General features: G+C 44.3%; 8 protein-coding genes across 22 annotated transcripts; 5 read left to right on the plus strand and 3 right to left on the minus strand.

The window, feature by feature from the left end:
• Nucleotides 1-2,653: 2,653 nt before the first annotated feature.
• MRPL27 (mitochondrial ribosomal protein L27) lies at nucleotides 2,654-14,894 on the minus strand. The gene is made up of 4 exons (XM_077327931.1): nucleotides 14,701-14,894; nucleotides 5,916-6,035; nucleotides 5,069-5,136; nucleotides 2,654-3,080 (listed from the first exon to the last, which is right to left on the minus strand). Exons 1-4 carry the CDS (start codon nucleotides 14,753-14,755, stop codon nucleotides 2,874-2,876), a joined length of 450 nt encoding a protein of 149 aa, XP_077184046.1. The 5' UTR covers nucleotides 14,756-14,894; the 3' UTR covers nucleotides 2,654-2,873.
• EME1 (essential meiotic structure-specific endonuclease 1) lies at nucleotides 14,841-30,192 on the plus strand. The gene is made up of 9 exons (XM_077327919.1): nucleotides 14,841-15,056; nucleotides 16,973-17,814; nucleotides 17,897-18,024; nucleotides 19,157-19,246; nucleotides 20,374-20,486; nucleotides 22,028-22,124; nucleotides 23,087-23,202; nucleotides 24,588-24,777; nucleotides 26,017-30,192. Exons 2-9 carry the CDS (start codon nucleotides 17,007-17,009, stop codon nucleotides 26,194-26,196), a joined length of 1,722 nt encoding a protein of 573 aa, XP_077184034.1. The 5' UTR covers nucleotides 14,841-15,056; nucleotides 16,973-17,006; the 3' UTR covers nucleotides 26,197-30,192.
• On the minus strand, nucleotides 27,049-40,404 carry LRRC59 (leucine rich repeat containing 59). 5 transcript variants are annotated; one of them, XM_077327921.1, is made up of 8 exons: nucleotides 40,194-40,404; nucleotides 38,499-38,655; nucleotides 37,719-37,778; nucleotides 36,711-36,869; nucleotides 35,695-35,799; nucleotides 34,883-34,955; nucleotides 30,944-31,105; nucleotides 27,049-27,747 (listed from the first exon to the last, which is right to left on the minus strand). In XM_077327921.1, the coding sequence occupies exons 1-8, from the start codon at nucleotides 40,301-40,303 to the stop codon at nucleotides 27,506-27,508; spliced, it is 1,068 nt and encodes a 355-aa protein (XP_077184036.1). In that variant the 5' UTR covers nucleotides 40,304-40,404; the 3' UTR covers nucleotides 27,049-27,505. The 5 variants fall into 5 exon arrangements, with proteins under 5 accessions (XP_077184036.1, XP_077184035.1, XP_077184040.1 ...); XM_077327920.1 differs by having other exon boundaries at nucleotides 30,932-31,105; nucleotides 40,194-40,398; XM_077327925.1 differs by lacking the exon at nucleotides 40,194-40,404 and adding an exon at nucleotides 39,879-40,185 and having other exon boundaries at nucleotides 30,932-31,105.
• Nucleotides 40,405-44,355: 3,951 nt separating this feature from the next.
• On the plus strand, nucleotides 44,356-120,729 carry ACSF2 (acyl-CoA synthetase family member 2). Of its 2 annotated transcripts, XM_077327934.1 has the most exons (16): nucleotides 44,357-44,825; nucleotides 58,006-58,201; nucleotides 58,589-58,717; nucleotides 63,321-63,374; nucleotides 66,287-66,405; nucleotides 67,694-67,856; nucleotides 69,081-69,176; nucleotides 70,761-70,909; nucleotides 72,365-72,456; nucleotides 73,510-73,586; nucleotides 113,912-114,019; nucleotides 114,664-114,815; nucleotides 116,647-116,788; nucleotides 116,978-117,088; nucleotides 117,334-117,402; nucleotides 117,487-120,729. In XM_077327934.1, the coding sequence occupies exons 1-16, from the start codon at nucleotides 44,728-44,730 to the stop codon at nucleotides 117,535-117,537; spliced, it is 1,806 nt and encodes a 601-aa protein (XP_077184049.1). In that variant the 5' UTR covers nucleotides 44,357-44,727; the 3' UTR covers nucleotides 117,538-120,729. The 2 variants fall into 2 exon arrangements, with proteins under 2 accessions (XP_077184050.1, XP_077184049.1); XM_077327935.1 differs by lacking the exon at nucleotides 69,081-69,176 and having other exon boundaries at nucleotides 44,356-44,825.
• CHAD (chondroadherin) lies at nucleotides 79,085-88,503 on the minus strand. The gene is made up of 4 exons (XM_077327932.1): nucleotides 87,560-88,503; nucleotides 81,163-81,326; nucleotides 80,463-80,608; nucleotides 79,085-80,103 (listed from the first exon to the last, which is right to left on the minus strand). The coding sequence occupies exons 1-3, from the start codon at nucleotides 88,343-88,345 to the stop codon at nucleotides 80,467-80,469; spliced, it is 1,092 nt and encodes a 363-aa protein (XP_077184047.1). The 5' UTR covers nucleotides 88,346-88,503; the 3' UTR covers nucleotides 79,085-80,103; nucleotides 80,463-80,466.
• A 5,693-nt stretch (nucleotides 120,730-126,422) lies between the features above and the next one.
• RSAD1 (radical S-adenosyl methionine domain containing 1) lies at nucleotides 126,423-147,368 on the plus strand. 4 transcript variants are annotated; one of them, XM_077327937.1, is made up of 9 exons: nucleotides 126,423-126,659; nucleotides 131,008-131,141; nucleotides 131,613-131,817; nucleotides 133,910-134,275; nucleotides 135,548-135,611; nucleotides 135,843-135,990; nucleotides 137,126-137,180; nucleotides 137,467-137,570; nucleotides 144,774-147,368. In XM_077327937.1, exons 1-9 carry the CDS (start codon nucleotides 126,528-126,530, stop codon nucleotides 144,844-144,846), a joined length of 1,281 nt encoding a protein of 426 aa, XP_077184052.1. In that variant the 5' UTR covers nucleotides 126,423-126,527; the 3' UTR covers nucleotides 144,847-147,368. The 4 variants fall into 4 exon arrangements, with proteins under 4 accessions (XP_077184052.1, XP_077184054.1, XP_077184053.1 ...); XM_077327939.1 differs by lacking the exon at nucleotides 144,774-147,368 and adding an exon at nucleotides 141,692-144,767 and having other exon boundaries at nucleotides 126,424-126,659; XM_077327938.1 differs by lacking the exon at nucleotides 144,774-147,368 and adding an exon at nucleotides 140,007-141,671 and having other exon boundaries at nucleotides 126,424-126,659.
• Nucleotides 147,369-150,461: 3,093 nt separating this feature from the next.
• On the plus strand, nucleotides 150,462-181,966 carry MYCBPAP (MYCBP associated protein). Its single transcript, XM_077327933.1, has 19 exons — nucleotides 150,462-150,616; nucleotides 157,441-157,568; nucleotides 157,839-157,995; nucleotides 158,823-158,929; nucleotides 160,611-160,791; nucleotides 161,080-161,195; nucleotides 163,532-163,682; nucleotides 163,998-164,113; nucleotides 164,291-164,403; nucleotides 165,472-165,577; nucleotides 166,454-166,643; nucleotides 169,645-169,832; nucleotides 174,031-174,177; nucleotides 177,680-177,982; nucleotides 178,588-178,709; nucleotides 179,212-179,324; nucleotides 179,592-179,701; nucleotides 179,917-180,099; nucleotides 181,692-181,966. Exons 1-19 carry the CDS (start codon nucleotides 150,565-150,567, stop codon nucleotides 181,809-181,811), a joined length of 2,703 nt encoding a protein of 900 aa, XP_077184048.1. The 5' UTR covers nucleotides 150,462-150,564; the 3' UTR covers nucleotides 181,812-181,966.
• Nucleotides 181,967-185,971: 4,005 nt separating this feature from the next.
• Nucleotides 185,972-226,778, plus strand: EPN3 (epsin 3). Of its 7 annotated transcripts, none has more exons than XM_077327940.1 (10): nucleotides 185,973-186,382; nucleotides 198,204-198,920; nucleotides 203,452-203,570; nucleotides 216,402-216,485; nucleotides 217,525-217,632; nucleotides 218,645-218,840; nucleotides 219,755-220,066; nucleotides 220,792-220,896; nucleotides 221,704-221,934; nucleotides 224,338-226,777. In XM_077327940.1, the coding sequence occupies exons 2-10, from the start codon at nucleotides 198,341-198,343 to the stop codon at nucleotides 224,661-224,663; spliced, it is 2,061 nt and encodes a 686-aa protein (XP_077184055.1). In that variant the 5' UTR covers nucleotides 185,973-186,382; nucleotides 198,204-198,340; the 3' UTR covers nucleotides 224,664-226,777. The 7 variants fall into 7 exon arrangements, with proteins under 7 accessions (XP_077184061.1, XP_077184055.1, XP_077184059.1 ...); XM_077327944.1 differs by having other exon boundaries at nucleotides 216,405-216,485; nucleotides 224,338-226,776; XM_077327947.1 differs by having other exon boundaries at nucleotides 185,975-186,382; nucleotides 218,645-218,729; nucleotides 224,338-226,775.
• The last annotated feature ends 9,480 nt before the right edge of the window (nucleotides 226,779-236,258 follow it).

The raw sequence follows: 236,258 nt of genomic DNA on the forward strand, positions 1-236,258 counted from the left end.
CCCAGGCTGATTTGACTGTGGCTAGTAGGCCTCAGCCTATGAAGTCCTTGGAGACATCTGATTCAGGGGTGCCGTCTCCTCTTGCTCTCTCAGAAAATGCTCCCATTCTCCTTGACCACTGATCAGAAATGTATCAGCTGTGTTGTGCCTGGCTGAAGTTAACCATGGTTTTCCTTAACTCAGCATTTGCTGAGGTTTCACACACCCTGAAGCAAATAGCTTTAATCTTGTCAGTACCAGCAGACTACTTAAGAGCTTTTTTTGTGTCCTGTTTTTTACTACCCGAAAGACTCTCAAAGCAGCTTACAATCACCTTCCCTTCATCTCTCCACAACAGACACCTTGTGAGGTAGTTGAGACGGAGAGAGCTCAGAGAGGACTGTGACTGACCCAAGGTCACCCAGCTGGCTGCATGTGGAGGAGGAGTGGGGACTCCAGACAAGATCTCAGATTAGAGGCCACTGCTCTTAACCACTACACCAAGCTGGCTCTCATCTTAGAAGAGTCCACTAATAGGAGAGCTCTGAAGCTATGTTTTTAAGATTGGCCTCAATTTGGCTTCAATGAAAGAAATGTTTGTCTCGCAGGACTTGGGTATGTTTAATACAGCCATGCCACGCATCCACTTACATATGCAAACACGCAAACCAACCTATTACAGTTCCTAGGCATGTAATTACGTTCATACACCATAGCCCAACATTCATCATCTTACTCATCCCTAAAAAATTAAATGTTTTTAAATGAGTGACACGGCTAGGAATAATGGTATGTATTCAGCCATTCCATGCACAAAATGCAGTTTCCCTGTGTACCTCTCCATCCCTGCAGCCCTGTCCAAACTCTGTGGATTGGGAGGCTGGAATAAGGATAAGCAAGTAAAGTAGCTATATCCTTCCTCTCCTGTAGTTCCACTGAAGACAGAGGTTGATTTCATCCCCTTGTCCCACTGACCCACAGGGTGTTTCTCTACCTTGACGGTACAACCTTAGGAAGGATCTTTCTGGGTGCCAAAGGGGCTGCAGGAGCACAGCATTACAGGGAAACTCTGAGGTATACGGTTGCATGCGTGGTTGGACACATACCAACACCAGTTCCCTCTTATCTAAAATGCACAGTGCATGCATTACTCCAAGACAGAAGCAGGATCAGCCACGGGCTTAACTATGGCAGAGAATCAGATCCACACTCCTGTCTGATTCCAGGGACTGCTGATTCCCTCAGCAGGCTACAGCAAATGTTCTCAATCTCAGCCTTTGTACATGGGACTGACTTCTACACTAGCAGTGCCATTCTGAGCAGTTCCATCTTTCTAATGGTGCCGTCCGAACAACAGTTGACTGCCTAGACTTCAGAAGGGATCTGAGATTTGTTTAGGATTGCATTGTAAACCCACTGAAGTCAATGGGCTCAGAACGGTGTAACTTGGCACCGGATGTACCTTTTACAACCATGCTACCTTTTCTCCACATCATAAAATGCAGCCATCTCACATCCATCCAGTTAACACTGAACATCATGTTTATAAGTTCTTGCTTGTGTTTAGTATTTGTGAATTGCATGACTGAGCTAGAGGAGAGATTAAATGGCCTTTCTGCGTTAAGAGACAATTCTAAATTTGCCACTGAACCTCCCAGCACCTCTCCACCCACAGTTCACCCTGTTCTTCCACCTCCCTCGTGGCCACACAACCCACCTGTGAGAGAAACTTGACCCTTTTCGGGGCCTCAGCTCTCAGTCTGACTACCCCTGAAGGAGAGGCAAAACTACCAGTCACCCGGGCTACAGATTTACTAGTTGACACCAGAGCTACATGTAGGATTTGATTGGTGGTTGTGGCTTATCAAAGAAATTGGCTGGCAAAGCTGAAAGACTAATGGACAAACAAAATGACAGGCCAGACTAGGTTAACAGCCCCTGCGTAGCCTGTGAACACCACAAATATTACCACATTTGCAATCTGAGTGAACTTTATAAATTTTGAACATGTCCTAACCTGCATAATTAATTCCATTTTCAGAATTTGGGGCTCCTGACTACAGCTTGTGAGAAATATTAAGAGTAAAAGAATCTGGACCAACATGTAAAAGTGTAGCTGGGGGGGTGAAACCTAGATTTTCTAAGGGTGATTTTGGACAGTGCATGCACATTTTTGAAAAGGCCCCCAGGCTAGCTTGTCAGTGGATGTCACTAGATTTCGGGCAGGCAGTGAAAAGTGGTTTTCGCCTCCTGGTAAACTGCCTCTAACCAGTGAGTCCATTCACAGGGCACACATCTGGCATCAGCACTGCAAAGGCTGGTGTTACCCATTGCACCAAAGCTGGACTTCTGACTACGGGCACCTTGTATGCCTGCCTCTTTCACACATGGAGATAATTTCAAGTCTGCATTTTCAGATGTGCACAGGCAGCTTGGCAAAGTATCAGGGAGTGACAAACAACTGCTGACGTCCAAAATTACTCTGAAGTTCAAAGACCTCATTCCGCCACTCCACCAAGTGCTCTCCTTATTGCGGGGGCCTTTAGCACCCACCCCAAGAACCGCCCTGAGCCTCCGGGAAGGACAGTAAACATATGTAATTAATAATAATAAAAGGGGTGGAAGATACTCCTTAAAGGGCCTCCCCCTACAAGGGGGAGAGAACTCCTTATGGTTTAGAAAAACAGTGTTGCCATGGTTTATTTCACTGACAATGCAATAGTGACCTCCAGAATACATGTTAATGGATTACTACATTAATACATTGCTGAAACGTCGTCTGGCTCTCGAGCGTCAGCCAACCAGTGGTTACTGGAGCCGAACAAGAGCCCCTTGATCCCAAAGGCGGCCTTGGAGAATCAGCCTCTTTGCGGCTCAGTCCTTTGCCATGAGCATCAGAGCATGTTGACCAGCTTGAAGCTCCCCACCTCGACCATGGGGACCACGTTGATAAAAGTTTTATAGAGCACGGCCCCCCGGGGCAGCAGCGGGATCACCTCCTTGGCCTCCTTGCTTCGGGGACGAGGCACATACACTTCCTTGGTGTAGCGCACGATCCCTTCCTCTAGCGCAAACAGCCACTTGTTGCGGCCCATCCCCACCTGACATGGGAAAACAAGAGAATGAGAAGGGGGCTTAGGGACCAGAGTGCACACAACATCCGATAGCAGAGATCACACTTATGGCTTGTCATGCACATGGGCAAAAGGCAACTGAACTAAAGCCCTGGCTACTTCTCCATGAGAGAGTTAGCCTTCATAATCCTGGGAAGCTCTGTTGCACAGGCGTCCTTCAGGCACGAAGTGATGGCACATGCTCAGAGTCCCCAATGGTCATTCTCTTCTCCGCCATTTGTGTAATTTAAAGTCCCCGATGGTCAGATAAGATCACACACAGGGCTATTTTTAAACGGACACAAGACTATTTTTAAAAGGCCCCTTGCCCTCTCGTTCACATTTCTTGAGTAACATCTCTCAGCTATTGCATAAATAACACTATAAATCATCAGTTTTTACACAGTAGTCCAGTCCCAGGAAAGGAGCTCAGTTCCAACCAACCAACAATCCATGTCTGATCTCCTCAGACTGTGGCAAGGAAACTAAAAGAATAAACAGAACGTCTTTCATGGACTGCAGCTCACTGTTTCTGGTGGCATCGGATGAAGAGGGCTGTAGTGCACAAAACCTTCCACTAGAAATAATAAGGTGGTTTTTGGTACCCTGATTTTCATTACCAGAAGGACTCAAAGCAGCTTACAATTGCCTTCCCTTCCACTTGGTGTAGTGTTTAGGAGTGCAGACTTCTAATCTAGTGAGCCAGGTTTGATTCCCCGCTCCTCCCCCACATGCAACCAGCTGGGTGACCTTGGTCTCACCACAACACTAATAAAGTTGTTCTGACTGAGCAGTGATATCGGGGCTCTCTCAGCCTCACCTACCTCACAGGGTGTCTGTGTGGAGAAAGGAAAGGGAAGGCAATTGTAAGCCACTTTGAGACTCCTGAGGGTACAGAAAAGCAGCATATAAGAATCAACTCTTCTTCTCTCGCCACAACAGACACCCTGTCAACTTGGTGGGGCTGAGAGCATTCTGGAAGAACTGTGACTGGCACAAGGTCACCCAGCTGGCTGTATGTGGAGAAGGACTTGGGAATCAGACCTGGTTCTCCAGGCTAGAAGTCGCCACCCTTAACCATTACACCACACTGGCTCTCAACCATATTAAACCAACTAACAACCAATTAGCCTTTAATGTACCACAAGACTCCTTTTTTTTTGTTGCAACAGGCTAGCAGGGCTACCTCTCTGGAATTAGCACTTGCAGAGTCTTGCCTAAGAGAGAATTTGGGTTTGGCTTGATTTACAACTCTCTGTGTTCCCTCTTTTGCTCAGGTACTTCCTGGCATGGTTCAGACGCTCTGTGAGAGCAAGCAATTCTGTTCAGTAAGAAATGACATTAATTTTAAAAAGATCACGGAACAACATAAAGCAGAACCCCCTTTTGAGCACACTTTGGATCCTCAGTTATCAAAATCTGCCTCCTAAACTGTCAAACGTTTGATCACAGCTTTTGTTGCCCCATATCGATACAACACAGCAGCAACCCAGTCTTTTCCAGATCAGTGACCGTACAAGGTTTCCAATATCACTCAGATACATGAACTGAGCCTACATCCTGCCTATTCAATTTAGGAAGCAGGTGATTTTTGCTGCCACCCCCCCCCCCCCCCCCGGCAAACTTCCAATATCCCACAATACAGTTTTCTGGGATTCCCCTGTTGCTCATGAGCAGCATCTGGTGGGGGGCGTTGTGGGTTGCAGCGGAAGGGGGGAGGTGAGAAAGTTGCACTCTGCACTTTCCAAATGCGAAGATTTGGGGCAGCATTCAAGCCATGGTTACAAAGAGGCTCAAATTTCTTCTTATTAAGGCAAGGCAACCAGAATTCAGCACAAGACAAAGGAAGTTGCACAGAAGAATTCTGCATCCCAAGGACATTTGGGGAAATTCTGGCAATGTTTTCAGGGTGCTGCCCAACCAGGTTCAGGAAACGGAAGTCTCGATTAATTGAGAAATTAATGAGAAATGCTTACATGAGCTCCTGGGTGCCAACGTATCACTCGCTGAGTCGCCAATATATTGCCTGCGTGAACATATGCACCTGGAAGTAAGTTGGATAAAATGATAAGCAGGAAAAAAATAACCTTTTATCTGTGCATGCAAGCAAACTAGGAACTGTATTCTAAAGTAAAAAACAAACCTACAGCATTCTGCTTTAGGAAAAACACCCTATGGATGATTTAAGATCGTCTGAATTAAGAAACAGATTATTTGTAATTTCTACAGAGAAAAATCTGGGGCTGAAGCTTCGGACATCATTTCTGATCACAGATGCATAGGCTGAGCTGGACGTAGCTCAACGCTGTTGAGGGAAAACCCATAAAGGATGCCAGCACCAAAGCCTTTGCAGAAATTGTAGCTTTCCTAACATGGTCTACTTCTTTGCATGTTCTCTCCAACCATAACGTATCACACCATCTGGTTCAGGATGTGGCATCTCGTGTTTCACAAAGGACAAGAGAAAATGCTCAGTTTGGATTACCTGGAATCCAGAACATGGTAATTCAGTTGCACCCCGCCTGCCCCCCCCCCCATTTGTATGACACCATCAGTGTTCCTGGTATTTTCTAAAATCCCACAAACATCATTAACAGCTGCTCCATGCTACAAATTACACCTTGAGGAAGGATGAGATTGAGGGGCAGATATTTTAACAAATCATACTCTCCTAGTTGGCTGACTTGCTGCTGCCACCTGGTGGCCAGTATCACAACAGACACTTCAAAAGAGGAAAGCCTTGAAAACGCTTTGTAGTCATCTAAACTCTTAAAAAGTTGAACAAGAATCGTAAAAAGCTGCAAAAAAAGCCAAGTGATTTACCCTCTGTTTTTTTAAAGCCATAACGTTTCCCAGGACTTTTCCCCCCTCGATTTTTCGAGCTGGTTCCAGTCTTCTTTGATGCAAACCTTACTGGAGCAGCGGTAGTAGGAGAAATAAGAACTGCAACCAAAGAGAAGAGGCAAAAAAATGAATTAAAAAAACTGACACCATTCTTTAGACCAGTGGTTCTCCACGTGGGGAGGGGGGTTGAACGACCCTCTCACAGGAATCGTGGGAGGGCGAGCAGCTTGGTGGGGGAGGGGAGGCGCGGTCACTGTTGCCGCTCCCTCCTGTAGGCAGAAAAAAGCAAGATCGGCATGTTGGGACAAAAGGCAGAACTGAACTGAGAAACCCCAGAAAAAAATTATATACAATAATGAGCAATGGATCTTCATTCCATTGGTCAGTTTTGGTTTAATTTCCGTGAAAGAACACTTGCATAATTGTCCGATTGGGGGTCACCACAACACGAGGAACTGTATTCAAGGGTCGTGGCATTAGGAAGATTGAGAACCACTGCTTTAGACCAAGATAACATTGCTCACTCATGCCACGCTCTTAACGCTAACGTTTATATCATATAAAAGCCTAAAAAGTCAGTGTAGGGCGGGATGGAAGCAGTCTCCATTTGAAGTCTCCTTGTGAGATTACATTATTTTAAGCATTTATATCCTGCTTTTCTTATCAGTCAGGGCTCCAAGCAGCTTTAGAGCATCACTCTCCCCTTCCCCAAATTCCCACAACAACCTTGTGAGGTAGTCCAGGATGAGAGTTTGTGACAGGCTCAAGGATAACCAGTGTGCTTCCAAGTTAGAAGTGGGGATTAAAATCCAGGCCTCACCCTGGGTCCTAGTCTGCCACTCTATTGACTACACCACACTGGCTCTCCTGTTTAGACAGCATTTAGAGCAGGGGTAGTCAAACTGCAGCCCTCCAGATGTCCATGGACTACAATTCCCATGAGCCCCTGCCAGCATTCATGGGAATTGTAGTCCATGGGAATGCCCCTGCCAGCATTCATGGGAACTGTAGTCCATGGACATCTGGAGGGTCGCAGTGACTACCCCTGGTTTAGAGAAAGAGACCATCCTCTCTTGGTACCCATTGTGCTATAGTCTAATTTTGTCATTGGACACAAACTAACTTATGGTATATTACAAAGAACTTCTTGAATCGCCATCTAAAGACCATCATTTCTGCCTCATCCCAGCAGCCTAGTAGGCATTGTAAAATCTGAACCTAGCACCTTATCCTGCAACACCTCTATGGTCTCCGTTTCAAGAAAAAGACAAACTGCAAAATTCTGGGCTCCGTCTGCACAAACCGAAAGCTTTTACCTTCCCGGACCCCATGATATGAAGCCCAAGGGAGGAAATGGGAAAGTCTGGCAGAAAAATAGGAGAGTGTTTCTCTCCCCCCCCCCCTCCAACATTATACCCAAGTGATCCCCTCCACCAGAAATCTCCAGAACCCAGCCTGGCCTGGAGGAAATTCACCTACCATCCCACAGTGGCGATTAGCAATTCCCTGGGTATGCAAGGAAGGGCCACAAGAGACAAACCCTGGCACATCCCTTCCTGCCCACCCACTCGCAATCTGCCTAACTTCATAAAATCAGCATTTGTGTCAAATGGCTATCTAGCCTCCGCTTAAAGACTTCCAAAAGTGAACTCACCACCTCCCAAGGAATCCTGCTCCAGTGAGGAACTGCTCTGACTGTCAGGAACTTATTCTGGATGCTTAGCCGAAATTTTTTTTTAATTAATTTCAACCCATTGGTTCTGGTCCATCCCTCTGGGGCAACAGAAAACAACTCTTCTCCATCTTCTATGACAACCCTTCAAGTATTTGAATATGAAGATCCTGTCACCTCTTAGTCATTTTCTCTTCAGGCTAAACAGACCAAGCTCCCTCAACCTTTCCTCATATGACTTGGTCCCCAAACCCCTCACCATCTTTGTAGCCCTGCTCTGGACATGCTCCAGTTTGTCTACATCCCTCTTCAGCTGTGGTGCCCAAAACCAAACACAGTACTCCAAATGAGGTCTAACCAGGGTGGAATAAAGTGGTAACATCACCTCTATACTTCTTTTAATACAGCCCAAAATCCCATTTGTCTTTATAGCCACCGAGTCACACTGCTGACTCATGTTCACTATATGGTCTACTAAGACCCCCAGATCCTTTTCACATGCACTACTGCCAAGACAAATCTCACCCATCCTATAATTTATCACTATTGAAATTCAGTCTATTAATTTTAGCCCAGTGTTCTAGTCTGTCAAGATCATCCTGTATTCTGATTTTGTGTTTTGGTGTGTTTGCTACCCCTCCCAGTTTAGTATCATCTGAAAATGTAATAAGCACCTCTTCTATTCCTCCATTCAAATCATTTATAAATATGCTGAACAACACAGGGCCCAGAACAGATCCCTGAGGCACTCAATTTGTCACTCCTCTCCTAGAAGATGACAAGCAATTTACAAGCACCTTTTGGGTGTGATCTGTCAACCAGTTCTCAATCCACATAACAGTAATAGGATCCACAACACATTTTACTAACTTGTCAATATGAATTTCATTTGAAACCTTCTCAAAAGCCTTACTGAAATCAAACTACCATATATACTTGCATATAAGCTGACCTGCATATAAGCCGAGGCACCTAATTTTATCACAAAATCTGGGCAAACGTATTGACTCGCATATAAGCCAAGGGTGGGAAATGCTCCATCATCACAGGCTCTCCCATCCAGCCCCCCCCCCAAAATACAGAAAAGTCAAGAGGATGAATAGCTGCTGGTTTTTGTACCCCGCTTTTCAATAACCAAAGGAGTCTCAAAGCAGCTTACAATTGCCTCACCTTCCTCTTTTGAGAGAGCTCTAAAAGAACTGCTCTGTGAGAACAGCTCTGGCAGGAGAACCAAACATTGCCCCCCAGGCCAGCAAAGCAGAGCAGAACAACAGTATCCGAAGCTGGCAACCTACTACAACAAATACAACAGCTACCAAACTGGGAGAATGGACAACTCTAACTACAACTGCAGTGCCCCCTAGAACAAAACACTGAAAGAAAGAACTGTAAAAATCAACTTTTAAAAGAAACACAACCCCAAGAAGAAAAGGCAAACAATGCTGCCTCTCAGATAAAAGAAGAAACAATAGAAGAAACAGTAAATCCCAAAGCACCCCCAAAACCCACCCCACCCCCAGAAACCAAAGAATAGTTTGGAAGAAGTGATTAAGAAGAGAAAGAAGTAAAGGCAAAAGGAAAAAAAGATCAAAGTCCCTCAGTCAAACCGTTGATGTCCTACAAGCTGCCAGAGCAAGCTCAGCTTGCAGTACACGTTTGCAAAAGGCAATGCAACGACTGGGTGGCTGGAGCAGGCTTTTATTTAAATTACCGTATATACCCGTGTATAAGCCAAGCAGGGCTTTTTCAGTATAAAAAAGGTCCTGAAAAACTAGGCTTGTACGCAAGTATATATGGTATGTCCACAGAATTCCCTTCACCTAGCAAGGTTGTAAATTTCTCAAAGAGATAATTTGTCTGACATGACTTGTTCTTGAGAAAGTCGTGCTGACTTTTAGAAATTACAGCCATCTGCACTAGCTGCTCCAGGACCGACTGATGATTTGTTCTAAAATTGTGTCAGCTATAGATGTCAAGCTGACGGATCGGTAGTTACCCGGATCCTCCTTTTTCCCCTTCTTAAAGAAGTGGACAACATTTGCCCCTGTCCAATCTTATGGCACTTCACCTGTTCTCTAAGAATTGTCAAAAACAATTGACAGAGGCTCAGAAATTACATCTTCAAGTTCTCTTCGTACCCTTGAATGCAATGCATCTAGCCCAAAGGATTTAGTATCATTTAGAGAAACTAGGTGTTTGTGGACTACCCTTACAGTGATCCCAGGCCACAACTTCCATCCCTTATCACGTGAAATGATTTTACCACATGGAGCATGATTCTCCTCGCAAGATAGGACTGAGAAGTAGGAATTGAGCATTCATCATCCGTTACAATGTCACTTTCTTGGATCTGTAATGATCCAGCCATGTCCCTATTCTTTTTTTCTTACTTTGAATATACAGTAACTAAAGAACCCATTTTTGCTGTTTTCAGTATTTCTTACTAGTCGAAGCTCATACTGAGCTTTCGCTTTTCTAACACTCTCCCTACAAGCCTTGTTTGGTGTAATGGTTAGGAGTACGGACTTCTAATCTGACGAGCCGGGTTCGATTCTGCACTCCCCCACATGCAGCCAGCTGGGTGACCTTGGCACTGATAAAACTGTTCAGACCAAGCAGTAATATTAGGGCTCTCTCAGCCTCACCCACCTCACAGGGTGTCTGTTGTGGGGAGAAGAAAGGGAAGGCGAATGTAAGCCACTTTCAGCCTCCTTTGGGTAGAGAAAAACAGCATATAAGAGCCAACTCTTCTTTTTGGTTATTTGTTTATATTCCTTCCTTGGTTATCAGGTCTTCCTTCCATATCCTAAACAAGTTTCACAAATACCCCAAACAGTACAATTACATCTATTAATTAAGTTATAAGTAACACATTTTATAGTTTGAAAACAGTAATGCAAATTTAGGCTTGATTTTAAAAAGCAATGATTGCCTATATTTAAAATTCTCCTCCCAAAGAAAAGGATTTTCAGCTTCAAGATTTCCAGAAGTTTTATATTACTAGCTCTGTTCTGCTTTTGTACTTACTAAGTAGCTTGAGGAGCAACTCAAAACTTTGTACTCACTATATTAGAACATTTAAGGCTGGTCCTACTAGAAAGGCCAGCTTGAAGTTGTTGCTTTATTTTTATCTCCCCCCACCCCTCAGACACCTCCAGTTTTTATCTTAAGTCTTTTACATGGGCATGGCAGACATGAAGGCCCTGAAGAGCTCTCCCACCACTCTCATTTCATCAGCAGCCAGCTCAGGGAAAGTTCTTGAGAACTCAAGTGCTGTTAACTCAACTGTTTATTTTAATAAAGGCATTATGCTAATGCCAGCGTTTGGATATTTTCCTAACGGACTAGTACACCTGCTTGCATTTTGTTTTGCTTAAACAGTTAATATTTGCCAATTTTGGATTAAAAATTGGCAGCTTCGCAAAGCATTTCTCACATAAACACATGCTCTTGATAAATGCTCACGTCATTCGCAATCAGGAACACCACGACGCCTTTGACTTTTACTTTGTGGGACTTCAGTCTATTCTTTTGCATGCAATTAGCAGCCAGGTCCATTTCACCTCTAAACCTTTTTGCTCGGCCTTCTAACTAGCACATTGCTAAAAGAGTACTACAGTTCTCCTAATTTCCTCAGGCAAATTAAACACAGGATTAATTTGATCGTAAATTTCCCATATGCACACAGGGAGTCATATTAAAGGATTAGGGAGGAGGGCAACAGTTAACAAAGAAACATCAATTTGAAATGTGAATGGCAAAGGGATAATAACCTAGAGACACAGCAAGGCAGAGGACATAAGGCTCTGCCCAACAATATTTTAAGGTCTATTCACACATTTGTATGTGTTCTCAATGTACACCCCATGTCCTTACACTCATCAGTGCACTTCCACAGCTGGAAGTGTTTCTGCCCATGGAGCACCACTCCCCCGCAGCCCTAAATGCTACCTTAAATCCTTCTGCCCACAGAAATGCTCACTTGGATCCAGGCTCCTGTCTCCATATACTGATGCAGAGCTTAAAGAGTGTTGTAGCCGTTTGGGGGTATGCCTTTCCCCCCCTGCATACATGGCCATGACAAGAACAATCCTGCTGCTCCAGGATAGTGAATTTAAGCACAAACATGTATGTACATTTGAACAGGTCCTCTGCTATTTATTTGGTAAATTTAAAATCTTCTGCATCAATGCTATTAAATGGGAAAGATCAAGCCAATCCAACCTGCTACACCGTGCAGAAAATCCAAAGAATTATAACCTTCTTGTTAGATAGTTATCCAACCTCTCCTTGAAGACATGAGTGTTTCCACATTAGGAGACATACCTGCTTTTAGCCTTGCTTTGGATTTCCTTTGGACATTGCGAGTCGACTCTAGCCATTCCGCATTTGGGCTTTTGCAACATGCTTTCTGCACTGAGTCCAACGGAGGCAGGCTCCCATCATGCTTTGCTCCCTTCCCCTTTTCAAAACATGTTTTGTGCAAAATGGTGCCTGCGTGCTCCTTTGTTTTCATTGTGCTCCTTAATCCCACTATTCTGCACCCTTGATCATCTCCCCCTTCCCCCCAAAGTGTCCCAAATGTAATTTTTTAAAAAACTGAGTTATAACTTTATAACATCATAACACTGCTGTGTAAGAATGGAAGACTGTTTTAAAAATTTAGAAGCAGCTTCATAACATGATCACCCCTTTGTGATGGCATCACAATGCTATTTCTAAGTTTCAAAAAAGCAGTCTTGCACAATGTCAGAATGGTGATTCTTCCATATATCTATGCAATCTGTTCCTTGGGACCCTTTACTTCAATAAGCATCTAGCTTTTGGGCTGTGCCTTGCCATTTGTTTGGGCCTTTGATTGAACCCTGTATGTGTCCCCATTTGTCAAGCTAAGCAGGATTGATGGACACTTGGGAGGAAGTCCTAAGGAGTGCGGGCTGTGTGAAGTGTCCTTGGTTTCATCTCCCTTGTTTACCTGTTTACCAGTTCTTATCTGGCTCTTCGCATAGATTTGATCGTGCATAGTCTGTTTTTCCTGCTCAAACTGGGACTCAGGGTGGCTCTGGGGTGGGAAAGGATGTAAGTGACCTGATGTTATTGGTCTTTAGTCTTGGCAACATATCGAAAGGGTCTACGTGCAATCTTACAATAAACTAATCTTTGCACCAAATCGAGGTTTCTTATTGTGGCAGTCGGTAGAAACCTCACACACAGCAGTGTTATATGTTATAACTCAGGTTTTTTACATTTAAAAATTATATTCGGGACACTTTGGGAGAAGGGGGGAGGCAATTAAAAAAGGCAGATTTTTTAGAATGATGGGGAGGGAGAATGGTGAAAAGGAAAGGGGCATTTCCAAATAACTCAAAAGACGGGCATGGGTAAAATCCTGATTGCATACTTTTTCGCATTTGCCAGCCCTCAATTAGACCCTGTTGCTCCCCGCTTTAAAAAATGAAAACTGGCTGCGAGGCAAGTGAAGGAACAATTTGGATCTGCACAAATTTCAGTGCAGAAATGAGCAAAAAACTCAATCCTTTACAAATGCAAATTTGAACAATGTTCCTAGTGCAGAAACAGTCCAAGTGAAGGACAGCCCTCCACTGGAAAGCATCTCCTAACATTCAGCTGATATCTATCCTCCCATGACTTAGTTATGGCCTCTAGAGCAGCAGAGAAAAGGTCTCTGTCCTCTTCTATGTGATAGCCCTTCAGGTATTTGAAGGTGTGATTAGGTCTCCTATTCTCCAGGATAAACGTTTTCAATTCATTCAACCTTTCTTCATAGCACTTGCCTTCTAGATCCCACAAACCCCTTCCTCTGAATCCATTCCAATTCCCAGCCTATTTAAAATGTGAAGGAGCCCAGAGTTAGTCCAAATTAGCACTGACAAGTGCATGATAGAGTGGAATGACTACATCTTGTAACTTTAATATCAGCTTCTATTAATGAAGTCAGCTCTTTTGTAGCAGCATCACATAGCTGACTCATGTGAATCCCATAATAAAATCACTGAGTCTGACTTGAATCTTCACAGTGTTAGGCAGGTATCTGCAGATATTTCAAACCCTATTAATGAGTCCAGAGTGAATCCCCATACATGACATTCATGCCACAGACCACATGCTTTTTCTTTTGTAACTGGTAATACAGATGTATATTTTCTCTTGCTCCTTTTGGGAGAGTTGTGCTAGTTGTACTAAAAACTTGTTTATCATATAGAAGCTGTCCATATTATTCATTTTGCCAGAATTCAGAACTTTTTGATGTGGGACACATCTTCTAACACACCTCCTCAAACTGATATGAATATGGACAAGATGTCTGTAGTCCCACCTATGGAATGCAACAGAAAATGTAGAGGGCCCAGCCAGAGGCCATGCCGGCCCTGGGGGCCTTGCCAGCCCCTGCACAGCCAGTGGGGGCCTTGACAACAGCTGCCCCACCCCAAGGCCTTGGCAGTGGCCGTGGCGGTCCCAGGGGCTTAGCCACCCGCTGCGGGACCAGTGGGTGCCTTGGTGGCGGCCGCCCTGCCCAGTGAAGACTCGGCAGTAGCCACGCCGGACCCAGGGGCCTAAGCCAGCCACTGCGTGACCAGCAGAGGCCCGAGGAGAAGGTAAGCAGGAAGAGGAAGGGGGATGGGGCCGTGTGTGTATAGGGTGCTTGGGAGGTTGACAACACGGAGGACAAGGGGGAAAAGAAGTGCGATATTTCAGATGAGGACCTAAAGGACTGAAACGTGGCCGCGTGGCGCTTGCAAAACCGAGTAGTTGCAGTCAGAACATTTTCCCACCCTCCAGATGGGCAATGCAGCAATTCCAGGCTTCTAAACCCGCACTATCGTACTCACAAATCCCACCGTTTTGTTTGGGGTTTTTTTAAAAACTAAAGCAGTGCCCACTTCTGCCTAGGGCCGGCCTGACTATCTCCCCCCCCCCCCCCCGGCATCCTTGTTCGGATGGCAGACCTGCGGCCTCGCCCCAGGACCAGGCTCGGAGTCGCGCCACCCAGGTGCCTTCAGGTGGGCTAAACTGCCGCGCGGATCTCCACCCTCCCTGCGGAACCAGCCCTGCACCCCCCCCCCAACTCACGTGGGCTGCTAACCGGCCTGCCCCAGAGGAAGCCCAGGCGGAGCAGCCCCGCCATGACGCCTCCGCTCGAGGGTGCTCCCAGGCCGCCCTCCCTCCCTCCCTCGTGCTCTCCGCTTCCGGATCCGGCGGGCAGAGCGGCCGGCGGGGCGTTTGAATGCGGCCGCCCGTTCCGGGGCCGAGAGTGTCCCCCGCGCGCAGTTCGCGGCAGGTCGTGGACGGGGAGGCTCTGCGGGCGGCGCTTCCTCTCCCAGCCCCGCTTCTGGGGGCCGCAGCAGGGCGCCCAAGGGCAGCCGCCACCCTGGCTTGTTTCGAGCCCCGCCCGCAGATCCCGAGCGAAGCGCCAAGGCTGAGGCTTGGTGAGTGCCCCCCTTAAAGTAGCCGACTAGCGTTGGTTTTATTTGTTAATCTCGTCTTAGACCAGCAGAGGGGAAAAACGATGCAAAAAAAAAAAGTACGCATGGGCAATCAGCAGTCATAAAAATAATAAGTTATAAATGCATCCTGCAGAGAGTCGAACCCTCGAGGCTCCATGATTCTATGATGATTCTATGAAAACAGCAAAAATGATCAAAATAAAATGTTAGGTCTCTCACTGCTGACTTATTTAGATAGCAGTTACCTTTAATGGGCTAATTTACGAGACAGCAAATATCTCACAGTAACAGCTTATTAAATGTTCTCTGTGCAGTCTAGGAAGCCAGTGATATCAGTGCATTTGGACTGCAGTAAGCGGCGGAATGCACTACTAGGCTGTCCCGAAATCAGTGTTCCCAAACTGAGTGAAAACCCAAAAGTGGGTTGGAACATCACAGGTGGTGGGTCGTGGGGGCCAGGAGGGAAGAGGATGAACCTGGTAGCCATGGGAAGAAGCCAGAAATGTAAGTTTGGGGTTGCCTTTGCCCAGGGTACAGAGCAGCCAGGAACAATATAGCCTGTTATTCAGTAAGAAGCATGGGAATTTTAAATGTTAACTAAATATGAGATCCCTGCCTTTTATGGAGGGAGGGAGAAAGTAGCATGCAAGTGGGCTGGAGAAAGTAGAGTAAGCTTAGACATAATGTCCTGCTATAAAGCATGTCAGAACCGCTGTACTAAGCTAAGGATTGGATTGACCAGAATGTTGTGAATTGTGAGATTAAAATGTAGAACAGTTTGTACTGGTATAAATTAGCGATCCCCAACCTGTGGGCTGCGGACCATATGTGGTCCGTCGACTAATTGGAGGTGGGCCGCGAAGGACGCCTTCTCCCCCCCCCCCCAGCCTTTTACAATACACTTCGGGTGTCATTGTCTCCCATCACTCCCAGATGGGACTATCTCATTGCAGAGAAACAAGGTCAGGGTCCCCATTGATTTGTCATTGTCGTGAGTTAAAATTTCCATGAAAATAAAATGTTCCTTATGTTCATTGTTGTGGCGTGTCTGTATCTTATTTTGAAGGGATGTTTAAACATTACCATAGCGATCAGAGAGTGTTAGGGCAGTGGTTGAGAGTAGAGGAGTAAACTACCCCCCCCCCACCGGGCCTCAGTAAAATTGTCAAGCGTTGAGTGGTCCCCGCTGATAAAAAGGTTGGGGACCACTGGTCTAAATGACCGTTAATAAAGATTGTTGTTGATTAAAATGCAGGAAGCCAGGCCCCTAAGCAGGACACTTATAGCACATGGCAACAACATTAAGAATATAAGAGCCTGGCTGGATCAGACCAGTGGTCCATTGAGTCCAGCATCCCATCTGACACAGTGGCCAGCCAGTTCCTCTGGAGGGCCAACAACAGGGCATAGAGGCTGAGGCCTTCCCCTGGTTGCCTACTGGCTCTGGGATTCAGAATAGTAGTACGTCTGAATGTGGAGGTTCCCCATAGTCACCATGGCTAGTAGTCACTGATAGACCTATCCTCTATGAATCTATCTACCTAGTCCCCTTCTAAAGCTATTTGTTCCTATGGCTATCACTACATCTGGCAACAAAGTGTGTATAAGATTTCTTTATGCTCATTCTTGAAACTATGGTATGTAGTTGGATGGATTTCCCTCTTCCTGCTGCCCTGCACTAGGAGCAAAACTGTGCAAATGACTGCTCTGCAGTAACTTTCTGTAACTGGCAGCCTCTTTCCACAAGACAGATGGATTAATGTGGTAGAAATCTCCTTGTTGGAGATCCCATGAAATGTTGGAGAGACCTTTCCTGTAGATAAGTCAAGAGTGTGGTGTCCCAGCTAAAGCTGTCTTGCAGCTGACAATTACTTTAATTATTGTTCTTCCTTCCTTAGATGTTACCTGGTTCTACTGCCCTCTGTTCATCCCATGAGAGTAGACACAATGTTCCCAGAAGTGAGTGACAGTGAGGCTGAGGAGCTACCCACCTTTTCTTTTCTAAAGAAGCAGCTCCCTCTAAGAGATGAAATTGTTGTCCTCTGCAGCTCGGATTCTGAGGACTCAGCCACTCAGTCTCCTGCATGGAAAAAGGCCTGTCGTGGGCAAGACTCAGCCAGAGCTGCTACGCAACTGAAAAAAATGCCAGAGCTCAGTGATGAAAGTGAAGAGGATGAGGACCTAATGCCCTTGGCTGAGAGGCTCAGGAGAAACCACTTGGACGCCAAACCTTCTACAACCGGGGCTTCATTTACTAGAATCCAGGAACGAAGAAGCCCTGAATTGGCTGGGCCCAAGAGACTACACTCAGATGGTGAGCAAGTAGCCACTATTTACTGGCAGCAGTCACAACCCAGAGCATCAGACATCCGGAGGAGAGCTGTACTCAATACTTGGGAGTTGTCAGAGAGTGACCAGGAAATGGCTCCCAGACATCCTAAGGAAACATCCATCAAACAGCTTTCAGTTTGTCACTCTCAGTGCTCAGAAGAAAATGGAAGCCACCGAATTGCTGAGAAGAACCTGGAGTCCTTCCCTCTTCAGACAAGAACAAAAGACAACCAAGAGGAAGCTCACCACCATAAAGCTCACCAGGACGCCGCACAGAAAAGAAAAGATCAAGAAACTCTGAAGAGGCTGCAGGAGCAGGAAAGAGAGAGGAAGAAGGCTCTTGCCAAGCTGCAAAAAGCTCAGAGGCCAAAAGAATGTCTGAAGCACATTCAAATAGTGCTGGATCCAGGTATTTCTCTTTCACTCCTAGCTCTCTTATAAGTTAATATTTTACCCTCCCTACAGCTCCCTGACCTCTATCCCCACTTTAGGTCTTTTGCAGGTAGAAGGTGGTGGACAGGTGCTTACCACTTTGCAGTCCATGGACTGTAGCTACGCCATTGCGAATCAAGCTGTCCCCTGCAGTATAACCTGGAGAAGGAAAACTGGAATAGCTCAAGTAGGGAAGCACAGATCTTTCTCCCTTTCTTTCTGTTTCTAACAAAAATGCTATATTGGCAGGCTGTTGACTATCTGGGATTTCTTTGGTGACTTTGTTGCTCTAACAAATCTTAGTGCACATGTACTTCAGGGTTTTCTTCTTTTAATCCCTGCAGCACATGCACAAAAGGGTATGTTCCTTTCCCAGCTATATTTTCTGTGTTACCTGAGCAAATATCTCAAGAGTTATCTCCCTCACCACTACAGCTTATTGCAAATTGTAGGTACAGACCCAGCACTATAAACAATTGAGCTGCAATGCATCTTGTGGTAAATTTTGTGAGGATTCCTCCAGAACTGAATTTTGACACTGAAGGTTTCAGTAGGTAGTAATAGTTTTCTGGATCATTATCACTTCTGGATTCGTATCTTTCCTAATGTCCAATTCAGATTGGAAACAATCTGAATTTAATTCCAAAGTAAAGCAAATTCCACATTAATCGAGTTGGATGTTATCTGTAGTCCAGTTTTGCTTCATATAATCTGACAAACAGCTTTATTCTGTAATTACCATTACATACGTTTAATGGGTGCATTACGTAGTAGTAGTAGTAGTAGTAGTAGTAGTAGTAGTAGTAGGATATATTTTCTGAAGGATATAGCTTTCATTGTTAGACCAATTGCAGAGGTTAGCTGGATTAAGCCTGCAGGAAAACAGTTGGATTTGAATCCAGTAGCACCTTAGAGACCTGCAAAAGTTCCAGGTTCCTTTGTCAGATTCCTGTTTGTGTCTCTCAAAAGCTCATAACTGTGAAAATCTATTTATTAGATTAAACGCTCAGTAATTCTGCAATATTTGCAGTGGTGTCCCCCCTGATAATTGACATTATGTTCATTTACTAGATTACTTGATTTGTAGTCTGACTTTCTCACTGAGGCTTGAGGCATATTATATTACAAAATATAAAAACAATGCATTTAGACAAAAGAGATCCAATACAAATATGACAGGACTAGTATTACAAAATCAGAAAAGGCAAATAAAAATTGATATAAATTATGGCACACCATGAACAATGCAAAGAATGGAATTCTTTGTATTTTCTTTTTCAACTCTTCTCAACTTAAGTCTGTGGTGTTTGTGTCTGAAGGCTGAAGAAGACAACTGGATAGAAGAACCCAACATCCTTGTTCTCGTGCTTCTTGAAGACTTTGTCTCCATGATCCGAAACTATAAGCAGGTGAGGTCTAGTTGCTTTCCAGTTTGCTAGTGACAAGATTTATGGTCACTTTCGGCAAAAATGACCAAATGCTGAAAAACTGCAGAGGTCTATTGTAACATTTCTGGAAGCATCATACTACATAAAATGTGTCGGGTGCTTCCAATGATGTACCAAACTTCTGATTTTCCCTCACTGAGTGACATGCCCCCAATAGTATAGTAGAAGAAATAGTCTACCAATAGTAGAAGAAATAGTCTACCAATAGTAGAAGAAATAGTCTCTTCTACTGAGGGACAATCAGCGGCTCTTCCCGATCCCGTCATCCTCCTTGTGCTGCTTCCTGGTACTTGCCATGAGGAAGAAGAGCCGGTGCTTCTTGACCTCCTGCCTGCCGGGAGGCCAGAGAAGGCCCTCCAAGTGTGTCCTGCACCGACCACACCACTTTCCCTGGCGTTCTGGCTGCTGGCAGAGGGAGGGGAAGGCCAGCCAAGCACATTCCATGGTGGCTGTGCCACTTTTGCCAGCCTCCTAACTTCCAGTGGACAGCGGGGAAGGCCAAATGGGCACATCCCACCTCACCCACGCCATTCTTGCTGGCCTCCTAGCCACCAGGGAGGTGTAGGGTAGGTTCCAGCCTCACCACAACCCAGTGCCCTCCGCAGAGAGCTGCACCACTCTTGCTGGCCTCCTAGTTGACAGGAGAGCTGGGGAGGGGGGCACCGGGGCCCTCAGCTGATTTTTAAAACAGGCTTTCCTACTTGTGTTGACATATTGTAAGTGCTTTGTTTAGTTGGCCTGGAGCGAGTGGGAAGGGGAGGGGCCCAGGTGGGCATGTCCACAGCTATACTTCCCAACCATATTCTTTACAACTGTGCCACTTCTGGAGGTTCTCGAAGCCTCAGGAGTTTCTCAAAAGTAAAGAAGTTGAGAAAGGCTGGCTTAGATCCACAGCAGGCAGTGAAACCACAAACTGAGAGAACTGCAACTGGCCCAAGGTCACCCAGCAGGCCATGAGTAGGAGTGCTGTATCCTAGATGTAGCTTTTCTTGCAGAGATGCTTTATAACCTTATGGATCTTGTTGGAGGTTGTGTGGATTTGCTTTGCCCCCCCCCCCCCCCAAAATATAATGTCTCCTTTTTAATAGGATAGCATGGAAGGATCTACCGTTACTCTGCAGAGCTTTGTGGCTAAAATCAAGAAGAAAATCCCTGGGAAAACTGTGGCAATGGCTGTTGTTGGCCTAGACAAATACTTCAGGTTAGCATCGTTTATTTTAGAGATTTATAGATCCCCCTGAATTGACTTGACTCAAAGGTACTATTTGTTGAGTGGATCATTTCTTCCTGCTTTAGGATTCACTTGGCGATCATCTGAAGTGGGGTATGTTACTGGCATGTTTTCTTTAGAAACGATACTTTATCAGCATGGTTTCCTGGCAGACATTGTTTTTTATCTCACGTTGTGCCATATTTGACAGCAAATCTTTGGCATATAAAATCTGTTTTGTACATTTGCATCAGGCCTAAATTTGCTGGCTAAGATGGTCTGTGGGAAAAAGTAAAAAAAAAAATTAAAAGGTCTGAGTCAAGTCACAAGGATGAAGAATTAAAAGATTGACTCATTCCTTCCCCTCAATGTATCCAAGTAGCATTGTGTTACAGGACAAAGTAGCTGTCAGAGCAGAGCTGGTTGACCCCAACTTCATTGTGTATATACAGCTTTGGGCCCAGTTCTAGAATGGGTATCTTGTGGTTGGTAAAGTTGTTTTCTGGTAATGACTGCTCATCTCATGTTTGAGATGGTGCTTGGGTGCTTGACTGCAACTAGCTATCACTCCTCATGCTGTGCATGGAATAGTTAAGCACAGGATGAGACATTTGTCACTTTCCCACTCAGGCAGCTGCTCTCACTTGCTTATTCTTTGGGAAAGGCAGAGACACAACAAGGAGTGTGGGCAGGGGGATGAAAACACCTCCTTTCCTCCTGCATCATGGGAAGGGGATGCAGACATTGCAACATTGTTCTGTCAGGCCACATGCAGGCTGTCTGTTGTGCACTCGTGATAGAGACATATACAACATATTTTCAAATATATATTTAAAAGTGAGTAATTTTGTCCAGTTAACCTGCTGTAATGTGTATGAAGATAATAGTTTATAGTTTAATAATATCTAGATATGTCACTGCCCTTGCATATGACCATATGAGACTGTTTCTGCCTGACTTACACTGTTCCTTTACTACACTGTGTTAACCATTTTCAACTTTTCCCCCTTACCACTCAAATAGCCCAAGCCAAGATGTATGTGTTTAAGGTAGCATAGACCTTTAAACTTGGCTATGTTTGTATTTTTTATTGTAGAAAGGAAAGGCGTGTATCCTTTAATATTTCATAAATATGCAAAATCATACAGTTTTATATGCTAATTAAGTTATAAAGTATGTGTTTTATATGTTTGATGCAGTTCAAGAAACTCCAGTTTCTTTTTTTTTTTAAAGCAAAACTGCAGGCTTTAAAATGTCTAGAAATTTTACACCTTTAGCCTAAGTGATACCAAGTAAAATAAATCTTTCCCATTGTTGCCTATGAAACAGATTATTGTACAAACCCAGAGCACATTTTCCTGGGAAGAAATTTAAAACTGGCAGTGCTCTAATTCCAAACAGTTTCTTTCTGTAACAGCTGCGTGCATACTGAGGCAATTGCACTTGTCTGAGAGCTTGGGAGCAGTTCTGCCACTCATTGTACTCCTGTCCCCTTTCTCGGATAAAAGACTATTAAGTTTTTGTCTTCTCAGTTGTCACAGCAGTGAGGCCAAGGAGCAGGGCAAACAAAGGAATCGGAAAAAGAAGGCCCTTCCAACTGCAGAGTTATCCAGAGTGGACGTGGAAGAAGTGAGTTTGGAGCAGCAAGCTTGTCTTTTTCACAGGACATCTCAGCACTTCAGTTGAATTTCCTCCTGCAAAGAACTTCTTCAGGGAATTCTACCCTTCAGCTGCTAGGCATTTGACCTCAGTCCTTTGTGTGGGTTGGTAGGTACAACTGTGCCATGGCTGGAGCACACAGCAGAACACAGAGCCTGAAGAAACCGGCCACATTGTGGTCACAGCTGACTGACTTATTTAGGAGATGTGTAGGCTACCAAGATGGCTGACAAAAGTACAGAAGTAAATAATAAAAGCATAAAACATAAAATCATGTTTAAAAGTCATAAAATGTTTGATTTTTTTAAGCCACAGAAGGACATAAACAACAAAATGTCCTTTTCTCAGTTAAAAACAGTCATCATAAAACAGTGATGGCCATAAAAACAATATGTAGGCTGTAAAAGAACTAGATGAAGACGGTGAGACAAATCTTGTTTCCTTCTTTAGAAATTAATACTGTTTTGCCCCAAAAAGGATCCAAAGTGGCTTTATAACATCATTCTTCCTCCTTCAGCAACCCTGTGAGGTAGGATAGCCTGAGCAAGACTGGCTGGCTCACAGTCAACTGGCTAGCTTCCCTGGCAGTGGGGATTCAAACCCAGATGCCTGGACAGAGAGAAATATTCTGGCCTGGTGTGTAAATGACAGTATGGAGATGCCAAGTAGGCCTTCTGTGGGGAAGATGTTCAAAGGTAGTAAAGGGGCGGTAGCCCTTCAAAGGCAGAGATATTATAACTGGCAGTCAGCATTGTAATTCAGAGTGGCAGACAGTTTGGTTGAAGACTGGAGAGTCAGCCTTGAAAAGCAACTTGACTGATTTTATACCTTCTCATGGGTATACTGTACCAAAGTGGTGATTTGAATAGTGGCATCATCCCACATTTCATAAGTAAGCTGCTTTGCTCACTATTTAGTCTTTACATTTGCAGGCTTTAGTGGGGCTACAGCTTCCCACAGGTGTCCAGGTTCGCATCCTTGAGAGCTGGAAGGAGTTTGCTGATTTTGCTGGCATGTTCACCAAAGCTGTCGCTGAAGCACCATTCAAGTGAGTGAGACAATAGAGATGCATACTTCTTGGGGCATTTCCTGGGAATATACCAACAACCTCAATTTAAAGGGATGCTACTGGAGATTAAACCATCAACCTCCAGTGCAAGGCTTTTCACTTACGCATGAAATACTCATTCTTGAAGTGGGACCTCAGGGAAGGTCTGCTGGGCAGGCTGAGGTAATGTCCTCTGTGCAGCAGTTCTCCACCTTCTTCAGTTTGCTACTGCTGCCACCTTAGGCCTACATATCACCTAGGAAGCTTGTGTGGACCCCTAGCCAAAGCCTCTTGCATTCCTCTACATCCTCCCCCCAAGAAAGCCCATTGCAAGCAGGAATGCAATGGGTGCTAGGGCCCAGGGGACACCGGGAGGTGCAGATCTCTCTCTGTGTCTCTCTCCCAAGGCATAGCAAGTAATTAAGGCTGGTTTGTAGGAGGGAAGCAGGGCTGTTGTGCAGTTTGGGGCAGCTCTCTGTCTCTGTCTTTCCCCCTCCGTTGCAGCAGGGGCAGCTCGCTCTGTGCAGGAGCCATAGCAGGTAATTAGGGCTCGTTCTTAGGAGGGAAGCAGGGCTGGTAAGCAGCTTGGGGCAGCTCTCTCGGTGTCCTCGCAGCAGAAGTGATAGGAGGGAATGAGGGCTTGTGCTTGGTCTGGCAGAGCTCTGTGTGTCTCTGTCTCTGGCGTGTCTGAGAGGAACGTGGCTAGCATTCAGGGAGGGAGGGCAGGAGCTGTAGGGGCAGCTCAGACACCCAGACATGTTCCACCCCAGGCTGTTTCACAAATATATAGAGGAACCAGGGAGGATGATAAGCTTTTGTGTGCAAGCACACTTTGGGTATAATGAAACAGGATATGCATAGTTGAGGAAATTCGGTTTCATTATGCCTGAAGAAGAGACCTTGCGCGAAAGCTTACACCTTGAATAAAACCTTGTTGGTCTTAAAGGTGCCACTGGACATAAACTTTGTTCAGCTGCTTTTGACCAACACAGCAAGCCACCTGAATATACCTTGCAATTGGCTGATGCTCTTGAATGCATTTTCTGCCTTCAGGCATAGAAATGCTATAGGAAAGATGGTAGCTGGAGGGTATACCCTCAAGAGCAGGGGTAGTCAACCTGTGGTCCTCCAGATGTCCATGGACTACAATTCCCATGAGCCCCTGCCAGCATTTGCTGGCAGGGGCTCTTGGGAATTGTAGTCCATGAACATCTGGAAGACTACAGGTTGACTACCCCTGCTCAAGAGCTCTGCTCCAGCTGCATCACCCCCTTGCATTGGGTTATTGATACCATCTGAATTTCTTGTGCTTCAAATGCTTTGTCTGTATTGGAATTTCCTTTCCTTGCTCTCAAGATTGCTCTTCTCCTTTGTAACTTTTGCAGAAGAGAACGGGATACGCCCTGCTTTTCTTTCTGCTTGGAGGGTGACTGGATTGGGGGTGCAAAAGTCGACTGCTCTGGAAAGGGGCTACTGCAAGTCTGGAAGAGACAGTTTCAGCAGTTTAACCGGGTCAGTCTAGAGATGGCCAATGCCATTGTGGCCAGATACCCGTCTCCCCAGCTCCTTGTCCAGGTAAGCTAGTCTGTTGCAACAAGAATGCTTATGAGTATTTCATATGCAGACATGGAATCTGGATGCTTATGCCATGTTTTCATTTTGAAATTTTCATTGTTTTTAAAACATCTGACAGAGGACACAATTCACGCAGGGAACCCAATTCTGGGAAGAAAAATAAATCAATGCATATTTAACTTGTAATGTTTCTGTAGTAGAGAAGAGCTAGTTTTTTATACCCCCTATTTACTACACAAAGGAGTCCCAAAGTAGCTTACAAGCACCTTTGTCTTCCTCTCCCCACAACAGACATCCTGTAAAGGGGGGTGGGGCTGAAAAAGCTCTGATAGAACTGCTCTACAAGAACAGTTCCAAGAACTATGACTAGCCCAAGGTCACTCAGCTGGCTGCATATGGAATCAAACCCAGTTCTCCAGATTAGAATTTGCTGCTTTTTAGCCACTTTGCAACGCTGGCTCTAGTATAGAATAGTCATACTCCTGAACAAATGTAAGTGTTGCAGGTTACTACAGTACTTGGAGACTTATCCCAATGTATTGCTCCCATGTTACTTCTGACATAGTTCTGGCTACTAAATTGAACATCCATAGGATGCTGGCAGCAAAGCCTGAGAAAAGGTTTGCTATAGCCACTTTAACAGTTGTGAGATGGTATTTCTGACTTTCTCAAGGGTTCAGCAAGGAGTGAAATGTAGCTTTTCTGCTTTCTCTGATATGGGCAGTAGATGGTTTTGGTCAGATCTTATTAGGCTTGCAGGACTTTTTAAATGACATCTCATGATTTTCAGGTATCCAGCTGATAACAAAATTAGAACTTATGCTTGCAGTGTCTAACTGTGAAATGTCTCTCTCTGCCTTTTGGTGCATATTTACTCCCCAAAAAGGAGATTCTGCCACTTTGCTACATAGTTTTACTATTCAAGCACTGTAATAGTTAGGAATGCATTCCTAATATCAGACTAAACTTCCTTCACCTGTACAACCGCCCCCAACCTCCAGCAGCTGTTCTATCATTGTCATGGGTGGAAAGTAGGAAGATGAATCTCTGATTAGTATATGAGTAAAAAAATAGGCTGGTCTAGATTGTACATTTACTGTTAGAAGTAGTGGTTTCTGCAGCATGACAATAATGCAATGGTTACCTATTTGGAAAAACAGAATTCCAAGAAAACCTGACTACTGTTGCATGAAACGCATGCTCCTTCAGTGACCGAGTCTTGATCTGTGTTACATTTAGGCCTACAACACCATCTCCTCTGAACAGGACCGCCAGAATCTTCTTGCAGCGATACCTGTCCGCCGTGGTGATGGTGTGACTGCCACAACAAGGCGAGTTGGTCCAGAGCTCTCCAAACGGATTTACTTACAGATGACTTCCTGTAATCCTGATCTTTCACTGGATGAACCAAAAATATAGATTGAAGCAGACTCTCTGTACAAACTGCTCATTTTATTATGGGGGAGAGAGAAACGGCCCAACTTCCACAAGTCTTCCCAGCTAACAATTCCAAATTATCTTTGTCTACAGCATCTAACTGAAAACTTTTGCTTTCATTTAGGAGATACAGTGGTAGTCTTGCACTTTAAAAAACCTGTTATCCCAAACTGTTATATAACCCATGAGTAGGAAATGCCTCATGCACTGCCAGCGCTAACCTCAAAGCAGAATAGTGGAAGTCAAAGCTGTCTGTGAATAAGTCTTACTCCACATATTCTTGTTTCAATGTACCAGTTTGGCCCATCCACCAAACTGGAAGAATATTCTCCTTTCATTTCATAAGGCCTTAAACTGCACATTCTTGTTTGCAAGTGCCCAACCTATAATCTTCCATGCATATTGGACTAGAGGTTTGATCATATGTCAAGGCACAATGGATTATGGGCAGCAGCAATTTCAGACAGGGTTTTTATTGAACTAAGTCTTTCATGGTATTTCTTTTTCGAAGACTTTCTTGAAAATGGGTATGCAATGATTTAATTTGATAACACAAATATCACTGTCTCCCTTGTGCTGCTTTCCTGCTATGTATCCCTTTGGGTTTTACCTTGTTCATATCATATGCATCTTACTAAATTCAATGGGGTTTCCATCCTAGTTCAAGTCTGCTTAGAGGGAAATATCCTTGATAGATATCTAACAGCAATTTCAAAGTTGGCTAAAACTGTTAAGTGCTTAGGCAAGTTTGATTGGGAAAGCTGCCCATACAACATGATTATCCTAGCTTGTTTGGCGTTTGAAGAATAAGCAAATTTCAGGATTCACACAAGCTTTTGCATAAAAATATGTATATTGATGTTTTACCACATCAGTTCCACTCTCCAGCATATGAGTAACTCAGCTATTCCACATAGTGTTTGAACCCTACAGAAATACAACATTAAAGACTCCATATAACAATTTTTAAAAGATGACAAAGAAGTAACCTCACAGAGCAAGGCATAAGCTCTCCTCATTCTTCTGTAGGCAAGTATCCTGCATTTTGGAGCCCAGGGAAGGCTTTTGTATATATAAAGGAAAGGCCAACAATTCTAATTACCTGCAGCAGCTGCAGGGGAGGGGAACTGGGAGGTGATTCTGATCTGTTTAAAGGGAGCCGCCAATGGTGAATGACTAGCAGCAATTTTCACCAGAACACAATTCCATAGGAATTCTGGCTATGCTGATACAGAAACAGTTGAAAGAGATGCTGATGGTGGAAGAGTCTTCCTGAGGTGAGCGGAGATCATTACTGCTGCGAGTTCAGTTGCAGGACATTCCGCAGGATCCTGTGACTTTGCAAAAGGGTGAGCGCATCTTCACAGAGCCTGTTCACACTGATGCACACAGATCTGTGCTGCAGGTCTGTAATGTTGCAAATAGCCAAAGTACTGAGGGCGCTTAGCAGCAAGAATAGCAGCATCTTTAGCAGGATGCCTGACCAGGAACGTTTGTTCTGAGGTTGCTTTGATGGATGGGAAACTGAGCGCTCTTTAGGAATGGGAGAAAGAAAGATAAGTCAGCTGAATATTAATTTCTCTTCTGCATAAAAATCAAAACATCCCCATTATTAAGTGCTGTCACCAACAATGGAAAATGAACACCTACCCTATTATAAGCAGATATACATTAATCAGACAAGGTGACTACATGATATCCTTGGCATTTACTAAACAAGTCCTAGGAAATTCTCCTACTGGTTTTGTTGAGCAGGCCAGATTCATATCCATCTGTTCAATTGTGCATATGCACATTAACAGTTACCTGAGATGGCAGACATTTTTCTGCTACTCTCATATTAGCAGCCTTCAGCCCTAGGGCACACTGCAGGGGAAACCTGAATTTGCATTTTGTTTTCCACACCTCAATCATAACTTGGATGCAGGCACTCCATTCTTATTTTTCACACATTCAACTTGCAGTGTTTCTTACTAGGGAAAAGAGATGCTTTGCATTCCCAGCACCCCAGCTTAAAAAGATCTCAATTAGCACTGTAAGTTACAGCAGACAATAGTGGGTGAGATAAAACAAGTGTCAGATTCAGTACAAGCCAGCTCCATATGGCCTTTCCCCATACTCAACACTGTGCATCTTGTCAGCCTTGGGAAATTGTGGGTTGTTGTTTTTTTAAAGAACATGATGAACATTAATCACAACAGAACAAATGCAACATTTGGTCTTACAACAAGGCTAGCGCAAACAATCCATACATGCAGCTTTTTTGACCAATTACTTATTCCAGAATCAGGACACCCACTTAAAAGCTGAAGATTAACCCACTGAGTGGAATGAGTTTTTTAGCTAATAGTTATATGTTATGCTTAAATACCACCATAGGTATTAAAACCGTTTTGCTTACCTATACAGGCCCCTGCCCTCCTTCAATTTCCAACAAATGCCCACCGTTTCTGACGAGAGATGTTTTCAAGCCCCTTAATCTAAACTTTTATATCATAGTAATAATGGATGCACTGAGGCCATTTTGCGTTATTTAGACATCTTATTGTAGTGATCAATACAAGCTCCCCCTCTGTAGTTAAAGGGCTGTAAACCATTGCTCATATTTAAGACAGTATTTCTATTTTGCAAAAGACTGCAAGTAGGACATTGTCACCTTAGCAATGGCTAAAAACAACTGTGTTTTAGTCATGCTCATATGCTCTTTTAACTTTGTACTCCTTTTCTACACCACAATACATCATGCCTTATGCTTTTTTGTTTACATTGTTTTACAATTCTATATTAATGCGCCCTATATGTGCCCTCTGGCCCAGCTGGTCTGTGGCTTTGGGCTGGGTTGTCACCAATATGTGGATGACACCCAGCTCTACCTCCTAATGGACGGACAGACGGACTCGCCCCCGAAAACATTTGCCAGTTCTTTGGAAGCAGTAGCTGGATGGCTCAAGCAGAGTAATCTGAAACTCAACACCTCCAAGACAGAGGTCCTGTGGCTGGGCAGAAGAGGGCAGGATCAGGCAGCACACCTACCATACCTGGACAGTGTGCAATTAACACCTTCATCAGCTGCCAGGAATTCAGGGGAGATTTTTGATGCCTCCCATTCTATGGAGGCTCAAATCACAAGAGTAGCCCAAAATGGTGTTTTTCCATCTTCGCCAAGCGCGGCTACTAGCACCCTGAGAACACTTGGCCACAGTGATCCATGAAATGGTGACTTCCAGACGAGACTTCTGTAACTTGCTCTACACGGGTCTACCCTTGGCTTTGACTAGAAATTGTAATTGGTACAAAATGCAGCTGCAAGGGTCCTCACTAGGACATCTTGGAGGGCCCATATCTAACCAGTGCTGCAGCACTGCATTGGTTACCAGTTTGCTTCCGTATCAAGTTCAAGATCTTGGTTTTGACCTTTAAAGCAATATGCAGCCTAGGTCCTGCCTATCTGAGGGATCGCTTATCTACCTATGTCCCCTGCAGGGACCTTCCCTCTGGTGGTCCCGGGCTGCTGGGACATCTGCCTGGCCTCAACCCCAACCTGGTGGAATGAGCTCCCAGAAGAGCTAAGAGCCCTGATGGAACTATCCAGGTTCTGCAGGGCCTGTAAGATGGAGCTCTTCCACCAGGCATATGGTTGAGGCTGGAGGGATGACCAGGATTAAGATGTGGGCCCCACCCTATGCTGCCCTATGTCAAACCAGCGTGTTTATATTGGCATTACCCCCGTGAGGCCATGCTATCGGCTAGGCTGGAACAGCCAAGTTGGGTTTTTGGGCCATCAAAGTTATTCCGCCATTGGGATATTGTGCACATCAATTTTTGGTACTGATACTGTATTTTAGGGATTTTAATGTTTTAATGAGTTTTATGGGGATTTGTGATTGTGTTTTATATTGTAAGCCACCATGAGGCAACACTGTCGTGAGTGGTGGGGGTATAAATGTAAGCATATATAAAAATAAAAAATGATCGCTACATCATTGTTCACTGGATGTCTTGTGTACTGCTGTCTTATCAAATTGTTTTTTTTAAAATGTTTCGTCATTCATCTTGACCCTCATCAAGAAATGCTGGCTAAAAATGATGTGCAAAACGGCTCAGTGCTAAATCATTGCTCATAACTGAACTGGTTCTACTTTTAGAGCTGTATGTGCTTTGTAATATATTTGTGGCCTATAGCGGAAACAATACATTTAATGGGACCTGGATGAGACCAAACATGTCACAATAGGAGTCACTCCTCTGCCAGCAAGATTCTATGCAAACGGCACTGCTGGAAGGCCACGCCCTCCCCTGCTTGCTGTAGGACTTTGTCACTTGCTGGGAGCTTTTGACATAATCAGTATTTCAAAATATGATCCTCAACCTGCAATTGGAAGGGATACAACGTACTCTTGCACTTCATTGCCATCTCATGCCCCCTGCGTTTATTCCAAACATTTTTGTCACCCTTCCACCCACTTTAGCCCACTTTACTCCCCAGTGGTGAACAATCAAAAACATTAAAGACAGCTTTTAAAATTTATATATACACACACAACATAATTATGTGTGTGTGAACCCAGTCTTAATCTCCACACAAAGATGCAAGGCACTGTGTAACAGACTCTTCACAAATACACCAAAACTAAACTGTTTGTCAGTCTAACCTTAAAGTTTAACTGCACTCATATCCCACTACTATTTTTATGTATACCCACTGCTTTGTACTTACTTGGATTCTCACCATTTTCTTTCTTTCTATGTTTATCCATTTCCTGCTTTGCAGCTTTAAGAGCATCATACTCCCTTCTCCTGCGTTCCTTCTCTTCTGCCTTTTCCCTCTTCCGCAGTTCCCGCTCTTGGGCCTCCCTTGCTCGTTGCTCCGCTTCGCGTTTCTTCTCCAATTCTAAGAATTGAAGCAATGCAATCCTCATTCATTTTATAAAGTGTTCCCATCAGCATCTTCCGTCACACTGTGCAAACTGTAAGTGAACCCAACTGTGGGACAGAAGATTCATCTGCATGGCCATTTGGCCAGTAAAGAAATGCTACTAAGTAAATCCTTCAACCAATACTTACAGGATTAAATTATTGTTTGGAAATATTTCGACCCTCTTGTGGCGCAGAGTAGTAAGGCAGCGACATGCTGTCTGAATCTGTCTGCCCATGAGGTTGGGAGTTCAATCCCAGCAGCCGGCTCAAGGTTGACTCAGCCTTCCATCCTTCCGAGGTCGGTAAAATGAGTACCCAGCTTGCTGGGGGGTAAACGGTAATGACTGGGGAAGGCACTGGCAATCCATCCCGTATTGAGTCTGCCATGAAAACGCTAGAGGGCGTCACCCCAAGGGTCAGACATGACCCGGTGGTTGCACAGGGGATACCTTTACCTTTACCTATCTCATTTCATCAAATCCTGGGCAAAGAATTCTGACAATTTATTATGCATTACATGTTTCATCCACTTGCCCTCCAAGGTGGCTAGGGTATCCCTCGCAATGATCTCATCAAACAGGATAACAGAGATAGTCCCAATAAGTCAGTGTGCTCTGCAGTCCCACTGGAAACTGCTACACTGAAGGCCAGTTCATTTTAGCCAGTTGCCCTAACTTGGATCACTTAGGTAGCCTGAGCTTAGAACTCTTGAGATAACTCCAAAAGGAAAAAAGCCTATCCGACTGGCTTATCAACAATAAATAAAGTTATTTCCAATCATTCAGTGTCCTTTTCTTGAATGCTTTGTTTATTCAGTAGCCAAAGAGTTTATTCAGTAGTCAAGAACTTCAGCCAGAACAGTGTCTAGATAAATTCTGTTTTCAATTTTTCATCACTGGCCGGTCCTCCTCCTTATGTTATAAAGTACATTCAATACCAAATTCGTTCTTTCACAATCTCACTTCTTAGTTATAGTATAAAATGGTCAATGGCTCGACAGGTATAGAGATCCCAGTCAAAAGTGACAAGGCTACCTGGAATCTTCAGATGGGAGAGACCACCTGACTGACTATACCCACCCTCCCAAAGGGTACTGCATTCTGCCAACATGAACTGGCTGGTGATCTCTGGCCCCTGAGATGTATATTTGTTTCAACCAGGGCCAGGACCTTTTCAGTCCTGGCCCCCACCTGGTGGAATGAGCTCCCCGAAGAACTGCGGCCCCTTCACAAGCTGGCTCAGTTTTGAAGGGCCTGCAACACAGAGCTCTTCCACCAGGCGTTTGGTTGGGGCCAATGAACAGCAACATCACCAAGTTGGCCCCCTCCTGTGAGAGCCCTCCTCCTGGATAAGAGTAGTATCCATAGGCAGTGGCTCGTTTACTGATGTGGTAGTGGAATTTTAATGAGATGGTTTAAATTTGTTTGACATTTTTATCCGTTCATTGAAGGAGTGTTTAAAATGTTTCTAATTTATATGTTGTAAACTGCCCTGAGCCAACTTGTCAGGAAGGGTGGTCATACAAGTCCAATTATAAATAAATGACCACACACACAGCCTTTTCTATGGTGGCATCTCAACCATGGAATGGCCTCTTCGTAGCACTCTGCCTGGTTAAACTTCAGGTGCTGGCTGTTGTTTTCATTCTTCCAAATATTTGTGGAATGATCTGAAGCTGGTTATTGTCTGCTTTGATGGGACTATATTTTCTGTTTTTAAACCCAAATATCTCCAACCTGGTTTGCCCCAAAATGTCTTCATTTTTTGCTAATTTAATAGGATGTTTTGTTGGCAGTTGTCATTATTTGTAGTTGTGCGTGTCCTGCATAGTGCAGGGGGCTGGACTAGAGGAGCCTGGATGTCCCTTCCAACTCTATAATTCTATTTTTGCCACTGTGTAAGTGTATTATCATTAGTTCTTAAGTTTTTGTCTTATTCTCTTGTGAGCCACTTCTAACACGGTTTACATAAAAACATTTCTAAACATTTCAGTATTTAGATAACAATTTAAATGTAGCCCCCAGCCCCCGGTGGTGGCTCCCTCCATTTTTAGTCTGTGAGTCATGTTCGACCTATGGGATCCTGTTTAAAAGGCTGCTGTTCCGTTAAATCGGTTCTGTTCCACAGTCATGTAATGTGTTTTTTTAATCTCTGGGGGGGGGTAGTTTTTTGTGGAAAGGTTATCTCTGCCTTTGGGAGGAAAAAATAGTTACATCTTCCTGGATTAAGGAGGAAAAGGGAAAGAAAGGACCCAGGAGTCAGGTTCAAGGTAGAACAGGGCAATTGTTTTCTGAGGTAACGGTTACAACTGTAATCTACCCTTTTCTTCTGGATGTTCTTTTTTGTGCTTTGATAAATCAACTATCTTTTTTTTGCTTAGTGCTTCTGTTATTTTGCTTAGCGACCCAATCAAGAAAGTAACAGTTCCAGGACTCAGTTAACCGATACATGCTATCCCACAGCAGGTTGGGCTATTAGGCCAAAGGAAAAAATTAAAAATAAATAAATACAACCACTTATATTTTCCCCAGGAGTGGGTAAGACTCCTCCTGGTCAAAAAAAAAATCAACTGACAAAGATTCTTTACATCCACATAAGAGGCAAGAATCTTTGTCCCTGGCCCCTCCCTCTGCTGCCACTGTCCATCCACTGGCACGTTCCCTGGGACTCTACAGACATAACGTCCATAGACTTACATTTGGGGGACCACAACAGTAGATGTTCCACATCAAAGAGAGGGCCTAACTGGAGGCAGCAGCCAGGGAGCAACAGGACACGAGAGAGTGTGAAGGATTAAGGGCAGCAATCAGGGGACTGTGCTTACCCCCAGTTCACCACACCACACCCCATTGCTTTTAAATGGTCATCTGAACAAACCCCATAACAACAATCCTAAAGCTCTGTCCTACAACACTAAATGTCAGTGAGCGATAAGGGCCCAATGTACCTGAGGGACCGCCTCCCTGCCTATGCCCCCAAAAGAGCTCTGCGCTCCACCACCACCACCAACCGGCTAGTGGTCCCTGGTCCTAAAGAAGTCTGTCTGGTCTCGACCAGGGCCAGAACATTCTCTGTCCTGGCCCCCACCTGGTGGAATGAGCTCCCAGAGGAGATCAGGGCCTTGACGGAACTTAAACAGTTCTGCAGGGCCTGCAAAAAAGAGCTCTTCCACCAGGCATTTGGGTGAGACCAGGCGTAACTAACAGCGAATGAAGGGCCCCTGGCTCCCCCCACCCCAGAACTCCACCGGAGCACTCTGTACCTGTTGTGCCATTGCATTGTTGCATTGTTGTGCTGTTACAACTTTATTTGTTGTATTATTTAATTGTCACAACCACTGTTGTTAACATTATTGTATGATTATTAGTGCAGATTGTTTCATGTATGGTTCATAAGTTCAATGTAAACCGCCCCGAGCCTCCGGGGAGGGCGGTATATAAATATAATAAATAAATAAATAAAGTTTGAACTTTGCTACTTTATGCAAAATTTGCACATCAGAAACCAGAAAGGAGGAGTTGACAACATTCCTGAGTGAGCTACCAGAGATGGAACATCCTTCCTTTCACAAACTAATGCAGCAGGATCTCCATTCTGCCTCTCATCTATTTTGATGTACACGATTTGAAGAGTGGATTTTGAACAGTACTTTTCATGCTTCTGATGATGAAAATGAGCTCTTACATCACATAAATCACAACAGTCATAACCAGCCTACACACCAGAAAGTTAGCTGAAGAATAATGTTTACCTCGCTCTGCCTGTAGCTTTCGTTGCCTCTCACGATCCAGCTCCGACTGGATGGACTTCATATACTGCAGAACCTTTGAGACCACAAAACAACTTGCATGAGATTGGTTTTCTCACTGATGTTTTTAGCACAGAAACAAGAAGGGTAGCTGAAGGTGGCAACAGGAATCCAATTTCAGGTCAGAAAACCTAAGATTAACTAGGGAACGATGTAGTGAAGTAGAGTAAATTTGGCTGAGTAGGTCTTGGAGGAAAACTGTGTCTCTGGCTGCTTTTGGAAAATAAGGACTGGGAGGCGAAGAGTCATATCATGTCCAGCTAAAGCTTGCAAGGCAAGATCATCTTCTCACCTAAAAATCCAAAGACAGTAAATCCCCACCTTCACTGAAACATGCTGGGAAACCTTGGCCACTCAGTCAGTCTCTCTCTCTCTACCCTAAAGTACCTTTTTGTCATAAGAATAAAACTGGACAAATGGATAAGTATGTCTCCCTGAACTTCTTGAAGTATAGCTGGGATAAAAAAGTCATAAAAAGCTCCTGCTTTTGAATCAAAAACTGACAGCTGGCTGAAATCAACTGCAAAGTGTCTGTCAGGGATTCTGAGCAAAGCTGAATTCAGAAATGATGGGGAAATGCCTGGCTGATTCCTCTGATGGTGCCACCAGTGATAGTAGGAAAGTATATCCAGCTGGAATTCGTGTTCAGTCACAATAGTGGAATGCAAGTAGTTTCCTGAAGAAACAACAGCTTTTATGGATGCAAAAAGGTGTCTAAAGAAAAACAAAACAAAATGCAAACAAGTTTCACTTACCCTAACAGCAGCCTGCTTACACTGCTTTTCATCCAAGCAATCTCCAGCTACCTTAGCCAGTGTGGTATCCAGGGGGTTGTCCTTCAGATCCAGCCACTTCAGGTTCTGTTGAACAGGAACAAATGCAGAACCAAAACAATTCAATGGCCAATATTTTCCACTTTTTATTCCTTAAAACTATTACTTATCCTATTGCTACTACTCAAAAGGCCCTAAAGATTCTGAGCAAAATAGAAATACATGCACATTAAAGACAGTGTTTCACAGACCAGGCTTAACTCATTATTTCTGAAGTCTATCTAGACAATTCTCATGCTGTGAAAAAACTGATTCTGAGGCTTTAGTTCTGCTATGGAGGCAGCAAATAAGGCTTGTGCTATTAAACCCGTACCTGCTTGGGAGCTGTTAACCCATTAGCAAGATGACTAATTGCCCAAGATTTTGGCATGGAATGCAACAGGTACAGGTAGATCTTTCTAAAAGTAGCACTACATTTCAAAGAGCTACAATTATTGTGAGAGGAAAAGCATGTCAGTAACAAAACCAAAACAAAAGACAAAGGAAAGGGAAGGACTTAACCCAAAAAGCAAATTAAAAAGTTACACAAATCAGAATATAAGGGCCCAATAGTTCTATGTGTAAACTTAAAGCATAAATGTTACCAAATATATAAAATATCAAAATACAATAAGATATAATGGCTACCTGGCCAATCTTAGGAAAGTAACTCCCCTATCCAAGAGGATGTATGTGTTCACTAGCTACTTCTATGGATAAGGCTACATAAATTAAACTTAAAGAATCAAGCCATAAAAAGCCATCTAATTTCCTCACACAGGGAAATAAGGACAGGAACATAATAGTGCCAGAATATGAATTTTTACCCACATTTGCCAAGAAAACCAATTTTCACTAGAGAAATTAACACTGGAATGATTTTTAGCATGTTCAGGGCTGAAATCCAATCCAAGACCAAACATAATTGGGGGTAGGTGGGAAGTGAGTGAGATAATTACCTTGAGTTGTGCAAAACTGACTGGCAAGGTAACCAATCGATTGTTCAGAAGGTCCAGGTGTTGCAAGTTAACCAAACGACCAAAGTCCGAGGGCAGCTGTTGAAGCTGATTTTTACTCAGGTCTAATTTCACCAAGTGGGTCAAACTGCAGAAGTCTGACTGGAACCCAAATACAAATGAAAAAAAAAAAGTGCAATGACCATCTTATCTTAAAGCTGAGACATACAAAAACCTGAGGTGTAGTTGACAGTGCAGAAAGCACAAAATAACTCATGCACCCTTCTCTCTCGCTGTCCCAGAGCTTCTTAAAACTTATAACCTTCCTCCAAAATTGTCAGGGCATAACCAGCCCCGTCCCCTGGGCCCTTTTTTATTCTTCAAACAATCTTGTGAGGTTGGGTGAGAAACGAGGACTAGCTCAAGTGCACCAAGAGTGCCTAAACAGAGCTTTACCCTCTGAGCCATTGCTGATGGGCTTAGAAGCTGATGGGCTTAGAAGACTGCAATTATGTTCAGGTTGGCACTGTGACTGAATGGGAATCTGAACCCAAGACTCACCAGTCCATCCCAACCATTATACAGGACTTTGAGACTTCCCTCATGCTAGCAGTACAAACAGAAAAAATAGGCAGCACACTGAGCTTTCTTTAATCATACAAAGATAAGAAAACGATAGTTCCTAAATGGACTGACATTCCAGTTCCAGAAACTTTGACCCCAATGTTTCTCCCCGAATTAGTCCATTAATACTGGCACATGTGTAACCTTTCACATCCACTTTGAGATGAAAGGATCTGCTATAAACAGGTGGCAGACATATTTTCATTCTCCCCAAAACGTTAGCTGTATTTCACCTACTTCTCACCAAATGCCACTGATCAACTTTAGGACCATAGCAAAAGCATGTAAATGAGAACTACCATTATTAGTACATGTCAACACTGACCAGGCTTTATTTACCCCATTTCTATATCAAAAGTCTGCTAATAGGGTAAAGTTATAACTTACTGGTAAAGAGGTGAGGTTGTTACAGGACAGATCCAAAACATTAGCCTTTGGAAGCCCTGCCTGAAAAAGAACCAGAACCAAATTAATTCTGTCAGCTGGAGACAGGACTTTGTAAAGACTGAATACAGGCAAAAGAAACCTCAGTGACATGGTTTTCAGAGTTCATTGCTTGCCAAACCATACAGGTTTTTTTTTTACTATTTTAAATAGCAAAATCATATTTTACAAATGCTGATTATTATCACAGACTCTCCCATTTATGTGGTTCTGTGTTTCAGCTGCAAGATCTGTCAAATTAGTTAGAAGCACCTGTATTCCTTTGAAAGCTGGCTGCCAGAGCTAAACAAATTTCTCTACTCATCTGGTCATTTACTTGTTCGTCATCCATTCCAGAAAGAGAATTTGTGAACTACTATTTGCTTAAAGGGATCAAGAGAAAATGCTAAGCCAGCAGCTCTTTAGGCTGGGATTTCTTTTCATTACAGTTCTACTACAATTACCTAAACATCTCTTGAACAAGGAGCCAAAGCCACCTATCTTTATTCCAATTCTGTTCTCCGAAATCCATAATGCAAATTTCAAGGCTGTTGCTTTCAAGTTGTGAAAACACCTATTCTCAGATACGCTTACAGTTTAAACTTGCTTTACAAATCTAAAACTGTGACAGAGAAATCAACCAACTTCTCATTGTGTATTCAAAATTCTTACTAAAGGCATTACACTCACAAGAGACTGCATAGATACCAATCCCTTGGCATGAATAAGAAAATGGATACCAACCAGCTCTTTAACTGGCACCTCATTCAAGTCACACAAGCTTAAATCCAACTCATTGCCTTCCAGTTTGTCCTTCAGATTTACTCCTTTTCCTCCAGGTTTTGCCATGATGTTCGATGAACCTAATTTTGTCCAAGCAGCCTGGCAAATGATTGTGTTCCTGAAGAGGCAGAAAGAGTAAAGGTGTCCTCCTACTAATTATGAATGCTGTATACAAGGGTGGCAGCATCATAAAGTCATGCACCTGCATATCACTTAGCAAAAAAACAACTCCAGGTCAGAATTATCTTTCTTTAATTATCATGATAGCAACAGAATTTTTTGAACTGTTATGAAAACTCTCCACTCTCCAAAGTACGGTTTCGGGGGGGGGGGGGGGGGTTGGTCACTGCTAAGGCTGTTGACTGTTACCACTTGTGGTAAAGGAGGATTTTGTAACATAAAACCCTACCCCCTGTTTACAAAAGATATCAGGAACTGTGATTTTCTATGGTCTTAGGATGCTGCTACAGCATCCCCACTCCAGAGAGTGAAAAAACATCCCTTCCTCTCTCCATCATCAGAACAGCAGCTATTACTGTCACCAAATAAGAGGCCCTTTGGGGCCCTTTGGATAAATAAATTATGCAAAAACTAACACTTTCCCCAAACATTCTCTAGCATTGCTTGTCCCATTCTAAATCAAACATGCTGCAGCCTGCCTGACACTATTATATTCAGTTTCCTGAAACTGTCCTTCAGATGCCCAGCAATACGCCTCACCGGGAGCAGCATAGAGTGTCCCTGCATTGTGCAGCAAAAGAGAGCTCACCCAATGTCAAGGCAATGGACAGAGTTTGTCCTTCTCACAACAGTCATACCCTGAAGCTCAGGATCTTACTCCCCCCCCCCAATGAACTAGTTACATAGGAAACAGGGGGGGGGACCCACAGAGACACCACAATACTGTACAGCTAACTTGCTCTTCACATCAATGACTTCTGTCATGGGGAATTGAGCTCACCCATTCATGCCTATGGGATTCTGTCATTGTTCATTCTAGACTGTGACAAAACGCTGGAATAAATTTAGGAAGTTTTGGGGTTGGCTTTTTAAAATTTACACATTCACTGTCGGTCCCCCCTCCCACAAACAGGCTCTGTGCCTTTAACGAGGGTGTGACGCGCAGAAATTCAACAAGTGACACCTCAACTTTAGCCACTCAAGGGGAGCGACCAGCACCGGTTGAATTCCTGCCAGTCAAGGCTATGTCAGGGAAGACCCCTCTCGGAGTGGCTCACAATTGGCAAGTGTTCTGAAGCAGGTTAGTTTGTCTTGTATGACGGCCACCCTGTGCCGGCGCAAAGTGGAGAGCTGGTTCCCCTCGCCTTGTCCTTTGCAGACCTCTGGCAGCTCTCGCCGCACACGTGGCAACCACGTTTTCCTCCACGCCCAAGATCTCCAATTCCCCTTCCCCCGGCAGGACGGTCGCATCAAGCCCCCAGCGCTGCTCCTCCCAGCACAGGGCAGACTCGTGGCAAGCAGCAGCCCCCGGCACCACCAGCCCCACCCGCCCTGAGCAGCCAGCAGCTCTCCGGGAGAGGGGAGAAAAGCAAGGGGGGAGGGGATCTGGGGTGGGCGCGAAGAACGCAGCCCCGGAGCAAGGCGCGTCTCCTGCTTAGGAGAGGGGGCGGCGGCTGCCTCCAGCGCCACACTCACCTCGCCCCCGCGCCTCCAGCACCAGCGCCAGCCACTTCCGCGCCCGCCTCCTCTCTCCGAAGAGTTGCGCGCTGGCAAGAGCGGCTCGCAAGCGGCGAGGAAAGGACCATCGCCCTCTGGAGGTGGCGGCGGCGCCGGCGGCTCAAAGCGGCTTATGAAGACAGAACAGAGCTCACGGGGGGAAGTGGGAAGGGAATGGCGCCGCGCCTCCTGCGTGAGCCGTGTTCTAGAATAAAGGCTTTAAGAGGCATCGTCATAGTTAACTATTGTTAGTCCTGTGGGATGCGTAAGCGGGGATGAGGCAGGCAACTTGAAGAGGAAAGGCCCGTGCATGTCCATGCAGGTCACTGTGGGAACTGGGTCAGCGTGCCTGTGTTGCCCGGGAGAAGGCTGCAGCCTTGAAACTTTAGAATGACGTGCGCAAGCAGATTACAGTTAGACCAGCCAGTACGTTCTGCCTAGCAGACAATGACCATGCTCTTTTGCCGCTACACTTTACCAAAATATAGGAAGGCACCACATTTACAAATGTTAACACCTAGATACAGGTACTGTTTTTTAAAATCGATTTTTAAAACGTTTCAAAGCACAACAATTATTTTCCTCACATGCTAAAGTTTTAGGCCACACAATCCAGCATAGACTTTTCTGTGCTTAAACAGTTCTTGATTAAGCCTACTGAAATCAATCAACTATAAAGCAAGCTTATCTCTAAATTAGATTAATGGATAAGACTGTGCAACAAACAATGTATGATGTGGCCTAGGTGCCACCCAGGCTCTGATTTTGAAAGCATTTATCTTTCTACCTTGTTGACTAAGACCAGTTTCTCTCTACCAGTCATGTGAGGCCCAGAAAAAAGCAGAGAGCAGGAAAATTGAGAATGAGTTCTTTGCATGGAATTTGAACGTATTGGTCTTCATTAGCAGAGGGCTTAATCTCTATTGTGGCATACCACCAGGGAGGGCCAATCAGGTAGGGAGTGAATTGTCAGTTTGAGTTTTTTTATGTTTAGTGATTATGTGTTCCAGTATATGGAAATCTTGAAATTAGAGGAGAAAAAGAAATAGACTAATTAAAGATCTTCTGGCTGGGAAAAATCTTAGCAATCAAAACTAATGTACTGCAAAAATTAAATTTTGTATTTCAAATGTCACCCATATATATTGAAGAAAAAATCTTGACACAGCAGCAGAGACATAAATAATTTTATTAGAATGGCAAGAAACCAAGAATAAGTTTTAAAATGTTTCAAGACGAGAAAAAAAGATAAGGTTTAGCAGTTCCAAATTTAATATTATCAAGCAGCAGGTCTGGTCTGGATTGCAGACTGGATTAAACATTCAAAATGAAAAATAGTAAAACTTTACTATTTTAAATCAGCATACCTAGATGGCCTATGCAATTATTTATGGATTAAAAATCAACCCAAATCACTATAACAGAAGAAAAATGTCATAGTTATGGATTATTGAGATTTCTAGGGGCCAAACCCATTGCATTCAGGAATACAACGGGCACTAAATGGGGGAGGGGAGAACTCTGCAGATGACCTCCCCCCCCCCGGACCTGGAAAGGCTGCAGGTTAGAGGTCGCCGGGCAGGGAACTGCAGCATCTGGGCCTTGAAGGGAAGTGGAAGGAGGAGGGGTGGTCAGGGGTGGGAGACAGCTGGCCACTGGACAGACAGGCAAGGCAGTTGGAAGAGGAACTCAAGGGTGGGACAGCTCTGAGTGGGTGTTAAGTGCTGAGTGGCACTTAAGTCGTGAGACCCGCTCCTCCTCCAAGGTGTTACCAGAAATATATAGTGGAACAAATAGTTTTTACATCAGAATATATTGCACTCCATAAATTCTCTGCTTATCTACAATCTACAACAGAGGCATATTCCAATAAAAAATATGAGAAATAAAAGTGACTTTTTAACCTAAATAGGGGGAAGTATAGGAGTTCAACCACATACAGATGTAGAATGCTGATGACATCCGAGCTCAGTTTTGCCAGCTTCCAGGTGGAGCCTGGAGATCACCCCAAATTACAGCTGATCCCAAAACTACAGTGATCAGTTCTCCTGGAGAAAATGATTGGTTATGAGGGTGGACTCCATGGCATCATGCTCTGCTGAGCTCCCTCACCTTCCTACATCTTGACCTCCCCAGGCTTCACCCTCAAATCTCCAGGAATTTCCCACCCCAGAGATGGTAACCCTAAATTAGATTTCATTTCTTTATATAAAAGCTGACAAAAACCTTGGGTTGTGTTAGATCACATGATCAAGTGAAAATTTGTTCTTGGTTTCACTATGAGGAAGATATTATTTTGTACTAGAAGCAAAGCCTACTGCAGCCAGGGAAACAACAGGTGCTAGGGATGCACTCCTTCACTGTGTCCTTCCTAGGGGTTGGCCGTATGGCAAAAGCTCCTGCCCACCCCTGGACTCTTGAGGCCCTGTCTCCAAACCTCCAGGAAAATTCCTGACCCAGAAGTCACCAACCTCCAGGCACAGCCTGGAAGTCTTCTGGAATTGGAGGTCATCTGCAGACTATAGATATCAGCACCCCAGGGGGAAATGGCTATTTTGGAGGGGGCACTCTGCAAGATACCATGGATACCACCAAGGTAGTATCCATATGGAAAGGGAAACTCTATATCTTCCCAGTTCCACCCACATCAGCATTATTTTCCCTACTGCAGTTGCCCCTGACAGCTACCCCCAAAGCATTCCTCCCTTCTCAGATTGCAAATTGCAAAGGTCACATGACTTTTTAATGCTTGAACAGGCAGGTCATGAGTTGTCTGCATGCAATTTGAGCTGATTGGTCCTCACTAGCAGAGTGCAATTTGACCTGATTGGCCCTTATTGGCAGAGTGCTCTTTCTATTAGCTGTACACCCCCAGGGAAGGCCAATCAAGTAGGGAGTGAGTTGTCTGCACACAATTTGAACTGATTGGCCCTGATTGGCAGAGTGCAGTTTGAATTGATTGGCCCTGATTGGCAGAGTGCTCTCTCTATTGGTGGCACACCCCTAATCAGGTAGGGAGTGAGTTGTCAACTTATTATGCTTAGAGCCAGCTTGGTGTAATGGTTAGGAGTGTGGACTTCTAATTTGGTGAGTCAGGTTTGATTCAATGCTCCCCCACATGCAGCCAGCTGGGTGATCTTGGGCTTGCCACAGCACTGATAGAGCTGTTCTGACCGAGCAGGAATATCAGAGCTCTCTCAGCCTCACAAGGTGTCTGTTGTGGGGAGAGGAAAGGGAAGGCAATTGTAAGCCCCTTTGAGACCCCGTCCAGTAGAGAAAAGCGGCATTAGTTAACTCATCTTTTTCTAGTGATAGTTAGGATAGGGGGTTGTACATCACATGAGTTAGTTGAAGCAAAGTAGTCAAGAGCTTTGAAAAACTTGTAGCCAGATTTGAACTTTGAAAGAACCAAAGAGTTCAAATCTGGACACAAGTTTTTCAAAGCTTTTTATTACTACTTCACTTTGACTAATTTATATGTGTCTGTAGTCATGCATCCTGCTTTTTTTTGTGGTTCTCGTTTGTTTAATGCCCTTTGGGGGGGATTCCAGAGGCATTATAGCACGGAACGGGTTAACAAAGGGGTGAAAGTTCCCTTTTTATTCTTAAAATATTGTTCTTAAGTGTCTGTGATGCATCCCACTGGCGCTGTCTTGCTCGTTCCGGCTTCCACCCCGTCCCCACTTGCAGTTCACCGTCCAACGGACACCAGCTGCTAGTCAAGTGGGCGCGCGCCTCCCGCTGCTTAGCCTCCCTAAGTCAACAGTTTCGGAGGGTGCCGCCGCATCTTCTCTTCCCGCCTTTCGCCAGTTCGTTTCCTTACGTAACCTTTTACCGAGCTTTGCTCTAGACGGGATGGGGGCGGGCACTTAAAAACTCGCCCGGCTTGTTCTTGGCGAAAAGGAGACGACGGGACGTTCCCGCTCTCCCTTCCCCTTCGAGCCCTCGCTCCCCGGCGAAGTATGCGGGGGAAACGGGAGGCTGCAGCTGCCCTCATCCCGCCGAGCGGCACGGCGTTATAAACCCGCCTCAAGTTAACGGGGGGGGGGGGGCAGCTGCCCCAGCTCCGCCGCCGCCGCCGCCGCCGCCGCCGCCCCAGCTCCGCCGCCGCCGCCCCAGCTCCGCCGCCGCCGCCGCCGCCGCCGCGTGTTCTCCGCGTCCCCGGGCTCTGCCCTCGGAGCGCGGAGGTCCTGCCAAGAGGCTCGGTGGACTCGAGGGAGCTGAAGCCGCCGGCGCCGGACTGCGCTTGTAGCACTGTGCGGAAGCCTGCCTAGCCCGGCGGCTCTCCCTGCAAGGAGGCGGCCGGCCAGCGCCTTCCCTTCTGCCCAAAAGTCCCTTCCCGCCCAGCCCACAGGCCGTTACCCTGTCGCCGGGGGCGGGCTGAGCAGCGGCAGCCCCACCCCTTCCAGCGCCCGGCTTGGGGGCGGGAGGGGGGTGAGGGCGCCGGCATCTCGCGGGGAGGGGGCAGGCCGCGACACTCTCCGGGAGACTTTGGTGCACACACGGCGCACACATGGCTTCGACCGCTGCTGGCCCGCTGAAGAGAGCGACTCGGGGGGCGCTGGCCGTGCTGGTGAATCGCACCGGCCTCCGGGGCATCCAGCGTCTCAGGTAGGGGGCAAGGGAGGAAAAGAGTGTCGCATCAGGCAGGACACGGAGCCAAACGGGTCACCGTGTTGGTCAGAAGCAACTGGACAAAAGTTCGAGTCCGGGGTCACCTTAAAGGTGCGCCTGGACTCAAACTTCGTTCACAACGCAAGTGGGGAAGGCTTAGAGAAAGCGAAGGGGAAGGGGAGCAATCGCAAGAACAAGGAGGGGGAGGCGATTACAGAGTAAAGTTGTCTCCAGGCTTTAAGCCAAGGGGTTGGATAAAAAAGACGGAGGGATCAATGTCAGAATCGGCATGGGGGAGTGGGTGGGAGTTCTTGGAAGGAGACTTGCTGGAGATGAGGGGATGGAGGTATTTCGAGGACACAGAAGAAGGGGCGGGAGGAAGTGGTGCACTTGGGAAGGGGGGGAATGGCAATATTTGGACACAGCTGGAGATGAACGAAGGGTTCGGAGAGCACAGAGGAGAGTAGGAAATGTGTGGGTGAACTCAGCTTTCTTTGAAATATGAATCCTTTTTGCATATTCTGGTACAGTGATGGATCTTTCTTCCCTGAAAGTGTATCTGAATAATTCTGGCATTTCTTCCCTAATTTCTGTGGGAAGAGCATTGAAGCAATTTATTTGGAGTCAACAAGGAAAGAGAGTTGGTTAAAGCCAGCCAAATGAAGTTCCTACATTGTTAATGTCACCATTGCCTCTGGGTGTGCATTTTAAAAATCAATGAAGTTAGTTTTGGTTACTTCTTAATTAATTTTTTTTTGGGGGGGTACAAACACCAACTAGACTAAAGGGGCTCCAGTAGCTTCAGGCTCCATTGCTCTGTCCTGCTGTGGCTGAAAACAGAGCTGGTGGTTTGCCCAGTTCAGCTTGCAGGACCCTGCACTTTTCTTGGCACATTTGCTGATATCAGAGATGATTTTGGCATGTCCTGTTGTGTCAGCAGATTCGTCAGGAAGTGAACTCTCCTATCGTTATTTAAACTGTCTGTACTTCTGTACACTTGCTTTGCAGTATCTTCTTATCCCAGAGTTTTAAAAAATCAGCTAAATTGCTAGTTTCCTATTGGTTAAGTGTGCAAAAGTACAGGATCTAAGTGGTTTTTCTTCTTTTGTTTTTTATTCACAAGAAATGGGACAGTTCCTAATATGTGTGTCATACTTCCAATTCAGTGGGACTTTTATATTTCTGGAATAGTAAACCACCTTGAGTTAGAAAGGAAGGGTTGTGTAAAAATATGTTAATAAACATATTTTATTTATATTTTTGTTACTTAATAGTCTGCCTTTCTCATGTACTCTGAAGGCAGATTATGTAAGAGTGTGAGCAATAGGATGAGGAGACTAATAAACAAAGAAATAGGACTAGGATTTCCAGAAGTGTGAAACAAGGCATAAATATTAAATATCACACATTAAACAGTGCAGGAAATGGTATTAAGTTAGCAGGAATGTAATCCAGTGAAAGCAAGGTAAAAGCATACAGCAACAGATAATACATGTATTTATTAAAACATTTTAATGCCGCCTTTTCACCTGTTTAGTGTTCCAAAGGCAGTGAACATGAAAACATTTGAACACAGTATTTAAAATTATAAAATAATTCAATGAAAACACACTAGCATGTCTTATCAGGAAGGATGGCCAACAATAGTTATTAGGGGTATGCCAAACAAAACAGAAAAATCTTTACACTTCAAGATGGAGACCAATAAATCTTCGTGGGGAAGGAGTTCCAAACATCTGGTACTACAACTGAGAACAGAACTGTTCAGGAGGGCATTATTATAAAGGAATGGGGCTGCATTATAAGAGAATGATTCAGGGAGATGTTTTGATAGAAAGAACAGGACTATGGAATATACTACTACTATGTAATATAACAAATTGCCACAACAAATTGTGGCAAGTTCTTGAAGAGATGGGAATACCAGAGCATCTTATTTGTCTCTTGAGAAATTTATATGCAGGTCAAGAAGCAACAGTGAGAACTGAACATGGAATCACTGACTGGTTCAAAATTGAGAAAGGAGTTCGGCAAGGCTGTATACTGTCGCCTTGCCTATTTAACTTGTATGCAGAGCGCATCATGAGAAAGGCAAGATTAGAGGAGTCACAAATTGGGATCAAGATTGCAGGGAGAAATATCAACAACCTCAAATATGCAGATGATACCACTCTAACGGCAGAAAGTGAAGAGGAATTAAAGAGCCTGTTGATGCGGGTGAAGGAGGAGAGTGCAAAAGTTGGCTTGAAACTCAGCATCAAGAAAACGAAGATCATGGCATCCGGCCCTCTCAATTCCTGGCAAATAGATGGGGAAGAGATGGAGATAGTGACAGATTTTATTTTCCTGGGCTCCAAGATCACTGCAGATGGGGACTGCAGCAAAGAAATTAGAAGATGCTTGCTCATGGGGAGGAAAGCTATGGCAAATCTAGACAGCATCCTAACAAGCAGAGACATCACCCTGCCAACAAAAGTGCGTTTAGTCAAGGCTATGATATTCCCAGTTGCAATTTATGGCTGCGAAAGTTGGACCATAAGGAAGGCCGAGCGTCAAAGAATTGAGGCTTTTGAACTCTGGTGCTGGAGAAGACTCTTGCGAGTCCCTTGGACTGCAAGGCGAACAAACCGGTCAGTCCTAGAGGAGATCAGCCCTGCCTGCTCCTTAGAAGGCCAGATCATAAAGATGAAACTCAAATACTTTGGCCACCTCATGAGAAGGAAGGACTCCCTAGAGAAGAGCCTAATGCTGGGAGCGATCGAGGGCAAAAGAAGAAGGGGACGACAGAGAATGAGGTGGCTGGATGGAGTCACTGAAGCAGTAGGTGCAAACTTAAATGGCCTCCGGGGAATGGTAGAGGACAGGAAGGCCTGGAGGATCATTGTCCATGGGGTCGCGATGGGTCAGACACGACTTTGCACCTGACAACAACAACAACAATGTAGTATAAGGACTGTCTTCTCCCACCAATTCCAGACACCACTGAAGGGCCTGTTTCAGGTATCCTTTCCATCTTAGGCAAAACAGGTGCCAGCACCAGAAAGGTATTTCTGCATAGTTTGCAGAAACCAAGGGTATGGGAGCCTTCCTCACCACCATATACAGCCTGTTCCATATGGTGGGGCCACTACAGAGTGCGCTTGTACAAGCAGTTGTTGCTCTTGACTCATTTGCACAGTGGCGCCAGTAGAAAACAATATTCAGATGAGTGATGTTGTCATGGCGGGGCATAGGAGGAGAGTCAGTCTCCCAGATATAAGAGTTCAAGGCCATGAAGGGCTTTGTATGTCATGGCCAGAACCTTGAATTGAACCCAGTAACTAATAATCATCAAAAGGTGCAATTACACATCAGAATTAACAAGGGAGTTTAAGCTTTCAAATCGTTATCCTCTCCAAATCTGAGAACCAAACTACAGATTGTCTGGGTCCACAGACAAAGACTACTGAATGAGGAATTAATTAACACAGGACCTCCGTGCTGGAAGAGTTGGTTTTCAGGTGACTCTGTGGGAGCTGGACCACCACCACTTCCCAACATCTGGCAAATGTTTCTGCAGGGGTGATGGGTGTCAAGGCGGCCAGCCATCAGGTGATAGAGCTGTGTGTCATCTGCATATCGGTGACATTCATGGTGGTACTTCTGCATTCAAGGTATATAACCCTTGCCCTTTACATATGATCACGCTATTCACATGCTAATCAAAAACAGTGTGGTCTCTATTAAAAGGCCAAGGTACTGATTCTACACCAAGCTGGCACGTCTCTCTCAATTTGTACTTACACAAGCCGCCTTCTGCTTTGCATTTTGTTATTGCAGAATGGCAGCAGAAAACCTGATACACATCTCATCAGGAGAAACAAGTATTTTAACCTGGTCCTACATGTAGGACTATGTAAGATCTGTAGCATATGAAGAATATCCTGCAGGTAACATTAGAGGAGATATGTAGTTAGCATAGTTAGAATAGGAACTTCCTAATATTTTTCAAATAGTCTACTCCTATGGCCTGATTGGTGCTTTGGAGACTTCCTGATTCTTCGAACACACTTCACCTCTGCTTGCCTCTAGAATCAAGAAGACTGAATGAACAGAACATGGAAGTTAGACAGTTGGGAATCTCTTTCTCCTCTCTTTCTATACAAATTTGTTTCTCTTCTAAATAAAACTATTTTATTGTTTTAAGCCTCATTGCATATTTAAACTCTGTCAACACTACATTTATCTGTTCCCAGTGTCAAAACCATGTCTGTTTTTTGCTATTTTGCCATTTGGCATTTTTCATTACTTTATTCACTGTCATTGTAATTGCTAAGTTTAGAAACCTAGGTGTGAAATTACATGTAGGGAAAATTCTCTGCTCTGCCCGATCACCATGCCAGCGTTATCTCCAGCAATTGTGTCTCCTGGACAAATAGAAACTTGTTGTCTGGAACTCTTCACACTCAAAAGCGCTAGTGGGGTTGGGAGTTGGGGGTTAAAATGAAGCAGAAGGCACCTTACGGTAATCTTAGCAAGAGTTGTAAGGCTACTAGCATAGTTGTATTTTTGCAATAAAGAAACTTCCCTTTGAATGGAGTTTTCTTACTAACTGTTTATGCACTGGGAACTTGACTGCCCCAGCTCCTGTGCACGAGCACAAATCAGGGGCAGATAAGGCGCACTGGGCCAAATGCTCCCCAGTATGGGTGCAGGAAAAAAGTGGGGCAGCCTGCCATGGCTAAAACTGCAGCCTGCAGCCCGGCATGAAACCTCCAGTGCGTAAATGGTCATTGAAAGCAATCAGCTAAAACCTTACACCCAGGTTTCCTTTATACTTCTCCACAGTGACTATCTGGCCATATGCCAAGACCTAGTTTTTCTGGTTATTAGTTGTTTATTCAGATCCTGTCGCCATGGAAACTGCAGGTAATTGTTCTCTGGATGTAAGAAATTTTGAAGTTCTTTCATAGTAATGTCAGAACACTTATAATTGCTGAGCTGTGCAACTGAACAAGCCAGTTTCTTTGTTTAGTATTTAGTATTTCATAGAAGTAGCTCCTTTATTTACCTCACCTCCCCCTTTCATCTGTATCTCTGTAAGCCAATTTCATGCTCACAAAAGCAGCCGGCAGACAGAACTCTTGACTGTTCCTAATTCTGCTCGGGCCAAGAACAGAAGGTACTGAAGAGTAGCATTTACAAAGGCAAAAAGGTATCAAACAGCCATTCATCTCTAACAAAACTGTATTAAAATGCCTTGGGATCTGATATATTATCAATTTGATAAATGGGTTGCTAAAGGAGTCAGGGTACCTTTTATCAGAAGATACTTCATTCTGGCTTACACTAACTGCAATTTCTGCACAATCTGCTAGCAAATTACAATCCCATGGAGAGCATATTACAGTAGTCAGTCCTTGAAACACATGGATTGTCTAGTACAGGGGTAGTCAAACTGCGGCCCTCCAGATGTCCATGGACTACAATTCCTAGGAGCCCCTGCCAGTGAATCCTGGCAGGGGCTCCTGGGAATTGTAGTCCATGACATCTGGAAGGCCGCAGTTTGACTACCCCTGGTCTAGTAGAATTGCTCAAGAAAATGATGCAGAAATTGCTGTCACTGTGGAATGTATTATCCCACCTTTGTGGGAGATAACAAATGCAGCCAGTTGCATTGGTTTTCAGTGTAATCAAGGCTACATTCAAAGTGCTCCTATTCACATTTAAGCCTAACATGGCCTAGCACCTCTCCTCAGAGAAACATACTTGTCTTCTGACATCACCTTTGTAGGCTGTAACTCAGCCTCCCTCAATTTGGGACTTTAGAGCACCTGAAACAAGAAGTAGGGCTTTCTTTGTGGTTGCCCCAAATATAGAAGAACTGTCAGCATCAGCTGGAATGAAGGTACAGGGTGGGGGAAAGGATTGGAAACTCTGATTTGTTTCATAGATGACACAAAAATAATATATGAACAATATTTTGCCCTCTAGGCTCAGGATTGATTGGGCAGCTGCTGGAATACAATGGTAAAAGTCATGCATGTTCATGACATAGATAAAACCTGAGAGGCACATGTGCCATGTTTCTTCATAGAAGTTTGGCAAATGCTTGCTTCACTCGTGCCTGATTATGTGGATGTTACCAGTAGCAGCTAGTGCCTAGAGTGGCTGGTAGGATGGAGTGAAGAGCAGGAAACTAACTCTGATTTTGTCCCCATCCTTGTCCCCTGCAGCTCTAAAAACACTCGAACAGAATAGTTTTTAAATATGCAAACAACCTTCAGAAGGCTATTAAGGGAAACACAGTGCAGCTTCTGCCTCCACCCATCCTCCTCTATCCACACTAGAATAAGAATTGTTTTTATATGCTGTTTTTTTTCTACCAGTAGTCTCAAAGCAGTTTACAGTCCCCTTCCCTTTCTTCTCCCCACAACAAACACCCTGTGAGGTGAGTGTGGCTGAGAGAACCCTGATATGACTGCTCAGGCAGAACAGCTCTATCAGTGCTGATGGCTGCATGTGGAGGAGTGGGGAATCAAAACAGATTAGAAGCCGCTGCTCTTAACCACTACACCAAGCCGGCACAAAGCCATCTCTCTCATTTTTTTGCTTCATGTCTTTTCTATACATAATAGTAATACGTTTTTGTGTTAATAAAAAGCAGCACACTATTCATGCTTATTTGAGAATTGCCTGCTGGGCAGTTTTACTTCCAAATAAACAAGCATATGACTGGCTTGGCGAGTTAGATTGTCTGAAGGAAGGGAAACACTTTCTGTTAATGCAATCCTATGCAAAGTTCTTCTAGCCTAAGCCCATTAATTAAAAGGGATTTAGAATGAAGCAACTCTGCATGGGAATGCAGTGTACAAATTTCACAACAACTTCTGATAGTGTCCCAATTGGGGGGGGGGACTTTCTAAAAAAAAATACCCTCTGCAAAGTACTTGTTTAAAAAAGCCTACCATATCTGAAGCAGATAACAAACTTTAATTACTAGTATACTGTAAATGTATATTGTGCTTTGCAATGTAAAATCAGCAAAAACAACACTTTGGCTTGGCTCCAATATAAGTTTAGAGAGCAGGCAAGAGAGCAGAGAAAGCTGGAATATATACTCATAGTACTTAAAATTTGAGCAGTCACACAAAGCTTATGCATATTTAGGGTTTTAAATTAGGAACTCTGCTTTAATTTGAAACTTGGCTGGTTTTAATGGGCTTTTTGGACTGCAACTTTACCACCTTTTCGGTCCTGGCTCCTGCCTGGTGGAATGAGCTCCCGGAAGAGCTGAGGGCCCTGATAGAACTGGCTCAGTTCTGCAGGGCCTGTAAGACGGAGCTCTTCCCCCAGGTGTTTGGTTGAGGCCAGGACAGCAACACATTCCATTTAGGCCCCTCCTCCAAGCCTTGACACCTCACACTGTTAGAGGAATACAGCTGGAACTAACTGTGATTTATATTGTATTTAATTACTGCATGATGTTGCTGGATTATTTTATGGGTTACTGAATAATGTTACTAATAACGTTACTGAACTGTATCTTTTAAAATGTAAGTCGCCAGAAGTCGGCAATCCTGGAAGTGGTGGCCTAGAAGTCTAAATACATTTTTTAAAATTATAATAAAGGACCTCAGACACACCTTTAGAAATAGAAACAAAAAGGTGTACATAGAAAGGAATTTAGGTTTCACTGTATTCCTGACTAAAATGTAAAATATTGTATTTTTAAAAGTATTCTAACCCCCCTCCCATTCCATGCAACACTTTTTATTAATATTATACTACCAACCAAAATAACCCAGCATAGCATGCAATATTTCAAGCTCTTCAGAGTTCTTTATGAGGCTGGATGTTAAAAAGCAAGCAGAAAAGAGTCAGACAATCCAATGGAGAGATTTACAGTGCAATCCTAAACATGTTAATGACTGAGAGGGAAGTCCATTTAGCTCAGTGGGGTTTACTTTGTACTTAACGTGTTTAGGATTGCAATCTTTGTGTATTACATTTGGAAAAAAACTAATTATGTAGCAGGAGACACATATATCCTTGATGACAGCAGAACAAAATGGCAAACAACCCTCCCCTAATTGTTTTAGATAAAATATCCTTGCTTTAAAAGGTGAGAAAGTAATTTATCATGATGGATCACATTTAAAAAATAGACACAGAAGCCTGCATAAGATCATACATTTGTGCATTCAGATCTCTCGTGGCAAGTCACAAGCCCTGCTGGGCAAAAGCCCCACCTGACTCTGCCCGCTTTATAGGAACAGTTAGTGGGTGCCAGGAAAGGTGTCAGCAGGTGCAGTGGGCACTGTGTTGGGAACCCCTGTGATGGAGTATGCAAGATCTGCAGTGTGCCTGGGGCACACAGGGGGCATTTGAGGAGAATTCATTCATTCATTCATTCATTCATTCATTCATTCATTCATTCATTCATTCATGTACCGCCATTCGCCAATTTGGTCTCATTGCGGTTCACAACATTAAAATACAATAAAATTCCCACTAAAACGTCCCCCAACTTACATCGTACACATGTATCACACCTACTAGTGGCAATTGTCACAATTCCCATCCCATCTCCTCCCTCTATGTTCAGCATGGTGGGTAAGATAACATTCAAAGCGAGTGGGAGCCAATCCGATGGATCTTAATTTTCACTATCTCCATATTAGAGATCTCCGTATTGGAGGGGATCCACAGATGGATTTACGGGAGAGTGCCCTGGCCTCAACCATATGCCTGGCAGAAGAGCTCTGTCTTGTAGCCCCTGCGGAAAGCTGGTAAATCCTGCAGGGCCCTTAGCTCTTCCAGGAGCTCATTCCACCAGGTCCGAAAAGACCCTGGCCCGGGTCGAGGCCAGGTGAACGTCATGTGGGCCTGGGGCAACCAGCAAATTCATACCCGCAGACAGAAGTGCTCTGCGGGAGGCATAAGCAACCAGGTAAGTGGGACCCAGGCCGTGTATGGCCTTAAAGGTCAATACCAGAACCTTGAACCTGACTTGGAAACAGACTGATAACCAGTGCAGATGGCAAAGCACTGGCTGAATATGGGCCCTCAAGAGATGTTCTAGTGAGGACCCTGGCAGCTGCATTTTGAACCAGCTGTAATTTCCGAATCAAAGACAAGGGTAGGCCTGCGAAGAGCAAGTTACAGAAGTCTAATCTGGAAGTGACCGTTGCGTGGATCACTGTGGCCACGTGTTCCGAGGACAGGTAGGGTGCTAGTAGCTGGGCTTGGCAAAAATGGAAAAAAGTCGTCCGGGCTACTTTAGTGACCTGAGCCGCCATAGAGAGGGAGGCATCAAATGTCACTCCCAAATTCCTGGCGGCTGGTGCAGGTGTTAATTGCACCCCGTCCAGGCATCGGAGGCACGCTTCCTGATTCTGCCCTCTTCTACCCAGCCACAGGACCTCCGTCTTGGAGGGGTTGAGTTTCAGGCAACTCTGCCTCAGCCATCCAGATGTGTAGTTAGTAAGTCTAGACTAGGAACTAGGTGGTATTTTCAAATAATCTTGTGTGCCAAGTGGTTCAATTTGAGACTTCCTACTTCTTTGAGCCACCCTTCCTCCCTGTTTTATTTCAGGTGAAGAACAATTAGTCAGCTAGATCAGTGGTCCCTAACCTTTTTCGGGCTGGGGACCAGGGGGGGAGAGGGAGGTGCTGGCACTGGCACCCGCAAACCAGCAAGCGCGCCTTCCTCCCCCTCCCCACGGGGCAGCGCTTGCTGTGCTGGAAGTAATAGCTGCCTCCTGGCGCAGTGAGCACCACACTGCAGGGGGGAGGCATGGTCACCGCAAACACGGAAGTGTGACATGCCGGTGCCCACAAACACCCACCAGCGCACCCGCACCTCCTCCCACAGTGTGGCGCTCGCTGCGACGGGAGGCAGTGATCACTCCCAGCGCAGCCAGCACGCGCCGTGGGGGGGAGGCGCACCAGGCCGTGGCCCTGTGGTTGGGGAACACCGAGCTAGATGGCTAGGACTCTCTCCTCTTTCTCTTTACAAAGTTGTTTCACTTCTCAATAAAGCTATTTATTTGTTAACCAGCCAGTATTCTACTCCTTTGTATATTTGGACTTTGCCAACTCCAGGAACTAGGTCATGAAGTGGCTGGGAAATTACCAGGTCAGTGGCTTTTAGGACTCTATAGCTCTTTTCCAAGTACCACAATCATGCAATCATTTCTTATGTCTACTTTCACTAAGGTTTAAAAGAACATTTCCTGGAAATACAAATGCATATATTGCTCTCCTGCAATCTTCTTTTTATATCTTCCCTGCTTTATTTACCTAACTTGTCCAGAATTTTTCCAATAGTAAAAGTTAACCTTGTTTAACATTTGCCAACAGGTTTATACCTTTCTGTTTGTTCTATCATCTCCCAGTCACCTTAATTGTACCAAAATACCATGACTGTAGCCCTGATCTGAAATGTAATAAATTACAACTGCGCAAATAGAATAGGAAGTATGAGACCGTGCCTTTCTTTACTGCCTAACTTTCTCCTGAAAACAGTTCAGTAGTAATGGGAGTGGTTTCTGCCCTCAGTCTATAAAATAGTGTCCACCACCCCAGGGTTGAAGAGTTGGGTTCTACCCCCAATGGACAAACTGTCTGGGGCCATTTTGCTAAAGACAGGGTTATATAATGTCTCGCTAATAAACACATATAAACACAAACACTTCCTCAGCAAAGGAAGAATCAAATATTTATTTTATTTAATTATTATATTTATATACCGCCCCTGAGGTTCAGGGCGGTTTACATGGAACATAAAAATAGATACATGGAACTTAGTTTTTCCATAGCATGTACATAACTACAATAACAATAATTCACATTAATAACTATAACAGAGGTAACGGACAGTAATAGTGCAAGCAGGTCCAGGGGCAGAATACGTGAGTGGATTTCTGGGAGGGAGAGAGAAGGGGCCCTGTAGATATTGTTGGTATTGCTCAGTCTCAACCAAATGCCTGGCGGAAGAGCTCCTTTTTGCAGGCCTTGTGGAACTGTTTTAGCTCTGTCGGGCCCTGGTTTCCTCTGGGAGCTCATTCCACCAGGTGGGGGCCAGAACAGAGAAGGCTCTGGCCCTGGTTGAGGCTAGGGATCATTAGCCTGTTGATGTGGTAAAGGCAGGAACTGAGGGACGGAAGTGCTCCGCCCTGTAGTCAGGTTTGTTCTGAGGAGGGACTCAAAGATCTTCCATAGCCTGGCCTCACCAAATGCCTGGTGGAAGAGCTCCATCTTGCAGGCCCTACAGAGCTGTGATAGTTCTGTCAGGGTCTTCGGCTCTTCCGGGAGCTCATTCCACCAGGTTGGGGCAAGGACCAAAAAGGCCCTGGCCCTGGTTGAGGCCAGGTGTACCTCCTGTCTGCCGGGGACCATCAGCAGATTCAAACTTGCAGAGTGAAGAGCCCTGGGAGGGGGGCATGTCATAAGGAGACAGCTGGTCCCTCAGATATGTGGGGCCCAGACAGCAGATGGCCTTAAAGGTCAGCACCAAAACTTTGAATTTGATCTGGAATACAATTGGCAACCAATGCAGCTGCTTCAGTACTGGCTGGTTATGGGCCCTCCAAGTTGACTCCATGCGGATCCTAGCAGCTGCATTTTGTACCAACTGTAACTTCCCGGTCAAGGACAAGGGAAGGCCCACATAGGACGAATAAAGGAGTCTATCCTGGAAGTGACTCTTGTATGGATCTCTGAGGCCAAGTGCTCTGGACGAACAAAGTTCTATGTATGTATTATAACCCCAGAAATATCTATCCTGATTTCATCTGACCTTTCCCCCCTATGTTGAATAAAATATTAATTTGGAATATAAAAATGTAGCAAATGCCATTAAAGGATTTCCCAATTCTTCCCTCAGGTTCCTAGGCTGAGCCAATAGTCAAAATATTGTACTTTGACAGAGGGACAAGCAGAGTTCTTCAGCTAAAAAGAGAAAGAAAAACAGGGGGGAAGGCAGTGGATTGCCTCTGAGGGAAGGCAGTGGATTGGGGGTGGCATCATAAAAGCATTCAGATTTAGATGCACAAAAGTGCTGAGCAGGCATGTAGATTTAAATGGTGCTATTGTCAGGTTATACCATTGGCATTCTGGGAGTGCGATGTAAAAAAAAATGGAGTTCCCTTAATGGAAAGATAATGGCCAGCAATTGTAAAAATGTCTCCCTAACATCAGGCAACATGCACTGTTACTTCATTCCTTTTTTGTTGTTGTTTTTGCCACATATATAACGTTAACAGCAGCAAATATTACACAAAATTGTTAGAGGGGTGTGATATGGTGTGACCATAATAAAGTAATAATAAAGTTGGTAATGTCAGTCATTTTGGGGTGGTAACAAAGAACATCCTCCTTAATATTCTTCCAGTTATCAACAGACTAGTAAAAAAGCCCATTTCTAAAATGGGCATGTGGAGGGTGGTGGAGAAGGCTGGGTGGGCGAGCACAGTGTTCTCAGCGGTGGCGTCGGGAGAGCAGGGGCGGGCGGGGAGGCCCAGCAGGGGTGCAGTGTGTATGCGGCGTTGCCACGGCGCTGCGGCGAGGGCCTCATCGGGTGAGTGGGGGCCGGCGCAGGCTTTCCTGGGCCGGTGGTGGGAGGCTCGGGGTGGCGTCGGCAGCCCTTTTGGGTAGGCGGCATCCCTGGCAAAGCCTTCGCATGGCGAAGGCTTCCTGGTGCTGGTGGGGTGCGGCGGGAGGGTCCTGCCATGCTGTGCGGGCCTTGGGGGTGGCTGTCGGCCATGAGAGGGGCAGGGCTGCAGCATCCTTGAAGCCGCGGCCCTGCCACTGTATTGCAGGCCCCCGTTCCCCCTCCAAGGTGGCAGTGTTGGACCCTGGGCAGGAAAGGACCAGGGATGCCGTGTCGAAGACATGGCGTCCCTGCCCCTTTCCCTAGGGTGAGGAGAAGGCGGTCGGAGGACTCACCGTGTCAGAAGGCTTCTTCTTCTGTGCGGCGAGTCCCCGGCTGGCCCAGGCGAGGCCGGGCCAAGCAGCCAATGGGGAGCCATGCTTTGCACAGCTCCCAATTGGCCGCTTGGCCCTGGAGTGACACTTGGAGGGCCCGCCCTTTCTCCTCCCCTTTAGCCCTTACTGCTTTATTATTACCTCTCTGTAGGAGCGGTTACAGATTTGCTTTCCACATTTTTTTTTATTCTCACCTGTTTTCTTTCAGTGCTCTGCAAATTAATGCACCTCCTGCTGCACCAATAGCCACAAAAAGTTTTGTCTGTGGGGTGACAGATATTCCACTTCTTTCCAAAACTGTGGATCAGTGTCTGGAGGAGACAACCCACAAGTATCCGGAGCATGAAGCTTTGGTTTATTCTAAACATGGGGTTCGGAAGACTTTTGCCCAGTTTAGACATGATGTAAGTCAATTATTCCCTTCTTACTCAGTCCAAAAGGCTAAGTTTTCTCTGTACTGTCAAATCATCATATCTCATAGTTTTCCAGAAAACACTGAAAATTAGTTTTGAAAGGTACTGTCGTCAAGATGGATGGTTGTCTACTACTTTCAAACAACCTTTCCTAAACAAGCTACCTCTGTACACAGCTGAGCTGAATATTGTATGGCTGGCATCAAAGCTGCCATTTTGGGATCAAATGAATGAGATAGTGCTGGTTAAACAGCTCCAAATTCTCTTTAATGAAGCTAAGCATCTGTACCCATTTCATTCTGGTGCTTATTTCCTTTTCCTGTATTCCTCTAGCAATAGTTCAAGTTGCTGAGACTGCTTCTCTTTTGCATACTCCAGGTAGAACAGGCAGCAATGGGGCTTCTGGCCCTTGGCTTGAAAAAAGGTGACCGACTAGGGATGTGGGGCCCCAACACATACGAATGGACACTAATGCAATTTGCCACAGCCCAAGCAGGAATCATCCTGGTAAGTTTGTCTTTTAAATCCAAGAGCTCCTGACTTATGGGGAAGGGATCCTGGATATGTAATGGATAACCAGCCCCCAAATTTGAGATGACTCCCCTTCTACATCCTCCCATCTACTCCCCTCCCCATCCTTAAGCTGCACATGCCTCCTCCTTTTGTAGTCCTACAAAAAACAATACCTGTCACCTGTTGCAGTTCCTCTGCCTACTAATGTGCTGAGCATGTTTCCTCAGCTTGGTACCAGATAAATCTCTCCTGGTGCTACCAGTCACTGGGTGAGTATGAAGTGAAGTTGTTCCTGCCCCCGTCTCCTCACTCTGTGTCGGCAGCCCCTGTGGACTCTTCCTTCATCTCTGCTTTGTGCAGCACAGGTCAGCTTTCTTCCCTCCCCCATCTCTTTCCTGACTTCCTTCTCACACACCCAGATTAACTGGGTTGCACGGGCTGCTTCCAGCTTCCTCCCCAGCTGAAGTAGAGGCTGACCTCCCCCCCCCCCATGCTTTCCAGTGCTTTCCAACCACAAAAAGCACAGGGGGGAGGGACTGCTCCTCACAGTGTTTCCAACCTGAAGGACCAAGCTAATGAAATCACGCCCACTTGTTTCTCTCTGCAGGCTTTGTATTGGCAGCCCACCCCCAGCACAGCCTGCAAGTAACAGAATGGGGGCAACTTTACATACTGATTAATCTGCATGTGAGTCAAATATGACACAAACACATGCCCTTTGTAAAGCCAAAAGAGTAAAAAAGATTGCCTTCCTTTTGAGTAATACAATATTTAACGGGTTTGCATTTTCATAAAAGGTAATTGCATTCTCTTTACAGAGACGAATGATGTAGCTTTTCTTTTCCTCATGAAAGGAAACACAAAAAGTTGTATACTCTCCTACCGATATACACTGGTCCAACAAAAAAGAGTATCCGTCTAGGATAGCTAGATTTAAGTCCACTCCCATCTTAGAGACCAACAAGAGTTTCAGGATATAAGCAAGCCTTTCTCATTTTTTTAATCATTGAGAACCCCCTGAAACATTTTTCAGGCTCCAAGAAACCCCAGAAGTGGCACAATTGTGCAGAATATGGTTGGGAAGCATAGCTGTGTTTGTACAGCTGTGTTTGCCACCTGAGGCCCCTCCCCTTTCCCACCCCCTCCAAGCTCATCACTAGCTGTTTGGGGGAGGGGAGGGTGGATCAGCAAGCCCGTATAGGGTCATGCCACCCAATAAATAACAAATTTTAAAAATATATTACAAAATAATTAACTCCCACTCATTCGGGAAACCCAGGGCTGTCAAGAAACCCCAAGATTATACCCTGCGACTCTTAAGGTGCCATTGGACTCAAATCTAACTGCTCTACTGAAGACCATCATGGCTATCCTTTGAAACTATCCATCTAATCCTAAACCTGATTTTGCACTTGTCACTTGCTGTACTTTTTAACTTGTCTTCTGCCCTTGGTGGCCATGCACAAAGGACAGAAATATACTTTATAAATACGTTTGTAACATGCTATTGAATGAATTGATGCAAAAAAAGTGGATTTAAAATTGCATTCTCGCGTTATTTCAATTTTTCTGCTATTTTTGAAATGCATTTTTGGCACTCACCCATCATTTTTATCCATATACGTACAAATGTAATCCCATTATGATTGGAATTTTTGACATTTTAATAACTTTTCCCATAATAATAATGACCAGAGACATCTGTATAAATAGGCATTACATTATAAAAGTTAGCAAATTGCTATAGTATAGGTTATCCTATAAAGGCATTTTTCTCACTCTCTCATATAGATATATGATAAAAGCAAAGGAGTGCCTGCTTTTCTTCATTACCCACATATAAGAAGGGTGTATGTGCGTAAGAGGGATTTCATGACATTTCCTTCATTCTGCTGCCCTTTGGACTGTACAACACATTGTTCATGAGGGTATCTAGGATACTCAGGAGAGTCTTTGCAAGAGACTTAGTGAAAGGGTATAAAACAAAGGTAAAGCAAGGGTAAATATATATCCATTAATTTCCTCCAGAACCAGGATTGCATCTAAAATGCTTCAGCTTGAATCAGTATTTTGATCATAGGAAATTCAAAGCAGGAAGTTGTTCCAACTCCACTAAAATTGTACTCAAAATTCCTGCAGTGTTCCCCTCATTTCTAAGCATGCTTATGTGGTTCATTTCCCCCCCCCCCCCCGAAATATTCACCACATTTTTCTGTGTACTGAACCACCTGCTTGACACTGAATGACCTAGTTGTATCTTGGGAGAAGAAATGTGGTTTTGGCCAAATTTGTATACTTCATTCTACCAACTAAATAATATAGGATCTCTGACTTCTTCACCCAGCCTATCATTGTCTTACAGCAGGGGTACCTAACATTTTTGACCTTGTGGGAACCTTTGGAATTTTTTTGGGGGGGGAGGTACTGAGCAGCACCCCAAAAATGGGTGACATAGGAAGTGCAGCCAAATCTACAGTGGAGTCAAATGCAATACTAGAATCATAGAATCATAGAATCATAGAGTTGGAAGGGGCCATACAGGCCATCTAGTCCAACCCCCTGCTCAACGCAGGATCAGCCCTAAGCATCCTAAAGCATCCAAGAAAAGTGTGTATCCAACCTTTGCTTGAAGACTGCCAGTGAGGGGGAGCTCACCACCTCCTTAGGCAGCCTATTCCACTGCTGAACTACTCTGACTGTGAAAATCTTTTTCCTGATATCTAGCCTATATCGTTGTACTTGAAGTTTAAACCCATTACTGCGTGTCCTCTCCTCTGCAACCAACAGAAACAGCATCCTGCCCTCCTCCAAGTGACTACCTTTCAGATACTTAAAGAGGGCTATCATGTCCCCTCTCAACCTCCTTTTCTCCAGGCTGAACATTCCCAAGTCCCTCAACCTATCTTCATAGGGCTTGGTCCCTTGGCCCCAGATCATCTTCGTCGCTCTCCTCTGTACCCTTTCAATTTTATCTACGTCCTTCTTGAAGTGAGGCCTCCAGAACTACACACAGTACTCCAAGTGTGGTCTGACCAGTGCCGTATACAATGGGACTATGACATCTTGTGATTTTGATGTAATGCCTCTGTTGATACAGCCCCAAATGGCATTTGCCTTTTTTACCGCTGCGTCACACTGCCTGCTCATGTTTAGTTTACAATCCACAAGTACCCCAAGGTCTCGTTCACACACAGTGTTACCTAGAAGCGTATCCCCCATCCAGTAGGCATGCTTTTCATTTTTCTGACCCAGATGCAGAACTTTACACTTATCTTTATTAAATTGCATCTTGTTCTCATTTGCCCATTTTTCCATTGTGTTCAGATCTCGTTGAACTCTGTCTCTATCTTCCGGAGTATTTGCCAGTCCTCCCAGTTTGGTGTCATCTGCAAACTTGATGAGTAGTCCCTCCACCCCCTCATCTAGATCATTAATAAATATGTTAAAAAGTACCGGGCCGAGCACCGAGCCCTGAGGTACCCCGCTACTCACCTCTCTCCAGTCTGATGAAACACCATTGACAACAACTCTTTGAGTGCGGTTCTCTAGCCAATTCCCTATCCACCTGACTATCTGAAAATCCAGATTGCAGTCCTTCAATTTATCCATCAGAACATCATGGGGAACCTTGTCAAAAGCTTTACTAAAATCCAAGTAAATGACATCAACCGAATTTCCCCGATCCAGCAAACCTGTTACTTGGTCAAAAAAGGAAACCAGGTTGGTCTGGCAGGACCTGTACTACTTTTCTGGTTTTGCAAAATAATTTCAGAAAGGCAATAAAAAAGTGAAAGCCCAAGGGGAGAGGGACAGACATAAAGAGGAAGAAAAAGAAGGAAAGCCTGAAGGGGGAATGGAACCACATGCTGACTAAGGAGGGCTTAGTAGTTGTGGCTGTAGATGCAATAGTAAAAAACCTTTTCATTTGAACAAGGGCAGCCAGTAGCAAGCCCTGGGCAGAGTCTGCACTTACTTTGTTTATTCTATTGTCAATCCTGTTGAATTCAGATCAATTTGAACTCAGGTCTTCTTCCCCCCCCCCCTTGAAATCCAAGCCTCTTTCTTTTCCTGGGGGGGGGGAGGAGCCAAGCAGGGAGCCTCTTTCTTTTCTTGGGGAAAGGATTGAAGAAGGCAGAGGAGGGAGAAAAAATCCAAGACCAACAGAAGTTGAGAGAAATTAGGGGCTTCTCCTTTCAGGCAAGCTTGTCACGTGGCCACCTTTGGCCAATCAGGGCGTCTACCACGGAGGTTCAAAACAGCCTGCTTTCTCAATCCGAATCTTGAAATATTTAGCATTAAAAGCACTGTAAGATATCACACAATAAAGGTAGGGTCACTCCGGATCAATCCTTCTTGCTGCAGAAGGAAAATTTAAATCACCCAAAATCAAAATGGAAATCGCATTTTGTGTAGACGGCAGGGACTGAATCAACCTGGGATTGGAAAAAAAGCTCCGTGCAATTTACACCCTGGTTTACAGTGGCCATACCCACTTTCTCGAAAGCTCAGCTGAAGTCACATAGGGGAACCCTGTCTTACAACACATGTTTTGAAGATAAAATATTTGATTTCTCTTGCAATCTCTTGATTTTTCCAGGTTTCTGTGAACCCAGCGTATCAATCCAGTGAACTAGAGTTTGTGCTGAAGAAGGTATGAAAAATCTACAGTAGTCATAAATTTTTGCAGTTTCAACAGCAAACAAGTTTCTTTAAGATTCCTGAGTCCACTTCACCAGATGTGAAATGCCTTAGAGTTGGATAGAAGAAAAAAAGTTGGGAACAAGGCCTTGTTTATGTCATTTCTATACAGCGCTTTCAGGAATAATCACTATGCTTACCTAAGTCCTTTAGAATCTTGCACAGAAGTATCACAAACCAGGCCTTTTCATTTGTCAGAAACACCCCCCCCCACACACACACACACACACACACTCTTAATATATAGAAAAATCTTGCCTGAGAACTCACTTCATGCATCTGATGAAGCAGGTGTAAGTCCAAGAAGGAGCCACATGACTCTTTAATTTTTGTTTTTTATATATAAAAACCGTGGATCAGCAGCTCCTCCCTGGCTGCTGACTCGGGGGCTGCCCTGCCACTCTGCCACCAGCTCACATTAGGGGCCCCGGCGGGAAAGAAAGTGGAGCAGGGGTTCAGGCAGCAGCGACGACATCCCTCGGCAAAAGAATGCCCCTCCCCTGTGGCCTCAGTAAAATTGTCAAGCCTTGACCGGTCCCCAGTGATAAAAAGGTTGGGGACCACTGTACTATAATACATTGTGAAACGACTTATTCACATAATCCAAATAAAAATGCAATGCTTCTGGAATTCTTCCAGGAGTCTTCTATATACTGAATTTGTTAGTTTGGCCATCCTGCATAGTTCACCCACTTTATCCAGTTCTTGATCATTAATAGTCTCGCTGCTGTCATAGCATGGGGGGAAAGTTCTCTTGCTCTAACTAGTAAGTTTTCAAGAAAGAAAGTTAGTATCATGTGTTCAGAATAAAAAGGAGACTTAATTTTTAACATCTTTTCCATCATGATATGTATTTTTATCCAGTTTTTAAAACTTTAACACAGCACCACCCCATATGATAAAAGGAACCAACAGTCTTATGACAGCTCCAACATTTCCCATCATCTTGGTTTGCCATTCTGTTTCATATCATCAATAAAAGATCTTATACCAGTTTTCTCTCAGTGATTTATATTTTGTAAGCTTAACATTTTTACCCCATAGTTGTTCCCGTTCTTGCAAAGATACATTATAATTAAAGTTTTGCATCCACTTAATCATACACTTTTAATCTGTTCACTCTGTCTTTATTTTAATAACAGTTTATATATTTGACCTAGTGGCTGGGGTTTCCTTTGTGTAATTATTGTTTCAAATTTAGTCATAGCTCTGAGTGGCTCCCCCGTATCTCTCAATTCAGATTACACCTTCACTGAAATTGCAGAGGACTCTTTATCAATAGCTGTAGACTATTCAATATAGTTGTAATGAGGTGCTCACTCAACTATGTACCTAAAGTATTCTAAATATTAAATTTAGCAAACCCATTGAAAGAAGTTTTTTTCTGTTAGAATAATGATTTTCAGTAATAAATGTACCTTCCTTCCAGGGTCCAGATTAAATGATTATCAAATATATTTTGGAGCAAATAACAAATATTGTTTGGAGAAGAAAATAGTATTCCACCAGGCTCTGTTTTCGTCTGCATACAATATATGTTATTGGCTCCAGATGATACTTGAAAATAAATTAATCTGGACCCTGGAAGAGGAATCCTACTGAAAAAAATAAGACTTTTTTCATAGAACTGGTTGGTTATTGCCTAATTTAACCCTTGAGACTAAGATTAACAATATGCTGCTTGGGCTCAGATTCACTCGTCTGCAAGTGAAAGGCTTACAAGAATGAGGGGCCTTGTTTTCCTCTGCAAAAGCAAATGGGAAGGTTTCAGATACTATGATCAGAAAACATGATTTTTGTTGAAACAGCCGTTTGAGGACTTCTATCGTGGGGCTTTTCTTCCTCTTGTGTATAACATGACTGCAGTGGGGGAAGGTATGTCAGGCAGAGTATTCTTCTGTTTCTGAATTAAAGACATTTTCCTTTTTAATGAAAAACTTCATTTCATACCGAGGATTTGATTTTGTATTAATAATGACCATGTTTGGATTTGAAAAATGAATTGTATGAAGGCACTTCTTAAAATTTACAGTAAAGATTCTTTGCTTTTTATATATTTGTGTCTCATCTTTCCAGTGTTATGCTGACTGCCACCCTTTACTCATGGCAAACTCTGATCTTCCTTATACAAGTACAGAAATAGTTGCCATGGTGATTAAAGGGAACCTCCACATTCATAGACAGGAAATCTCTGGGTAGCGGGAGGCCAACATCAGGGAAAGTGTTTGATCTCTATGTCCAGCTATTGGCCTTCCAGAGAAATTGGTTGGCTATTATGTGAGAGAGGATCCTGGACTAGAGGGATCTGATGCAGTAGGCCTCTTCCTATTTTTGAAGATTGTTTCAAATACCTTTCGTATTTATATGCCTTCCGGTTCAACAGTTTTTTTCTTTGAGTCTCTGTAAGGACAATAATGTTCTTACAGAATAATGTTCCTCCCCCCTCTAGTGGTAGGGTTGGGGTGGGATTATATTTCTGCCATGTTCCTACTTTGCTGTGATTGTAATTGAATTTTTATATCCTTTTTAATGGGGGTTTTAACTTGGTTTTATGGACTTGTGTAACCCGCCACGAGCCGGCTTCAGGAGTGGCAGGGAATAAATATGATGATGATGATGATGATGATGATGATGATGATGATGATGATGATGATGATGATGATGATGTCAGGCCTAAAGGAAAACTGATCAGCTTGCAATGCAAAGACTGAGTAGATGCGTTCTCCTCCATTTAGTGTATTACCACATCAATTCCTGTGAGTCATAAGGAAATCTACTCACTATTTTCTCTGCAGTATGATACTATTTTATAACTTGATTTCCAAGATACTTTCTATATCCTGATGCCCCCTTTTATTCCCTTAGGTTGGTTGCAAAGCACTGGTGTTTCCCACGCAATTTAAAACACAGAAATATTATGAGATCTTGAAGCAAATTTGCCCAGAGCTGGAGCTGTCTAGTCCTGGAGCACTAGAAAGCAAGAGGTAAGTGCTACTTGTGCCTCACTTCACAGACCACACCCAAGGCCAGCTCTTACACTTTGTTTTAACCACGATAGGGTGCCACATTTGTCAAGCATTCAACAAAGTCAATACCATGATAAGGCTGATCAGGACTCAGTCCTTGGCTACAGGGAAATTGATGTCTGTAAAGCTTGCTCTAGTTCTATTTAAAGGTAAAGGTATCCCCTGTGCAAGCACCAGGTCATGTCTGACCCTTGGGGTGACGCCCTCTAGCGTTTTCATGGCAGACTCAATACGGGGTGGTTTGCCAGTGCCTTCCCCAGTCATTACCGTTTACCCCCCAGCAAGCTGGGTAGTTCTATTTACGGGTGTGCAAAAAGAGCCCCTATATATTGGATATATTGAACTAAAAAAATAGTATTTCCCAATATTCCATAATCTCAATACCAGTATGGTATTTGGGCTAAGTAAATATTCAGGATTTTTGAATTTTTTTCAGCTCCATTATACCCTATGGGGAATATTATAGCTGCTGGTACTTCTCCTCAAAACCCCCAAATTTCAAAAAGATTGGAAAAGGGGGTCCAATACTATGGCCCCCCTTAAAAGGTTCCCCATGTTTCATTGGTTTAATTGGAGGGAGGAAAACGGTGTTTAAAGGGATCACGGTTCCTTTATCTGCCTTCTCCAAGCCATGATTTCGACTTGGCATGAACTCTGAAGGCTCACAGACTCTTTAAATTCTTGTCCCTTTAAATGGCTTCGCCAAGTTGGGAATTCACATGAAAGGCATTTAAAGGCCTTTTAACTGCAATCCCCAAAAATTCCTAATATTTTCAAGATTCAGTCTGATCTATATCCAACTGAAAGCATATCTGAAAAAATACCCCTAAGGGGTTTTTTTTAGGGGAGAGAGGGGTCTCATTTGCCAAATGCACATCCCAAATTTTGGCACTGTTCACTGCTTGACACATTTTCTTCTATGCCAGTGAGACTCTTAGTGGCAATAATGCAGAAGGCCCAAGACAGTAAATTCTGGGGATGTGAAAAATGCATAAATATATCCTGAATTGCGAATATCTGAGGATGTTACAGAAGATATACAGGAGTAATGCACAGTTGAATACAGATCTTCAAAACAAAACTGTATAAAGCACTCCCAAACTCCCACAACTTAAACAAATATATAAAACTAAGCTGAGCAGTTCCCATAGCAGAATGCTTGGTCCGCACCCCAGCAGCCTGTTCCCAGACTATATTCCTGTCTTCTCTTTTCCTCTGCTATTGACCATTCTGTCCACTGTATCAGCCTGCCAGAGCTTTCTGTTGTAATCACCCTGGACTCCAAGCTGCCTGGCACATTCCAGATAGCTGACGTGATGCAGGCTGGAGACAGCAGCCACAAGAAACAGCTGCAGGACGTACGGAAGACACTGGTTTGCCAAGAGCCTATCAACATCCAGTTCACTTCAGTGGGTACAGCATCTACCATTTTGTCAACATGTGTATTCAGATACTACAAATTATGATATCAGGATTAGCACACTGTGTACCGAAAGACCTTAACATTTAGAAGCTTACGCAGAGTTGTACAAATGATCTACATTTGGTTAGATATTGTTTTGTTGTGAACAAATTCTTGTCTTTTAGAATAGCTGAGATTTGTAGTATCTTGAGATATGTTAAGTGCTGTGACGTTGCTTTCAATGTATGGCAACCCTGAACGTTAATGACCCCCAAAACATTATGTTGTTGACAGCCTTAGTCAGGTCTTGCAAACTGAAGACCATGGCTTCCTTTATTGAGTTATTCCATCTCATACTAGGTCTTTTTCTTTTCCTGCTGCCTTAACTTTTCACAGTATGTTTGTCTTTTCCAATGACTCTTGTCTTGTCATACTGTGACAAGGTATGGTAGTCTTAGTCATTTTAGCTTCAAGTGATTGTTCAAGCTTGATTTAATCTAGAACCCACTTATGTGTTTCTTTAGTGTCACATAGTATCCAACATTACATTTAAATGAATCAATTTTCTTCCTGTCAGTTTTTTTCATTGTGCCATTGCAATAGGGATAACTATGGCATGAATTAGGAAGGTTATTAAATGGAGCTATAAAAGGCACAGAAGATCCATCTGCAAACCTTATCAGGATTTGTCCAGATTTTCTTTTGTGTATTTACATTTTCATGATTAATTGACATAACATCTTCATTCCTCAGACATTTCTAGCTAGTAGATACTTTCCAAGAAGCAATAGCCAACAGCTTACCACTTGGTTATTTGGAAACCCTGTTTTACGTTTTCTACGTTTTAAAAGTTTAAAATAGGGCCTTCTGCCCTGGCAGGCAAAGCTGCAAGTTGGATCATAGGCCTGGGTCTACACATGCTGTAGAGTTAGGTAGTAGAATCTTGAGGCTGTACCACTTGAGTCTATAGGTGGGGAAAGTAGCATTGTTAATGTTTCTCTATGTAAAAACTCCCTGCAAATAAACCTTTAGTAACTCAGGGTTTAAGGATTGATGTGTAGGGAAGGTCTCCTGTTCTTCTGAACCAAAAATGGGTCTTGTGCTGTCGGAACTCTGGTCAGAGTGCTTTATTTTTAACTGTTGTGTGTAGGTTTTAAAGCGTTGCAGTCAACCTGTGAAGATGGAACAGGATGGGATTTCAATTAATAAATTACTTCTCTCTTTCCTTCAGGGAACGACAGGAAGCCCCAAAGGGGCCACACTTTCACACTACAACATTGTGAATAATGCAAACCTGATTGGTATTAGGCTTGGAGTCAATCATATGGTAAAACGTCTGAATGTGTTGATCAATACTGAAGTCGGAGATTCTGATTAAAGAATACTGTCTCCTAAATAATTCAGATATTTATAAGTTACTCCACTGGGGAGCCAAAGTGGCTTACAGCATCAGTCTCCCCCACTGTCCCCATTTTGTCCTCACAGCAATCAGGTGGGTTAGGTTGAGAAAGTGGCTGTCCCAAGGTCACCCAATGAGCTTCCATGGTAGAGTTCTGAACCTGGGTCTCCTGGATCTTGGCCCAGTCCATTGATCACTATCCCAAGTATCTTCAACCTTTTAAAGCTTGGGGGCACCTCTGGAATTCAGTGGTGGGCCCAATCACAAAATGGCTGCTGTAGGAAGCAGAAACAGCCACAGATTGTCAGGGAATCAAGTTAGTGCATAACTATGATAGTAAGTCTTCAACATTGCCCCAGGGGGATGGACCAGAACCAATGGCATGAAATTAATTCAAAAGAAATTCTAAACATTAGGAAGAAGTTCCTGACAGAGCGGTTTCTCAGTGGAACAGGCTTCCTCGGGAGATGGTAGGTTCTCCATCTTTGGACATTTTTAAACAGAGGCTGGATAGCCATCTGACGGAGAGGCTGATTCTGTGAAGGCTCAAGGGGGTGACAGGTTACAGTGGATGAGTGATAGGGTTGTGAGTGTCCTGCATAGTGCAGGGGGTTGGACTAGATGACTCATGAGGTCCCTTCCAACTCCATTATTCTATGATTCTCTTCTATGATTTCAGGCAGAAGCTGTGTTTAACAAGATGCCTTTTAAAATTAACATTATTTAAAATATATTTTCTTTCTGTTTTCTTATAATTTACCTTACATAGTAAAGATCCTTGTGCTGTGGTGGCAGCCATTGCTGAAGCAGCATTTAAAAAAAATAAATCTATACAGGCAATTAGATTTCCAATGGCCAATCAGAAGTCCTGCTGGGCAAAACGCCCCACCCACTTTCTAAAACTACTTGGCAGGTGCTAGAAAAGGTGGCACCAGAAACTATGCTGGGGACTGCCACTCTACACCAGGCTGACATATGCTTTCTGAAAATTTTCAGGATTTTCTCTATGCACTAAATCAGGGGTAGTCAAACTGCGGCCCTCCAGATGTCCAATGCTGGCAGGGGCTCATGGGAATTGTAGTCCATAGACATCTGGAGGGCCGCAGTTTGACTACCCCTGCACTAAATATTAGTAAATCTTACATTTCCCCTCCATGAAGCATAGCAATGAGGGCTGTGTATATGCCATGAGGTTCTAGTTTTCTAGTTGCTTATACAACTAACCTGAGTGCTTCATATTCACATCCTGCCCGCAGACTGCCCGCATTGATTTCTACATATGGATTATTGTGTAGTGATGAAATTTTATTGTTGTCAGAGAGGGATAGGCACTGGATGAATACAACTCTTCAAAGTGCATTTTTCAGTCTGATCCCCCAATTCAGGCAACCCCCAACTCTTTTAATACACCTCTTGATGGCCCTTCTTAATCTTTGTCATAATAAGCTGTGGGAATGGTTAAAACCAACACTGGAGGGTGAATGTACAATGTCTGTGTTTCCTTGACCCTAGCAAGCCCGTTGTTGTCTTCCCGTTCCGCTCTACCACTGCCTGGGCTCTGTGGCAGGGTGCATGATGATGGCAGTTCATGGTGTCTCTCTTGTCTTCCCGTCTTTAAGCTTTGAGGCTAAAGCTGCACTGAAGACAATAGAACAGGAGAAGTAAGTGTTTGACTCATACTTTAAAGCTTTGAATACTGCCATTTTGTGTTTTTGGAGCCACTTTTTCTTAGCTTCTGAGCTGTGAACATCTCTTGAGGTACAGGCATAGCTTCATGATCTCACTGTTGTCTGCATCAGACCGCTAATCAGTGGCAGAAGAGATACCTGGGGTTTGTTTTCTCTCTCTCCTAAGAATGTAGTAATGAATCTTAAATGGATGTGTACTGTGTCACATCTAAGGCTTGTGACTGGGATTTGATGTTATAAGGAAGCCACTATGTCTTAGTAAAGATGTGACAGTCTTGAAACTAGGAGGGAGCAGTTCCTTTAGAAAAAATGTATAAAAAAGAACAGGTGACTGTAACCATCCTCCCTTTGCTCATATGATTATAGATAGTTGGATTTGCAGGTCATGAAATCTCTCTGAATTTGTCCTGTGTTTAGTGATCTCAGGCATTTGCTACTTGCTCCAGAAGAATAATGTAAAATGACTGGTATGCAGCCTTTGAACATTTTTAAAATAGAAAAAGAAGAAGCAGAATAGTTGGTTCTTATATGCCACTTTTCTCTACCTGAAGGAGGCTCAAAGCGGCTTACAGTCGCCTTCCCTTTCCTCTCCCCACAACAGACATCCTGTGAGGTGGGTGGAGCTGAGGGAGCCCTGATATCACTGCTCGGTCAGAACAGCTTTATCAGCGGTGTGGTGAGCCCAAGATTACCCAGATGTGGGGGAGTGCAGAATTGAACCCATCTTGCCAGATTAGAAGTCCGCACTCCTAGCCACTATACCAAACTGGCTCTTGTTTACCCCGAGTACTATCCTCACTGGGAATATCCAAAAAAGCAAGATATGTAAATAGAAGTGCCCATCTAGTTTTGTCACTTTACAGTACTTAGTTCAATCTTATTTAGGTGTGATACTGCTGGTCTGACAATATATTCCATTCATATCTGGTTGTTTCTGTACTGGTTAACATGATTCTCTCTCTCTCTCTCTCTCTCTCTCTCTCTCTCTCTCACGCACGCACGCACAGGTTTATTTCTCCAAATCAGGCCTTTTGTCTGCCATTGGGTTTAATATAGTTTAGCTTCAGATTGTCTTCATAGTATGGCAGCACCATATTAGAAGATTGGAGGTTAGTCTTGTATACATCTGGAAAATAATAAAAAGCAGAAGCTTTTTTTTTTTTGCAGGTGAACTGGCTCAGCTGATGAGATCTGTGTGGAGCTTGAATGCTCATTTACCTTTACACTTTAGAAAGTAGTATTTTTTTGCACAGTTACAAGGAAAGGTTGCTCAGAATTGGAGGTGACATTGAAACATTACACCCAAATTGGATAGATGGGTGGTATAGTGTTCTCCTTTGGTTTAGCCAACCCACATGAGCACCTACTTGTACTCGTGTACTTGTCCCAGAAAACTGTAATTTGTTTGTCTTTATTCTTCCTTTGAAGATGCACCCATGTATATGGCACTCCAACCATGTACATAGATATACTAGGACAGGCTGACTTTGACAACTATGATCTCTCAAGTATTCGGGGAGGTAAGTGTGAAGATTCTATGCCTTTAAGTGGGTAGAACTTAACATAAATCCTAGAGGGTCACCGTGGATGAGCAGAGTCAGTCTGGTCCTCCTAATATTGATTTCTAAGCTACATAAATAGTCAGTACAGTTCATCTTATATTATACTGCAACCTGAATCCTGAAAGTTATTCATAATGTGACGTTAAGCATAGAACTGGACATTTTAATTGATTTTGAAAGTTAGCTGCTTAAATGTCATTTCTACTAACCAATTAATGTAAATTAATTTGTATTCATTAGTTCATTACACAAACCACAGAGAAAGTGTGTTTTTAAGCTGTTGAAGGAAGTGTGAAATGGCTTGTGATCAGCAGGATATGTTTACCTGAACGAGCCCCCGAATAAGTGGATGTCAATCATCCAAATGTATGTTTCTTTTTTGTTGTTAATAATTTGAAGGTTTGAAGGATTCCCTCCCTGCCCCCCTAGTTGTTGCTGGAAGCACAAGGAGGACCATAATCTTCTTCTGGTTTTATTCCTACATCTACCAGCATGTGGCAGCATTTGCTAGGTGCACTGCGATTCTCCCTTCTGTACCCAAGTGAATGGAAGTAGTTCAAAAGAAGTCTTTCCAAACAGATATGCCAACAAGTTGTTGGTGTTATTGTTAATATTAATATAATTATCTGTGTTAATTAAAAATGGAAGCTGTGAGCTGCTAGCAACAAAGAACAAGCTACATTCAAATTTATCGGGGGGGAAATGGCACCTTTAAGACCAAGAAAGTTTTATTTAAGGTATAAGCTTTCGTGTGCATACACTTTGTTCTGATCCTCCAGACCAACACAGCTACCCACCTGAATCTTTCACATGCATTGAGACTGTCTATACTGAGGCAGAATTGGTTGTGCCAAATAGTTAACCCAGGGAGTTTCCAGGCTCAGATTGGGGTATACCGTGTACTGGAAGACGAAGCATAGGAAGCATTTTCCATACTGATAATTTATAATGCACAGAGTCCTCAAGAAGGCTACAAAGAAGACATCTTTGTTTTTGTTTTTGATCTTTCAGGAATCATTGCAGGGTCACCGACACCTCCTGAAGTTATGAAGAAGATCATAAGGAAGATGAACATGAAGGAAATGGTGGTAAGTCGGTTTTCGTCTTTGCAGTGCACAGTTTCCTATAGTGCAATGATCTTTAGCAGACCATCTTTGTATGCCCCTCATGGTCAGAAATACGGTGCAAAGATTGGGAGTTTGGTGACTTGGAAAGATGTAACTCTGTTTAGGATTGCACAGTAGATCTCCCTCTCAAGGGAAATTTGCTTCATTTTTTATCACGGGAAATTTGCTTCATTTTTTATCTGGAAGTGTTTTGGCACGACCATGCCAGGCAAAATTGGGGCATCTCAGTCTTTACGTGCTGCTGTTTTTTTATTATTTTACTGTTGATTTCTATGGGATTCTTAGTTTGGGGGAATTTTCTTGAAATTCAAACTGAATATTGTTTGCATTTATTTTCTGGTTATACTAAACTTTTTTTTCTGTCTGAATATGCTGCTTTAAATCTTCATGCCTCAGTCCCTTAAGGAAAACTCCTTACTTGGGAAAGTATTTAGATGTTTTTGTGCAAATCCAGCCAAGTTGGTGATGTTCGTACCCCCTGGCCATTGGTGTGCACACATAGACTTTTCTTACTCCTGAGTGTGTGTAATCCAGGGGAGGGGAGAGGATTGGTATAGCCCCAACAATGGAGTAATTATGAATTACACTGGAGTAAGGGCAGTTTATGCTGATATAAAGTACCAGTGGTGCCTAGTTCCACTGGTGCAGGAGCGCTGCAGCAGCACGCTGGCAGAGGAACCCTACCACTGGTATAGATGTGGGCATTACTGGGGGCGTGCTCCAATTCGGTGGCCTCCAAAGCATTTTCAGCATGAGAATGCACCCCCAAGCAGGCACAAGGTCGCACTGGTAGAAATGGCATTGTGGACCATTAATACTCATTGCAACTCCAGGTTCATTCCCCCTCCCCCCCACACACACACCTGCAGCCATACCCACAAGGCCCCAAGCAGCTCAGGGTACTGACTAAGCGCACACCCAATCAGCACACTCCCCTGCTTCAGTCGTACCACCACATTCTACCCAGTAATACAGGGGTAGTCAAACTGCAGCCCTGCAGATGTCCATGGACTACAATCCCCAGGAGTCCCTGCCAGCGAATGCTGGCAAGGGCTCCTGGGAATTGTAGTCCATGGACATCTGGAGGGCCGCAGTTTGACTACCCCTGCAGTACTAGTTCCAGGCGCAGGCATGGAACTGACTGAGGGTGCTCTCAGTTGGACCAGTCCTGGCTGCCTTATTCCAGTTGGGGATCTGTTGCCTTCAGAGTCGTCTCCCGCAACGAGGCCTTGTCAGTTGGCCCTCCCTTCCCTGGCTCAAGCTGGAGACAGGCCTTACAAGTGGAAGTCTTCTGTCCCTTGCCCAGGCAGAGGAGACAGGCCTTGTGGAGATCCGATTCTGCCATCTTTGCTCCACAGCCCGAGCACTTGCCATTTCTTCACTTGCTGAGGTGAAGAAGGAAAATATTTTCCTCAGAACTTTTACCTCACAATAGAACCACTCAACTGCTTGCTGTGGTGTCCTCTCTGAACAGCTGCAGAAAGAGAACTGAGGGAGGAGTGCTATCCCCTCCCAGGTCACAGGACCTTTGGGCAGGAAAGTCAGCCTCCTCTGAACAGTATAGGGGCTGCACTCCTGGTAGTAAAAATTCATTTACTAAGCTTGCTAGCACCTCTCTGTGGCCAGCCTGTGCCAGCACAGTTCCATGTGTGCCTGTGCAGAATCTACGAAGATGAAGGAATACATGCTTTTACCCCAAGGAGGTGCATGGCAACTTGTGTTCCTGCCGACATCTGGCCCTGGTACTTGAGGAGGAATTGGTGCTAAGAGTGGACTCAGTACTTTCAGATGGCAGCAGCTCTGTCCTAGTGAATGGGGATGGGCGGGACATATGGTGGATGTGGCTGGGCCAGGTGTTATGGAATCTGGTGGCCTAAAGGAGGGAATGTTGGCCATTTGCAGGGCCCTGGCTACAGAGCCCATGTCTGGCACATCCCACCCTCCCCTTTTCTCTATGATGGTGGTTGGAGCAGGAGCAGCCAGAGAGGCATCACAAGTTGTGGGAAGCCTAACTGAGGGAGAAGCAGTGGATGTTTAGGGGCTGGTAGCATTGGTGATGATGGTTTCTGGACATCTTGAATGGATTCTTGCCCTAGCAAGGGATGCAGGTGACAGAAGCTGCTAGGGACTTGTTGAGACTCTCTGGGGGGCCCTGGCTCCCAATGCCCTCCTTCTGCAGAGAGGTCAAATGTGGATTATCATGAGGATGACCCCAATGGCAAGGATGACCCCAATGGCAAGGATGGCAAGGGAGGCACCTGCACATCCATGATTCCCCCCCGCCCTTGTCACCCTCTGTGCTTTCAGTGTACAGAGTCCCACCATAGAGTGCCCATGGGACTGATGATTGACACCTCCCTCCCCACTGACAGGTGTCTGCGTGTTGTTGAGAGGTGGTCTCTTTAAGAGGCGTGTAGGGGTGCAGTATTGCTCCTGTGGCTTGCCCCTCTCCATCCCCTGTCAGTGATGGATACTTGATTTCGACTCCTCTATTTGGAACTCCTCTTGGCCCTGCATGCCCTCTTTATCATCATGCCCCTGCCCAGCAATAACACCAGAATGAACCACTCCACAGCAATGCCCAGCAACTCTTCCCATTTGGCCACTGCATAACTATTGTATTAGGGAGGTGACTAGTGGCACCACCACTGCACTGCTGCTGTGCTGTAGCTGGGTGTCACAGTGTGGAATTGTGCCGCCCAAATTAGTTTCATATCTCATTTATCACAGAAGCCTGGTACCTAACAAAAAGGGCTTCCATAAAAATATGTACAGTGTCTCATAGTCCTGTACCATTAATAACAAGCTCACAATATTCATGGATTGCTAGTAGCTGGCCTAGCAGGTACTGGACTTACCTATAAGGCTGTTAAATTCTCTGGCTCCCACCTATTTGAGATTCAACTATAGGATTACTCAAAGGCAAGAGAAAAAATTGTTGGCATCTGTGGCATAATATTTGTGAAAGGTTAGCTGTTAAATGTGCCACTTGCTTCTTCATCTTAGGCCAGACACTGTCTGTCAGCCTAGCCTACATCATAGGGTTGTTGGGAGGATAAAATGGAGATAAGGAAAATGAACTAGGTAGATGGATGACTGTACACAAAGTCCACTGTAGTGGGATGCCACAATTAATCATTACATAGTTCACACATCCTCATCTTCTATTGACAGAATCTTGACTATTAATGCAGGGTCTTGGGAGGCATTATGCTATTGCTCTGAGCATAATGCCACACATACCATAGAGCTCCTACCAAGCTTGAATATCACACACAATGTTTTTGAGTACAATGTTAGTATTGTAAAGCATAACATGGATGTGATGCCATAGAGTTTGGGTCCTTTGGGGCATGTTTGTGACATTCAGATTCCATTTGCAGCCCTCAGGCAATTGCTTATAGAATCATAGAATCATAGAGTTGGAAGGGGCCATACAGGCCATCTAGTCCAACCCCCTGCTCAATGCAGGATCAGCCCTAAGCATCCTAAAGCATCCAAGAAAAGTGTGTATCCAACCTTTGCTTGAAGTCTGCCAGTGAGGGGGAGTTCACCACCTCCTTAGGCAGCCTATTCCACTGCTGAACTACTCTTCCTGTGAAAAATATTTTCCTGATATGTAGCCTATATCGTTGTACTTGTAGTTTAAACCCATTACTGCGTGTCCTCTCCTCTGCTTGCTATAGGGCTGAGCAATACACTGGCTGATTCTGCACAAGGACCAATGTTGCCAATCGGTCCCACAAAGCGGAAACGCTATTTTTAAAAGTGCAATCCCGGCGTTACGCATACCTGCTTTTTTAGTGGAATCCAGTAGCGTTTCATTAGTTTCCCACAGGTTTCCGGTCTTGCAAAAATCGCTAGACAGGAAGCGATTTTTCCTGTGCTTTGTCCCGCCCCTGGCCGTCAGTCAAATAAACAACCAATGGGCGGATGTTATCATGCTCTGGGAAAGCCCCTTTCCCTTTAAGAAAAGTTAAAAAAAATACACACACGTTGCAATGAATATGCGTTAATTCGTTGCAACGGAGAGACCCATCTAGCTGGCAGCTGGCGTGTGAGCTGGCGATTCATCGTTGCCACGCTCCCCCGAGTGAAAAGAGAAATCCCCCCCCCCCCTGCACGGACACGATTTTCAGCCGAAAATAAAGGGAACTTGCAAACAGGACTGTGTTGTGCTTGGTGACTTAGGGGAGCTTTAAAGCACTTCTGTGGAGGGGCTGTAGCCGGAGAAGCCTCGCTGGGTGAATAAAGGCTCACCGGTTCGTTGCTTTCTGCTCGCTCCGAGAAAAAAAAATGGCGATCGCTTCGCCGGAACTTCGGAGGAGAGAGGCAGGGGGAGGGACTTTGCTGGAACCGCAACAATGGGAATGCACAGGTCTTTTTTGCTAGTGTTGCAGATTGTTTGCAAGAGTGTAGTGCTTTTCAGAGGGTGAATCCACTTTTCCCAATTTCCCTTTAAGCGCTACAATGAATCGCTTTTTGCAGGACTGTTTCAGGAGTGTGGCAGATTGTGTGTGACATCTTGCGGACCTGCAAATTAGTAGTGTTTACAATTTGCAAGCCTTTTGCAACATTGAAGTCGTGCGGAATGGACCACTGTATTCCCACACAGACTATTGGTGCTCATATATTGCATAATTGCACAGTCCCCAGAGTACCCATTTTCTGTGTAGGAAGGAGCCATTCTTGCCATCTCTTGTAGTTAAGAGTAGGTGGCTTGTGCAACTGTCAGACCATAGTTAATGCTCCAAATGAATCCAGTAAAAGATTCTGGTAAAGAGGTGAGGCCATTTTCCCAAAGCTGTGCAGGCTATGCTTGTTCCACAGTGTGTACATGTATATTATAGAATCATAGAATCATAGAGTTGGAAGGGGCCATACAGGCCATCTAGTCCAACCCCTTGCTCAATGCAGGATCAGCCCTAAGCATCCTAAAGCATCCAAGAAAAGTGTGTATCCAACCTTTGCTTGAAGACTGCCAGTGAGGGGGAGTTCACCACCTCCTTAGGCAGCCTATTCCACTGCTGAACTACTCTTCCTGTGAACATTTTTTTCCTGATATCTAGCCTATATCGTTGTACTTGAAGTTTAAACCCATTACTGTGTGTCCTCTCCTCTGCAGCCAACAGAAACAGCATCCTGCCCTCCTCCAAGTGACAACCTTTCAAATACTTAAAGAGGGCTATCATGTCCCCTCTCAACCTCCTTTTCTCCAGGCTGAACATTCCCAAGTCCCTCAACCTATCTTCATAGGGCTTGGTCCCTTGGCCACATATGCAAACAAACATGCAAATAAATAGGCACATGTGCCCTGGAAGAAAAGGCTTTTTTTCCAAAGATTTTCAGCCTGTGAGGCAACAGCGGGGCATGGAAATCCAAAGCTCAGCTGTACTCATTGAGTCATACTTGAACTTTAACAAGTGCCACATGGAGGAGACAGAGGGCTACATAAAAACTTCATCACTTCATTTTTGCAGCAGGAGCTTTATACAGAAGTTGTACATAAGAAAATATACAATTTGTTTTCTACTTAAGAATAGGAGGACATCTTTGCTTATTTTTTTAAAAAATCCTCCTAGGAGTCATTTACACTCAGTTACAGGAATAAATATATATTTATATAAACTTTCAGGATTAAAAAAATGCAGTTAACATGAAATCGTGGTGCTGTAAATCCCTTATGATATATCACAGTCATCTCACTGCTTCCAGCTGTAATTTTATGGTACTAAGAAGGTGGTGATTATTTTCCAGAGTATCAGCAATAATCTCTCTCCCCCCCCTCTGGTTTATACATACACCTTTGGTTTTTCTACTTCCTGTTTCTGGGTAACCACATTCCATATCACTACAGAAGGTGTTTCTTCTGCTTTTAAACCAGCTTAAGACCTGGTGTTCTGACCCTTCTCTTCCCTCCACTACAAGTCTTTCCAGTTGTTTCCCCAATATCTGCATTACCTTGTTTCTCCCATGCTAACAGTGAAATCTTGGCAAGCTTTGCCAACTGATCTAGAAGATATTTTAAATTTCCTGAAGGGCAAATCTGTGTACAGAATTTACATGTTGGTGATTAAAGACTGCTGGAGAATGTTGAATTTCTAATGCAAAACCACCAATTTGCAGGGCTGGGAATATGGAGAACCTCTTTTTTTTGCAACCTGTTTCCGTCAATTTGGGGATAAACTGACTCAGACCAAGACTGAGATGACTGTAATTTACCAGCAGGATCTAGTTTAGCTTGTCTTAGCATTGTCATGCATAAGTTATAATATATATAATATCAGGGGGGGACGACGACACACAGTTGATTGGTGGATTCCATCCTGTCACCTGCGTTCGGCAGGAAATGGATGTGACTGGATGCATGATTCTCAGAGGGAGGGAAGGAGATGCTTGGGGTGAAGGGCTTGGAAGAAGTCAGTAGTTTTCTGATTGGTTAAAACAGCCAGTCACCGGGACCAGCTTTTCCTGGGCCCTGTGAGAGGGGAAAAAGAGGGGGGGAGGGAGGAACCATAAACAACAGGAAATGTCTTCAAAGCAGATGAAGCAGGTGACTGCACATGTTTCTTCACACATCTTAGCTCCAACTAAGTGAAAGGAAAAAGCTTCCTTATTTCTTTAAAAAAAGGAAATCTATGCTGCCTGTCTAATATTTCACAAATAATTACAGCATAGCTGCTAAAAGTGATTAGAAGCCAGTGAATAAAAAGCAATTGTACCACAGCGACATAATTTTTCCCAATTTTGTCCTAATGACAAAATGTTATGAGTGGCAAAGAGGCATTTTGTACAGAAGTAGTGGCTTTTACTAGAAAGGGGAAACCTCTCAATTACCCGTTTAATGGCGACTTCCCTTCTTGGACCTTTTAGTGGGGAGCCTGCAGCTGCGGAGTGCAGCAGCGTCTCGGATCTGCTGTCCTCGGGCTGCGGATGGTGATGAACAAGCTGCATCAGGGCGTGAGCGAGTGGATTCCAGCCACCTAGAGAAAGATGAACATGCGGCCATTGTTCAGGTTAGAACAGGGGTGGACAAACTATGGCCCTCCAGATGTTCATGGACTACAATTCCCATGAGCCCCTGCCAGAATTTGCTGGCAGGGGCTCATGGGTAATATAGTCCATGAACATCTGGAGGGCCACAGTTTGCCCACCCCTGGGTTAGAATGTTGGACTAGGATTGTGGAGACCCAGGTTTGAATCCTTGCTCTGCCATGGGAGCTTGCTGGGTGACCTTGGGCCCCACTGAATCTCACAGGGTTGTTTTTGAGGATCAAATAGAGACATGGAAAAGAAAAGTTGTAAACCGCTTGGGGTCTCTACTGGGGAGTAAAGTGAGGCATAAAAATTCCGGCAGTCATAAGGCACTTGTTAGGTCAGATCTCCTGGGTAAGAGTGAATTAACCACAGCATCCTGCCATGCACTGGCATTCGAGCCTTAACTAACCAACGTTCCCTCCCTCCCTCCCTCCCTCCCTCCCACACACTTTCTCTGATCGGAGGAGCCAATGCACTCAGTGAAGCAGCCCTTCATTACCTGCGCAGAGGTGCTAGCTGACAGGAGCAATGCCAGGGATTGTTAGACAGGGTGAGTGTCTGAAGACCGCTGAATGGGAAGTTACCAGGAAGATTGTGAAGTTTATTGTTCTCAATGTGAACAGTCTTCAGTGTGCTTACACCAGCAAATGCTTTATCTGAAAACTGAAGCAGAAGAGCAAGCAGTGATCATTGGGAACCCACTGAATTAAGCCAGTGTTTGTTTTACACAGACATCTTATTTTGTTTTCATCTTTTAAAGCTGTGAGTTGTAGGTATCTTTGTATCTGAGGAATATATGGGCATTTCTCAAAGAGGCTTGTGCTTTATGTCCTCTTGCGGGGAGAGGCCTGCGTGTCATATCGACAGAGGGCCACAAATGTATATACATTTTTTGGCTGTTGACAAATTTTGCAGCTTGTTCTTATGAGCACCACATATCATCATTTATAAAATTTTCTGTTACAGCTAGGGGCCTCAAAATCTACAAGTGGCCCAAGCATTTCTGGGCCTCTAAGAGGGCCTGCTTGGGCACCTCCCATTTCCTTCTAGGCATTTCTTCAAGGAGTGCAGATATCTTTGGGTCTTCAGAGCTGAAATCTCTTCTCGTGCCCAGTTGCCACATTCACGGAACTGTTCTCAGAAAGGGGTATTTGCTGAGACTCGCAGACCTGTAGACTTTGGCAGAGCCCTGTGGCCTCTTACTGAAAAGTTACATTTGGCACAGTCAAAACAACAAGGCAGATTTCCAGCTTCTCAGGTTTCTTGCCCTCTTTTCTCTTCCCCTTGCTCAGGATGCTGCAGAATTTTTAGAATGTGGCTCCTTTACAAAACTCTGCAGTGAGAAAGAACTAGAAAAGTTCTTCTTGCTGGTTTTTTCCTCTCTCATAATTGTCACTGTTTAGGTGCTTTGGAAAGATTTTTGGAAACAAACTTATCACCCCAAACCACCATAAAAATCAGTGGTTATATTAAAAACAGCTGACTGTAGTTTTAAAGAGCCCCTTTTGCCCATCAACACTCACCATTCCCATTATAGTCATTCCATCCTTTTTTTTGGTGGTGGGAAGGAGGAATTTATATACACATCTAACCAGAACAGTTTCCAAGTCATCATAATGTTTCCACAACCTACTATATCACCTAGGCATAATTCCTGTTGGATGATTTTGGATACTAGGTGCTGAATAGCTGTGTGGTGCTTTTGCAATAGAATGGTCAACTCTTTCATTTTAACTTCAGCGATGACAGTAACTGGGCAGTAAGCAATATTGGGTTGGACATATTTATAAGAATTACCACTATGTACCACCTTAATGCTATTGACCAGCTGTCCCCAACCCCCGGTTTGGAGACCAGTGCCGCTCCGTGGATCAGTTGGGTCAGCCCGCGGATCCTCCTCGTCCTCCTCCCCAGCTGCTATCTTGGGGGCTGCCCTGCCACTCTGCTGCTGGCTCACCTTTGGTGCTCTCCGGTGGCCGCCATGGCTGAGGCTCCCCCACGGCGTGGCACTGCGCAGCTGCTGCTTGCAGCGTCCCCCAGTGGGCGGTGGAAAGTCAGGGGCACCAGTGGGAAAGCAAGCGGAGGAGGGGCTCAGGCGGTGGCAACATCCCTTGGCAAAAGACTCAGTAAAATTGTCAAGTGTTGACTGGTCCCCGGTGGTAAAAAGGTTGGGGACCACTAGACAACTATGGATGGAAATTTTGTCCTTTAAAAAAAATATATTGTTGCTAAATGAAGCACACCCTTGTGTACTTCAGTTGTATATTCTCTCTTGGGTACAGAATCTCTCGATTCTGGGTTTCCTCATGTGGCTTCTGGTCTCTTTATGCCATTTCGTAAATAAAACAAAATATTTTCTTTCATGACTCTGGACAAGGTTTGTACAGGACATAATCTCTCTCTCTCTCTCTCCCTCCCCCCCCCCTTTGTGTTACAAGTTGTCCTGGGCCCAAAGACATCATGTGTGGGTCCTGCACTTGTAGAAAGCTGGGTGGGTTGGCTAAAACAAAAGAGAACAATAAACCACCCATTAATGATTAAGCCAAGAGAAAAATAATTACAGAGGTAGAAAGGAATTTTGCAGGTGTATTGTAGGGATGGGTGAGGCCGTGTTATGCCAGTAGCAGTGCGGGGAAAAACTACATCATGGGCTGCTTTCATGTGGCCCAGCACTTTTTATGTTACACCAGTGGCATGCGGGGGAACCACGCCACAACTGCTTCAATGCCACCAGCATAACATACGAAGGAAGCTTGACTTTTTAAAATGTAGAAGTCAGTTGCTGGGATTTTGAAATAGGGTGAGGGGTCCTAGTTGGACTTGAGTAGATACAATATTAGATATTGAAGAACTAACAGGCTTTCTTTTTACTAATGGGAGGAAAATTGAGAATAGAACTGTCTTAAGAGCTCGAGATGGTGGAAGAAGCAGCTTGGATATGGTGCTGTGGACAGCTCCTTCATGGTCTCCACCATTATGACCTGACCAGGCATACAGCTGAGAAATTTAGGATCCAGGATTTTTTATTGAAGGAAGACACCATGACTTCTAGGGGTATATTAAAGCATGCAATTCCCTTAACAGTTTTAGAAGAAGAGTTGGTTTTTATACCCCGCTTCTCATTACTCAGTAGAGTCTCAAAGTAGCTTACAATTGCCTTCCCTTCCTTTCCCCACAACAGACACCCTGTGAGGTAGTTGGGGTTGGGAGAGCTCCAACAGGACTGCTTTGTAAGAACAGTACTATCAGGACTGTGACTAGCCCAAGGTCACCCAGCTGCCTGCATGTGGAGGAGTGGGGAATCAAACCCGTCTCTCCAGATCAGAAGCCACCACTCTTAACCACCACGCCAAGTCTTTGCTCCAGAGCATGGGTAGTCAAACTGTGGCCCTCCAGATGTCCATGGATTACAATTCCCAGGAGTTCTGGGAATTGTAGTCCATGGACATCTTGAGGGCCGCAGTTTGACTACCCCTGCTCTAGAGCATCCACTTAGAAGCATATCATTCCTGTATCTTTTGTTTGTCCATGGCATATCTAGATGGAGCCTAAAGGAAATGTATGACTAGTTCAAGATGTTTCTTATCCATCAGCCACATGACAATCTCTTTGTGAAGTTAATGTTGAGCCTTTTGAATATTACTGAAGTAATATCAAGATAGAAAATACCTCTAGCATTATTTAAAGGGCTTCACACTACTTCAGTCTTGAATAAATCCCCTTTTCATTCTTTAGTTCTATCATCAGAGTCTTCTTTGTAACTTAGCCATCCTAGGTCAACAGCTGATCTCAGTGGAATTTTTCAGCAATTTTAAAATAATTTATGTAATTATGTTTGCTAGCAATATAGACACCTCACAGAGTTTCCCCTCATGTTGCCGGGATATATTTTTCCTCTTTCCTTTGGCCAGGCTTCATCCTTTTGGTGAGTTACCATCTTGTTTTGAGCTGCTGTGTTGATTCACCTGGGAAAGAGGGGTAGCAGAGCACACTGAGATCTGAACTCTTTGCACACCTGGAAGTCTTCCATTCTGCTGCTTCTCCTTGATGTGGCCTCCATTCCCATCCAGAACAGGCTTCATCCAGCGTGATGTCACTGCTGCCTCCTGTTTACAAGTCGCACCTCAAGCATGATGCTGTTACCTCAGGGTCATCATGACTCATTCAGGGAGAAGAAGAGAAGCTTTTTGCTGCATTTCCTGAATGTCCCTTCAGCTCTCAGGATTGGAACAGAGCATCTTTGTGGAATACTGTGAGGTTTCTCTTGAGAGATAATCAATAAACAAATCCTTCTTTATAAAGTGTAGGGTTCAGGGGGAGAAGGGTAAACGTCCTTATGTGAGCCCAGCCTACCTTTTGCAGTAACTCACTAGTCACTGCTACTTATAATCTCTTGAGTGGAGATCACTGCACTCGACCACTCCAAAATCTTACTAGGAACAGATAACTAGTTTGGTGTTTAGAAACAGAGCATTGATGTGCCTTCTTTTCTAGTGCCTACCTAGTTTGGGTGTGAGCCACAGTTCTCTCACAATCCGCTTGTCTAGTCATCCCCCTGTTCAGTATTTGTCCATCTGTCTTTCATACATACATACATACATACATACATACATACATACATACATACATACATACATGTTTTCATTGCATCATTTGTTTTGTGGGTTCAAAATTATACATCTCAATTGTGGTTATTATTATAAACAACTGTTTCCTAGTTCTGGTATGTCAATGAAGGCCCCTAATAAAGGACTTTCAAAATAACAGCAAGGTGGGCTAGAGGAAAAGCAGATAGCAGAAGGATTCAGCTGATTTAGGGATGGTGGGAAGTGACAGTAAAGGATTTAGGTGATAATGAGAGGAAACTGGAAGGAGAAAAGGGCCTGATAAATAAAAAGGATGATATTTCAGAATAAGTCATTTCAAATCTAGGGAAGTAAAGTACATAAAGATACATAGATCAAAATACTTTTAAAAGATCAAAATACTTTTAAAAGTTTTTAGTGGCATCATAATTACCAATTTTCTAATGGCTGATGTTGTGCTTTTCTTTTGCACAGTCTTACAGAATAAGAAAAAGGCTGCACTTTAAAAGCCATTTTATCTCCAGCAATGATTTAAAAATATTCATCTGGGCATAAGATAAGCTCTGTTGTAACTGTGGCCCTTTATTTCTTTTTTTGGTAGAGTTACTGCAGTCAGTGTGTTTGTATTGTAACTAGCTCACAGTGAATGCCTTTCCAGGGCTATTTTAGGTGCTCAGTCATTTTGCAGACTTTGTGAGGTTCGTCCTTCTCCCTTAACATAAGCAGAAAGTCAAGAGTTATGAACAAGAAGAAAATGATGATCTTTATGTTGTCAAATACACAAAGAGGACCCAAGCATCAGGCTGCTTAGAAGAATAAGGTAGTTTTATTAAGAAGAGAAACAACTTTGTAAAGAAAGAGGAGAGCTAGAGAGTCCTAGCTAACTGTCTAGCAGTTGTCCTGCATTCATTTTGTCTTTTCTGGAGGCAAGCAGGAAGGAAAGTTGTCACCAGGAAGATGTCACCAAGTGAGCCAATCAGGACATTGGCTCTTTGAAAATATCAGGAAGCTCCTAATTTAACTAAGATAAATTTGATAACCAGTATAGGATATTCTTCATGTGTTTTTGACTCATGTACACTATGTATCTTACGTAGCCCTGAACGTGATACTGGTTTGTCAGACATGTCAAGCGAGGGAGAGGAACGGAGGATTCCAGTCCTTTTCTCTACGCATGTTCCCTTATTCCTACTCTGCTGACATTGTCAGTCACTGCAAAGTCACTGCAAAGTCAGGCCATCTTTTCTAAAACTGGCACTGTGCCTCCTTCCCTAGCTGAACAAAGTTTTCAGGTTCTGAGGAGTAGAAAACAGACATTCCCCTGCACCCAACCAAAGCCTCGGCAGGACTGTGCAGCCTTTAGGGTAGCTTCCCAGGGTCAGAGATGGTAGGTGTGGCTTGCTTTCATCACAGTGTTGTTCCCCTGTGCAGAATTTTACTTTTGCTTCCTAGGAATTAATTTTATGGGAGAAAGGTACATACTTGAGGACACTGTTGGGGTGGGGCTTAAACTTGATCCCTCTACTAGCTGTCTCTGTCGTTAGAAATCAGCTATGTCCCAGATTACAGCTTTTATTTTATCCTCTGGAACTTGGTGTCAGACCAGTATTCTAACCATGCCAACCTTGTATTCTAAGCACAGTAGTAAATTGCAAAATGCCTGTCATCATAATAGTTGGGATATGTGTGAAGACAGCGCAATGGTGTCAACAAGTGCAGCACTTTCCCCCATGGAAATAAATTGCAATTTAATTGTTTGGAAGACAGTGAAGGGGTATATTTGGGATCTTTTGGGGAGGAGGGATAGAATCCTGTCCTTGGTAAACCCAGCATTGAGAATTTGCTCCTATTTCCTTAGTCTTACCCCTAGTTTCAATATTCTGATCAGTATGATGGAATACTGGAAGAATGGGATGTAATTTTGAAAGGAATGGGCGAAAGGTAAACAGTTCAGAAAACTGTCCCAGACATAAGTCTTCCCGGATACCAAAAGGCTCAATCGGGGTAGTTTCTCCTCCCTGCTGTTTCCCTTGATATTCTGTGCTTCCCAGAAGGCAGTGAATGTGCCCACTACTTAACAAGACAACTTAGAGGCTTTATTTCTTCTTATTCTTCATTTGAAGTGCCAAAATAATTCTTCCTATTCTCAGGAAATCTTCCAAACTTGTAGAACCCCCTGTCTTTTTTGTGGGCAGCCCTGTTTTGCTGCCTCACTGGTAGGCATACAATATGAAATGTTGTTATTGGTGGGAATTAGCAAATGGATACGTAACTCTGGGAAGGCTAGGAGGAATGCCAAGGAGCTCTTACCTTTTCAAGGTTCATGTGTTCCAGGCTGAGGGTCTCCATATATCGCCCAAAAGACTGGAAAGCAAAATCTGGGATAACCTTCATGGGGTTGTGTGAGAGCTTCAGGTCCTCCACTACCCTTAGCTTGCTCATTGCAGCCAGTGGGTAGGTGCTCAGTTGGTTCTTATCCAGGTAGAAGATAGCTAGGTTTTCCACATCATCTAGAGCCCCAGACTGGATGGAGGAGATGGAGTTATCAGAAAGATAGAGCCAGCGAAGGTCCTTTGCACCATGGAAGGCTCCTGCCCTCAACTCTCGGAGCTTGTTGCTACCCAGCTGCAGGATGAAAAGGTTAATCAATGGGGAGAGGACCCCCTTGGGCAGGTCAGAGATCTTGTTGTGGTCTAGGTAGAGGTAGGTGAGTTCCGTCAGGTCATCAAAGGCTCCTGGCTTTATGATGCTGATGTCATTATTGGACAAGTAAAGGTAAACCAGTTGTTTCAGGCCCCGGAAGGCCCCACTGGAGATCTCCTTGATGTGGGAATGTTGAAGATGGAGGGAAACAAGATTTTTCATCTCCCTAAAGCCATTGGTTGGCAAGACAGGGAAGTTGTTCCTTTGTAGATTGAGGAGCCTTGTCTGCTCAGCCACCTTAGGGATCCTTCTCAGTCCAACGTTATCACAGATGACGTGCTGGAGGTCTCCCCCGTGGCAGTGACAGTTTTGGGGACATGCTTGGAGAATGGGCAGGAGACACAGCAGTAAGCCGAAGAGCTTGATTAAGAAGCCTGACTGGTCCATGTCCATAGAACTGAGATGGATCTGCAGGGAGGAGGAGCAGCAGCAGCAAAAGGAGGAGGGAGAAAGGGAAGTGAGTGAGAGAGTGAGTCTGCAGCAAGCTGAACACAGCCCTATTTATAATGATATTAAAAAACCAAATCCCTTCCCTCTAACCGCAGCCAGCAGGCAGACTCTGACTTGGAAAGAACTGGCTTCAGGAACTCAGTGTGAGTTTAACCCCTTGGCACCAAGTAGAGGTGGATCCTCCTCCCCTCCTGGCTTGGATGCCAAGATTGCATTTCCCTCTAGCAAATCATCCATGGGGAAAGCATTTGCATGTCTGTTGCAGGGGAAAGTTCTCTGTGTCCCCTAAGCGGTGTGAAAGGAAAGCAAGATGTGCCAAGCATCTTTAGAATTGGGATGGATTCTGTCTTGTTGCTGAGCCTAAACAGTGGCTGATAGAACAGGCCTGCTGGTGCAACTAACATCACTTACCATGTCAGATAAGTCTCAAGAATAATGTTGAAGATTTTACACCATAAAGTATAAGGGCTAGGAGTGTGGGCAATGAATTGGGAAGCCCTTGGTTTAAATTTTGCCTCAGTCATGAACTCCTTTAAGTAGGGGAAAGCTCCATTTCAGCTCCCTCATCTGCAATATGTGGTTAATGATACCAATCTACCTTACAGGAGTGTTGGGTAGAGATTTGGCCATATTGCCATATGTAAAATGCTTTGAATGCTTGCTGTATAAATGCAAAGAAGCATTCCGTACAATTGGCAATGTGGCTAAATCTGAGCGCTATTGAAAAGCACTGCAATCAACAGCGGCAGGTCTCGGTAACGCACACAGCCGTTTATATCGGAAAAAAGGCTCTCCCATTAGCACTGTTCTCGTAACGCACAAGTTTCCGGTCTCGCCGAAATCCCAACAAAGGCGGTGATATTTTCCCGTGCTTCCTCCTGCCCCTGGCCGTCAATCAAACAGAACAGCCAATTAGCTGTTGTGTTTGTGCTTCCCTTTAAAAATTGTTTTTAAAAATCCGAAAACACCAGTAGCAATGTATCAGAAAGACCTTTTTCGCTGGCGTAGGAGTTGGTGCTTAATCGTTTACACGCTCTTAAAGTTAAAAAAAAGAAATCCCCCCCCCCGTGCTATTTCTGGCTGAAATTATGGGCAGAGTCCAGCGGGGGGGGGGGCTGTATTGTGCTTGGAAACTTTACAGACAATTGCTTGTGGAGGGATTTTAGCCAAAGAAGCATCGCTTATTCATTGCTTTTGCCGGTTTAAGGGGGGGAAATGGCGATTGCGACGCCGGAAGCTCGGGTGTGAGAGTTTAGGGAGGGACATGCTTGCTACCACTATACTGAGAACGCACATGTCATTTTCAGATGTGTTGCAGGTTGTTCTAAAGTCTAGCGTTTTTTTTAGGGGAATCCACTTTTGCGGATCCACTTTTGTGGATTCCCTGAAAAGCGCTACAATGAAGCGATTTTTGCAGGAGTGTTGCAGGAGTGTTGCAGATTGTGTACGACGTCGTGAATAACGAAAAATAAATACACAATGGTAACACTTCAGCAACATTAACGCTGTGCGGAATGGCCCAAAGTCTTACCTTGAATCAGGGTCCTCATGAGCCTCAACTAGGGTCCTCAGCTAGGATTCAGGATCCTGACCTAGAAAATCAATATGTCTAGAGGCTGAACAGATACTGTGATTATCCTTGAGAGAATCCGTGACTCACACAATAGTCTCTACTTTTAGGTTCAAACAGTCACAAAACTGTACCTACAGATTAAGGGCTAGGCTACTTTCAATATTAGAAATGCATGATTGGATCTTCTGATATTAGAAATGCATGATTGGATCTTCTGATGAGGAAAGAGATTCGGATCAGGACCACCGGCCTGTGCAATTGTGTGTGTGTGTGTGTTTGTGTGCGCACGCATGTGTGTGTGTGTCAGTTACTCCCCTTCATGCCATTTTCCCAGTCAGACTACTCCCTTCAGGGCTGTATTTAGCTCATAAGAAAAGGAGACAAGCCAAGACAGATCTGTGTGTAGCTGGAACCTTCCACAGCTGTTTTCTAGGGCCAAAACACATTGGATGATCCAATCAAGGATCTTTCATGTAATTTGTAGTTTGAACCTGATTTTAGCAAATGATAGTACATTCCTAAATCAAGTTACACCCTTCTAAGCCCATTGATTTCTATTGACTTCAAAAAGTGCAACTCTGCTTACAGTGGCTCTGTAAGCCATGTAAAAATATTTCTTCTGGCCTGGCCCTTGACTCTATAAATTGCTGTTCATACTATCCCACGAGAGCAGAATTTTATTTGGAACACAAAATTCATTCCTTCTTGGTGGTTGAGTTCCAGTCTGGACAACCCAGGCCGACAAAGAACACGGTGGTTATACACAATCAAAATGGACACTGGCATGAGCATTATACAACTAAAAGTAGCAGTGCAAGATTGAAAGACATGGCAACAGCTGAGCCATTGGATCGCCAAAAGTCAGACACAACTGAATGGCTAACATCAGTAGCAGCAGCCTGAAGCTGAGCAGGGTCAACCTTGGTCAGTACTTGGATGGGAGACCAGCAAGGAAGTGAACTTATATTAGACTTGATATGTTTTGATGGAATTTAGGGTGATTTTACTCATCTGGGATTTTTGTGCTTTGGATGTTTATATACTACTTTGAGTCCTGTGCTCCAGGAGAAAAGCAACATATAAATATGCTTAATTTTTTAAAAAAATGTAAGGAAGTCTGGGGTTGCTGTCCAGAGGTGGCAGTGGCAAATGACCTCTAAAAAGCTCTTCCTTTGAAAGCTCTATGGCAGGGGTAGTCAAACTGCGGCCCTCCAGATGTCCGTGGACTACAATTCCCATGAGCCCCTGCTAGCAAATGCCAGCAGGGGCTCATGGGAATTGTAGTCCATGGACATCTGGAGGGCCGCAGTTTGACTATCCCTGCTCTATGGGGTCACTGTATGCCAATTTGAGAGTCAACGTGGTATAGTGGATAAGAGTGGTGGCCTCTAATCTGTACAATTGGGTTAGATTAGATTTATTGCAATATGGCTCCAACACAGATATAAAGTTTCAAAACCATAATCCAGCTAATCATGGCAGTATGCAAATGTTCAACTAAAAACACTTATAAATCAAACATTTTAAACATTATAAAACTCTAAAAACATGTCAAGATTACCTAAGGCAAGTTTCCAATAACACAGTTTTGTCATACTTTGCATGCTATGGCACAGTATTTAGCTATTTGTTTGGTTTGTTCACTATTTCCCCTGGAGAGGAGTCTCTTAATTTTCCCTTCCTCAGAATCACTGGGAATCCAGGGCAAGAAGGGGGCGATGGAATTAACAAGCAGGCTTTAGGGAAGGCAGACCTACATTTGCCAATGCCGGGATACAGGGAACAGCCCTCCATTGGCTCATCTCTTTTCTCTGGGGTCATGGACAGAGGGTAGCAATTGGAAAGAAACAAGCCACTACCAGCTTACATGTGGAGTTGCACTGGGAATGGTCCTCTCTCCAATCTTATTTAACATCTTCATGCACCTTCTTGCCCAGCTGGTGTGGAGTTTCAGGCAGGGATGTCATCAATATGTGGATGACACCCAGCTCTTTCTCCTGATGGCTGGCCACCCCAATTCTCCCCCAGAAGCCTTTGCCAGATGTCTGGAAGCAGTGACAAGGTGATTCAAGCAGAGTCATCTGAACCTCAGCCCTTCAAAGATGGAGGTTTTATGGCTGGGCAGGAAGGGTCCAAGTGAGAAAATGCAATTGTCCAACCTGAATGGGGTACAACTGTCAGTGGCTCACTCCGTCAGGAACCTGGACACCTCCCTGTCTATGAAGGCACAGGTCACAAGAGTAGCATGGATGGAATTCTACCACCTGCACTAAGCAAACTACTAGCACCCTATTTGGCCTTAGAACACCTAGCCACAGTGATCCACATGATGGTCACCTCTATACTGGACGTCTGCAACTTGCTCTATGCCAGTTTACCCTTCCAACTGGCTGGTAATCTCTGACCACAAGGAAGCATGTCTGATGTCAACCAGGGCCAGAGCCTTCTCCATCCTGGCCCCATCTAGTGGAATGAGCTCCCAGAAGAGATCAGGGCCCTACCGGAGACAGCACACTTCTGCAGAGCCTACAAAATGGAGTTCTTCCATCAGGCATTTTGTTAAGGTTGACCAAAGCAACATCTAATGAGCCCCCCAGAACCCCTCTCCATGAACTGAATTCTGAACTGACCAACCATAAGATGGTTAATGTTGTTCAACCACTTCCTGAAATACTACTATATCCATTTATTACCGTTATTTTATTCAACATTATTGTTACTAGATTATACTGTAATTGTTTTCCGATGTTCATGTTCTATGTAAACTACCGTGAGCTGAAAAGGAGTGCGGTATATAAATATAATAAATTCATATCCATGGTTCCTCTGTATATTTGTGAAACAGCCAGGGGGGTGGAACATGTCCGGCTGTCCAAGTTGGAATAGGGCCAAAGGGTGCAGCCAGCAAAGCACAGCTGGCTGCAACCTGATTGGTCCTGCCCCTGCAGCTTCCGCCCAGCATCCCTGGAATCTAGCCTCTTAGCTTTCAGACGTGCCTCAGTGCCTAGAGCCAGCAGCAGGTAAGGGGAGAAGGCCCTGGTCAAAGGGTCACGGTGGAAGGCCTGCTAGGCTTGGCCTGCTAATGAGGGCCTCCCGGTCTGATAAGCAGGGCCTGCTAACAAGGGCCTGCTGACTGCCTACTAAGGAGCTCTGTCCTGGCCCTGCTAACGAGCTGGCCAGCCCCCACTCGCTCTACTTGATTTGGCTGTGAGCTGCAGCCCAAAGCCACCTTAAGCTGCCTGGCCAAGGGCCAGGGGAGGGGACCCTTTCAAGGCCCATTCTTAGGAACGGGCTTTGAAGCTAGTATATAAATAAATAAGAACATTGCCTTAGGACTCAGTTTTTCTATATGCTAGAGCAGGGGTAGTCAACCTGTGGTCCTCCAGATGTTCATGCACTACAATTCCCATGAGCCCCTGCCAGCTTTTGCTGCCAGGGGCTCATGGGAATTGTAGTCCATGAACATCTGGAGGACTACAGTTTGACTACCCCTGTGCTAGAGTACTGGGTTTGATTCCCCAAACCTCCACAAGCAGCCAATTGGGTGACCTTGGGCCAGTCACAGTTCTTTCAAAGTTCTCTCAGGCTTACCTACCTCACAGAGGGTCTGTTGTGAGGAGAGGAAGTTACTTTGAGATTCCTTCAGGGCGAGGACCAGTGAGGTACAAAAACCAGCTCTTCAGGTCACAACTTCTCCTAAGTTGATCTGACATCTGTTTGTCACCACATATCCATTGTATGTGGTATTCCAGATGGAATTCCTTCCCTTCCACATACTTTGTATATTGTGGTCTACAGTTTACCAAACAAGTAACATTGGAGGATAAGGGATATTCTCTCTCTACGCTAAAAGAATTGTGTGGAGATGGGTTTTCCTTATTTATATAAATAAACAAACAAACAAACAAATAAATACACCTTATTCCTATAAACTCATCCTTCCAGCACAGCTCAGGATCGATGACAACATAAAACTATAATAGGCACTAAAACATTGGCCTGCTCTTATCTCTGACCTAGGAACTGCAGCTGGTACAAAATGCAGCCGCTAGGATTCTCATGAAAACACATTGGGGAGCCCATATCCAGCCTGTGCTGAGGTAGCTGCATTGGTTGCCAGTAGAATCTCAGATCAGGTTCAAGGTCTTTGTTTCAACTTTCAAGGCCATTTGTGATCTGGGTCCAGTGTGCCTGAGGGATCATCTCCTTATGCACCCCTGTAGAGCTCTCCAGTTTGTGAACTCTAATAGGTTGGTGATCCCTGGACCATGTGATATATGCCTGGCCTTGACCAGCGCCAGGGCCTTCTTGGTCCTGGCCCCTGCCTGTTGGAATGAGCTCCCTGAAGAGCTAAGAGCCCTTTTGGAACTAACTCAATTCCACAGGACCTACAAGATGTAGCTCTTTTGCCAGGCCTTTAGTTGAGTCCAGGGCAAGGAAGATCTTGTTGGCCCTTCCTCCAAGCACTTATCTTGAGGCATTGGGTTGATATGGGCTTGTGGAGTAAGGAATTTTGGAGTGGATGATTTGGTTTTCTGTTGTTCGAAGTTTTATGTTATGGAATTATTGGATTATTGCATTTTATTGTGTTTTACTGTTGTAAATGGCCATGAGGCAGCTGGCCCAAGAGCGGTGGTCAATAAATGTAATAATTAAATCAATCAATCATAAATTCATTTCAATTCCCCTACAAGTTTAGACTGGGGGGGGGGAGTCAGAATTCTTGGAGCAGATTTTCCTCAATTTCCAGCACTAAGGCCAGCACTTCTTGGTGGTCTCTCTGGGCCCTGATCATGGGCCTGGTGAAATAGCTCTTTCTTACAGGCCCTGCAGAACTGGTAAAGATCCCGCAGGGCCCTAATTTCTTTTGGCAGAGCATCTATCCGGCCGGGGCCAAGGCAATTTCACCTCCTTTGGTCCAAGGATCTTAACACTCTTTGGGTGTAAGGGATGTAAGGGAAGAAGTGGTCCTATAGATTCGTTAGTCCCAGACTGTGTAGGGTGTAATTTGGAAAGTTTCCCACCTCCTAGTGCATTCACTCTGTTTACATGGCCAGGCAAGCACTTTAAGAAAGGTTTTCACCTTGAATCCTCAAAAAAGGACCCAGAGGTGAAGGAGGGATTGGCCCCTAGTTCAGTTTCTTTTAAAGAGATTAGCAATGATGATATGGGCAAAAGAAAATGAGGTGGCTCAGACCCCAGGTCCCCGCTCCTTTGCATCCTGTGTGGGTAAGAGAGAGACTAGGGAGAAGTTGGGGGTGGAAGCTGGAGATGGAACATTTTGAGCTGGTTTCCAGCCAGGTGTTGGCTGCAGCAAGCTGTTGGGAGCTGGACATATAACTGTGACCTTGTTGAGGCTTCTCCTGCTGAAACTACCTACAAATGCTTGGCTGCCCGGGGTGTTTACGGAGGCGAGACAGCCTCAAGAAAGGGAGGGGATCCAAGGATTGATTTAGGACACAGAGGAGGGATTATTCTCAGGGCTGTCTGGCTTTTTCCATTGTTGAGAGGAGGTGTGGCTGAGCATGCGTAGTGAGGTGTTATGCTTAACTGGATGGGAGTGGCCAAGCCTCTGTTTTGCAGATGTGCATTTCAAAGGGGCTTTTGATTGGTGTTGGGGTTGGAGGGTATTTTTATGTTTTGGAGAGTGTGTTGATTTCAGGTTCCGATTCTGACAACTTTTAATGGAGGGAAAATAATAATGTAATATTTTAAAACCATCCGGTAGAGCTGGGGCAGTGGAGAACTCAGCCCAGCTTTTAGCACTGCCACTGGATTTCTTACCTCTCCTGAGCCTCTGTTTCTTCGTGTGCACTGTGCTCTTTTTGTCTGTGAGTTACCACCTCTGGTATTCTGTCTGCTGCCCTTCTGGAGGCTGTAAAGTCTGGCTGCTTCACCTCTCTCCCTGCTATGCCAATCCTCCCATCAGTTCTTTACTGTCTCCTTTGATCACCTCACAGCTTCTCTGAGTTCCTGCTGTCTGATGCCAGCTTCCTCAGGTTCTCCGCCTTTGCACTCTTTCCATCTGTCCTCACAAACTGCAGTCCAGCATCAAGCTCTTTGTTCTTCTGCCACCCACTAGTCTCTTGGCTCTAAGTCATCTTTGGAGCTATTGTAATGTCATTGAGATAGGAGTGCTTGTGCTAAGCTCAGATTATCCAGGAAACATTGCCCCTGACCTTGGGCCTGGAATTCTTCACACTTCCAGTATGAACAAGGATAAGGACAGTATTGTCCATTCCTGCTCACTTCTTTTCTTTTACTTACCATCCAAGGATGCAGAAGTGTGGCCTTGCCCCTTCACCGCCAGGCCAGCAAATTGCCAAAGAGGCTGAGCAGGGCTGGAAGGAGGGTGCCCTTGCAGCTGCTGGGCTTGGCACGCTGGTGAGTTTTGTGCCAAAAGAGGAGGGGGGAGGAGGCGTGAACCTGCGGCCCCCTATAGGTGCACTGTGAGCCTGCTTGGCCTCCTTCCTCCCCCGGTGCCGCAGAGGGAAGCTTCTTTATGGCTATTGATGCTGTAGCCATTTTGTTCAAGCTTGATATATGTTGCTTAAAAAAATCATCATCATAATGTAGTGTTACTGTTATTTGCTGCAACTTGTGGTTTAGGCATGGAACTGATCCTGTTTTGTAGTCCGGTCTGTGCATCAGACTCACCATGGGTGGAGCCTCCTTAACAAGGTGGCACGGATGTGAGCTGATGCCAACCCAGCTGGGGAGGCAAGGGCGGCTCGCATTGCCAGGTGGTCTGGGTAATCCAGATAGAGGCTTACGCCAGCGGGTCCCCAGGAAGGCCACTCTTCAGTTGGGAATACCAACGACAAGGGGAGCCACATTTTGGGAGAGGTGGTTGTGGTCACCCCAGGGGGCCTGCAGGAAGAGGATCTGTTCTGTGCACTGCCAGCACTCCAGTTGGAGAGTTAATAACCTGTGACCTGCTTGATTCCAACCTGTTGGTGTTGTGTCTTCCTTCCAGTACAGAATGCCATCCTGCGAGGCAAGTAGGAAATCTAGAGAGTTATCTCCACAGAAATACGCCCACTGTTCTACATGGAGCCAGCTGGGTGACCTTGGGCTAGTGATAATTACCTCAGTGTTGTTTTCGCATATCAGTTCTGTTAGAGCTCTCTCAGCCCCACCTACCTCACAAGGTGTCTGGTAGTGTCTGTTGTGGAGAGAGAAGGGGAAAGGTGTTTGTAAGTTGCTTTGGGACTCCTCCGGGTAGTGAAAAGCAGATTATAAAATACCAGTTCCTCTTCTTCAGATACAGTCTCAAATCTTCCTTGGATTTTCCCTGGAAGAGCGTTAGATGGTTGGTTTATTTTGCCCAGAGAATGCCCAATAACTCATTGTTTACTGCTTAACACAGAGAGTGATTAAAATTATTATTATTATTATTATTATTATTATTATTATTATTTGATTTATTTCCCGCCACTCCCTACAGGCTTGTGGCGGGTAACAATAGTCTTAAAATCCCCAATTAAAACCCCTGTTAAAAGACTATAAAAATACCCAGCACGGCGGAAAATGCCACTCTCCCCTATCCGAACAAGGGCATTGGGGGATGGAGGGTAATGATGACTACTTCAAACCCCCCCAAAAATGTGAAATTCACTGTCAGAGGATGTCACAATAGCTACAGGAATTAAACAGCTTTAAAAGGGAGTTAGATTAATGGAGGATACGTCTGCCAGTGGTTACTAGCCATGGTGACTGAGAAAACTAGCCCATTCAGAGGCACTAATCCTCTGAATTTCAGAGCCAGTAGGCAAAATCAAAGGAAGGCCTTGGCCTCTGTGTCCTGTTGTTGGCTCTCCAGAAGGACTGACCGGCCATTGTATAAGACAGGATACTGGTCTAGATGAACCATTTGTCTAATCCAACAGGGCTCTTCTCATGTTCTTAAAAGCTCGTGGAATGGTTAATTAAGCTGATTTATGCTTACGATGAATGTTATTAGGTAGTTTTTAGGGAGAAGGTCATGCTTATATGAATATTTCTGATAGGGTATACCCTGTTTGTATTTATACCCTTTTTATATGCTGATGTTGTTAAGCACTGTTCTTTCTGTTATCACTGTTACTCATTGACATACATACATACATACATACATACATACACTTACCAACATTCTGGCCATTGGTGCATCATACGTCTCATAGCATTGAACTGACAAAGGCATGCCTTCTCAATTCAGACCCCCTTGACAATTAGAACTTATTTAGAAGCACACTTAGTGTCAGCCTCAGCTATACTTCTGTCTTTGCACTAATCTCACTAGTCCCCATGCTATATCAAGCTATGGAAAAGCAACCCAAGAGGGATAATGACGGTGTTGTTTCCCTAGTAAACAGCTCACAAATAAAATTTTAATAGGATTTGTGAGTTAAGATTTTTTTTAAATCCCTTGAAATGTTTTTACAAGATGGACAAAAGCTAGAATTTTAAATGGTCACAGAATAGTTCAGAGGTATATGTGAGACAGTTACGTTGCTTGTTATAATTCAGATTATAGGAGGTACCCAGTGGGCACCTGTGACACTCAAGTTACCCCAGTCCACATGGCAATCATGTCAAGAGTATATGGTTCAAAGAAAGCCTTCCTAGCAACAGAAATGCAAGAGAAGATGTTTGAACTGCTCATTACAATGTTTGGTAACTGTGCCCCCATTGTGTTAAAAATCAATTATTTGGAAAAAGAGTCTGATCTAGAGCCGTTAAAACAGAAATCTGGTGGCACCATAAAGACTAACAACATTTATCCCCGCATGAGCATTGTGAGTCAGAGCTCACTTTGTCAGAAGCATATAAGAAAGAAATTGCTTTACACATGTTTTGTCAAGGAAATTACAGAGCGGAGAGGGAGGATTACACAGAGAATTACATCTGAAAAATTTAAGACAGGATCTACCTCAAGCCTCTCTTTACCCCAATTCCTATTCCCTCAAATGTCTGTAGTTTCCATATGAATATGTGCAAAATTATTTCCTTCCTTCTAAAGAAGTGAGCTCTGACTCACGAGAACTCTTGCTGGGATGAATGCTGTTATTTATTTATTATTTGATTTTTATACCGCCCTTCCCCACAAGCAGGTTCGTGGCATTTTTCAGCAATAAAATAACATCATTAAAACAGTTTAAAACATAGTTCAGCTTCTTCAATCCCCTTGCCCTCTGGTTGCCATTTTATCCCGTGCCAGACACCTGCCATAGGGTAGGGAGCCAAGGAGCCAAGCCTATGATCTCCAACCACCATTGCCTCAACCATAAGCCTGGTGGAAAAGCCTTGCAGGCTTTGTGGAATTTTGATCACCCTGTTAGGGCCCAAGTTTTGATTGGCAACTCTTTCTACCAGGTTGGAGCCAAAAAGACCCTGGCTCTGGTTGAGGCCAAGATATCTTTGGGTATCTATGGAGCATTAAAAGGCTGATTTTCCCCTCTCATTTTCCTTTAACTCCTCTCAGCATACTATACTTCCTAGTCTATATTCAGCTTTCATTAAGTTCTTTTGGTTTTATAAAAATGAATAAATTACAAAGACATATTACTCTTTAGCCCTGCTGATTATTCCAAGTAAGGAGAAATAAAATGACTCCTGTTTTATGTAAGTGATGCAACTTTATTGCTTTAGTGATCAAAGAGGGCCTAACCACTTTATTATTAGACAGAGTGATAAGTGAAGAATCACTTTGGGAGTGGTCTGATTTTGCTTCATTCATCATGAATATAACTGGTAATGAGACATTTCACTATTAGTAGGGCAGAGTCTATATCAACAACCTCAGATATGCAGATGATACCACTCTAATGGCAGAAAGTGAAGAGGAACTAAAGAGCCTGTTGATGCGGGTGAAGGAGGAGAGTGCAAAAGTTGGCTTGAAACTCAACATCAAGAAAACAAAGATCATGGCATCCGGCCCTCTCAATTCCTGGCAAATAGAAGGGGAAGAAATGGAGATAGTGACAGATTTTATTTTCCTGGGCTCCAAGATCACTGCAGATGGGGACTGCAGCAAAGAAATTATAAGACTCTTGCTCCTGGGGAGGAAAGCTATGGCAAATCTAGACAGCATCCTAAAAAGCAGAGACATCACCCTGCCAACAAAAGTGCGTTTAGTCAAGGCTATGGTCTTCCCAGTTGCAATGTATGGCTGCGAAAGTTGGACCATAAGGAAGGCCGAGCGTCAAAGAATTGAGGCTTTTGAACTCTGGTGCTGGAGAAGACTCTTGCGAGTCCCTTGGACTGCAAGGCGAACAAACCGGTCAGTCCTAGAGGAGATCAGCCCTGACTGCTCTTTAGAAGGCCAGATCCTGAAGATGAAACTCAAATATTTCGGTCACCTCATGAGAAGGAAGGACTCCCTGGAGAAGAGCCTAATGCTGGGAGCGATCGAGGGCAAAAGAAGAAGGGGACAACAGAGAATGAGGTGGATGGATGGAGTCACTGAAGCAGTAGGTGCAAACTTAAATGGACTCCGGGGAATGGTAGAGGACAGGAAGGCCTGGAGGATCATTGTCCATGGGGTCGCGATGGGTCGGACACGACTTCGCACATAACAACAACAAGGGCAGAGTCTGCACCTACTTTTTTTATTCCATTGTCAATCCTGTTGAATTCAGATCGCTTTGAACTCAGGTCTTCCTCTTCCCCCCCCCTCCCCATTGAAACAGAAAAGTCTTCTGCATGTGGTTAGGGAGGCTCAGAAGAGGGGGGGGGCAAATGGAGACTCTTTCTTTGTTTTCTTGAAGGGGGGGGGAGAGGATCCAAGAAGTCAGAGGAGGGAGGAAAAAAATCCTTTCTTGAAGTGTATGTGTGTGTGTATGGGAGGGGAAACGAAGAAGGCACACAAAAAAATCCAAGGCCGACAGAAGTTGAGAGAACTTAGGGGCTTCTCCTTTAAGGCAGGCTTGTCACATGACCACCTGTAGCCAATCACGGGTCCTCTACCACAGAGGAGAGCCCAGATTCAAAACAATGCGATTTTCTGAATATATTCAGGATTAAAAGCAGTCTAAAATATCGCACAATAAAGGTAGGGTCACTCCGGATCAATCTTTCTTGCCGCAGAAGGAAAATTTAAATCGCCCAAAATCCAAATGGAAATCGCATTCTGTGTAGAGGGCAGGGACTGAATCAATCTGGGGTTGGAATAAAAGCTCCGTGCAGTTTACACCTAGGAGTGACACATTATTCTGTTGGAATAGTCCATGATAGATATGTCTTTTACCAGAAGCTTTCTTTCATATAGGAAAAATGCTGCATAACCAATTATTCCTCAGATCCTCTGAGAGCACAGTCCTTTTAACAAATATAGTACCCTGAGAGATAGTATCAAGATGTTTCTAGTAAAAACACCAGAATGGCAACCAAGACATGCTGGTTCAACCCTGTCCTTTAGTACAGATTTCTCAGGACATCGTCTTTTCACACTGCAAGAGTATTTTTACACATATGAATGGATTTTCAGATATATTGGAGGGGCTTTCCTATCCCTTTCCTCAGTCTTTAATTTAAGTCTGTAAGTTGCCATTAGACTTTATTTTATTTTGTTTCAATAGACGAGCACAGCTACCCCTCTGGAGCATTTAATTGAAGCAAATAGTTCTCCAGAGCCAGGAAACATTAGAGTTTCCGTTTCTGTCAGTTGAAGGCAGTAAGTTTTTTTCCATTGCAGATTAAAACTATAGACATAGGCTATGCATGACACATTTTATATTTCCTCTTTAATTAATGCCATGGGTTATTTTATCATTTTTGAATCCCACCTTTTCTCCAGGAAGTTTAGGGCAGTATCGGTCAGTCTCCTCTTTCCATTTTATCCTCCTAACAACATTGTTAAGTGGCCCAAAACTACCCAGTCAGCTCTGTATAGTGTGTAAGGAATAAACTCAGCTCTCCTTATTCCTAGTCGAGCATGAATCAGCACACCACACTGACTTAATCAATATCTTTGTGCTTCGATTTGGAACATTCCTATGGGCTGAGGGCAGAGACTGGCTTTTAGTCTCATTTTAACTGAAGGGAAATTCTTCTCAAAATATCCCACCCACCCCCATTACCTCAGGAAAGGGCCTCCAGTAGGCTGCTGGGGTCATTGGTTCTTGCCATGGGTTGGCATTATGCCTTGAAGGAGGGACTGTGGAATCTCCACTGTTTGTCTTTGAACGTCTTTATGGCACCTGGGCAGGATTTAGTATTTGCCCATTACATTTCACAGTTCTTTACTGGTCAAAGAGCAGGCAGTGATTCTCACAAGTCCACAGTTTACCTAGTTTGTGCCAGTGTCTCCTGGGTGGCATGTGGTAAGTCAGTGACAGTGCCGGTAGTGTCCATGGTCTTTCGACTGTGGGGCAACAAATACCACAATTTACTGGACCTCCATTCAGTCCTTCATCTTGGAGGCCTCCTGAGGCTAGCATCACTAAGACATCTCAGAAGAGGTTGGGATTATCCTGCAATTCCCCTCTTTCTTAATTGATTAACAGTTCTTCAAACATTCACTCCTCTGCAAAGCGTGTGAATCAAGTGGTTAATAGTTTATGAAGGCTGGACTCCCCTCTGCCTCTCCATAGAGGCTCTTGTGGGCTAAGCAAATAAATATTCCATTTTCAAAACAGCATAAAAATAGATTTTAGGGTGTTTCAGTGGTGTCACCATTCAGGGCTGTTTCGGTCCTACTAGTTTTGTAAGCACCCAGTTCTTATTACCATGTTCCCTTACGTTTTTATTTTCATTTTAGTTAACTTGCATACCATATCTCAAGCCCTGCAGTGACAGAATGCAATACAGTCTGGAAATTATTAAATTCTGGTTCTCAGTGTCTTGTACAGATCCAGATTGATAGCTAAAACCTGCAGACAACAATCTGAACCAGTGGCTTATGGACAATTCACCCATATTTTTGGAGAGCTGTGGGTCTCCTTCCTTATTTCTCTCAATCTTACTTGCCTGTTGAAGGGTGCCAATAAACAGAAAGCTGGAATAATTTATTTACTTAATTTATGCTCTACCTTTCTGTGCAGTGAGGACCCGAAGTAGCTTACATTGTTCTCCACTCCTCCATTTTATCCTCATAACAATCCTGTGAGGTAGGCTAGGATGAGATAGTATGATTGGCCCAAGGTTCTGTGGCAACAGCTGGGTTTTGAACCTGGGTGTATCCCAGATAATAGTCCCACACTCATAGCTAGTACGCCACACTGGGTTTTTCTGCTTTTTATGGCCCTTTGAACCTGCTGTTTACAACTTTTAATTGTAACCTTGTATGTGTTTGCCAAATAAGGAGCTCCAACAAGCATCATGGGAAGTGAGCTTTAACCTACACAAACTGGTACCAGAATAAAAATGTGTTACTTTTATAGGTGCCTGAAGGCTCCTGCGTATTTTTGCTGCTGCTTCTCTGCCCTCTGCTCTACCTTGCCTTGCTGCACAGGTATAGAACACCTGCTGCATAGCCTTCAGAAGCATTCAAGAACTGGATGGTCTGTTCAGTTCCTCCACCTTTACTACTGCTGTATGGCAAGCAGAAAGGCAACAAGTAAACTTCTCCTGACTTGGAGATGGTGAGGATGGGAGCTTCATCAGCTGAATTTCTGCCCTTTGAGCCTTGTCAAAGACACGGGATCCCCACTAAGAAAAACAGTTGCTAGGCCATGGGTAGCCAAACTGTGTCTCTCCAGATTACCAAGGACTACAATTGCCATGAGCCCCTGCCAGCATGCCCATGGTAATTGTAGTCCATCAACATCTGGAGAGCCACAGGTTGGCAACTCCTGCTCCAGGGGATATGTAGTGACTAGCAGAACTGTATAGTCCATCTTCCCCAGGATACATGAGGGTAGGCAACAGCTGCAAAGGCTTTAAGACCAGTATTAATGCCCACTGAATGCTGGAGAGGTGGGGAACGACAGAAATGGTCCATTAGTCTTACTGATACTGGCTTCCCCATATTTTTTTACTTCAGGATAGAGCCTCTTGTGGCGCAGAGTGGTAAGGCAGCCGTCTGAAAGCTTTGCCCATAAGGCTGGGAGTTCAATCCCAGCAGCTGGCTCAAGGTTGACGCAGCCTTCCATCCTTCCGAGGTCGGTAAAATGAGTACCCAGCTTGCTGGGGGGTAAACGGTGATGACTGGGGAAGGCACTGGCAAACCACCCCGTATTGAGTCTGCCATGAAAACGCTAGAGGGCGTCACCCCAAGGGTCAGACATGACTCGGTGCTTGCACAGGGGATACCTTTACTTTTACCTTTACCAGCAGTTTGGACTTCTAGGCTTTTCTACCTTCGGAGTGTCTGTGCCCATTTGGCAAGTGACCCTTTCCTGCCCACCCTCCTCGTGATTGTCTGTCTTCCTCCCCGTTTCAGACAAATGAGTCAGTGAAGGTATTTTTGAAGGCATTGATAAAATAGCAGGTCAGTGCCACATGCCTCTTTGTGAGGACTGCCAAGCAGCACTTCTGAAGCTTTATGTAGCAGTGGAGAAATGCTTATGAACCACAAGAATGCTAATCGTCCAGAAAAGAAAATGTAGTCCCAAACCACCAAGGCAGAAAAAAATAAATAACAGGACGTTGGTTTTCAGCTCAGCACTGCCAAAAAAAAAATCTTTTAAAAATCAGCCCCAGATCTTTGGTGGTCTATCCAGGTATGTGGCAAATATCATGGCGTGAAGACATAGCATTGGCCCGTGCTGCTTCAAAAACTCTTTTCCAGACACAACTCTGCTAACATTCTGATAATGTAATATACAGAGTCTTTTAGACAGAATGCTACATGCATAATCTATATTTTTCACATGGATACTTATACATTTATTTATTTATTATATTTATATACCGCCCTCCCCTAAGGCTCAGGGCGGCTTACATGGAACATAAAAATCCATACATGGAACTTAGTTTTCCCATAACTTGTAAATAACTACAACAACAATAACAACAATAATTAATGTTAATAACTGTAACAGAGGTAATGGACTGTAATACTGCAAACAGGTCCATGGGCAGAATGCATGAGTGGATTTCTGGGAAGGAGAGAGAAGGGGCCCTGTAGATGTTGCTGGTATTGCTCAACCAAATGCCTGGTGGAAGAGCTCCCTTTTGTAAGCCCTGCGGAACTGTTTTAGCTCTGTTGGGCCCTGATTTCCTCAGGGAGCTCATTCCACCAGGTAGGGGCCAGAACAGAGAAGACTCTGGCTCTGGTTGAGGCCAGGTGGGCTTCTTTAGGGGCAGGGATCATTAGCTGGTTGGTGGCGGCAGAGTGTAAAGCTCTTTGTGGGGCATAGGCTGGGAGGCAGTCCCTCAGTTACACTGGCTCCTGACCACGAATGGTCTTAAAGGTAATGACCAGAACCTTTAGCCTGATCTGGAATTCAACTGGCAACCACTGTAGCTGATGGAGAATGGGCATCATGTGAGACCTCCATGGTGTTGCTGTGAGGACCCTGGCCTGTTGCGTTTTTGACCAGCTGTAGTTTCTGGATCAAGGCTAAGGGTAGGCCTGCATAGAACGAGTTACAGAAGTCCAATCTAGAGGTGACTGTTGCATGGATCACTGTGGCTAGGTGTTCCAGGGCCAAGTAAGGCATTAGTAGTTTGGCTTGGCAGAGGTGGTAGAATGCCAGCCTCGCTAATTTTGTGACCTAGGCTTCCATTGTGAGGGAAGCATCCAGGTTCATGGCCAGATTCCTGGAGGAGTGAGCCATAGAGATCGGCACACCGTCCAGGGTAGGCAGACGCGCTTCCTCACATGGACCCTTCTTACCCAGCCACAGGACCTCCGTCTTTGAAGGATTGAGCTTCAGATGACTCTGCTTGAGCCATCTCGTCACTGCTTCCAGGCAACTGGCTAATGTTTCTGGGGGAGAGTCAGGGCGGCCATCCATCAGGAGGAAGAGCTGGGTGTCATCTGCATATTGATGGCAACCCAGCATGAACTTCCATACCAGTGTGCAAGAGGGCACATGAAGATGTTGAATAAAATAGGAGAGAGGACAACTCCCTGTGGGACTCCACAAGTAAGCTGTCAGCGGCTTGATCATAGAATCATAGAGTTGGAAGGGGCCATACAGGCCATCTAGTCCAACCCCCTGCTCAACGCAGGATCAGCCCTAAGCATCCTAAAGCATGTGCTCTCTCTCTGATGTGCTCTCCCATATTGCCACCCTCTGTCTACAACCCTGGAGGAAGGAGATTATCCACTGAAGGGCTGTCCCTCGTATTCCGGCATCGGCAAGGTAGCGAGCTTAGAGCTCGTGGTCAACTGTGTCAAACGCTGCTGCTGAAAGGTCTAGTAATATTAGTAGCGCTGACCCGTCTCGGTCCAACTGGTGACCGAGGTCGTCTGTCAGGTTGATTAGTGCTGTCTCTAGCCCTCAGTCAGAAACCTGACTGAGATGGGTCTAGGACCAAAGCTTCAACTGTATATCCATCAATACTATTTGTTTGTTTGTTTGTTTATTATTAATTAGATTTATTTCCCGCCACTCCCCATAGGCTCGTGGCGGGTCACAATAGTCTTATCCCCATTAAAATACCAATTAAAAGACTTTAAAAACAATCCCAACATGGCAGAAGCTCTCATTATTCCTATCCCCTGCTATCAGAGCGGCAGGGAGGGTGGGAAGGAGATCTAACTTACTAGGTCCGGGGGGGGGGGGGGGGAATGCTGGCACTCATTCAAAAACCTGGCGGAAGAGCTCAATCTTGCAGGCCCTGCGGAAAGCTGGTAAATCCCACAGGGCCTGCAGCTCACCCGGGAGCTCATTCTACCAGGTAGGGGCCAGGACCGAAAAGGCCTCGGCCCTGGTCGAGGCCAGGCGCGCTTCTCTAGGGCCAGGAACGATCAGGAGATTCTCCCCAGTTGAGCGTAAAGCCCTGCGGGGGATATAGGGCGGGAGGCGGTCCCTCAGATATGTGGGTCCCAACCCGCATATATCCTTAAAGGTCAAAACCAGAACCTTGAACCTGATCCGGGCAGCAATTGGCAACCAATGCAGCTGCCTCAGCACAGGCTGGATATGGGCCCTCCAAGGTGTACCAGTGAGGACCCGAGTAGCTGCGTTTTTCACTAGCTGGAATTTCTGGATCAGAGATAAGGGTAGGCCGGCGTAGAGCGAGTTACAGAAATCTATTCTGGAGGTGACTGTTGCATGGATCACTGTAGCCAAGTGGTCAGGGGACAGGTAGGGCGCTAGTAGTCGGGCCTGGCAAAGATAGAAAAACACCTGACCCGCTACTCTCTTGACCTGAGCCTCCGTAGTCAGGGAGGCATTGATGGTCACCCCCAGGTTCCTGGCCTGGGGTGTGATGGTAAGTTGCGCTCCTGCCAGGGTGGGTAGGTGCGCTGCATGGTCCTGCCCTCTGCCTCCCAGTCACAGGACCTCCGTCTTGGAGGGGTTGAGTTTTAGGCAACTCTGCTCGAACCATTCAGTCACTGCTTCCAAACATCTGGCGAATGGTTCCGGGGGGGAGTCTGGGTAGCCGTCCGTGAGGAGATAGAGCTGGGTGTCATCAGCGTACTGGTGGCAACCCAGCCCAAAACTCCATACCAGTTGTGCCAGAGGGCGCATAAAGATGTTAAATAACGTGGGGGAGAGGACTGCGCCCTGCGGTACCTCACAAGGGAGTCCGTAGGGACGCAAGAACTCTTCCCCCACCGCAACCCACTGGGTCCGGTTCTGGAGAAAGGAGCGTATCCAACACAAGGCTATGCTCTGTATCCCCGTGCCGGTGAGGCGGTGGTTTTTAATACTAATCCTTTCAATCTGGTGATGTAGTGGATCCTAGAGACACTGGGAGATCTTGTGTGAGTTTTTCTCTCTCAGCCTAATCTATCTCACAATGTTGCTGTGAGGGTAAAATGGAACATGGGAGACAAGTGTATGACACTCTGAGCTGCTTGAAGAATGGGCAGGATAAAATTGTACAAAATAAATATTTCTTAGATTAATCTTGCCCTGACCCAGCCTAGCCCGATCTCATCAGATCTTGGAAGCTAAGCAGGCTCTGCTTAGTCTAGGATTTTGACACAGAAGCAGACAATGGTAAATCACCTCTGTCATGACCACTGTGACTTGACAGCAAAAAATGAAAAAAAATTAATCCTGAGGTGCTTGATCTCATAATCATGAATACTCCTCAGAACCCCTTTCTTCCAATCCAAGAAATACAGTCTAGCACAGGGATATACGAACATTTCCAACAATTGGTTAACGACTCTCCATGTCATGATCAGGTTGTTAATAGGAATCAACAGAACCACTTCATGAGGAATTTTGTGTCCAAAACTGCATATCATGAAAGCTTATTCCTGCGTGATAGGAGAACGTAATGTCGAAATAACTTCTTCAAAACAACAAAACAGACTAACATGGCTACCCACCTGAATCTTACTTCAGGGCAGTTATAGATGTTCAACATCTTTATGGTAAATGTTCAGCCTTTGTTGTTGTTGTTATTTTAATGTTATTGTAGTCTCATCAATTGGGATTTACTTCCATGTATCCAAGTAATACTCCAGGCTACTGCTACCAATGGTTACAAATTCCCATCAGTGATATAAATGACAAGTGGCATTTCTACTTTGATTGTATGTACCTTGTGGAAGATCCATCATAGTTTCATTTGACACTTGCCCTAGAAACACATCTTTCCCTCATCTTGAGTAACCTAAGTCGATCCTTTATTCAAGATGACTTTTCGGTCATATTTATGTGAAGGCAGCCTCTCCTTTTAAGAAATTTATTTCTGTTGGGTTTACAAAACCTTTTCCTCAAAAACCCCAATAAGTCCTTTCAAGTTCAGGGTGAAGGGGCAAACTCTTGTGGACTTGAACACAAACAGGCTACTTACTACAAGGATTCATCTAGAAACTGGTTCATTCCATCATGTAGGGACAAAAGTACTGGGGAAAATCCAGAACAAATTGCCAAGGGAGGGTCTGGAAAGAACTTCAGTGGTGATTTCAAGTCTAGACAAAATACCCGGTGTTACTAAAGAGATAATTAAATCCATCCCATAGGACAAAGGCAGATAGGGGTTGGTAACTCACTCCTTCGTACTAAGTACTTCCTTTGGTTTATTATTTTATTCCCTACTTTTTATTACATTGCCTTTGAAGTTGAGAATGACTCTTGTTTTTGGCCAGTTTTGCCCTTTTCTCTCCATTCAATATTGCTGTATTTTCTCCCTGGTATTCTGAATGGAATTTAAAAGTCGCTCTTAATATAAATGTTTTTTGTGTTATGCTGGCATGATACAGGCCTAGTCATAAAAGACGGGCTTCTGTTTTATAGCCAGCAGGGGGAGCACAAAGATTTATAATACAAACTTTTTCAGAAATTGTTATAGGTACTTTTTACCTATACAGTGATGATTTCTAGAGAGGCTTAAAGGGTGGTCCCACCACAATCTGTTGGGGCACAATTGCCACCGGCCGTACATGCAGTTACAATGATGGTACAAGATGACACTGGTAACAAATCATAGTTCTTTCCCTGATAAAATCTGATTAAGACGATTCCTTGCAACTTTGTTTGTGAAACACAAGAACAATTCCTGTGCTGTGATTGGTCTTTGCACTGCTGTTCTGCCTTGGGATGATACCTGTTTTGCAAAGATTTCATGATGTGTTGCTTGCAGGCATGGTATTAAACGCACGCATGCACCATGTTTGGCTTAATCCCTGGTATTTCCTTCTGCAAGCTGTGTATTAGCAGTTGCCAGAGCCGCAATCCCCCCCCCCCCCCCCATCCACTGCAGAACCATAAAGAATTAGTGGCAGTTCTCTCAGCATATGCTTTCCCAGGGGGACATTTTAATTTGAGAGAAAAAAGAACTTGGGATTTTTAGCTGTTAGTTGGAGCAGGCTTCATTAGGGTGGTGGGGTTGCACTGATTGCACACTGGTAATTAGATGCAAGATTTTAAATGTTTACAGTATTTGGGTAACAGTTGAATAATATTGGGATTATATCTGGTCATATTCAGAAATAATTTGGGTAGGTATTTCCATTGGTTTCTGTGGAACTATACCGTTCTCGATGGAATGTTTCCTCTCAAGAATTCTTCTCTTACAAGAGATCATGTTTCTCACTCTTTTGGCTAATAAGAGAAAATGGCCCCACTCAATAGGCACAGGGACACATCAAGTAAACCCCCCCCCCCAACCTTCAGTGTCTTAGCAAAGGAGGGAAGCCCTTAAAAAATTAAAATGGAGCTTGTGGATGACAGGTGCTAAATCTTTCCCCTCCTACACACAGATAACTTGTTGGCATTCAGTTAACAAACTGTTTTTTGCTCCTAGCTCAGTTGACTGGCAGTGTCGAAGAAAAAATGTATTTCACACACAAATAAAGCATAGCAAGATAGTGTGGTGGGAAAGAGTATAGTTAGGCCCTCTCGCCCTCACCTATTCCAGATTGATTTAAAAATGGGAGGGGGTGTTAAGCTCCAAACTGGCAGGCTAATGCATATCAGGTCTCCTCATGGCTACTTTTAAGTATGAAAAAGATGTCTCTGGAAAACCCAGGCTAACCCAAGCTCATCAGATGTATGTCACTAATTATGGCCAGCCATGGTTAATATTTAGATGGGAGACCACTGAGGAAGTATTTGGATATTTGGTTAATATAGTTTTGACCAGTCATAGAAGCATGATACTGAAGGGAGTAGATGAATCTCCCAAGAAGTATATTGCAAAAAAGGTACACTTAAATTTATTCAGGTAAATCCAGTTCACAGGTTGCAGTCATAAAAAGAGAGAAGTCTAATCTAAAAAGTTCTTTCCCTCTCACAAATGTCCAGCTTGTCCAGCATCACATGTGTGGGAGTACGAGGGCATTGTCCCTACAGGAGAGACCTGCAGAAATATGCATTCCTGGGGAAGGCTATGTGAAGCACGTGATGGGACAAAGTGAGATTAACCCCTTGTGTTCAAGCATGCTGAGTTGCTCAGTCCAGCTGGAAGTTCAGAGTAGCTAGGCAACAGCAGGCAGTGGCAAAACACCTCTGCTCATCACTTGCCATAGAAACTCTGTGGGGTCAGCTGCTACTGGACAGCACTTTACCCCATCATAGATGAACAGGAGATCTCAGATCCTGAATCAGCAGTTCTTCTGCAGATCATCATCGGTGATCTCTCTCATGTCACGTAAGCATGTGTGTGTGTATTTGATATTTATTGTCACTGTTTGGAACTACACAACACCCTTATCTATTGGAAAGGGCATTTTGCAGTCAGAGACAAACTGTAGCTTCTTTTCCCCCAGACTGCTCTGTCTTGCTTCTAGCAGGTATAAGCCAAATGTATTATCCCTAATTAGCAAGTGTAGTCTGAAGCAATGCAAAGAAGAGTCTTTAGGTCATTCAGCTGTAATACATAGTATATTGAACATGCTACCAATATGGCTTCCTTACTGCAGCAAAGAGTAACTTGGAAGTACACCTGTTTTTTGCCTTGGGCCTGTGACTACTTTGGAGGGTGACAAATATATCCTGCTCCTTCAGCACCAGTAGGGACCAGGTTCCCCTGAAATACTCGGATGAATTTTCTAGTAGCACAAACACTCAATGACAGAGCCAGGAATAGATTCCAGGCATCTTTGCAACCAGCTCTGCCCACTGAGTCAAGGCACCTCCAAATTGCTGCTTTCTGAGACTCCAGACGTGTTTATTTCATTCTATTTTGAAAACATGCATTGGCCAATGTTTAAACAATATTAGCAAAGAGAAATTTTCTAGCAGTGTTTAGAATCAAAACAGCTCTGCTAAGATGCTTCTTATTCCCAGTTTAGCCAGGGGCTCAGAATCCTCCAAGAAAGAAGTGCTTGTCACCGAAAATATAAGGGAAAACTGCAATATTTAAAATGATGATTCTTGGTAATTCCTCTGAATAAGGGGATGCATTTGCTAACTAGTTGTGGGTTTAAATTATTTTCAGCCAAGTGTATGATTATCTCCTCTGTGGCCGCCCTCAAACTGAAGGGGACTCAGATTTCTCCAAACATAAACTAGCATACAAATGACATGAAAATGTAATTTTAGCCATCAGAATGATATAGTCACCTGTAGGCCAGAGCTCTGCAGGGTTTAGAACCTATTTAGAACTTATTTGGTCAAGGAGTCTTTTCTGGCCAGTCCAGCTAGCCCTATGCCCCTCTAGAATTGCTGGGTTCCCTTAAGTCTATCTCTGCTTAACATGGTATATTTGCACAGCTCAACTTGTTTTGTGTGTAATTATATGGATTTACATTCTTACTGTGGGATCACTATGGGAAATCCCCCCCTGCTGCTGCCTTTGCCCAGAGGAGAATCTGGGTGCATGTGTGACAGAGCTTGCTACACTTGCCCCCTCCTCTCGCCTTTGGTGGTAGCTATGTACTTTCCTTCCTTACCAGCAGTGTGAGATACAGATAGGGGCCATGTGCATGTGTTGTTTTACACAGACTCTCCTTCCTGGCCAGTTAACCACCTATAGTCCAGTCAGGAGTTTTTGTTCTGTGGATGGTATGGCAGTCAAGTACTCTGGATGAGAGTTTGACCTGTCTGCAATCATTAAACAGATCTTTGGCTAATAAAATAAAATCTCATCAGTTTACTAGCGTTCAAGGGAGCTGGAAGACTATATCAAAACGTTACATGGTGTTACAAAGCTAAGAAAAGAAATAAATACAAGGTTAGCTTAAGTTGTACCATCATAAGCATTAACATCCAACAAATGGATGCAAGTCTACAAGAACTTTGAAGACAGATGCTGGTTGACAGATTTCACTCCATTGCTCCCCTTGTTACCGTGGTCCTTGGCTTGCATGCTTCTGACAGAATGTCTAGACTTTTTCAGCTTTCCTGTTCCATCTGAGAAGGTTTTACTTTAACCCATTACTGGTCTAGGAGTTAGTCCCATGTTTACCATTCTGAATCATTTTCTCCAATCAAATCAAGGCACATGTTCCCAAACCTTCCAAAAAAAGAAACTCTTGTTGTCTGAGGAAATAATGTTTTCTCTGAGATCAGGGCCTCCCTGTGTTTATCAAGGTGTCTTGCCTGTCTTTGCCATAACTATATCCATTGTCATCTCTTTGACCTGCACAGCTCCCAGCCAGATCCAAGCTGGAGCACTGACTGCACTATCCCCATTCCTCCTCGTGGTTGCTAGTGCAGTTAACACCTTTGCAGATAAATTTGCAGTTCCCGTATCCAGAATTTGGGCCAAAAGTTGCCTATCCCATCCTGCATTTTTTGTACATAATGAAAGGAACAGGAGCAGGACCAATACTTCACCGCTTTCAAGAACATTGTCAAGTATGAGTTTTGCAGCATAAAATGGGTATGCATAAAATGATTTCTGCATACTTTTGGTGTTTGGCCACATTAAGAGAGGGGAAGTTACACTTGTGGTGGAGGATATTCCTGTGCCATACTTCATGCATCATTTAGAAGTCTCAGACCTTGTAAAAACTGGCCCTCTGCTAGACCCTTTCTAGCAGGCAATGGATCTTGTAATTCCTAAACCCATTTCCATATGCATCAAGCCCTGCAAGTCTTGACAAGCCCTCTGTGCGCTGTATGTCTTCTTTTCCTTCAGCCCTCCATTCCCCTGCTCGTACTCCATTCCCCTGTCACAAGCCTAGTTCTTAATGAAATTCTAGAGCAATTCAAAAACAAAATGAACTTGGGAGATTGGATCAGTGTATGTGGTGAGTGTACGTACATTTTTTGTGTTGCTTGCATAATGTGGAATTTATTGGGGCACAGGACAGCATGTAGCCATGCATGATAGTCAGATTGTTGATGCCTAAGTGTCACTCTATAAAGATGAAAGATTTTCTAGCTTGCATAGCAGGAAGACCTCTGTCCTTTTGTGACTGCTCATTTCATTCATGTCAAGAAATGTGTTTTACTTTCATTTGTTTTTCTTGTTTGTCTGTTTGTTTGCAGGTTGCCTATGGAACTACAGAGAATAGTCCGGTCACATTTATGGGGTTTAAAGAAGACAATATCACACAGAAAACAGAAACTGTGGGATGTGTTTTACCCCACACAGAGGTGACTAGTATCTTTATCTATTCTGTTGCCTTCTGTTTCTACAACTTTGCATCTTCTATCAACCCTCTTCCAGCTTCCTTCCTATCCATCTCTTTCCTTTGTAATCAGAGTTGATATACCCACGCTAGGGAGTTCAGGTTTGTTTTTACCCTTTGTGTGGAGAGATCCAAAGTATCCACCACACCAGAGAATTCTTTCAAAATACCATTTTAATTGCTGCAGCATTAAAAATGAGTGACACTGACTCATGTCTAAAATTCAGCATCCACCCCAAGCCACACTGGGTACAGATTTTTATACAGTCAGAATAGCACACCCAAATTAGGTCATTATCTAATTAGCCACTCTGTATAACATTTGATAAATATTTATCCAATTAGCTCAAAACCCCTGCCTTATCTCTTGTCTTGTCCACCTTTGGGCACATGGTGGGGGTGTTTTCCCTGTCTGGGCAAGCATCCAGTGAGATTCTCCCTGTATCAGGCAAGCTGCCAACACATCTTGCGGATATCTTAGTCTTTACAAAGTTCACTCTCCATTTTTTGAATGACAGAAATCTTTACAAGCGGGTAAATCCCTGATGGTCTCTCCACCAGAGTTATGAACTGGCTCCATATTTAAATCATGTTTCTTCTGTATTACAGGCAAAGATTGAAGATCATGTAACAGGGGAAATACTCCCACTCAACACCCCAGGAGAACTTCAGGTTCGAGGCTACTGTGTCATGTTGGGATACTGGGGAGACCCAACCAAAACAAATGAAGTGATTAATGATGAGAAATGGTACCAGACTGGGTAAGTTGTGAATTTGGTTCATTAGACTCGTTTTTGGAAGTCAGCATGTTCTAGTGGATGGAGCAAGATGAACTGGGCTGAAATTCAGCAGAGCTGCATGTTTCTTGGTGTCTTTGAAGAAATCAGTGCAGTCTAGGGATGGGTATGAACTGGGAAAATATGGTTCAGTTTGTGGCATGCCTGGTTTGTGAACCACAAACATCACAAACTTTTAGGGGTTAGATGAAGCAGTTCAGTTTGTGAGGTTCATGTCTCAGCAGAACACACATACAAACGATGTGCTAGAGACACCAAATTTGCAGGGGACCTCCAGCTGACTCTCTTCCTGCTCTCCAAGTTTCATAAGGATTGGATTTACAGGATCTGATCTATGGTCCCCCCCAAAGTAGGTGATTCCTATAAGTGACTGCCTAACATTTCCCCAATAAGTAATTTTCTGGAGGCACCTTCTTTTTTTTTTTTTGGGGGGGGGGGGGGTTTGTAACAGGGATCCCATAAATCCAGTCCTCACCAATCTTGGAGGGCAGGTAGAGGAGAGTAATCCAGAGATCTCCTGGGAATGTGGTGCTCTAGGTTACTCAGGATCCATTCAGGACAGATCTCGTGCAAGCTAGAGACATGCTGTTCAAGTCACAGAACTCTCCAGATGCTCCTCTACATGCTGTTCAAGTTTTACCCCACCTGTTGCTTTGAAGATTTGTAAACGTTTAGTGTGAACAGTTAATGCTGGTTGACCTACCATGAACTTTGCATCACAAGCCATAAACTAGCCAAAATTTGTCATGAAGCTTAGTTTGTGATCTGGTTCACACCCATCCCTACTGCAGTCCCATTTTTATACAAAATTAGGGGACAAAATAACACCTTATCTACCACATAAAGTTTTTACTTAGGTGAACTTGAAGAAAAAAGACTATTTAGTTGCTATATCAGATGATGGTGGTTTCCCATCCATGTTACTTCTATCTACCTACCTACCTATTATAGTTGTAGGCCATCTTGCAGTGGCTAACAACAGGAAAAGCATACTATAAAATACATAAAACCCCATAACCCCCAGATTCCTAACATAATCAAACCCCTGCTCCCCCACAGTCTGCCAAGTCCCCAGGGCTGATGTTACAACTAGGAGACCCCAGAAGAGGGGCAAGATCTTCTGTCAGGCTGGCCTCAATCAAAAGCCTGGTGGGAAGAGCTCTGTCTTGCAGGCCCTGTGTAACTGAGTCTGTTCTGGCAGGGCTCTTACCTCATTCCATCAGACAGGGGCCAGGGCCAAAAGTGGTCAAGGCAAGGTGAACTTCCCAGGGGGCAGGAATCGCCAATTTATTTGTACCTGGAGGTCTGCGGAGGGCGTAAGGAGAGAGGTGGTCCCTCAAGTATAATGGACTCAGACCAACTATGGCCTTAAAAGGTTAACACCAGAACCTTGAACCTGATCCAGTATTTAACTGGCAACCAATGCAGCTGCCTGAACCACAAAGGGGAGGCTAATTGTGTAGGTCTTTTGCAAATGATCACCATCATCTTAGATGTACATGTCACTCCATGTTGTTGGGATATTTTCATGGACTGCTGTCATATGAGAAAGTACTACTGGGAAGCAGCTCCTACATATACCCTGGGGTATGTGAGTGGGGGGGTGCTTTGTCCCTTTGCACTTGTAACATTACCATGTAATAATTTTACTCAGTGCAGAATCTAGTATTTCCTAATCCATAGTCTCCCAGTTATGCAAGCATAGAGGATTATATCCGCAAATACTAATCATCTAAATGGGTAACGTCTGGGATCATGGCAGTATCAGAGTTGGATAACTGTGATATTATTCTAGGGACCTGGCTGTTCTTGATGAGTATGGCTACTGCAAGATTGTGGGTCGTTGCAAAGACATGATTATCCGAGGAGGGGAGAACATATACCCAACAGAGATCGAACAGTTTCTATACACTCACCCTAAGATTCAAGAGGTGCAGGTGAGGCAAGGCTTGTGGGGAGAGCAACAGCAGTTTATGGTAATACCTAAAACTACGAAGGTATCTAGCTCTGACAGATAACACAGTGACCCAGTGCGCTGGAGAGAAAATGAAGGGGGGAAAAGAACTCTGAGTGCCAAGAAGCCTGATCATTGCCAGGAACCAATTTGTTCCTTTTCTCTCACTTAGGTGGTAGGCGTGAAAGATGAGCGAATGGGAGAAGAGATATGTGCCTCCATCAGAGTGAAACATGGAGAGGAATGCACAGCAGAAGAACTCAGAGCGTTTTGCAAAGGGAAGGTCAGAGCAACATACGTATTTGTGACTTCTTTTCCTAAAAAGAAAAGGCTCCATTTTAAATGGTGGCTGTTGCTAAAAGTCTAAAGAAGTCAGTGTGCTTTAGCACTGTCTGGCTGACTCAGTACCTGGCTCTAGATCAGATTTCATTACATGCTCTGAGCATTTGCTCTGAGCTGTGTTTGAACATACAGCAACTACAAGCACCTTTGTAAAAGATTTTGCCAGCTCTGGCTTTTCTGTTTCAGATTTCTCACTTCAAGATCCCTCGGTACATTGTGTTTGTGAACGACTATCCACTCACTGTCTCGGGCAAGGTGAGTAACAGCCCAGTTCCTTAGTTACACAGACACACACTCAAAATTAATTCTGTTCTCCTGTCATTTCTGTTCCAATCTTAGATTCAGAAATACAAACTGAAAGAGCGGATGGAGAAGCATCTTCTGCTTTGAACAGTGGAGACATCTCCAATAAACACCAGATGAACAACTCTGTCACCAGCTTTCTGTACATTTGAACAAGGCACTGGTAGAAAGCTGCCATTTTCAGCCTGCTTTAAGCTCAGCTAAATATAGGCAAGCGATCTGTGGTGCTTGGTGGCACTTTTTAAAAAAGCAAACCATTTTGCTTCTTTAGTGGAGAGTTTTTCGTTGTGTAAAGAAATCTATGACAAAATGTGCTCACACATCACAAACAAAAGGTGTACATATTTCTGGGAATGGTACCTAAATATATTGGGTTGGATCCAGACCCAATTTTCTATCATTGGAAATGTACCTTTCTGCCTTTTCCTTCTTCCTATTACAGCTCACTGATATCAATTAAGGGCTGTTCCAGAGCAATCCGGGACCCTGATGTATGACATGATGAGGGAGGTTCTGCATCAGGAAGGGGGAATCTTAGCTATTACCAGTTTAGTCTGGATCCAACCTATCACATCTTCCTTCCAGTAAGGGTACCTGTAAGAGGATTGTTGTTGTCCCTGATGATTTATTAGCACATTATGGAGAAGGCTGTCCCTTGACTCAAGCACCTTCACGTGTCATATTGCATTCTGGACTATGTTATTATATATTATTATGGTTTAGGGTCCCTTAAGGTATAAAAAAGGAATAATAGTAAAGAACAGCTGGAAAAGAGCTGTTTTTATACTCCATCTTACACTACCCGAATGAGTCCCAAAGCACACCCTCCCCTTCCTCTCTCCAAAACAGACACCCTGTGAAGTGGGTGGGGCTGAGATCCTTAAGAGACCTGCTCTGTGAGAACAGCTCTAAAAGAACTGGCTGCATTTGAGACAGCAGGGAATCAAACCTAGCTCTCAGATTAGAAACCACCACTCATAACCACTGCACATGCTGGCTAGAATCCAAATTAACAAATGCATTCCTAAAATCCTTTTGTGGAACCAGTCAGAGCTATTGTGCGGTAAATTGTTAAGCATTCCATGGAAAAGCAAATCATGGTTTATAACTGATAAGAGATAGCATTCATGATGAGAAACACGTGCAATTCTGACACAGGACGGTGGGCACAACCACACAATGGGTGCCATAGGAGGCAGAGACAGGCACACAGAGAAACCCCAAGGGCCGGGAAGGAGTAATTTAAAAAATACACTGGGAAAGAGGAGACAAAATAAAACTGTGCTAGCAGTTGCTGCTGAAATGTTTTTATCAGCACAGCCACTCAGATCCAATGGCTACTCAGCCCTCCTGGGCAAGAGCCCCACTTAGCCCCATCTACTTTCTAGACATACTTGGTGGGCACCAGAGCTGGAGCCAGGCTTTGAGGTGCCCCAGGGAGAACGTTCCCAGAAACCACCTCCCCCCTTTCACCCAACATCAGGTCCCACACATGCCCTTCTGCCCTTACCCCCTGCCCCCGGTATGCCTCCCTTCTGCTTGCATGTCCTTCCCACGGTCACCACTGCCTGCAGCCGTTCCCCAGTGGGAGCATGGAGAAGTCTTGGCAAATAAGAGAGTTGATAGCAGTGGGCCTGGCCAAAGCCCTGGACCTTGGCAGCTGCTCCACCTCAGAGTGTGCTGTTGCCAATCCTGGTGAGCACCAGGGCATCCATGGGCATGTTGGGGTCCCTTGAGGTGTGCAAATTTATTTTAGAATTTAGCTAGCTACATTCACTGTTTATAGACCTTTTTATGCCATGCTGCTTCCTTTTTATGGTTCATTATGGGGGAGTAATAGATCAGAGTCAGAGGAGTTCTCATCTGTTAATGGGAGTGGGGGTCATAAACACACTAGGAGTGCTTGGATACTGTGCAAGGCAGAGTGAATAATCTTTCACCTTGATATGGCAGGGAGACTGATATTTCCTGCTTCATCTCTTGCTTAAATGTGATATCTGGTCCTACATCCTTTCCTCTGTTTACTTCAGTGGATGAACAGAATTAACAGCTGGTGTACCATGAAATCATAGAATCATAGAGTTGGAAGGGACCTCCTGCGTCAGCTAGTCCAACCCCATGCACTATGCAGGATACTCACAACCCTATTGCTCATCCACTGTAACTTGCCACCCCCTTAAGCCGTCACAGAATCAGCCTCTCTGTCAGATGGCTATCCAGCCTCTGTTTAAAAATCTCCAAAGATGGAGAACCCATCACCTCCCGAGGAAGCCTGTTCCATTGAGAAACTGCTCTGACTGTCAGGAACTTCTTCCAGATGTTTAGACAGAATTTCTTTCTAATTAATTTCATGCCATTGGTTCTGGTCCGTCCCTCTGGGGCAAGAGAGAACAATTCTGCTCCATCCTCTATATCAGTGGTCCCCAACCTTTTTATCACCAGGGACTGGTCAACGCTTGACAATTTTATTGAGGCCCAGGGGAGGGGATAGTCTTTTGCCAAGGGACGTTGCTGCCGCCTGAGCCCCTGCTCCACTTGCTTTCCCGCCGGTGCCCCTGACTTCCCGCCGCCCACTGGGGGGCACTGCCAGCAGTAGCTGCGCAGTGCCATGCAGTGCCACGCCAACGGAACCCCAGCCATGGTGGCTGCTGGAAAGCACCAAACGTGAACCAGTGGCAGAGCAGCCCCCGAGGCAGCAGCCGGGGAGGAGGATGAGGAGGAGCCGCAGCCCGGTACTGACTGATCCACGGACCGGTCCCTGTCTCCGGACTGGAGGTTGGGGACCACTGTCTATATGGCACCCTTTTAAACACCTGAAGATTGTTATCAGATCCCCTCTAAGTTGTCTCCTCTCCAGGCTAAACAGACCAAGCTCCTCCAACCGTTCTTCATATGTCTTGGTCTCCAAACCCCTCACCATCTTTGCTGCCCTCCTCTGGACACGCTCCAGTTTGTCTACATCCCTTTTCAACTGGGGTGCCCAAAACTAAAGACAGTACTCCAAGTGAGGCCGAACCAGAGCAGAGTACAGCGGTACCATCATCTCCTGTGATCTGGACACAATACTCCATTTGATACAGCCCAAAATCCCATTTGCCTTTTTAGCCACCAAGTCACACTGCTAACTCATGTTCAATGTCTGGTCTACTAAGTCTCCTAGATCCTTTTCGCACATACTACTGTCAAGACAAGTCTCCCCCAATCTATATTGGTGTAAACTGTTTTTCCTACCTAAATGCAGAACTTTACATTTGTCCCTATTAAATTTCATTTTGTTTAGTTTAGCCCAGTTCTTGAGTCTATCAAGATCATCCTGTATTCTGATTCGGTCTTTTTTTGTGTTTGCCACCCCTCCCAGTTTAGTATCATCTGTAAATTTAATAAGTAAACCTTCTAATCCCTCATCGAAATCATTTATAAATATGTTGAGCAACACAGGCCCCAGGACAGGTCCCTGGGGCACTCCACTTGTCACTCTTCTCCAAGAGGATGCTGAACCATTTACAAGTACCCTCTGGGTATGATCTGTTAACCAGTTATTGATCCACCTGTGCATACCAACTTGTCAACAAGAATATCATGTGGAACCTTATCAAAAGCTTTACAGAAATCCAGATAAACTATGTCCACAGCATCCCCCTGATCCAGCAAGGTAGTCACCTCAAAAAAAGAGATAAGGTTGGTCTGACATGACTTGTTCTTGCAAAACCTGTGCTGAGTCTTAGAAATCACAGCTCTCTGCTCTAGCTGTTCAAGGACCAACTGTTTGATGATTTGTTCCAAAATTTTGCCAGATACAGATGTCAAGTTGATGGGTCAGTAGTTACCCGGATCCTCCTTGTTCCCTTTCTTGAAGATGGGGACAACATTCGCCTGCCTCCAATCATCTGGCACCTCACCTGTTCTCCAGGAAGTATCAAAAATAATGGACAGAGATTCAGGGGTGACATCTGCAAGTTCTTTTAGTACCCTTGGATGCAAGTCATGTGGCCCAGACTTTGTTTCATTTAAATAAACTAGGTATTTATGGACTGCCCCCTCAGTGATCCTAGGCCACCCTTCCCATCCCCCTGTTGTGATACGTTTTTGCCACATTCAGCACTGTTTCCCTCACAAGAGAAGAGTGAGGATAAATAGGAGTCTTCAGTTCAGCCCTCTCTTCATCTGTTCTAGTTTCACTTCCTTGCATTCTCCTGTTTCATCTGTTTCTTCTATGGGCAGGTAGCCCCGGTAGCCAGGAGGGTTGGGGTATAAATTGAAACAGCACTGTTTCTAACTCATGTTCAGGCCAGAAGCCAGAATGGGATGGGTCCAGGACTGAAGCTTCTTCTAGGTATGTTTGCAGCAACAAAAGAAGAGTTGGTTTTTACACCCCACTTTTCACTACCCGAAGGAGTCTCAAAGCAGCTTACAATCACCGTCCCCTGACAGGACTGCTCTGTGACAGCAGCATTATCCAGACTATGATGAGCCCAGAACCCCCAACTGTCTGCATGTGGAGGAGTGGGGAATCAAACCCAGCTCACTAGAGTAGAAGCTGCCACTCCTCACTACACCAGGCAGTTGGTCTACGGGGGCCTTCTCAACCACCTTTCCCAAAAATGCCAAGTACGAGACAGGGCAGTAGTTGGCTGGGTCCCACAGATCCAAGGATGGTTTTTTCAGCAGTGGGCAGACCACCACCTCTTTTAGCTCTTCCAGAAATTCTCCCATTAAGAGGAAGAGTTGATAATCTGGAAATCCTATCCTCTCATCACTTGTTTTAAAGAGCCATGGAGGGGGGGGTCTAATGGCCATGTGGTCGGCCTTACTGAGGCTAGCAACCTATCCATTCTACCAATGTGAACTGTCTGAAGCCATCAAATACTTCCTCCAAAGGTGTCCAAGGGGCATCAAGTTCCCTTACTGTATCAATAGTTGGAGGGAAGTCACAGCAGAATGTTGAGATTTTATCTGTGAAACAGCTCACAAATGCCTCGCAGGTGATGTTCCAGTTGAGCTCCTTCCGCCTCATCTAATCTGAGGCCATGAGTATGTCCAGACAGGGGATCAATGCTGGTCCACATGCTGCACGCGTCTCTGTGATTCTCCCTGCCCTTATAGGTTCTCCTTTTAAACCCTTGAGTTCTGTCACTCTGACTTTCCTCTCAATGGAAAAGTCCTCAAAGGGAGGTGGCCTTTTCCTCAAAGGGAGGTGGCCAGAAGATAGGAGGCCAGCTCAGAGACATCATCAACTCCTCCCTGAGTACGGGAGAGTTTCCTGAGCGGCTCAAGGAGGCGGTAGTCCACCCCCTCCTGAAGAAACCATCGCTGGACCTGCTGGACCCTGTTAACTACCGCCCAGTGTCGCATTTAGCGTTCCTGGGCAAGGTGGTGAAGAGGGTGGCAGCGGACCAGCTCCTGGCATTCTTGGAGGAAACTTCAGCACTTGATCCATATCAGTCTGGCTTCCGTCCTGGCCACGGGGTGGAGACGGTTTTGGTCGCTCTGCTGGATGACCTCTGTCGCCAGCTGGATAGAGGTGGGTCAGCCGTGTTGGTCCTTTTAGACCTATCGGTGGCCTTTGACATCGTGGACCACGAACTGTTGGTCCATCGCCTGGCCGGTACGGGGATACGGGGCACAGCCTTGTGCTGGATACGCTCCTTCCTCCAGAACCGGTCCCAGAGGGTTGCTGTGGGGGAAGAGCTCTCGCGGCCCTATAGACTCCCTTGCGGGGTCCCTCAGGGTGCGGTCCTCTCCCCCACATTGTTTAACATCTTTATGCGCCCTCTGGCCCAGCTGGTACGGAGCTTTGGGCTGGGTTGCCATCAGTACGCTGATGACAGCCAGCTCTATCCTAATGGACGGTCACCCGAACTCCCCCCCGGAACCATTTGCCAGATGTTTGGAAGCGGTGACAGAATGGTTTGAGCAGAGTCGCCTGAAACTCAACCCCTCCAAGACGGAGATCCTGTGGCTTGGGGGAAGGGGGCGGGAATAGGTAGCGCGTTTACCCACCCTAGCAGGGGTGCAATTTACCATCGTGCCCCAAGCTAGGAATTTGGGTGTGACCATTGATGCCTCCCTGACTATGGAGGCTCAGGTCAAGAGAGTAGCGGGCCAGGCGTTTTTCTACCTTCGCCAGGCCCGGCTACTAGCGCCCTACCTGTCCCCTGACCACTTGGTCACAGTGATCCACGCGACAGTCACCTCCAGAATAGATTTCTGTAACTCGCTCTACGCAGGCCTTTCCCTGATCTGGAAACTACAGCTGGTACAAAATGCAGCTGCCAGGGTCCTCACTGGAACATCTTGGAGGGCCCACATCCAGCCAGTGCTGAGGCAGCTGCATTGGCTGCCAATTGCTGCCCAGATCCGGTTCAAGGTTTTGGTTTTAACCTTCAAGGCCATACGCGGGTTGGGACCCACATACCTGAGGGACCGCCTACCGCTCTACGCCCCCCGCAGGGCCTTACGTTCTGCGGGTGAGAACCTGTTGGTCGTCCCTGGCCCAAAGGAAGCGTGCCTAGCCTCGACCAGGGCCAGGGCTTTTTCAGTCCTGGCCCCTACCTGGTGGAATGAGCTCCCGGATGATCTGCGGGCCCTGCGGGATTTGTCAGCTTTCCGCAGGGCCTTTAAAACGGAGCTCTTCCACCAGGTCTATGGTTGAGGCTGGGGTCAGCGAATCAGGGACATCGCTCCCCCCCCCCCAGGAGTTGGAGTGTATGCTACTCCCCTATCCTTTCCTCTTCACCTCTTAATAATTGGGGGAGGGATGGGATTTTTAGCCGCTATGTTAGTAGATTGATGTTTTAATGGGAATTTTAATGGGATTAGTTGTTGTGACCCGCCTCGAGCCTATCGGGAGAGGCGGGAAATAAACCTAATAATAATAATAATAATAATAATAATAATAATAATAATAATAATAATGAAGGTTGCCTTTCTAATGGCCATCACTTCAGCAAGAAGGGTAAGTAAATTAGCAGCCCTGAGGGTGAAACCTTTTTGCAATTTTCCCCTTGTGGTATTGCACCCTGGTTTGGAGTTTCTCCCCAAGGTGGCATCATCCTCTCAAGATATAATTCACAGGATATAATTCTTTCAGTATTTTTCCCTGCCCTGAATCAGAGACAAATAAGCAGTTTCACAAATTGAACATCAAAAGAGCTCCCCTTTATTTTTTACATAGAACACTGGAGTTTAGGAGGTCTTCCTCACTATTTTTCTGTTACTGGGGCCCTCAGAAGGATAGAGCTGCATCTTTCCAGATGATTTCTAGATGGGTGGTCACAGTCCATATGGCATACAAATTGGTGGGCATATCTTGCCCGTTGAATGTACATGTGCATTTGACTAGAGCTCAAGGTACCTCTGTGGCATTTGTCCTACATATTCCCATTAAAGAAGAAGAAGAAGAAGAGTTGGTTCTTATATGCCGCTTTTCCCTGCCCGAAGGAGGCTCAAAGCGGCTTACAGTCGCCTTCACATTCCTCTCCCCACAACAGACACCCTGTGGGGTAGGTGAGGCTGAGAGAGCCCTGATATCACTGCTCGGTCAGAACAATTTTATCAGTGCCGTGGCGAGCCCAAGGTCACCCAGCTGGATGCATGTGGGGGAGCGCAGAATCGAACCCGGCTCGCCAGATTAGAAGTCCGCACTCCTAACCACTACACCAAACTGGCACCAAACTAAAGAGGTATGTTGAGTTACCACTTGGAAACAAAAAATCACTTTTGCCAAACACTATGCAGTTGTTTTGTCTCTGAGACACTATTTTGGGTACAGCTATTCAGTCTGCTTTCCACAGAGAGCACCCATCTCCATTGGTGTAGCTTCCTATGTCCCCAAAGTGGGGCTGCACTCAGACGTATGATGAAAACAGGATTGCATTTACCTGTAATATTGTTCAACCTATGTGTAGGCACACATTCCCTCCCTCTAGCCCTACTGCTCTCCTGTTACAGGTTCAACAAGTATTAACTCTGGTTTTCTCTTATGGTTATTGGTTTAGTTATTAAATAATACAATTTTCAAAACAAATGAGTAAGTAATAATAAAATAAGCACAGTACCATTAATTTCTGTGTTGTCTTGTGTGTCAATTATGATTATTTTGGTTGACAGTTTTTTTATCTCTGCTGCTGTTATGTTGCTGCGGCTGACATTTGAACTGAGAGAGGTGGGGACATTCTGCCCAGGGGACCCATGAATGGTCAGCAAGAAACTCAGCACAGGCACAACTGCTGGACAGACGCCCCCTGCTGGAGCATTTTTAGTTATAGAGATCTCCTCAAGCACAGTCCCCAGTATGTGTCTGCATAAAGACATTGATGAATTCAAGTGGGTAGCTGAGTTGGTCTGAAGTAGCACAACAAAAATAGAGTCCAATGGCACCTTTAAGACCAAAGTGCTATTGGACTCTTATTTTTGTTGAGACGTTGATGAAGATAGTTAAGTGCAACCGCTTTTTTCCCAGCCTTATTGACACCTAAATATGCCTGAGAATATTCCAATTATCTTTCCTGAGACCAGCAGAGGGAACAGACCCTGGCCCAACATTCCCTGAGCTGGAGACAGAAGTGGTTTGACACTGGTCTACTCAGGTAGCAATTCTGGTCTTCCTGGGTGGTATCCCATTCAAAGTCCTAACTAGGGCTGACCCTGTTTACCTTTCAAAATCTGATATCCAGGCCAGGTTTATTTAGTGTTGTACAAGCCTTTTAAAATGATACCAGCTTATTTTGAGAGCCAACTTTTGGCTCACGTGTAAGATGTAAACATCCAATTTTTAAATATGAGTTGTTCTTCTCGTTAATACTGAATGTATTTATGACCTGTTTTTCGGCTAGACTAGCCCACAAAGCGGCCCCCATCAACTGCATGTTTTTTAAAGTAAAAGAATGCAGACTGCCGCACTTTTGTTACTAGATCTCGCGCTGCCTTCCCCCCGCGAAACCTGCGGACGCCGCTCGCTTCAATCCCTGCCTGCTTTTCTCCCCCGCTTCCCTCCCCTTTCCCGGCCAAGGGCGGATGTGGGGCTGCGCGGGCGCGGCGGAGGAAGCGTCCCTCAGCGGAGCTGGGCACGAGGCAGGATGGGCGGGCTGCAGAAACTGCGGGCCGCAATCCAGGCGGCGCAGCGCCGAGCGCAGCCTCCCGCCACACGAAGCCTGACCGGCCGCAACCGGCGAGCGCCGGAAGAGCGAGAGGCCGCCCTCTACGTTCACGTAAGTGCCCAACGTCTTCCGCAAGGGAAGGCGCCCCGGGAAGCCGCTTGTCCGCTTTTGCGCCGTTTGAACTGTTGCGCAGGCGTTTGGCGGCCTATCGTCGATCGTGGGACCGGGCAATTTCGTGTTGTCTTTACCCGGAAGTAAAACATCGGAGTTTAATCTGCAATCCCGAGAGAAGGTTTAGGGCAGGGATGGCCAAACTGGGGCTCTTCAGAGGACCATGAACTTCACTTACCATGGTGCTGGCAGGGACTCATGGTAATTGTAGTTCATGGACATGTGGAGGGGCCCCAGTTTGGCCACCCCTGGCCTAGCCTAGGGACTCATTGTAAATATCAAGCTTAGGCGAATTTCTGAAAGGCCCGTGTTTTAAACCATTTTAAAGTCCTTTGTTCTGAAACTGAAAATGAGACAAAGCATTTCATGATATAAGAAGATGGGCTGTGCTCCCCATCTTCTAGGCCCGCTGTGAAGGGAAATGCATCAAGAAGATAACAGCAGGGGAGTTGTGTGACACATGCTGAAAAGTATGATCAAGTTGGATGTGAAAAACATTTAAGTGCAAACATTTGGTAGCACATCACACTAGTACTCCTTATATTTTCTTTCCCAATATTCTGTTTCCAAAATGGCCTTACATTATTCTCCAGTTTATTTTTACAAGAACCCAGAGGGGTAAGGCTGAATCTGCGACTGGGTTGAGGTCTTTGCAGAGAAACAAGCTCAGGGTTCCCATTGATTTCTCATTGTCATGAGTTAAAATTTCCATGAAAATAAAATGTGGCGTGTCTGTATCTTATTTTGAAGGGATGTTTAAACATTATCATAACGATCAGAGAGCGTTAGGGCAGTGGTTGAGAGTAGAGGAGTAAACTACCCCCCCCCCACCTGGCCTCAGTAGTTGTCAAGCATTGAGTGATTCCCGGTGATAAAAAGGTTGGGGGATGAGTCTTTTGAACAGACCTCCCCAAACCTGAGAGCCAAAGGCCACATATATATAATATAATTTAAAGAAGGACAACCACTGAGGAAAACAAAATTGAAAACGGTGTAATCTAGAGGCCGTTCTGGTTGTGCTTATACACATAAAAATATAAGAAGAGATAAGAAACGTTTATTTGTATTTATTGTTAAATTCTTTAATATAGCCCGGGATAGGTTCTTCTTCTTCTGTTACGGTATATACAAACCTATCATTGGCTGCTTTGGAGGGTGGGCTCCATTGCATTATACTCCACTGAGGCCCCTCCCTATCTAAATCCCACCCACTCCCAGCTCCACACCCAAAGTCTCCAGGTATTACCTAACCAAGAGCTGGCAACTCTAATCATAAGAATTCTTGCCTTGGGACCCTAAAACTTTTTGTGATTGTCTCCAGACCCAATAGTGATAATTTTGTAGGTGGTGATGTCCCTACATATACCAGCTGTTTTGTGGACTTACCCATGACATATTTTCAATCTTTCCATAGGACCCATAGGCAAATTAAGTAATGTGACTGTTGTAAGCCCTCCTGACATCTCCAGTAACAGCGGGCCTCATTGTCTGTAAACAAATAAGACATAGACAATAATTATTACTAGCAAATAACTTACAACATATATCTTTTTTTGACCAATGTTTTCCAGCTTACCATTTCTATTTTTTAAAATCTATTTCTCCTTCGGGAAAAAAAATAATCTTGCTCAGTCTGTGTTATGCTGTAATGTTTGCCCACTGAAGGAGGCCAGTTGGACAGAAATGTGGCTGGCCAGGGTCAAAACCTGTCATTTTTCAGTTGTCATTGTACATTATAAATAATAATTGAAGCTATTGTGAGAGGACCAATATTTGTTTTTAATTTAATGGGAAATAAATACATTCATGTTTTAGTGCATCAATTAATATTTATTAATTTTAAATTTGACTAACAGTATTATTGGGCCTATACATTAATACTTTCCCTTAACATTCATGTACTTAATTCAAGCTACAGTCAATGCCAGGATGCAGCCTCCTAAAAAGGTCATTATTTTCATCAGGCTGTGGTTTTCCTCTGCCTTTAATTGGCATAAGACCCTCCTAAGCGATGAGACTCCCCAAGTAACAATTCAGTTGGCTAAGTTTTGCGCCGCCACCATAAAAATCCAATGCTTTAAAGTAATATAGTTTTAAGGGTTTTTTAAGGTTTGTTTTAATTGTACTACATTAAATGACTATACTCTTTTGGTCTCTTATGATTCTGTTTATATATAACTTCAACAACTGTAATAAAGACTTATTTTAATTCCACCCTGCTCCTGCACAGCTGGTTTTTGCAAAAGGAGAGCCCTGTTGGTGTGTGGTAGCAAAATAAATAAATAAACCCCTTTGTTGTCTCACATTTCTCTAAATCTTTCTCACACTTCTCTTTTGTTTTGCTGTCTTCCTTTTAATCTACTGTCTATCCACACTTCTAATTTTTCTACCCCCCACCTCCCTCAGTCTCAACATCTATCTTGGTGGCCAACTTAGTATTTAATGGTAGTATAGCAGCAAATCTCTGTTAATTTTTTAAGCAGAGGGTTACTATTTTCTCATAATCTATTGAAGTAGCAAAAAGATGCTCTCTCTTCCTTTTACATGCATGATAATAACTATTAATCTCCCCCAGTATTAACAAATGTGGAACAAAACTTAGAACTTATTTACTTTATTTATATCCTGCCTTTCTCCTCAAGAGAGGCCCAAATTGGCACATATCCTTCTTCTTTCCTTCACTTTATCCTCACAACAACCCTGAGAAGTGAGTTAGGCTGAGAGTGTGTGACAGACCCAAAGTCATCCAGCTAGCTTTCAGGGCAAAGGGCAGATTTGAACCTGGATCTAACTACTACACAAGCTTAGATCCAATTGCAAACAGCAGTTCCTTTCATTTTGGGCCTTTCTCATTCATTTATTATTATAGATTGATGTTAAAAGCCAGTCAATTGATTTGTTTTGTTGAGATATTTGATTTGGATCAGGGTGGGGTGTGTGGAATCTTTGTCCAGGGCCCTCAGCAGTCCTGTTATGTGGGAGCCTAAAGTAGTAAAGACTGGCCCAATTTCAGGCATCTTCAAAAGATTACTAGTCCCCTGATGCCTGAGAAATTTCTTTGAATAAACTCCAGATGGCATCATAAGTCAACGTTTTATTCTTGATCCTGAATACTAGCCTCTCATACTTAATGGTCAACGGTCAAAACTTTTTTCAACTCTTCCATTTTGGGATGTCTCTCTTTGTTTTGTGAAGAGTCAAGCTACATTTTCATAATATTACTTGGTACAGCCTTAGTTGTAAAATTTCAGACTGAAGGTAAGAAATTGCTCCTTTAAACGGTCCTTATGTATAAACAAAAATCTCATAGAAACCAGGTCAAAAGGAAGGAATTTGGCCTAGTTTATTCCTAAATGCATTTGTTTTCCATGTTCAAAGAGCTTTTGTTTTGTTTTTTTCTGCATGACGGAGCTCTCAAAGATGTGTTGCCTCCTCCTCCACACACGGCAATCTGTAGCATGTGATTTCAGTTTGTGATATTTGGGGTATGTAGATTAACTTCATTATCTGTGTAGCCATTAGAAACCACTTGTGCTGACCTGGAATGGACCGCCTTGGAATGGCATAATGGTATTATGATGCTCCCCAAATCCAGTTAATGGCCAGAACCCCTCCAAGCTTTGTACTGGATTTATTTATAAGAATGAAAATATCCTGGATCATAGTCAAAGGAAGTATATGAAACCAGCTTGCCTCATACAGTGTTTCCATCATGTCTCACACCTTCCTTGTGGATATTTCATTTGGGGGTTGTGCCTGAACATTATTTTCTGGTTGTAAATTTGTGAAGTATTACCTCATGACCTACTATATTTTTGAAAAATAAATAGAAGTGTCCGTTAACTATGTCATATAGGGACCAAATCATACAGTGAGGGAACACATGGTGTATTTTAAGGCATGTTCAGAACTGTGGACAGCCGCACATATTTAAGCTAAACTAAAGATGTAGCATCTTATTTACTTAGTTCATTCATACCTTGCCTTTCTCCCAATGGACTCAATTGTATTGTTCTCCCTGCCTTGTTAGAGTCACCTTTATTTTGCGGCTTGGGGAAAGGTTCATAGTGTAATATAATATGCCTTGCATTTCGAATATTCAGCTCGAAACAAGCTAAGTACCATGAGATTATGAGGTAGAATAAGATACAGATCTAAATATTCTGCACTGTCTTCTGTCTTTTGATAGCTGGGGTGTTTGTTAGCCTTTGCAGCTTGGTGCAAACACTGGAAGAAGATTTTTGGTCTTTAAGTAAAATTGTAACTGTTTTTTCCCTTTATTTTCTAGTGGCCTTATTGTGAAAAACGCTGTAGCTACTGCAACTTCAACAAGTATATTCCCCGTAATCTTGATGAGTCAAGGATGAGAGACTGCCTTGTTCAGGAGGCCAGAACCTTGATTCAGCTCAGTCAAGTCCAGAGGTAGGTACAATGCAAAGGGGTAAAGGCAGTTTTATAAGTTAGGATTCACAAGAATTGGAAGGGATGGGAAAGAATGGTAAATGGTGTTTCATAGCTAAGCATTTGGCAGTTATTGTGTCAGAACTTTGAGGAATGGAGCTGACAAATTTCATTCTAAAGCTAAACAGTTTCAAAGTATTTTCTCATGTAAGCTTTTGTGAGTCAGTGCTTACTTCATCTAAGTCATGAAAGGTTATGCTGAAATACATTTTGTAAATCTTTGAGGTGCCACTGGAGTCGTTATTTTGCTTTAAGAGATTTTAAGCAGCTACTCCATTGGACTACTTAATTGTAGTGATACTTTTCATCCTTTAGGAGTCAGAGGAATTTCATTGCAACAGCTTTGCTCTCTGTGGCAAACCTGGCAGAGCCTCAATGGCTCCACACTGGTTTCCTCATGTGTCTCCCTGCCCCTTCCCTTCCCTTCTGCAGAATTACGTCAGTATTTTTTGGTGGGGGAACACCAAGCATGGCCAGCCCACTTACAGTTGGTGATATCCTGGACACCATCTCTCAATGTGCCCATTTGGCAGAAGGTACAGAGATCACATTGGAAGCCAACCCGACTTCAGCTGATGCTTCACGCCTTGCCGAGTTCCAGAAAGCTGGCATCAATCGCCTTTCCATTGGAGTACAGGTGAGGAAACAACAAGAGCATTGGTTTCACAACTGTATTAATATGTGCCAATAAAATTAAAATTCTGTGTTGAAGAAAGTCTGACATGCTTAAATTCTTTTATGCAAATTGCAGTGAATTTTATTACATAGAACTGTCAAGCTGAAGGAGACCAAAATGTCATCTAGTTCCACAACTCCTGTATCACTTCAGCAATCATCATCACCGCATAATCTGAAGTATACAAGCAGAAAACTGGTATATAGTATAACATACTACTTATAGGACAAATACCTCAGAATAACTTGTGCAAAAAGGCAGATTTCATACTGCTGGTGAAGGCAAAACTATCCCCAAATGTGGGATGATTCCTCCCTGTTGTATCTGTAATTATGCTATACCCATCATGTTTTAAAATCTAAATTTAAAAGTTGAGCTGAACAATAAAAATAATGTAAAACTTGTTAGTTGTTTATTATGGTGCACAATTAAAAACAGAATAAAAACTTCTTAAAAACTATACCAAACTAACAGCACATAGAACCAAGGACCAAACGCATTTCGACCCTTCCGGGTCTTCCTCAGTGGTCAAGATTATGATAATACACTCTATATAGAAATATACCTATATAGAACTCTCTATAATGTATAGCTCAATGTGTAAATGTTATCCTTTTTGGAGACAAATTCCTATGTTATGTCAATAAACTCAAATACTTTGGCCACCTCATGAGAAGGAAGGACTCCCTGGAGAAGAGCCTAATGCTGGGAGCGATCGAGGGCAAAAGAAGAAGGGGACGACAGAGAATGAGGTGGCTGGATGGAGTCACTGAAGCAGTAGGTGCAAACTTGAATGGACTCCGGGGAATGGTAGAGGACAGGAAGGCCTAGAGGATCATTGTCCATGGGGTCGCGATGGGTCGGACACGACTTCGCACATAACAACAACAACATGTCCATAAAGTCACCACTCTTCGCTATCATTAAGTTCAGTACTCAGAGTGTAATCTCATGTGCTTTTTCTGACGCACATGAGATTACACTCTGAGTACTGAACTTAATGATAGCGAAGAGTGGTGACTTTAGGGACATAACATAACATAGGAATTTGTCTCCAAAAAGGATAAAATTTACACATTACAGATCCCACTCAAACATTGAGCAATACATTATAGAGAGTTCTATATAGGTATATTTCTATATAGAGTGTATTATCATAATCTTGACCACTGAGGAAGACCAGGAAGGGTCGAAAAGCATTTGGTCCTTGGTTCTATGTACTGTTAGTTCGGTATAGTTTTTAAGAAGTTTTTATTCTGTTTTTAATTGTGCACCATAATAAACAACTAACAAGTTTTACATTATTTTTATTGTTCAGCTCAACTTTTGAGTTCCTACCTGTTAAGGTTGGGTTTTGTTCCTTTTTTGGTTTAGCATTAAAATCTAAATTTGACAAGAAAGGAAGCCATGAAACAAAGGGAGTTGATAAGAAAGCAGATTGTGTACATGGTTCTGAAGCCCTGTCAGTATTAACCCATTGTTGTTTCTCAATCATACAGCAGACAATACCCACACATTTCAGACTTTCCTTTAAAGTTATGCGGACTACAAACTTGCTGATAAAATTGGAAAATAAATACACCTCGTATTTCTTTCTGTGTTACACAAATACAGAGCTGATTTTCACACTCATTGGATGGTATCATACCTCCTCCATCCTAAGGAGCCTGGCTTCAGAGTTTGCTTTGTGGATGGCAGGATGCAGGCCATGTTATATATGGAGAGGAACACATATGAGCTCAGAGTGCTGGTTCTGACATCTCAAGCCCTATGCAGACTGGGACTTGTGAATTTAAAAGATTACCAGCACCCATGCAATGCTCATCTCCAGACTATGCAGCCCTGTTCCTTTGTGCCTAGTATCATCTCTGGATGTTTTTCAGTGCCTTCAGTGCCCTCAAATTTTTGCAAGTGATCGCTGGATGCAGGCTACTCTTTTGGCGAGTCCATAGATCCTATCCCCAATTTATGTCTTTCCCCAGAACTCTTCCCCAAGACTACTCTTATTCCCCTTAAAAGAGATCCATATATTCTCCTCCCTCCCCCCACATAGTCCCATAAGGATGCAGACCTGAAGCTCCTTGGAAGGAACCACACAGCGTTTGAGGCCTTGAGAACTTTAGAAGAAGCCAAGAGACTCTTTCCAGGCCATACGTCTGTTGACCTCATCTTCGGTCTCCCTGGTCAGACAGTTACTTCATGGGTCCAGAGTTTGCAGAAGTTGCTCCCCATGTGTGATGACCATGTCTCTCTCTACCAACTAACCCTGGAAAGGGGTACCTCTCTCTTCAAACAAGTACATCAGGGTCACCTGACCATGCCAGATGTGGACGTAGTAGCAGAGATGTATGAGTGTGCACGAAACATTCTGCGAGATACAGGTTTTCGTCAGTATGAGGTCTCCAATTTTGCTCGGAATGTAAGTATTTTCCTGTCCTATGTAGCCTAAGTAAACAGGAATAATCTATAATTGAGTAGTAACTAACACTAAAATGGGGGGGGGGGGAAGAGATGTATGTAAAGCTGAGTTTTCTGTTGACAGAGTTTTAAATATGCACGAGAAAGGCTAAGCACCAGGCTGTTTAAAAAATAAAACAGTTTTATTGTGAAGAGAAATAACTTTGTATAGAAAGAGGAGAGAGAGTTGTCTCTACCTCTTCTGTTCATTCAGATAGTTTTGGAGCCAAGTAGGGAGGAAGGGTGCTTAAAGGAGCAGGAAGTCTCCAAAGATCCAATCAGGACACTGATTTGAAAAATATCAGGAAGTTCCTAATCTAAGTATGCTAAATACACTTCTGCTCCAATGTCCCCTGTTGCACATTCTTTCTTTGAATTAATTTTTTACATTCATTAAAAAAAAGGAATAGAATACAGAAAAGGAAACTACATGTTTCCTTGACACAACTATGAATATGAAGCTGATATGTTACAATATATCTCATATATTTTCCTGTATACCTATGTTCCCCTCTCTGAGTTCATATTTCCAACATTTACGCATACTTCATATAACTCAATTATTTCTTTGTATCTCATTATACCAATCAGTATAGTCTAACATTGGATTCCACTGTTAGCCATTCTACATATGCTTTTGAATTATGCACACTACAGATCTTGCATATACCAACAGTCATGTGGTGCTCACTGAATGTTCTTAGAAAGTGAGTAAGCCAAGCGGGGATTTGCCCAGCAGGGCTTCTATTTGGCCACTGGAAATCGGATTGTCAGTGAAAATTAAAATACTGTTGTTTCAGTGGCAGCTGTGATTATTGTCCCTCACTTGGTTTTTACCCCTGTTCTCCCCTGCCCTCGGGCTTCCTCTGTGTGTTTGGCTTTGCTTTCTATGGCAGTCATGTTGCAGTTTCACCCACCACACTATGACAGAATTGCAAAGGTCCCCACAATCTCACAAAGGATAGGGACCCCTCATGTAAACAATATTGTCTCACTGGGGATACTCTGTTAAATCAAAAGTGAGCACATTTCATGGAGGCATAGCTGGTAGCAGAAGACAGAACAAGTAAGGAGGCAAGCAACACTAGGTTTTCATATAAGAATGGGTGGGAAGGCTTCTCTCTGAAAAAGGCTTGGCTTGAAACAGTTTTGGACCAAGTGAGCTTCTCAACATCCTTTAAAATATGTTCCTGAAGACTGCCTCTGTTCTTATGGGTTTTTTTTTCTCTTTCAGGGAGCACTTAGTGCCCATAACCTGTCCTACTGGCAAGGCAGTCAATATATTGGGATTGGACCAGGTAAGTATGCATGGGGAGATAATAGGGACCAAGTGCTACATTTTCAGAACAGCCTTCTAGGTTGGGTTTCCTGAAGTACTTTGCAAGAATTAACTATTCTTCATAATAAAGGAGGAGCTTGGCCATCTCTTAGCAATTAACTACTGCTGGGTATCCATACAATGGTTGTTTTTCATGCTATGTTATCTAGAGATCAGGGATAAATCACAGTGATTATTGGCTCTCTCCTAGGAGCCCATGGGAGATTTGTGCCATGTGGAGATGTTAAAATCCAGCGAGAGGCCAGGATACAGACCCTGGAACCAGATGTATGGATGAAGGAGGTGCTGGCCTTTGGACATGGGACCCGGAAACAGACTGCACTAAGCGAACTAGACAGGTAAGTATAACAGGGTAGTGCTTCAAGTTTTGCTTTCTCATATGCTTTCTATATACTTCCAGGGTGTTTTTGAAAGCTAGTAGGTTAGTGGATAATCTGGGAAAGTCTTTACTTAAAGTTTTGGCTTCACTATAAACTCAATAGGAAACTTTCAGACCATTCTGGTTAGAGCCGCTGCTTCAGGTACCCCCACCATCTGACGTTAGATGGTAGCAACCCAAGAAAGGGCCTTCTCAGGAATGAAACTGAAACTTTGGAATTCACTTCCCAGGAGTTCCTTGTGTCTGCCTCTGTAGTTGTCTTCTGACGCAAAAGACGTTTTTGTTTTGCACTCTCTCACTCACACTTATTAGCTCTCTTCCCTATTTGTGTGTTTTTATGTATTTAGTTTTTTTAATTTAGATATATTGCATATAAAGCGTTTGTATTTAAGATTTTTGATTAATGTTCAAAATGTTTTAGTATTCTCCATATTTGAAACCCCAAGTTGTGTTGAAAGGCAGCACGTAAATGCTTTAAATAAATAAATAATACCAAGCTACCTTGCAAGGTTGGCTGTTGTAATGATTACTCTAAATGCATATGAAATGCTTTGAACATTATGATGCACTACAATACATGCCAAATGCGCTGATTTTATTGTGAAATATCATTAACTAGGGGTCAAGCCCATTGCATTCAGGAATACAACAGGCGCTAGATTGGGGGTAGGGTGGAAGAACTTTGCAGATGGCCTCCCCCCAGGACCTGGAAAGGCATCTTTTATTGAACTCACCGGCAGAGGCAGCTCTCATGCAGCAGGGATCTGCAGCCTCCAAGCCTCAGAGGGAAGTGGAAGAAGGAGGGGAAGGTCAGGGGTGGAGGACGGAAGGTGATTGGCTGGCCACTGGACAAATAGGTAAGATGGTTGGAGGAGGATGCACTCAGGGATATGACAGCCACCCTGAGTGGCACTTAAGACATGAGACACACTCCTTCTCCAAGGCCTTACCAGAAATATATTATGTGGAACAGATGTCTGTGTCTTCCTGTAAAAGAAAGCCACTTTTTAAAAATGAAGCCAGATTTATTAGTGTGTGTTCTCACAATAGGGGACAGTGCTGGGATGTTTAATTGCCCTGTGTTGTCTTTACAGATTAGAAGAGGTTCTGATGCTTGGACTTCGCATGGATGTCGGAATTTCACATCAGGTAACATTCTAGTAGGTAGTATCTCTATACCCCCCGCCCCACACACACAATTGAATCCAATGCTCGCTACAGGGCTACTGCTGAAAATAGCAGCCCAGTGTTATCTTATCCTTCAGTCTCTGTAATGTTTAGTTAGACTTCTCCTTATTGTTTCTCCACCCCAGTATCAGTCAGTTATGTGCTATGAGTAAATGAAATGGTTAAATTGACTGAACAATGCTAGACTGCTGCAAATTTTCAAAGTACCAAGAGTCACCATGTAATCAATGGGATTTTGTGCCTACAGCACTGGCATCAGTTTTCCCCCAATTTCAGTCTGTGGAACATTTTTGGAGACTCAGAGGAAGTGAAAGAGTTGGAGAAGCAAGACTTGCTGTTTCTAGACAACAGGTAAGGGGGCACCCAATTGTCCTTGTGTCTTGGGGAAGAATAGTGGTTGTTCCTTGGGCAAGACTAATCCATGGCATATGGTGGGGGAATCAATGGTTTCTGCAGGGGCCTCAGGTGTTCTTGGAAAGGTCTGGCTGTGCTGGATACTCTGCTGCTGACACTTCTTAGCCAGCTTCAGCAGGCTTGGGCAGAAAGAGAAGAAAGGTCAAGTGGGACCTGAAGCCGGTACATTCTTGTCAGTGAACTGGAAAAGGAAAAGAAATTGCCCTGAATTGTGGGGTTAAGAGTGCTTGGACATTGTTTTCAATCGTGAAAGCTTTTCAAATGTAACACTGAATTCAGAGAAACATATTGATTATGAATTGAAGCTGGTGAGCCAATAGCGCTTGCATATGATTGGATAAAGAATTTGGTGTGAGTCAAAGAACATTTGCCTTTTTGTACTGAGGTGTAAGATTGTTTGGTTTTCTGAGGCCATCATGCCTTGTTCAGAGAATACATGAAGCATGAAACATCTTTACATAGTGAATACATTAAATATGAACTGGTTTTCATTAACAAATTTTCTCCTTTAGTAGTGCTTAATAAAGAACCCCCCCTAGTTTTACTGAAATGAGGCGATGTAAATATTTGTTGTTGTTATGTGCGAAGTCGTGTCCGACCCATCGCGACCCCATGGACAATGGCAGGGTGATGTGTCTGCTTTTTAGGATGCTGTCTAGATTTGCCATAGCTTTCCTCCCCAGGAGCAAGCGTCTTTTAATTTCTTTGCTGCAGTCCCCATCTGCAGTGATCTTGGAGCCCAGGAAAATAAAATCTGTCACTATCTCCATTTCTTCCCCATCTATTTGCCAGGAATTGAGAGGGCTGGATGCCATGATCTTTGTTTTCTTGATGTTGAGTTTCAAGCCAACTTTTGCACTCTCCTCCTTCACCCACATCAACAGGCTCTTTAGTTCCTCTTCACTTTCTGCCATTAGATGTAAATATATAGATGTTTTAATATTTATAACAGGTTTTTAAGAAATAGATTGTTTTAACTTATGTTGTTACCTACCCTGAGGTAGGGCAAGATTCAAAAATAAAGGTTATTACTATTATTAAGTACCTTTTGTGGGAAGAAATTACTATGAAAATAACAGATTTGAAAACGGTATCCACAATATGGAATAGAACTATGTATGTACATACAAATGTACGCACATACAAGCGTATAGAAAGAAAGAGTCGCTTCACATGCTTATGGGTCAGTGCTACAGAGCACAACTTGGAGGTTGAGTGTGCCTTGCCCTCAGTGAATCCCTGCACAAGAGCAGGAAGCCAGCAAAGCTTTTTAGGGAGTAGTTTGCCCTTCAATATCCTGTTACATTTCTGAATTTGCTTTATTTTCAACCTCGTAGTTTGTTGTTGCAACCTGATCTATTCTACTTTCTACCATATATTGATTTTGAACTGGATCTAGCCTATTTTCTGGGCTTCCTCTATTTATCAGTTATCTTAATCTAACCTTTAACTTGCATCAGATTGTAGCTTTTGCTCCATGACATCCTGCTAACTGGTTTGGGCTTGCTTTTGACCATGAATGTGGCATTGCACATCAGCTTGATAACAGCTGATGTCAGATTTGATCTTCTGGCTTTGCATTACTTGGCCCATTGTTAGTATCTTGAAAAACAGGTCATAGAATGATGTGTCATTAAGCTGTGTTGGGGAACATCTTCCTGAAAGCTGGCCCAGATTCCATCACCATTGGAATCCCAGCAGGAGGAATGTGAACCTTCTGACTCAGTAGAGGGATGTTACTGAATAACTCTCATAACTAGGGATATGCTGTTCAAATTTTACTATTTAAGATTCAACCTGACCTATGCCCATTGGTCTGTACAGAAAATAATCCAAATCTGAACATAATTATTTCTAACATTCAGGAGCAGTTGGAAACCTTTCCTTTTTGGTAGGCATTCTGATGCTTTATCTGTCTAGTTTAATTTTCCCGGTAGATAGGTTAGGCGGCAAGGAGAAAGAGAGTGATTCAGCAGATATGAGCCAGCAGATATGTTGTCTAATCAAAATAATGGCTGGTTATCCCAAACAGGATTGGCAAAAAATAGAGCTATCATGCTAGAAATGCAAGTCATTGTACCATCCCACAAGCTTTGGAGGGCTGATGACTGGGATCTATGTTTGTGTAAGTTATATATTGTGTAAATTAGGGCTGCACTTTCTAGTTTTACCAGTATATACTGTTTGACAGGACAAATTGCAGAGGGAGTAAACTCCCCTTGCTTTGAGAGTCCCCCTCTGCTTTGAGGGAAAGTTTGACTATCAAAATTATTCATCAACATTGTCTGTGCTTCACTATTATATTGCTTCAGAACTGTGTTGGCACTTGTAAGCTTTGCCAAGAACTGACCAACTATGTCTGCACTCACACAGAAAGGTAGAAGTGTACTCTGGAACCAGATGCCATGCTTTCCAGAAGTTGCCTGGATTCCTCATGTGATATCATTCTCAGCCTGCAGGAATACTCTGATGCTAATATTTCTCTCCCCTCTCCAGGAACAATGCTTATATGCAGGTCAGTGGTGCACCTAGGAATTATTACTAATCTCATCACCCTCTAAATGTTCCTTCCTTCCTGCCTCACCTAAGAAAATCCCTTAGCTTCAATTACCTGACCTACTCTACCTAAACTCATTTCTTGTCCTTCCTTGTCACAGGATCATCAAAGCACTATTTGTATTTTGTTTACAAAAAAAGCCATACATTGCACCCAGTTGCAATGTATGGCTGCGAAAGTTGGACCATAAGGAAGGCCGAGCGTCAGAGAATCGAGACTTTTGAACTCTGGTGCTGGAGAAGACTCTTGCGAGTCCCTTGGACTGCAAGGCGAACAAACCGGTCAGTCCTAGAGGAGATCAGCCCTGACTGCTCCTTAGAAGGCCAGATCCTGAAGATGAAACTCAAATACTTTGGCCACCTCATGAGAAGGAAGGACTCCCTGGAGAAGAGCCTAGTGCTGGGAGCAATTGAGGGCAAAAGAAGAAGGGGATGACAGAGAATGAGGTGGCTGGATGGAGTCACTGAAGCAGTAGGTGCAAACTTAAATGGACTCCGGGGAATGTTAGAGGACAGGAAGGTCTGGAGGATTATTGTCCATGGGGTCGCGATGGGTCAGACACGACTTCGCATCTAACAAACAACAACAATTTTGTTTAATTTGGTCAATGCAACCATGACTGTGTTTCCCTTCCTGGGAAGCTCATCAAGGGTTCAGCCAGACCGTTAACAAGTATTATCTCTGTCCTGGGAGACCTCCAGGACCACACCTATGCTTTGCTGACTCCAAATGAGAACACCACCTGCCTCCTTGACTTATTTTGCACTAGCTATCAAATCAGGTCCATCGTTTTAAGGGCTACAGAGCCCAACCTTAGCATTCAGACACAAATCTGGATATTAAACACACACTCTGAAAATAAGTAACATACAATAGACTTAACATTATATTTAAAATATTTATACTAAGCCTTTTCATATAAATACCTACAAGACAATTATCACATGCAAATAATAATTCAGTAATGTTGAGATGGGTTTTTCGATTGCAGTACCTTGTTTGTGGAATGCTGTTTCCCTTAAGGTTCACCTGTTGCCTGTGTTGCTCAGGCTGATCCTGCATTGAGCAGGAGGTGAACTAGATGGCCAGAATGGCCCCATCCATTTTGTCATTCTCCACTTTCCTTTAGGTATCAGGCCAAAATGTTTTTCAAAATCCAAGCTTCTAATTAAGAGGTTGTCTTAAAACACTATTTTAGTCTGGGTAACTGGTCAAATCATGCCTTTTCAGGAAGGGCTACAACTGATAAATGATCCAAAGCTGGAAAAAAATCAAGGTAATATGTGATATAAAAACAAACACACAACCAGAACTAATTAAAATAGCATCAGATAAAAATTAGGGAGAAATGTAAAAATTGTAATGTGATTGTAACTCCTGAGACATCGGGGAGGGCGGTATATAAATATAATAATAAATAAATAAATATGGCGCAACAAGTAGAGAACATTCTAAAGCCACAATGGTATAAAACCGATTCTGAACCTCTATTCTTTCTTAGGTTCTCATGTTTTCCTGCAAAAACAAACAAGCCTGCAAGCTTGTAGAACCATATATCCTACTGTGGGAGGCACCTTAAGAGACTTTTTAAAATCCACATGGGAGGGCCACTCTTTATTATTAAATACACAATAAATCGACAGCATGTATTGTGCCCAGAAGCAAATGGGCAGCTAGTGAAGATTTTTTTTAAACTGGTGAAATATATACTCGCAGCAGCCTTGCCACTGTGTTTTGAATCAAGCTTCCTGTCTTCATATACAACTCTATGCAGAATGCATTTTAATACAACTGGACTATAAACAGAGCACTGATAACTGTGGCCCAGATCATGCTTCTTGTGGAAGAACTACAACTGGTAAACCATGCAAAACTGGTAAAAAAAGCATTTATAAGCAAGATCTGTTCCTCTATCTATAGACTTGGATCTCAAAGCAACCATTATCTGCACTTATTGACAAATGGCACCAGAGTTTTATCTGGAGCAGAGTTCAATTTCTTGGCTCATTACTGCCTCCATAATTGGTTCCAGTCATCTTCTGTCACACCTACTCTACTGAAGAGCCAGGCATCATTCACAAACAGATCATACCTCAATCCAAATACCTGATTCTCCTTTGTCAGTGGTTTCTTCTAGGTCAGCCTTTCTCATTGGGGGCCATATGCCCCCCTGGAGGGTCCTGTCACATTTGAAGTGGGCCACAAACTGAGAAATGTGAGAAGAGGATCCAAAGGATTTTAGGGGAACCCCTGGTAAATGAACCAGTGAAATACCCATTTTGTCATGCATGATGCATTAATTGCTAGAAAGTTCAACCTTCGTCCAGGGAAAGAAAAATAAATCATGTAATTTCTTTGTGTGTGCTCGGATTAATTCATTCAAGAAAAAAGCACACACTTTTCTTGGTTTAATGTTCTAGAAATCTGTCTCGCATATGTATATATAAGACAAGGTGCCTTGTTCACTCTTAGCTTCGGCCTTTTTTACCCTAGCTCATTGTGCAAGCAGCCAGCCTACTACAGGGGGCCTGGAGTCTGAGAAGAGCCCCTAAAAGGGCCACTGCCAAAAAAAAAGGTTGAGAATGGCTGCTCTAGGTGACAAGAATCCTGTGGAATCCCATATTTCAGATACCATGGGCTTAAGCAGTTGTCTCCATACCATCTTCTGGAACCAGTGCATAGAAATGGAACCAATGGAGTGCAGTGTCCCTAACGATCCTCCTTAGCAAACCGTTCAAAAGGATACAATGACTGATTTGTATGAAAATCCACCCAAAGGTTCATGCAAATGAGCAGTGTTGCACTCCCCCTGACTCTTGAAGTCATTGGCCAGAGTGATTTCACTATCAATGTGCTGAGAAGCTGAAACTAAACTTCCATGGCATTAATTCCAGAAGTGTAGCCATATTTCAGCAAGAAGGAACAGGAGCCTTGTAGTTCCAAGAGTAAGGGCCATTCCGCACAACTTTAATTTAGCAGAAGGCTTGCAAATTGTAAACGCTACAAATTTGCAGTTCTGCAAGATGTCGCACACAATCTGCAACACTCCTGAAACAGGAAGAACAAAACCCTGAGGCAGCCTTTTTCAACCTTTTAACTAGGGAGGAGCCCCTGAAATAAATGTTTAGGCTTCAAGGACCCCCCAGAAGTGATGTCAGCTGGCCATGCCTTCCTGCCACACCCCTTGGAAGTAACATGTTACCAGAAGTGACATCATCACCCACAGCCTTTGACTTCTTTTCACCCCCTGCTCCCCTTCACTACTACCACAACGGTGGCTCTGTCTCATATAGGCTGGAAAAAAGAGCAGGCGCTGAGAAGACAGCCCAGACCCCCCATACCACAGCACAACCGACTCCCCTCCCTTTGATTTTTACACCCACTGAGCCCTCTGGGCAGAGGGAGCCAGTTCCTTAGCTTCTGGCCAAGTTCATTAAAGTAGGAAAGGCAAGGCTGTGGACTCCTTCCAGAGCTCCAGTGGACCCCCAGTTGGGGGGGGGGAAAGCACCAACTTTACTTAGGTTCAAGACAGGCAGAATTCTAGTTCTTAGAAGATAAAGAATATGGAATGTTTCACTTTGCATACTGGCCCACTGCCTGTTCTGGTCTATGAATTTAGGCAGCGTCGGCTTCAGTTTTTCCACCTACTAAAAGATGGCTATAATGAATATGAGATCTGAAGGTCAAAGATGCACTATGATGTTATAACATTCTCCTAGTCTGAGTATGAAGGAAGGGGAAACAAAGCAGCCAAATGGAATGGAGCATATTGATCTGGGCAGGGCCCAGTTGTCCTCAGATGACATATCCTGACATTAATTCAACAGGCTGATCCAGTTGTACAGGATGGAATTTCAAGCTCTGCTAATGAGACACATGGCTGCTCCTCTCAAAAGCCACATCAAAATATCAGGTTCAGAGAGAGTATATTTCAGGGGTGATTTAAAACTAGGTTTATTTATCTATATTTATCCTATGGCATGTGTATGGTCTAAACAAAGAACAAGGAGGGGAGAAATGTCACCAAGATCAAAAAACCTAACTGGAATAGGTTGAATGTCTGTGTGAACTAGACAATTTACAAAAATATGTGAACCTTTATTTTGCACAAGGTTTTAAAAAAAAACTTTAAAGTGAAACACACATTGCTGAAAAGTTAACTTATGTACTGCACAGTCTTAGAGCTTCTTAAGCCTGAAACCTCCCTGAGTCTTCCTCAGAAGTCTAAATATGACACTCATACGATGTAATATAAAATGCATAGAGCAACCAGTAAAATAAAGACATTAAGAGAACTTATTTTTAAGGTGACAAAATCAATGCATTTGATGGAAAATGTCCATTTCTCAGTTAATAGTCCCCTTCTTTCAGGCTGCCAAGAAATTATGTTATGTGCACATGAAATCAGTGCATGTACAAAGGCACCTCATCTGGGCCAGTGTTTGTGTTATCACAGTGCATAGGGAAAGGGTTAAGCCCCCTCCCTAATTCAGATTGGCATGTCAACCCATTATTAAAAGCAAATACACACTGAGGAGGTATAAACCCCACTCTCTCAGCATATTGTGTTATTTGATCCATAGGCCACAACTGAAGAGCATTCTGCAAGCTCTCTTCTGCATTACTTCTGTCTCAAGGCTTACGCTGATGAAATAGGTTCCTTGTTCTTGTTTGGACTGCAATGAAGTCAGTAGAAACTTTGTATTTAATTTTGAGCCATACAATAATTAAAACGTGAAGTTTGCAAGCAGAATAGTGCAAGTTGATGGGAAACTTTGGATTTACCATGGTCATACTTTTGAAAGTCTATTGCAGATATTTATTGGAAGTTTTTAATTAAGAAACCTGTAGCTAATAATAGGGGGCAGGATTTCTGCTTTGACATTCCTTTTCTCTGGGTAGAGAAGGAAGAAATGCAACTGGTTACCATATTGTTCTAGGATGGATATGTAGGTAGAACTACAGAATCAACCACAGTGTTCTTGACCATGTACAAAGGCCTCCATAACCCGTTCACTTCAGGGCAACTGCATATCCATATTGTATGTGTATAATCTCTTTCATGTAAGACTGCAGCTGTTTGCAAATTCAGGGAAAGAGACAAACAGGCATCTATCGAAGGGCTGATTAAAATCAATAAAGCAATTAAAGTTATTACAGTCACCCTGGGAGGAAAGAATAAACTGCTAGGGCAGGAATGAAACTTAAAGCAGGAAAATAATTATACCTCCTTTAATTGTAGCTGCCTCTTACACAGGATTTCCATCCACTCTTGCGTACATACAATGCTTCTTAAAGCAATATACCAATTTTTTTTTACTGTGATTAAGAACAATATTCATTAGGTGCCTACAGCAGCTGAATGCTGAATATAGAACAAGTAGGTATAGACCCTAACCTATACGTTTATGCTGTTATGTGGATAGATATGAGATACATGGAAGATATGGGGAAAGGAAATTGAAACAGAAAATGTGGGGCTGAGCTGGAGGCAAATGAAGTAGTGAAAAAAATTCTAATGGTGAGATAAGAGGTTCTTTTTGGGATGAAATCCTGTGATTATCAGTGGGAATGTCATTGCTAAGGTCACAGTAAAAGCTGAACAGCCATGCTAAAAAGAGAGGGTTTCAGAACAAGATAGAAGATATGCATGCATTAATGTGACAAACATTAGAAAGCCAGTAAGCATTGGGGGTGGGAAGGGATGGAAGTTGTCAGAATGGTAGCAGACAGCACAAGAATATTTATTCATGTATTTATATTTTAACTTATGTACTGCCACTCTCAAAGACTCACGGCAGTTTACAATAAAAAAATAAAACAAAATAGATAAATGAAAAATATGTGCAAAGGTTATGAGAATATTTCTAGCACAAGTCACAATGAACCCTAACTGGTTTGCAAGGGATAAATATGCAGACACAATGATTCATGTGCCTTTCCATATCACTAGAGCTCACATGAGGCTGTATACTGTGCCTACCAAATGGAAGAAAAAAATGCATTATCCTATGTGTTAAGTTCTGCATTTATTCACACCTTGCTGCTATTATCCCATTAGACACGATAAATTGCTATTCATAACTTACTCATTTGACAACACACAGGGCATATTTGCATAGCATTTATGTAGGTAGGGATTTAATCTCTGCTAGGTTGCTGACCAACCACTCAGGAGGTAGAGACAAATTCAGAATCAACACATGCCATACAGTGTCAGCTTTGGGGAGCAGGTTTGGAAAAGCCATCCTAGGAGAAAAGTCTCTGGGCTGGTATAGTGAACATTTCCAACTTCTGGGGTTTTTCTGCATGTGATAAATATAGTGAAATGCTTTCCTTGTGAAGATGCTATATTTTGGCCGCTCCGCATGATGTCACCAACCTCCCGTGTCTGGCCAGCAAACTGCTTGCTACCTCCGCCATCTTAAAGCGCTAGTTGGGGAATCGAATAAAGTGGATTCACCAAACTAAAAGCCCTTTCTCCCAGCATATAACCAGCATGCTACCAGCAAAAGAAAGGTATGGAGATGAAGAAGTGCTCCAATGTCCCGCCCCTGCACCCGCCTCCTTCTCCTTCTGGGGGATGGGAAATACTTTTAAAAAATGGAGAACCACCTGGAGCAACAAATAGGCAGACATGCGCCTCGGCAGTGAATGTCTGTGCCTCTATGAATACACGGAGAGGCATTTAAATGAATAAGTATTTAAAAACAAAAAGCCATCGCCCGAAGCTCATCTGTCAATCAGCCATGCTGGGAAGGGATTGGCTGGCTGAACTGATTGACACTGGTAGGCAGGCCAAAGCGCGACAAGACTAAAGTGGGAAAAGTGGCCCGAAATATGTGAGACAGCTCAAGAAGTGTGGAGTGCCAGTTAGTTGCAATTATTTCTCGCACTTTGCAATACACTAGGCTTCACTCTACAATGCCCAATGTGTGGAAAAGCCCCTGGTTTTGTGAGCTCTGTCTGGCAGAAATTCATGTTGAAGTAAATGCTGTTAATCTTTGAGATGCCCATGGACTTCTGTTTTATTTTGCTACAACAGACTCACATGGCTACCCTTCTGCAATTAGCAGAAAAGAACGTATCTCATGCCTCAATTTGACCAATCGGTAGGGTTATGGTTGAATTGATAAGCAAATAATAAATATTGTGTGTTATGGACGTTACTATTGATTGATGTAGTTGATTGATTTAGTTACCATGTTATATGTTTTATTGGTTTCATGTTCTCTGTGAACCATCCTGAGCCACAAGGGAGGGTGGTGTAGAAATGTAAGAAATACATTTTACTGTTGAGAATTGCAGCACATTACAAAATTAGGAAACAATGCAATGAAGACCAACACCATACAAATAAATAACCGTACAATAAAACTGGATGACAAATTAGACAAGAATGAAACAATATATTCCATCCAATAATAGATAATCCAAATTGGGAGGGGGACTGTCTTTTTTCAGACATTCAAACTACAATCCTGTCCTTTTTATAATAGTTCTCTTGAACAATTCTTTTTTGCTACCCTTGTTCCTTTTATAAAAATTCCTTCACAAATTATTCTGTTTTGCACATTTTGCAGAATGGCAGATGAATTGTGGGTGCCTTTCTGATTTCATCAGTTGAACTGGATCAAAGATAGGTTTGCAAATAAGTCCTCAGCAGGGGTATTTTTAAAAATGCATAAAATTCATAAAGAAGGGCACATATATTCTAATGTATGCATATCCGTGGGATTGTGTAGTGAAGAAAAATATCCTCTGTGAAAGACACTGCAGTCTAGGAACACATTTATTACTCACATCCTCCCAAAGCAAGTTTGGAACCTGTGTCGGTGATGACAGCTTTTGTGACAGGAGAGATTTTTATCACCTAGTGCCTCGCTTCAGTCAAAAAGCACACTCAGACCATACAGCTAAATAAGATCTGGGAGTAGACCCAAATTTCAATTACAAAAATATTATATACCAACTTTGCACCTTTTGGTGAAATTGAGAGGTTGAAGATGCCAGTCATAAATATTGATTGAATTGCATTGATTCACTGGAATGTAATTCTACATAACAGCCTAACCCAGACTCCATAAATCACAAATTCCACCAAAGCCAACAGGGTTTAGGTAAGCCACAAGTAAGTTGTTCCATTAATTTTAAAGGGGCAAATGCAACTGACAGCTCATCTTTATATTTAACTGTTGTCTCACAAAAATTGCCACCCTGCTGGGCAGGACTATCATGGTCTTCTGATGCAATAGCTGTTTTTGTTTGTGGTTTGAAAGGCATAGTGAGGATGAGGATGGCACGTGAACCCTCCACTGGCAAATGCTTCACAGAGCAAAAGAATGTGCATGCAAGCTATTTTCATTCCAATAAAATATACAAAACAATGCAGGCAAGCAAATATCACCCCCTAGGCAGTTATGCCTCAAGTCTGAGTGAGATTAAGCACATGGCAGCCCATGCAGAATCATTGACTCCTCCTACCTTTGAACTAATTGCATAACAATAATGCAAGTACAAAAGCACATGTGCAAAATTTACCATAATCTACATTTGTAGCCTCACAGCCCAATCCTATATACACATTTAAGCTGCCCCAGTCCCACTGACTTCATTCATTTACTTACCATCCATTAAATGTGCACTGCTTGCAACTTTAAGAACGCAACTATTTTTATGGGAGGTTTAAAGAAACTGCTAGTGGTCTCCCTGCCCACTCCCACCCCCACCAGCACTCATTTCAAAAGGAATTCCATCTAAACATCCAAAAGAAGTTCCTGACAGAGTGGTTTCTCAGTGGAACAGGCTACCTGCATCTTTGGAAATTTTTAAACAGAGGCTGGATAGCCATCTGACAGAGAGGTTAATTCTGTGAAGGCTTAAGAGGGTGGCAGGATATGGTTGTGAGTGCTCTGCATAGTGCAGGGGGTTGGACTAGATGAGCCAAGAAGTCCCTTCCAACTCTATTATTCTATCTCAGGCTCATTCACTTGCACATTGTCTAACATTGTATATGCCATTAAATGCCAACAATGCTTTTTTGTTCTCTAAATAGAGCAAACAGGTCAAGCCCTACGCTAAAGAATAAATGGACACAAATCTGACCTTAAGAATCACAAGACTGAAAAACCTGTAGAACATTGCAGTCTTCCAGGACATTCAATGGGTGACCTCAAAGTAGCTGTTTTATTGCAAAGGAACTGCAGGATTAGACTGGAAAGGGAAATTGCTGAGTTGCAAATTATTACAACAAGTTAGAACAATGGAACTTGGGGACATTGGTTTCTTATCTCACTACATATTGTAACCTCACAGCCTTACATCAGTATTTTCACCAAGGGGTATACATCCCCTTTAATTTTTTTTGTATTTAATTAGAGTAGTGATTGTAATGTAATGAATCATAGAATGCAATGTAATTTGGCATGGTAGACTGGAATTTATTTCTCTGGTTTGTATTTCACCCCACCTCAAAGAAAAGGATGCTGTAAAATGACCTCCACGTTTGAGGATACACTATAACGGCAGGCAGTTAATTACTCTCCACAACTGATCTGCGCATCTATCTCAGATTTTAATATATTTTTTCCTTCACTATGTTTCTCCCTCTTATTAAACCCAAGCAAATGGTGACCACATAAACCAAGCTCCTTAAGCCAGTGTGGTCCTTGGATATGTTACAAACCATTTATTATGCTTATGCTCATTTGCTGCTCATACCTGAACCTATGGACTGGGAGCTCTCATTTCACTATATCTAAGGAAGCATGTGTGCACGCAAAAGCTTCTACCTTGTACAAAACTTCGTTGGTCTTAAAGGTGCCCCTGGACTCAAACTCTGTTCTGCCGCTTCAGAGCAACACGGCGACCCAACTGAGCCTGCGTCAAGAAACAGTTGGTCAAACCCCAGCTATTCTAGAACAATGATACAGAGTTACATGAAGTCCAACTACTACACCAACGCGTGTGTTAAGCATGTCCTAAAAAGTTAATGGCCGTGTCCAGGTCTTGCATGCCGAGGGCCGCCGCTTCTTGAACTGAGTCAATCCGTCGCACGGGGCTCTTCCTCTCTCCCAGCGGCCTTCAGCTTCTCCTCCATCGCCTCCCGTCTCCTCAGAAAGCGCGTGCCCATCAGCTCACGCTTGTGGAAGTAATTTGCGCATGCGTCCAGGCTTCCCGGTCCTATGGGCTTGTGGTGCTTGAGAGAGCACGCTGTGTGGGCGTGACTTATACCCTTCAAGCTGATTGGTTCTCGAGTCACCGCGGGAGGCCCGCCGGGCGGGGCTAAAGAGAAAGAAGTGTCGCCATGGAGACGAGTACGCCGGCGCTCCGCTCCCGGCCGGCGCTGCGGGGTCCCGTCCCCCTTCGTGGATCATGATGAACAAGGCGGGGAAGAAGGACACCCGCAATAGTAAAACGCCCCCCGGTAGGAAGGGAAGGGAAGGGAAGCTGTCGGACCTGCCTGGCCATAGGGGGGGGGGCTCCGTGGACCCGACGGGGCCGGGCTGGGCTGGGCTTCCGAAAGGAGAATTTGTAGCTCCTCCCTTGGAAGTGACGCCCCGTCCAGGCTCCGCCGTGGGAAGAACCTCTGCCCGGTCGCTCTGGTGGACGGAGCCCTCTCGTGGGAAAGGGGGCGGGCGCCCAGTCCCGGCTCCTATTCAGCGCTCTGGGCAGGCTGTGGAGGAGGGGGCAAGGCGGCGGGCACCACTGCACACCCCGCGCGCGGAAGGAAGAGGGAGGCTGGGCGCAGGAGGGCTGTGCCGCAGAGGCTGTGCGAACCCCAGAGGGAGGCCAGTCATGGTTGCGCTGCGTGTTAACCTCCGGCACAGGTGCGGGTGCTGCTCGGAGGACCCTCGACCCCAAGGGGCCTCAAAAGAAATGGGCAAAGGGGTGGCAGGTTACAGTAGATGAGCAATTGGGATGTGAGTGTCCGGCATAGTGCAGGGGGTTGGACTAGATGACCCATGAGGTCCCTTCCAATTCTATGATTCTATGATTCCTATATTCTGTGAAGGCGCCTCACTTGGCCGCCAATTCAGGGCGACAAGAGGAAGTGTTATTCACACGGTGCAATTCTAGTTAGAGAATCTGCTTCCAGGAGATGTAGGAGATAAATTCATTGATTAATCAATTGATTAATTCAATTTATATACCACCCCCCAGGGAGAACCATGGACACTGCCCTGATCTTTTGGGGGGAAGGGTGGGATAAATATTCCCAGAGGGGCAGTGAGCTCTTTAAAATTAAAATCCATAGTGTGTGGAGGTACATCAAGGGCTATTAACTCAGGTGCCTAAAGAGATTATGGGAAGTAAATGCTGGGGCCATACAATTGTTAACTTCACGTGGCATTTGTGGGTACCCCATAAGCATCTGACAAGCTACTGTTTCAAATAGGATGTTGACTTAGATGGGCCCGTGGTCTGAACCAGCAAAGCTTTTTGTAACAGTCATCTGTATTGTTCACAGGGGCAGCACTCAAGAACATGACAAAAGTCAGTGCCTGCCAGGGCCAAACTAGATGTGGTGGTGCCCTTGTGACCACCACTGTCATCATTTGGAAATGATTGTGCTGGTCAGAGGGGTTCGTCTCCCCCCTGAGGCTTTGTCCACTGTCCAAATGGTCGCACACACCGCAGCTGTCTCAGTACTTGAAAAGGCACACATGGAACGAACACCATGCTACATGCGCAACCAGGGCTAGGGCCTTGCAGCATTTTAAAGTCACTTTAAAATGGTGATAGGGCCCTCATGGCAGCCTCAAGGATGTCATTGCATCCAGTCTGGCACTCTGTGTCAATTTTAAGGGGGGTCAGATGTCCACCCCCCACCCCCCCATTCATCTAGCCTCTGCAATCCACAGTGTCTGGAAACGTCTCCTCTCTCATGAGTTGCCACCCACCTATCCCACAAATAGGCTTGATAGTAGTAGGATGAATGTGCTGTGTGCAACCTTCTCCACAGGATTCATGCTTTCAGAAGTACAAGGGGAATAACTTCAAATGAGTAGCCGTGTTGGTCTGAAGTAGCACCTTTAAGACCAACAACGATTTATTCAAGGCATGAGCTTTCGAGTGCAAGCACCCTTCATCACTCAAAAGCTCATGCCTTGAATAAATCTTTGTTGGTCTTAAAGATGAGGGGAATAGCTGTTAGCCAATTTATATACATTTTCGGAACTTCTGTCTTTGAGAGAGCATGCTAAACCGGTGCTATAGTAAATTGCTGTCCAAATGTGACTGAGGAGAGAATATGGTACTGAGGTTGTCTCATGTACTTGTAGCTTGGTGCAGTAGTGTCATGTACCTATAGTTGTTGTAGTGGTTAGGAGTGCAGATTTCTCATCTGCTGAGCTGGGGTTTATTCCCTGCCTCCTCCACATACAGCCAGACCTTGGGTTCGTCATAGTACTGACAGAGCTGTTTTCCTGGAGCAGTTCTGTCAGAGCTCTCTTAGCCCCATCTGCCTCACAGGGTGTCTGTTGCTTGGAGAGGAAGGGAAGGTGATTGTAAGCCACTTTGAGACTCCTTCAAGTAATGAAAAGCAGGGCATAAAAACGACTCTTCTTGTTTGTGGCTCAGCAGTAACATTGTCTTATTGGGTGGGTTGAGGAAAGAAGACTGGGTCATAGAATTGCTTGGTTTGTAAAGCAAGCATAGGAAACTTTAAAACAGACAATGGCTTCCTAGCTACAAAACTGATCATTCCCCCAGTTTGGTGTAGTGGTTAGGAGTGCGGACTTCTAATCTGCCATGCCAGGTTCGATTCTGCGCTCCCCCACATGCAACCAGCTGGGTGACCTTGGGCTCGCCACGGCACTGATAAAACTGTTCTGACCGGGCAGCGATATCAGGGCTCTCTCAGCCTCACCCACCTCACAGGGTGTCTGCTGTGGGGAGAGGAATGGGAAGGCGATTGTAAGCCGCTTTGAGCCTCCTTCGGGTAGGGAAAAGCGGCATATAAGAACCAACTCTTCTTCTTCTTCTTCTTCTTCTTCTTCTACTACTACTTCTACTTCTACTCATACTTCTTCCATTAAACTAGGATTTATAATGGAGGCTGAAGGTTGGGAGAGTGGCCATAGTGTGAGATTTCCATCTTCTCCAGATTGTATAGAATCTGTAAACCGCTCTACAGTTATTAATAAAAGGCTAAGAGCAAGTTGGGAGGAGTTAGAGCGGGCCCTGTCCGGGATAAAACTCGGAGGGGCAAATCAGGAGCCGTGAAGCTCCCCACTTCCCTGTCACTATCTCCATTTCTTCCCCATCTATTTGCCAGGAACTGAGAGGGCCGGATGCCATGATCTTTTTTTTCTTTATGTTGAGTTTCAAGCCAACTTTTGCACTCTCCTCCTTCACCCGCATCAACAGGCTCTTTAGTTCCTCTTCACTTTCTGCCATTAGAGTGGTATCATCTGCATATCCGAGGTTGTTGATATTTCTCCCTGCAATCTTGATCCCAATTTGTGACTCCTCTAATCCCGCCTTTCTCATGATGTGCTCTGCATACAAGTTAAATAGGCAAGGCGACAGTATACAGCCTTCCCGAACTCCTTTCTCAATTTTGAACCAATCAATGATTCCATGCTCGGTTCTCACTGTTGCTTCTTGACCTGCATATAGGTTTCTCAAGAGATGAATAAGATGCTCTGGTATTCCCATCTCTTTAAGAACTTGCCACAATTTGTTGTGCTCCACACAATCAAAGGCTTTAGCATAGTCAATGAAGCAGAAGTAGATGTTCTTCTGGAACTCTGATGGATAAATTGAAGGACTGCAATCTGGATTTTCAGATAGTTAGGTGGATAGGGAATTGGTTAGTGAACCACACTCAAAGAGTTGTTGTCAATGGTGATTCATCAGACTGGAGAGAGGTGAGTAGCGGGATACCTCAGGGCTCGGTGCTTGGCCTGGTACTTTTTAATATATTTATTAATGATCTAGGTGTGGGGGTGGAAGGACTACTCATCAAGTTTGCAGATGACACCAAATTGGGAGGACTGGCAAATACACCGGAAGATAGAGACAGAATTCAACGAGATCTGAACACAATGAAAAAATGGGCTAATGAGAACAAGATGCAATTTAATAAAGATAAGTGTAAAGTTCTGCATCTGGGTCAGAAAAATGAAAAGCATGCCTACTGGATGGGGGATACGCTTCTAGGTAACACTGTGTGTGAACGAGACCTTGGGGTACTTGTGGATTGTAAACTAAACATGAGCAGGCAGTGTGATGCAGCGGTAAAAAGGTGAATGCCATTTTGGGCTGTATTAACAGGGGCATCACATCAAAATCACAAGATGTCATAGTCCCATTGTATACGGCACTGGTCAGACCACACCTGGAGTACTGTGTGCAGTTCTGGAGGCCTCACTTCAAGAAGGACGTAAATAAAATTGAAAGGGAACAGAGGAGAGCGACAAAGATGATCTGGGGCCAAGGGACCAAGCCCTATGAAGATAGGTTGAGGGACTTGGGAATGTTCAGCCTGGAGAAAAGGAGGTTGAGAGGGGACATGATAGCCCTCTTTAAGTATTTGAAAGGTTGTCATTTGGAGGAGGGCAGGATGCTGTTTCTGTTGGCTACAGAGGAGAGGACATGCAGTAATGGGTTTAAACTATAAGTACAACGATATAGGCTAGATATCAGGGGGGGAAATTCACAGTCAGAGTAGTTCAGCAGTGGAATAGGCTGCCTAAGGAGGTGGTGAGCTCCCCCTCACTGGCAGTCTTCAAGCAAAGGTTGGATACACACTTTTCTTGGATGCTTAGGGCTGATCCTGCGTTGAGCAGCGGGTTGGACTAGATGGCCTGTATGGCCCCTTCCAACTCTATGATTCTATGATTCTAACTACCTAGCTTTCTCCATAATCCAGTGTATGTTGGCAATTTGATCTCTTGTTTCTCTGTCTCTTCGAAATCCTGCCTGTACTTCTGGAAGTTCTCGGTCCACATATTGCTGGAGCCTAGCTTGTAGGAGCATAACTTTTGAGCATAACTTTGCTAGCATGAGAAATGAGTGTAATGGTGCAGTAGTTTGAACGTTCTTTGGCATTGCCCTTCTTTGGGATTGGAATGTAAACTGACCTTTTCCAATCCTGTGGCCATTGTTGAGTTTTCCAAATTTGCTGGCATATTGAGTATAGCACTTTTACTGCATCGTCTTTAAAGATTTTGATTATTTTATTTTAGCGATATCTAACATGCCACTTCTGCTAATAAAATAGTAAGAAGTCAAAAATCGAAATCAAAATGGCACAAATGTAATAAAGTCTTTTTTCTTATTAAATGAATATATATCTAATTTTCCACTGATCAGTATCCATAATTCCAGATATGGGCAATCAGAACGGGGTCCCAGGTGTGCTTAGCCCGTTTTCAGTGTCTTCTTCAGTAATTGCCAGTCAATAACTGAACAAAATATCACAGTTATCACATTTCTCCATGAATATGAACTGTAATACCTATCACTAGGCAATACCTATCACTAGACTAATACCTATCACTAGGCAAGAGCTCTGTTTTTCACTGGGGCCGTTTCTCCTCGTATACCCCAATAAAATAGTATGCAGTGCATTTTATGGCACATTGGAATGAAAAAATAAAGAAGGAAGTTAAGCAGCATAAAGGGATAAATGCTGCAATAAATCCAAAGTAATAGAAATAATAAAATAAAGAACATCAAAATCAGCAAAATAAAATTAGAGGTGAAACCAACAAATCCACAGACTTTTAAAGAAGAGTTTTCATGACCTTAAGGAATCTCAAACCATCTTACAATCACCTTCCCTTTCTCTCCCTACAACAGAAACCCTGTGAGGTAGGTGGGGCTGAGAGAGTTCCGAGAGAATTGTAACTGACCCAATGTCACTTAGCAGGCTTCATGTGGAAGAGTAGGGAATCAAACCTGGTTCTCCAAATTAAAGGCCGCTGCTCTTAATCACTACACCAATATGGCTTTCACATCAACAGGCCATAGTTGAACTTTACTTACTTTATTTATTTGATCAATTTCTGTATCACCCTTCTTGGTGGTACAGTGATGTCAGGGCAGTGAAGAACAAGCATTCATTGTGTACAATAAAATGGTTCAGCATTAAAATCCGTAAACTTTAAAATCATAATTGAAAATATTAAGAATTATCTGCATCAGCAATACGTTCTGGGGTGAAATTGGTTGATGAAGGTGTCAAAGGCAGGAGGGGTAGGTAAGAAGGGATGGGAGGGAGGCCTGGTGGTTTTTGGAGGTGTAATTTCCTGACTGGCTTCAACCACAAGGCCAGCAGAAGAGCTCCATCTTGCAGGCCCTCTGGAACTCAGTAAGTTTGGCCAAGGCACTGATGTTCCCAGGGAACTCATTCCACCAGGCAGGAGCCATAGCCAAGAAGGCACTGACTCTGGTTGAGGCCAGATGTACTTCTTTAGGGCCAGGTATCATTAGCTGTTTGGTGTTACTGGATCACAGTACTCTCTGGGGTTCATGTTCAGCTTGTTTTCATATTTTGCTGCCCAGAAGTCTCCCAAAAATATAGTCACAGGTCTGTGGAAGATTAAGTGAGAAGGAGCCAGATGGCTTTTTGTGTAGGGAAATCCCAAGTAAGTTGGTGGTGACTCCTAAGAAAGCTCTGTCTTGTGTGCTTGCTAGTAGCTTTTATAGAGGAAGGCAGCAACAACTGATAATCAAGGATGAGCACGCCCTCACGGGGTACCTCAAATGTTATGGTCCCTAAGCATTTGGGGTTTCAAGATCAATACCAGCCATTTGAAATGGGCTGAGGAACAACTTTAATTATTGAAAACATTTCTGTGCTGCCTTTTCACCTAATTCATGATCTCCAAGGTGGCAAACATAAAAAAGCATTTAACATACACACACATAAATAAAGGCTAATATATTTGTATCCAATAATAAACAGATTAATCTGTAAAAACAGACAAAAGGAATTGGGCTAATAAGAGTTAGTGAGGGAATGTCAAACCGCCTCCACCCCCAAATCTTCACTTGCTGATGGTAGACTCTACTACAGGGAGACCGATGAATCTTCCTGGGAAGAATATTCCAGGTTTTTGGTCCCATGAGTAAGAAGTCCTTTTCTTAGGTTGCCACATTGGCAGCTTGGACCAGGGATATAAAACTGAAGAAATGCAGTCTTCCTGATGGGTCCTAACTAACTTCCTTGCTGTTTCAAAAAAAGAAAAAAGATATTCCACAGAAAATCTAGTTTTTTATTCAGTGCTTTTTTTTCAGATAGGAGAAGAACAAAAATTTTTGAGCAGCCTTCCTCTCCAGTCCCAGAAGAGCCAGAGCCAGTGAGCTGTGTCCTGCAAGGAGATGAAATCCAAGCTCTGGCAATCAGGTTGGAGGACCTTAAAAAAGTGGGTATACAGCACTGACTTCCTTTCCCATCACCAAGTTACCTTCTTTCCTGGAATATTTCCCCCCATATAAGACCTTCTTTTGTTACTTGCATGTATGAAATGGGTGTCATAGATCATTCTTTTTTACTTCAGGCAACTAATTTACAAGGGATTGAAGGTAGAAAGTTTCATTTAACTATGTTACTTCTTTAACTGTTGTTACCCATAGGATAATGAGAATACTGAAAGTAGAGCCATTCTCAATGTGACTTAATTCTGTTTTGGTAGCTCCATCCTGAACGCCCTCCTGAAGAAGAGAAACCTTCCGTAATCAAGAAGTTCCTTGTTCGTAAATCCAAGCCACAAACAACAAGGAAGAAAAAACATTTCCTGGTTGCTTATCCAGCTGTTCCAGATGAAACTAAGAAAACACTGAATTATTCGGGTACAGTTATCGCCAGCTTATACTGTTCATAATACAGTCTGGGGATCTCAGAATGATCTATACTCTAGATCACTGGTCCCCAACCCCCGGTCCGGGGACCGGTACCGGTTCGTGGATCAGTCGGTACCAGGCCGCAGCTCCTCCTTGTCCTCCTCCCTGACTGCTGCCTCGGGGACTGCCCTGCCACTTTGCCACCGGCTCACCTTTGGTGCTCTCCAATGGCCGTGCCATGGCTGGGGCTCCCCCGCTGCTGGCAGTGGGCGGCGGTAAGTCAGGGGGGCCAGTGAGAAAGCAAGTGGAGCAGGGGCTCAGGTGGCGATGTCCCTCAGTTTGGTGTAGTGGTTAGGAGTGCGGACTTCTAATCTGGCATGCCGGGTTCGATTCTGTGCTCCCCCACATGCAACCAGCTGGGTTACCTTGGGCTCGCCACGGCACTGATAAAACTGTTCTGACCGGGCAGTGATATTAGGGCTCTCTCAGCCTCACCCACCCCACAGGGTGTCTGTTGTGGGTAGAGGAATAGGAAGGCGACTGTAAGCCGCTTTGAGCCTCCTTCGTGTAGGGAAAAGCGGCATATAAGAACCAACTCTTCTTCTTCTTCTTCTTCTTCTTCTTCTTCTTCTTCTTCTTCTTCTTCTTCTTCTTCTTCTTCTTCTTCTTCTTCTTCTTCTTCTTCAGCAAAAGACTAGCCCCCCCCTCCAGGCCTCAGTAAAATTGTCAAGCGTTGACCGGTCCCCGGTGACAAAAAGGTTGGGGACCACTGTTCTAGATGTTCTTTGAAAGGATTCTATGACTTTTCGGACATACTGTCGTATGTTTTACTGCAGGTATAGAAGGACCAATAGTTGATAACTATGGACACATCCTGTCCCACAGCATCTTGGGAACCCTCCAGGAATTCAAGAAAGAAGCCTTAGCAAGAGGACATTCTCATGTTGGTTTCAATTGCGGTATATTGTTATTTCAGAGGCAAAGTTAGTGGAACTAGTTTAAATAAATAATATTAGCACTATATAAGATTATCTAGTCTATATGGTGGTTACCCAACCCACTTATGGTGCCATGAAAATCCAGAAATTTCCATGCAGTCATGACAATTATAGTACAACTTAGCCTTTTGTTAGGGTGAATGCCTATAATAGTACTTCCCTGTGGCAAGTCCTTGCATTGTGTTTTTTGATTATATTTCTATCCCTCGTCACTTAACTACTTTCTGTGTTTGGTGATCATATGCCCTCTGAAGGCTGATATTTTAAAAGAAAAAATGTGCTGGATAATAAATTATTTTCTATATTGGTGGACATTTCTTCCTCTCTCCGATAAGAGAGTGTCCTGCACTCACACACAATACACAATACAAAACCTTTAATGGCATTCACAATATACCAATTGCTTCTGTAATACAAGTCTAAAAAATTGTGAGGAAAGTTACAGCAGGCAAGGGAGCAGCAAATACAAAAAGATGAAGCCAGTGACGTTTACTTCTTTATTCTGTGGGTCATTACTATAGATAAAAACTTGGCTACCCATTCAGTGGTCTCCGAGCAATTATCGATAAGCAGCAATTCAAGAGCCCTGCCATGTGAGACATTAGGGAAGGGTAGAAGTGGGGAGATCAAGTCAGAACATTTGTTGTTATACAACTCACATCGCAGAATGAGATGGCAAACTGAGTCTGGTTCTGTATGGCAATACCTGCAAATTCTTTCATTGTGGGGAATTCTACTATACCTGCCTTCAACCATTGCAGAAGGAAATACATTTAGTCTGGCTAACATAAACGCTCTGCGGTTTGAAGGTATTATAAGGTTGGAAAAATAGTGTGTCATAGTGTTTGGGGTATAGGATAGACCAAAAGCTCGTGGGGAGCACGGTCCCCCTGCACCAGCATAAATTATCTGGTGATCAATATCCTGGATTCTTATTTATTGTGTTACTAGTAATCAAGCCCGCTGTACATACAATACAGCGGGTGCTAGCAGGGCAGCACGCGGCCAGCGAGTCGGCAGGCCGCCATGTCCCGCGTGCCGGTGGCCTGACGCGTCGGAGGCGCTTTGCTCTTCCCGACGCGTCAGGCCGCCGGCAAGAGAGCTGTGCGCGGCTCACAATTGCTCACGAAGCGCCTGCCGATTGTCCCCGCCGATGGTCTGTCCGGAGGAAGGGGCCAATCGGCACCCTTCCTCATCCCGGACAGAGCCCGCCCTAACTCCTCCCCCCAAGCCCTTACGGCTTTATTTAGTCCGCGGCACCTGTGGTGCCGCGGGCAGGGTTAAGATTGTGGAAAGAAACTGTTGCCACATCACAGAAGTAACATCAGAAGGGGACACTCCTTTTATTTGAGGCACCACTGCAGAGTGCTTGAGGATGAGGAACAATTGTGACGTTTGTCAGATACCATAAGGGTGCTTTCGGAAAGTCAGAATCTTTTAATGAAGTGCTCATTGGACTCAAAGGAGAAAATTTCTGATTAGTGACAAAGCCTGGAGAAGAGCAAGTGTTCATAACACTTTCAGGGGCATACCATGCATCAAACAACAAGAGGCATAAAACCAGCTTTTTGTCTAGTCACCATCTTTGAAGTGAGATCTTAACGACACTTGGATATTCCCTTTCAGGTATCCGCAATGATTCCTGACTCACCACAGTCGACAAGCACGGTGCCCGTTTGGTGGCGGAACAGAGCGAAGCAGGAGGAAAAGGAGGAAGCCACCCCAGTCTCTTCATCCCAGCACATGGCCCTTCAGAACTGGCATCGGAACATGGCACTCAGGAAGAAACAGTACAAAGGGCTGTGCGGTGAATAAAAGTGGGCGGGGTCTGGGCAAGGGCAGGCCAAGCACAAAACCTTGTAGCAAGCATCTTCTGGACATTTCAAAATATACTTTTAAAGACTAATCGTTGAGACAACTGAGAGCACGCAGTTCGGTGCTCACAGTGTTTCCTCTGACTGGAGGGAAGATTTCAGGCAAGTGTGGAGGGTGGGACAGATGGCCTTTAAGACTGAGTGATGTATACACAAGATTGATTTTTTGGGGCAGTGGATATAGTTGTAATTGTCTTTTGCTTGTTTGACTTGTGTTTTAGAAAAACTACAAAAATCAGAAAGCAAGCTGCTGATGAACTTTTCAGAGAGTTACCGGCAGATCCAGGAGGAGAGGACTCTGATTGAGTGCTGTCTCCCTGCTCTTTACCCCGGCAAGGTAATACTGGCCCAGGGCCCTGATTCACTGTGTCTGTCTACCTAAGTAATTGTTGTCCCAGAGTAGTGTATAGCACCCTCCCATCCTCTATTTCATTCAGGGCTACATTTGGTGAGGCTTGTGGCAAATTCCATGTATGTAAGAATTCTGCACACTCAGCTGCCGCGCTGCCAAAAGAACCAGGATGATGAAATGGTTAGAGAGTCAGATTAGGATCTGGGAGACCCAGGTTCAGATCCCTACTTTGTGATGGAAGCTAGCTGGGTGACTTTGGGCCAGTCACACACTTGCACCCTCACTTACTACACAGAGTTCTTGTGTGGAGAAAATGGAGAAGCAAAGAAAGAGGTCAGCTGCTTTGGGTTCTCACTGGGGACAAAAGTGGGGTCTACGTAAGAATGAGAAATAAATAACAAGATTCTCATAATGCAGACTGGTCAGAAACTGGTCAGCCATAGTTGAGATGTACCAACAATTGCACTTGTACAAAAGTATACGTTGGCTTGGAATCCTCACCACTTGTGTGATTATACATGAGTCACAACGTGATGAAGGACACATATTTGAATAATTTCTAGTAAGCAGAAATGTACAACCAAAGTATATTCAGGAATTCTTGTCATTGCTAACAAATGCCAAGAGCAGCTGTGCTGTTGCCAATTAAGATCCAATCCAATTCCTTTAGTGCACCATGTTTGACAAGAGGATACTACAGAGGCACACATTTTAATATGGTAGTGTGACACTTACAGTTCACTTTAAATCAGGTTGCTGGTGGGGGGAGGTGGGAATAAGACAAAATAAATGTGTTTAAAGCTATTAAAATCCTGATTATTAATTTATTTAGAAGAAGAAGAGTTGGTTCTTATACGCCACTTTTATCTACCTGAAGGAGTCTCAAAGGAGTTTACATTCACCTTCCCTTTCCTCTCCCCACAACAGACACCCTGTGGGGTGGGTGAGGCTGAGAGAGCCCTGCTATTACTGCTTGGTCAGAACAGCTTTATCAGTGCTATGGCGAGCCCAAGGTCACCCAGCTGGCTGCATGTGGAGGAGTGCAGAATTGAACCCGGCATGCCAGATTAGAAGTCTGCTCTCCTAACCACTACACCAAACTGGTTCTCAGTTTATTTGCCTGGGCAGAGCAGATTTGCAAAAATAGGAGGTATATGTTTGTTTTTAAAGACAACTAGCAGTTTCTTATTCATCCTGATGGGAAATCCATTGGAGTAAAGGATGCTGAATGTGCTTCATGGAACTTCCAGGCTCTGAACAACTTTATAGAGTGGGGTGTTTCTTTCAAGTAATTATCTCTTAAAACTTCCTTATCTGCAAAACAGGGAGACTGCACTGGGGAGAGATTGTGTGTGTGTGAAATGTTGTCAAATTGCAGGCGACTTATGATAATCCCAGAAAGGAGCTTTCAAGTCGAGTGAAAAGCAGAGGTGGTTTGCCACTGCCTTCCTGGGCAGATTCCTCCTTGGAGGTCTCCCTTTCAAGCACCAGCCCTGGTTATCATCATCTTTCAAGATCTGATGGGACCAGACTACGCCATGCTGCCCTCCCTCCCAGCAGCAATATTGCGCAATGATAATTGAGCTGCAGTGGGTGACCCAGCCTAAGTTGATAAATGGCACCCCTAGCCACCTCTGCCACTTTACACAGAGATATGGACAGAGACTAGAAAACACAGGCAGTGCTATGCCATCTGGAATGCTTCCTGTTCTCCTTGGACAGAGAGAGGGTGGCATTTATTCCTGTCCTTTATGAATTCAGTGACTGCCTTTCTTTTTGAAAATGTACTCAAGAACTACACATGAAACAGAGAAAAATGCAAAACAGGAGTTTGCCTGGCACCTTGGAGACTAACGATTCATTCCAGCATAGACTTGTCTGAATCCGAGTTTATTTCATCAGTAACTTGGAGTGTACATCCATTAAGCTATTACGTCTGTGTTAACAATATAAGGCCAGGGGTTGGGCTGGAGGAGGGGGAACTATTACAAAGAGGGGCTGGTTTTAAAATAAGGTCCAGTCGATTGTATATTTCCCCCAAGGTCTTAGCAAGGATGTTGGATTTCTCACTCACTGTAGCCGCTAATATCTTGTGTATCCGAACATTTGCTGGAGAGAATTTGTTCATCCTGCAGTTCCCTAGACTAGATTTTATGTTAATCCTACTTTGGCTGCTAACAACTGGGCATGGTCCTCATCTACTCTGAGTAATTCAAGTACTCTTTTGATTGGTTCTTGTTTTAAACTGTCCTCTATCTGCTGTGCCTTTTTATTGCTAGCATACATGCTTCTTCGACCTTCAGCTTTGATTTCTTTATTAGGGTCAGCATGCAGGGAATGAATTTTGGAACCAGCCTGTGTGCATTGGAGATGAGCTCACAGGCCTGATGGTGACATTAGGCCAGAGTGAACGTGGCTTCCCAGAACCAGTGACTCATGTTGGGAGACCACACAGCATCTGGATGGAGATGGGTGAGGAATCCTAAGCATGACATTCTGTAAAAAGGTAGGAGGAAGTTGCACAAGTGAAAGTGCTCCCTACTAGAGGTTTGTATAATCAGAATCCATTTGGGCGGTGACAAAACATCAATATACCGTATTGTTCTCTGTTGGGGATAAAATTAACAAATAGAAAGGTTTTTTTAAAGTAAATATGGAAGTTCCTTATATATCAGCTAGATGTCTAAGAAGTTTCCTATCTACCAGCTAGATGTAGCCACCAGCAGGTTACACTTTCAAAGGAGGCACACAGGCATTGATGGAATTCACATTTGATTATTCCCACAGGTACCAGACCTCCAAAGTACCTCCCTTTTCATTGCAGCTGGGATAGGAGCCTCTTTCTAATGCATCGGCGAAAGGAGTTAAAAGAGATCTTAGAAAAAATGGATTTTTATCGCCCGGTATGATGATATTCTAATCCTTGCAAAGACTAGTAAAACGAATATATAATTTAATTCATAGCTCCCATACTGCATCATAAGAGCCTGTAAGATAAATTATATTGAAGTATTCTTGTTTTCTTTTTGACAAGAAAAACTAACAGAACTACTTTCTTCCTGTTTTCCCACTCTGTCAAGGATCTGGATGGCCTAGAAGTCATAGGCAGAAATCAGCCTTTTGTCAATGTATCAGCACAAAGCTTTGCAGCCTCTGATGACATTAAAGAATCTGATGAACAAAGAGAAATCCAGTAAGTGATGTTCAGGGTGGTAGAATCTGGGCCAAACAAGGCATAAAGGAAGCACAGAGTTTCCAGCCCCATGTCTCCTTCACATTGTAAGTGGGAACTGGGGGCATTTCAGGAAAAGAGATAGACTGGGATATGTAACCTGCAACAAAGTCCCCGCCAGGCTCAAACTTAAAAAAATTCCCATTGATATTTTTGAAAATTGCTCAGCAGGTAGAGATGGGGGGAAGATAGGAACTACATATTTTCTGAGATAATATCTAGTTTGGTCCTCCAAGAATTGGAAATATGTATATTTACTCCAAAAAAGACAGCTTAAAAGTGTTTAAAGTGTTCTGCACAAACAAAATTCTATTATTGGACATTACTGTAATTTGTGTGTAAAGTGTAAAGTGACCCCTCTTTTTATGGAATACCTTGGGGAGTAGTCTTGCATTTGAGTAAATACTGTAAAAGCTTTGTGAACATACCTTCTTGACCTGCTTCACTTTGGGTAGGCCACTAGGTCATGGCTAACCTGGCTGAGCAAATAAAGCAAAATATTCTTTAGAACAGAAAAAGATAGCCAGTCTGCAAAGTTTGCTCTATTAATCTCTGCGTTATTTGCTTTCTGCATCGTCATATGGACATGTCATACTAAATTCAGCCTTTCCCTTCCTTTCTATACCCTGTAAGAGTTACACACACGACTTGTCAAAGGCTTTCCCAACTGGAGTCAACTGGCTGTTGTGGGTTTTCTGGGCTGTGTGGCCATGGTGTGGTAGGTGTAGTCCCTGACGTTTTGCCAGTCACTGTGGCTGGTATCTTCAGAGGCAGGACACACAAGATGGAAATCTCTCTTTGCCAAAGTGAAGCAGCCACTCTTTGCCCAGAGAGATTCCCATCTTGTTATGTCCTACCACTGAAAATGCCAGCCACAGTGACTGAAGAAACATCAGTTACCAAAACTACCAGATTGTGGCCACACAGCCCAGAAACCACACAGCAGCCATATATGTTCATTTGTCTTAATAATATCCCAATTTTTTAAAAAGTTGAAAAATAGTCAATCCTGATATTTGACTTTGTTAGGGATCCATTAGAGGCATATCCAGATGTATTTCTAGAACCAGTTTTGGGTCCATCTCTGATGTTCTGTGGACAGCCTTCTCGTTGGATCAACAACTTTTCTCATCAGGTAATTTGGAGTTTTTATGCATTAGATAACAATTCGTAATGACATGACAAAAAGGATCTCTCAGAGCATCAGGAGGTAGTTTCTTTGCTTTTGTGTACTTTGGAGTAAGAATGGACACAAACTGAAAAATTCCAGTTTGGTTTGGGATGTTCCCAGACTCTACCAAACCAAAAGCCCCTAAACAATGTATTCTGCGGCAAAAAAGGGGACATGAATTTCTCCACATTCCCTTGATGTGGGCCAACTGAAAGTGTAATTTGGGCCAGTCCTGGGACCGCCCCGGGAGGAGCCTGATTCCATGCGGAATGAGATTTAGAACCACACGCAAAGTACTGGTGCTTGGGGCCTAATTTGTCATGTGGAAGCGGTCCCAGTTTGGGCCAGTCCATTTTGCTTCTCCTCTTCCCACCCTGCTGTAAAGCTGAAATGACTCCATTTAAACCCTTTGTTTAATCCCTCTGTTTTACTCCCTCCCTTCCAAATGGAGGGAAGTGAAACAGACTGCTAAAATGGCTTGCAACATTCACAATGTTGTAAGGCTGAGATGGTTGCCACCCATTAAAACCCTGTTTCGTTTCCCCAACTTCCAAATGGAGAGAAGTGAAATGGACCACAGAAATTGCTGCCAGATCACCCTGCTCAGCTGCTAAGTTTAAAAGACTCAAACCTTGACCCAGCCACCCAGCCCATCCCTACTTTGGAGAACTCTGTAAATCAAGATTCTGATGCTTTATTGTCATTTCAGTTTAATATCTGAATGAAACTGGGGTACACCATTGAGTTTTGGTCTTAGCCTAGCCTAGGGGTCATAACAAGGCTAAACCTGATCATTGGGGGATCCCATCTCTCTCTCTTTTTTTTTTTTTGTTTCAATAGGGTGACATTGGCATTGCTGCTCGCGTCACCTTTGAAATTTTGGTTGGCGAAAAAGCTGAATCATGGCTTACAGTGAGCAACAATGGCACAGCAGCCATCTGGTATGATTGGCGGAGGAAGTCTCAGCCCTTTACCTTTCAGGAGAAGAAGGGGGCCACCATGCAATATTTTTACTTTAACACCAGATCTGGTAGGTGACTGTTTTTTAAAGGTATACATGATTTCATATAAATTACAAACAAGCACAGGAAGGATGCGGGACTGATTTGAAAATAATGGATTCATTACATATAAATTACAAACAAGCACAGGAAGGATGCGGGACTGATTTGAAAATAATGGATTCATTACAATCTGTCAGTTTGGTCATGGGTCATGCCCTCCCAATGGCCTTCAGATATTTTAGATAAGTCCTTTCACATAAGCTGTAAGAAAGGAAAACAGCTCTTTTTTTTAGTGTGTTCTGTTGTCAGGAGGTGGCAAAACAGTACTGATGACCAATGCAAAACGATTATCAATAGTGGAGACATTTTATGTGTTTTCTCCCAGCTGGTTAGATTTCTGACATTTTGTGCCTGAAGTGTTGTGTCAAAGTTCAAAATGTCTGGATGCACACTTGTAAAAAAACAGGTACTCGTTAAGCCCTGATAAAGTCCTGTGGCAGAAAGGAAGGTGGTAACTCACAAAACACTTGGTTCACGATGTGTTTGACGAAGAAACTAATAGCCTGCCCCCAAGATATGAAGAAATGTGGAGTATCCTGATGGATTGTTCTGTTGGGTCACTTGAGACATTATGGAATGACCAAGAGGTATTTAGCAGCACATTTAGTTCTTTGCTTGCTTTTTTATTTGTGTAAAGGATTTATATCTTGTGGACCTCTCAGCTCAAGGCTTACATAACTATGGGGAAAAAACCTCTTTCCCTCCTCACATTTATTAAAAGCCCTCCTGAATTGGAGAGATATGGTCAAGTTTTATAATATTTTTTTATTCAGATTGAAAAAAAATACAGCACAGACAAGAAATAAATGAAAATTATAAATTTTCAGATAGGAAGAAAAAAGTAGGGGGGGAAGCAAGGAAATAAAAGAGAGAAGTAAAGCAGCTTCTAATTTTATATATGACAATTATAAACCAAAATTGTTATTTGTTATCATTACGATAGCACATAAAATGTAAAAATGTTCAGTTTTCAAAACTTTCATATATTCCCCTTAATCTTCAAAACCATATGCCATTGTTTCAGAAAGCCCATAAAAGGTTTCCAGCTAGCTTGAAAGATTGCTATTGTCTTTTCTTTAATTAAAGCAGTAAGTTTGGCCATTTCTACCATCTTTATCAACTAAACTTCAGTTTTTGATGACCAGCCATCCACATTACCTCCAAAGATAGGGGTACTAGAGCAGGGTCTTTGCAGTCATCTTACCTGGTAGGCAGATTTGTATGGGCTCAAACAGTCTTTTGTACTTGGTCCCAGACTGTTTAGGACTTTAAAGCTAATAACCAGCACTTTGCATTGTGTCTAGAAGTGAATGGACAGCTGAGGTATTGAGCCAGCCAGCAGCCTTGCTCCTGCATTTTACACCAGTTAAAGCTTCCAACCAATTTTCAAAGGCCGGCCCATGTTGTGTGCATTAAAGACCAATATTGATGTAATCAGGGTATGGACAGCTCTAGCCAAATTGTACCTGTCAAGGAAAGACTGTAGCTGCTGCATCCACTGAAGTTGGGTAAACGGGATTTGGTAAACCGTTTAGGCAGATGTGGCTGTGGTTTTATCCTGCATGTAGTTTTTTTCTTGCTAAAGGACTGCTAAATTGTTTTTATGAGTCTGCAGCTTAAGTGTTGCTTTGTTAGCCATGTTGAGTTAAAGGAGAAGGAGAGATAGACATATTTAAAATAAATAAACACCATAGAAAACATCTGGGCTGCCACATATAGACACAGATCACATAGTACCCTGAATCTAGAAACCTGCCTCTTTAGTTGGAGTACAGCTCCTCAGACCAAGCTAGCAACATTATCAATCAACAATATTTATTGATGTTGCTCATCCACTCCATTACTAGCTTAACGAGTAAACTTAAAAGAAGAAATGGAGCTGCGTGCTATTTGCATACTTATGTCGCCTCACTCCAAATCCCCAAATAATCTCTTCCAGCAGTTTCAATTAGACAGGGGACAAGATGGATAGTTAGAAACCCGTTGCATAAATCTCACAGACCCAAGCAGGTGTCTCCACCCCCAATACCACTTGGTCCGTCAACTGGGATTGGAACCACTGGGACATGATGCCACCAATTCCCGTCTTGGAATACCAAGTAAGAAGGATGCTATGGAAGAAGGTATTAAAAGCTGCCAGGAAAATGAACAGGATCAAAGTCCCCTGTTTCTTTCCAAGTAAAGATCATCAGTCAGAAACAGTTTCAGTTCCAAAACAGGACCTGTAGTCAGACTGAAATAGGTCTGGTCACATCATACACCTGAGTATTTTAATCTCTCAAAAAGAGATATTTTCCAGTTACTAAATATCAGTTCAAATTATTCATGTCCAGAGATGGCTTCCTCAGGAGAGATGTCATGACCACCTCCTTCAAATGTCGGGACTGTTCCCTCTTCAATTGCATGGGGTAATCTCTAGTCATATGTAAAGGGCCAAGGGTCTACCAATGATGTGGCTGGTTGCATCACATGGCTGCCATCAATTTGTTCACATCCTTCAGTCACAACAACTGAAACTCATCCAACTATTTGAGACAAAACTAGACAAGGTTCTGGTAGCACTGTTTATGTTGGTCTGTTAAATTGATGCTACCTCCATTCTGGCAGGTCTTAGGTGATTTTATCTGTGAAATAGCTGGCAAAGGAGTTGTGATGAGCCAGAGTTATCTGAGTTAACACCATCAGGAGACAGATAAAGATTCCTGTCTGCCCACCTGAACTGTTTCAAGCAGCAAAAGGACTTTTTCATCTGTTCCCTAGTGATGGTTGTTGGAAGCTATGGCCATTCCTAGTTCTCTGCACATTTCTTTTTACATGTGGCTGCTTTGGGGACATTTTTATTGTTCCTAGAAACAAATGCTTAATTAATTCATAAAATGTAATGCTTGAAGTATTGCTCAAAGGGCTTATTCTGACTGGGGGAAAAGGATGTTTTCTTTCCCTGTACGTTTCTTCTGTTCCCCATAGGTGTTATCTTGCCTGGAGAAACCAGGAATTTTTCCTTCATCTTCAAATCATTGAATGCTGGAATCTTCAGTGAAACCTGGGAGTTTGGCACTCACCCTGTGTTACTAGGGGGAGCTGTGTTGCAAGTGACCCTATGGGGAATCGCTGTGTATGAAGATAAAAGTGCTGGGCTGAGAAATAAACTACAGGTAACTCAGCAACTGGGGAAAAGGCAGTGTGCTTTGTATTTTGGTGTTCGTTATGGGGTGGTACTAGGATCCGAGAAGATAGGCTGAGGTGAGATAACTTGCTCAGCAACATTCTTCTGAAAAAAATCACCTGTTTTCTGTCACATATACATTAAAAATAATTATATTGGGTGTTTCTGTAGAGGTAGTTGGAATATGGATTTTATAGCATTCATATAATCTACGAACACTCCTGAAGGGACAAAGGGAAGAAGAAGGCAAACAGTCTCCAACCTACGCCTTCCTATACTTACCAGGAGATCAGAACTATAATATCAGAAAATGTGATGCTCATCTCAATTAACCTCTTTGTAACCTCTTTCTTTGGGGCAGATCTGCACTCTTACCCTAAATTAACTTTAACAAGGTCTAATTTTGAGAATGTGTATATAATTCATGTTGTTCCCACAGAACTACATTCCATAAGTTTCTTGCCTACAGCTCTGTACCTGTGTTATTATTCTGAATTTGTTAGGGCCAATAAAATAACAGATCTGATTCCTTTTTGTAGTGGTGTAGTAGCTAAGTGGCGGACAATGATTTGGAGAACCAAATTTCTCATCCTCCACCTGCAGCAAGCTGGGTGACCCTGGGCCACTCACAGTTCTCTCACAGTTTTCTAGGCCTCACCTACCTCACAAGGTGCCTGTTGTGAAGAGTGGAAGGAAAGACAATTTTAAACCACTTTGAGACTCCTTAAGGTAGAGAAAAACACCTTAAGGTAGAGAAAAGCTGGGGGCCATTCCGCACAGCGTTAATGTTGCTGAAGTGTTACCATTGTGTAACACTATTTATTTTTCATTATTCACGACGTCATACATAATCTGCAAAATTCCTGCAACACTCCTGCAACACTCCCGCAAAAATCGCTCCCTAAAAAACCGCTAGACTCTTGAGAACAACCTGCAACACATCCGAAAAAGACATGTGCGTTCCCAGTATAGCGGTAGCAAGCATGTCCCTCCCTAAGCTCTTGCATCCGAGCTTCCGGTGTCGCAATCACCATTTCCCCCCCCCTTAAACCAGCAAAAGCAATGAATAAGCAATGCTTCTTTGGCAGAAATCCCTCCACAAGCAATTGTCTGTAAGGTTTCCAAGCACAATACAGCCCCCTGTTCGACACTGCCCAGAAATTGCACTGGGGGGGGGGGATTTTTTAAAAAACTTTAAGAGCGTGTAAACGATTAAGTGCCAGCTCCTATGCCAGCAAAAAAGGTCTTTCTGATACATCAAATGAACGAATATGCGTTGCTACTGGTGTTTTCGGGTTTTTAAAGGACAGGTTTTAAAGGGAAGCATGAACACAACAGTTTTGGCTGTTCTGTTTGATTGACAGCTAGGGGTGGGAGGAAGCGCGGAAAAATATCGCCTCCTTTGTTGCGATTTTGGTGAGACTGGAAACTTGTGCGTTACAAGAACAGTGCTAGTGAGAGAACCTTTTTTTCGATAGAAACAGCTGTGTGCGTTACTGAGATCTGCTGCTTTTGCTACCGGTGCTTTTCAATAGCGCTCAGATTTAGCAACATTGCCCGTTGTGCGGAATGGCCCTGGATATAGAAACCTCCTCCTTCTTTATCTTCTTTATAAGAATGTTGCTTGTTTGTTTGTTTATTGTTGTTGCTTTTTAATATCTGATGTGGTGATTTTGCATTGATTTTACTTTTATACTGTTTTACATATCTTATATGCCACTAAAGGGATTGATTGATTGATTGATTGATTGATTGATTGACTGACTGACTGACTGACTGACTGACTGACTGACTGACTACTTAAGGGGGGGAGGGGTGTTGTGTTTGCAGCCCTGCTGAGGACCTAGCTTGTGGTCCAAGACAGGATCCCAGCCAGCAAAATATTGCCCAATGCATAGTAAGAGTCCAACAGCAGGATCCAGTCAGTTTAAATTGAAACTGGCCAATCCTGCACATTAGTGGGAAGATTTATTGTATGGCTTGGGTATCTATGCTGGGGTGTTTTGTAGGGTTTTGGTTCAGTTCCACTATACTATGCTGGGGTCTTAATAAAGAGCCCAGTCCTCTTAGTCTTAGTCCACCACTAAACCCATGGATTTAGCATGAGCAGATCTGGCTTTTCATGCCCGTTTCATGCCTGTTTAGTTTCATTTCCTATGGCCTGGTAAGGCCACGGGTTGTAAAAGGGTAAATCTGTCCTCAGGCTCCAAGACTCCCTCCCTTTCTCAGCAGGATGTCTTCCTCCTTTCGCTTTATCACTCTCTTCCCATGACCTTGCAAAGACAACATAGTCTCAACAGAAATATAGCCGTAGAGATTAGACTCTGGCCATCTGGCAGCTTGTGAACCTAGGCACCTCTGGTGCCCTTTGCTCTCCCGCCTAAATGCCTTTGTACCCCTCCCTTATCGAGAGAACCCTATATCTGTTCTGAAGTGCCTATTGTTTCTTGTTACTGTCAAGATCTTTGCTTAGGAGATCTTGGCTTGCTTTAGCTGTATGTAGACTCTGTTCAATACAGTTCTTCCTTGGATTTTCAACTACCTGTTGGATCTTGGATGTATCTTTATCACGGACTCTGCTAGCTGGGCTCAGCTCGATTCCTGACAGCTTGGCAGCGCACAGGGGGAGAAGCACATACATGAGGGTCCAATGCCCAGAAGAGCTTTTTATTATATCCAATACCTTGGATTGAAGCCAGTAACTGATTGGCCAACAGTGGAGTGACTGCAGAATTGGAGTACTGTGCATAGTCTGCCTGTTTCCTAATATCAGTTCTACCCTGTTAACAAGAGTGCTCCACCTCCAAGCTATGATATGTAATTGGGTAGAACTGTCTCCTGGTGCATTCTGTACCAACTGGAGTCTCTGAGATAACTTTGAGGGGCGATCCATGCATAGTGCATTGCAGTAGTCTAGTTTTGATGTCACTGTGGCATGGATCTAATTGGCTATGGCCATGTCAAGGTAGAGGGCCATCTTGCAGGCTAAACTTTGTGAGGAATTCAATGCAAAAAAACTGCGCCATTGATTTCCCAATGTTATAGATAAGCCAAAAACGAAATCAAAGGGCCAAAATAATGAGTCTCTCATCCACTCTTATTAGGTATATTAGGTATATTAATCATTCAACTTCTTGGCAATCAGAACTTCTTGGCAATAAATAACTGTTAACTGAAACATAGGCATGTTGGCAAATGGATCTAGTTTGTATTACTTTGTACACATTATGATATCTTGTTAATTATTACGAAACTATTATAACGAAACTATTAATTTGTAGATTTTGGAGTGGCGATCATTGAGGAAGAATCAGAAAATGGGAGAAATGTACCTGGGAGTCCGATCTGATTGCCAAGGAGAGGCGAGAGCTGCCCCTGGGCCCGGGAAGGCCTTGCGCCATGCCTGTGATGCGGCGCAAGGCTTTCTTGGGCCCAGGGTGGCGGAGAGGCCCTCCCCTGCTGGGTAAGCCGGCGGAGGGTTGCCCCTCGGCCTGGGAAGGCCTTGTGCCACATTCCCGTGCCCAGGGGTGGCGGAGAGGCTCCCCCCCTGCCGGGCCACCAGAGAATAGGCGAGAGTTGCCCCTGGACCCAGGAAGGCCTTGAACCATGCCTGTAATGTGGCGCAAGGGTTTCCAGGGCCCAGGGCTTCGGAGAGGCCCCCCTGCTGGGTGAGTCGGCGAAGAGCTGCCCTGATCAAAGGAAGGCCTTGCGCCGCGTTCACGGGCCCAGGGGTGGCGGAGAGCCCCCCCTCCCACCGGTGAGAGGCGAGAGCTGCCCCATCCAGGGGCAGTCCCATCCAGGGGCAGTCCGGCGGCGAGGCTGGGAGAGTGGCGGCCGCACAGCATCCAGAGGCGGGCCCTTTGAGGGCCAGCCCAATCAGAAGGCACACAGATGGCTGTGCGCCTTCTGATCGGGTCAGGGTCGGTGGGCCTGGACAGACAGGGCTCTAGAGGTTATTACTGAACTCTAAGGGAGCAAAATGCTGTTAAGGATATATATGGATTGTTTCTTGTATAGTTCTCAGTTCTATGTAAACTGCCCTGAGCCTTTGGGGAAGGCGGTATATAAATGTGAAAAGGATTTACAATGCATTCCTAAGCAGAGTTACATAAAAGCCCATTGACTCCTGTAGACTTACGGGTATAAATCTACTCAGGTCTCATGTATGCCTTTCTTTGGTGTTCTAGGAAGAGATAAAAGCCAGGGAAATTGCTGTTATAGTCGAGGAGAATTTGAAAGAGCTGCTTGGTCGAGTTCGTACACCACCACTAACGCCATCTCCTATGGATGCCTATGTCTCGGAGGAAGAGTTATTCCATACCATGAACCCAGAGGTATTCATAGTTGCTTTGCAGTGAAAAGGGTTAAGATGCTGGACTGCAGTGCTGAGAACCCATAGGAAGTTTATGAGAACTCTCCAAAGTACAACTCTGCAATCTTTCTCAGCCCTGGCCCTAGATGAAGCCAGTTTTACCTCTTTGAGGCTGGGGATCCTGAGCAAGTTTTGTTCGCTCAGTCTTAATGTTCTTTGTACTTAATACACTGTCCAGCTTCCAAACTAATTTCCCACTGGGCCCAAATTTGCAAGTGACACTAAATTCCCATCACCTGGCCTAGTTGACCAAAATCCCACAGCAAAATTCACCACAAGTATAGATTTTTAAAAGGGGGCAGAGTAGTCACCATTCAGATATCTGCAGAAAATACTGTCTATCATCCCAATCCTAGTAGAATACCATTGCAGAACACCCTGCCAAGTGAGATCAGGGTCCTCCAGGACTTTAAACAGTTCTGGGGGATCTGTAAGATGGAGCTGTTCTGCCAGGCCTACAGTTGAGGCCAGAAATTAACACTAAGAGGATGCTGGCTCCCCTTCTTCTGCCCAAACATCAGCCCCCCCCCCAACAGATTTTAATTGTAAAGAGGAGGCAGCCCTAAACAAAATTTTAAAACCTAAATTATGCATATTGTGTGTGTGGCTGGTTTTGCGGCGTCGGCGAGCGGGTGGCGAGAGGGCGGCAAGCGGCTGTATGTGTCCCTGGAGTCCTGGGATTGCGGAGGCGGAGTCCTACACTTGATCTTAGGCAAAAGGCCGAGAAGCGGCAGCAGAGTCCCAGCGGGCCCTAGCAGTTAATTCCCCCCCCCCCCCCCGTGGAGCAGCCTACCTAAAGCGTAGGAGGGAGGAAGAGCGGAGAGCCATTCGGAGGCATTCTCCCTCTCTCTCTGAGTTCCGTCCTTCCGGCTGCCCTGGCCGCTCGTCGAGGGCTCCTCAGGCTCTTCTCCCCGCCCCACGGAGTGGGCGCACAGGCCGCACGGCAGGCCCTGCAGCCTTGCTGAGCGAGGAGAGCTTGGCTGGCTGGCTGACGGGCGGGAGAAGGAGGCTTCGGCCCAGCGGCAGCAGCAGAGGTCAGCACAGCAGCAAGAGGCGGCGGAGGCATAGCTGCTGGGTGCGGGGGCGTCAGGGGCGGCGCGGACGTCTCCGGCGGCGCCGCTGATGGGGCCGCGAGCTTTGCTACCGCCGCCGGCGCAGCAGAAGCCTCTGGACTGTTGGGCTGACGGCCCCACCGGCTTCAGGGCGGTCAGTGACTTGGCGGCGGGCTGCGGGGCTCCGTGTTGTTGTTGGAGGAGGCGGCGGCGGGAGGCAAGTGCAGCCAGCGGCTCGGCGGCGGGGCTCCGTGTTGTTGTTGGAGGAGGTGGCGGCGGGAGGCAAGTGCAGCCAGCGGCTTGGCGGTGGGCTGTGGGGCTCCGTGTTGTTGTTGGAGGAGGCGGCGGGAGGCGCTTCGCGCCTCCCGACGTATCAGGCCGCATCAGGCAGGGAGCCCCTGGCAGCCGCGCTCTGCGCGACTGCCGGGGGCTCCCTCAGGCCGGGAGCAACTGTGAGCCGCACTGCGCACGGCTCGCAGTTCCTGGGGCTGGGAATCAGAGGGACTAATCAGCAGGCGCTTTGCGCCTGCCGATTGGTCCCTCCGATTGTCTGTCATGAGGAAGGGTCCAATCTGGACCCTTCCTCATCCCGGACACATCCCGCCCCAGAACCCCTTACGGTTTTATTTAGTCCGTGGCGCCCGCGGCGCCACGGGCGGTTTACAGATATATATATATATATGGAATGTTTTTACTTGATATAGTTATATACATATATTTACATTTGTTGAGCGCCACTCCTGGACCTTGCTGGCTTGTGGCGGTTTACAGTACAAACAGTAAAACATAAGCCACACCTGAAATAAGAATTACAAAATGCCAAATGCTGGTGGCAAATCCAATCTATCTCCTCCCCTGTCTGACAGTAACAACACACCACCCCCTTGCAGGGTAGCTTCTGCCCAGATGTCCGGCCTATGGGAGGGACCTGATATCCCTGTCCTGGCCTCAACCAAATGCCTGGTGGAAGAACTCCATCTTGCAGGCCCTGCAGAACTGTGATAGCTCTGTCAGGGCCCTCAGCTCTTCCAGAAGCTCATTCTACCAGGTCATGGCCAGGACCAAAAAGACCCTGGCCCTGGTCAAGGCCAGGTATACCTCCGGGGACTGGGGATAATCAATAGACTCATGTCACGGACCAACTATCATTGACCAACTTTCAGAATACTTGGAAGAAGCTTCGATCCTAGACCCATTCCAATCTGGTTTCCGGCCTGGCCATGGGGTAGAGACAGTACTGGTCGCCCTGATGGATGACCTCCGTTATCAGCTGGACTGGGGCGGATCGGCGCTGCTTATATTATTAGATCTCTCAGCAGTGTTCTACACAGTAGACCATGAGCTTCTAGCTTAGCGCCTCGCCGATGCCGGGATCAGAGGGCCTGCCCTTCAGTGGCTGATCTCCTTTCTCTGGAATCGTAGACAGAGGATAGCATTAGGAGAGCGCTCATCAAGCTGTCACCAACTGGCTTGCGGAGTCCCCCAGGGGGCAATTCTCTCTCCAACCTTATTTAACATCTTTATGCACCCTCTTGCCCAGCTGATGCGGAGGTTTGGGCTGGGTTGCCACCAATATGCAGATGACGCCCAGCTCTTCCTCCTATGGATGGCCACCCTGACTCTCCCCCTGAAACATTAGACAGCTGCCTGGAAGCAGTGACGGAATGGCTTAACCAAAATTGTCTGAAGCTCAACCCTTCAAAGACGGAGGTCCTGTGGCTGGGCAGGAAAGGTCCAAGTGAGGAAGCGAGCCTTCCCAATCTGCATGGTGTGCAGATAACAGTGGCCCGCTCCACCAGGAACCTGGGAGTGATACTTGATGCCTCCCTCTCAATGGAGGCTCAAATCACAAATAAATAAATAAATAAATAAATAAACCCACCCTGAGCTGACCAAGGAAGGGTGGAATATAAAAATATTTTAATAATATTATTGTTATTTACTAAAGGCAAAAAGAACCAGAAAAAAGCAATAGTTAAGACAGAGACATCCCTAAATGGTCCCCTTGATATCCACGTAGCTGGCCATTTATCAATTATTTGCCTAATCAGGCAGAAGGAAGTGTCAAGAGGCAGAAGGGACAGTGGGTATAAGAAAGCTCCAGGGCATGTTGGTTGCTAGTCATTTCCACAAACGGAAGGGAATTTCATCCATGGAGTTGAACTTCCTCACTTTCCCCTTCCCACTTTTGTTGTTTCCATAATTCAAAATGCTCCTGTGAAACCTTTGGGCCCACTTTTTATATATCGTTAGCTGGTGTGTCAGAACGTATCCCTGAAAGGGTTTTTCCATCATTGAGGCCCAAATTATTGCGTGGATCTATCAGAATCTGTCCAGACACTTGTATCTTTTATATCACTGTGTATGCCATTCTTGTTAGCCTTGTCCTCTTCTCTTCTGTCCTTGTAACAGTTACACTACCAGCACCAAGTGGTGAAGGGGCTTCATGAACTGTGGGACACACTCATGAATCCTCCTCGGGCTGCATATGAGCTGAAGAGCACTGGTAACGTGGATGAACTTTCCCGACCAAAGAGCGCTTTGGAGCTCCAACAGAGAAGTCCTGTGGAAGACACGAGCAAGAGTATCTCCCCAGAGATTTCAGGAGCACAGAAGTCTGTGGTGGAGGAGATGATGAGCCACTTGAGTGTAACAGATGATGGGGAGGATGTGAATCGTGTGGAGTGGAATCTTTCCATCAAAGATTTTAGACAGGTGGTTGACCCAGTGTTCCTTGTTTTTCCTCTGCCTTTGAATATTCCCAGTGTATCCCATCCTTTTAGTGGTGTATCCAAGGACTTCTGTTACTGACAACTTTAAAAAAATGCAGTGTATCAAGACTATGTCCATTATTAAAGTCACTAGAATGCACACACAGACAGGCACGTGCTAAGATATACATATATGCCTGTATCGTGTCAGAAGGATATTATCCATCTCCATTTGATTATGTTCATTTTCGAAACCAAGTTCCTAAGCGGTTTTTAGAACTTATGTCTGCACTGGAGACCAGCATAATATTATTTTTATGTCAAGTTGGCATATATTTTAAAGACATATATGTGGGCCTCTGAGTGAGTCAAATATCCAGGATCAGAGAAGATTCCGTATTCTAGAAGTGTTTGTGTCAAGTATTCAGGTCTGCCTGTGACAATGGGAATGAGAGTTCCACCATGCATCAGGTTGGGGGGCGGGAGGGGAACAGCCCTTTTATCCTTCGCATTTAAGGGGTATGATGATTTTAGGCTAACTATGGAAAGCCAAAGATATTTGTCCATCTACAACTGCAGTCACATGGAGTGTGATTTTTATCCCACCAGACTCTGCTGGCAGTCCCTGTGGAAAATGAGCGAGAAGCCGCTCTGGCCCAACTCAATAAAGCTGCACTGGAGCTTTGCAATGTACCAGTATCACCACAGACAGACCTCATGTACCAGATTTGGTATGTTAATGCTGCAAAGAGCCAGCCTACAATCACCTTTCTAGCTACTTAATCTGAGAAACATCAGAAAGCTCTCTAGTTTGGAAAGGAGGAGGGTTTTACAACAGATGGAACATTCCAGTTGCATAAGAGAAATGAGAAGGAGGAGATATTCTGAGTTGGTGTGTAGCTGTTTTAATTTTAAGGCTGTTGTAGAGATGAACCAGAATCATGTTTCCTTGCTTTGTTCTTTAGAGACATAAAATGTTATTTACAGAGATGGGCATTAGGTTTCTTTATGCATCAAAGTATCTTCTATGAAACAGCCTCTCAGCTTTTAAAAAATCTGCCGTTAAATAAAAGGCTGTATGTGGGAACTGTAAAGCAAGAAGAACCTAATCAACAGATGTGCTCATCTGACTCCTCCAGAACCCTGAGGTCCTTTGCTTATAGAGAAATATCACAACAGCCAACAACAATCTGCCCTGCTATTCCATCCAGCACCATTTTTGTTAAATATTAGTTTCCAGCTGTGGCGTGAAGTAATTGATGGTCTAGTGAGCTGTTCGCTAATGCTGAGGTCCCTGCTTGGTATGCCTGAGAAGGACACTTATGCAGAAGTCCCAGAGGAACCAGGTAAACAACAGTCTTAACCGACCAGATCATAGGGGGAGGTATGGAGCTTGACAGAATTGTGGGGTTGGGGGCTGGGTAGAGGCTGCTGGTGCGGCTAGACTCAGCAGCAACACATCTTCACAAAATTGGCTCATTAATTTACTTGCCTTTCAGACCTGATTATCTGCCAAAGTATGGATTTATTCATCTGAGGGATTGGTATAAAGTAATGAACTTTTAGCAACATTACCCAGTATTCATAGAGGTAAAATGCTGTTCTTTGTGCAGCTGAAATGAAACCAGTTCTTGTGAAGGGAGGGAAGGAAGAACGGAGACTTCAGAAAGAAGATAAAAAGTCTGCTGCAAAGGATGAAAAAAAAGGAAAGGCAGGCAAAGAGGTATTTGGCCTTCAAGACAAATACAGGAAATAAAGATTCAGATAAGATGAAAAGTTACTAGGCTGTATTGTTGAGGTTTATGAACTGAACTGACTCTTTGTTGAACGAGTCTTCAGACCTGCAGCCACATGTGATGTACATCCGAAGGTAATTTGTCTGTTGACTACCAAAAATGCTGTGATCTCTCTTTGGCATATTTGCATTTTTCTGGGTAGGAACGCCCAAACAGCAAGAAACTGAAGTCCAAGGAAGAGCGAAAACTGAAAAGTTCCACCAAGGAGGCAAAGGATCACACCCCTTTTACATTAGACATCGTAGAATCAGAGGCTACCCATTCTCGACAAGAACATGTGGACCCAGTTGTGCAGGAAAAATACCACGAGAAACTTTATGTTGAAGTAGGTAAAGAGCCATTCTTGTTCATTTGTCTGTTCCTCTACTTGCAGTTGTATACTGGTTATTTGAAATTACATTCCGAACTTGTGAGCAAATGTTCAAATCTTGCTTTCGCAGTCATTTTCTTTATGCACTGCTTTTTTGACAAGTAATCGTTTGACAGGATTATTTTAACTTAATATGAATTCCTAAAACGACTCTTGAATTAGTCCTAGATATATCACTGGTTAGATGGAGGTCTTCTCCAAGTGCAGAGCAATGTGTCAGATGGTTTAGTTTTCAAAGTAGATTTTGCCTCTGCGTGACTGTTTACGGACTGGGAACTTTGCTGCCCCAGTTCCTGTGCAAGAGCACAAATCAGGGGCGGATGAGGCAGAGCAGGCCAAATGCTCCCCCATGTGGGTGCAGGAAGAGGTGGGGCAACCTGCCACGACTAAAACTCCAGCCTGCAGCCTTGACATGGAACCTCCAGTGTGTAAACAGTCCGTGAGTTGCAGACCAGGGCTGGTCTAGTAGAGCTTTTTCTCTCATCCACTCTCTTGGAGGAAGGAATACTGGGTCCAAGAATGAGAGTTCTCCACCAATCCTTGAATACAAGCAAAATAATTGCTCTCATTCTATTCATCATACAGGGCAAGGTGGTAAGGCCTACTATCCAAAAATAATATTTTAGAAATGATTTAGAGCACTGGTATGTATTGCTGGCTAGAAGACTGATTGACAAATTAGAGTGGCTTTGACTTGCTTTTGCCTGAATTAATCACATGTAGCTTTAATCTACTTTTTGAATTACATTTGGGGACCCCAGCTCTTTATTTACCGTTAAAAGAAAGCAACTTTAGGAACTATCTGAATTGCCTCCTGTTTTTTTCAGCCCATGGTGAAAAAGATCCTTAGTAACCTCACATAGCTATATAAAAAGATGGCCTAATAGGAAAAGGGGGAAAGTAATGTTGCTCTGTGTGTTTTCTAACCCATTGTCAGTTTTCCAGGCTGTTTGTCTCTGTTGGTTAAAGTGGAGAGATTGTTATTGGCCGAACTTAAAACTCATCCAAAATGGGGAATATTGCCTAAGATCTCACAAAAGCCTGCTAGGTTGTAGATGGCATCTACAGGTTGTCTAGTACCCATGGCAGGGAAGGGAATATCTGATAAAGAGGTCCAGAGGAAATAAATGGTCAAGGGAAAGGATGGGAAGGCCAGCAGGAGAGAAGAGAGAGAGGGGTACAAGGGAGGGAAAGGCAGGGGCAAGCCAAGGGAGAGAAAAGTCTTGTGGATCCCCAATAGTGCATTTTTATTATTCCGGCTAAATGGACTAGGTTCAGGCTAATAGTATTAAAATATCAGATACTCAAACCAATGCATGTGAAGCTGACTTTATATAGAGAGTCAGATCATTAGCCCATCCAGCCTAGAACTGTCTAATCTTCTGTCAAGAATATTCAAACATTCAGTGGCCTTTTCCCAGTCCTTAGACCTGAAAGCTTTTTAAATATGTTAATTTGCTTGACCATGTGTCTAAATGATGTCAGCATTCATGTGCCATTTTCTGTTGATGTGCCAAAAGATAGTTTGAATTGCTTCCTTCTTTTAGGTCTATGGATTACTGAATTCAATGTTAAGCAAAATGCTTTATCTCTTTGAGGATCTGAAGAAGGATGCTGAAGAGAAGAAGAAGAAAGCAGTTTTTGGTTCTAATTTTATAATGAAATAAAATGTTGTATTTACATGGAGAGGGAGTGCTATTTCCATTTGTTTATAAAAACTAGCAATTGATATAGCTCCAAGGGCCAGTGTGCACAATTAGCTGGCTCTCTAAGGCCACAAGTACAGATACATCCTGAATAATAAAAGTCCCTTTGAAGGAAATTAGCTGTCACCGTTGTACTTTTTGGGACAGAATGCAGAGGAAAGTGGCTTGAGGACCTTTTCATCTTAGAACATTGTCACTTGTATGGTAGTAAACAATGCCCCGAAAGCACAGCTGGTTACTATGTAGTGTTTGATTTTTAAAAAACAAAATTCATCTGGGATAAAAAGCAATCACAGAAATTGATAGTTTTTCTATGTTTACTGCTCTTGAGAGATATCACTCTTTGTGAAATTGACAAATGTGGAGAACATTTACTTCACTGCAGAAAGATAATATTTGTGAGGCAAGTTACAAAAGTATCAGAAATTAATTTTAGATATTTTCTTTAAAATTTATGGAAGTTGATATTAGTTGTCCAATATCTTGGGTTCAAAGGATTTTCTGTTGTGTTAAATTAAAAAAACCCATAGCTTTGCAAAATAATCATGCTATTCTGAATTATTCAATATGTAGAAGGGAAAGAGTGAACCTAAGCAAAAGAAACATTGTGCCTCATGTCAAAAGGTGTTTTCAAACTCTGAATATGTTACGACTGTGAATTACAATAACTTCTGACACTACCAATTAAAAAACCCTGTGAAACATTTTTTGCTGCTAGATATGTGGGGAATTTGACTTGGGTGAGTGACCGAGGCTCTCCCAATCTTAGCAGATGGCTGAAGCTAAGCAGGGTTGGCCCTGGCTAGTATTTGAATGGGGGACCTCCAGAGAATTCCAGCATCATGCCATGGAGGCAGGCAATGGCAAAACACCTCTGTCTCTTGGCTTAAAAACCCTGTGGGGTTGCCATATATCAGCTGTGGCTTAATGGCAACAAAAGGAAAAGAAATATACCCCTATACAATATATTCAATATATTCTGGTTGGTCGATATCATCTTAAGGAGCAGTTTTTTTGTGAAGTCACAACTGACTTATGAGACCTCCTTAGGGATGTTCAGAGGTGATTTGCTGTTGTCTACCTCTGTGTGGCAACCCTGGTATTCTTACCCAAATACTTATCAGAGCTGACCTGCTTAGCTTCTGAGACAAGATCGGAGCAACCTGGGCTATTCAAGTCAGGGCAAGCAAACACCTTATTTAATCACATAGACTTCAATTAATTTTGAAGAGTAGTTCTTTTTAGAATTGTCCTGTATATTCTGCATTTTGATGCATAAAGAATAATAATCATAGGCAGCACTGCCAGATTTTTCAAACTGTTGTTCTATGTTATAGTGTTTCCACTATGATTGCTATCTTTGGACAGGTGCTGTGGCTCAGTAGCCACAATACAATAACTTTGATTTGCATGGCGGAACCCTGAAATGTATGTAGTGTTTTCATTTTTATTGTCTATCAGGTACCTTCTAGATTAGCGATCCCCAACCTGTGGGCCACGGACCACATGTGGTCCTTCGACTAATTGGAGGTGGGCCCCGAAGGACGCCTTCTCCCCCCCCCCCCACGGCCCTTTACTTCATCCCCCCAGCCCTTTACAACACACTTCATTGTTGTGGCGTGTCTGTATCTTATTTTGAAGGGATGTTTAAACATTACCATAGCGATCAGAGAGCGCTAGGGCAGTGGTTGAGAGTAGAGGAGTAAACTACCCCCCCCCCACCGGGCCTCAGTAAAAGGCGTTGAGTGGTCCCCGGTGAGTGGTCCCCGACGTTGAGTGGTCCCCAATTATAAAAAGGTTGGGGACCACTGTTCTAGATCATGCAGTTTTCAGAGTCTACTCCCACAGCCATTGCAGTGACCTAAATTATCACTGCCCGTGGATCTCTTGCAAGGCTACAGTCCTTTTATATATTATTTATGAATTTTTAATATTTATATATACTGCCCTTCCCGGACGCTAAGGGGGGTTTACATAAAATGTAGAAAACAATACAAGAAAACAATAACCCCTTGGGTGTGTGTGAGTGGCACTGTTCAACGGTCATTGTTTATGGTGTATATATTAAGTTCTTGATGTCCTACAACTGCTGGTCAGACTTGTTTTGTAGCACTGTCGCAGTTTCTGACTTTGCTGCATTGAAAATTCTTGACAATGTAGCCATGGATGAAGAGGATACATGACAGAAATGCCCTCCCCCCTTATTACCCTGCATTATTTAAGATCACCTAGTACAACCACAGTACTGGCCCAATGCAGCAATTTTTAAATGGTTAAATTCCCTCGATAAAAGCATCAATCACTGGCTGGATCCATAATGTGTTGTTTGGCTCTGACATACCTCCATTTGAGGAGGAAAGTTTTCAGGCTTCTACTGATATGTCTCTCAGTGAAACTTGTAAACTTTATGAAATTTCTCTGACCTTTTCACAGGGTTTTCAGTATGACCTGCAGTAAAATGAAAACCACAACAAATAGAGCATAAAGATCACAGCAGACATATTGACATGTATTCTACCATCCCACTGACCTAAGTTTGAAGCCTTCTGACCTAGGAAGTCTTCCTTCAATGGAAGAATATGTTGAAGGTAGGCTCCTTCCTCTAGCCTTGGTAGGCTATGCAGCAATTATTAGTCTTGGGTGTGGTTTGGCATGAGCACATTGCAGGTTTATAATGACCCTAATTTGTATAGACCCAGTATACTCAAAGATCCACCACTACCTTTATCATTGTTTAAGAATATCATAAGTACCCCATCAACATAACAAATCAAGCATGTGAGTCGGCTCAGATAGAGGAGGGTCTCGGCCCATCAACTTTCCCTGGTGACCCACCAATGCTCAAGCCTATACATCTCCCAGAAATGGTGCAACACATTTTTATTCAAATGTGGTTTCCAGAGGTATAGGGAGAAATAGTGTAGAATGCTTTGGGCCAGTAAGGATGTGGTACACTTGCAATTCCAACAAACAATAACCCCTCTAGTGACATAGGGCACTTGTTATAATAAGAGCCATATGGAAGCATGGTATAAAATAAATAAATGATATAATGTTTCAAAAACAGGAACAATTTTACTATTCAGCACACAACTGGTAAATATATATATATATATATATATATATATATATATATATATATATATATATATATATATATATATATATGGCTGATCTGCCTTTTGAATGTCTCAACTGAAAAGTCCTGCTCCGTATATTAACAGATCTCACTTCCCTAACCAGAGACATGAGACAGTGCCTCACAAACTGACTTGAGGACACACATAGATCCTCTATTATGGCTGGACAAGGCTGGGGAGTTCTAATCTTTTATCTTTGTTTTTAAAGGCCTATGGGCCTGACTGGACTCCAGAGAGAGAAGAGAAAGTCTCAAGAGAAAGTCTCAGTCTTTTATACCACCAGGAATTAAGATGGGTGCCCTGAATCCATCACATGGTAAGGCCACCTTGACAATATCATCTTTGTAGCAGCCCACTTAAAGCTGTGACTTTTCAGAGTACGAACAGGGCTGCTCTCACTCTTGTGTTCTCACAGTAGGTGGGTGGGTGGTTAGTGGGAACCAGTTCCCAGTTCCCTTCCATCACAGAAGGAGAAGGTGTATTTTTAGTCAGGAGAACATCAGGGCCTTCCAATATCAAGTCCATGCAAAATAAAAATCTGTTGCTCATCGAAATACGAAAAAAGCAGAGGCTGAGAGATTGGGGCTGTGGTGATGAGGATGACAACAGCCAGGGACATGAATTATGCTGTAATGTTATCTGATTGCTCAGTTGCTAGGGGCTGTTCAGGGAAGGGGCATATGCCATCATGGCTGTCAAAACACTGCTAAAGGTGTTGCCTGGGTGGCAGCCTTGGGTTACTGTCAACCGCCAGCCGCACAAGCAGAACCCAGTGGCTTCAGTCCAGCAGAGGGACAGTGACTGAGCATCCTCCCTTGGTGCTGCCACGACTCCCTCCAGCTTCTCATTCCACCTCCTTCCAGCCTCGGCATGCTGGAGGCCCGCAGGGGTTAAGGCCCTGAGTCACTGCTGCTGCTTTCATAATCGCTGGGTCTACACAAGGACAGGGGAGGTAGGCAGGCAGGCAGGCAGGCAGGCAGCATGGGGCTGCGGGCCTGAAGTAGTTAATGAGGGCGGCCGCTCCCCCGCCTCTCTCCGCCCGTCCCCCGCGCCTCGCCGCGTCCTGTTAAAACTGAAACAGACCTGCCCAGCAAGCTTAGCAACTTCCATCCCGGCTTGCAGAGAGCCGCGGTCTCTTAGCAGCTGCTCTCAGCCGCGGCGGACACATCGCATCCCGCCCGGCCCGGCCCGACCCGGCCAGGGGCACCTTCGGCCCGGGAGACTTTCCTCCCGAGAGCGAACCTGCCAGGCGGCGGAGGGGAGCGCCAGAGCCGCCTGACTCAGCGGGATGGATGGATTTCGGGCGCTGAGGCGGCGCCTGGCTCCTCGACCCTGCCGGCCAGACCGAAGGCGCTGAGGATGACCCCGCCGCCGCCGCCGCCGCCGCCGAAGGTGAAGCCCGCCTGGGCACGGGGGGAGTCCCGTCCGCCAAGAGCCTGGCCCGTCACCCTCCTGTCCCTCCAGCGGAGCCGCAAGCGAGCTCTCCGGCCAGGAAGCCGGGGGAGGTACCCGGCCAGGGCTGGGGCGGCGGAGGAAAGTTCTGCAGGCCGGGGCGCCGGCCCTGCGGGGAAGCCCGCTCGCATTGGCATCGCTAGTTTGGCCGTGCGGCGCAGGAGCCCATCTGCCCTCCCTCCCTCCCCTCCCGGCCGCTGGGCTCCCCGCAGTGCGCCGCCGCCTCGCCTGTCCCGAGCCGCAGGGATGCTGAGCTGCCCACCCGGGGAGCGGGGACTGCGGCGCCGGCCTGGCGTGGAGGGAGTGCGTGTGGGCAACCCTGCCGCCAGCTCGAGGAGGCCATGCCCGCTCCCCCCACCCGCCCGGCGTCTGTCACCGGCGTGCTCCCAGCCCCCGGCCGAAGCCCCTTGGCCGCAGCCCGTCGCCCTCCCCCCCCCCCGGCCCCGCTGGCCTGGCTCCTCCGCACTCTCGCCGGTTGCAGCCGGGGGGCGTGCGCCGGGGTCCCCCTCCCTCCCTCCCTCCCTCGGGGGCCGGGAGCGCGGCAGGCTTATGTAACGCCGGCGAGGCGAGCGCAGCCGAGCTGCCTGCAGCCCCGGCGGAGACGGCGAGGGAGGGAGGGAGGGAGGGCAGTGCTCGTGCGACGGTGGGCCGAGGGCGGGTGTCCCCGAGGGGGGCAAGGTCGCGAGAGGCGCCGGCGCGGGAAGGGCACGAGCCCTCGGGACTCGGAGGCGCCGGGGTCCTTCGCGGGTGGGTGCGCAGGGCTCCCTCGCCTTTCGTAGGACCCTCCGTGGGTCAGCTTCCTTCCCACATCCCGCTCTGCCAGACTATCGAGGGTGGGGGTCAGAATCCGGTTTGGGCCATTCTAAAAGGAGGGTGTGTTTGGACCTGTGCTTGCGCCCAGGGCGGTGATTGTGGTGTCTTCGTCCTCCTCCAGGAATGAGGGACAAACTCAACCGAAGGGTAAGGTCTCTTGAAACAGGAGCATCTCTGGCACCCGATGACAAACTCCTCAGGCGCACATGCCTGGGCACGAAACGCTACCAGCTCTTTATGCCTTGGGGAGATGGAGAGGCTGCTAGGGGGCTCCTTTCCAACCTTTAGCATCCTGTCCCTGCCAAGGCAGTGCTTTTATTTAGGGTCTTGCCTTGGCTTCCAATTATCTACAGCAGGGGGCTTAAACCTAGGGTGGGAGGGCGGATCTGGCTCATGAAGGACTCTTATTTGGCTGCCAGCTGGTGAGAGGGAGGGAAGGCAGGAGGATGTTGGGGGGTGGGAAGGGACAGCGGGCATAGGTGTTGGCGAGGTGTGTGTAGTCAAAGAGGAGGCTGAGGTAAAATCGTGTGGGGGGAATGGCAGCAAAAGGGGAGAAAGCGGAGGCATGGTGGTTTCCCTCCCGACTCCACCAACCGTAGCTCTGAGGACTGGCGAAGGGTTGGAGGTGTGGAGTCAAGCAACTACTACCGCTGCACCTAACAGCAACTGCTGGGGGATGTTGAGAGGGGAGATGTGGAGTGGTGGTCTGCAGATGAAGGGTCTGGGCTGGCTGATGAAAGTGAGAGGAGGGCCAGTGTGTGGATTGGGAGGCAACTGGGCTGCCTTGTGTGTGCTGCTCTGAGGGGAAAGACATCTCAGCTATGGGAGTGAAGGGGGTAAAGGGGCCCCGCTCTTGTAGCCGCGTGTCTGATCAACTATGGAGCTGGGAGGTAGAGGGAGTGTTGGGGAGGATGGGGGACAGCAACCTTCTTTCTCCCCCCCCACCTGTGCTCACCCCATGGAGGAAAAGGGGTCACAGGAGGAGACTTTAGAAACAGCTGCTGGAGAGCCAGCTTGGTGTAGTGCTTAGAAGTGTAGACTTCTAATCTGGCGTGCTGGGTTTGATTCCCCGCTCCTCCCCCACATGCAGCCAGTTGGATTACCTTGGGCTCGCCATGGTGCTGATAATGCTGTGCTGATAAAGCTGTTCTGACCGAGCAGTAACATCAGGGCTCTCACAGAGTCACCTACCTCACAGGTGTCATCTAGGTCACCAGGACTGGTTGCTCAGGCTGGGCCTCACAGGATTGTTGTTGTTGGGTATGGGACAGTGGAGGGAGAAGTTGAGTGTGCCTCCTCAAGATCCACAGAGGTAGGACGAGGAAAGAGAAAACAAAGAGCAAGCTGGATTATAGCCATGCTTGGCTGCTGAGGCTGGGTCTATGGGGGGTATGTGTGCTGAAAAACTACTGTATTTATTTGCAAGGAAGATGACTCGTCTCCTAAAAGTGTTTTATATATTAAAAAGTAATTAATTTACATGGAATGTAAGATACCCCCCTTTTAATCTACCCTTACACATGATTAAGATCAATCCCCCCCCACTCCACCCTCAGGCTTCACTATGACACCTAGGGCACCCCCTTGTTAGATGACTGCAGGAAGGTTTTTTTTTTTTTTTTGCCGTTCTTGCCATCTGAGTTTTGTGGAAATAATGTTTTAGATTGGAGTTTTATGGGGATTTTTACTTTTCTGTAACCTGCCTTGGGTCCCAGGAAGAAGGCAGTCTAGAAATTTAATAATAATAATAATAATAATAATAATAATAATAATAATAATAATAATAATAATAATAATATGTTTATTGGGGCTTCTGTGGATTCCCCAGTAAATCAATTGCTTTTACTTCTAGGAATCAATTGTTATTATTTGTATTTTGAGTTTTAAAATTGTTAATTGGTTTTGTCTGTTTCATTCATGAAGTTTATATCTCTGGTACCTGGCCTTACATTTTAGGGCAGTGGTCCTCAACCTTTTTATCACCGGGGACTGGTCAACGCTTGACAATTTTACTGAGGCCTGGGGGGGTAGCCTTTTGCTGAGGGACGTTGCCACCTCCTGGGCCCCTGCTTCACTTGCTTTCCTGCCGGTGCCCCTGACTTCCCGCTGCCTGCTGGGGGGTGCTGCCAGCAGCAGCTGCGCAGTGCCATGCCGAGGGGGAGCCCCAGCCATGGCGGCCGCTGGAGAGCACCAAAGGTGAGTAGGCAGCAGAGTAGCAGGGCAGCCCTCAAAGCAGCAGCCAGGGAAGAGGATGAGGAGGAGCCGTGGCCCGGTACTGACTGATCCACAGACCGGTCCCGGTCCCCGGACTAGGGGTTGGGGACCACTGTGTTAGGGCACACATGGCCTGGCCAGACAAAGTAACATTCATTTCAGATCCAGCCTTCGTAACAAATGAGTTCAACACCTTTGACTAGAGTTTTCCCACCCTCTTTGCCCACTGGCATTCCCCATCCACTTCCTACTCAATCTGACTGATTTTTAAATATATATATATATATATATATATATATATATATATATAGCATCATCAGACTTCAGTTGCATAAAGAGGAGGGGGAAGGTTAGGCTGCTGCTCTGAGGAATTTACAAACTAAATTTTGACAGCAGTGGAAACAGTGAAGGAGAAAGAAAGGTAAATACAAAGGTAACAAGGGATGAGTGCAAGAAGATAGTACCTTCCACTCCTACCTTATTCACCCAGTGAAATGGATGTTGGTTTATAGTGTAATTTGTTCATCTTTGAGGTGCCACCAACTAGACCTGCATTCCCAGGCTAGCCCAATCTCATCAGGCCCCAGAAACTGAGCAGGTTTGGCCCTCATCAGTATTTAGAAGGGAGTACCAGGGGCATGATGGGAGGCAGGCAATGGTGAACAGTCTGAACATCTCTTGTCTTGAAAACCCTACAAGTTTGCCATAAATCAGTGGTGACATGATCACAAAAAACAACTACGATCCCACCTAACTCTTTATTGATTTGGTCAGAGCACATTAACATGGCTACTTCTCTGGACTGTATTTAACATATTTCCCTCCTTCACCTCCTCTCCTTAATATTTTCTCCCTCAGATGTTCCCCAGTATGTTCTCCCTCAGATTATCCGGTTCTGGATTAAAGGTCACCATTCCCTATTTGGCATCCCTTAAAAGGTGACAGACAATGTTGTGTCACTAGAGAGGGAGAATCCAGGAGGAAGTTCTCTGGCCTTGTGGAAATCCAAATCTAAAGTCTAGTTTGCGTGTCTAGTTTGTTGGAAGGGGGAGCCCAAGGAAGTTTTTAACAGATCAGAAGAGTGCGTCTCTTCTCTGCTGGAATGTGGCATTAGACAGACAGAAAATGGGGCTGCCCTGAGTGTCTGCCTATTCTCAGTGAGTCCTCCCCACCTGAAAGCTCTTCCATTCAAGGTCATTGCAGTTATTTCATATGTAGCTTCCTGGTGCAGCTGTCTTATCTACCACACCGTTTCTGCTTCCCTCTCTTTGTATTCCTGGGGATATTGTGTTCGATAAAACTTGCAGCTTTTAACAGCCTTGGCATTGCTCCAGGTACACTCTCTTTCCCCCCTCCTCTCACCAGGGTTAAACTGATAAGTGCCAGGGCTCATAAGTCTTTGAAATCTTTGTCCTCTGTTATAGGATCATTATTACTATGTCTGCAAAGACTGTGCTAAGGACCAAGGGCATGCAGGGGTCCCATGCAGTTTGAGGCCATGGTACATAGGAAGATTTCCCTCTACACACAATTATGCTATTTTCCCTATTTCGGAATAGTCCAGGGAGGCATAGTGCTGTTTGACCTTGTTTTGGAAACCTAGGTGTACCCCGTCAGTACTTATGGAGTTTCCAATGAGGGGAGGGCTGTTTCAGGCTGGGTGAACAGTGCCGGGAAGGGAGGTGAAGCCTCTTCTTCTCTTACATCATGGTCCTGAGTGAGGTTCCCAGCACAACCTCACCACACGACGTCTGCTTGCATAAACTCAGGAAGGACCCAGGGGGAAATCTAACATGTAGTTAGGCCAATTATTACTTAGTGATGATCATTACTGCACATATTCCACCTGTGTCACTCAAACAGGTTTATGAGGCTATACCAGGTGAACAGTAGTATACTATGCCTAGCCTCCTGGCACTCAAGTGATTATCTTTCTCTATACATTTGAATTAAAATGTCTAGGAAGGGTTGTTTTTTCAAGGTTTGTGTATTTCTCAGCCTTAATTAACTAAGTGACTGTTCCTATGCTTGGAACTGCTCCAAAGAAAGGAGCCAGGTGTTTGCAAGAAAGGAATGTCCTGACCCAAGACTTACTTTAAAGGACTTTTCAGCAATAGCACAGTGTTTGCCGGAAAAGGAGGCATTTTCAGGAGGTGGAACCTTATCTATAACCTTGGAGGAGCCAGAAGGAGAATGCTGATCTCTGGATCTTGTATGAATGTTGTTTCATTAGGCAAAATGCTGCTCTGTCTGCCCAGCGATAACCTCCCCTCCACACACACACTTGCCTCCTGGTTTCCCTCTGTGTCATCTTCATATGTTCCTGGGGACCACAGACTGCATCAATATACTTCCCAGTTACGATTACAGCTTCAAAGACTTTGCAGATCTTTGGCTTTCCTCTCAGTGTTGGCCAGTGTAATTCTCTTATTTTCCTCTATTTGTTTCCCATGACACCCACTGTGTACTGACCACAGTAATTCCTGTCCTGTTGATTCCATTAATATGTTATCTTTACTACTTAATTTGGTCACTGCTGCTTTCTACAACTCCCCCTCCCCTTCTTTCTGCTGCAAATTTTGATGTGCTCCCTGTCTCTTGTCCCACACCTGATATACCTGTGTTCTCACATGCTGTGGCCCAGTGGTTTCCTTTATGCCTAATAATATAGATTTGCCCATATTTGCCCACATGTTTCTAGACATGTATAAACATGTTTCTAGACATCTATAACAGCCACATGCTGTTATATTGTATTGTGTACTGTTACAACTTTATTTGTTGTATTTCTAATTGTTATAACCACTGTTGTTAATATTATTGTTTGATGATTAATGCAAATTGTTTTTATGGTTCATAAGTTCAATGTAAACCCCCCTGAGCCTCTGGGGAGGGCGGTATATAAATAAATAAACAAACAAACAAATAAATAAACAAACAAACCTGGGCAGCCCATCACATTCCAGTCTAGGGTTTTGTCAGATTGCACTTCAGAAGCTCAGGCTGTAACCTAACTTGCTGACTGATCATGAATAGTTCAGTCATAGCTTCTTTATGTGACATTGTGGCCTCATGCAAGGTGCGAAGCAATGCATTTTCTCTCTGGGGGTTTGAATTGAGCAAACCTTCCACTCTGTTTTTAAGCATCCCCCCCTCTCTGGGCAGAGAATAGGTGTTTGTGTGTGGGAGTTACTCTAATTGCTTTCCAGATATACCTTAGCCCACCTTCATACAAAAGCTAATAGATCTAGCAGGAGAGGTAATGGGGGCCAAGCTCTCCCTCTTCTCCAAGCAGGGAATAGAGACTAGAAGGACTCAAGACTAGAAAAGCTCCAGGGAGGAAATATCTGGATACTTCAGGAAAAGCCTCTCTGACCCAGCCTGAGTTGGTCAGTGGGTGGAGAAACAGAGATAATGAAAACTCCCTGGAGCAAGGAGGAGGCCTCTTTGTTGCTGAGTCCATCAGAGCAGACAGAACTGTTAACTGTGATCTGGAGGAGTCAGCCATGGACCATGTGCTCATCTAGACAGCTGAAGGAAGCTTCAAGGTAATGGAAACTCTAGAGATCTGCAACTTCCTAAGTTAAGGAGCAATCCTATATTTTAACATCTGATAGGACGTATATAGAAAGAGGGCCACAGGGACTGTGTTTTGCCTATTTCTTTTGGAATCTCTTGCTCAGTCTTCTGCTGTGCTAAAAGTATGCTTATGAACATTTTGTTTTAAATAAATTATTTATAATTTTGGATACTGGCAGTGGTTCTTGGTACAACATAAGCTTCCACTGTCTCGGACATGCTATTGTAAATGAGAGTTCCAGGAAGGGAAAGGTTAGCTATTGGAAAGTGACTATTGGCAAGTGACTATTCCTTCAGGGGCACACCAGGCAGTAAATTGCCCTCATAGTGACCAGGCACTGGGCAGCAGAAGACGTAGAGGCAGGACCTCAGGTCTGGGAAAGGAAGCTGGGAACCCTGTCCCTCGTAAGTGTGTGATTCCATACAGAGGTCAGGTGGTAGTGGCGAGTTACCCAAGAGAGAGAGAAGCCTCTACAGATATTGGGGAAAACCTTGGAGTGCACAGAGAGGAATAGGGCCAGCAGGCTGGATGAGGCCCGTTCCAGCACACAAGCAAATTAGGACCTTTGTTATTTTTTAAACTCCCACCCTTACTCCAAGGAACACAGTGTGAAGGGGAATTACCTCCCTTCTTAATTTTATCATATCAACCATGTGAGGTAGATTAGACTAAGAAAGAATTACTGGCCCAAGGTCACCTAGTGACCTTCATGGCACAGTGGAGATTTGTTCAACACTTTACCACTGTGCCCTGCTGACTACAGGAGCATCATTTGAATTCCTCTCTAGTGGTCAGCATGTTAGGTTGCAGTTATAGGTCAGCTTTGTCCATGTGGCTCTGTTGTTCTTACTTGTAAAATAATTTTTAAGCAACTGTGAAATTAAGTATTCTCTTCACCCTTCCGTGTACATTGCTGTGCTTGCCTGCAGTAATTTTTTTCTGGCACTTAGCTGCACTAAGATGTAAAAACAGTGCGTTGGATTGTGTACAGAAATCAATATAAGGAAATGGCTTGAAAAGAAGCCGCGTGCACACCATTTCCAGATTCTGTCTCCCTGACTCACTGGCAGTGATGCTCTCTGTTGGGTGGAGAAGGGCAGCTAAACATCGAGGATGTGTATAACCAAGTCATTCCTATTGTCAAGGGTGGAGTTGCTCCAGAGAGAATTAGGTATAGTGACTCATTTTGCTGGTTTGGGGAGTCACTCATGCTTCCCGGGTGTGTGTTTTATGGCCACCTGTTTTCAGTCATGGGGAAAATGAAGTCTGTCTGAGTCATTTAGGAAGGTTAAGGCTGGGACTCAAGATGAAGCAACTCAGTTTCAAGAAGACTTACGGTATGTGATCTTCTCTAGGTGTTTAAGTTCAGGATACAGAGTTGAAATGATTCTGTACATCCCACTCCTTCAAATGTGGAATGGAAAAGCCAATTCACAAAAAGGGCTAAAGAGCCACTTTGCCAAATCCAACTTCTTGTCTAGGAGGTTGTTGACTTTTCCCAACATCTAGATCTAGATAGCAGAGTTAAAATATCAAAGAGGCAGAATTTTGGACTCATAATTAAAGGTTAAGTTCCATCACCAGTGTTTCAGGATGGATAGCTATGTTAGCCCATCTATAGAAAAGAGTAAGAGTCCAGTAGCACCCTGAAGACTAACAGCATTTGTGGTACGAGATGAACTTTTGTGAGTCACTGAAGTGGGCAAGTGACTCATGAAAGCTCATACCACACTACAAATTTTGTTAGTCTTTATGGTGCTACTGGACTTTAACTCTTTTCTACTGCACCAGTTTTTCAGTAACTAAAGTTCATGTGTTGCAACTGCTACATTAGGGATGCAATCCTAAAGTACACTTACTAGGGAGTAAGTCCCATTAAACTCAGTGGGATTTACTTCTGAGTATACATGCTCAGGATTTCATGTTTGTTGACTGTAATATTGTTTCAGGCTTGGGTATAATTCATGTGAAACTTTTTTGCAGAAGGAGAGGATGGATCCATGAATCAACCGATCAGCTTTGCTTTCCTGCTTCCTTGCTTAGGATATAATTTGTTTCCAGATTTGGAGTTAGGAATAAAGTCTCCCTCAAGTCAGACTGGGAATGTACTTGCTCGAGCTTTCAGGATTTTGATTATTTCTTATCTTGTAGCTCTGTGGTCTGTTACAGCAGCACTTAAAAAATCTTTTCACACATCTGCTTAGGTAACAGCATGCATTGCAGAGGACTGGGGCATGTTCTCTAGCACATGCTGTCACTCCACGCAGCCTGCTGCCCAGCCCTGTTGGGTTCTTGTGAACTGAGCATGTGGTTTAGACTTTAGAACGGGGGTAGTCAACCTGTGGCCCTCCAGATGTTCATGGACTACAGTTCCCATGAGCCCCTGCCAGCATTTGCTGGCAGGGGCTCATGGGAACTGTAGTCCATGAACATCTGGAGGCCACAGGTTGACTACCCCTGCTTTAGAGCATACCCAACATGGCCTTGAGCAGCACATTTCAGCGAAAGATAGGTAAGCTGTAGCAAATCTTTTTTCAGGGAAGCCTGCCCACCATTACAGGCCATGCCACTGAGAAATGTCAGTGCCACATTCTTTACAAACTTGCTTGTGTGTTAAAATTGTTAGCAGAGGTCTTGCTCTGGGTGTCCCTGGTTTTGATGGTGCAATAGAACATGGACAAGGCCTTCTCAGTAGTGGCATCTCAATTATGGAATGTCCTCCCCAAAAGTATTTGTCTGGTGCCTGTTTTATTATCTTCCAACTGGCAGATTAATGTGGCTTTATTTTTCACTTGTTTAGACTTTTATAGGATATATAATTGTGCACATAATGTTGGTGGTATTGACTTTAGCACATTGTAATGATTCTTACTTGCATTCTTGGTGGCTTGTGGATGAAAGCTGGAATGTATTTTTAAAAAATCAATCAACCAGTAAGCTTCCCAAGGAAACACAGAGTTCCCCAGAATGGCTTGAAAACCACTGATCTGTACTTGCAGAGATAAGGCTCACAGCATGTCTGCCACAAACATGATAAATGCAAGGCACCCAAGGTCTAGTCATACTGTGCCCCAGTGTACAGACTATCCATGTAGTGGGGAATAGTAGCAAATCTGGAGCTTGTGTCCCTTTCCCATCAGTGACTGGCAACCAAGAAACTCCCTTTTCCTTTTAAACTGGCCATTGGAGTCAGAAGCAGGATTTGGCTACTTGCCCAGTACTGACAGAACGTCCCCCTGCCTGGACTGCTGCTTCAATAATACACTTTGTCTTCTCCCTGCCCACCAGTTGCTGCAGCCGAGTACTGCCTCTAGTTTTCACATCATGGCAGCATCAACAGCCCTGGGGGACCGTCCACTGAGGAAATACCAGACCCATGGGTTTCAATATTGCCGAATCATGACAGTCCTTGTCACTGTGGTAGCAGTCCTGCTTTCATGGGTTTCCTTTTGATGTCAGTAGGATTAAAATGGGATTTAAGAGGCCAGTACTTCATTAAGTGTGGGGGTTACCACTGGTCTTTTCTCTCCATTTGTAGGCATGGCAAGATGGAAAGGGAAAGGTCACTAACTCATTCTCCCTTTCTTGTTTATTGTCCTTTCTAAATCAATGGTGCAGTGAAAGAAAGAGAAGGTTGAAATAAGATTGTAAAATCTGATTCCTTTGTTAAATCTGAATAGTGCTACAGTGCTACTGAATCAGCAGGTCCCCGAAGAATGTGTGCCGTGTAACTAAACAATTTTGTGTAAACCCTTTCTCTGTCCACACCCTCCCTTTTCCTACGGCACCAGACTATTCTAGGTTATTTTATAAAGAAAATGGTTGCTTTATAAAATATGTTATACAATACTGGTTAAAATATGTTCTCCATTGCTGGTACTTCATAAATAAAATATGAGGTCAATATGGAGGTTTTAAAAACTGTTTTAATTTAGTTGAATTTCACAGGATTTTACATTTCTTCTTCTAGAGAGCATTTATTTGTGACATATTGTGAACCTGCTACAAGCCTTTGAAAGAGAAAACCCTGCTAGTTAGTGAGAACCCATTAGCTCTGATTTGTAAGTCACATATGGGTGCCTCAGATGTGGCTGAGCAACTATCTCCATGTCCAATCGGGCATCCAACCAGTAGAACCTGGATGAATAACACCGCCCCCCCCCCCCATCAGCTGCCCAGTGATCATGGATGCCTACTCTTATATGCAGATTACTTGATGAGGCAATTACCTCTAAATATTTTCTAGGTGATGGACTGTCTTGTAGAAGTTGTCTTTGTTTTATAAACAATGTTCCATCAAAGTTTACAGTTCTAGCTTGGGATACCAGATCATCACAAAGGCAGTTCCCTTCCCTGCTTTGTTTCTACATCTTTCAGAGGTGTTTCTCTAATCATAGTTTGAAACTAATTTTTCCCACTGAAGGTAAGCACTGAACATGTAGCTTCACAGGCTGATAAGATCTGGCAGCATCTACTACCGAGAGCCAATTAGTGGTTAGGAGTGTGGACTTCTAATCTGGCATGCCAGGTTCAATTCTGCGCTCCCCCACATGCAGCCAGCTGGGTGATCTTGGGCTCGCCACGGCACTGATAAAACTGTTCTGACCGGGCAGTGATATCAGGGCTCTCTCAGCCTCACCCACCTCACAGGGTGTCTGTTGTGGGGAGAGGAATGGGAAGGCGACTGTAAGCTGCTTTGAGCCTCCTTCGGGCAGTGAAAAGCGGCATATAAGAACCAACTTTTCTTCTTCTTCTACTGTGAAGTAGTATATGGTTGTGTATGATCAGTGGTGCAGATTACCCATTTACTTCCTCATCATAAGTGAGCCAGTGAGAAATTGCAACTCAACAAGTTAGTTGAAAACCAAACAGCACCAAACTCTTCAGTCTTAAAGGATGCAGCCTGATGTACTCACTGCTCAGTTACCAACTCATTGTTAACCTGGAGCTATCTTCCTTTTGTGGTCCTGGATTCTAGAGGGATAATTAAAGAAAACACCAAGCTGGAGGCTGATAGGGGAAATAAAAATCAACATGGTTAAATTAAGATTCTGATTTACATACACTAATTGGACACAGCTGTATACAGTCAATCCACTAAAAGGTTTAAATTGGTCAACAGCTTTAATGTATATCTCTTTGCTTGTTTTCTAGATCAATATACATTTTGAAAACTAATGCTGTTTAATTGAAGATGCTGGAGCTTTGATTCTCCTTCTGAGTTCCTATCAATTTTCCATCCTTCGCTTCATTTCTTGCTGTAAATTGAGAAGTTCCTCCAGGGTTCAGCCATGACTACGTCTGCCTTGCGCCGGCAGGTTAAAAACATTGTGCACAATTATTCTGAGGCTGAAATCAAGGTGCGTGAGGCCACTTCCAATGATCCCTGGGGGCCCCCTAGCTCCTTAATGTCTGAGATAGCAGACTTGACCTTCAACACGGTAGCATTTGCAGAGGTCATGGGCATGATTTGGAGGCGGCTGAATGACAGCGGCAAGAACTGGCGCCATGTCTACAAGGCACTGACTCTTCTGGATTACCTCATCAAAACAGGCTCAGAGAAAGTGGCTCATCAGTGCCGGGAGAATTTGTACACCATTCAGACTTTAAAGGAGTTCCAATACATAGATCGCGATGGCAAGGACCAGGGCATAAATGTTCGGGAGAAGGTCAAGCAGGTTATGAGCCTGCTGAAGGATGAGGAGAGGCTGAAGCAGGAGAGAACCTATGCCCTGAAAACCAAGGAGCGGATGTCTCTTGAGGGCATGGGCATCAGCAGCAGCAACAGCCAGCAGCTTTCCTATGGACGACGAGCTTCACAGTATGGAGATGACTATGGGAGGTCAAGAGGTTCTCCATCCTCCTTCAATTGTGAGTCTTGTATCATGACAGAATACAGGTAAACGTAATGGTTCCATGCATGCAACAGTGTTTCTCATCAGCAAGTTTGCCAGTGGAGGTCTGGGTGTAAGTCACATATCATTTGTAAAAGTTTTTGGTTCCCTGTCTGGAGAAACTGAAGTACAGCTGGATAGAGGTGGTTCAGCTATTCTTGTGATGTTAGATCTGTCAGCCATGTTTGATGGGGTCGACCATGAGCTCTTAGCCCACTGCCTTGCTGGTGCCTGATCTTCCTACAGAGCCAGTCACAAACAGTTGCAGTCGGGGAAGAGTTATCATGCCCCTTTTGGCTCCCATGTGGAATGCCACAAGGGGCAGTCTTCTCCCCCATGCTTTTCAAGATCTTTATGCACCCTCTGGCTCGGACTCCTCCCACAGAAACATTTGCCAGATGGTTGAAAGCCATAGCTGGGTACCTCAAGCAGCGACACCTTAAGCTCAACCCCTCCAAGGTGGAGGTTCTTTGGCTGGGAAGGAAGAGGGCAGGCCAGGAAGCATGCTTGCCTGACCTGGCTAGAGTGCAACTTATCATCTCGCCCTTTGCCTGTAATCTAAGGGCCATTCCACACAGGGACCAATGTTGCCAATTGCTTTCACAAAGCGGAAACGCTATTTTAAATAGTGGTATCTCGGCGTTCTGCATACCTTTCATTTGTAGTGGAATCCAGTAGCGTTTCATTCGTTCCCCACAGGTTTCCGGTCTCGCAGGAATTGCTAGAAAGGAAGCGATTTTTTCTGTGCTTATTCCCGCCCCTGGCCGTCAATCAAACGAACAGCCAATGGGTGGTTATCATGCTCCCAAAAAGCCCCTTTCCCTTTAAGCACAGTTAAAACACACACACACACACACACACACACACGTTTCAACGAATATGCCTTGATTCTTCGCAATGTAGAGACCCATCTAGCTGGCGTGTGAGTTGGCGATTCATCGTTACCACGCTCCCCCGAGTGGGGAAAAAAATCCCCCCCCACGCACGGGCACGATTTTTGGGTGAAATTAAAGGGAACTGGCGAACAGGGGGCTGTGTTGTGCTTGGGGACTTAGGGGAGATTTAAAGCACTTCTGTGGAGGGACTGTAGCCGGAGAAGCCTCGCTGGGTGAATCAAGCCTTGCTGGTTCGTTGCTTTCCCCGCTCCGAGGAAAAAAAATGGTGATCGCTTCGCCGGAAGTTCGGAGGAGAAAGCCAGAGGGAGGGACTTTGTTCCATCGCTACATTGAGAACGCACATGTCTTTTTCGCAAGTGTTGCAGGTTGTTGGCAGGACTGTAGCGATTTTCTGAGGGTGAATCCACTTTTCCTGATTCCCCGGAAATCGCTACAATGAAGCGATTTTGGTGCTAGTGTTGCAGATTGCTCACAACGTCATGCAGAACGTAGTTTTAGTGGCGAAAACAAAATGCAAGACTAGTGCTATATTAAAGTCGTGCGGAATGGCCCTAGAAGTGATCCTCACTGCCTCCCTCTCTATGGAGGTGTAGGTCACAAGAGTAGCCCATCAGGCGTTCTTCCATCTTCACCAGGCAAGGCTACTAGCACCCTACCTGTCCCCCAAGCACCTGGCTACAGTGATCCATGCGACAGTCACCTCCAGGATTGACTTCTGTAACTTGCTCTATGTGGGTCTTCCCTTGTCCTTGACCTGGAAATTGCAGCTGGTACAAAATGTAGCTGCTAGGATCCTCAACCTTGTATGGCCCACAACCAGCCTGTGCTGAGGCAGTTGTATTGGTTGCCACTTGCTGCCTGGGTCAGGTTTTGCTTAGGCCCTCCATGGTCTGGGATCCAAATATCTAAGGGACCACCTGTTGCCTTATGCCCCCTGCAGGGCCTTGTGCTCTGTGGGTACTAATCTGTTGGTGGTTCCCAGCCCATGGGAGGTTCCCTTGGCCCTGGCCCTGGCCTGGTGGAATGAGCTCCCGGAAGAGCTGAAGGCCCCACAGGAGCTTTCGCAGTTCCACAGGGCCTGCAAAATGGAACTCTTCCACTAGGTCTTTGGTTGAGGCAGAAGATCGGGGGTCCCTCCATGCTGATTACCAACTAATACTGCAATGGGAATTGCAGGTGCCCCTGGACTTTCCCCCTGAGGCTCTGGGGTGGGGGAGTTTGGAAATAGGGGAGGAGGGCTTTTGTTTTTGTTTTTTTAAATCACTGCTGTGGTAGTGTGGGGGTTAATTTTTAAAAAATATTTCTTTTATGTGGAATTTTATGTTTTTATCTTTTATCTTTGTAACTCACAGCGAGATTGTCCCCCAATAGCGGCAGGAAATATATCAAAACATCAGCACCCCCCCCCAAGAAAATTGTAATCTCAACAGTCTCGTTTTAATCTCATAATACATAGGGTATTTTCAGTTGCATTGCAAACAAAAATTATGTCAGGACATGTCTTCCTTTTTTGTTGCTCTGTTTTCCCCCCGAAATACAGATTGAGGAAGGAAGAGTAGGACATCAGGGGCATTTGGGTAGCAAACAGGTAGAGGTGGGGGGAACATACAGGTGTCGGAGTGGGTCTATAGAGACATACTGTGACCTGAGCTGAGTGCATAAGCTCCTCTGCCCCCCTGCCCCATTCCACAGCCCTACTCCTTCATTGTGGCCATTGCACATGCACATTTTAAAGCTCTGCCTACATACTCTGGCAACTGGCTGCTGTGTATATAGGCCTAGTTCTAAAAATGTGTGCACGCATCAGGAAAGGACATGGGGGGAAAGGGTTTAACCCCCTCCCCTCTGTCCTACCATCATGACCCCTATCAACAGTAACAACATACAAACTGTACCCCTATCTAAATCTTACTTGCCTCGTGCCTGCTTTTTAAGATTAATACAAATACTGGGAAATCAGAAATTAATGTGCATTTTAGCTCTCAGTCTCTCACAGTTCTCTGTAATTTGTTTTCACTCTGTGTATTTGCATCATTATTAATTGATAAGGATACAGTGTGTTCAGAATAATGTGCTAGAGTTAGAACAAACACTGATGTGATCAGAAAAAAAGCCCTTGGTGTTATCTTAGAGGATTTCAGTCCTTGGAATCTTTGCTAGCTGCTGAGGTAAAGAGTCATGACTTTAAATGTTAATTTTGTTTTCTTATGGACATACCCACACTGCAAACATATCAGTTTCATATTAATTGTACCTGCCTCTCCCAAATCCTAGATATTGCAGCTGGATGAGATATTCAGTATTCTCTGTTTAAAAAGATCCATCCTAGAACTATCTCCCTACACATTTTTGTCCTCCCTTTCCTCCATTGAACATTTGTAGGTCTTTCTCCAAGCAGGTGAGGATGAGAGAGAATGAATATTCCAAAGTAATATAGTCAGCTTCTTGTATTAAGTGAGGATCTCCCATGCCAGAAACGTCCAATTGGGACAAAATGCAGCCACCGCCTAGTGTTTGAGTGGAGCAAACTGACATGTGAAAATGTTTTCCAGCACCTTTATGGGCTCCTTACTTGTTGGGTTTAACATAAATTACTAATTTTTACAAGTAAAGCCCCTTCATGCCTTGGGATCCATATACCTAAAAGACAGTCTGTTCCAAGTCTGCACCCCTGTGATATCTGCATTCCTCTCAACAGCTTTTACTGGCTGTTCTGTCTCTCGGGGCTGCAAGGGCTGCTTCAGCTTATCCTTGGTTTTTTTTTGTAGTAGCCCCTGTTCTTCAAAACAGTCTTCATTAGGAGGCCAGGAGATCATCTTCCCCTAGAGCAGGGGTAGTCAACCTGTGGTCCTCCAGATGTCCATGAACCACAATTCCCATGAGCCCCTGCCAGCTTGCCCTGGCATTTGCTGGCAGGGGCTCATGGGAATTGTAGTTCATGGACATCTGGAGGACCACAGGTTGGCTACCCCTGCCCTAGAGCTTTCAGGAGTCTTACAAAGCCACATTATTCTGTTGGGACTTGGGTGGAATATATGTAGAGAGTAGTTTTGGAATGCAGGGTCAGTTCTGGTTTGTGATGTTCTATTTGTGTATACAGTTTTAAAATTGTTTTAAAAATTGTCCTGGTTATTGCTCATATGCCTGTTAGTTTATATTATGCAGGCTTCCCTCAGACTCTTGTGTGAAGGAAAAATAGGATATAAATATTTAAATAAATATATAATTTTGATGCCACTCTCTTTTGAGAGCTTCCCTGGGTAGAGTAAATTATTTTAAAGCCTGTCTATGTTACATCTAAAATCAGATTAAACTACATCTAAAATCAGATTACAGTAGAGTGAGGAAGAATGGGAATAGCCACTGATAAAAGAGGGCACCTTTTCTAGCAAAATACCACATTCAGAAACTGTTGCATCTGTCTGTCTTCTCCAAAGAACTCAAGAGAAGCATACTTGGTTCCTCCCTCCTACATTGTGTTCCCTCTCTTCTTTTTATCCTCATAACAGTTCTGTGCAGCTGAGAGGGAGTAATCGGCTTCATGACTGAGTTGGAATTTGAACCAAGTGGATGGATTGCCTTTTTAATCACTTTTTCGTTTTTCGTTTTCAGCCTCTTCCTCATCTCCTCGGTTCAGTTCTGACCTGGAACAGGCAAGACCACAGACTACAGGAGAAGAAGAGCTTCAACTGCAGCTTGCCCTGGCAATGAGTCGAGAAGAAGCAGAGAAGGTAATGTTGGGGTGTTTTTTTCTTGCCGGGGAAACAGCAGAGTAGGTCGGGTCCATAGATGGATGCTAGTTACACAATCTTATTGCATTTTCATGAGTCTGTTCTCAATGTAGTAGTGGATGTATTGTATGAGCAAAGAATACACAGGCACATTCTCATCTTGCATGCATATCTTAATATTTTGGTTTCTATGGAATAATAATAATAAATTGTTATTTTTTATCCCTGATCAGCTCAGGGCAGGTGATAACAAGCTAAGACACATAATTGAAAACATTATAAAATTTTAGAAACTACCTCATCTTAATAATTTAGACCCTTCTGAGGCTTGGTCAGAGTTTAGAGGCAAATGGCTACTCAGGTAGGGAGACCAGTATCTTGTGATGTTATTTCCTTGTCTCAAACATAGGCCTGGTGGAACAGCTCAGTTCTGCAGGCTTTCCAGTTTGGTTTAAACTCTCAGAGGGCTCTGATCTGATGAGCTCTGGTCTACCTGATGAGCTCTGATCTCATCAGGTAGAACATTCTACCAGGCCAGGGCCAAGGTTGAAAAAGCCCCGGCCCTGGTCAAGGCCAGTTTTATTTCTTTGGGGCCAGGAACTCTAACAGATTTTGGTTGCTCAATCATAACACTCTTTGGGAGGTAGATAAAACTACATGCCCTATCATAATTTAAAATATAAGACAGGCTCCTTAGCTTAAGAAGTTACAAATATTTACAGAAGTTCCATTATCTTGAAGGTTCCTTCAGTTCTCCAGTCAAGCACACAGTCAATGGCTGACTGCTCCAGACCTCAGTTAAGAGATCTCTTTGCCTTGATGGTCTCTGCACCAGAAAAAGCCCTCTGCCTTCCTCCTTGCTGCAAGAAATTTTTATCATAACTGTTTCTCTATGCCAATCTGGACAGACTGGGCCATAGGTGCACTTCCTGGAGATCTCCAGGAATTCCTTGCAGGAGATTATCCATATCTCAGTTCCCTGCTTGGATAAGGGGGGGACTTGACCATCCCATTGCCTTTAGCTGGACCTATTAGCATTTCTCAAGAGGTATGTCCTCCTTTCCTGTTCTCTGCCAAGAATAAAACAATACACCATTAAAAAGCTCAGTTCAAACCTCCACAGAAAAAAATGCATTTCTTCAGTCAACAAGGCATTATGGGAGAGAAATTCCTTGAGAAGCCGAGAAATCACTCCCAAAGGTAAAAGAAACCAAAACATAGGATGAATGCAAACAGGCATTGTAAAGTCATTTTAATACACATTTGCCACATTCCAATGCATTTGTTGTCATGGCAGCAAATTCAAAGCATGCTTCTACCACACTTAGAATGTCCACCTGTTTTCACCCATCGTTATTTAAGCATTATGTCCATGTGGCAGGTTTTTCATATTGCAGTGCTGATTGGTGAATCATCTCAATTATTCATTAAATTAATCTACGAAGACTGAGCAAAAGTCTTAGGAGGAAGCTTATCAAAATATTAACTAGATGGGAGCACCAGCTCAGAGATAAAACCTGAAACATGAAAAAGCTGGAGTTCAAAGAAAATGAATCAATGAGGGGGGGGGGATGCTTATTAAGAGTTGGTTTAAGACCTCGTGAGTACAGAGAAATAGAAAAGTTTATGAAATTGCATCTTTGGTAAGGAGTTTTGTCAAATTCATTGAACAAAAGGAGCACTGTCCTATTCACATATCAAATTAATTGTATTTACTAAAAGCTGGCCTGCTAGGTTTGTAGCACAATTGTTCTCTAAAATGGCAATCTGTCTCTAAACCAAAGTATTTAGTATTGTTAAGGCAAACCACATCCTAGGGTTGAGGAAGGAAAAGTTCAGCCTGTGTATTCACCATTTGTGATTGTAAGTCAGTGACTTCATTTTTATTTAAAGGTTATTGCTGTTTAATAGCAAGTGTTGTATATTATACTAGGAGTGAAGTCTATTTTAAGAACAGGTGGAAGAAAGAGTGAGGGGGGCCGCAGGGCAAGAGGGCCCTTGCAGAGCAGGGCAGATGAGGTAGGAAGGCAGGGTGCTCAGGTTGGTGTGTCAGAGCATGGCTGGCTGTCCTCCTGCAGCCTCCCAGGAGGCAGGATTGCAGGGAGCGGGTACAGGAAGGCAGTGAGCACCTAGGCAGGCCCCATTGTTCTCCCGGGAGGCAGGAGCACAGGGAGAGCTGTGCACCATTGCAGACTTCCTCACCCTGTCAGGAGGCAGGAGTGCAAGGAGCATGGCGCACCACATGGGGCATGGTGAGGTGCCTTCCATTGTTGTCCCAGAAGCCAGAAATGCAGGGAGGCCAGTGTCGAAGGACACAGGCAAGGGGGAGGGGAATTTAGCACCATCTTTGTCTTTGTGGGAAAATTAGCTCCACTGGCTACTCCTGGGGACTGTTCCTCTTTGATGGGAGTTCTGGGAAATGGCATGGAGGAGGAGGATGGGGGCAGGGAAGATTGTCTGATTGGCCCTCAGTGGGGGAGGGCCATTACACTGAGGGCCAATCGGAGGCCTGGAACGCCATTGGGAAGCATGGTAAAGGTCTCATAGGTTATGATGATATTAAACAACCTTTCCCTCTCCTGAACCCAGCCTTTCCATTTTATAAATCTACCCACTTCCCCTAGCTATAAACAGAAGGGGGGGGGGGAGTGAGGGAGAAGGGGAAAAAAAGAAAGAAAAAAATCGAAATGCATCAGAAAGGAAAAGAAGCAAAGGAGGTGGTAAGTAAATCCAAACAGATAAAATAAGGGTTTTTCAAGGTTTCATAGAGGCCTAAAATATCAACCCAAATAACATTGCATTTCATACCTGTGTCCTATTAAATGCTACTTTTTCATTTGCTGCACAATCCAGTAGTTCTGTCCAAATTTCTATATGTGACGTGATGGAATTACAGCTTTTTAGAATTTCAGGATAAGATGCTAGCAGTAACAGCAGTCCAAAAAATAGGGAGTATTTGACCCAATAGGAGTTCCCACATAAAAGGTATAGGGCCTAAGGGTAGGACAAAGTTAAACTATTTCTCAGCTTCTCATCAGAATGATAAAATAACAGGACGAATTCTTAACCTATGTAATAGTGTCCCTGCAGGTGCAGCACATCTCCAGCAATTATTGTGGTCCACAAGACCAAATATGTATAGCCTGTAGTGAGCTAGCAGGATTATTTGTGTGTGTATTTGTTTGTGTAAATTGTGATATCAGGTCCAAAACTGCTTGGATAGGATTTGCTTACCACCTCCTTTGCTTCTTTTCCTTTCTATTGCATTTCAATTTTTTCTTTTCTTTTTTTCCTTGGTGGCTTTAAGAACAGAACTTTGTTGCGGCTTTTTTGTTTGCAGCCCTGTTTTTGCATTCCTCTAGCCAAAGCGCATCGAGTGCCGGTTCCAATTCTGAGCAGAGCAGAAAATACAAAATTTTTGTGCCAGTGTGATTGATTTATCACATTCAAGAAAGGCAATTATTCCAGGGGGGATAGGATACAGAAAAGGTTGGAGAATGAGATCCATGAGTAAACACATACACATTTGGATATCTTTTTTATTTTTATCAAAGTTACAAATTCTAAGGGCAATCCAATTTTATGTAAAACATGGTACTCATAGTTACAGCATAGCCTGACAAAAGTCTTCTCTACATCCAGTGACATTGCTGGGTACAGAGAAAACTACTCGTGTCTCCTGGCCATAACAGTGATTAGTGACTGTAGGTGATCTGCACCTTCAGGCATTGAGAGCCTCCAAAACAGACTGTTTCGTACAAGTAAGGTGCAGAGGAAAGGACGCACAGTAATGGGTTAAAACTACAAGTACAATAATACAGGCTAGATATCAGGAAAAAAATGTTTCACAGCCAGAGTAGTTCAGCAGTAGAATAGGCTGCCTAAGGAGGTGGTGAACTCCCCCTCACTGGCAGTCTTCAAGCAAAGGTTGGATACACACTTTTCTTGGATGCTTTGGGCTGATCCTGCATTGAGCAGGGGGTTGGACTAGATGGCCTGTATGGCCCCTTCCAACTCCATGTGAATCCTGCTTAGTGTAATTAAATTTAATAACTTCAGACTTTAATTTGAGCAAATGCTAATATCAATCTGGCAGAAGATTTTCTGCATATTCAGAGCTTTGCAAGTTCTTTGTTTTAAAATATACATGGGCTATACTGTTGCTCCTCAAATAGGCTTAAAGAATATCCCACATTGTGCTGTGCAAGTCCAAACTGGGACAAATAGCTTTATCTTGGGGACAAAACAGCTTTCACCAAGGCTGGAGGAAAAGCACAAATCCCTCTTCTTCCTGAAAAGTGGTTTCCAGCTAAAGTGGACCTCCATAGATTTTTAAAACAACATTCCCTGCAGGCTGCCAGCTCTGGGTTGGGAAATTCACGGAGATCCGGGGGCAGTCTGCAAATCACTTGTAATTCCAGGAGATCTCAAAGCTCCACCTGGAGGTTGGCAACCCTAGCCTTGTGACTGCAGGGAAAGCTAGTTGGCTCCATGGGAAAACAGGTTGGCTTTAGGAGCTCTTAGAAAGCAACAGTTTCTCTTATAAGCAGCTTTCCTTTAACGTGCACAGACTATAAATTATGTGAAAGCACCAAAATTAAAACATGTTTGCCAGATCCAGATATGTGTAGGAAAATTGTGTAATTGCAAATGCAGATTCATGTGCAGTTAAAGTGGGAAGAAATCCTTGCGATGTAATCTCCAAGGGGAAGAGTATTTAGAACAAGAAAATTTTCAGAATTTTAGCTACAAGACATTTCACAGCTGCAGAGAAGGTGGGAGGTAAAGAACTGTGAGCATTTATTTTTGCAGCCTAGAATGGCCAGTGGGATGTGACAGTACTCCCACCTACCAGGGCCATTCTCTGTCATGTGGCGTAATCCTCTTCCTCCGTTTCCTAACTTAGGCCTTCTCAAGCCTCACTGAATTATGCCTACAGTGTGCCCTTATGCTTGGATAGATCAGAGGCCATCTGTGCATTCTGGCTTTCTGTGAAGTCCTGACAAAACAGTTGTTCTCAAAACCAAAGCAAGAGCCTTCACAGAGAAGCCCAGGGACTTGCTACCTCTTCTCTGACCAGTGTGCGTCACAAGTTAAACCTCAAGAATCAAACCAATTGCATTCCCCCATTTATTCCTCATGGCACAAATAAGGTTTGCCTGTTTTATCATCTTAATAACCTTGGAGCATACATTCGGTTTATAGATGGTGCCTGGTGCAAGATCACCCAGTGAGTTTTATGGCTGAGTAGGAATCTGAATCCCCCCCAGCGTGGTTCGCTGCTCCGGCCATTCCACCACATTGGCTGTTATTTCACTCGTATGTTATTTTCATCGGTCTCCCTACCCCTCCCCTTCCCCACAAAGTAGGCCCTTCTGGGAACTAATGAGGCAAGACTAAACCTCCTGCTCCAGCCACAGTATGGTTTCACCCACATCCTTAGAAGCCACGTGTTACAGTGGGATATATTTTCTTTGTCTCAGTAATAACATCTGTTACTAATTGACTCAGACTTCACAGGTGTCCCAATCCAGAACATATTGACAATTTTCTCTCTGTTTCCTTTATTTCTCAAGTTATGTTTCAGAGCAAGGCAATCTCAGTGACTCTGGGGCTCTAGACAGAAACCGGGATGGGGCCCCAGAATCACTATGACTCTACCATGACCGTGGCCGGGCAAGGATGACTCTCACCCTGTGTTAAAAGGATGGCAGCCACTGCCACTGGAAGCCAGCTACCCAATAGGGTGGGCTCAGGTAGTGGCCTGTCTTTTCCCTCTTCCTTGCGGTACAGGAGAGGCTGTGGGTTGTTGGGGCCCCTCCTAGCATCGGGCCTGGGGCTATTGGCTAAGAATACCACTGTTTTACAGTGAGTTCACTTCAACTAAGGAAATCATTTCTAGGGAACAAATGTAAAGTCCGGTGGCACCTTTAGGACCAACAAAGTATTATTTAGCTTTGTGTGCACGTACACTTCTTCAGTACCCGTTTGAATCTCATTTCTAAGGATAATGCTTGTTTTCTTCCTGCCGAACCTGGCAATCCTTACTCCACTTCTAACTCTGGAGATATATGGAAGGTGATAGAGGGAGTGGCAAAAGCCAAGAAAGATTGTTAATAATCTGAAACCAACCCTTTAACCTAGCTAATTATAGACAATCCTTCCATCCAGTGTATTAATATGGCAAAATGTGTAGGGCATTAAGGGGTTGATTACAGCCACATTATAATCATGCAGACAACAAAATCCTTGTAATTACCTTAATTATTAGAGTTGGAAAGCCAAATGGCAGGAGATGCCAAATGGCAGGTCTCCCAACCCTTTATTTTCCTATGTAGCAAATTCAGGTTTCAGACTGCAATGGCAAACAAAAAAAGGGTAACACAGATTCTAGGTTTTTTGTTGGAAGAAACCAGCACATATGCACACACACACTTGTAGTTGCTCATTATCCTCAAAAACCTTCCTCCTGCTTCTTCACATATGAAACTGAAGGCCCCGTGTAAGCTATTTCAGCCTTTAACTGTTAAGAAGCAAATATACGCAATGGAAAAGTAGAAGAGAAGAAGCCTAATTAGATATGTCGTAGCTGAATCCTTGTGGTGGCTGGTTGCAAGTCCCTACCTGCTGTGGCAGAAAATACCTCCTAGACCTAGAGGACCAAAACATTTGATGGAAGCTCTTCTTACAGGATGTTCTCTTGGCCTCTCATGATGTGTGATTTATTTCGGGGATTTTAATGGGCAAATTGGCACCTTAGAATCAATAACAGTTTTACTGTGGCATATTTGATATGACACTCTTTCTTGGTGCTCCCCCATTCTAAACCTTGCTTTGCCCTTCATTTTCCATCCCAATTTGTTTATTTTAATATCAAAATGTTAGCAGTTTATTCCATTTACAGCCATTTCAAATTGCAGAGACCTGAATGTGATGAGTTCTCAGTTTTCCAGTCATTGCACACCTCTGTATATTTACAGATATTTTAAAGAGGCCAGTATCTTTCTAGGTGTGAATCAGCTGTGTTGTTTAAAACACTATTCTCTCCCCCCCCAAACTGAATAAAGAGCTACATTTGTGGGAAAGGAGGACACTGATATGAACCGTTCTTAGGATTGCAAAAAGATTTACAGAGTTCCTAAAAGCATACTGTACTAGGACAACAATGAAACAATGCCCAAGGAACAAATTTCCAAGGATTTTTAACAGAAGTGACTCTACTAAGACAACTACCACAAATCAAGGAGATAACTGGCAGGACAGGCAAGGTATCTGAGTGGAATGAAGCAAAATTTCAAGTCTAAAGGAGCAGATTTCTTTTCAAATAAAATTTGTAATTGGAGAAGACATGTTGGAGACTAACATTGGGCAGAGTCATTTGGGCTGATTCCTGGGGGGTAGTGGTCCATGGAAGAATTTCTCCCTTTCTCCCCAGTAAATTATTTGTATGCCATTCTTCTTTTGGCCGGCTCAGAATACCTTATAGGTGTCTCCCACCAAGACCAGCCTGAGATACGCTTAGCTTTAAAATATAATAGCATTACTGGATATCAGGCAACTGGCTTTCAGTATTGTACGCTTAGGTCTCCTTCCCACCTTTGCCATGGGAAAATGGTGCAACCGTGAGACACCTGCAGTACTTTCCCACACACTGACCTCTTAGTACGGCTGTTGGTCATGTTTTATCAGGCAGAAATGGAATTATAACTGTGGATCCATATGACATTAATTTTATTTAAGAACAATAACAACAATACTTTTTTTTATCTTGCCCTTCCCTGAAGGCTTAGGGCAGGTAACAACATTAACATGTTTATATTCCACCTTTCCTTGTGGTCCAAGGCAGTTTACAGTAATACTTGAAATGTTTTCAGTTAAATATAGCACTACTTAATATAGCACTATATTCCCTTTGCAATCCTGCGATGGCCATCCCTATAAAGGTAAAGGTATCCCCTGTGCAAGCACCGAGTCATGTCTGACCCTTGGGGTGACGCCCTCTAGCGTTTTCATGGCAGACTCAATACGGGGTGGTTTGCCAGTGCCTTCCCCAGTCATTACCGTTTACCCCCCAGCAAGCTGGGTACTCATTTTACCGACCTCAGAAGGATGGAAGGCTGAGTCAACCTTGAGCCGGCTGCTGGGATTGAACTCCCAGCCTTATGGGCAAAGCTTTCAGACGGCTGCCTTACCACTCTGCGCCACAAGAGGCTCTTGCCATCCCTATAGCAAAGGCAAAATAAAATAGCTCATTATTGGTCCCTCTAAGATTTGTCACCAGAAAGGCTGTCAAAAAACTCTGTCAGCTTCCTTTTTCATTCTTAGTAGATTAGTATGTGGGAGGGTCCTGCCCCCCCTCCCCATGCATTCTGCAGATATGAAAAACTGCCCCCAAAGATGGCTCTTTTCCTGCTTCCTGTGAAAATGTAAATTTATAGTCAATTTCAAGCCGCTTCCCCCTCCCCCATGTGTCAGTTGTCCTGCTTGGCTGTACTAAATGAACTGAAAGTTACAAACAAGAATTTACAAGGAGCCCCTGCAAAATAACAAATGTAGCTGCTCTTGTTCTCCTTCCCAACATTGGTATTAACTTTCCTAATCTCATTTCCTCTTTGTAATACCGCTATTTCTTTTTTAAAACTGGTTTGCCTGTCATGCTATTCACTGTTGCACATCAGCAGAGCTTTAAAAAAAATCCAGCTTGCAAACAAAGTAAACAATAACAAAAACAAAATGCTTCTCCCTCTTTTATGATAACCATCCTTTTAATTAAACATTACCTCATCCTGTTTCCTCTTAGCAATCACAGCTGCTTAAAAATAATGAGGGAAGAGAGACTGCATCACAGGACATTTTGCAATTGCATTGCAACCCTGGAATGGCATGGCATTACCCTTTACATCCCCAGCCTGACCACTCCTCCTTCCAGGTATATCAGTACTTCCTTCCCAGTCTACCTGGACATGTTAGGGCTGTTTGGTTCAAGCCAAAGATAGTTTTACAAACCAGCATTCTAAAAGTCAGGAGAAGAAGATGAGGGCCTGCTTTTAATGCCCTGCTTTTCACTACTCAAAGGAGCCCCAGAGCAGTTTACAAACCTTACCTTTACCTTCCTCTCCCAACAGCAGAAGTAGGCGGGGCTGAGAGAGTCGACAGAACTGCTATGTGAGAACAAATCTAAGAGGAATGTTGACTCATCCAAGGTCACTCAGCTGGCTGCAAGTGGAGGAGGAGTGGTGAATCAAACCTGATTCTCCTTTTGTTTAACCACTGCTCTACACTTGCTCTCAATGCAGGAGGTCAACACGGAAGACATTGTGCTTCAGTACTTTAGCTGTTATTTTCCATAATATCCACTCTACTGAATTATGGAGATTGCAGCCAAAGTGGCTCTTCATCTCCCCCTGTCAGTGGAGACAATACACAGACCTGAGGCAATCTTGAAGATTCAAGGGAACATGCCTTTTGTGAAGGCATGGAATAAAGAATGATATACCTCACCACTGAGTGCAAATATCCTGATTCCACATGGGATATCTGCATTCAAAAGTAGCCCATCTGTGCTCATCACTTACACAGACGTAGATGCACATCTGAATACGCATCCCCCACCTACACTGTGATGCTCATCTGTGTCCCTCTGAAGTGGCTGGCTGGCTGTTTTGATGCATGTGAGAATTCACATCCCTGTCTGAAACAACAGGTTGTTATATACACCTAGGGACTACAGAGGAATCTGGACTAAAGGCACACATGTTCTCAGTATTGTGTGCATTGGAGGCACAAGATCAATGCTAACTACTAGTAATAGTCCTAAAGGCAGTATAATCACAGGGCATGAATGTCTCTGAGGAATGCTGTCAGCGGTTGTGTGTGCTGCTAAAAAAGCAGGGCCCTGATTTTCCTGTTAGGGTGACAAAGCATCTGTACTTGCTGATGCCACCATTTGTTTGCTTGCCAATTAGCTCTGTTGGAGGAAACTGGGTTTTGGAACAACACTTGATATGCTCTGGTTATCAGGAAGGACCAAAGGGTCATAGCAACCAGCAAAGCAAGATATTTGGTTACATTAGCTTGGAAAGCCAGCCAACTAGCTAGAAGTTCAAACATAAAATGAAAGCCAATGCTGTAGGTGCCAAGTAAGATATGGAAAGACACTGATTTTAGTGCATTTATGCACTGTTAATTGCAGATCCTTACATTGGTGTTACAAGTTGGTTTACGACCACCAGATCACTTCCTTAAATAAGAACGCTGGTGACTTCTGTGGCCCCATGGCACTTTCTAATGCTCTGGGAAATTCTTCAGCCCTCCTGGCCACCATGACACTGCTGCTATCTGTTCCCTCACATCAACTACATTAGACTGCTATTAAGAGCAGAGGGAGACAAGAGCAAAACAGTGCAGGCTCCTAGTAGGAGAGTGAGGGATAACATCCTCAGTGCCACTAAAAAGGACCTATGTGGGAAACAGTCTGATGTTCCTAGAATTGTGTGTGTTTTAAAATGGCTTAAGCAACCATCTAATGTATTCCACTATACATACCCTGCGTCACTGAGTGGGATTCATTTTGTCTATGTGGCAAATGTATGTTTCACTTCTTTTCCCCCAAAGGCCCTTGAGCAAGATTGCAAAAATTAGTTTTGCATTATACTGCTGGAATATGCAACACCTGCTGTACAAGAGGAGCATCTACAGGAGCAGCATATGGGGAAACCTGTCAGATAGGGATATGGGTACTAACTTCTTCCTTGTGCACAGTAGCTTCCTTGGTTTGTCCCCAGCACAAGTTTTAGGCTTGCTTCCCAGTTCTTCTTACACTTCCCGCCCTTCCTCCCACTAGCTGTACAGCTAAGATGCTTAACTCTCTGTCTGCCTAGCCATGTTAGTTCCTAAATATGTTAGTTTGTTTCCCTAGTTAGGTCTGTTTCACTGCATGTTGGATACTCACTGTGCTAATATATGCTCGGTTGCTTAACTAGTGTTAGGCTTCTACTTTTTCCTATTTGTATTTAATTTAAGTTTTATTCTTAAATCTACAATGATCTGAGAGATTCTCCTGTTCCAAAGGGGGATCTACATTGTATTGGTAATGAGATAGCTGCCTCTATTGTATCTGTATTCAGGAATTTGGCTTACACAGTCTGTTCCTGGTTGTTGCAAAGGAGGAGAGACAATCTGCATCATGTCCTCTTGCTTTCTACCCGTTCTGATAAACTGAGCCAGGACAAAAGAGGCAGTTTTCAGCAATAAGGTTTAACAGAAGTTTCAGCTTTCACTGTCGCCATCATGAATACACTTTGGCCACAATCCAACACACTTGTAGACTTTGTGTAAGTCTGTTTAAGTCCAAAAAGTTAATTTTGTTAAGCATATATTTCTGCTGTTTGATAACTGTGGTCAATTTCACCTGCAGATTTCTTTGTAAGCCATTGCTAATATCAGCAGCCAGAGTCAGTTCCCCCGGCAGCCAAGGAAAGCTGTTCATATGAAGAAGCAAGTGCTTCTCAATATAAGGTGCACAGTGGTCTGAGCTGGTCGTTGACTGAGTGTTGCTTGGGCAGGAGAGCTGGTTCTGTGCCCTAGGCAGTGCTCTTGAAAGATCAATGTCAGTCAGGACATGTGCCATGTGCCAGTGGTCCAGGCAGCAAGGCCCTGAGGCCTTGCTACTGGGAATTCTTCCATCCCTACAGGCACATGGTTCTACCACTTTTGCCACTTGAGGGTCAATATTGACCGAGAGATGAGAGATAGGCATTAAGAATGTTATAATAAACAATGTAGTGCTTGTAGTGTACAAAATGTATTTCAGTTCAATCCTTATCTCAGTTGTCCTTGCAAAGGCCCCCTCAAGGAAGTGCTTACTTTCAGATGGGCAGTGAAAGCTGAGACAAAATGTCTTGGCCAAGGACATCCAGTGGATTATGCAGGCACATTTAGGATACTAGTGTGGAGGGGGGATTAAATGAGATTTCACTAGGGCAAGGAAGAAAAGAGGCAAGACAAACAGCAAAGTTCACAGGCTTGCATTTGCATATACCGTATGTGAAATATTATATTGCCAACAACAAAAAATCAGTGTATTGTAAGAGCTTTTGCTGGGATTACATTTTTCTTCCTCTTAACTACAGCAATGCTACCACATAGATCAAATGGTACCCTCTTTTGTTAAGCTAAGGGATTTCTTGCCATTAGCACATAAGCCTATTTGATTGCTTTGCAATAATAGGTACTCAGTATATAGAGGTATGAGGGCTGCTGTGGAAGAACCTGGGCAGTAGGGAAATTTTCTCCACTCCACCTTCTATAAAAGCTATCATATATTCAGTCAAACCACGAGGCTATCAAAGTCAGTATTGTTTCGGGCAGCCAGATTTCACAGGGTCTAGGGTAGAAGTCCTTCATATTACTACCTGGCATGTTTAAACTGAAGTTGCTGGGGATTGAACCTGGGTTCTGAGCTACAGCCTCTCCCTGTAATAGCTGCATGGCAGAGCTGGGTTACACATTCTAGCTTCTCAACTACAAGTCCGGCCACTGGAGAACACAAACTCTGTAGCGTCTCAGCTCAGAACAGCAGGACAGAATCTGAGGTGAAGAAGGAAGATTAAGTGTGGATGGATAGCCAGAAAAAAACACGGGGAGCAAGACGGTTGGATGATCTGACTTGGTGATATTGTTATATGGTTGTTATATAGTTGCATAATGAGCATGGCTGGATTCAGTCTTTGATCACAAAGAGCATGAAGAGAAGGGAAAGTTGGAAGGTAGAATGAAAGATTAAATACTGAACCCTGGAGCAAACCTTTACCAATTCTCCTTCATTGTCAGCAGCCACTTCCTCCAGTTTCCAGCACGGATGAAGATTTGCAATTACAGATAGTGCTTAACCTGAGCAAAGAGGAGCATGAGAAGGTATCTCAAATCCAGGAGGTGGAAGGGCACTTTGACTTTCTTCCTCTTCACAACTCTCAAAATGGGCAGCTTTTTGCCTTGCTTTGCATCTTCCTGAGATAATGCTGCTCTGTCTAGAAGGGGCTAGAGGTTCTGTACGTCGGTTTATTTTCTACCCGGAATCTGCTAACAATGTTGGAATCTTAAAGCTATTCATGTCAAATAAAAATTCTATAGTTCTTATGATTGTGGAAGAAATTATTATACCCCCGGGGGGAGGGGGGAGTTGTGTTCCGAAAATAATCTACTAATAGTCCTTGGTCCGCAGCAGATGTGCCTGTTGCCGACCAGGACCTTTTCTGTCCTGTCTCCAACCTGATGGAACAGGCTTCCAGTTAAGATCTGGGCTCAGCAGGACTTTCTTCCATTCTGCAGAGCCTGTAAAATGGAGCTGTTCCATCAGGTGCTGAAATTCTGTTACTTACATCTTCTGTTACTTAATACATATTAAACCATGCGAGGAATTTCACCAAGCATGGTTAGGTTAAGGGTTTCCTCTCTCCATCTCCCCTCTAATCCATGACCAAATTAATGAAATTCTGGAATAGCAGCAATAATTTAGTTTGACAATTAGATAAATTTATGCAAAAGATATCTATTTGTTCACCTATTATCATTCTATGATGGCCATTCTAGGCATACTTGCATAGGAGCAAATGTCTTTGAACTTAATGGGACTTAGTTTCTTGCAAGTAGGATTGCAATATCTCTATAGAAATAGAATTGGATGCTTTTTCAGATGAGAGAATTCTAGACCCCTTCCCCCTGCAAGCTACATCAATTTTCTTCTTGCTTCTGATTCTTTTCTAATTTTCACAGCTCTAAAGACTAACTCTTCCTAAGAGAAAATTTTACATGAGTTATATATGTACTAGGAATGTAAAGTTGTTGCTAAACACTGAAAAGGCAAAAAGTAAAAGATGGCCTTCACCAGCAGGAAATAATCTTTTCTCTTTAATTTTTCTTGTATTCAACCCAGAACTGTCCATTTTGATTGCAGGAGGTTAGAGCATGGCAAGGAGAAAATTCACTGTTACAAAAGGCACTGGAAGAGAGCAACCTGGGTGCAGAGGAGGAGGATGAAAATGATAAGATGAAGAAGAGCCAGGTATAGAGTACCAAATGCTCAACTGCCTGGCAGTGTCGATGCAGAAATATTTGCAAATTTATCCTCCCACCCTTGACACTCTCTCCTTTATTGTTGTATGTATTTGGGATGCAAACACACAGGACAGTCTGTTTTTTCTGAGTTGTTCACATGTGGTGCCTTGACAGGTTCCCTTCAAGGCATTAGTCATATTGACACTTCCTTAACAGCATAGCAGTACTGTGTTGTAAATGGTTTTCCCACTCGAGGCCTGTATAGTCTTAACACTCAAGTAAGGAAGATCATGCTTTGTGTATTTGTCTGTGTGATCAACACTTTTGGATGGCTTCTGAACCTGTAATATACTATGCATGTTTAAACCATTCACACTCCAGGGCAGAGTCTGCACTTACTTTGTTTATTCCATTGTCAATCCTGTTGAATTCAGATCGCTTTGAACTCGGATCTTCCTCTTCCCCTCCCCCTCCCCATTGAAATAGGAAAGTCTTCTGCACATGGTTAGGGTAGTTCAGAAAGGGGGGGGGGAGCCAAGCCTCTTTCTTTCTTTTCTTGAAGGGTGGGGGGAGAGGAGCCAAGCAGGGAGCCTCTTTCTTTTCTTGGAGGGGAGGGGGAGAAGATTGAAAAAGGAAGAGAAGGGAGAAAAAATCCAGGACCGCCAGAAGTTGAGAGAAATTAGAGGCTTCTCCTTTAAGGCAAATTCGTCACATGACCACCTGTGGCCAATCACGGGTCCTCTACCACAGAGGTGGGCCCTGATTCAAAACAATGCGATTTTATAACATATTCAGGATTAAAATCACTCAAAGATATCGCAGAATAAAGGTAGGGTCACTCTGGATCAATCCTTCTTGCTGCAGAAGGAAATTTTAAATCGCCCCAAATCCAAACAGAAGTTGCATTCTGTGTAGAGGGCAGGGACGGAATCGATCTGGGGTTGGAATAAAAGCTCTGTGCAGTTTACACCTAGGTATCTGTGGACTCTAATGCAATTGATCCCTCTGTATCTTTCCAGTCTTCTGTGTTGGAACTGGCAGACATTTTTGGACCTGCACCTGTAACTTCTACCCACACATCAGCTGACCCATGGGATATTCCAGGTGGGGGTTATCCTCGATCAGTTGAGGTTTGGAACCATGATACGGCCTTTTCTCCTGCCTTTTCTCCTGCCTTTTCTCCTCCAGATCTGGCCAGTTCTTGGGAACCTAACAGTAAGGAGCTTTGCAGCCTTTTTCTCCTTTTCCTTTTCTTCTTACTCTCTCCCATTTCCATTCATGCTTTTGACCTTGCTTTAAGGAACAGAACATGGTGACCAAGATTAACCTACTGTTTGTTAATTGTGTGGTTCTCCTTTCAACTGCACTCTTATCATGGCTTAGGAATGTAACTGAATTGATTTAAAATATTTTGATAGGATGAAAGAGAACTTTTTGCCCACCTCCCCCAATTAATCAAGCAACTGATGCAATTAAGTCACATCCATTATATTCAGTAGAGGCCTTTAGCTGTATAGTGATATTTGAAGGTATTATGCCAATAAAGGTATTTGATTGATATTTGAAGGTGTGTTTCCCTCTGAATACAGCCTCTTGTGGTGCAGAGTGGTAAGGCAGCAGACATGCAGGCTGAAAGCTCTGCCCATGAGGCTGGGAGTTCAATAGCAGCAGCCGGCTCAAGGTTGACTCAGCCTTCCATCCTTCTGAGGTCGGTAAAATGAGTACCCAGCTTGCTGGGGGGTAAAACGGTAATGACTGGGGAAGGCACTGGCAAACCACCCCGTATTGAGTCTGCCATGAAAACGCTAGAGGGCGCCACCCCAAGGGTCAGACATAACCTGGTGCTTGCACAGGGGATACCTTTACCTTTTCCCTCTGAAAAGTTAGACCATTGATTTAAAACAAATACAAAAACTAAATTAATGTGCACATTTATGCAGATTTAACCCATTTAAACATCTACAATGAACTGACTAAAGATCCTTATATTAGATGAAAGCCCTAGTTCCTGCCCTCTGGCCTCATCCATCTGTTCCTGATGGTCTCCTGTGCCTTCCCCTCCATGCCATCCTGATTACATTTAAGTCACATTGCACTTCCTCCTCTAAAGTCTGTGACTCTTCTTCCAGATACCAAATTGACTGTGGAATCAACAGGAACATCTTGGCGTCCCACTGCAGACCCCTGGGTTCCTGTATCTTCTGTGGATCCTCTTAGTCAGACAGCCTCATCTACTAATGAAGCCTCTCCAGGGCCCTGGAGTCTTCCACCCATTTCCTCTTCTGCCTCATCCTCTGATCCATGGGGAATGAAGTCCCTATCTCCAAGTCTCTCATCTTCAGACCCCTGGGGAAAGCCCTCACTGCCTGCTCCAGTTGCTGCAGGTGCTACTTCTGCTGCTGATCCCTGGGGAGAATCTACCGATAAACCTTCCACAGCTAGTAAGAGCATCTTTGTTTTTGTGTGCCATTTCCAGGGCTTCTTAGTATGAAGAATTGGTGGTTTTGTTTCTCTAACTTTATGACTATTGTCCAGTATTTTCCTCTGATGCTTTCAGTCAGCTTTATAAATGTACCATTTGCCTGGTCATCTAGGATAACTATTACTTGAGTAAGAAATTGTGTAGTATGTTCTTTTGTCTCAACATAAAAACTGCTTGTATGTTGGCTCAGAAGTTTAAAATAGCATTGATCACTTCATTTATGAGGTTGGTCCTGAAGCATTCTCTAGCTCTTTGAGGTTTCTGGCTCTTGGAGATACAAACAGCAAGACAGATAGTTGCAAGTGTACATCCATATACCATGTACCTCTGCCACCACAAGTCTTATGGTGCAATTCTAAGGAAAGTTACATCCTTTTGAGCCCATTGACCTACTGGGTTTAGAAGGGTGTAACTCAGCTTTGGAGTGCATTGTTAGGCTCCTAAGTGATGGACTAGTGATGAAAAGAAAGAAGTCACTTCTCCATGGCTTGTGAGGGAAGTGTCTGGGAAAAAGCCATCCTTCTCCTTGGCTTTCCAAAACAAGCAGAATTACACATATGGATTATTGCCTCCACTTTCCCTGCACTCTTGAATCCAAGAGAAGTAGTCATGGTGGTGAGAGAAGGTGCAAAAGGGACAGGTGAGAGACACTGAGTTTTATTTTCAATGTTTGCACATCCACAGGCAGTGTTACTTTTGACTTGTTTGCAAAACTGCCAGAACAAGTGGATCAGCCAGAGCATAACAACACCCAGGCTCCATCATCTGTGAGATCTAACAGCCCTGTAGGTAAGCAAAGCTCTAACACATGCTAGGATTCAGGAGAGAGGGAGATGGTTATGAGAAGTGTCAAGGTGGCCATGGAAACTAACTTCTGCCTTCCTGTAACATTTTCAGGCATCATATTGTTCCTATAATCTTGACAGTCTGTGGGGGGAGTGGGGGATTCTGTATTTACCACACTTCTGTGACTGTGCTTTTTTCATAGTATTCATCCCAAACGTATCTACCTTAGTCATGGCTCATCTGCTCACATAATCTGTCATGAGTTTTGCAATCAGTCATTCATGAGTGGTGGGGGCTGGGCCTGTTACAAGGCTGGAAACTCAATGGACGATTTTTAAATGTGAGACTGCATATTCACTTGCAAGAGTTACCACAGAACAGGCTATCCGTGAAACCTTTTTGGGATCAATCTAATTTTGCAGTAAAAGTGTTCATAGGAATGAGAACACTTTGAAGGATGATACACTGTGCATATGTGTGCAGTTCCATTCATAACAGAATTTATGTGGGAATTACCTTATACAGAGTCCAGATAATGGAATAACTGAGAACTGAACCAGGTATCTTCTAGATGCCAAGGATGAGATGTTGCATCACCCTGTCTGTCTCTCACTCACACACATACGTGCATGGAAAAATAAGCAAAAATTACTTGCAGCCACAAGGATAAATGGTGGATTTACAAAAGTAAACTCTGAAAATTTGAAATTCTGACTTTGTATGAAATGGGAATTTGAAGGAAACCATAGATTGTCTCAGGCAAATATTAACACCTTTCTCTCTTTCTCCCTCCTTTGCTTTTGTTGGTAGATGTGGATCTGTTTGGGGACATGATTCCAAACACCAAAGAGAATGGAGTCAAGAATAAGGACATTTTTGACGTTACAGGTTTAGGAGAATCTCTTCCCGATGACAAAAAGGACAAAAAGGATTGCAAAACTCCAGAGACCTTTCTTGGCCCAAATGCCTCTTCCTTGGTTAATTTAGACTCCTTGATCACAGCTCCCCAGAGCTTGAAATCTCGTAATCCATTCTTGGCAGGTGTGTCATGGGAAGGGGAAATCTACGGGAGACTCTGTATGGGCTTACATGAGGCCTGCTGGCCTTTATTTTATACCTACCCTTGCGAGCATTGAGTCTTTAGCTTAGAGCAGAATTTTCTCCTTCTCCACTGAATTTCCACCCTTCCTTATCTGGCTGGGCACTTAACCACCAGCATCAGTTCTGGTCAGAAAGTTCAAGATCTCACATACTAGGAGCATTTCCGCACCCTTTAATTATAGTGCAATACTTACCGTTAATAGTCGTTATATTCCAGTTCCTCCACATGACGTTACCAACATCCAGTGTCTGGGCAGTAATGGACTGGCTACATCCTCCATTTTAAAGCGCTAGTTGATAAATCCACAAAAGTAGATTCACCAACATATTCAGCGCTACCTAATGGAGAGCAGCCAGCAGCCCATCAGCCAAAGAAAGGTATGGAGGCTCAAATGCGCGAAAGGTGCCTGCCTTGGCCCGCCCCTGCTCCTGCCCCCTCTTCTGGGGGTGGGAACATTTTTAAAAAATGTCTGACCTCTTGGAGGAAGGAAAATGTGGACAAGTGTGCAGGCAATGGCAGAAATTTTTTTTTTCCTGGGGGGAGGCAGGGTGAGGAGTCGCAAGCCCATGGCAAGAGACAGCCAGCCAGCGAGAAAAGTCCCCAGGCAAGTACCCCTGCCACTCGCAGCAAGGGAACTCCACAGAGTGTATGTGCACATGTGTGTGCAGGGAAGGGGAGGCAGCGGCAGCGAGCCCTTACTGGGTAGTGTGTAAGCGTATGCGTGTGAGGGGGAGGCAGCGGCAGCAGAAGGGAGGGGTTGTTTTTTAAGTGAAATGCCTGGAGCAACTAATAGGCATTCAGTCATGCAGCCAAAGGCAAAAAATGTTCCCCTAAAGTAGTAGCATAAAGCATGCCTCTCTAAGCTTCCCCCCCCCCCAAAATCAGGAACAAGATTTATTTTTAAAAGAAGCAAGCATTGTGATTCCTTAAGTGGCGGCAATAAAGAAGGACTATGATTAGATGCAGAGTCATTTCAATGGAGAACTACTGATTTTTTAAAAAAAAAATTAGCAGGCATTGCAGGCCCTTCAAAACATGGAGGTAGGGGATTGGCTGCCTGGCATGACTGACAGGTGGAAAAGAGTCGCGCATAAATCGCGTTGCTCTCTTCTGCCATTTCCAGCAGCACTTGTGGAGGGGGAGAAGCACGAAATGGTGGCAGAGAAGAATGAGACAGCAGGAAAGGTGAGGAGGGGCAGGGGAGCATTATGCCACTTGGTGTAAAACTATTTTTAACTATGTGCAGAAATGCCCTAGGAGTTGGTGGTTTGAACATTTCTGCTAATGGAAAGAGGAGAAAGAGATTTCCTGGGTCCTCCTTCCTGCTGCAGACATTCAACTTTTCCTTCATTCTATCCCTGGGAGCAGTAAGGAAGTCCCATTACACTGACAGAAGTGCCTTCTCTTAGCAGAGATTTACCTCAGTATCCAAAATAATATTTTCCATTTGAATGTAGCATAAGCTGTGTTCTGCTATACAGACTAAAGTCCATTTTGTCCATTCCTGGTTCTCACAGTAGCCAGCCAGATGCCCGTAAGATGCACAAACAGGCAAATGGATACCAAAGCCCTCTCCTATTGTCCCAACTCCATCAACTGGTATCCAAAGCTTCTGGGCCCACTTAACCATTATGGCTAGTAGGTGATGGCTTTATCCCTCATGAATTCATGGGATTTGTGGCTGAACTTGCTGGAAGAGCACTTGTATCCTCCATGCGTGTGATTCCAGAAAACTCCATTAATAGCTAGATGGTGGTCCCCGACCACGGCCCAGTGCCGGGCTGCAAAGGCCCTGGCACCGGTTCGCGGCTCCCTCTCCACGCCCCCCCCCCCGCAGTAAGAAACTTCCCAGGCCGCAAGCTTGTGGCCCAGCAAGCTTCTTACTGTGGGAGGGAGGGGAGAGGGAAGCAGGGCTGCGCATGTGCACATGCACCATGCACAGCGAAAATGCGCATGTGTGGCAGTTTTGTGCATGCACATATGCGTGAAAGTGCAGTGCGTGCGCATTTTTGGCCTCGCATGGGGCATGTGCGCATGCATGGCCGGGCAATCGCCCTCCCTGCTGCCGCCGGTCCCCAGCCTGAAAAAGGTTGGGGATCACTGTTTTAAAGAGTATACATGTTTCTTTCAGTGCAGCCTGAAGAAGAGTTACATACTTCTAAATAGATTAATATTAATGAGCTTAAAAGAATATAACTATGATTGTGACTGTACTTTTTAAAAAGTGAAACTTGCTGTCTTCTTGTGTAAAATTCTGAGGGCCTAAACTTCCTGGTTCTCTGGCCTAAAATGCAACATTCATAGTGGAGATTGTGATGCTGTTTCTTTTTTCCTTCTTCCAGGTCTCAGCACGCCCTCTCCCACCAATCCATTCAACACTGTTGACCAGCCCAAGCCAACTCTTAATCAGATGCGAACCAGCTCCCCAGTGCCCAGCATAGCGATTGGAATGCCCATGAACTCCATGACCTATAGTGCTTCCCTCCCTCTTCCGCTCAGCAGCATCCCATCAGCAATGACACTCCCAGCCTCCGCGAGTGCCTTCCCCCAGGCCGGAGCAAGGCCTTTCCCAGAGATACCCGTCAACTTGCCTCAACCTCTTCTACCATTGTCTGGCTCAGGTCCTGCTCCGCTACCTTCTCAAGGCAGTATGAACCCTTTCCTTTGAGAAGATGCTGTCTGCGTTGTGCAAACTCTCTTGTCCTTCCCCAGCTGTGACAGACATCCTCCCATGCCAAAGTGTCATGGGCACTGGCTCGCACGTTTGGAATGAAGGAGATTTCTTCCTGGATGCTCTTCTGCTGGATTCTGCCCAGGACAGAGACAAGTTAGCATGAACCTGCTTGCTTGAAGAGTTAACTGAGGAACCAGCTGCTCCTTCACACTGAACACTGATTCTAGTGGTATTAGGGACATTCTGGTCACCAACTGGCATTGTTTCCATGGGCATAAAGCCCTCCAGAGGTCTCTTAAGAAGGGCTTTAATTTTTGAGTGTCTCTGTGCTTGAGGGTTTTTAAAATCCTGGTACACATGGAAATTAAGGTAAAACATAAATTAACTTAGATTGTCGCCGTTAGAGGGAACGGATGTTTTTGTAAGTTGCATGGATAACACAAACACTTTTGCCAAAGCTTACAGCTATGTGGCATGCATGACAAGGGCACTGTCTCATTTCTGGAGAGCAGGACCACTCAGCAAGTATAGTGGTGCTATGTACAAGAGAGGAAATGAGGTTTCTTTTGACAGTGGGTTGCCTGACTAAGGAAAACCTCTTCCTCAGTTCCAGTCACCGAGGAGCAGTGTTGAAAAGCTCAAAGTCTGCAACTAGAAAACCCAAATGTTGTGACCATAAAAAAGCTTGCATAAATATTCCTCTTCTGCATTCTTTGTGCTGGTTGCAAAGTATAGAGCAGGTTCTGAAATGTACTGTTGGGGACCAGTAAGGAGGAGAGATAGGATATTTGAATTTAAAAAAAATGTATGCAGAGCAAGATTGCAAGACTGGACAATCTATGGAAACATCTGTATAACTGGCAACAGGGTGGGTGAAAGATGATGGGGTAGCATGAAGAACTCCTCCCCAGCCCACTGATTGCTGGAAATCTGACCAGCTTCCTCTAACTTCTAATTCTTTAATAGAATTAATAGAAATAAATTGCTAAATGTCTATTGAATAATAAACTTGGCTTTTATAAAAATCCCACACTGAAATGCTCAGGATTTAAGAAGCTACCACTTTTCACACAGTTCACAGTTCCTGGAGTCACCCGGCTTTCCACTTGATGCTCCTTTGTTTGGAATCTAATGTCTTTCTGCCTACTTTGAGTTAAATGACTTTTTTTTAAAAAAGCACTGCACTACTTACTTGTGGGATCTATTTCCCCCCTTGGTGTCTCCATGGATGGCCTCTTAGTTAGATGCCTGACCAAAGTCTCTGTTCCAGTCACCTCTCCCTTTCTTGCTCATGCCCAAAATTTGGGATGACATCCCAGAAAATGAGAAATGTTCCAGCAAGGGCTGGTCCCACGGTACAGAATCACTGGAATAAGCAAACCAGGTTTTGTGAAGTCCATGAGAAAAATGTGGACGGCTTTAAAGGAAGCAAATCACGGAGGCCTCTATTTGAATAAAGCTTCAAGCACCTTGATCTGCAAGGAACTGTTTTATTGTGCTCAGAGGTCTTGGTGCAAGTCCCTGAAGTTTAGACCTGCTTCAGCTTGGAGAGATCCGATAGCTGCTTTATTTACTGGCTTTCATTTTTCAGTCGTCTTTTCCCACCCAGATCCTTCCAAGATACTAACATATATGTTGGAGACGCAATATGATGGAATGGAAGGACAGTTTGTACAGCATGAATTTAATATCCTAATTACCAGCTGTGTCTTAACTTTGGGTTTCAGCATGCCAGTACAAGTTGCATCTGCAGGATAAGATGACTGGAACACTGATCCACCAGGTCCAGTCCAGCGGTGGTGATACAATCACTGTGGCTTTATTCTCAATGCATAAACACTATCACATCATTATCATGCCAATAACAGATTGTCTGGCTATAATGGAACATAGGAAAAACTAATATGCAGTCAATAAAGTGTTCAAATGTGCTTGAGGTTTCACACTTCATGACCTTCCATGTGCCAAATTCCCCTCTTATGTATTTGGGCCAAAAGGTACCAATTTGGGTTGCACTGAATGTCCCCTTGTGAAATGGAGGAGGGTCAGGGAGCCCAAAATGTTCCTTTAGAAACTCCTTTTAGAAGTCTCTTTTTGATTCCTGATTTCTATCCTCCTTGACAGCAGCTTTGGTGACATTACTATTGCTCAAACAACAGTTTCTTCCTGTCATCCCAGTCAATCAAGAATGACAGTCTGCATGGGGATGCCATGCTAAGTCATCATGTAGTCAGTCACATTTCAGCTACACAGCACCACAATAATGACAAGAATAAAGCAATACTTGTTGCTCTTAGTGTCAATTGACCATTGCTACACATTGTGCATTCAATTGATTTTTTTTCAAAATGAGTGCCATACCTGCTGTTTTACTCAAAATGGGCAAATGATTTCTCCTATTTGCATCCCTCTGAAAAACCACCAAGGTGCTTTTCATAGGTGACAGAACTATATTTCAGATCAAACCTAGTTCCAGCATTAATCAGTGTGGTAATTTGAGGCACTGTAGTCAGCTCTTACCTGACCCCCCTCCGGATTTCATAATGATTGGACCACGGGGTCCACCTCCAGGGGTTCCGAAAGAGTGGGCCCCCATCGGCTCCATTCTATCCAATGGGACGAAATTTCTATTGGATAGAATGGATAGAAGCACCCTTTTTCGGGACCCCTGGACATGGACCCTGTGTTCCAATCATTATGAAATTCAGAGGGGGGTCAGGTAAGCACCTCCTGGAGCTATCCTGAAAGTCTGGAGGTTTTAACTGGAACCCCCACCCCCCAGGCCCTGGGAAAGGCTGGAACACCAGACTTCCCATTAAATTCAATGTCACCATTCACTTTAATGGGTGCTGAATCCAGATTGGACCTCTGGTGCACAAGCCTATTTACAACTAGCAATACATATCTTATTCTTATACATCACCTTAAAATTACAAACCACATACTGCATTATCCCCATAATTAACATATAGTTTGAAAATCACTTTTTTCTTCTTAAATTGTAGAAGAAGAGTTGGTTCATATATGCTGCTTATCTCTACCAGAAGGAGTCTCAAAACAGCTTACAACCAACTTCCCTTTCCTCTCCCCACAACAGTCACCATGTGAGGTGGGTGAGGCTGAGAGAGCCCTGATATTACTTCTCGGTCAGAACAGCTTTATCAGTCCTGTGGTGAGCCCAAGGTCACTCACCTGGCTGCATGTGCGGCAGGTGAACCTGTAGTCCTGGTGGAGGATGGGGTGATATCTCCAGTGGTGGCTGGGCTACCATGGCCACTGGCAGGCGCAGTGCACCAGCAGTCAAGGCAGGGCAGCAGAGGAGAGCTGTCCTTGGCGGCCAGGCAAGATCTGGCTGCGAGGTTGGCTATGTGCCTCACGGCCGGCTCCTGGAAGCGGGCGCTCCAGGGGCCGGCCCAATCTAGCCCCTGGTGCAGGCTGGACACCGGACGTGTCCCAGACAGTGCTCCGCCCACAGGGGCTTTTCCAAAATATTAGAGGGAACAATGGTAAGGATGTAGCTATGTAAAAATGTATTTTGTTGGCAGAGTTCAGGAAATAATCCAAACCACGCCTTGGAATTTGTTTTCAATGAATTTACTGCAACAAGACTTTTGCAAAAGGTCAATAAATGACAGCAGGCCACTAATTCAACAGAGAGGCCTTCAGAATACAAGCACTAACACCTAGTAATACAGCAGAGAAAGAGAGAGAGACAGCAAGAGTTAGGTTGAATCGCAAGCTAAACCATTAAAGGGACCCTAAACACTTGCGTGGCCTTTCTCAACTTTCTTACTGTTGAGAAACCCCTGGAACATTCTTCAGGCTTTGAAGTGCACCCCAGAAGTGGTGCCATCATGCAGAAGATGATTGGGAAGCATAGCTGTGTACATGCCACCCCCTCCAGGCCCATCACTGGCCATTTTGGGAGGAGGGGGTGGGTTGACATGACTATATATGGTGATATCACATTTTTTAAAAAATTAAACATTACTTAACTCCCACCCATTTGGGAAACCTTTCCAGGGCCATCAAGAAGGCACAGGGTTTCACAAAACCCTGTTTGAGAAAGCCTGCCCTAGAGAATGCACCACAGCTCCCCCATGGGTACTAGCAGACTAAACTACTCTTTCAGCATTATTTACATAGATCGTGGTGGGTATCTGTGCTGGTTTGAAGCAGCGGTTGAGTCTAATGGCACCTTTAATATCAGCAAAGTTTTAATCAAGGTGTGCATGCACATTTCTTCAGGTATAGACATGACAGCAGACTGTCACTTCTCCAACACCCCTTCTTGACTGCATATGTATTCCTCCAGCATGTTCAATTTTGCTAGAAGGCAATAGTTTTGTGGAGACCATCAGCAATCATTTGGTCATTACTACATGTTAATGAGTCCTTTTCAGTCTGTGACAGTTTTATACACCCTTGATTGTCCGCAGAAATTTTTATTGTTTCAGATCTATCCAATCTAAGTGTGAAATCAATCCAGTCTTGGCATGCTTGTTTGGTTGCAACATATTCCACTTTTGTTGAAGATAGTGCTACAATTATCTGTTTTCGACTTGACCAGCTAGTGGTCCCTTCTCTATATTGAAACACATATCCACTGGTGGACTTTTGATCAGTGGTGTCCCCAGCCCAGTCAGCCTCCATGGATGCTTTCTGCTTTGGATCTGCAGTTGCTGGGAGTCACAGTTTCAACTGGTTTGTTCTGTTTGGATAATACTGGGTTCCAGTCCGCCTGGCTAGGTGCAGAAATGTTCTGACCATGAAATCCTATATGAGCATTTATATCTGGCCTAGACACTGTGGCTAGGTACAACAGTTTTCCAATTGCCTCATGATTTTTGACAATGTTTCTTGATGTCATTTTTCAGGTATCGTACTTCCATGGGTGTTTTCACCTCTTTTGCACCTTTGATTCCAAAATGCTCCAGCATCTCAGTTATTTTTTTCTCTGACTAAGGTGATAGGCTTCTCTTTCTATCTGAATACCAAGATAATACTGACATCTCCCAGTTGTTTCACTGCAAAATTTTGATTCAACTTTTGATTATCCTATCACAGTTACCTTCTTATTCAAAAGAAAGTATTATGTCATCCATGTAAATTAGGATGCATGTTCATTTCTTATCTTGCTTTCTGGTGTACAATGGTGGATCTGCTTTGCCTCTTATGAATTCTTCTCTGGTGCATACTTCATTTAATTTCTCATTCTACAGCCTGGCTTTAGGCCATAAATACTTTTCTGGAGTTTACCTACAAGGGTCTGGTATTCAGATTCCTTAAAGCTTCATGGCTGGTCCATGTAAATGTCTTCTGTAATATCACTGTACAAAATGTCTAAATGTTGAACATGCATTCCCTTTCCAACTGTTACACTCAGCAAGGTCACCAGCTTAGTGTACTGGTTAAGAGCGGGGACTTCTAATCTGCTGAGCCAGGTTGATTCCCCATTCCTTCACATGTAGCCAGCTGGGTGGCCTTGGGTTGTTCTGACTGAGCAGTCGTCTCAGAGCTCTCTCAACCCCACCTATCTCACAGGGTGTCTGTTGTGGGTAGAGGAAGGGAAGGTGATTGTAAGTCATCTTGAGACTCCTTTGAGCAGCGAAAAGCAGGGTATAAAAACACATCTTCTTCTGTGTTATATTTAATTTTGAATGTCCATTTGCATCCTATCATTTTGTGCCCAGGTGGCAATTGGGTGAGTCCTGAAGTCATATTCTTTTGAAAAGCCATCAAACAGCTGATACTGATGGACATGGCTACCCTGCACCCCACCCTGAACCTTCTTGAGCCAGCTGCCAGCTCTCCTCTTTCCTAGTCATCAGCCAATATATCGAACATGCTCAGTTCCAAGTGTTTGAGGATTTAACTTCCATCATAGAGAAATTAACCTGGGAACATTTCAACCACTTTGGTCTGTCTCTTATATTTTGACATCAAATAAAGTTTCCAATTAGAATTATGCATATCCTGTGCTTCCAATTGGAAGCTTTGGAACAGGTGGCAGAATTTGGAGTTTCTGCTTTTATTTTTTTTAAGGTGGTTCTAGCTTTCATGGATGTAAACAACTGCTCAAAGATTCCTGTGTTACAGTCACTTTGCTAGCATATGATCCCCAGGAGGGTCCTGAGAGTTTTGTGCCAATGGAAGCTTGTCTAGTAAAGCTGTGCCAGCTAGAAAGTTCCAATCTTCTTCTTAGCTGTTCTGCCATCCGCTGTGTTGTAATTTATTCATTTTATCTTTTATAATCTACACACACAATTGTAGGCTTACAAAGGTAACAAGTACAATCAAACCAATAAAGCCGCAATGAATGCTAGACAGAAACCCTCACCAGAAAACTCTTTACCATTGTCAAATAACCTCAATAACTGGCTTAAATCAATCAAAATAGCTTAAAAAGCTAGTTGTTTCGGGGTGGCATGAATGTGGAAGCAGTCAAAGAAGGGAACCAGACCGCATTCCATATAATAATACCTAGCATTTCTTGTCATATTTCAGGTGTTCTGAATGCTTCACATATAATCTCAATAATCCCTCCAAGAATGTTGGAACAAAGCCCAACATAATATTCTCACATTGCAGAAGAGGGCCTGAAATGGACAGATGAGTTGTTTAATGAAGATTAAGGCTGAGGGGAGACAACCCCCTCTGCCATTCATACGGTTGCCACCTCTGGATTGCCACCTCATAGGGTTGCCACCTCTGGGAAATACCTGGAGACTTTGGGGGTGGAGCTGGGAGTGGGGGGATTTGAGGGGGAGAGTGACCTCAGTAGAGTGTAATGCTATGGGGTCCACCCTCCAAAGCAGCCATTTTCTCCAGGGGAACTGATCTCTTTAGGCTGGAGATTATCTATAATTCCAGAGGATTTCTAGGGCCCACTTGGGGACTGGCATCCCTAGATTTATATCCTAGCTGTCAAGCATTTTAAAGTAATATCTGCAAAACTTGGAATATGTGCATAAAAATAACGGTGTCTGGGGAAAAGTACAAGTCAAATTAATAGCTTTGAAATTATGAGAAATTCAATTCTTAAAAACTAGAATCTCAAATGTAAAAGCAATCAGAATAATACAATTTAATAAAAACAGCAGTTGGAATGGGGCTTTGATTCCTTCAGCAGCTTCCCATCCCAGCTCATGCCTCTCTGCAATAGGCTAACACAATTTGCTTAAACTCGGGGGTCTTTTCTTGCACAAAGAGTTAAGACAAAGCTTATAGACTTATCTTTCCACTGCAAATGTGTCTGCATACAAAAACAAACATGTCTGTACAAGCAACCATCTCTAAGGTACCTCTTGGTTTGGTTTGGTTTTTAAAGACCCTAGTAAAATTATCTTGTTTGCTTTCATGGACATATTTTCTCTCTTTTCCCAGATGCACAAATTGGGGATCAATGCGCAAAAGTCAACAAGGCACAGGAGGAGGTTAATGTGAAAGAGCTTTTAATGCCAGTTGAAGAGCCTAGTAGGATGACTAAGTGTAAAAGGTATCAAAGGTAGAGGATAGAGAGTGGTTAATTGAATATTAAGATTGCTCTAGAGTGAGCCTGGAGTGGAATGAACCTCCTGGTATTACAGGCTATCTGAAAATGAGAAGGGATGGTTCAGTTATCTACCTACTCTGTCAGTGGTAACCATTTCTTGGTTTGGTACAGGGCACCCCACGCCATGCACAGCTGCCAAATCAGATGACTCAGGCTGGCAGGTGATACCTAGAGTGCTTTTCATCCCATCCTCTTCTGCACAATAAATATTTTATTTGCAAAATCATTCTCCGCTGGACACATTTTCAAATGAGCAGATCATGGCTGATGGTACAGAGAAAGTATTGCGGTGATCTGTGGTGCACTTCCTTGCCCACTAGGCTGGCTAAATCAAATCCTAAATGCATTTACTTAAATAGAAAGCAACCAGAGACTTGAACCGATGGAACCAGCTGGCATCTAATACCATGCCTTCTGCTTCTGCAGCTGCTAGTGTGAGTTCCATTTGGCTGTCTATGCAGGACTGTTAGGGGAGAAAGCATCTTTAACTTTTAAAGGTGAGAGATCAGTAAAAAACACATAATTTGCATACACTCAATTCCAGGTTTGGTACCCAGCATCTTTTATAAATGTCCTGAGTGGGGGAAAGCTCTGGATTCAATGCCAAAATAAAATCTAGGACACGCACATCCATATACTGCTGGGTAGTGGCTGCATTTGTAGTGCAGAATAAATGCATATGTTGTAAAGGCAGTGCAATGAGCAGAGGAATGCAACATTGAAGAGGTAGAGAGAGTTACTTTGCAGGCTGCATTTATCTGTAGGTTGCCTGTTCCCACGGATCTAGAGCAGACTGTGAGAGTGCAACCCTAAACTGAGATGGTTCTTATATGCCGCTTTTCTCTACCAGGAGTCTCAAAGCGGCTTACAATTGCCTTCCCTTTCCTCTCCCCACAACAGACACCCTGTGAGGTGGGTGAGACTGAGAGAGACCTGATGTTACTGCTTGATCGGAACAGCTTTATCAGTGCTGTGGCAACCCCAAGATCACGCAGCTGGCTGCATGTGGGGGAGGAGCAGGGAATCAAACCAGGTCACCAGATTAGAAGTTGGTGCTCCTAACCACTACACCAAGTTGGCTTTCTAAGGAGTAAGTCCAGCTTTATTTAATGGGGTTTAGACCCAGGAAAGGGTTCTTATGATTGCAGCCTGAGCTTCTTCTGTTCTCTGGACTGGGAGAATTCTTCTGCATGTAGAAGAATCTGAGAACCTCCACATTAGATAGCACAGGCACAGCAGCAGTTCCTACCATGACCAATGACTCTCAGAGACAATGAAGAGTGGGACAATGTGCTAGATGACAACGGATACGAAGTGACTTTTCTCCAGTGCAGTTTTGTCCTTTCCATGTAGGACCAGCAACAGCATTAAAGGGTAGGTGAGACTTCCTTCTCCAAACTACTTGTCACATTTTGAAAGAAGTGGGTTCTGGGTCCAACCCAACTTCCTTTCCTTGCAGTTACACAACTGTGAGGAATCCCATTTGCGACAGCCTCTGAAGCCTGGTTCAGCTTTGGACTGTGGCATGCAGGTTTGGGAAGCAAAAATGGCCCTGGATCAAGCCTAGATGAGAGGCTCCTGTGGCACAAGAAGCCAGCTCTGCACGGGCTTCTCAGTTCAGGGATGGCAACGGTGAAAATGCTATTGGTAAACGGATATCAGTTGGCAAAAAATGACTGTCAGCTCCCAAGCAGGGATAGGAAATGGATGCTAGTCAGATGTCAGTGGGATCCTCTTCACCCAAAAGAGAGACATACCTTGGGACAATAGGCTCTCCAAGAATTGGTAACTAATCCTGTCAGTTTCTCAAATCTCTCCTTTCACGTCCACAGACCTCAATTACCAATTTCTAACACCTTGTCTCACCCTGATAGTTTCCCATCAGTACTCAAGGGGTTGTCAGGAAACATTAACACCTTTTATTCTAGTCAGGTAGAGGATCCTATTTCCTGGAAACATATTAAGGCTTTTCCTGAAGCATTTCCCCCATATGGACAAGCCCATCACGTCTCCTATGGTCATTGTCAAACACAGGAAATCTCCTCAGCATGTTTTAGGGGCTAGCACAGCAGTATAGCCTGAGGTAACATTTTCCCCTATAAAAATAGAGTACCCAACACCATCTGTCATTTCACTGATAAATCTGCAGATCCTTCTCCACATCGTGATGGTAAATACTAACCCCCTCCATACACTATCCCTTCTCCTGTTTTAATGTGATTATATTTCTTGATTCTCTCTAATAAAGAACACTTCCCATTTATATCAGACTGGTTTAGTTATTAGAGTTTCTTTAAAGGAACATCATTGTATGCATTGCTAGAGATTCTAAGTTACCCCCTCTTGCCAAGTCTCCAATTAAATCACTGATTTCCCTAATTAAATCAGGAGACCTCCAATATGGACAACACCATGATGAGTTTGGGGTGACTCCAATGCAAAAATATTGATGATCTATGCTTTGCACCATGCCAGGTGGCAGAAAGTAGTGGATTCAAGATTTTCCTGCTAAATTCTGTGACTATAGACATATGGAATTTGATAGTGAGGGCCATTCCGCACCATGTAGCAAATTGTTTGCTGAACGAAAAATCGCCATTTTAAATAGTGGAATTTGGCGTAACGCATACCTGCCTTTGTAGTGGAATCAAGTTGCGTTTCTATCGTTTCCAACAGGGTTCCGGTCTCTGCAAAAATCGCTAGCCAGGAAGCGCTATTGCTAAGCTGTGTCCCGCCCCTGGCTGTCAAGCAGCCAATGGGCGGCCGTTACCATGCTCCCAAACAGCCCCTTTCCCTTTAAGGAAGTTAAAAAAAAAAAAACACCCGTTGGAGAGACCCATCCAGCTAGCAGGTGGTGTTTGAGCTGCTGTTGCCACGCTCCCCCCGAGTGGAAAAAAAAACACCCCACCTCACAGGCGCGATTTTCGGCCGAAAACAGTGTGAAAATAAAGTGAAAATAAAGTGAAAATAAACCAGCAAACAGGCTTGTGCTTGGTGACTTTAAACAGAGGGGCTACAGCCAGGGAAGCCTCTCTGGGTAAACGAAGGCTTGCCGGTGCGTTGATCTTCGCTCGCTCGGAGAAAAAAAAATGGCGATCGCTTCGCCGGAAGATCAGAGGAGAGAGCCAGGGGGAGGGACTTTGCAGAAACCGCAACAATGGTAACGCACAGAACTTTCCCGCTAGTGTTGCAGATTGGTTGCAGGAGTGTAGCGCTTTCCGGAGGGTGAATCCACTTTCTGGGATATCCCTGAAAGCGCTACAACGAAGCGCTTTTTGCAGATCAGTTTCAGGAGTGTTGCAGATTGTCAACGACGTTGTGCATAATGGCAAAACTGTAGCGATTTCAATTAGTAACCATTGTGCTATTTTGGACGAATGCGGAAAGCCCCTGAGTTTAGGGTAACCCAGTGCAAAAATGCTGAGGATCCATGCTTCAGAGACACATTTTTGTGCACTTGTGATGCCATGAAACAAGATGCATGATTTTCATGGTGAAATCTATTGCTATCATGATAAGTGACCTGATGGTGAGTTTGGGGTGCACCAACACAAAAATTCTGTGGATCCATAAGGATCCATGTTTCGGAATAAAGTTTTTGTGTCATGGGGTATATCTAACCATTGCACACAACCAGGAACCTGGGTGTGATCTTCAATACCTCTCTGTTTATGGAGGTGCATGTCACAAGGGTAGAGCAGCTGGCATCTTACCACCTTCGCTAAGCTAAGCTACTAGTGCTCTGCTTGGACCCAGAGCACCTAGCCATGGTGATCCATGCAACGGTCACTTGTAGACTGGACTTCTATAACTTGCTCTACGGAGGCCTGCCCTTATCCCTGCTCCAGTGGCCAGGGTCCTCTTGGGAACATCTTGGAGAGTCCATATACGGCCTGTGCTTTGGCAATGGCACAGGCTCCCAGTTGAATTCTGGATCAGGTTAGAAGTTTTGGTATTTAACTTTAAGGCCATTTGCGGTCTGGGCCTGGCATACTTGAAGAACTGTCTTAACCTCTGCCCCGCCCCGCCCCGCC

This window comes from Paroedura picta, chromosome 3, assembly GCF_049243985.1.
Source record: "Paroedura picta isolate Pp20150507F chromosome 3, Ppicta_v3.0, whole genome shotgun sequence".
Lineage (NCBI taxonomy): Eukaryota > Metazoa > Chordata > Lepidosauria > Squamata > Gekkonidae > Paroedura > Paroedura picta.

Excerpts from the sequence above, each read along its gene's own strand:
- LRRC59 (XM_077327920.1), bottom strand. The coding sequence starts at position 40,303 with ATGGTCCTTTCCTCGCCGCTTGCGAGCCGCTCTTGCCAGCGCGCAACT. Across the intron at positions 35,800-36,710 it reads TCAGTTTTGCACAACTCAAG|AACCTGAAGTGGCTGGATCT; the intron begins GTAATTATCTCA and ends CCTGTTCAACAG. Across the intron at positions 31,106-34,882 it reads AAAGCTACAGGCAGAGCGAG|AATTGGAGAAGAAACGCGAA; the intron begins GTAAACATTATT and ends TTCAATTCTTAG.
- ACSF2 (XM_077327934.1), top strand. The coding sequence starts at position 44,728 with ATGGCTTCGACCGCTGCTGGCCCGCTGAAGAGAGCGACTCGGGGGGCG. Across the intron at positions 58,718-63,320 it reads CCCAAGCAGGAATCATCCTG|GTTTCTGTGAACCCAGCGTA; the intron begins GTAAGTTTGTCT and ends TGATTTTTCCAG. Across the intron at positions 66,406-67,693 it reads GGAGCACTAGAAAGCAAGAG|CCTGCCAGAGCTTTCTGTTG; the intron begins GTAAGTGCTACT and ends CCACTGTATCAG.
- EPN3 (XM_077327940.1), top strand. The coding sequence starts at position 198,341 with ATGACTACGTCTGCCTTGCGCCGGCAGGTTAAAAACATTGTGCACAAT. Across the intron at positions 203,571-216,401 it reads GTCGAGAAGAAGCAGAGAAG|CAGCCACTTCCTCCAGTTTC; the intron begins GTAATGTTGGGG and ends CTTCATTGTCAG. Across the intron at positions 221,935-224,337 it reads TCGTAATCCATTCTTGGCAG|GTCTCAGCACGCCCTCTCCC; the intron begins GTGTGTCATGGG and ends TCCTTCTTCCAG.
- CHAD (XM_077327932.1), bottom strand. The coding sequence starts at position 88,345 with ATGGACATGGACCAGTCAGGCTTCTTAATCAAGCTCTTCGGCTTACTG. Across the intron at positions 81,327-87,559 it reads AACACATGAACCTTGAAAAG|TTTTCAGATAAAGCATTTGC; the intron begins GTAAGAGCTCCT and ends CTTCTGCTTCAG. Across the intron at positions 80,609-81,162 it reads CAGCTAGCACCTCTGCGCAG|GTGGCTGGAATCCACTCGCT; the intron begins GTAATGAAGGGC and ends ATCTTTCTCTAG.
- RSAD1 (XM_077327936.1), top strand. The coding sequence starts at position 126,528 with ATGGGCGGGCTGCAGAAACTGCGGGCCGCAATCCAGGCGGCGCAGCGC. Across the intron at positions 134,276-135,547 it reads TCTCCAATTTTGCTCGGAAT|GGAGCACTTAGTGCCCATAA; the intron begins GTAAGTATTTTC and ends TTTCTCTTTCAG. Across the intron at positions 137,181-137,466 it reads ATGTCGGAATTTCACATCAG|CACTGGCATCAGTTTTCCCC; the intron begins GTAACATTCTAG and ends TTGTGCCTACAG.
- MRPL27 (XM_077327931.1), bottom strand. The coding sequence starts at position 14,755 with ATGGCGGGGCTGCTCCGCCTGGGCTTCCTCTGGGGCAGGCCGGTTAGC. Across the intron at positions 5,137-5,915 it reads TGGCTTTAAAAAAACAGAGG|GTGCATATGTTCACGCAGGC; the intron begins GTAAATCACTTG and ends ACTTACTTCCAG. Across the intron at positions 3,081-5,068 it reads GTTGGCACCCAGGAGCTCAT|GTGGGGATGGGCCGCAACAA; the intron begins GTAAGCATTTCT and ends TTCCCATGTCAG.
- EME1 (XM_077327919.1), top strand. The coding sequence starts at position 17,007 with ATGAGAGTAGACACAATGTTCCCAGAAGTGAGTGACAGTGAGGCTGAG. Across the intron at positions 17,815-17,896 it reads TCAAATAGTGCTGGATCCAG|GTCTTTTGCAGGTAGAAGGT; the intron begins GTATTTCTCTTT and ends TCCCCACTTTAG. Across the intron at positions 24,778-26,016 it reads CTCCCCAGCTCCTTGTCCAG|GCCTACAACACCATCTCCTC; the intron begins GTAAGCTAGTCT and ends TGTTACATTTAG.
- MYCBPAP (XM_077327933.1), top strand. The coding sequence starts at position 150,565 with ATGATGAACAAGGCGGGGAAGAAGGACACCCGCAATAGTAAAACGCCC. Across the intron at positions 157,996-158,822 it reads GAAAACACTGAATTATTCGG|GTATAGAAGGACCAATAGTT; the intron begins GTACAGTTATCG and ends GTTTTACTGCAG. Across the intron at positions 179,702-179,916 it reads AAGGAAAGGCAGGCAAAGAG|GAACGCCCAAACAGCAAGAA; the intron begins GTATTTGGCCTT and ends TTTTCTGGGTAG.